Source organism: Anolis sagrei, chromosome 5 (genome assembly GCF_037176765.1).
Source record: "Anolis sagrei isolate rAnoSag1 chromosome 5, rAnoSag1.mat, whole genome shotgun sequence".
NCBI classification, from domain to species: domain Eukaryota; kingdom Metazoa; phylum Chordata; class Lepidosauria; order Squamata; family Dactyloidae; genus Anolis; species Anolis sagrei.
The window spans coordinates 139,402,500-139,690,857 of record NC_090025.1 but is presented as its reverse complement, the minus strand read 5'-3'; the positions used below and the strand labels follow the sequence as shown (position 1 = coordinate 139,690,857).

The following is a 288,358-nucleotide window of genomic DNA, read 5'->3' as shown; positions in this document are numbered from 1 at the left end:
TCTTATTTTGCAACAGAATGAGGACCCTGCCACACAGCTGAATAAAATCCCACAGTTTCTGCTTTGAACTGGAATATATGGCAGTGTGGACTCAGATAACCCAGTTCAAAGCAGAGATTGTGGGATTTTCTGCCTTGATATTCTGAGTTATATGACTGTCAAAGGGCCCTAAGAGAATAGCCTCTGGGCTGAGAAAGGCACCATAGAAATGCAGTAAATAAATAAATAATCCAAAGGGAGTTGGTGTAGAAGGTGTTGCTTGAATCAAAAGCAGAGCAAGGCATGTGAAAGGTACAACAGTAACATATATTTTACTAATGGTGCTTAATTTCCTATTTTCTTTATAAAATTAAAAATTATCCCATCAAATGATTCATTGCACTCAGGACCCTTCCACACAGCCCTAAATCCCAGGATATCAAGGCAGAAAATCCCACAATATCTGCTTTGAACACTCAGATAATGTGGGATTTTCTGCTTGATATCCTGGGATATAGGGTGTGTGGAAGGGACCTCAGATTTATTCATTCATTTATTGTACAGAGCTCTAGATATGTAAACAACATGACACATAGGAATTCCCAAGTCTGTGGTGACTGAATATATGTAAGAAAAGATACAGTCATATACACACCAGATTCACAGCAGACTTAGTAAATAAGAATCAGTTCTTGTTTCTCCATCACTGATTGTCAAAGGCTGGTAAATATACATACTCTTTGACAAGCAATCTCAATCCTATTGCTAAAATCTGAAGTTCTATTGACAGTAACTCTCAGAGATAGCAGGGTTTTTCTCCCAGGCTCCAAACTTTATTGAATTCAGTGCTGGAAGGACTAGAAATAGTCATTCATTTGAGAGCAATCAGATAAAAACATGTGGAGAAACAATTTTTCCCTTTAGCTATAAATATACTAACTAAAGATCAGTATCTAAAGAACTGATGATTAGTTTTAGTCAATACACCAAATACATCATTCCCCCGCTCTGCCCTTTTGGACCTTATCTCTGCCTTTGGATTGCCTGGTCACAAGACAGCAGAAGATGAGATCGCTAAAATCAGAACTTGATTTGCCAACTGCAAGTGGTAGTTGTGTAGCCTTAGGCTGAATTTAACCCTCCAACACTCCACCCGCCACCATGGTACCCTTGGCTAACTCTAGAATGCCAGCCTTATATCCCCCTTCTTCGATTTTGCCCCCATTGGAGAACTGATCATTCCAATAAGTGAGACTATACATTTTAGACGATCTGAGAAGAAATATTTTGGAGGCTTCAAAAGCCCCACAAAACACTCACTTTCTGTTTGGGGGGAACTAAATGAGTTGCAGCCTTTGGGTATTTGGGAAACTTGAAAAATTGAAACATGCAGATGCTCATCCTTGCTCTGTACCTATCTAACATGTATCCCAGATGTCACACACATAAGTAAGTGGTATAAGGCAACAATATATAATAAGAAAACCAAGATGTATCACTTCAAAACAGGCACCTTTTCTATTGTTGGTTTAATGATATTTTAACTTTTAAATGATGTAAACTTTTAACTGCCTTTGTTTTAAGTTTTGTTAGCTGTTTTCAATCCTAGGGAAAAGTTGTTGTCATCATCATTATCATCATCATAATCTCTGTTCTCATTCCTCAACTTCTTCCTTCTTGTTCAACTCTCAAAATGAAATTTGGCTCATTACACCAAAGAAGGCAGAAAAAAGACATGGCAGCCCTGTCCTTAATATCTACAAACTTGCTGGCCCTAGGACCCACAAAATCTGTGGCCTACTATTGTTGAGTAGGGAAGTATACTCACATATATTGGAAGGGTAGTCGAAGCTTTTGTATCATAAAGTGGATTTCTACTTGGTTTTCAAGAGAAAGACAGCAGAAATTTCCTGAAACCATTGCCTCTCACCTAAAGAGGTTGATAGTGTTAAGAATGAGACTGGTTTTCATGGCTCCATGCTCCTTGCACATGTATTCAGCATAATTCCTGCACAGAACTACCATTACATTTTAGGCTGTTAAATAACTGCACATTCCCTGCCACCACATTTGCTTGGCTCATCAGAAGTTTCACTGTCAAAGGCTGAGACAACTTAATTAAGCATTTCTTCCCATTTCATCAATGCTGATCTTGTATTTTGATCATGTCTATCATTTTCCATGTGAAGAGAATGAACGTGATATAGCTGGAGAAACTGAGAAGGCTGGGAAATTTTCTTTAAGGAATTTCCAGTGGTATATCTGTAGAGTTGTATCAAGTGATTACTATTAGAATAGAAACACAAAGAACAATACGTATACATTTTATATCTGTGCTTAACCATATTACTGCACTTCAAACCAATTCTTGTTCCAGAAGTGGCAGGACAACCTGGGTTTCAGGGGAAGTTACTTTTCTGTTGCTAATGGAGTTGAATGTTATTACTTTTATTTTGTCCCCAGTCTCTCCATGGCAACAAGGGGTTTGTTGATATCCCCCTAAATTATCTTAAATGACAACAGAAATAAGATCTGAGAGAAACAAGTAGGTTTTGATTCTAACATTGTCACTTTCCCCTTCTTAGATGATTTTGATCATATTTGCCTATGACAATGCAAAAGTTTCCATGATGTATTTTCTGCATTCTGTTGGATTATGGATTTTGCTCCACAGAGTATTTAGAATTTTTGCTTATATTTGCTGATAGACAAGAGAAAGTAATTATCATTATAATTTTAAAGTGTCACAAAATTCTGCATCCCTTTTATTAAAATGCTGTTTAAATTTTTGTCACTATAATCATAGGCTAGATTAAATATTTTAATGGTAATATCATATGCAGTTAATTTAGCTAGAAAATGTTTGTCAAATGAAATGTCCATGGATTTCATTCAGATTTCCAAAAAGCAGCAGAATGCATGGAAATTTAAATGTGCCAAATTTTTTTGGATTTTATTTGTCCTTCTTCCACAGAGCAGCATAAAATACATTAGTTTCATGCAGCTCATGTGGATTCTGTACATTAGAGACCTCATCACATGGAGGCCCTTAAGTTGGGGGACAGCGAGGGAATCCATCAGGCAGTGGGGCAAATCCATTGGGCAATGGGAGAAACCGTCATTAAGCATCCACATCACCTACATCGCCTCCTTCCCCATCATATGAGGGGGTCACTGCCCAGATCCCCCTCCACTGTCCCCAGCTTAGTAAATGTGAACATGGGTAGCCACCATCAGAAGTAGCCATGTGTCATGTAATGGGCTCCAGCAGGCTGCATCCTGACTCTGTTCTGGCACATCATAAGATGGGACAAAAGCTCCATGTGATGAGGTCCTAAATCTCTGTCCCATATATCCTATGTGCAGTTATGGGATTGGTGTTTGTCTTGCATGCAGCATAATTTTCTGGATGGAAACCAAGCAGCACTCCATAACTCATTTCCTTTACCTATATCTTGTTAAATGTCAAGTAGGGCTGTGCAGAACAAGAAAGGTGAACCTGGGCGAATAAATATATCTTAAGCTTGCTTGCAAAATCCTGAAAACTTGCTGTCTGCAGACCATTAGTGTCAGAATGGACAGTAAGCTTGAAAGCTGCCAATAGTTATACCTGGAGACAAGGAAGTAGAGTAGTCTTGTCTTAGAGATAGTCTGACAAGAAGAAAGAATCAAATAAAATGTGCTGGAATCCCTATGCCTCTGCTAATGAAGTTTAGAAGGTAGAGGAGTCTTTAAAAAGTGATTTGTTTATCAACTCTTTGTTAATGTCTGTTAGAGTGAAATATCTGATTAATGTTGTTAATGGAAATGAGAAATGTAGAAAAATATTGAGGAACTTAATCCAGTAAAAAAAGGGAAGTGTGCTTAAAAGTATATGGCTTCAATGGTTTCAAACTACAAGAAAGGAGATTCCATCTGAACATTAGGAAGAACTTCCTGAGTGTGAGAGCTGTTCAGCAGTGGAACTCTCTGCCCCGGAGTGTGGTGGAGGCTCCTTCTTTGGAGGCTTTTAAACAGAGGCTGGATGGCCATCTGACAAGGGTGCTTTGAATGCAATATTCCTGCTTCTTGGCAGAGGGTTGGACTGGATGGCTCATGAGGTCTCTTCCAACTCTATGATTCTATGATTCTATAGTAGATCCTGGGTACTTGTTGGGTTTTGGTTCTTAGACACCCCCTCTCCCCCATTTGATACCAGAATGTATGAATGTTTTCTTGTATTTTATATACAGTGGCATAATAAAATAGTATCCCCTTGATAAAATAGCAAAATTAAGTTTCACTTTTTAGCTTAAAATATTTTCAGTGGTTGAATCTGTAGATACAAAAGGTGTGATGAACTTAAAACTCCCTTTACAGGAAAACATACGGGGAAAAATAAGAGGTACCATATACATTAATCTATAAGTCAACCTTGTGTATAAGTTGACAGAGGGTTTTGAAGCCAGAATGATAGATTTTGATAGGATGAGGATCATTCCATTGGGGAGGTGGAAATATCAATCAAACATATCCATTGATAAGTTGACGATCATTCCAAAGAGAGCAGGAGAAGAGAGTAGAGAGGGTTGATGCTTCTTCTAATCTTTCCTAAAATGAACTAAGCTCTTTCCTTTCACCACTTGACTCAGAGAAGGGGATTGTTTCTTTTTTTTAAAGAGTTAACCGACAATATTCACACTGACCCATAGATAGGCTATTCTGTATTTTTTTGGGTTGGTGTTTTGACTAATTTTTTTTAGACTTACATATGATTATACAGGGTAGGTTCAATGTATTTATTTCTATTAATTTGTTAGTAATAAAAATAATAAACTGCAGAAGGGATCCAAGGTGGTTGTCCAGTTTATGCCAGAAACAGCCTTAGATACAAGTGAAAGTAAATAAAAAAGCTATACTTCAGCCAAAAACTCATAAAGATAATGCAATAAGTGAATCAGAAAGTTCAGTCCTGATGTTAATGCATGGTCTTCAATCAAACATAAAACAAAAGTCTTCACATCAGACAGAAACTAGAGTCTTTGATAATGAGTTTACACATTGCAGAAACAAATGTCAATAGTCAAGAGCCTTCAGCAAGGACCGACACTGGAACAGAGACATGGTGCTTGGAACAGGAACTCCCCCAAAGTAGATCAGTTGCCATCTGCATCGGGCCCCTGATTTTGCTGCTGATTTATAGCCCTAAGCTCCCAGCTGTCTGATTGCTCAGCATTTCCCCTGCTAACCTAGCTGTTCTCCTTCTGACATCTTTCTCCCTTCATCGTTTCTGAAATGTGGGGATTTGTGATATATCTTCCTCCTCCTCCTCCTCCTCCTCCTCCTCACCACCACCACCACTACCACCACTTAGCCCCAAATCCCCAAGTGCTACTTCTTCATCCACCTGTCCTCCTTCTCCCACAGAATCAGAGCAGTCTACAACAATGGTGTGGACAACACTGTGTTGTATATTTCTTGTTTGCCAGCCAGTTTTCTGTGCTTCTGTTCTTGTGCTTATGTAGAGAGGACACATTACTTAACAAAATGACAATGGCCTTTTGGGCAAAATGCATGAAAATGGACAAAAGTGCACTCTTATCCTACCTCAAACTGGAGGAATGAGATCTTGTGGAGGTCAGTTATTTCTTGATGAGTTGTTTCACCATTTTGAGACAGCATGTTTCTATGAGACTGGAACCAACTAATGAGATATTTTCTTATTCTTATTTTGAACTGTTTCAAATTTCAAAGAAATTCTAGGAGACAGACCTTTCTCTTGCAGACAGCTTTCTCTCTCTCTCTCTCTCTTCCCCTTCCCATATGCAGAGACTAGGTTGTAACATTTGATTGATTAATTATTTAGCTTAATAAAATTTTAAAGGTGTCCCTGATTATTCAGACAGAAATTTTGTGTTGTTGTTCTAATACATGTACTTAGGCAAGAAACATTGTTCCTAGATAATGCACATTTAGCAGCAGTGTCATCTTAAATACATTCCTTCCAATATGAAAAAATAATTTTAAAGCTTTCCATCTGCAGTTTTTAAAAGATATCTGTTATGAAATGAGTTTCACCTGAAATCATATCTATGCTTCTTGTCTCAATATGACTTTTATTAATTTTAAGATAAATATTTTAATATTTTACTTAAATAGTTCTTTTAACTAAGTATGACACATCTTTGAACTAATGCATATCTGGTAGCCACAGTGGAACATTATGTTTCCAGGTTTTGTATTTGATTCTGGTAATCTATTTTAGGAAAGCCCCCTCCCCCCATTTCCATGAAACCCCACCATCTGGGCATTCAAAATCAATTGGCTGCTGCATTGGATAGCTACTAACTGTCTATCCATCTGTACCTAAAATGCCGCTCTCTGAATGATACATATCTCTTTCAATGCTTCATGACATTCTAGGAAAATGACTCCAAAACATAGTCTAGAGTGGGAATAAGCAGGTGTAACAGAAGCAGCTTGAAGACTGTGGCCATGAAGCAAAAAAGCTTTTTTTAAAAGCTTTACTTCAGTATCCCTGAATGCCCTGGTTTATTTTCTCATGATTGACATACCTACAGGGAAAAGAAGAACATCAAATAACATCAAATTTGAGGATACTGCTGTGAAGGTAAAACAAACAAGCAAACCTGCCATCAGACCTCAGGACTAGAGTGGATGACATTTACTCAGAGGGTTCCTGAGGGAAGGAGAGGGTGGATGATGTTCAGACATCCCATCATCTTTCCTGTTTTACACACCTGATAATAACTAACATTTGTTTGAGCATGGCAAGAGACATTACTGGAACCACAGTATCACAACTGATTTGATGCAGCAATAAGTCAATGTGAGGTAACAGATTACGGTATGCTGTATATTGACAAAAGAGACCTCAGATCTATCTACATGCAGGTAAATACAGTCACCTGAAAGTACAAGTGAAATTAAAGGCATGGCATAATGTTATTATAAATTGCAGTTTTGAGGGTAACTTGTCAAAACAGATCAGTGTGTGTGTGTGTGTGTGTAGGGGGGTATTTTTCACACTTTCTGTCATTTTTCTGAGATAATAAATTTCCTCTCCCCATGAAATGGGGAGAGAAAAATGGTTTGTCTGCCTCCCACGAGGCAGGGGTGGTTCCAATGGAACCTTCCAGAGGACTAGGGGGCGTGGCCTGTTAGTACAGACCAGCCCCCACTGAGGCTCATTCAGAGCCTGGAAGCTGTAGAGTGAGGACGCAGCGACGACCAGGGAGAAGACAAGATTGAAGAAAAGGGAAGAAAGAAGAAAAGAGAAGACAGAGTGAAGGCAGACTAAAGAGGACTGAAGATTGGGAGAAGATCTGAGTGAAGAGGAGAGTGGAGTGAAGAACTCAAGAAAGAAGACCAGACGAAGCAGAAGGGAAAAAGAATACCTACAGGTCTGTGTCGGGGCCCTGTGGGGGTGGGCGGCACCCCCTCCTCCAGGAAGGCCTGTGGGTCGCTTCATCGAGCACCCACCCCCCTCCCGGTTCCTGCCCCTTCTTTCCTCGTCCTTTGGCCAGGCCCGCTTGTGGAGGCTTAGGCCGAGCTCGGCCTTGGGTCGCCATGCGGGCCTGGTGTGAGGTCATTACTGCAGCAGGTTTTTGTTTCATATGCCAGCTGGGCCCTCCAGATACTGGTTTCGGTTTCGGTTTGGTTGCACTTGATGGCGGCCATTTTAGGAGAAGAGGCGGCCGCCATTTTGGGCTAACCTCGAGCTGGGCCGGGTCGGGCATTTTGTCAGTGCAAGCAGCTGGCTGGTTGATGATTTAAACCAGCTTTGCAAATGAATTGGAGCTCCTGCTATTAGATCCAGCTTCTAATAAAAATAAAATAAAATAAAATAAATAAAAAATTTAAATTATGCCAGGAGGGGTGCTCCTGCTGTTAGATCCAGCTTCGGATAGCAACAAAAAAAATTCACGCCAGGAGGTGAGCTCCTGCTGTTAGATCCAGCTTCGGATAGCAACAAAAAAAATTCACGCCAGGAGGTGAGCTCCTGCTGTTAGATCCAGCTTCGGATAGCAACAAAAAAAATTCACGCCAGGAGGTGAGCTCCTGCTGTTAGATCCAGCTTCGGATAGCAACAAAAAAAATTCACGCCAGGAGGTGAGCTCCTGCTGTTAGATCGAGCTTCAGATAGCAACAAAAAAAATTCACGCCAGGAGGTGAGCTCCTGCTGTTAGATCCAGCTTCGGATAGCAACAAAAAATTACGCCAGGAGGTGAGCTCCTGCTGTTAGATCCAGCTTCTGATAGCAACAAAAAATTATGCCAGGAGGGGAGCTCCTGCTGTTAGATCCAGCTTCTGATAGCACAAATAAATAAATAAATAAATAATGCCAGGAGGGGAGCTCCTGCTGTTAGATCCAGCTTCTGATAGCAAAATAAATAAATAAATAATGCCAGGAGGGGAGCTCCTGCTGTTAGATCCAGCTTCTGATAGCAAAAATAAATAAATAATGCCAGGAGGGGAGCTCCTGCTGTTAGATCCAGCTTCTGATAGCAAAAATAAATAAATTACGCCAGGAGGGGAGCTCCTGCTGTTAGATCCAGCTTCTGATAGCAAAAATAAATAAATAAATAACGCCAGGAGGGGAGCTCCTGCTGTTAGATCCAGCTTCGGATAGCAACAAAAAAAATTACGCCAGGAGGTGAGCTCCTGCTGTTAGATCCAGCTTCGGATAGCAACAAAAAAAAATTACGCCAGAAGGGGAGCTCCTGCTGTTAGATCCAGCTTCTGATAGCAACAAAAAAAATTATGCCAGGAGGGGAGCTCCTGCTGTTAGATCCAGCTTCTGATAGCATAAATAAATAAATAAATAAATAACACCAGGAGGGGAGCTCCTGCTGTTAGATCCAGCTTCTGATAGCAAAATAAATAAATAAATAATGCCAGGAGGGGAGCTCCTGCTGTTAGATCCAGCTTCTGATAGCAAAATAAATAAATAACGCCAGGAGGGGAGCTCCTGCTGTTAGATCCAGCTTCAGATAGCAACAAAAAAATTTTATGCCAGGAGGTTAGCTCCTGCTGTTAGATCCAGCTTCGGATAGCAACAAAAAAAATTAACGCCAGGAGGTGAGCTCCTGCTGTTAGATCCAGCTTCGGATAGCAACAAAAAAAATTACGCCAGGAGGGGAGCTCCTGCTGTTAGATCCAGCTTCGGATAGCAACAAAAAAAATTTACGCCAGGAGGTGAGCTCCTGCTGTTAGATCCAGCTTCGGATAGCAACAAAAAATTACGCCAGGAGGTGAGCTCCTGCTGTTAGATCCAGCTTCTGATAGCAACAAAAAATTATGCCTGGAGGGGAGCTCCTGCTGTTAGATCCAGCTTCGGATAGCATAAATAAATAAATAAATAACACCAGGAGGTGAGCTCCTGCTGTTAGATCCAGCTTCGGATAGCAACAAAAAAAATTTACGCCAGGAGGTGAGCTCCTGCTGTTAGATCCAGCTTCTTTTTTTTTCCAAATAATTTTTATTAAACATTTTATAAATCAACACAGGGAAAGAGGGGGAACAGTAACAAAAGGATAGGAAAGAAGGAAGGGTAGCACAAAAACACAACAAAAAAAAACACCTAAACTAATCTAAAATGACTTCCACTCCAACCTCAGGATCTTCTCACTCTACTTCTCCGACTTACTTATCTATTCTTATCCTCTAATACTTTTATCTTTAAGTTTCTTTTCGTAGTCATAGAAAAGAGTCCAGTCTGTTCTCTTTAGCGATTTTCCAGTATTTCTTCTCATAAAAAAGTTAGTTCATCCATGTCTCTTATTTCTTTAACTTTCTCCAACCATTCTTCGATGGTCGGTGTTTGATCTTTCTTCCAGTATTTGGCAAAAACAATCCTTGCCGCTGTAGTATAGTATGTAAATAATTTGTCTTCATTCTCATCCAGTTTAAAATCTGAATCGGTAAATCCCAATAAATAATATTCAGGTTTCTTTTTTAACCTCTTCTTCAACATCTTTTGTGTTTCCTCATGGATAGAAGCCCAGAACTTAGTTGTATCCTTACAGGTCCACCACATATGGTAGAATGTACCTGTTTGTTCCCCACATTTCCAACATTTATCTGAGACATTTTGATACATATGACTAAGTTTATTCGGTGTCAAATACCATCTATAAAACATTTTATACCAGTTTTCTTTCAGGTCCATGGCATACGTAAATTTCAACTTTTTGTTCCATATTTGCTCCCATTCTCTAAACTGAATGGGTCGTCTTAAGTTTTCGGCCCACTTAATCATACATGTTTTCACCTGTTCAGTTTCCGTTTGCCATTGGACCAATTTATTATAGAGTATTGTCACTGTTTTTTTTTTTTGTAGTTTTAATACTTTATCCCATGTGTTTTCTTCCCAGTCAAAACCAATTTTTTGATCTTGTTTGAAATATTCTTTAATTTGTAAGTAATGTAACCAAGTTATATTGCCATAAGAGTTCTTGAGTTGTTCAAAAGATTTAATCTCCATTTTCCCTTTTACCAGGATGTCCTTATATCTTGGCCAAACCCTCCATCCTAACAATCTTCTTTGATGTGCCTCCATTGCTGAGACCCATAATGGTGTGTTTTTATAAAAGAGGGCTTTGTACCTCAGCCATGTCCTCAGTAGGGAGGCTCGCACAAAGTGATTACCGAATTTTTTTTCTTTTAGTTCTCTGTTATACCAAACATATGCGTGCCATCCTACTCTCAGGTCATGACCTTCTAAATTTAAGCACTTTTCTTTGTCTAACGTCATCCAGTCTCTTATCCATGACAGAGCACATGCCTCATGATAAGTCTTCAAATCAGGAAATCCCAACCCTCCTCTAGATTTTTTATCTATCAGGTTTATGTAGTTTATTCTTGGCCTTTTTCCTTTCCAGACAAATTTCAATAAGTCCTTCTTCCATTTTTTGAATAGGGTTTGATTTCTTATTATCGGAATATTTTGAAATAGAAATATAAGTTTTGGTAGAACATTCATCTTTATTAAAGATATCCGGCCAAGAAGTGATAGGTTTAAAGAATTCCATTTTTGTACATCTTTTTGAATTTTCTTCCAAACTATTTCGTAATTATTCTTCAGAAGTTGACCATTTCTCGCTGTAATCCAGACTCCAAGGTATCTGATTTTCTTAACACTCTCTATCCCCACTTGTTGTATCTTTACTTGTTTCTCCTTTTCCACATTCTTAAATAAGAGTTTTGTTTTCTTCATATTCATTTTAAAACCTGCCACTTTTCCAAATTGTTCTATTTTGGTTATCCAATTTTGTAAATTTTTCTCCGGATCTTCAATTGTTCCTAATAAATCGTCCGCAAACGCTCGTATCTTATATTCAAATTTTCCAATTTTCGCTCCTTTTATCTTTTCATCTTCTCTGATTTTCTTCATTAGGATCTCCACTGCCATTATGAAAATCAATGGGGATAGTGGGCACCCTTGCCTGGTACCCTTTGCTATTTCAAATTCTTGTGTCGTTTGGCCATTTATTTTCACTTTGGCTTTTTGAAATTCGTAGATCGCATTAATTGCATTATTACATTTTTCCCCCATGTCCAGTTCTTGTATTAGTATCTTGAAGAAATCCCAATTCAAATTATCAAAAGCTTTCTCTGCATCTATTGATAAAATGGCGAATTCTTTTTGATGGTTCATCTCATAATATTCCAAAAGATCTAGAACGTTGCGTATGTTTTCTTTCATGTGTCTATTTGGCAGAAAGCCTGTTTGCTCTTCTCCAATCCATTTGTTTAAAAATAATTTTAATCTTGTGGCCATAATGTTTGCAAATATTTTATAATCCGTGTTTAAGAGAGAAATTGGCCTATAATTTTTAATATCCGTTTCCGGGGAGCCTTCTTTGTGTATCACTGTGATCTCCGCTTCCTTCCAAGAATCTGGTACCTTCTGATATTTCATCGCTTCATTTACAATAACTTTAAGTGTTGGTAATAGCTGTTGTTTAAAGGATTTATAAAATCCCGCCGTAAACCCATCAGGTCCAGGGGCCTTATCTGCATCCATTTTATTGATTGCTTTTTCAATTTCTTCCTCAGATATCTCTTTATTCAGTGCTTCTCTATCTTCATCCGTTATTTTATCTAGCTTCATTTGGCCTATGTACTCCATAATGTCTTCTTTCATTATATTGTCCTTTGTGTATAATTGAGTATAAAATCTCCTGAACTCCTCTATGATTTCTTTATCCGTCCTCAAATCCTTATCTGCAGTTGTTATTTTAGATATATAATTTATTTGTCTTTTTTTCCGGATTTGATTTGCTAACCATTTACCGGGTTTATTCGCATTTTCAAAAGTCTGTTGTTTTAAAAATTTCATTTGTCTTGACTGGAGTTCTAACTCCACATGGTTTTTCTCTTGTTTTAGTGCCAACAGTTGTCTCTCTATTTTTTTCGATGGTTTTCGTTTTGATTCCGTTTCCTTGGCTGCTATTTCTGCTGCCAGTTCATTTATTCTTTTATTCCTTTCTCTGTTCTTCCTTGATCCTTGTTGTATAAAATGTCCTCTCAGAACTGCTTTAAATGCCTCCCACACCACTTGTGGCTCCATTTCATCCAATTTGTTTATTTGCAAAAAGTCTTAGATTATTTTATTGTAGTATTCTTTATCTTCTTCTGTTTTTATCAGGTTCTCATTTAATCTCCATTTTCTGAAACAGTTTTTGTGGTTAATAACAATTTCTAGAGGGCAGTGGTCTGACAGATCTCGTGGTAGTATATTGATCTCCTTAACTTTTGCGGAGAGATTCCTAGTTATCCAAGCCATGTCTATCCTCGACCAAGATTGATGTCTGTTCGAGAAGAAGGTATAGTCTTTTTTGTCTTTATTTCTGTTTCTCCATATATCTTCTAAATCAAATTCTTTCTGAAGGTCTGTGAATTTTTGTGGAAGTTTGCCTTCCTTAGACTTTCTAGTCTTCAAACTTTTGTCCATTTGGGAATCCATTACCCCATTAAAATCTCCTACCAGGATCAATTCACCAAATTCCACTTCTTTCAGTTTAACATTTAAGAATTCCACAAATTTTGTCTTTGGACCATTAGGCGCGTAGATGTTACAAATCAAAATTTTAGAATCTCCAATTATCATCTTTACTGCAACACATCTTCCTTCTAAATCTCTAAAAGCCAGTTCTGATTCTATTGTTTCCTTTACATATGTCACTACTCCTCTCTTCTTTTTCTCGTATGACGAATGATATTCTTTTCCTAGTTTTTTGTTCGGGAGGTGTGCTGTATGTTTATCACAGATGTGTGTCTCCTGGAAGGCTATTACGTCATAACTAGATTTCTTCAAACTATTCCAGACTTTCTTACGTTTTTGGGGGGAGTTCAATCCATTAATATTGTTAGAAAAACATTTTATTTGTCGCTCCATCTTGTTATTCATTCTGATCTAATCCCAGTCCTATGTCGCCTAAAGCCGTTTCCGCTGTTCCAGTTGTTGATTGTTCCGTACTCTGTCCTTCTTTTCCTTCTTTTTTTCGTGGTGTCATTCTCTGTGGTTTTGGATCTTTCGAGAAGTAACTATAATCCTTTGGTGATTTATATCTTGCTTTTTTAGCTTTAATTCCTTTTCTGGGGGTGGATAGTCTTCTTTCTTCAGCTCCTTCTGTTTCTTCTTCTTCTTCTTCTTCCCCCCCTTCTCCCATCTCTTCTTCTCCCTCCTTTTGACTCATGAGTTTATCGTAAAATACCTTTGCCTTATGTTCAGATGTCAACCAGAGTTTTTCTTGATTATAAGTCACCATTATTCCTTCTCTTCTTTCCCACCTGAATCTTATCTCCCTCTTTTTCAACTCCTCTGTTAGGAAAAAATATTTTCTTCTTCTTGCTAAAGTCATCTGCGGAAATTCCTTCAAGACCACAACTTTCTTTCCTTTATAAAGGATTGGGTTTCTATTACTATTATACAGAATGTCATCCCGTACCTTCTTTCTTGTAAACTTCACAATCACATCCCTATCCGTCTTATTTCTCCTGGAATAGAATGATGAAATCCTGTAAATTTGATCCACCTCTTGTTCCAGTTCATCTTCCTCACACTCCAAGCAACTTGCCAGCATTTTAATTACCATTTGTCTTATATCTTCTTTCTCCTCCTCCGCTATATTTCTGAATCTTAATTGGAAGTCCATTTGCATTTGCAGCAGTCTCTCTTGTTCTAGTTCCATTTTCTCTCTTTGTTTATCCAATCCTTTTATCTTTTGCGCCATTTCTGATTGAGTTCCCTCAATTTTCTCTTTAGAAACTTTTAATTCATTCACTTCCCCATGTAATTGTGATATATCTTTTTTGATCTGGCCAAATTCTTCTTTTATTTCGGTTTTCATTGCCTTAAATTCCTCTGTCATCTTCGTGATAATTCCCTCTTGTTTCTTATAATATTCTTCATGCTTAGTCTTGACCTCCTCCTTCAATTCCACCTTCAATGCATCTTGTTTTTCTGATATCTTTTTTATTTCTTTTAGAAGATTGTCCATTTTTGGGTTTATGTCCAAAGATCCCCTCCGGGATTCTGGTTTTCCTTGAGTTGTCATCTCGGATCCCTTCTCCCTAAAAAAAGGAGAGAATCTACTTTCTTCTTCTATTTCTCCCCTCTATTTTATCCTTTGTACTCGTCTACTTCTCGTCCTCGATTGATCAAAATTCGTCTGCTTCTCGTCCTCGTCTTTCACGCCCTTCGCCTTCGTCTGCTTCTCTTCCTCGTCACCGCCGTCGTCGTCTGCTTCTCGTCCTCGTATCGTCTGCTTCTCGTCCTTGTTCTGTCTCCTCCTGTCCTCTACTCCTCTTCTCTTCCAAATTTATCAAAATTTTGTTTCAGAATAGTCCTTTTATTACAGATTTATTCTCAATTTTATTTCTGGCCGCTCTATATCGGACTTTCTCTATGGTTTCCAAAATGGCGTCTTCCCTCCTTCCGCCCCGTCACTTCCGTCACTTCCGCCCTTCCTTCCTTTCTTTGTTTCTTCCGGTTTCTCGTTCGTCCCTGCAATCAACCTTCCGTTTCGTCACTTCCTTCTCCTCCACTCAGCCTGCTTGTTTATGAAGAAGGTTGGAGCTAGACACAACAATTATGGCGTCAAGGTCGGGCACACTATCGCTTTTTCCCTTTGCTTCCCCGGCGGGGGGGGGGGGGTGGTGGTGGTGGTGTGGTGGTGGGGAAATATCCCGTCTTCTTGTACTTTAAATTTAATTTAGATTTAATTTAGGTTGAATAGAGCGGCCACGCTCACTATTTGCTAATTTAAAAAATCATTCAAATTGTCCCAGTTGCCAAAATATCGTATTTAATCTTAAATAGGTCTTAATTCAGTCACTCTACTCCTTTAATTCCTTAATTTATCTATCGGAAAGCCAATTAATGCAATCGCTTCTTTGTTAATTTCTACGACTTCTTTTTGATTCTTTATCTTTCCATATTCTCCCCAGCTATTTCTAGCTTAAAATTAGGGAACAAGTTCCCGTTACCTGAAGATGGGGTCTTTCTTGTATCTCTACCCAAACTGGGGCTTCTTAATTCTTCTTTCTTCTTCAATTTGTGAATGGATTGGCAGCGGTTAAACAAGCCTTGCGGCTCGATCCTTGTGGGGTGACTCGCTTTCCCCTGTGCTGCTCGAACCCTCCCGACCTCTCCTCCTTGAGGGGGGAGAGATCTCTGGGGTCTCAAGCCCACTCTGGGATTCGCGACACCTTTGCAAACTCAATCCGGCAAAGGGGGGAGCATTCAGCTCAACCCAGCCACCACAACACAGGTCCTCGTCGGGAGCTCCCTCTCAACGAGGCTATCCCGTCGCCATGTCCACCGGAAGTCCTGTTAGATCCAGCTTCTGATAGCAACAAAAAAATTATGCCAGGAGGGGAGCTCCTGCTGTTAGATCCAGCTCCTGATAGCAAAAAAAATTAATTACGCCAGGAGGTGAGCTCCTGCTGTTAGATCCAGCTTCGGATAGCAAAAAAAATTACGCCAGGAGGGGAGCTCCTGCTGTTAGATCCAGCTTCTGATAGCAACAAAAAAATTAATTACGCCAGGAGGGGAGCTCCTGCTGTTAGATCCAGCTTCTGATAGGGATATCTTTGCGATATGCAAATGTGAGTAGATCAATAGGCCCCATCAGTCTGCGACAGTTCATCAGGCAGACCACATGAGCATGGGATGGACTATCAGGAGATGTGGGGCACGAGGTGGCAGGTTCTCCAGCCCCCCTGCTGGAACCCCACGGATTCGCCATGATGCATGGTGAATCCCAAAATCAATGTGATAGGGTCACAAATCTGCCAAAATCAGCTCAAAATTATTTTATTCATGTCTGAGATACTGTGTAGGAAGAAGGAGTGCAATATTGTAGTTAATCGGGACTCTGTCACATCTTCCTTTAGTCAGGAATCACTTTTCTTCTTTGCTCTTCCCTATAACCATGTAGTCAGTTTGGGAGAACAGCGGTGGCCAAGCAGCATCTAAAATATCTCTATTGTTGGACATACAATATCAAAAAGCTTCCTCTTAGAGATTCTTCAAAGATCCCAGAAGTTGCCTTTGTCACTATGTGTCTAGCTACTTATACAGACCTAAGAGGGCACCTGTGGGAGGTCGTGAATTTCTCCCTCTGCAGTGACCATAAAAATGCATACCCTGACATTATACTGGTTTATACCACCAGCAGGATGCTCATTTTATGAAGAAATTAGTCAAACATTTCAAAGATTTTATCCTAAAATGTACCTGTACTTTGGCACGCTTTCTTTCCATGAAAGAACCGAATTGTAAAATTCAGAAAAGGTGGTAGGTAACATCAACATACTATTTTGTTCTGATTCATAGATTAATTTGAAAGGGAGAGTTGCTAGAGTGAAAACTGGAGAGGGGTCCTGTACTTTTGTTTATGCAAAAGAGGGCATCACAGGAACTATTGCTTTTGATACAAACCCTGGTGGTGCAATGGGTTAAACCTTTGTGCTGGCAGGATTGCTGACCAAAAGGTCAGTGGTTTGAATATGGGAGATGGGGTGAGCTCTCATCTGTCAGCTCCAGCTACTCATGCAGGGATATGAGAGAAACCTCCCACGGGATGGTAAAACATCACAGTGTTCCCTGGACAACATTCTTGCAGAAGGTCAATTCTCTCACACCACAGGTGACTTGCAGTTTCCCAAATCACTCCTGACACATACACACACAGAGACAAGCACATAACAAACCACACCCTGCTGAAATGCTTTTATTCTACATAGCCATTAAAGATACAGGAGCCTTCTCCAGTTTTCAACCCTACTGGGAGGAGTGAATAGGTTGAACTGCTTTGAAATTCAAAAATAGCAAACTATATCCTGTTGTTGGGAAGGATGCTCTAATTCTGGCAAGTGTCAAGGCCATCTCTTCTCTAAGCATGATCACTTGCCTGAAAAAAGAAGTAAGTTTTCGAAGGGCAGACATTGCACAAAGCAGTTCTTCTGTGAAACTAATGGATGCTGTGTTGCGTGCATAGCTGGTCCCCAAGGAAGTAGCTTATTAACTGCCAGTGTTCCCTGAAGTAGCAGCTCACTACGTTTCTGAAATAACCCAAGGGAAAGAAAGTGATTTCATTTTCTCCAGAACACAGGAAAGATCTACTGAGAAAGGAATACTGAACATTACACACAATTAACAAACCTAAAATTCAGAGCAAAAAATACCTATTTAGGCCTGTGGAAGTTGGTGGTTGCCTTTCTCTCCCGGGAGGAGAACCACATTCCATGAATATGTGTATGTTGTTTGAGACAAATTATCTGTGTTCCAGTAGGCTTTTAAAATATCTTTTCTTAAAAAGATAAAAAATAATATTCCCAACTAGATGGCAAGAAACACCAGATACCTGAGATACACTCCTGCTTTGGAAGCAACCCAAGACATTTTTCTATCTCACATGAAGAAACTACTCTGCCCAGCCTCTATATATATGTGTATAATAGTCATCGCTTTATCAAGTGGCTGTAAAAATTAACTAATAATTAATTTTAAAAACCAGCTAGTAATAATACTCTCATAACACCTACAAACATTTTCACAAAATTACAGTTTCACTCTGCCTAATAGGTGGGCCAGTCTGGTATGGTTACTTATGCAACAGAACGAATCCATTCAAATGAATACGCCATTTATCTGTATTTCTTTCATTGGGTGAGATGTGTTGACACACTTTTGGGTACACATTTAAATTCTAAACAGGAATGCTCCCATACCTTCCCAACCGCTGATCAGAGAAACAGTGCTAGTGAATAGGCTTGTTTGATTTTAAAAAAAACGTTGGTGGGGTTCAGAATGTTCTTTGATTGTAGGTGAAATATAAATCCCAGCAACTACAACTTCCAAATGACAAAATCAATTGTTTTTGAGTGAAGGACATACATTGGGTTGTTAGGTGTCTTGTGTCCAAATTTGGTGTCAATTTGTCCAGTGGTTTTTGAGTTCTGTTAATCCCACAAATGAACATTACATTTATATATCTGAAATTACCTTGACTTAAGAATTTAATTTGTTCTGTGACTGAGCTCTTAACTCAAAGTGTTTTATCTCAAAGTGAATTTTCCAATTGAAATGCTATTAATCCATTCCTCCTCCCCTGTTATGTGTTTTTAAATAAGAATATGTACTTTATAATAACAAATAATGTATAAACGCACATTCATATGGGACAATAACAAAGAAAGATCAACTTTATAATGATAGAAGCACAAAGTTGTGGCAAGGAAGCACAAAGCACTAAGTGAGGAGGCAGAAGCATCATTTTCTTCAAACTGTACCCATTCCAGCCTTCTTTCCTCCCTCTTTTGCTCTCAGTCTCCCTCTCTCTTTATGAAGCCAAACATACCAGGAATAAAAAGCACCTAAATAAACTAACACAAAGTTCTTCAAAGCTGACAAGAAAAAGGCGGACAGCAATCTCCCAAAGCGGACAAGAGCAAAGTGGACAGCAGTCTCCCAAAACAGATAAGAGCGAAGCAGACAGCAGTCTCCCAAAGTGGACAAAAGCACAAGGCATGGAGGCACGGAGGCTGCTCCCATGAAGCCCTAAAGCCCTGTACTCTCATGCTAGTGCTCCCTCTGGTACTAGTTAACTCAAAAGACTGTTCTTATATTAAAGAAATGACGATAATGCTATGGAGAAAGGACTATGGACAGGCTTCGGATTAAGTTGTTGATCATAGAACCCGGACTTGACATGCCAACTAATTCAATTTTTACTATCTCTAATGGTTTTTAATCTAATTTTAATATTTTAACTTATTATGTATCTGGTGTTTATTGTATATGTGGGGCATTGAATTGTTGCTGGTCATAAGCCACCTTGAGTCCCCCTTCGGGGGTAGAGAAGGACGGGGTACAAGTATTTGAAATAAATAATAAAGCAAAACCCAAATTGTGTGACAGCTCTTAACTCAAAACATTCTTAAGTGGGGTTGCTCTTAAATAGAAGTGCCATTATGCATAATATAATGATGTCAATTTAATAAGATAAAATGCCACTATTTTGGTTAGTGTAACTTTATATTTCAGTTACTTTGATAGTTCTGAAGAATGAGTCTTCACTAAATTGTGGAACAAATAGTGGCCTGTTTTATGCCTTATACCTGGTTGTGGATGTTAATGCCATGACAATGAGATTGATATGAAAAAACCCAACAGCTTGAATTTTTCAGTATATATATATATATATATATATATATATATATTCCTTTCAACAAGTGGCATGTATGTTTAATAATAACATAATGGTAACTAATGGAGCCTTGGAATGGTATTTATTTATTTTTTTAAAAAAATCCAATTACTTCAGCAAATAACTTTCCATGTTCTGGCTGAAATTGTGTATCTTTAGACTTCTGGTTAATCTTTAAAAAGTAAACGTGCATAACCATGTGGCTGCGAAAATAGATTTGAAAATGTAGGTAAGGGTTGGGGCTTAGATGCCATCAGAAGATGAGCTGATTGCAAAGGCACTTTGGCATTCAGAAAATGAAGGTTCATTGCCCTTCACTTCTGACAAATAGGAAAACATGCAAAGTGGATATACTCAAACATATGGCCTCAATTTGCCTCACATATTTTGATCAGGCAATCTTTTTCTGACCTGGAATCACTTTAGCATCCAAATAAAGAGAAGGCAGAGCTACACAGACTGAATTTTTTTTCTGCCATGACAGAAGAACATGCTATTAGAAAGCCATCAGATTGAAAGACAGTGAAGGAGAAGTGGATGGACAGACAAAGAAACAGGAAGAGAAAAATGCTGCATGAATTTTCAAGCACTCAGGGATTTATTTTTATAAAGCCAACAATGGATACAGGGAAGGGAGCAAGATCTCCAAGTCTGGAGAACTGAGGGGCAAGATCTGAGGCTTTCTGAATGTGACATTATATCAGCTTGCCAGAAGCAAAATAGACCTCTTAACACTTAGGGGACTGTCCCAAAAGATTTATCATCTATGACAAGAGAGTTTAAAAGGGAAGAGGCTTTTGCCTGAAGTATGTGCAAAAACCAGTATTAACTGTGCAGAGGGGAAATTTAGAAACTCTTAGGCTGCTTGACAAGGAAGACATGATTCTAGCAGTGACATTTAGATGATGAGGCAAACATTTTTATGAGATTGCTCATACATGAAAAAGTACACACCTTTCCAGCTCCATCTGTACAACTCTATAATGACTCCCTTAGTAAAACAGCTTCAATTCAATCCTGTAATTGACTGCCGATTTGTGACAATTATGTGCAAATGTGCTGTATATCACAAAATATGTACTGAAACTTTGGTTAACAAATGGCAGTTGTTCCGCAATAAGATAAGCTAATTGTGTATAGCTTAGTTTCATGTTTAAATAGTTGAATAACTATGATTGCAATTCCTTCTTGTCCCCACCTCCCCTTCCTTTTCTTCCTCCTCTTTTTTCTTTTTCCATCCTTAAGATGATCATTTATGGTATGCCATCTCTTTTCCTCCTTCCATCCAAAGTTCTTGACTTTCTTCCACTGGGTTCCAAATAGGGTCCAATTGTTTGCAAAATCTACTCGAGGGATTCTGTCCTCGCTGATAAAAGCACAACAGTGCAACCTGATAAGCCAATATTAAATGTGGATAGATCGATGGATGGATGGATGGATGGATGGATAGATAGATAGATAGATAGACAGACAGACAGTCTCGGTGCTTGAAGTTTTAGTAAGAAAGGGGTGATTTTATCACTCACAATGATTTCTTAGCTCTAAAGCAAGCTTTAAAAACTCACCATTTTGAGAGACATCATTTCATCATGCCTTCCAGGCAAAACGTAGACTTTTGGAGTATCTTCTTTATACTCTAACTAGGATTCCCTTAGACATTATTTCCTTCAAAAGTGGCATGAAACTGGTCATTCTATCCTCACGGGGTTTCTACGTATCATATTAACCACAACACTGCATAACTGAGTTGTTCTTGTGAAACAGGAATATTTTTATTTGGAAGGTGCTCACATCACAGGGCTGCTGGGAAGGAGGAGAATAGAGCATTGCTCTGCAAAATTTTAGAATCCAAGAGTGCATTTAAATGGTCAAAATGCAACAGACATTCAACAAATGGTCCCAAGCGATTATGTGTAGCTTTGTTCAGATGTTTTGAAAGCAAATTAAATAGACACATGAGAAGAAACAGAAGAACCCATTCACTATATGCTACCCCACAGCCTCTGTCATTTATGTCTGTCTACACATGTATTCAGTGCAGATTTGTCACAGAATTTCAAATACCGGTTTCCGACTGAAAAGGTGCCTGAATAAGGTTAAATAATGAGATTCAAAATCACACATTTCATCCTGTGGTACTTTAATCTATTGATACATAAGACATTTCTTCATCTCCCTTAAATCTTAAGCATTCCTGTGTAGGTTAACATAAGAGGTTTGAGTCTTACATTGAACTTATATACCAGTGTGGTTTGATTTATTGCTATATTAACATTTCAGGTGATTCAGTGAAATGCCTTTGAACAGAAGTACAAATTCCATTGCTGTTTGGCATCAGGAGCAGGGATCTAAAACTTAAAGCTGGATTCCAAAGACCAGTTAAACTAGTTCTGTTTCAAAGGGATTTTGCTCCTCAGGTGATAAAATAGTTACTCTTTCCATAACAACATTTGTTCAGGGAGATAAGGATGAGGATTAGGTTTTGCATGAATCCTGGAAACACACAGAGCACATAGTGAGTGAGTGAAATGCACTTGTCTGTCACCCTTGTGCCAGTATAGGGATGGCATCAGCAAGAGTTTGAATAGGGCTTGAATAGTGTTGCTGATATCGATTAACACTACTGTTGGCAGTACTTTTGGACTTTTATTAGAGTGTGGCTTTGAAAACTGTCATAGTGAGCACATTTTGCCATTTTTTACTGGATCACTGGAAGTCACTCAGTACTTGCAAAGATCAAATGTGGTTGCTCAGGGGAAAAAACTGTGGAGATGCCCTCAGTACCTTAGTTAGCTTCCCACAGCTGCAAGGAGCTTGAGTTTGAATGGAGCTTCAAGGTTAGCAGATAAAGCCTTGCCTATTTTATAATTGCAGATCTGGTTCTAATTAATTAATGATAGCTCTTACTTTACTCATACTTATATGTCTTATCTTCCTTTTCCAGGGTGCCTCACATACACAAACTAAAAAGAACTCCAGTTGTTTACTATTCACAACAGATTTTGTCATTGTGAAAAAAAGAGGCAAGTTGAACACTTTAGATGGACCTAAAGTATTTTTACCATTACCTATATATAATCATTATTAGTGAAATTAATACTAGGACCACATCTGCCATCAGTAGATTAGTCCTGATGCAAGGCAGACTATTTAAAATGCTCCCGAAACTCAAACATATTTAAGGTATCAAGTGAAGTCAGAAAGGGCTGCTTTTGATTTAAGATACAATTGCCATCTTCAAGATCTATTTCGTTGCTATGTTTGATAAGTACAATTATTTGCAGATGTGTTTGTTAAGAAGGGACACATAACTCCGAATTGGTTAACTTCTTGGTATGTGTGTATATGTTTAAAATATGCCTTCTGGCCATTTTGACAAATATGTGCTGAAATCTCTCCTCCAATTTCCCAAATGTTTTCTTTCTCTGTGAAAAAGGCTTCTGTTTTTCTGCCTAATTCTCAAGGGACTTGTGAATGTCTTGTGAATTTCTTTTCGTTGTTTTTATGAACTCACCTTGCTATCCCAGAATGCCCAAGGAGGATATTCTTCTTTCTTTCTATTACACATCTCTCCATCACTCTGAACGCTCCCCAGATACCCATGCCCCTTGATCTGGAAAAGCTCTGTGGGAAGAATCATGAGGTCTATCCTGAGACTTTAACTCAAGTGGAGACATTGGGGAGGCTCCAGAATGCAGGAGAGATGACTATATTAGAACAGTCAACATACAGACATGCACTCCTCTCATCTCAAAACTATCATCACCTCATCAGACTAGAGAATGGATCCATTTTAAATCCAGTTTCTGCCTCCTGCAGAATTCTGGGGTTTGAAGCGTAGGGATGAGCCTTTAACAACCTCACTAAACTATAAACTCCAGAATTTGGCAGGAGACAGAAACTGGATTTAAATAGGATTCATTCTCTAGTGTGATGGGGGCCTAAGGGAAACTTAAGAAATTAGTACCTCATTCTTGAGAATTTAATTTGTAGTTTTATATGTTTTTATGGATTTAATCTGAAGTGTTTTTAATGCTAATGATGTTTAATGCTGTTTTAATATTTGTATATTTGTATATTTTAAATTGTATGCTGATGTTTTTATGTTAAGCCACTTTGAGTCTCCTGTGGGAGAGACAAAGTGGGGAATAATAATAATAATAACCAATATCAATATCAAGCATGGACAATATCAAGCATGGGCATGTGAAAAATGTGATCAGCAAAGAATATATCCAAAGAGTCAGAAAGGTTTTGAAGAGCAAATAAAATGGCAGAAATACCATCAAGGCTATCAATACCTGGGCCATACCCATCATTAGATACACTGCTGGAATTGTGAACTGGACACAAGCAGAGCTGGTTGATCTGGACAGAAAAACAAGAAAACTGATGTCAATCCACTACTCATTACACCCGCGTAGTGATGTCGACAGACTTTACCTGCCCAGAAAATCAGGAGGCAGAGAGAGGGCTTCTGTAAGTGAAACAAATGGTAGAGGAAGATAAACATGCCCTGGCAGATTATGTGAAATGCAGTCATGAACCAACATTGAGGGAAGTCAATAGTAGTAAACTGCTTCAAGTGCAAAAGACAAAGAGTGAATACTGTAAAAACACAATCCAGAGCAGAAGAAAAAACTGGCAAAAAAGGCTCTCCATGGACATTTCCTGGGGAAAATTGAGAGCCAAATTGACAAAGAAAAAAATGGCTGTGGCTCATAAATGGAACTTTGAAAAAGGAGATGGAGGGTCTGATTCTGGCAGCCCAAGAACAAGCCATTAAAACCAATGCCATCAAATCCAGAATTGAAAAGTCGATGACAGATCCCAATGTAGACTCTGCAAGGAAGTAGATGAAACAATAGGTCACATCCTCAGCTGCTGTAAGAAGATTGTGCAGACAGACTACAAGCAGAGGCATAACACCGTTGCTCAGATGATCCATTGGAACTTGTGCCACAAATACCATCTGCCTGTAACAAAGAACCAGTGGGCTCACAAGCCTGAAAAAGTTACAGAAAAAGAACACGTCAAGCTACTCTGGGACTTTCGAATTCAGACTGACAGAGTTTTGGAGCGCAATACTCCTGACCTCACAATTGTGTTTAAAAAAAAAAGTATGGATTGTCGATGTTGCAATCCCAGGTAACAGCAGGATTGAAGAGAAACAACTGGAAAAGCTGACACGATATGAGGATTTAAAGTTTGAACTGCAAAGACTCTGGCACAAGCCAGTCAAGGTGGTCCCAGTGGTGATCGGCACACTGGGTGCAGTGCCTAAAGACCTTGGCCTGCACTTAAACACAATTGGTGCTGACAAAATTACCATCTGCTAGCTGCAGAAGGCCACCTTACTGGGAAGTGTCTGACATGTGATCCAATACAACAGCCAGCAGAGTGTCTGCTGTGGACTCATCTTGTCGTGTTTTAAAGCAATTCCATGGTGCCAAACTAGAACTTGAAATGGTCTGTCTGCACATTAATTTCTTCATGCTATAGGTTAGATGTTGAGAGATTAATGTGTTGTCATTAATGCTAATAATTGGAATAGTTTAATTTCATTGAATCAACAAAATGAATTCTTTATCACCTTCAAGACTAATAGAGAAGAAGAAATTTCTAGCAAAAACTTTTGTGGATTCTAGTTCACTTCACCAGAGATACAAAGGTTTAAGTTAGAAATTTAGTTTTCTTAGTTAGTGTGATGTAGGCTTCCTTTAGCATGTTTATACTGAAGCATAGCTATGTCTTTGAATAAAATGCAATGAATTAATGACACCAGATCCAGTCTGATCTTGCAAGTTAAGTAGGATCTGTCGTGTTTAGGACTGATGGAAAACAGGTAATGATTACCAGGCTATGGAGGCTATATTTCAGAATAGGGAACTAACAAAACCACTTTTGAGTATTCCTTGCCAAAGAAAATCCTGTGAAATTAATTAGATCACCATAAATTGACAGGTGACTTGAAAGCACACACAAAACCATTAAATATAACTTTCCAAATCTGACCATCTGCTTCACAGCATACAGGATTGCCACTCTGGTCAGTTAGAGAGATAGCAAGATACCTTCCAAGCATCAGACCATCTTAACATGCTTTTGTGTATCCTGGTGTTGCTATGTATCTATATATGGTGTCTTATGGGTCTTGTTATGGTTTTATATTATATGTAAAGTTCTTAAATGATTTAAATGTTTTTATGGTGTTGTTGGGCATTGAATTGTTTCCTCTGTAAACCACCTTGAGTTGCCTGCAGGTCGAGAAGGGCAATATACACATATAGTAAATAAATAAATAAATCACAATGTTGGAACATGGGTCCCAGATCTGGGAGTCAGAGTAGAAGTGCCCATGTGGCATTGATAAAGGGAAAGAGAGTCTCCTTTGTGGACTTGGGTGGGTGCATTGGAGACAGGTCTTTACAGCAGCCCCTAGTGGCAAGGAAAGATGGTCAATGAGATAAGATGTCCATATGGTCTATTCTTTTGCCATCTTATGGGATGTGGCATTTGGCCAGAGTATGGGGCTCATGGTGGATGCCAGGATATGGGACCTATGTGTTCTACCCAACCCTTTTGTCAGCAATAACTGATAAAATTGTGGCAATTATTGTTCTGATTTATTGGTGTGCCTGTTTTGTTCCAAAAGGAGCGGTATTGCCCTGTGATCACATTCAAGAAATCTATGGACTTCAGCCATGCTGGAGGGAATCATATGAATAAATGATCCCCTTCCAGTTTTGTATCAGATTAGGAGTGGTTTAAAAATACAAGTAAAATACACAAAGTAATTGTTTATCATAGCAATACTTTAGCAATCTGTCTTGCACCCATGTTTGTATTGACTTCTTTGCGGTTTCCAATTAGTAGCAACAGACCAAATAAAATTGATTTTTTTTTACACACCATTAATTTTTATTTAAATTTTGAACTTATCTTTGCCTTCCACTGCTATCGCCGGTGAAGAGGAATCTTCAGAATCAATTACAAAATATGGTCCCAGGCAACATATTCTTCATATTCAATGTCAAAATAGATCCTTCAGATAGATAACGGAGACAGGACAGACAATGGGGCATTAATTAGAGTTCAGTAATATTTGCTGGTAAGTGATGTTCAATAACATCATGATGATGGAATGACTGGGAAGTGCAGATTAAATGAGAAAGAAAATAGAAATGTTGCCTTATACTCTGATATGGTAAAACTGTGAGTTTCTTTCACAAGCTACTAGCTCCCTGTACATGTACTGCCCTCTTTCAGATCATTTGAGGGAGATTTTTGATTGTCACACAACCATCCTTTAGTAGAAGTAAACCATCAGCTATTTAATGCATTTTACGGAATTATAGAATATTACCATCATCATTATGCAAAAATTGTAACAGTAACAGATTAATGGATTTAGATAACAGTTGGGCGACAACTCATGAAGCCATAGTTAGCATATTACACCATTATATTATAAAGTAACTTAAAAAGAAACAGAATGACTAATGCATGAATTAAAAGTCTGAATATAGAATACAGGTTGAAAAATGTACCTTTTAGACTATAGATCCCAGATTCCTCCAGTTCACATGACCAGACCACTAACTGACAAAGAAACAAAATGCCAGAAGGTTTTTTTTTTTTTTTTCTGGTCAGGGCTTGGAAGCCCAACCTTATGGACTACAATCTCCATAAGACACCAGCCAGCATGATCAGTGGCTATGCTGTCTGTGGAATTCTGGGAGCTGTAATAAACCAGGAAATTTTTGATGCTTCTTCTTATGTTCTGACTCTAGGTACTTACAGTTCCTGGGGCTGTAATTTGTTGTTGAATGAGCAATGATTAAAATGATACTGTCAGGTGTTTGCAGAGCTGCATATCCTTTAGATTAGAAGAAGAGGCAAACTCTAAAACAGATTTGCTTTTGAATCCCTTAAAAAAGAATTCTGCAGCAATCATGATATTTTCAATGGACTGAAGTGTTTCTGTTGCTTGCACTGCTTTTTCCTGATACAAAAATGTGTGATATCATGATCGTCAATATCGTGACATGCATTGTAGTTTGCAGCTTCATTCTACCAGATCCAAAGATGTATGCATTTTACTTTGTAAAATCTTAGGTTCATTAATGTAACAGCGCCCTCTATGTTCCAGAATTAGCATGGGTTGCAATATTAATCTTTCCACAGTGAAACAAACGTACTTATTATTTTAATATGAATTCATATATTTGCTTCCCCACCATTTTCCTCAACATTGACATCAATTACCTTCTTTATTCATTTAGTAATAATATCCCGCCATCATCTCCTGGAAGGGGCTTGGGGCGACTCACAGAAAGCACTCAGTACTGCAACACAATACAAATACAACCATATACAGAAAAGTAAAAATTATCAACAATAAATTTGACCCAATTATACTTAAAACGGCAATAAAACCCATATTAATTTAAGAGATACTATAAAATTGAGCAAGCTACAAAAATAGCGGCTATGTACTACCAGTTCCATTGTTTTAAATTTCAGCCTTTTAATCTCATTCCAAATATTCTGTCATGTGTCATACTTTGAGGAATAAACCTGTAGGAGAAATGAGATTTTTGTTGCAAAATGCTTGCAGAAATACCTTTTAAAACATCGTAATTAATGTTTAAAGGTCTAAGAAGTAAAACCTATTTTCTCGAGTCTAATGCCCACCTTTTTTGGCTAAATTACCTGGCCAAAATTTGGGTGTGCATTAGATTCACTTAGTACAGTAATCTTAATGCTGAGCCAAAGCAAAAGGGGAAGCTGCTTCAGGAGAACCTGGAGCTCCTATTTGAGGGACATTGTCTGTGATTTAATTGCTGTGGTGCAATGTGCCATGAAGTCCTGGGATTTTTAGCATTCTTTGGCAGAGAAGGCTCAAGACCTCGTAAAACTGCAGCCCCCAAGATCCCATAGCATTGAACCATTAAGTTGGGTTCATTCTACAGCATAGATGCACCCCAAGGTTTTCTTTTCCATTGATGGAAGCTTTGGTATTCTAACACTTTCGTTTATAGAGAAGGAATTTTAAGATATCAGACAAGCCCCCACCTTGGCAGTCTTTAGGAGGAGCTTGAAAACGTGGCTGTTCCAGTGTGCCTTCCCTGAATGAAGGAAATAATGCCCGATCTGACCAATTTCCTTCCATATGTCCTCTGAAGCACTTTATCTATCTGTTGGATTGATCCCCCCATATCACTCTTTAAAACCCCCATGCCTAGACATACCCTACTCTGTACACGCTGAGGGTTTTAAAATTTTAATCACCATACTCAATATATCCCATAAGCATGGGGGTATTGGGGTAATGATACAAAAGGTTGCTAGGGTAGACCCTCTTTCACTCAGACTCAGCCCCTCCCCCCCCCCCCCCCCCCAATCAAAATCCTGGCAACGGGCCTGTCTGGCCCTGCCGTAATGTTTTAAAATCTTTTGTGTGTTATTGCTTATATGTTTAACTGTATTATTTATATTGTTTTATTTGCTTGCTTGTTTGTTGATGTATTGCTGTATTTGTATTTGACAGGCTCAGCCTCATGTAAGCCGCCCTGAGTCCCTTTGGGGAGATGGTGGTGGGGTATAAATAAAGTTTTATTATTACTATTATTAATGCAGCAACTCCAAAGACTGCACTTTTTGCTGCTGTGCATTACATTTGGCAGCAAATACATTTTTGTATTTAGGGTTTCAAAAATTGTGATGCACATTAGATTCAATGGTGCATTAAACTTGAATAAATACGGTAATTTATTTGCTTGCAAGAGGAAATGATACCCAGGCCCCTTCTACACAGCTGTATAAAATCAACATTATCTGCTTTGAACTCGATTATATGGCAGTGGGGACTAAGATAATTCAGTTCAAATCGGATAATGTGGATTTTCTGCTTTGATAACCTGGATTATCTGGCAGTGTAGAAGGGGCCCCATTGAAGTGTGGACTGGTTTATTATTAAAGGCTAGAAACTGTACTTTGAAAATAAACTGTGAGTGAATTGAGAGACGTCAATCTACATATATGCATAGTTTTCTAGATTTGAAATCTTTGCAGTGAGTAGTGCAGTGGTAATACATGGTACATGAGGAATATGTATTAAAATATGGATTATGTTTAGAAACAGGAAATCATGATGGAAATGATGATTAAATGGCAGGGCTGACCTTAAACCAAGGCAGAATGAGACTTCTGCATCAAGTGGAGTGGAGGCCAAAGCAAGTTGCCTGTTGACTTATGGTAATCCAATGAATTTCATAGGGTTTTCTAAGGCAAGGAATACTCAAAGGTGGCTGTGCCAGTTCCTTTCTCTGAATGATACACTGGTGTTCATTGGTGGTCTCTGATCCAAATATTAACCAGGGCTTCCAAGATCAGATGAGATCTGATGTCCTTATGTATTCTAAAATAGCTTTATTTAAACACATGAGAGGAGAGACAATGCTAACCCATCTTTTTCATTGCAATTTTTGTTATCTCAGTACTTGAAGAGTGGCTTTTCTAGGTTCTGAATGTGAATGTGAACACTACAAAATCAGCATTTCAAACTGTATGGAAAGTCTTCATAGCAGAATCTAGCTTGACTTCATAAGCACCTGACAGTTGGCCTATTTCTTCATTTCTCCACCCACAACAGGTAAGGTGTGCTCTATTATGATATCATGCCGACTTCCAGGAGATTAGCATCATTTTCCATGTGTCACTTGTTTCTGCTTATTTTCCTGGCACTTCTCAGTTCATGGTGGGAGCTGAAGATGTTTATTTGAATGTTTAATGCAGTTTGGTGCATTTAAAGTTTTCAAGGTAACAAGCGCAGAGCTACTATCTGTATCTGTTCCTTTGCTTTCTTTCAAACAAGCTGAATTGAAATGCATTCACCGTGTACACAAAAGTGGGCTTATTATTCACTTGAGTTTCATTGTAAAGTAATAATTAATGTACCATACTTTAGCCACACAAGATACAGCAACAAAAATGCAAACATCTTTATGCATGAGACTGTTTAATGAATGCCTGGAATACATGGCAGGTGAAACACATTTTATTGACACCCTAGTTTTAAAGTAATTATTGCCACAAAAGGGAAAATTTACACCATGGATGGTTTCTAGCTATGAATGTACCTGCTAACTTGGATATATAATTTTACATCCCTATGTATTTTACTGAACGCTTTTTGTTTGAGAGGATCTTCTAATGTTTATCAAACAAATCTGAATTTGTAATTTGGATCCTATTCTCTTTGTTCTCCATGCTACATGGACAACCCTGCTTAGCATGGAAGGTATTCTTAACAACTGTTGGAAAACAATATAATTTATTTCTTTATTTAAAAATATTTTAATCTAATCCTTTAGTGAAAGGTTCCCTGAGTGACTTACATTTTTTAAAATGCCATTCCTTGTTTTCAGGCTTAGAGTTTAAAAGACACAAGATACAAGAAACTGAGTACAATGGGTAGAAAGAAAGCAGGTTGAGTCAGAGATTATTGAGAATACATCAGTTAAAGAATTATTGTAGCAAATTATCTCTATTCGGGAAATGCTGTTGCAGGTGGGCCAGTTGAACCTGGCTCCAGGAACTACATAAGTCACAGAGTTCATCTTAAGATGCTTCCAAACAGTGTCAAAATATGGGTTAGAAAAGTGGGTTTTAAAATCCTGACAGCAAGTTTAGTCCTGGGATATGATCCCCTGCCATCCTAACACTTTCCTTTGAAGCAGATTTTACAAATCTAAAAGATTTTATTTATTTATTTATTATTTTATCTTATTGAGATGTCCTGGACCTCATATGCACTTATGCAGAGATCTAAATGTACACACAAGCAGATTTCTTATTCTCTTTCTTCACCAAAGTATAAATTCAAGCTCTGTTTAATATTATAAGGATTAGAACAAATGAATGGTTGCAGAGAGTTCTAATTGGAATTGCTTTCCAACTCTGCTTCCTTTTAGCCACCTGTGTCTCCATGGCTCTATTTTTAACAGCCTGATCAGCTGTTTGGAACTTTAAAAATGCACATGTGTGCTAGAGCAGTCCACCTAGGAGGCTTGGAAGGAAATCACGGGTGCACTTTTAAACACATGCTTTTTAGCTCTTACCCATGTGGACTTTCCTGAAATATCATTTAGCCACCCTCCCTTTTATTCCAGTTTCTTCTGGGTTTTTAGGCCCTTGGAGTACAACTGTGAAACTGCTCTTTTAGGAGTACTGCTATCCCATCAAGGCTAGTTTGCTGAACCACTTTCCAGACTTAGGAATCATTGATCTCCCAAACTTCCATTTTATTGGGAGTCAGCTTCAAGGTATTTGCTCTCATCTAGTCCATTACAGCATGCAGACATTGTTTCAGCATCTGAATAGCCCCAGCTGATTCTGACAGTTAGAAGTAGTGCTGAATTTCAGTAGAACACAACAGATGCTCCTTTTTTATACTGGGATTAGATACCTGCAAAAGTTGGGAAAATGTGATTTATTTATTGTTTTAAATGTTTTTGACCAGAGGAATCACTAGGCCCTCCAGGGTGATTCCATGGTCAAGATCCAGCAGAACATGCCCTGCAGGACCTACAAATTCCTAGATAGATCATATTAAGCAAATCTGTAAGCATTAAACCCTCTAATATGTAGTCATGATAGCCTACCCAAAACATGTAACAACCGCATCTAGAAACTTGGTATAGATATTAAACAGTCTGAAGAGTAAGATGAAGCCCTGTGGCATCCTACAAATAATAGGAATGGGGCTCGAGTCCACCAAGTAATTTCGTGGAAACAGAGTTGTAGATAGGAGGGGAACTACCACTCATGACACTTGCTACTCTCATTTCACAGAGCCATTCCATGGTTTTTAAAGTTGTTGTGAAACCCAGGAGTATCAATAGGCTTGTACCCACCCAGTCTTTCACCGATATGTATGTCATCAGTCAAGACAACAAAGTCTGTTTCTGTGCCATAGCCTGGCATAAAACTAGAATGAAACAGCCTCAAATGATCTGTTTCCTTTAACAACATCTGAGATTGTCTACCCATTGCATGATTAGTTTTGCTCAAATATTAATTTGTGTTGAGCTTTGAGTCTAGCCACTTTTAGTGTCCTTTGTGGAGAGAAAAAGCAGGGCATAAATTAACATTAATATAAACATAAACATAAACATAATAATACTCATATTAATCATGAAGCAACTTGTTCAGACCAGTTCTGACCATCTGCCAAATATGTGATATTGTTATTTTCTGATTTCTAGCTTCTTTTGCCACATAGATATAAACATTTAATACTGAACAAGGAAAGGTCATTTGTATAGCCCTCATTTTTCCAAGAGAAAGTTTAACCACAAATTCCCTTCTTGCCTGCACATAGCCTAGAAAAGCAAGTTTATCACAATATTTTGCCTAATTATATAATAAAGTGAGAAGGCAGCTTTAACTAGAAGGAAAAATCACGAAGGCTTGAAACTAGGAAGACAGAATGTCACACTTTCTGCTAAAGAAATATAGGCAATTAGACAAATACATGATGTGTGGGATGGTATCTCTAAAAATAAGAGAAGAGGGGTATAAAAATAAATTGGTAAACTAGCCCACAAAATACAGTTCTGTGCACTGAAAATGGAGCCAATGACCCAAAAGGTTTTGTGAAACTCAGTGAACCATATCTCAAAGTATCTCTCTCTCTCTCCTGCCTCCCTCCCTCCCTTTCTCTCTGTGTGTATGCATACAGTATGAATTGTTTATGCAAAACTCCCTGCTCATAACTCATTAGCATATTTGCTGTGCCTGTTTGAACAGACAAATCTAAATTGCATTTTCAAAAATAGTCCACATACATTTGAAAGGAAATTGGCAAGGAAACATAACAGAACACAACTTGTCAACATCAAGTAAGAGAAACCTGTCTGAAACAAAAGCAAATATAACTACTAAAGGAGGAAGGTGGGTGGGAAAAGACTCTTCTTCCTAATGTTTGTTGGAATATAGGTATTTTTTCTAAAGCAACAACATGAAAAATAGAGATTAAGCAGCTGGCAGAATTTTAGCATCCAACTGAAATTGAAGGCATGGAAATAATTGTGGGGGAGGTGGTGGACATATGGCTCACAATTTAGCAGTAAATGTTCTGTTTATTTTGTGTATGTGTGTGTGTGTGATAACATGGTAAGTGTTCTACATTACTTTATCCTAGAATCCCCATTGTTTTTCTAGATTCTACTCTATCATTACTACATAAGTGTGAGGATCACAGCTAAGATTGTAGGAAATCAGGAAGCCTGGAAAAAGTAGTTGGAAGATGATATCTTGGTCAGTGATAAGTCCCTATACTTTCATATTGTTGTATCTAGACTTCTGAAGGATAAAACACCAACTTTTTTTTATTGCAAGCAAATTTTATTACCTGTTACTTTTAGATAGTAAATTGCCTTCCATTAGTGTGGATCCCTAATAATTTGAGGTAGTCATGTGCACGATGTTTGTTTCTTTTGTTTCATTTGTTGTTTCATTCCTATTGTTTCATTCATTGTTTCATTCCTTCACAAAATGGTAACGCCCCCTATGATATGAAAATAGGCCCAAAAACAAAAGAAAGTGTGAACAGTTACTGTCTATTCACCTTTTTTTTTTCGGGCTCAGTGGGCCACATGATACTCCTCATGTGGCCCACTGAGCATTGCTGTGTCCTATTTACCTCTGAGCCTTGCCTGTTGAGCCAATAGGATGATAAGAACTTCACCAGCCTTGCCTGCTGCCTGCCTCGCCTCGCCTCGCCCACCACCACTCTGCAGACGGAGTGGAAAGCATCACAGAAATACTGGAATCTGAAGCCCTATCTTTAACCTCAGTTCTTTTCTGAAGATGGAGGGGAAGACATCACAGAAATAGTGATGGTTCATAGCACGAGATACATTCGGACAGGTATGACATGATATGACATGATGTTATCTATGGTTCTGTTAGTCACCCCATAAAAGTGTTTTCAGGCCTCTGCCCACTTCTGCAGTTGCCCTGGTGTATAAACAAATAGTTTTAGAAGAACATTTTTCTGTTTATATGTCATTTCAAATAGTTTTAGAAGAACATTTTTCTGTTTATATGTCATTTCTGTTTAGAAGTTTGAACATATGCAAATAGCTGCAATGCACGATAGTAATCTGATCTGGGAGGGGGAACACAGCCTTGCGAACACTACTTTACCCACAATATCTGGGAATCGCCAGAAGGCTAAACGGAGGGCTGCACAAACACAACAAGGACCAAGTACCCAAAGCACAATAATCCCAATTAAACAGCTCAGGGGAAGATCTCAGGGGCTCACATGTCTTTACACTAATGCACAGAGCATGGGAAATAAACAAGACGAACTCCAACTTTTAGCACAACACCACAAATATGATATCATAGGGATCACTGAAACCTGGTGGGATGACTCCTATCGCTGGAATGTAGATATCGAGGGGTATAACCTCTTTCACAGAAACCGAACAAAGGGGAGAGGAGGCGGAGTAGCCTTATATGTCAAAAACTCTTATGCTGCAGAAGAAATTCAAGACAGCAATCTGGGAAACCAGCTTGAAATCATCTGGATAAGAATCAAGGGAACTGGGACTCAAAAAGATGTCGTTGTAGGCGTCTACTACAGACCCCCAAGCGAGGAGGAAGAACTTGATGAAGTCTTCTGCCAACAGTTGACCAAACAGGCACAGAGAAGAGATGTAGTAGTCATGGGTGATTTCAACTATCCCGATATTTGCTGGAAAACAAACTCGGCCAAGAGTACAAGGTCCAACAAATTTCTCGCTTGCCTTGCAGACAATTTCATGGTCCAGAAGGTAGAAGAAGCAACAAGGGGATTGACTACTCTTGATCTCATCTTAACAAATGCGGAGGACCTGATCGATGCGGTCGAAGTGGTAGGATCCTTAGGGGCAAGTGACCATGTGCTCCTGCAATTTGAGGTACAAAGGAAGGCCGAAACTAAGACAAGTCAAACCCGCATTTTGGACTTTAGGAGAGCTGATTTCCAAAAAATGAAGGAAACGCTGAGCAGCATTCCGTGGACACAGATACTAAAAGACAAGGGAGTTACGGATGGATGGGAATTTCTCAAGAGTGAAATACTCAAGGCGCAATTGCAAACTGTGCCAACAAAGAGAAAAAATAGGACAAGTGCAAAGAAGCCAGAATGGATGTCCAAAGAACTTCTAACTGTGCTAAGACACAAAAGAGACATGCACAAGAAGTGGAAAAAGGGAGAAATCACCAAAGAAGAATTCAAACAAATAGCCAACACCTGTAGGGAAAAGGTCCGCAAGGCTAAAGCAAAAAACGAGCTCAGACTTGCCAGGGACATTAAAAACAATAAAAAGGGCTTCTATTCTTATGTCAGTAGAAAAAGGAAAAACAAGGAGGCGATAGGACCTCTTCGAGGAGAAGATGGGGCAATGATGACAGGGGATAGGGAAAAGGCAGAACTACTTAATGCCTTCTTTGCCTCGGTCTTCTCACAAAAAGAGAGTTTTCAACCTCAGCAAGATGGAGTGGATGAGGGTTTGGAGGACATCCAACCCCAAATTGGGAAAGAAGTCGTTCAGGAATACCTGGCCGCTCTTAATGAGTTCAAGTCCCCAGGGCCAGATCAACTACACCCCAGAGTATTGAAGGAACTAGCGGAAGTCATTTCGGAACCATTGGCAACCATCTTCGAGAGTTCTTGGAGAACGGGAGAAGTTCCAGCAGATTGGAGGAGGGCCAATGTGGTCCCAATCTTCAAGAAGGGAAAAAAGGATGACCCAAACAACTACCGTCCGGTCAGCCTCACGTCGATACCGGGCAAGATTCTGGAAAAGATTGTTAAGGAAGTGGTCTGCAAACACTTAGAAACAAATGCAGTCATCACTAATAGTCAACATGGATTTATCAAAAACAAGTCATGTCAGACTAATCTGATCTCTTTCTTCGATAGAGCTACAAGCTGGGTAGATGCAGGGAATGCCATGGATGTAGCGTACCTGGATTTCAGTAAGGCCTTCGACAAGGTCCCCCATGACCTTCTGGCAAGGAAACTAGTCCAATGTGGGATAGGCAAAACTACGGTGAGGTGGATCTGGAATTGGTTAAGTGGACGAACACAGAGAGTGCTCACTAATGCTTCCTCTTCATCTTGGAAAGAAGTGACAAGTGGAGTGCCGCAGGGTTCCATCCTGGGCCCGGTCCTGTTCAACATCTTTATTAATGACTTAGATGAAGGGCTAGAAGGCATGATCATCAAGTTTGCAGACGACACCAAATTGGGAGGGCTAGCCAATAGTCCAGAGGACAGGAGCAGAATTCAAAACGATCTTGACAGATTAGAGAGATGGGCCAAAACTAACAAAATGAAGTTCAACAGTGACAAATGCAAGATACTCCACTTTGGCAGAAAAAACGAAATGCAAAGATACAGAATGGGTGAAGCCTGGCTCGAGAGCAGTACGTGTGAAAAAGATCTTGGAGTCCTCGTGGACAACAAGTTAAACATGAGCCAACAATGTGACGTGGCGGCAAAAAAAGCCAATGGGATTTTGGCCTGCATCAAGAGGGGCATAGTGTCTAGATCTAAGGAAGTAATGCTACCCCTCTATTCTGCTCTGGTTAGACCACACCTGGAATATTGTGTCCAATTCTGGGCGCCACAATTCAAGAGAGATATTGACAAGCTGGAATGTGTCCAGAGGAGGGCGACTAAAATGATCAAGGGTCTGGAGAACAAGCCCTATGAGGAGCGGCTTAGGGAACTGGGCATGTTTAGCCTGAAGAAGAGAAGGCTGAGAGGAGATATGATAGCCATGTATAGATATGTGAGAGGAAGCCACAGGGAGGAGGGAGCAAGCTTGTTTTCTGCTTCCTTGGAGACTAGGACGCGGAACAATGGCTTCAAACTACAAGAGAGGAGATTCCATCTGAACATGAGGAAGAACTTCCTGACTGTGAGAGCCGTTCAGCAGTGGAACTCTCTGCCCAGGAATGTGGTGGAGGCTCCTTCTTTGGAAGCTTTTAAACAGAGGCTGGATGGCCATTTGTCAGGGGTGATTTGAATGCAATATTCCTGCTTCTTGGCAGGGGGTTGGACTGGATGGCCCATGAGGTCTCTTCCAACTCTTTGATTCTATGATTCTATGATTCTATGATTCTATGATTCTATGATCTACACAAAAAGAAGTAAAATTGAAAGTTACAAGTGCAACATTTCAAAACTGTGTGGAGATGGAAAAATAAATTCATTTACCATCATATGAAAATTCAAACAGTTCCCTTGTTTCTATATACTCATGGGAAATACAGAATGGCTTCTAAAACCACACATCCTTAACTTGCAAATAAAGAAGAAACCTACAAAGTGCTTTTTTTCTCTGTTGTTCCTTGCTTCATAGTCACAGTTTAGTTAATAGTAGATAAAAAAGGCAATAGAATACTATAAGTGCCTAACAATGTCTTACAAGATGCACTGTGAAAAATATTTCTTAGCAATAGTACACAAGAGTGAGATAATGTGTTTTATCTATCATATACATTTTACTGTCAATTTTCAAATGTACAATAGAATTTCACTTGCCACATAACACAAAAACCTTTGGCTTGCAAGAAACTAGATTTTTTAAAACCATGATATTTGAAAGCTACTTCAAATATTTTCTTAAATGCATATTTATCTCACCTGGAAAAATGGAAGGGGAAGAAAGATATCTATCAATAGCCATTGGAAAATATTTTCTTACATGGAACAAATATAAGACATAACATGTCTTGAATGAATCAAGTGAGTTTGTTACTCAGATGTGATTTCAAGCATTATGAACCTCATATAACACAACAATCATATGGATCACAAAATAAATGCTAATGAATGATCTGCTGAACAAATAGATGAAAAATTTCATGGGTGCCAAAGTATCCCACTCTTCACTGAAGAGAAAAATGAATTGTTCAGTTTTCTGAGAACCAATGCCTAGTATAACAGTAATACTTTTTTTTTTTGTCGTGTCAGGAGAGACTTCAGAAATTGCAAGTTGCTTCTGGTGTGAGAAAATTGGCTGTCTGCAAGGACATTGCCCAGGGGACGCCCGGATGAATTGATGTTTTATCATCCTTGTGGGAGGCTTCTCTCATGTCCCCACATAAGGAGCTGGAGCTGGTAGAGGGAGCTCATCCGCCTCTCCCTGGATTTCAACTTGCGACCTGTCGGTCTTTAGTCCTGCCAGCACAGGGGTTTAACTCACTGCGCCACCGGGGGCTCCACAACAGTAATACTGACAGGTCTATATTCCATCCTGGTCACATTTGGATTTGAGCCTAAATTGACTTTTTTTGAAATGTGACATTGACATTTCTTTTACAGCATATACCAGATCTAACTCAGATCTAACTTATAAACTTCAAGAATGGGAACTGAATGTGTGGCTTTAGTCCAGTGAAAAGAATTGGAGTGCTCCCAAAATCCACTGTCATGCTGGTGTCTGATGAATGATACAGCGGGATAAAAGGCATTCTTTTATTTCCTTTTGCAATCTAGAGCGTTATCCTGCTCCCAGGACAAATCTGTCTCAAAAGGTTTCCTAGTTTACTGGAGCATGTTTTGTGGTCACACAGGGTGGCTTCAAAGTTATGTGGCCCAAAGTAGTTCTATCAATGAAACAACCACATTTACTTGATAGAAGATGACAATTGCCTTTATGTTTTAAGGACTGAATTGAATTTTCTTTCTGTGGTCATTTAGTACATCAGTGCCTCACTATCAAATGATTGGATTCAAAATGTTCCCTTCTGCACAGAAATGGGCTCCTAATTCTGAGAACTCTTCAACTGGATGGACTTTTTCTGGTTGAGAAACAGAATCTTTGATAATTGGCCTTGGCTGGACACTCTAAATTTATGCTGATAGACAATGGTCTATTTGAAGTGTTTGATAAGTTTTCAGCTGTTCTTGTCTTTATGAAGACAAAAGATTTTTTTTCATGTCAGGAGCAACTTGAGAAACTGCAAGTCACTTCTTGAGTGAGAGAATTGGCCATCTGCAAGGACATTGCTCAGAGGGTGCCCAAATGTTTTACCATCCTGTGGGAGGCTTCTCTCATGTCCTGCATGGGAAGCTGGAGCTGACAGACAGGAGCTCATCATGATTCCCAGAATCAAACCGCCAATTTTTGGTCAGCAGTCCTGCTGGCACAAGGGTTTAACCCATTGAGCCACCGGTGATTCCTGCAAGGGAATGGCATTTGGAGAATCAAAGTAAGGTGCCAGGTGTAAAATCAGTGTCAGTGCTTGTTGTTTTCATCTTACCCAAACATTGTGGTATCTTATCATGTAACCTCTAGTGACAGGGACTACATGCAGGCAGACCAAATGTATTTGATTCCAAAGATCAGTGAAATAATAATAGTGACAGCAGGTTCTGTCAATGGAGAATAATAACTCATACCGTTTAGCCATTAATGCAGTTATTATGGTGTTTCTGAATTGTTCACTGCCATTTGAAATGTATGATGTGGCTATGGTCAAAAGTATTCTACTGGCCATTTTCTCCGATGTGGAGTCTGCACCTAATTCAGTATAAACCCAGCAACCATAATTCATGATTTGTCACTTGAAGGCCAGATTACCATAATATAGTACAATAATACTACTGCCCTTGAAATTTGTCCATGAAGACTAGAGCATAACACTATTGCTTCTCCTTTGTATCAGTGCATCACTATATTACATTGTTGTTCCAAAGAAGCAAGCCTTCATAATATTGCAAGACATAGACACTGGCAATGCAATTAAGCATCGACAACCATTATAATACACCATTCAGATAAACAACACCAAGTCTAAATAATAAGGGAAGGCACACACACACACACACACACACACACAGAGCCTGAGATCACTTCCATTCATCCTGAGGCCTGGAAGTTCAAGGTCAGACCCTGAGATTTCAGATCTGAGAACCATAATTCCAAACTATACAAGTTAATCAGGAAACACTTAATAAACAGTGAAGGGAAAACAAAGGTTGAGATCTTACATCAAGGAGGCAGAATGCAACACTCTGCTCATGCAATTTAGTTTTGTGCCATCCCACTGTCCAGAAGAGAAAGCAAGGGGATGCAATTCAGCTGATGAAGTAGCCTAGCTAAGTGTGAGGAAGAAATAAGGAATGGGGAGTAGTTTCCCTTTTCTTCCCCAGGACCCCAAAGTAGCCCCATTCTCACCAATTGAATTGCATATTTCCTTTACCACCACTGAAGCCCCATCTACAATGCCACATAAAATCCAGATTATCTGCTCTGAACTTGATTATTTGAGTCTACACTGCCATATTATCCAGTTCAAAGCAGATAATCTGGATTTTATATAGCAGTGCAAAAGAGGTCTGAGTAGTAGTAGCAGCAGTGGTCCCTTTGGGAGTTGACAACTACTAGGCGGGGAAGGAGGTTTCTGAAGAAGAAGCACATATGTCATTAACAGGATGCTACTCATTATTTCTTTCACATTCATGATGATCCCTTGTGTGCTTTTTTATTATATGGAATTATCTGGAGGACAAAGGCAGATAGTAAAGGTCTATTTTGTTCTTTGAAATCAGAGATGGAGCAGAGCACAGTGAATGGATGGGGTCATGATTCATTCTCTCCTGTCTGCAAAAATACATCTTATTTGAGCATTTCTGTAGTCCTCATAAAGATTCTGTGCTCTTCATGTACAGTGGGCCTTTGGTATCTGCTGGGGTTTGATTCCAGGATTTGACATGCTCAAATCAAGTCATGCCATTATATACAACAACATAATATGGTGGCCCTTTTCCGTTTGGAATTTTGGGTGTTAGAATGGGAGGCTTTTCAAGATGTGGATGGTTAAATCCATGGATAAAGAATCTGTGGATGCATAGGTATGACTGTACAGAAAATCAAATGGGTAAAGGGATGAGATGAAAGAACAGATGTATGATAATCATCCTTCTGTGTTCATAGGTCAGTCTCCATTTTGAACATTTGTTTTAATATATAGACAACAAAACCTTGCTTTCTTTGTCAAATCTTTCACAAAGGCATGAAAAGAAACAAAACATGTGACTCAATATTTATTTGATATGAAGTTTACATTTTCAAATAAAAATATTACTCTGAGAATTTTAGAGAGAATTAGTAAGGGAATGGCAGGTGAAAATCACAATAAGAACTACACCTTGTGTCCCTGTTCAGTGAAACATTCTGGTTTCATTGTAGAAATGTTCTTTCACTCTCCCCCAAAGATTGGTTACACAAAGATGCATACTCAATTATTAACCAGACATCTGCTTGAAATATTAACTATAGAACTCACTGTTGCCCTTGAGATGCATTTCATATTTTCTTAAGCTCTTATAATGTAGCTGCAGATTGTCTATTAGCAATGAATATTTGACATGACACACAAGTTTTTCTCTTTCTTGTAGCAGGATGATTGGAATGAATAATTAAAGTAGATCAGATGTCGTTAAACCAGGTGGTCCTATTCTCCACTTCTGGTTTTCTGAGCAATATTTCAGCTGAAGGCAGTTTCTTAAATTGTGCTATTTACTCACTGAGTCCACAGAGCTTGATAATAAAATACACTGTCATAAGTCATAAAAAGAGGTTCAAGATTGGTGTGACATGCAGAATCCCGGAGCTAATTTTATCATGGATCTGATATCATTTATCTAATGGTGGATTGTCTTCTGAATTTGGGTTTTTTTCCAGCCAAAACAGTATTATCAGTACACAAAAGGCAGATACCATCATACTTGGCTATCATCTATAGATTTTTGGAAGGACAATATCTAGGAAGAGCGAAAAGAATAATCAGCTTGACAACAAAAGAGGATGTTCAGTAAACATGAGATTCTTGCTCAAGCTTGTAAAGATTATTTACTCCCAGATTCTCCCAGCAAGACATGATTTCCACATTCTCATGTGTCAGAACTGGGAGGGGAAGAGAGAGAGAGAGAGAGAGAGAGAGCAAATGGAGTGGAGATGATATGGGATAGAATAACCTGGAAGAGATCAGAAATTACTAGTAAACAGTACTGCAAGGGGGCGGGGCGTTTGTTCCGTTCTAATTGTTTTGAGTCCCCATAAAGTGAGGAAGGAGAGAGAGAGAAAGAGAGAGAGAGAGAGAGAAACTGCATAGGGTTGTTGGCATTTGTTTGTTCATGTGTTTGTTATAGTACATTACAAGTAAAAAAGAAAAAATGTTTCTTGACTTTGATCTTATAATCTGATAAAACATGATACAAAAATGAAAGAGGGTGGCAGTGTGGGAGGAGATTGTTCAGCAGATACTGCCTCTTCTCCCCCTCCTAAGCCAGGTCAGTGGCAGTTGGATTGGAGGCAGACCCTTTCATCTGATTGCTAGCCTAGGCCCAATGGTATTCAAGGGCAAACCTATGAAATTACATTTACATATGTTTTGGCCCTTCGGCTTTTCGATGTTTCTGAGCCTGCCATTGAAGGGGATATACAAAGTTAGGCAAAAGTATGATAGCTGGGACCCAATGCCGAGACAGCACAGCGAGTGAGAGACACAGGTGCAATAGCAGCAAGATAGTTCACCAGAAAAAGGGGGGGGGGGCAGAAGGAAGGAACAACAAACAGCCAAGCATAGTTCTTAAGGCTCCAGATGTCATATACAAACACATTCAAATATGTAATGTCTTCGCTTTTCTAATTCTGACCTGTGTCACACAACCAGCATTGGGTCCCAGCTATCATACTTTTGCCCAAAATTAAAGCAAGGCTTCTTGTTTGGTCATTAAGTTTTTTTTCTTGTACATATGTAAGAAAACTGCTGTTCTACTGTCTCTGTACCTTGTTTTGAATTATTTGCAGTAGTTACAAAGCCATATGCCAATTCTTAATGCAAGGTTTAATGGATTATGCCATGAAGCAACATCTATTTTAGTATGTAGTTTGTAAATCTGCTGATTATCAATCAGATTATCTATTCTGACCTTAGATCCAACCATACCACAATCAGCAGAAACTTTGCTCTGCAGAAAAATGCTGCATCTAAATAAGTCAGTTTTAAAATCCATTTACTCAGCACAGCAGCAATTTATGTTGTTTGCTTTGCTTTGCCAGCACTGATGTTATGAACTTTACCTTTTGAATGTGGTTGGTGAATGAAACATTAATGTAATTTAGGATGTGCAGGGTATACATAACAGAACTGGTCAGGTCTGGATATATCTTTCTCCTTTCCTGAATGTCAAGCTGTTTCGATTATCAGTGTCTGCCTGGGTGTGAATGCCCAGTTGAAATGAAATTCAGCAGGGACCTATGCAAGGGCTTTTGAAGCTAGAGTTTTCAGGTCAATAGTGCATATTTCCTGAAGTTTTGGGTTGAACCTGAAACTGGAGTATCCCTTTTTGTGGTATCATGGCATAGCTGTGATGGCGCGTGTGGTGCCACATATATGTAGTACTGTTAGTTGCAGGATTTAAACTGCCATTTTATTCCTGTCTACCTTGTATATGTATAGTTAAATTTCATTGGTTATTATAGCTGTCAATTTATTGTTGTTGTGCACCAATTGGCTTGTTTCCCCAGTTCATTTATTTAGGCTCCGCCCCTTCCAAGGGAGAAATGAAAGGTATCTTTCTCACCTTTTTTACCTCAGAAAAATACTCATTGGATGGACGTGTTCAAAGCTTGGCCCAAAGCCCCTGGTCAAGGCATTTTTTACTACCAACTCTTAGGATTTTACCCCTGAGTCTTATGCTTTATGTTCAAACCTCCTGAACGAAATTGTGAAGACCTCAGGTGCCTTCATTCTGGTTCTTTGGCACTATAGGAAGGTCTTGTCCTTCAACTTAGGCCACTGAACTGGGGTTGTGGTTTGCTCCGGCATTCACAACCATTGAGAGAGAGGGAACAGGAAAAGCTTCTTAGCTTATTACTCCTAGGACCCTGGACTTTAGAGTTTGTAAAGTATCTTTCCCTGTTGAAACATCAAGTTTGTGCCTAAGAAAGAGAACTAATTGTCAACAATAAACACCATTTCGAGTTACCTGTTGTGTTCTGGTCCTTGGGAGTTCCAGTTTCCCTAAAGGAGGGCAAGAAGCAATCCCCTGGGGAAAGATTTCACGTCCATGCCTCTTTCTCTATAGCCCCAGGCGCGACGGCACAATAGCTATGGTCATTGTGAGGTAACAGAGACAGGTAAGACAGGAGTTGGCAGATGAGCGGGACATCTCCTGGGTGAATTCTGGATCAAGCATGAGACTAATCTAGGTAAATGGACCCAGAACCTGGATAAAACACAGTTAAGTAGGTAATAGTGCAACTAGTTTTTTCCTAGTACTGGGATAGACAGCAAAAATATGCAAAGCATAACAAAACCAGACAATAAAATACATAAAATGCAAAACCAATATAATAGGCGACACAGCAAAATAAAATCAAACATTAAAACACAAAGGATTAGTCTGGGCAGGGCCAAATTCAATGATAAAATTTTAAAACACTGGGAGATAGGACAATATTAATTATCGGGAGGAGGATCCGGGGATGAGGAAGGATTTAATTGCATGGACCATAAAATAAAGTGCTTCTGAGGTCATTTTATGCAAAGTTTGGTCAGGGAGTATCTTACATTCAGCCATTGAAGGCAAATTGGAATAACCAGGTTTTCAGGTTCCTCCTGAAGATTACCGGTGTGGGGGCTTGCCTAATATCTCTGGGGAGTGAATTCCAGAGCCGGGGGGCTACCACAGAGAAGGCGGTCCCCACAAGTTGCATTTGCGATGCGGGCAGGAGTGAGAGAAGAGCCTTTCCAGAAGATCGAAGAGGTCGTGTGGGTTCATAGACAGAAATGCAGTCACGCAGATAGGTGTGTCCCAAACCGTTCAGGGCTTTGTAGGTCAAAACCTGCACCTTGAATTGAGCCTGGAAAATAAACGGCAGCCAGTGAAGCTCCTTAAACAGGAGGGTTGACCGCTCTCTGTAATTCGCACCAGTTAATAATCTGGCTGCCGCCCATTGGACCAATTGGAATTTCCGCCCATCTTCAAGGGCAGCCCCATGTAGAGCACATTGCAATAGTCAAATCTCGAGGTAAGTAAGGCATGGACCACCATGGCCAAATCCGACTTCACGAGGTACGGTCGCAGCTGGCGCATGAGCTTCAATTGTGTGAAGGCCCTCCCAGCCACTGCCGACGCCTGAGCTTCAAGCGTCAGTGCTGAATCTAGGAGGACACCCAAGCTGCGTACCTGTGATTTCAGGGGGAGTGCAACCCCGTCAAGCACAGGTTGCCACCCTATACCTCGATCCGGCCTACGATTAACCTGGAGGACCTCTGTCTTGTTGGGGTTGATCCTCAGCTTATTCGTTCTCATCCAGACTGTCACAGTGGTCAGGCACCTGAGGGGCTTCCTTGGAATTAGGTGGAAAGGAGTAGTAGAGTTGGGCGTCATCTGCATAGATATGGCACCAAACTCCAAAACTCCAGATGACCTCACCCAGTGGTTTCATGTAGATGTTAAAAAGCATGAGGGACAGAATGGAACCTTGTGGGACCCCACAGGTCAAAGGCCAGGGGCATGCACCATCTCTTTTGCTGTTCCCTCAACCCCTTGGATTTTTGATGCATTGATATTATATTTTGATGCCTCAGGTAAAATCAAGACAAGTCTCAGTTTAAAGACCTGTCTGGAAGGGCCCCAAATTACAAGGTTAGCCAGGTGAGGTGATACTGCTGACACCGGCAGTGAAAAATTTGATTTTTGTATGTGAAATGGCTTGAATCAATTGAAAGAAAAATATTTTGTTTCTGTTATGATTTATTTTTGTCTGTTTGTAATTATTATTATTATTAATAATAATAATAATAATATTAATGTATTACCCACCTTTCTTGCCTCCCCCATCCCCAGTATTTCTAATGAAAACTCTAACAGGAATTAGGTCTAAGCATCAATAAAACTCTGGTATGCATAAATAACTTTATGTAAGAGGAGGTTATTTGATTGTCCAGTGAAAGAGAAATGATCCACACATAGCTTGCCTTTGTTTCATGGCTTCTACTAAAGTTACAGACTCATGGATGGCTTGCAGAGCATGTCAACAGCATACAGATGCATTTTATCATTGAATGTTCTGGATCACAAGAATCTTTCTCAGAGTGGCATCACTCCTTCACATGGGCTGCGAATTGGTCTTTAAAAGGGATTCTTAGCTGATGCTAGCTTCTTTAATATTGCAGGTGGTCTTGGATTATGCCTTAACATAAATGGTTTGTTTGTGCACCACAGGATAGATAAGAGGGGTTTCTGTTAATCTGGTTCATATCAACCAAGTAAATGATATCTTACACTGTTATGAGAGACCCACCAAAGAGTGTTAAACAATGCAATCCCTGCCTTGCATGGTGCTAGTTTCATAGAGGCTCTCACGTATCTGTTATTAAAATTAAGATGAGAACATTGCCTCCAAAAATCCTGACACCTAGCATCAGGAAGCATTTAAGAACTTCCCATTTTACTACTAGATATGGCAACTTTGATTGGAATTTCTTTCAAAAATATGCAGTGACCTAGATTCTGATTACCCAATTCATGTTAGGTAATTGGGGAAAAAACTCATTTTCTCCAGGTAATAGCATCTGCTAATCAACCATACAGATTCAAATTAAGTACAGGATCTGGAGTGGGTCATGCATAGTGACTTATAATAGAGATGTATAAACTCCATTTCTTCTGCAGAAATTAGGGGTACAGTATTGCCTTCAGTTTCACTCTATTTAAAAAGAAAAATATCAGATAGTGTAGTACAGATACTCAGTTTTTTATTATTTCTATTTATTGTTCTTCCCAGATAGCTTTGTTGTGCTTATATCCCATTCTTCTTCCATGAAGCTGAAACTGTTTATGTTCTCTCAGGACCACAGCTAAGAACAGGAAATATAGAGTGTGATGCAAATATTAGAGTTTTACATTTTTCCTGCAATCTCCTGCCACCTCCCCAGTAACCCCTTCTTCAGGATGCCAGTATGGTATAGTGATTTGAATGTTTGATTATGACTCTGGAGATCAAATTCTAAATACTTGCATAACTATGGAAACCTGTGAGGTGACATTGAACAGATCACATTCTCTCACCTAAGTGGAAGGCAATTGCAAACCTCCTCTGGAAACATCTTGCCAAGAACTGCAAGACACGCAACAATATCCTAACATTGCACCACCTGATTTTTTTACTTTTAAAAAAAAAACAATCAAATACAAACATTTCTATGCATTTGTGGATGCCATCCATTTCCTGCATCTACATCTAGTGTATGCTCTGTTCTGACACACTTTATTCATTTTTAATAAGCTGAAATGTATCTATATTTATGTTCTCTCCTCCCACCATGCGTACATGTTCTAAATTGCATGAATTGCTTGAACATGTTCAATGAACCCAAAGGTGAGAAAGTATTTGCTTTTGAGCTGATAATGGAAAGGGAGGCAACAATCTTGATTGAGAATAATAGGAGAGAAGGAATGTGGACAATCTTCATAAATTGTCTCATCCTCAATGAGAAAGGTTATTTTCTAAGCTTAGGTGGTTAGTCCATAGGGATTGCACATATGCATACTGAGACCTGATGCCACTATTGGATATAACATGTCTAATCTATGCATCTTTTTACAGTTTGGTTATCTACTGCCTTTTCAATGCCTTACATGAAAAGCAAAACAAAACAAAAAATTGGAAAACATAAAAGAACATTCATGTTCAAATGTGTACTTCTGTGCTAATGTCCACGCACACGTCATAGGATGGAATTAATTAATTTTTGAACATTGGTGAAGTGACATAAACCAGTCAAACAACAATTCACCCTATCCATGTTTCAGTCTAATCTCTCCAGCGAAGGACTGGATATACTATAAAAATAATTAGAGCCTGTTATGGAAATCCTGACTTTTATTAGGACAATGAAGGACTATGATTTTATGATCACTCTATGTCAGAAAGGAGAAAATTTGTAAAAGTTTATGGATGTGGGTGGATGGAGGAAAGATTAGTGGAATTGCAGCTCTTTAAATCTCCCAGTCAACATAGCGAGTGGCCTGGGCACCTAGGAGATTCTGGGAATTGTAGTCCTAAAGTCAAGTTGTCCAAGCTCTGAGACCCTGGACAGCTTCCATCAGTCAGATGGGACAGTATGGGCTAGATGGAGAAACCATATCTCCTACTGTAAAGTAGCTTTGCTTTGACACTCAGCCAGTTGTTTTGAAAACAAAATATTGCTCACAATTGTTTATGTTTTATTTTGCTGTTGAATATGATTTCATCTCTGAATAAAACATTTTTGGACGCTATGTTTTGTTAATAAATTGCTCCTGTCAGATGAACAGCACATCATGGGACTCTTATCTTATCAGATGTGTTTTCCCCCTTTCCATTTCACAATATTTTTAGTACACCGACAAAAAGGGATGGAAACTGGAAGGGTAAAAAAATATCAAAGCTGAGTTCATCTCAGAAAGGCCCTTCAAGCAGTGTCTTGTCAGATATCTGAGAATAGCATGCATTTCACCCTTCAGGGAAGACATTTTTAAATTCATTTCAGTCATTGCTTGTAATTGAGTTTAACAGCAGAAAATCCTTCAGTTGACCTCCTGTCTGTCTTTGTTTCTGCTCCTAATACAATTGCTCAGAGAGAAAAATGGCCCATCTAAACAAGTCAGAATGACAGGAGGGAGGAGGGGGAACAAAAAAAACCCAATAAACAAAACAAAATAGTGCTGAAGCCATCTGTTTGGGGAACATGAAAACCAATGCAGGTAAATAATTGAAACAGCTTAAAGTGTTTGCTCCTAACCCCCCCCCCCCCCCCACCTCACCATACAAATATCTGAACCACATGGTACAAATAGACCACATATGGAAACTAATTAAAACTCTGTCACAATGAGCTTGCCATCTTTAACTGGAGTCACCAAGAAAGATTTCTGGTTCAAAATGCACAATAAAATGTATTTATTTGAATTGTGAAGAATACAGTGGAGAAAGAAATAAGATTTCAAAATACATTTTTTTGCCTTTCAAATGATTCTTCCTTATCTAGAATGCTCGTCATACAGTTCTATGGGAATTAGTAATAAGTGATGCCAATGGAATCTAAAAGCCAGTGTGGTGTATTAGTTTGAGTGTTAGACTACGACTCCAGGAAACTAGGGTTCACATTTCCACTTAGTCATGCAAACCCATTGGGTGATGCTGGATAAGTAAGAGAAATACCATCCTGTGCTTTACATATCATAGCCAAGCCTTTGATGGGGTAAATCATAAAAAAAAAAAAATCTATGCATCTCTTTTAAAGAAATGGATGTGCCACATGTTATTGTCCTGATGGGAAACCTGTACTCAGGACAAAAGGAGACCATCAGGACAGAATATGGAGAAACAGAATGATGTCCAACTGACAAAGTGGAGTCAAGACTACATTCATCATCCTATCTGTCTAAATTTCATGCTGAACATATATACTTAAATCAGAATTAGATGTAGAGGAATGAGACAGAAAAAATGGAAGAAGGACTATCAACAATTTGAGATATGAGATGATTACTGGAAAAAGTCAAGGAACAAAGTGTGAAAACAGATTTACATTAGGAAAACAAAAAAATAATGAATTTTCCCATACTATTAATCAGATGTTCCATACTATAAATCAGAAAGGAATCTGGAGTCAAGCAATCAGAAGACTAGGAGGCATGTCTCTTCAAGCCAAAATCCCCAGGCTCATCATGGATGGAAGGCTGGCTGCCTTCACGATGCATAGCTATGTACAGTGAATATTGTCCTAGATTTTTTGGCTTTAAACCACTTTGGACAAAGTTTGCTGGAAGCTCCAGAGTATCACGTGATTTCAGGCAGCCTAGAGAGCTGGATTTGATGTGATACAGCCCAATTCACTGTTCAGATAGGACACCAGTGTCATCACCTTTTCACTGCACTGTTTCATGTTAGACATTGTGTCTGATTTTACTGACCTCATTGTTAGGGATGGAAATATCCCTAATGAAAACCTTGGTTTCATATCTCCTGAGACTGACAATAGCATGACATACATCTTGCCTTGGCAATCCACATGAATTCAATGCATTTCACTGAATAAAAATGTGAATAAAATCTTGCTTGCATTTCCAATGAGTGTATGATCAAAACATTTCTATTGGGGGGAAAGGTGTATTCATGCTTTTACTCAAAGGAAGAAATATGTGTAAAACATATATATTTTAGGAGACAAGTATACTAACAAAGATATCTTTTGAATCAAAGTATGCATGGATCCCAGAGTGGAAATGTTTTCACAGAGGAAATCTAATATGAAAATGGGGTATGAAAAGAATACTAACAGACACAAAGAAAATTGGCTTGACAGATCTTCACATTCCTACTTGAAAGTGTAGTTTTATGCCCTTTTTCAGGTCATTCTGGACAAATGTGAGGGTACATCATTCTGTAGATCTTCCGTAACATGACCTTAAAACTTCCTGGTTCAGCCTCTCTACTGAGAAAATACTACACAAAGGATGTTTCCACCTATGGAGCTTTTTGCAGGCATACTTGATGGGGATTCCCTATCATTTGGCCCCACCCTCTTCTGGTGAAGCAGCACATAAACCTATGACATGTGGTGGCTTCCTTGCCAGTGAAGACCTGATTCTGTTAAAGATTAGTCAAACTTTTAAGAAAAGATACATTCAGTGCTGAATTTCTTTGGGGATCAGGATTCAGAATAATGAATAGTTCATTTAAATTTATGAATAAAACCATCCATTGTTATGGAAGCCACTACTCAGAACTGATTTACACCACCTCCTACTGAATATCAGTTGTTGAATTTTACCCAAACCTTACTATTTCCAGAGTTTTGAAACAATTTGAAAAAATGTCTCTTATCCTGTTATATCCCTGGTAATACTAAGTTCATATCAGAGACTGTCAGCATCCAGGCTTACATACTGATTCTCTTGATCACATATGCCAAAGCTGCAGAAAAGATGTTAGAAATGATCAATACTTTTGAAAGTCTGAAAAATGCATTCTTCATAATCACTCTAAGGTTGATTTTTCCCCCTTTCCTTTGAAACAATGGGAGTAAGAGTTTGCTGGAAGACAATCTCTCAAATAACCCCCAACTGGTTGCCTGGATTCCTGTTCCTTCTGTTCTTAGTAGGAGTGGAAATATTGCAAGAAGAGCATCTTTGTGATGGCTAATTTAGGTTTCTTTTTGTTTCCCTGTGGGCATATTTCAAGAAGGAAACATCTGACAGCTGCAGGAAGCTACCCACAGTCTTGAATAAGATAATGAAGAGGAGTCACGTTGTAACTCAGCATGGAAGGGTAGTGCTCTTGTAAAATGCACATTTGAAACTCCATTCAATATGATTTTCATTCTGTTTGTACTGTGTGTGAGAGAGGGTGGGGTGATCAGCACTTTCCTTCAAGTAGCAAAGCTTCAAATTAGGGGAAAGGAATGATATATTAGAAGATAAAGTGAGACACTCTATATATAGGATGAAAACAAATATAACTTGTGGCCACTGACCATGTTGGCTAGGGATTCTGGTACCTGTAGACCAAAATGGTAATTTTTTGAGTTCTTTGTTTTTCTTGTCATCTGACCTAAAGAAGAGTCATTGATCCACTGTAGTGTCTCCAGAAGTGATCCACTAGCATGGAAAGTAGCATAATATGGAACTCACCAAAGCTGTAAACAATAAAATTACTCCCATAGTAAGCTAAGTTGACTGTGTTCTTCTCTCTTTCACTTTTCAGGGATATAGACAAGACAAATATACCCATTTACCAAATTTGTTGATTTCTTCAGTCCAGTCAAACATAGTACAGCATTTTTTTAAAAAAACAAACAAACAAAAAAACAAACACCAAATCTCAGAAAGCAGATATCTCTTACAAGTCATTTATGATAATTTGTTTAAAATATACAACATGCTACAACCTCAGATATTATTAAAGTTGTTTGGCTGTTATTTCTCCAAGTGCAAACCATAGGCAAGCTGGGATGAGTGATAACATTCTTGATGATGCTTGCTTCACTTCTGTACATCTTCTGGTCATAATGAAACCAATTGGATGTGAGCAGTTTTTACATTTAATGATTTTTATTTACTGTGTTGTTGTAGGTTATTTCGGGCTATATGGCCATGTTCTAGAGGCATTCTCTCCTGATGTTTCACCTGCATCTATGGCAAGCATCCTCAGAGGGTTTTTTTCATACTTAAATATGCCACATCTCAGAGTAGCCTTCTTAATAATAGAGCCGGATGATGCATTTTCTCCAGCCCTAAACCTTCCTCTCTTTAGACCTTACTGTTTTACAGAATCTGACAAAGGGAAACCATCTTCTCTAATGTTTTGAAATTTTATTTCTCAGAATAGTCTATTGTGGTTCAACTGAAAATTATGTGTGTGCTTGTCTTCAACTGCCAGCCATAGATTTAAGCAACACTTGTTTTGAATTCCATATACATTGATATTACAATTGTTTACTCCCAGGAAAAAAAACCACACACACACATTTTTAGACAAAAAATCACAGGCTGTTTGAAAAATCTCTTTGAACATCCAAATAATATCTCTGTACCCTTTTTTATACTGAACTTTTTATACTTTTTTATACTTTTTTCTCTACCCTTTTTTATACTGAACCAGCCCTTTGAAGCATTTCCAAAAGTTTGACTCTCCATTGCCTTTTCTCCAAACACATATTGTTCTTGGCACTGAGTAGGCAAACTCACAAAGCCAAATAACCCAGAATATAAATGCAGATAATTCACAATATCTGCTTTGAACTGGGTTATCTGAGTCCATACTGTCATATAATCCAATTCAATGTGGATTTTATACAGCTGTGTGGAAGGACCTAGATGATAGGTATATAGAGACTAGCAAAATGTAAATCCTCATATATCTCATTCCTGCATGCAACACTAAAAAAATCCTCTGCATTTTTCTCCTCAACAAATGAGATTGAGAGGATTTTTGCACATTTTCAAAGAAATTGTTCACGTATTTAAGGGCATTTTTGTGTACAAATGGCATGAATGATTTGTAAGTGATAGTTGATTGCTGGTGCCTTGTTGGATGAGTTGTTAGCATCTTTTTGACCAATCATCCACTTGTCTTTTTGTTAAGTGTGTCTGTGAGTATGTATCTGTGTGTATTTTGCTTAACAAAGGAGGAAAGACACAAATTCTGTGCAGAGGCATCTTATGCAAATTGCAAATATCTTGATTGGGAGAAAATGCATGACTTTTGTTTCTCACATAAAAAGAGAAGAACTCACGAGGGCTGATGATTTTTAACAGGTTGTGTCAATGCCTTGATGCATTCTCTTATTGAGGACGAGAAATTTGGTGAGTATATTTTGCATCCTTAGAGCTAACTTCAGTGGTTCCTGATTGCTTCACTGTCTCTATCGGCATCAGTTTTGATACTTGAGAAAGTAGAGCAGAGAAGAAAGGCACTTGTTCAAAAGGTAGGTCATTCCATTTCAGGATTGTAGTCCTCTCCAATCCATATACGTCTGATGTACAGAAACTATCTCAGCAGAAGTAAGCTACAATTTAGTAAGGAGTTGTGACTTTTTGTCCCTGAAGACCCCCAATCACTGTTCAAACCATTTAAACTCATTTTAAAGGGATCATTTTTCTAATCAAAAACTGGCCGAAATGGTCATAGACTATCAAGAAACTACCATGTAGTTTCAGTGACACATTTAAATCCACAAACTCCCAGCATGAAAATGAAATGAACCAGCCAACCACTGGCTGAGATGGTTCTCAGAAGGTATCCCGCCTCAATCCCACTGTGATGTCCATGGGAGAGCTGAAGGAGTGAATATTGACTTCTGCCCTCTGTCCTGTTTTGCCCCAGAAACAGACTTGCAATTTATTTATTTATGACATTTATATCCTACTCTTCTCACCCTGAAGGGGACTCAGAGTGGCTTACATAATTGGCATTATTCCATGCCCAAACAACCACAAAATTACAACAAGGTTTAAAGCAACTAAAAAAGCTTTACTTCAGCAAAATGGTAACAGTGTAATAAACAGAAGCAAAAAAAACAGAAGGAAAATCTCAAAAGCAAAGCAGAAGTCTTACATCAGACATGAAACAAGACTTTTGGCAAAAAAATCTTTGTAAGGCACTTCGCAGGAGCACTAAGTAGAATGATTGCTGCCAGCATTGACCACTTGCTTTAGTGCTGATTTATAGCCCTCAGCTCCCAGCACGGGTGTTCCTAGGGTGAAGTCTGATTACTCAGCATCCTTGCAGCAATTCTAGCTGACCTTTTTTCTTGTTTTGCCCTGAAACATAGGAACCGGCAGTATGTTTTCCTTGCCCTCTTCTTCCTCTTCAACGCTTGCCCCCAAATCCCCAATTCCTGCATCTTCAGCCTCCTTTCCTACCTCCTCCTCCTCAGAAGAGGAGCACACAGCATCTTCCATGACATTGTCCATTAATGGTTTAGAGATCCTCAGACTATAAAGAGGGTCTAAATATACTTTTTAAATAGCCCATTCAATCACACACACAACTCAACACAAATTTATGAGTAATGGTGAGATAACGCTTAGACTTTACATGTCTTATTGATAGGTTATTTAATTACATTTTAGCTTTGTATGATGTGCAATTTTAACTGTATTTTTTAAAATTGTAAACTTTGTAGCTTGATCAAAAATATTGTAAGGGCAAGGTAAAGATCGTGAGGTCAGGGAATTATCAAATTAACAATTTATAAACTGCTCTGATGGCCTTCATTGTTGAAGAGTGTAATATAAATACTCTTAATTAATGAATCCCAAACTGGGCAAAAGATAGGATTTAAATAAAAAGGAGAATGGAGGAAGAAGGGGAAAAAGAAGAGGAGGAAGAAAAAGAGGGGGAGGATGAGGTCATCTGACTAGCTGTGAGTTATCTTATCTAGATTTCAGCATTGTAGCTGTAAGCTATGTAGAACAGGTGAAACTGATTCTAGCATTGGCAGGTATATAAGAATGTTCATCCACCTGAAAACAGAGTTTTAAGGCAGAAAAATCAACCTTAGAGGACATAATTTACAAGTTATGTCCTCTAAGCAAGGGAGTGGATAGAGACAATGTCTGACATTGTTGCCTTCCAGAACTTACTTCTAACCTAACAGTAGATGTGTAGCTAAGTTTGCTAAAAATTACCCACAGCATGCATCCTGGCTTTTAATCAGACAGGATGTACTATATTTCTTTGCAGCTTCCTCCCGACTTCCTTCCCTTGAAGTGTTAAAGCTATTTTACCTCTTTTCCCCCAGAGACAGATAATCTGGCAAAAGTACAAATTGTTCACATTATTCATATTCTTGTGACTGAGCAGGAACTTCCTTTCCAAGTCATCCCTGCAATGAATTGAGGTGGAATAAATATCTCAGCTTGAATCAGCAGAGACATGTTTAAGAGATGGGAATGTGAAGATGCAAAATAGACAGTGGGATTAAACAGTGCAATGAGCCTCTAATGGCCACCCATGTCTACCAGCTTGAAATCCTTGGAGAAAACATGACAAATGAACAAATAAGCATTACATATTTTATGTAGCACTTTGAAAGTAAAAAAAGGAAACATATACATTGCAGGTGTGCTTCTGCTTCTAGAGGATGGGTACAGAATGCAAACTTTCTAAGATTTATAGCAAAGAGAATGTAGTGCATTAAATAAATTTCAAATAACAGCAATGATGACCAGAGTTACATATCTAAGAATTACACAATCTCTGTATTCACGAGGGATGTACTTTAAGACCCCTCCTCAACCCTACAGATATCAGAAATGGTGGACTATACTTGGACTGGAAGCATACCATAGAAATACACTGGAGCATGTAGATAGGTCATAAAAACTACCAGGATTGAGGAATCTTGGAGAATGCATAATTAAAACCATGGGTAAGGGGGCCAAACTGTATTTGTTATAGAGAGCATTAGTGCTAGCAGTTTTATATACCAACCTGGTTAACACAATCATATAGCTTCAAGGTAGGATTGGGGTTATTTTACATATTGCATAGTTAGGTATTACTGTTTATCTAGAAAGAACAATCCAGGACATGAAAAGAAACTTGACTGGGAAAATCTCATAGTCTACAAGTGTCCATATTTTGGCCTAGTTCTGAATGACGTAAGAGTGATAACTGCTTGAAGCTTTTGTTTTCAAAGCTTCTTGAAGGCATGGAGGTGCTTCCTTTTGCAAAAGAAAAATCCTCTGTCTAAATTTCTGAAGATTTCAACAGGGATGCCCACATGACCAGGAAGAAGGTAGGGAGATCAGTTTACTATGTGGGTACCTCTCCTGATGTCCTCAGGAAGACTGAGGGGGAATTGCCCCCTTCTTCTTCCACAGTGCATGTTCTGTTGGGTAAGATGCCTGTGATGGCCAGCAGCTCTCACAGAGCTCTGTGGCCAACTAGGAATCACAGCAATGGTGCAACAGACATGATCCATCCCCTTTCCTTATACTCATCAGCTCAGTTCAGTATGAAATGACATGTCTCACAGTTCTTAAACATTCAGTGCATTCCACAGTTTCTTTTCTTCAGAGACATGAGTCAAAAGCACAATCCAGCACACTCAGTAAATCAATAAACATTCAATAAATACATAGGTGGAAGATGGTGAGTAGCATCACAGGACAGGGATCCACAAAGTTCTGGATTAATATATTTATGGGCTACAAGTTTTTTCATTAATATATTTCTGAGACTCTTTCCCCAGGTTTTAATTTGGAAAATTGTATAGGTACCTACCTACTCTAAAAAGGCAAATCTACAGTCTTTGTAGATCCCAATCCTGTAATGCTACTCACTGTGTTCCACCCATGTCATTTCATATTTAAATTTACAATATGCTAAACAACTGCATAACACTTTTATTTTTTTCTACATCACAAGTCCTGAAATTTCTTGGATCCAGAAATAAAGAGGAGAAGATATGTGAAGGACTGCAATACAAAATAAAAAATATGACTGAATGATACCTACCACCAGTATCATATTTTATTGAGCTTAATCCGCAGACACACAAAGTATTATGTTATTGTTATTGAAACTTCAAATATGATGTCATATGACAGGTTTATTACTTATATACACAAAAAAGAGGAACAACTTCTCTTTGCCATGGATAAATGTCCATATTTATGTAGATAAAGTAAACATAATAATCCAATCTTTCTGATGATTTAAAGAATCACTTATTGATATTTCTACAAGTAGTTCCCTAATGGGATACCTTGTTGTAACCTGGTCACCATGTAGAACTCTTCTCTGGCACAACCTAGGATGCCACAAATAGTCCTTCAAAATATCTCATCACTAAGAGTCAATATGGATTTATCAAAAACAAGTCATGCCAGACTAATCTGATCTCTTTTTAATAGAGTTACAAGCTGGGTAGATGCAGGGAATTCTGTGGATGTAGCATATCTGGATTTCACTAAGGCCTTCAACAAGTTCCTCTGTGACCTTCTGGCGAACAAACTAGTCAAAATGTGGGCTAAGCAAAACTACAGTTAGGTGGATCTGTAATTGGTTAAGTAAATGAACCCAAAGGATGCTCACCAATGCTTCCTCTTCATCCTGGAAAGAAATGACAAGTGATGTGCTGGAGGGTTCCGTCCTGCACCTGGTTCTGTTCAGCATCTTTATTAATGGCTTAGATGACAGGAAGACATGATCATCAAATTGGGAGGGATAGCTAATAATCCAGAAAGCAAGAGCAGAATTCAAAATTATCTTAATAGATTAGAGAGATGGGCCAAAACTAACAAAATGAAGTTCAACAGTGACAAACGCAAGACACTCCACTTAGGCAGAAAAAATGAAATGCAATGATACCAAATGGGGGGTGCCGGGCTCGACAGCAGTATGTGTGAAAAAGATCTTCATGGACAACAAGTTAAACATGAGCCAACAATGTCATGCAGCAGCTTAAAAAGCCAATGGAATTTCAACCTTCATAAATAGGAATATAGTGTCTAGATCCAGGGAAGTCATGCTACCTCTGTATTCTGCCTCAGTCAGACCACACCTGGAATACTGTGTCCAATTCTGTGCACCACAATTTAAGGGAGTTGTCAACAAGGTGGAAGGTGTCCAGAGGAGGGCTACTAAAATGATCAAGGGTCTGGAGAACAAGACCTAAGAGCTGTGCATTCTTAGCCTGCAGAAGAGAAGGCTGAGAGGAGACATGATGGCTATGTATAAATATGTGAGAGGAAGTCATAGGGAGTAGGGAACAGGCTGGTTTTCTGCTGCCCTCGGAAACTAGGACACAGAACAGTGGCTTCAAACTACAGGAAAGAAGGTTCCACCTGAACATTAAGAATAACTTCCTAACTGTGAGAGCTGTTCAGCAGTGGAACTCTCTGCGCTGGAGTGTGATGAAGGCTCCTTCTTTGGAGTCTTTTAAACAGAGGCTGGATGGCAATTTGTCAGGAGTGAATATGATTTTGGGTTGTTGTAGGTTTTTTCGGGCTATATGGCCATGTTCTAGAGGCACTCTCTCATGACGTTTCGCCTGCATCTATGGCAAGCATCCTCAGAAAGCCTTCGACAATACATTGAATATGATTTTCCTGCTTCTTGCCAGGGGTTGGACTGGATGGCCCACAAGATCTCTTCCAATTCTATGATTCTATTATGAATCTTATAGATATGTGAACTTAGATTATACAAAACTGAGCCAAGCCCTGGTCAATGGTGTATATTTGTAGAATCTAAACCTAAACTTAAGTCAACAAATGCTATAAAAAGCTGCTCACTTTTTATTGTAGACAAGGGCGGCTCAACCCATTACGCAAAGTAAGCATTTGCAGTATAGTTGATTTTGCCCAGGGGCGCTCTTGAGGTGCTCTTGGGGGAAAATAGACCTTGACATATGTGAGTTGTAGTTACTGGGATGTATAGTTCACCTAAAATCAAAGAGCATTCTGAACTTCACCAATGATGGAATTGAATCAAATATGGCACACATGATGAACATATATCAATGATTGGTTGGGGGGGGGGGGGCGCCAAAATACTGTTTGCTTACCGTTGAAAATTACCTAGAGCTGTCTCTGATTATAGATTTAGTAACCAAAGTAGTATGAAACAGCTATCAGTAGTAACATTCTGCTTTTTCCTCTCATAAATTTCAGTAATTTTTAAAGAAAAAAAGGAAGTTTGGATAGATTTTATTGCAAGTTTACTTTTTGGTATAAATGGTTCCACTGAATCATTTTAGAGATGAACAAGAAACAGATGTCAGTTAATTGCAGAGTTGAATTTAATGACATGGTTGCATAGGTATACCAACTAAAACAGCTGTGTTCTCCTGCCTAATATTACATTAATTTCTTTGAAAGCATCCTTTACATTTTTCTTCATTTTCTACCCATTATCTTGCACAAGTCTTTATGATAATTACTAAATTCTGAATGATCTGACAAATTGAATTCATTCCTTGCCCGGAATCTGTTCCTTGAAGGCCACTCTGAGAAAATATATGAATGATGCAATTATGGTAACTTCCTAATTTCCCATATAGATAAATCAACCTCAAAAAAGGAAAAATCTTCCCGGGGAAAGGGTCTGTAGCATTGTATCATTTCTTTATCCCACAGCTTTGTAAGCATATTCAATTCTTTCTTTCCCAACATTATAATCCCAACATTTTGTTTCTGGGATTTTTGGGAGGACAGAGATGTTTTCAAGATGTGAATGCTTGAATTCATGGATGCAGAATCTGTGGATATGGAGGACAAATCATAATAATTATAATCAACATCATCATTACTGGAATTGGCAGAGAATCACACATACTACTTAGCTAATTTCCAGTTGTAGGTATCTGTACAAGTTGGGAAAGAATGAATGTGGTCAATAATATTGTTTTAATTTTGTTCATTTTATTTTTTGTGGATTTGTAATACCAAATATTCCATTGAACAGAATAAAATGTTATTCATATTTTTAAAATTTCTATTATTTTCGTTTCCTGAATTCTTACCAGCTCCTCTCCTTCTCCCCCAGTATGCTAAGGAAAATGAGGGAGATCTCATAACTGAATTGTGATAAATTTCTCTTACAGTCCATGCTATTTGAATTTTAACTGGTGTATGTGGGGGGGAGGGGGGAGGGGAGGGATTAAACTGAAGAATTCTAACTAAGTATTTATCATCTCACCCAATGATACCAAATCTTTCTCCTTATGTTTCATGCATCTTGAAAGGAGGTCAATTAATCCGTTGTTTCAGATTACATTACCAGCTCTATTTATAAAAGTCATAACTTTGAAGAAGATCAGACTGCAGAACACAAGAAATTACACAGTCATGCTGAGAAGAAGCCTTTCAAAAATAATATAGTTTGTATAGTTTTGGAGAGGGAAAATAACAAGAATTTTAAAAGACATGCATCTGTAAAAGGAGACTAATTTAAGAAATGGAACATATAAGAAATGGAAGAAAATGTTACAAGGCATAAGAGTTAGTGGCCAGACGTTTGAAGACAAAGCCGATATTATGAATGCCAACACTGAAAGAAAAATACACCCAGACAAATTAATGAAAACAATGTAATATAGAGGAAAAAAAATCAAAAGGCAAAAGGTAACATATTATTAAGAGATTATATTCTCTCTGGGCCCATATTTAACCTCAGTCATCATTACTGGGGTTGTTTTCTCACTATATAAAGATATTTCCCCAAAAGCCTGACTGATGCCATTTTTCTGCAGTTGAAAAGTGAAGAAGATTTACCCTGGAAGATGATATTTGAAATCCAAAATTTCAGCTCAGGTTGTGGAGTCTCAGGTGACAGATCTGATTAAGACTTGGGATTTTTATTGATCAAAGGTGAACAATGACCATGCATGGTCAGATAGATTAAACCCTGTAGTAAATTACTAGTGAAGTATAAACAGCCTAGCATAAAAATATTTATTCGCTTACTCTTAACTGTTGGCTTTTCCATTTACCATAATTGGATAATTTAGGGAAAAGGAAACAACAAAACCCTCAAATTACAAATATCTAAAATCATACATTTGAAATAACATTTTGATCATATATCTAAAATGACAATTTATTTATTTACAGTATTTATATTCCACCCTTCTCATCCCACAGAGGACTCAGGGCGGATTGCAATGCACATATACACAGCAAACATTCAATGCCACTTAGACATACAACATTTATAGACAGACACAGAGGCAATTTAATATTCCAGCTTTTCTGGCTTCATGAGGGTATGCTCAATTCCGGCCACAGGGGGAGCTGCTGCTTCACTGTCCATTTGTGACACTGAGTCCTTTGATAGAGAACTTCCTCATTCTTCTGCACAGTGCTGGACAATGCCTACTTTTTGTTACAAATTAAAAAATCTGCTAAACCTACCATTGTGGTCTAAGTATTTTGGTCTTTCTATTGTTCTAATGAACATACCCTACCACAAAGCTGCAATATTTTAGCAGAGACTGGCAAAATTTAAATCAATGCAGATATTAACCAGATCCTATAATGCATTTATAACTACACAAACATTATTATGAATTACCTAAGGTGTCATAAGTTAGACGATTCAGATAGAGAGGAGGAAGCAGATTGCTAAGAATCTGCATATCCTGGTAACAATGGTCCTTTTGAGCCTCAGGAGCTGTTGGTGGAAGCAGAGAGGGGTCTTACTCCACAGAAGGAGGCTGCAGATACTGAAAATCCATTACCATCATTTATTGATAGAGGAAGAGACAAGGAGAAATTGCACCAATCCTAGCAGTTATGAAGTAGAAGATACTGACCTATATAGACACATAGTGTCTGGAGAGACCTGTTATATATCTTCAAGCCACTACCTGGCAACTTTGTTGATTTCAACCCTCCTTTTAACAGTACTCTTTGGCATTTATGTTTTCCTGAACATGGGTTTGCTATTATTTATAACCCCAATTTACTTTTTGCTGGCTCTGTTTATGTGGACTACTGGTATACTGAACTATTATTGGATCACCTGGCTACCACCACCTTGTTTCTCTTTTTATCTGCTCGGTACCCTGTGACTGTCCAGAACTGAATCAACTACTCAGCAGCTCTGATTTCTTGCTGATATATGGGATCAACTCCCGGAATCCACCTTAAACTAAAGGGAAGTGCTTTATGTGAAGAAGATCTGTAGTGCAAGTGAGTGGGCACTTCAAAGTAATACACTTGCCTCTCACTGAAGCCCAAGGAGGTGGTTTACAAATTCATCCACACACACACACCCAATCATTTTCAGGTTAAAAAAACATAGTTTACTCATTATTGTTAACTGATGAATCCCTCAGAGCTGCATGCATTACCTCAACCAAATGTTGATAATTTATTAACACTATAATTATCTACCTTTCTGGCAATTTACATTACAATAGCAGCAATAGCCAACATAGTGGAAGTGACTAAGTTTTGGTGTTGCTGATGTTTTTCAATGAGAAGACAACACAATCCCTCACAACAGACATCTGAATCATACTCCCCAGGTTAAATGCAATTTGCAATGTTTCTAGGTATACAACAACAATGATAATTTGTGCTTGCTTTAAAATTTTATATTTTAATTTCTCCTAAACTATTGAGTATTTTTGAATAACTAGGTACCATATTAAAGGTACTTTTATGTAGTTTCTAAAAATAAAATACCATATTTGGATCATAAATCTTGATCTTAGACATTCCAATTTAAAGTGAAAATATATGTTTAGAGATATTTTAAAATGCTGTGTCTGTGATTCTAATCAACATTTTAATGAAATATGTATTTTCAGTGGAATAGTAAATGATGGCCTGTATAGGGAAGAATGAATATAATCATCTAACACTCTTAGGTCAGATTATTTCATTTTACTCTTTTTAGGCCATTCCAAATCACAACCATTCTAGAACTGATCTGCTTTATTTATTTCTTCAGCCCTAGCAATGAAATTCTTAGACACAGATACCAATATTGGCTTTCAGTCTCCTTCATATTACCGCTCCATTTCATTTCAATAGTTGTAGGAAACCAAAGTAAATTATGCCAATGTATTGGAATCTCAGTACTTTCTAATTAAGATGCAATCTTGTTATTGGAAAGTTTATGTCAAAATTATTTTTAAAAACTATCAAAGGCTTTCATGGCCAAAATCACTGGGGTTGCTGTCAGTTTTTCGGGCTGTATGGCCAAGTTCCAGAAGCATTTTCTCCTGATAGCAACCCAATAAAAAACCTATTTTACAATTGATTACACAGATTGCACAGAAAAATTGCAAAGGAAAATGAGATAAAATATAAGAGGAAATATTATCTTTGTTGATAATCATGTTCATATTTTAATGTGTTTCTTTCTAAGTTTAACCATGTCCATAAAGTGAGATCTAAGAACAATACATATCTTATTAATAAGATTAGAAATCTTGGTGTCAGGTTTTAGACCGCTTCTTGGGTTATTTGAGGCACCAATTCAGAAAATTGTATCAGATAAACCTCAACAACTCTAGTTTCTTAGATACAGTTATGATTTTCCATGGGCAAGCAGATGGCGACTGGAAGATGGCATATGTTCTGTATCTCAAAAACTAGAGTTGATAGGTCAAAACTGGTGACATTTGTGGAATTAGCACGTCAAATATACCCAGAAATAGACACCAAATTTGTGTTGGCCAGTGTAATTAATTTTTCAAGTTCTGCCAAGGAATCATTTATTATGTGACATAACAGCACATTTCACATGCTAATTATGTCTCATGTAAAGCAACTGCTTGCCTTAAATGAATTTGAATGGTTGACTCTAAATCTGTTGATGTATTTTGCATACACAGTATTTATCAGGGGCACAGGGACATGCATAAAGATTCAAATGACAGTGCTGCTTACTAGAGGTGTGCATTTATTTTGTTAGTCCTTGCAAGTTCTATCAATTTGTTACATTCATACTTACAAGGTGAAATCTGAATGTGGGTGTGGCCCATGCCAAAAACTTAATTGAAAATTACCCAATACGTTTTCATTTGCATTTTGTAAATCTCAGAAGCCTCCCAAAGTCAGTTTGATTTTCAGCACAAGAAAGCAAAGCAAAGCCAGAAAGGCTGCCTTTCCTCTTTAAATTAAAGACCTCTTGCCATGAGGAGAGGAAAAGCAGGGTGAAAGCAGAGTTCACTGGGAAAGAAAGCACAGAACTCTGGGAAATGTTGGTTGGAAAGGCAAGGATCCCCATGGCAGAGAATGCAAAAGGCCCTACCCTAAACTACATTTCCCAGAATTCTGCTTGCTTCAGAAAGCCCCAATCAGAAGATGGGAGAGACTTGTACCTTCATAGCAGCAGCCTGCCAGAGTTCCAATGAATGACTGAATCTGCAAAGAGGAGGACTGCCTGATACTTCTGGTAAGTAAGCAATTGTTATTGTTATTGTTGTTGTTGTTATTATTATTATTATTATTATTATTATTATTATTATTTTATTCAAAATCAGTGCTGGACTGGGAAGAAATCTTTAAATGGATGACCCTTGGGGGTCCCCTCCAACTCAATAAGGGAAGCATATTAATTAGTTTAGAGGCTGGGTGGCCATCTGTCAGGAGAGTTTTGATGGTGCCCTTCTGGCTGAAAGAAGGGGGTTGGACTACATAGATGACCCTTGGGGGTCCTTTCCAACTCTAGGATCCTATGAAAATGTAGAATTAGTTAATATTGGTTTCCATTGGTTAATATATGAGAAACATTCAATGAGATAACTGTTGTGGCTTTTAAAAAATCAAAACAAAACATTTTCATCAAAAACATTTTTTTCCTAAAATCAGTAGATGTATGAATATTTCTGAAAGTTGTGGGTTATGATCCATTGTTATCTTGAGCCATTGTATAGAAAATGCAAGGAGATAGCTCTTGTAGCTTTTTCAAAAATATATATTGTTTATAAAAAGTCTTCAAAAATCCATGAATGAGTGAAATGTTTTGACACTTGATGGGCTAACAGTGGTAAATGTGTTCTGCCATTGTAGGTAGTTTCAACCCAATAACTTTAAAAATTAGGTAGAAAGGAACACCTGAATTTCCCCAATTATAGTAAGTATGTACAATTACTATAACAAAAAAGTAACAAAATTTTGTTACTCTTGTTATAGTAACAAATTTTTCAATAACTATACTTTAAAAACACTATAGAAATGAAATGGCCCTTAATTTTGTAATTACTTTTGAACCTTTTTTTATCCATCGCACATGTCTACTGCTTACTCAGTGTCCAAAGTCTTGGCAATGTAGGAATGCGATATCATAAACCTTCTTGTGACATCACTTGCTAAGTGATATAAAAAACGTGTTTTCTCACTGTTTTAGGAGTTTTTAATGAAAATTTCATTTGAGAAACAAGTGTATTTGAATAAACTTTTCTTGCCTCCCACCCTACATTTTTTTTCTTTTTGCAGATATTTTTTCAAGGCTGGTAAGATTTAGTACTTTTTTCATCTCTGTTCCACACTGAGCAATGATATCTGAGGGAGACTTGTACTGAATGTTGTTTTGAATTAAAGAAGAAGCCTCTGAACAATTAGGAAACCCTAGTTGTATATCCCCCCACAAACAATGGCATGCTAGGAACTGAGACAGTGGGGATGGAGAAAATGGGGATGGGGATGGTGGGCACACAGGCAACATGTATGACCTACATCCCTTATATGCCCTGCAAGTATGATACTTTAATAAAATATCTGCTCTTTAATATTGTGCAAAACAAGGAACGGAAAAGTTTTTCAAAAATGTTCTGGAAATATTTTATTTTTGCCAAAAAATGTTCTGGTACCAAAGCTCTTTCAATTCATTAGCCCTCCAAAACATAGTGTAAATGCTGTGAACAGCCATCTAGCTGTGTCTATCAATGTATCAATGAAAAATGTCTAGTTAACAAAACGATTTGTGCTTTTAGCTTGGAATCCTCCATAGTTGACATGCCTATGAATTGTTGTTATTGTAATGAAGTTTTGTATGGTAATTCTCCAGACTATATTGTTTTTTGCCATGCCACTGGAGTCCCTGGTGGCGCAGTGGGTTATTGTACTGGCAGGACTGAAGACCGACAGGTCGCAGGTTCGAATCCGGGGAGAGCTCCCTTTGTCAGCTCCAACTCCCCATGCGGGGACATGAGAGAAGCCTCCCACAAGGATGGTAAAACATCAAAACATCTGGGCATCCCTTGGGCAACATCCTTGCAGACGGCCAATTCTCTCACAGTAGAAACAACTTGCAGTTTCTTAAGTCACTCCTGACACATACACACAAAAACCATGCTACTGAATTCAATCCTGTTGAGACTCTTCATAATACACAAGGAAGTGCCAGACTATTATAATCATGCATTATTGATAGTGATCTTGAAAAGATAAGCATCTACATGTGATGCTTATCTTAGTTGAACATAGACATTTTGGAAAGGATAATTTGTTGAGCTTTAACGGCTTCTTTTTTCTTAATTTCTTTACAAAATTCCTGCTAACTAATGGCTTCAGACAGCTGAGGAGAAGTACTTTTATTCTATTAAATGAGAAAATTCCTTCCTAAACCATCTGGGCTGGCAGGTGTTCTTTATCAGACATGGGTTGCTATGAGACAAGTGCTTGCTAAAGTTAATTAGTCATATAGCAAAAAGAGTGGGAAACTTCACTGTTGCTTACTGATATAACATACACTTCCATATAATGAGAAGCAATGTGGTATAGTGGTTTGATTTCATCACACTAGAGGAAAAAATCCATTTTAAATCTGGTTGCTGCCTCTTGCAGAATTCTGAGGTTTGTAGTTTAGGCAGGAGGCAGAAGCCAGATTTTAAGTGGATTTTTTCTCTAGTGTGATGAAGTGAGAGGCCATGGGAATCCACTGGGTGACCTTGGGGGAGTATCTACACTGCCAAATAATGCAGTGTAAAGTTGTATCAAATATCTCTAGCTGAAAATTGCTTTTAGGACTATGTTTGGAATGAAATAGAGACCCTGTTTCTGGACCGTGAATGTGTGTGTTTGTACAGATATTTTGTTTTGTTTGAAACAGTTCCGAATTCACTGGAAAATGCATAAAAATGTCATAATCTGATTATGAAGATAAACTTTTGATGTTCTTTATACCTGCATACAAGAGTGAATGAAGTGAAGATTTACATCTCAAGCAACGAGAAATCTCTCATGAAAATACAAATTCAATAAATGTTTTAATCTTGCTCTAACATTACCCTGGAATCCATCCAAACAAGATAATATCAATCACAGTATTTGAACTAACTTTTGTAGTTAATCCGATGAATTTACCAGTAATAAACAACCATTAAATAATTTCTATCATAACCTCTTTTCATGTGGCCCTTTTATTCATATTCCCCTAACTGAACTTTCCAGCTATCTGTCCACCTGTCACACACTTCCACTCCCTCCTGTCTTCCAGGACAAAAACTTAAAACATGGTTTTGGGACCAAAAACTTGAGCAGTAGATGCAGCAACAAGAATGAGAATGATTTTACGTGACTGATAATGGTCTGACCTTGGATTGTGATTTTGAACTTATGTAACTTTTAAATTGATGTTTTAATAATTGCTGTTTTAACTGTTTGATTTCAACTGTAATTGTTCGTTATAATTTATATCTTGGCATCTAATGGTTGCTTGTTATCAAGCTGGCCTGAATCCCCCTCCGGGGGTGAGAAGGACGGGCTACAAATGTGTTTGAAACTGTAGGAAAGGGAAGATCTTTAGTTGGGAGCAGGAGCATGAACAAAAAGAAAATACTCCAATATGCACCCTCTTCTTAAAATTTGCCCCCTCCTAAAAATAATATAATCTAATAAAATAAAGATTGAGAAAATGTGATTAAGCAAACCACACTGGATGAAAGCAAAAACCAATTATATCTAGTATTTTGTTCAGACAATGGCCAAAAAGATGCCAATTGAAAACCCACAAATAGAACTTCAGCACAACAGCACCTGGTAATAAGACATCATGGTCAGTATCTATTTTGATAACCTTATATGTCATTAATTTATCTAACTCCCCTTTTAAAGCTATGTAAGTTGGTTACCATCCATGCGTTTTATGTTAGCAAATGCCACAATTCAGTTATGAACTCTGTGAGGAAACTCTGCCCTGAATCTCCTGCTGTTCACTTTCACCCGGTGACTTTTCTCTAAATTTGAAAAAGTTCCTTTGGACTTTGAGATGATCCCACTTTGCTATTCCCTGGCAGCTTGTTCCACTACTGTGATCAATGTCATAAGAGCATAGCTCTGAAACGGGCTATGCAAATGACATTTATTCTGGCAGAATTCCAGCATAAAAACCAACTCCTGTGGGTTTTTTTAAATGGACAAAAAGAAAAATAGATTTATACATTTTTGTTTGCTTCTCTCATCCCTTAATATATGTGCACTGTTCGGCACATTACATATGGCTGAGATCCAAAAAAAGAGGATTTAAACCAGCTGCACTTTCCAACGTACTTGCTGTTTGATCATGCTGGCTTTCAAATGGACAGCATCCATCTGGCTTAATTAGCATATGGGCTCTCTATTTTCATTTTCTGTTCTTTCTAATGGCAACCAGCATCCATGATAAGCTAGCAAAACATCCTTGTGACAGGCTAGTTTGCACTGAATGCAAGAGTGGATTTGTTTTAGAACTTGAAGGGGAGGGAAGGGAGGGTTGAGATAATTTCAGTAGGCTAAACTAATCCACAACAAAAGATTTCTTTTAGATGCAACATTGTTGTAATTGAAAGTACCATGTTTTATTTTTATTTATGTATTTTGTTCTTATTCCTTGGCTGCTGTGATTAAGGGAAAAATTGATGGGTGGCACTTTAAAGCAAAGAACAGTCTGTATAACTTGAAACATGAATCTGTTTCATTGGAAGAAAAGATATAAATTTTCACTTATGTTAATACTCCCATGTCAGGATGAGTAGTTAGCTCTGTTTTTTGGAGAAAATTAATATGTCTGTATAGGATTTCTTGGTATCTGTAAGTGTTTTGGTGAGTACAGAAATACATGTGATTGGCCACATATAGTTCAGTCCAAAGCACAAGTACCAAAAGAAAGCTGTGCAGAAATCTCCCCTATAAACTCTTACTCTCAATAGGATTTCTCCCTCCTTTGAGTCAGAAGACTGAGAACCTATCTGCATTGGTAAATAATTCAGTGTAGGGAGCGTACTAGCTTGGGGCATCCAAATGACACTCCTGGCCAATGCATTTTAACCTGTTCATCCTTTAAAAATACCTGCAAACATCTGGATCATTCTTCCTCACTAAGTTGTTATTTTGGCATGGACTGGTGGAAACTGAAGTCCAAAAACACCTGGAGAAGCATGCTTGCCATAGAGGGGATTTGAAAGCAACACTCATAACTATTAAAAGAAATATAGGAATATTTGGATAACATTTAATTAGTATGACATGTTTTACATTACTACATGACAGTGACTCACAAGTTTGAAGAATGAGTCACGCAAAAGATTATCCCAGAAAACAACAATTCTTAGAGAATAGAATCTTCTCTGGACACAATAGGGAGGTAGTCAATAATGAATCCTGCTCAGCACAAGTTGAAATTGGCTTTATAGTACGCTTATTTAAACCCAGTTTAGAGCAAAGTTTGTCTGTTTTCTAAGAATTATTTCTAAGCCCACAATTTTGAGTTGATACATGAAAGCCAATGATGTTGCACACCTGCACGTTATCGTACCCACCACAAGCAGTCAATTAGTTTTGCCTGCCCATATTCACAATTCTGTAATGAGACAATTTAATGAATATGCAATTATGCTTTTGCTCATTGATACAGTGTCCTGGTCATCATTTCTGGTGACAAGGGGGAAGCATAACAAAACACATTTACATTAATAATAGACTAAAATTATATTTCAATTGGTTCCTAGTCTGGAATAATATCATGGCCACATTTTATAATTTATGGCAATATAAACATATCACAAACCTGTGAAATTTGTAGAGATAAACAAATTTAGCAATCCCTGCCTACTTTTTTCTACTTCTTGACATTTTTGATTTGATTGTCATTGTATCAGCTTGATTTGCACCACAAGATGATGTATATTTCTCATATTTAGCACACTTAAATTATTGTAAACTGTGTGTCCTAAGGTGTGACTTTGGTTTTTACAAAGGCTGTATCTACACAATAGAAATAATGCAGCTTAACAACACTTTCCCTGAAGCAGGATTACACAACACCACTTCCTGTTGTGCATGATCTAGGAGAGAATAGGTCCATCTGTCTATAGTTGCCTATCCATTGTCTATACTGATTGGTAGTATATGTCAAGGATAATAGATTTTTCAGGATCAAATGACTACTAGGTAGTACCCAAAAGTAGAGCTGAATCATTGTATTCATTTAGTCACATTGGATTGACTACAGGTGACAATGTGATTGTCAATAGATTGTCAAATATAAATGGTGTGGAAGAAAGCTGCAACTGATTCAACAGCAAAAACTTCCTTACTACCTCATGACAGGATTCAGGAGGATGCTGGAGGCAGGCAACATAATTTAATAATAATAAATAATAATAAAACTTTATTTGTACCCCGCTACCATCTCCCCAAGGGACTCAGTGTGGCTTACACAAGGCCGAGCCCACACTACATCAATACAAGCAATAACAACAACAATACAAAGCAATGTTGAGCAGAATAGAGCCATTTTCTCTCTTTTATATGGTGTAACCTGATTTTTTTTATTAAAAATGAATGGAAGGATATTACACAGAGAAAATGATCATAAAACTTCCCTCTATTTGGTAATGCATTTATTAATTTTAGACCTTATTTTGCAATGTCAACCCTGCAGGATGATAAAAATTAAAATAAGAGATGATAAGTAAAACAAAAATAAAAGCAAAGCAACTTATATAGCATGCATAATGTATTGGTACGAAGGAATGAAACACAACATTCTCAATCCTGTTGGCAGTCCAAATTAGTAGCTCCATTGATTTAGTTGCTGAATGGTGAATCAACACTTATGTAGCTCCTGTAAAGACAATGGGTCTACTCTAAGACTAGGCACTAACAATAGGATTTGGACCATTATTCATGTGGATTTTTGAGATCTTTAAGGCATATATAGATGAAGCCAGGCTTATTTTGTTATAAAGAGGTAAATTAAATCAGAAAATTTATGTTCACCTAACAGATTATTTTGCAATGTTGCTGGCAAAGAAAAGCAACAGCACTTTTATATGATGATGGAAGAAATACACTAGAAGCACATCTGTACTGACCACTTGTGGTAGAATGGGACTGAATCCGCTCTGTGGAGGCCTTGCCAAAGCTGGTTAATTCCTGACTTGGGGGTCTGTGTAAATAGTTGGACTGTTTCAGGCAACATGGGGACATGGGATTGCCTGCTCATCTCATCCCCTGTGTCACAGTGGTCTCCAGGCACAACATGGGTTCTCTTGCCTTACTTGTGAATTTTCATGTAGCCATCTTACTAAAAGAAAAAATACAAAGTCATAGAGAAATGTACTGATGCAGAAATAAAATATTTATTTTTCACAAAGGTGAAAAGTTGTAGGAATCAAAATAGAAAGATCCACCCGCCCCTAGTGCTCCTAGCCATCAATACATTTCCATTGGTACTTAACTAATTAAAAATCAAAGAAAAAACTTTAAAAACCAAATTTCAGTCAAAACTGCAACATCTGTAATGCCAAAATAACTTATATGGGGGTTTCAAATGATCAACCAAATAACAGAATAAGAATTCCCTCGTCCTAAAGATAATGGAGACATTGTTCATGATAATATCAGCCATAAAACCGACATGCACTTTATAGCCATCTCGCTTTCTCAGCACTTGACAGTCTTCACACTCTTTCTCATGCCTTTTTTATGCTATAAAAAATGAAAAGCATTTGTTAATGAGAATATCTGTCTGAGAGCTTGATTCAGTGTCTATGGTGCCACTTTTCAGCTCGAAGAGACATTGAGAAGCTGCTAGCTAAAGAAAAATTTTAAAGCCACAATTCTTTGAGAATTTTCCATTTGAACAAGCCTTGTAGTGAAAGCATCATTGTAAAAAAAAATGTTCAGCTTTTGAAATATGACCTGCTCATTTAAGAACCACTTTTCAGAAGGCATGGTAAGATGTTGCATCATAGAATCACACGCAGGACACTTGTCCCAAGCAACAGGATTAGGGTAACAGAATTCACACCAGTAGAAACCATTATATTTGGAAAGAGATGATCTTCCCATGCATCATGAAGCAGAAATGTAGTTTCCCTGCATACCCTTGCAACGTTCAGAAATACTATAAGGAAATAAATTATTTAGGAAAAACTTTAAGGCTGCAATTCTATGCTCCCTGTGTGAGAATAAGTATCATTAAAGTGAGTGAGGTGGACTTTCACACCCGTATTATTCGAGAAGCGGGATAATGAGGTGGATTACGAAAAAGAAATTGAAACTGAATCCAGACATGATGGAAGTGATTGTCATCAAGGGTACTAATTTGGGGATGGAGGTGTGCCAATATATTCTGGATAGGGTTACCACCCCCCCCCCCCCGATTTCCAAAAAGGTCATTAGGGGTTTTTTTTTGTATTTACCCATTTGCATGAATGTGGGCATTAACAGGGCTTCTCCCTCCCTCAGTTTTAGGGCGATCACAATGAAACTTGTTGCAATTGTAGAACACATTTGTCACTCTAAGCCTCCCACCCAAGTTTCAGAATATTTCACACATCCACTGATGTTTGGGAATTTTAAAAAGTTTTTCTGAACATTATTCTTTAAAAACCTACAAGAGCTATCCACTTGAATTTACTATACAATAATAGAGCATAACCAGGGCATCATTTCTTCCAAGTTTCAGAAAAAAAAATGCATATCCACTGATTTTTAGGGAATTTTAGCCAACATAAACTTAACAGTGCTATTTCACTGGAATACCTCAGGGGCCATCCAGTTCAACCCCCTTCTGTCAGGTAGGAAAAGCACAGTCAAAGCATCCCCAACATATGCCCATCCAGTCTTTGAAATCATCATCATCATAGTAATAATAATAGGAAACATACTCGGTAAACTTTGGAGTTACTGCCTCTCAACTTTGCCTACCTCACAGGGTGATTCAACTCCCACCAATCTCTGTTTATCTTGAAATCCATTTAGAGAATGACCATGGATTTTCCCCACCAAAACTTTCACGGAGGAGGAGGAGACAGCACAAGGCAGTAAGCAGAATCCTGAGAAATAAATTCTGAGAATATAAATATAACTTAAGAAGGCAAGGACCCCTGTGCCAGAGAATTCAAAAGACACCACCCTGAATTACATTTCTGAGAAATCTGCTTGCTTCAGAATACTGGGTCTGGTCATGTTAAAGCATCAGTGTGATAGTCTCTGCCTGTCTCTCTCTCTGGGCCAGCCATGTGCCAGAAGGGGCTTCTTCCTTGCCTGGCCATCCAGCCTGACGTCCCGCCCGCCCACCTGGGCCCTCCTTGCTACCCTCTTTGGGAAAGAGCCTCCTTGGGGCCCTTTGGGGAAAACAAACACAGCCCTTTTGGAGAGATGTGGCTTCTGCATCAGAGACCTGGAGTCATGTACGAGACTTGCATAACTGGGTTGTTGTAGGTTTTTTCGGGCTATATGGCCATGTTCTGGAGGCAATTTTTCTCCTGATGTTTTGCCTACGTCTATGGCAAGCATCCTCAGAGGTAGTGAGGTCTGTTGGAAGTAGGAAAAATGGGTTTATATATCTGTGGAATGACCAGGGTGAGACAAAGGACTTTTGTCTGCTGGAGCTAGCTGTGAATGTTTCAGCTGATCACCTTGATTTGCATTCAATGGCTTGGAAGTGCCTGGGGGAAATCTTTTGTTGAGAGTGATTTTATGTGCCTGTTTGTTTCCCCTCTGTTGTTTTGCTGTTGTAATTTTTGAGTTTTTTAATACTGGTAGCCAGATTTTGTTCATTTTCAATTTCTGTTGAAATTGTCCACATGCTTGTGGGTTTCAATGGCTTCTCTGTGTAGTCTGACATGGTGGTTGTGAGAGTGGTCCAGCACTTCTGTGTTCTCAAATTATATGCTGTGTCCAGGTTGGTTCATCAAAAGCCTTCAACAATACTTGCATAACTCTTCTGAAAAGTCATAGGTCAGTGTTTTGAATCTTAAATTTTTTGCGTGGATACCACTCAAATTTCAAATATCATGTTGTATGGATGGATCTTGTGAAATAGACCCAACATACAGTACACAAATGACTAATATCTACATCAGGGGTCCTCAAACTAAGGCCCGGGGGCCGGATGCGGCCCTCCAAGCTCATTTACCCGGCCCTCGCTCAGGGTCAACCTACGTCTGAAATTATTTGAAAGCACACAACAACAACAATCCTATCTCATCAGCCAAAAGCAGGCCCACACTTCCCATTGAAATACTAATAAGTTTATAATTGTCAAAATTGTTATTCATTTTAATTATTGTATTGTTTTAAAGTGTTTTTTGAATTACAAATAAAATATGTGCAGTGTGCATAGGAATTCATTCATGTTTTTTTTTTCAAATTGTAATCCAGCCCTCCAACAGTTTGAGGGACTGTGACCTGGCCCTCTGTTTAAAAAGTTTGTGGACCCCTGATCTACATGTTATATAAATAAATATGCATATCTAGTCACAAGATAAAATGACAAATGTGCTTTTATGAATAGCATCAATTCAAATATATTCAACAAGAGCAGCATTATTTCCAATATACTATAAATTTTGCAATGCAGTGATAGCAAAGTGAATAAGTTTATTTGTTATCTCTTTCAGATCCTGACTAAAGATCAGTTCTACATTTGACATGATAGACCACTTAAGAAATGCCAGTGAAATCTAAATGTTACTGACTACTGTATTTGGAACTGGTTACTTCTAAGTACTGCTTTGTCCTAAATTACAGACATTACTGTTCTAGGATATTTGAACAGTACCATGCCAAGGGTATTCCTCTTTGGATCTATTTCGCATGCATCTTACAATATGTGTGCAGCAAGAAAATTCTTCAATTGTTCAACATATTTTAGGGAAAAGGTAATTTCCTTAAATGTTCTGCAATATGCCCGCCTTCCAATTGGTAGGCATTTTATTGCAGATTCCTCAATATTTTGAATTTAAATTCTCTTTAAACACCGCATTGTGATATTTTATAAGAATGGAACTGAACTTTCAAAAAGGAGATGACAGAATTATGATTTCATGTAGCCGTTGCCGTGTGAGAAAATACTTGTACAGCAACAGTTCTCACAACATGTCAAGTATTCACTCATTTCTCACTTTTCAACAAATTAGTAGCTTTAGCACAGAGCCTGCAGCTATCACACTCTGAGCCGTGATCTCATTAGCTCACAAGCTAAGTGGCATCGAGCCTGCTTGGTATTTAAATGCTTGAATTACAAGGGAAATGCAGGGCTTGGCAAATGCTGTCACTGATCATGTCGCTGTCATTGCTTTTTCCTCCAAGTTAAAAGGCCTAGCCTATACCGTGGAACAACTTTTATGTAGTTAAAAATACACAAGTAGTGAGTAATACTATCATATCTAAGATAGGTTTCATATCCCATAGAAATTGTTAATAAAACTATCAGAATAGGTCACCCCAAGGCAGTATGTCTTTCAAACTGACAAAAGGCAGTTGATAGTCTACAATATTCAGTTGATGTGTCACAGTGAGAGCTAAAATAGATTTCTAGAGAATGAATCCATTTTAAATCTGGTTGCTGCCTCCTGCAGAATTCTGGGATTTGTAGTTTAGGGAGGAGCCTTTAACAGTCTTTCTAAACAACAAACCCCAGAATTCTGCAGGAGGCAGAAACCAGATTTTAAGTGGATTTATTCTCTAGTGTGATGAAGTAGTAAGAAGCCATAGAAAGATAACTCATCATCCCCCCCCCCCCCTTCCTACTGTCTGGAGGTAACAGGAGAAAGTAGGACAGGTATCTGTAAACAAAGCAACAACAAGTGCTGTTTCATAGATTGGAAAGCAAGAATGAGGAGATGTTGATGTAAGGATCAGCAGTCGAACTGGAGCCCAGCAGTCCCTAGCATGGGTGTTATTTCAAATCCACCAAGATTTGAAAAAGCACCCATGGAAGAAACTACTATTTCTCAGCCTTCTGAACAAGTGCAAGCGAGTTCCTCTGAGGATGCTGAGGAAGAGCTGTATTGCACCTGTGAAGAGAGATGTCTCTGCTGTGCAGGTTCTCAAGATTAGTTGAGAAGTGATCCAGCAAGAGGTAACACCTTTGAATTTCGGATTTAAGGAGCTCAAGAGTGCCACTTTGTCGCTGGCTGCAATGTCAGTTTTAGGAGCTACAATTTTGGACTCTTGCTATCTTGTATTCCTGAACTCTGGACTTACCTTGGCTTATGTATTCTGATTCAACCTGGTACTCTGGACTCTCTGGTATTTGGCTTATGACCCTGGAACGGACATTTGGCCTCTCTGTTGTTTTCTCCTGCTAATGTTTGCCTTTCTGTTGGACTATCAGCTTGACCCGGGCCTGTTGATTAATACTCTTTTGGCATTTGCGAGTTGAGGCTTCTGACAAAAAGGACAACATATGGAGTCAGACAAAGGTGATGACCCTTTCAGGCTCATCTCTGGATCAATTTAAAATGCAACAGCTTTCTTGGAAAATCCAACAGGGATACAAGAATTGCGGAGCATTTGTTGGGCTGCTATGCAGATATGCCACTTGGGAGCTAAAACGTATTTATATTTTTTTCTTACTCTCAGTGATAAAGGGTGTCTTGATATGTGGAGACATCTCAACAACATAAGGAAACAAAAAAAAAAAAAAAGAACCATCCCACCAACCTCTGTGAGATATTTTTAGTCTTTGAATAAGGGTTTAACAAAACCAAAGCAAAACCTACTAGGCTTGCAAGAGATGATAAGCTATACAAAATGAGAAATACATAATGCTGCTCAGGAAAAACAAACTATTCACAGAAATAGTTGGTTTGAAGAGAGAGTTTGGTTGAAGGAAGCAAGAGGAGTACTAATTGAACACCCTGGTTCAATTCATATGAATTTCAGAGCTTAATTAATGTCTATGTGACCTAAGACAAATAGCAATAAGATACTTTCTATGCTTCTTCCATGGTATTAGTTCATATCATACAATCATTACCAGGGGTTGACTGCTATTGCTGCCACCACCATCACCCAGTCACTTATAATGTTGTATTACAGATAGGTTGAGTTCATATATTCAGATGCTTAAATTTACGTATTGATTACAGTGACCACTGTCTTATCCTGCAACTATGGCATGATGAGTACCGTGTCCTTACACTTTATATATATGGCATCTCAATCATTTCATGGTCAAGCAAAACAACATATTTCTTTTTTTATGTATGCAGAACTAAAAGTCTTTCAAGTTCTAAGGCCCACTAAAAGACATCAAACCACATTTAATCATCTGTGGAATAGTAATATAATGTGTCTGATTCTTTGCCAAATATTAACTGTCCTAAGTAAGGCCATTGGGAAAAGCAAGATACTTTTATCTTGTTATTGCAGCATATGGTTTTATTTTTATTATGTATTAGTTTCACTGTGAATTTAGCATTTATGGAAATGAAGAATTAACAGCTCCAGCTTAAGCAGTGCTGAAAAGACGGGGGAGCATTTTGCTGAGCTTTCCAAATAGTTTGGATAACTCTTCTGAAGAACTTCATTATTATATATTTCAGACCTGCCTCTTTTTAGAGACTATAACTTATGATGAAGGACTTGCTTCTATAATGTAATGTCTCACATATAAATATAATGCTATTACTACTGGTTTCAAAATCAATCTCAGAATACAACTTCTTCCTCTACCCTGCAACAGAAAATGGTTGACAATTCTTCATTGGAAAAAAACCTGTGAAAACCAATAGGCCTTCAAGACGTTTATTGGGGCGAAGCAAATGTACATTTCCTAAGGCCCTCTAGCCTATTGAGGACAGAATCAGTGGTGTGTCTTAGGGAGGCATGTAGGAGTGGACAGGAAAACTAAAATTTCCATGGATCCTTGGCCATTTATAGCCCCAAGATGCCCATGTTTGGGCTACTGCCACACAAGAAATACAACTGCAGAGCATTAAAATGTTCTCAAAGCATTCAGTGGAAAGTCCAGTGGGGTTCCTTTCAGCACACCCCATGATTTGTCATTGCATCTGTATTTAACACTGCTTTCTCCAGTCTCCTTCCTCTATAACTCTAGCTGTCTGACTGGAGATTTGTTTCATTTCCACATAATGCTGTATTCTAAATGCAGATGTTCATGTTGATACATCATGGCAGTTGATCTTATTTCTGAATTCCAATGGGGTAGGAATACATTTCTTACCAATCTGGCTATTGCATCTGCCATACAATTGCTTTTTTATATGAGGAAGGAAAGAAGAAAAATGCTCCTTATCTCTGTACTCCCAAACCAGCTTTTAGGTTGGGAGAGGTTAGTCTGAGAGATTGAGATGGAAGAGATGAAGGAGGAGGGCTTGCTCCTCATGGTGTATCATCTGTCAAAAGGATATGTCAATACTGTCTGATTGTTGTATTGATTTGCTAATAATGTGGGTGTAGATTGAAATTAATGACACAGAGAATTTTTCAATATGCAATTACAATAATTTCCCCAGAGCTGTTTTCATTTCCCTATATCTATAGTTTTCTTTTAATAAATCCTCCCTAGTGTCTCTCCACCAATATCTCTATTTGTACAGCTAAACACATCACATGGAGCTGTTCTTATGGCGATTGAAAAATTATCTTAGATAAAGAAGGAGAATGTTAAAATGCTGACCACTATTGTTGCCTCTGTCTTCTACAGCAGTGGTTCTCAACCTTCCTAATGCAATGACCCCTTAATACAGTTCCTCATGTTGCGGTGACCCCCAACCATAACATTATTTTCATTGTTACTTCATAACTGGAATTTTGCTCCTGGTATGAATCGTAATGTCAATATATGATATGCAGGTTGTATTTCCATTCATTGAACCAAATTTGGCACAAACGCCCGATAGGCCCAAATTTGAATACTGGTGGGGTTGGGGGGGGGGGGGGAGACGTTGTCATTTGGGAGTTGTAGTTGATGGGATTTATAGTTCACCTACAATCAAAGAGCATTCTGAACACCACTAATGATGAAATTGATCTAAACTTGGCATACAGAACTCCCATTACTAATAGAAAATACTGGAAGAATTTGATGGGCATTGAGTTTTGGAGCTGTAGTTCACCTACATCCAGAGAGCACTGTGGACTCAAACAATGATAGATATGGACCAAACATGGCACTAATACTCAATATGCCCAAATACGAACACTGGTGGAGTTTGGGGAAAAATAGACCTTAACATTTGGGAGCTATAGTTGCTGGGATTTACAGTTCACCTGCAATCAAAGAGCATTCTGAACCCCACAAATGATAGAACTGAGCCAAACTTACCAAAGAGTAGCCCCATGTTCAACAGATGGTCTTTGGTGACCCGTCTGACACCCCCCTTGCGACCCGCTCAGGGATCCTGACAATAGCAAAAGTGTGAGGTGGGTGAGGGGCCTTTGTACAAAGTCAAGCCTTGCACTGAGGACCCCTTGCCTCCCTCATGACCTCGCCAAATGGTGAAAGCGCGAGGTGGGTGAGGGGCCTTTGACTGAAGTCAGGCCTCATGCAAAGGACCCCTCGCCCACCCCACGACCTTGCCAAATGGCAAAAGTGCGAGGCAGGCGAGGGGCCTTTGGACGAAGTCAGGCCTTGCGCTGAGGACCCCTTGCCCACCTTGTGCTTTCGCCAAATGGGGGCTTTGGGCGCAGTCAGGCCTCGCACAAAGGACCCCTCGCCCGCCTCATGACCTCTCCAAATGGCGAAAGCACCGGTGGGTGAGGGGCCTTTGGGCAAAGTCAGGCCTCACGCCAAGGACCCCTCGCCCACCTCACAACCTCGCCAAATGGCGAAAGCACGAGGTGGGTGAGGGGCCTTTGCGCGAGGCCAGGCCTCAGGTGAAGGAGCTCTCGCCTGGCCTGCGCCCTTGGGGCAGGGCCTCGCAACCCCTCCAAAATGGCTAGGCGACCCCCAGGTTGAGAACCGCTGTTCTACAGGATGGCTCTATTTATGGACGAGGAACCCATATTTATGCAAATATGTCTACATATGAAGGTAGCCCTTTTAGAAGTCTTGCTTTTCCCCTTCCTTTTTATTTAGAAAATAAATGTAACTTTTTAACAGTGCAATTTTTATGATTTTTCTGAATTGGGACTTATGCTATGTATGATTAATGTGCTTATTAGGGCTGGGCGGTTTCGTTTCGTTAATTCGTAATTCGTTAATAATTCGTTAATTTTTTCAATTACAAAACGATAACGAACCATTCTGGAGCAATTTTTTTTAAAAACGAATTTTTAAATAGTTTTGTAAATGCTTCGTATTTCGTTATTGTATTCGTTTCGTTATTGTTTTGAGGTCGTTTCGTTATTATTTCCGCATGTCTGGGGCAAGTTTTATGGTTGTTTTTTGTTTAATTAGTGGAAAAAAATTATAATATCACACCAACAGTCAACAACAGAGGGAGAGGGAAGCTTCAGAAGTTTTTGGAGTTTTTTTAGCGTATTTCACGGTCGCGTCCGCCATTAACAAATCGATTCGTTATTGTTTCGGAAATCGATTTGTTAATGTTTTGTCATTTTTTTCACATTTACGAAATTTCGTAAATATCGAACTTTTTAAAAGGAAAATTTTGTAATTATTTTAAATAACGAAATGCAAAAAACCCCCAAAAAACGAATCGATTTTAGAAACAAATTTTTCCGTTGTTACCCAGGCCTAGTGCTTACATTTACAACCTGACTTCATGACCAAGAACTCATTCATGAACATGAGGAAGGCAAACACGGACAAATCCAACTTTCTTTTATGACTGTTTGTATGACATTGGCCACTGTAAGATGTCAATTTTTTTTTTTAAAAAAAAAAACAGCAATTGGTGTAACAAGTCCTATTTGGGTAAAGTCAGAGCACAATTTTGAAATTCAACAATTTTGCAAACATACCTGAATATCTTATATTGCCTGCTCAGTTATGAATGTGTAGCTCAGAAATGTCCCTTGCATGACCTCCCATAACCAAACATTACCATAATAGCCAACAGCTTTTTTGAGCAATGGATTTTTAGCTAGTGATTGGGATACAAGAGGATACTTTTTCCAGCACCCTTCCACTCATGAGGAAGCATGTGACAAGGAATTGTTACATGGGTCCTGATTCTGATTGTCACAACTTTGCTTGTTGGTGGGAAAGAGTCCTGCATCCCAACTGCCAACTGAACAGACCATCTCTCAATGTGGCTGCTGGCTATTAAGATTTGGGTTTACAATAATTTAGATTTAGATTTAAAATAATGACAATAGTGCCATATTTGTGAAAATATCGTGAATACATAATCTTACTGAATGCAGAACAGTGATTGATCTGAAATTCTAGGTTAGAGAGCCAATGTTGTGTAGTGATTTGATTACTGGACTCTGGAGACCAGGGTTTGAATCCCTGCCCCAACACAGAAACCTACTGTATGACCTGAAGCAAATCACATTTCTAAGTCTCAGAATAAGGCAAAGGCAAATCCACTCTGAGCAAATCTTGCGAGGAAAACTCCTGGAATTATAGAGTTGGAAGGAGACCACAAGGGCCATCCAGTCCAGCCCGCTTCCATGCAGGAATACAAAATCAAAGCCATGTTTAAAATCCTCAAGAGAAGACTCCTCCATGCACACAGGCAGTATATTCCACTGTTGAACAGCTCTTACCACAAAGAAATTCTTTCTAATAGGTGGAATATCTTTTCCTGCTGTTTGAATCCATTACTCTGTGTCCTAATCTCTAGAAAAGCAGAAAACAAGCCCGTTCCATCTTCAAAATGATAGCCATTGAAATATTTAAACATGGCTATCATGACATCTCTTATTATCTAACTAAGTGCAGTATGCTCACATTGGATTTCTAAGTCAGAAGCCATGCAACAATAACAAAAGCTGCCTTTAGTTTCAGATTGGGAGAGAGGAAGCAGAAGGAAGAGGATTAGAAGTTCTGTTTAATGTCATATCTCATTTTGTATTGGTTGTTATTTGTTTGCATGATGCTGTGATGTTGATTTTCTTATTATATTATCTACTTCTTCTGAGATCCTTGTGTAAAACTCAAGTGCAAGGAATACATTCAACTCCAAATGGAAGCATATCATTTGAAATTGACAATCCTTCACACACACACAAACTTATTCAGGAATACTCAGTGGAGTGTTCTTAGGAGTCCAAATCCCTACATGCACCTCCCTTCAAGAGAGAGAGTTTGTAAGAGTAGCAGTAGATTGCCGTCTTTATTAGCAGTTTTTTAAAAAGGGTGTTAAAATTGTTCGCTATGTCTTCTTGGCTTCTCCTATAGAGAAAAGCTTTTCATATCAGAGTCAGGCAAGAGTCCCAGTGAAGGCTGACAGTTCACAAATAAAGGGCATGTTGATTACAATGCCTTCAAAAACAGCCTGTGAGTGGTAAAGCTGAAAGGCCACACAGTATGCCTTTAAAACACATGCACAAGACCACAGGCAAGGAAGCAAATGAGTACAAGGTAATAAAAATAATTCTCACAAAAATATGCCTCCTTTATCTAGCTCACCTCATAACTGTCATTATCAATGTTGCATTTGTGTGTTTTGAATACCCCTTTTCACACAGGTCTTGTTTCAATTGAAGTTATTTAAATGGGTAGTGATATTTCAACTCTCATTCTTAGTAGAACTGCTCAGAGAACTAGTTGTATTCATTTAACTCAGCAAGCTTAAATGTAGCACATTTTCCACTTACAACAAAAGTGAACGATAAGGTCCAGAAAAACAATTGTTATCATTCTCTTCATAAAAAAAAAGGGGGGGGGGGCACTTCTTATCTCCTAGCTTACCTTATTTTGAGCATCTTTAAACTCTTTTAAAAATAAATACATGTCTATGTTTGTGTATTAAAACTTATCAAATGTAGCTCTGAAATCTTACTGATGAAACTGAAACTGTTCATATCACCCTCCACCCCAATGTTTATCCTCAATACAAGCTCAGTTACAGTGGTAATCCACCTTATAATATTGAGAAATTTCCCAGCTGTAGGACATTTCAGCCTCTACTCAAACTTGGAGAGGCACTGAGCTCATCACATGAGTTAAACTATTTTTGGCAGATATGCATAGCCCTCCATGGTTGGCAAGCAGCATAAGTGTCCTGAAAGGAGTGAACTCTGGCAATCAATCTCATCACATTGAGAAATTTCCCCCTTGTAGGACACTTAAGCCTCTTTTCTAGCATGGAGAGGCATGGAGCTCATCACATGTTCCAGGGTTGAAAAGAGACTGAAATATCCTGAAAAGTGGGAACTCTGACAATGGGCTAGCAGTCATGTTCAGACCTCCTACCTCTTATGTTGTTTTACTCACATCTTTACAACTGAAAAACAAGTATGATGGGAACCATCAAAGTTTCCCACCCTGTTTCATTGCCCAGCAATCAGCAGTCTCTTGTATCCTCAAGGGTTTATATGTAGAATAATAGGATCCCATGGAAAGCAATTGTTTTAACCTGGATTACTCTCTCTTGTATACTCTGATGTTCCATGCAGGTCAATAGGATCCCATGGAAAGAAAAAGTTTTAACTTAGATCACTGCCTCTTGTATCCTCTGGGGTTCCGTGCAGGTCATTTGGATCCCATGGAAAGCTATGGTGTTAACCTGGATCACTGTCTCTAGTATCCTTTAGGATTTGAGGCAGAACTATTTTTCTCATGGGAAGATGAGGATTTAAACAGGTGTCAGTCAGTCTCCTTTAATGTAAGGGGATTTGGGCAGGGCAAGGGATTTCTTGGGTTTTGGATATTGTTGTTTCTCCTGATTAAAAAACAAAAAAAGTAATACTGGCCTTGTGATGAATGTAAGATGAATGTATTACCAGCTCTCAAGTTTTCATGTGTGAGTGTGATGGGGAGGCAGAATGAGAAACAGGACTGCTGATGATATAAGAGGGGCAATTCTCCATGCTTAAAGGACCCATGTTTTTCCCTCTAAATGTGATGAGGTCACTAGTGTGATGAAGTGAACTCACAAGCAAGCAATTTTAATTACATTAACAAATCCCAAGTGCATTAGGTGTATATTGGCTCACTGCTATTCTTACTATCAGTTTCATCTATTTGTTACCATTATATATCACCTTTCTTTTACTAGTGTACATGATTCTGCTGTTCTCCTCTTTATCTCCATAAAAAATATAATGGAGTTGTTCTAGTTCAGTAGTTCTCAACCTGTGGGTCCCCAGGTGTTTTGGCCTACAACTCCCAGAAATCCCAGCCAGTTTACCAGCTGTTAGGATTTCTGGGAGTTGAAGGCCAAAACATCTGGGGACCCACAGGTTGAGAACCACTCTTCTAGTTGATCAAGACTAGAAGACCTAAGTGAATTTTATTGCTTGGTGGGAATATATTAAACCTGTATCTTCTAAGTTACAGCCCAACATTAACCACTGCTTCACTACTGATAGATTACAGTTCTTTGAGAGATCATGTAAGAACAAAAACAATGTCCCTGTAAAGGATTCCCTTGTTTTTCAGCCTGTACTAGGGTGATACTAGAAAACACTTTGTTATCGGCATAGTTCTATGTTCTATGCATCTGTTGAGTTTCTTCCTTATTCATTCTCCCCATGCTCCCTTAAAATCTACTGCACATAGCATGTACAAGTTGACCTCATGAATAAGTCAAGGGTAAGTCTAGGGACCAAATTTAGGAATTTTGATATGACATATAGATAAAAGAAGGGTCTGGAGCATATACAAAACAAACATTTTCCCCTTCTTTTAAAAATGTTTATAGATATCATATTTAGGAAGAGCTAAAGAAAGAAGAGGATATGTTTATTTTAGGGGTTATAATGAGGATGGGAGAAGGGTGTAAATTACATTGCTCTTTTTGTTCACCACAACCCCTCAAATCCACCTGCCTGCTGATATCCAGAAATATGTGTACTCCTTGACAGATAGGAGTATATTTTAAAATTAAAGTCGATGCATAAAATATAATATACATGTCCAAAAAAGAATGAATATTGCCTTCTGAGTTCTTAAATTAAAAATTGTTATAACAAAGCAAGAAGTATAACTAGATCCTGTGGACTAATACAAGATGTGTCAGGTATACACACAGGAGGAAGTAAATATCATTGGTATTCATATCTCTGCTGGTAGGCTGCTGAGTCCAAGCATGTCAGGCCTGTGTTATTTATATTGTTCAAATGCCTACCACAGAAAATGTGCTCAGAAGTCTCTGAATACATTTCAAATACAAGTATTCAAAGAGCAGAAGCTTTTGTTAAAGAAATGTTGTTTGTGATCACCAATTTATTACCCTTTCAAATGTACAGGCCTTCTGACAGAATGTTTTACGCCTGCTTCTACATGTATGAATAATGATATCCAAGACATGGGATGCAACCCTCTGAGGTAGCAGGATGTTAGAAAATAATATCACATGGCAAATTGAATCCTGAATTGGGTAAGATTCACCATGATTCTGGAATTAAAAGATTATCTTGAGGGAGAGAAAAAGTAAACAACAGTCTCCAGAATCAATCCGCAGAGGCATCCATAAACAAGATAACATAAATCCAAGACAGGCAACCTATGCCACACATGAACTAGAAGCAAGAACAAACTTAGAAACTTGACCACATGAATTCCAAGAACATAGTACCAAAAACCAAGAACTGTTCACCTGAATACAATGTTGCTCTCACAAAGGTTTGTATCAGCAGGAACCACTTTAAAAGGCCTCCATCCCTCCCATGATATTATTTCTCACCTTATATCTATGCTTTTCCTCTCCTTATATCTAAATCTCTGAGAAAAGTCAGTCTGTTTTTGTTGAATGCTCTATCTTTGCAGTTCCAGGCACCTTGACCTAGACAAATATTTGTCTCCCACATTTCTCTCAGCCTGCACTTCTGCAGGTTCCCATGAGAACTGATATCTCTTTCTTCAGTCTCATAAGAAGTGCCATCCTCCTCAAGGGCCCTCCAAATCTATCTCAGCATCCCCTTCCTCATCTTCTGAGCACTCAGAATCTGACCAGGCTATATCATGGTATCTGAATGATTTTTTTTATCGTGTCAGGGGCGACTTGAGAAACCACAAGTCACTTCTGGTGTGAGGGAATTGGCCATCTGAAAGGATGTTGCCCAGGGGACACCCAGATGTTTTTGATGTTTTATTATTCTTGTGGGAGGCTTCTCCCGTGTCCCTGGCATGAGGTGCTGGAGCTGATAGAGGGTTGAATGATGAGGTGAAGCCTTTCAAGATTACTCAAGGACATGTGATCCTCCAATTATTGTGAACTGCATTTTCTACATTTCCTAGCCAGTAAATGGTAAGAGATATGACAGTTGTAGTGCACACCATTTAGACTGAAATTCAACATGGGACTTAAATCTTCATGAGAAGACTTACATGTTCCAGAAATAGAATTAGAATTGGGAAATAGAATGAATAGTTTTGCAATGTCGATATTCACCTAAGGGCTACAGTGATATTACAACACATAAACAGTTGCTGTCAAATGCTGCAGCTGTTGGGGTGATTGATATACCATGACCCTGACATGGAATGGGCAGTGATATGCATTGAAGCACTTCCAATGCACACATGACCACTGGAAGTATGGGAGTGCAACAGAAGGACAAAATTTGCATCAGAAGGGTGCAATGCACATCAGAAATATCCATTGCATATTACTTGTGCCAAGTGAGCTTCACACGTATCCAATGTGGATCAGAGGTACTTAATGCATCTAATCCTCTTTGGACGCAATTAGTGCATATCAGGAAACTCTTGCAGGTACCTGTATGTGTATCTGCAAAATAGCTATGAATTCAAAAAGTTACAAAATATAGACTACAATGTAGAATTTTGGCCAGTAACTTCCATATTCCTGATATAAAGAATTTTCTTCATTGTGTTCTGTTGTTGAGTACTTTATGAAATTCTACAGTACCTTGATAATTCACAGCAATTTGTAGTACCATCTGTAACATTATTCATAGGAGTCTTTCTTAGGTAACTGTTCTTGTGAGTCATCATGTAGATAAATATTTAATTTGATCAGTCCAAAGGACAGAGCAGCCACTCCTACATAGCATGAAAATAAATCTCCAACTCACATGCTGTCCCCTTTGAATTATCTTCTTTTCTCTAAATGGAAGATGGAAGTATGTTCTACATTAAGTTCGATGGAAGATAGTAGTACATTCTACACTGCATTTGAAAAATACAGTGCAGAACACACTATTTGATATTTGATAGAGCAAAGTTACTATTATATTTCTACTAGAGAAAGGGGGAAATGATTCCATCCTAGTAGGAGTAACTTTTTGGTGCCTTGCTCCATTTTACCTTTTTAAATACCCACCTCCTTTGACCCCAGGCAAAAATAGATTAAAGAGATACATCAGCTACCAGGCTTTCCTATTCTTACATTTAGAGTTGCCCAGTTTCTGATTTATATCTGCCCAAATGTCCATATCCTCCATATCCTCCTGGAGAGGCAGAAGTCCACAATATCCCAGCTAAGGATGTATACTTTTGCTTTGGTTCTTACATGATTGAAAAATTACAAGTGAAATCATATTCACCACTCATCAATATTACTAAAGTCTTTGTGCATTTCACAATGGTTTGTTATGTTGGGTGTTTTTGCAAAAAAAGAAGAGTCATTACTGTTTCGTATTTTTAAAAATGCACAGTTTTTTGTTTAAAAGTGTTACGTTTTTGAACAAAATGCAATGAGATTGCATAAAGAAACAAAATACAAAATAAATCAAAATGTGCAAAATGTTTTACAATATTGAGATAAGTCAAGAAACACTTTCTCAATCATTGAAAAAGGTGATATTCTTCAAAACCCTAAGCCTAAGGGCCTATAGGACAGTTTTCTAAAATGAATGCTAAATTGTTTTGTTTTTTGTTTTATGTTAAGTAAACTAAACCAGAAACAAGTGCAATTAAAATACAGCTATACATAAAAAACAGTCTAGTTAAAAATGCTGCTTAAAGCAACAGCCTTTTTGTAAGAATACAGTTCATTAAAATAAAATAAGCAACCTTATACACTCGGAGTTTAAGAGTCACAAGCGATGGCTAATCCCTTATTCATTAGTGACTAATAACAAAAAAACATTTCAAAGCCCTGGAGGGGAAAAATCTTGCACTAGGGAAGAGATTCAAGGGATTTGTTAACAGCAAAACTGAAAACAAGGGTAAATTATTCATCTTAAATTAAACCTCAAACCATGTAGAACTGTTGGGGGCTGGGGGTTCAGGTGTTTCAATATCTTCATGAATGAACAATTTTGATTACAGTTTGGGCCAGGGGATTATACCCTCTTTTATATTATGGAGGAAAACATGTTATTGTTCCCCCCTCCCCTGATTTTAAGGGTCTTTATACAGTGCCGTAAAACTCATGATACATAACGGGTATACCATGATACATAACGTGTGTCCAAAGAATGCCTCAGGTAAACCTGGATTAATCTGGAGAAAACTGGTATATCCCTGTTTTCTCTGGATTAATTTGACACCTGCAAACATCTGGACCTTTAGGTTTTGGCAGTCCTGGAAGTCAATTCCCAAGCCATCCCAGTTCTTTGTGTCTCTGGAGGGAATCCCTCTTCTGCCCCACCTCCTGATGTGTCATTTTCACATGTCAGGAGTACTCTCCAGAGAGACCTGTGTTACAGGAATTCCAACAACAGTATGTTTCCATTTGTTTAAAGGGCACAGTTGTGATGAGACAACGGGCTGCTGTGATAATGTCTGAAATTTTGTCCTTGCACTCAGTTATTGGATAAATAATGTCAGTTAGGGATCCCTGACTATTTTTATATGCTAATTTTTCTCAGGATTGTGTTGCATATAAAGGTTCACTGTGTATTTTATTTTTGAAAGTGAAGAGAGTTTGTCATAGAATCCTAGAATGATCCTGAAATGGAAGGCTAATATGGCTTTGTGGACTTCCATTGCCTGATGAGTCCACTACATAGTATCATTTTTCAGGTTTGGTGCTAGTTTTGGTCTTTTGATGGTGGTGATGGGGTCTGGTTTGATTATGGCTGGACTTCTTTGGATTTCTTGGATAGTCAAAGGACCAAGACGCATCCTTCTGGTAATTAAAAGCCAATTGGTCTTCCAGTCAACTGAAATAATAAGTCACTCAAGGGAAATTATTCCTGTGTGTGTTTGAAAAGACATTGTGCCTTTCTTGGACTATGTACCAAATTATATTGCCATGAAAGTTGGATATTTGCATTGTGGAAGTATGATATAGTTATTTTACTTAGCTAGACTCTATGTAACTATTCCAATAAAGTTTTTGCCACTAAAAGCTAACTAGCTCCAAGGTAGTGGTGAACTAATGATAGTTCAAGTTACATGAGGTATCCATATTGCTTAAATAATACATCTGTTAGAGGCATAGTCCCTAATAGCTATAAAAATTTTACCACATTTTGGAGCTTGAGAGAATGTGGAAACCATTAGCACAACATATTAAGCTGAAAGTGTTTTGTGTTAATTGAATATATGCTTCATTTAGTCTTTTTAGAATTGCAGGAGATCCAACTATCATATGCATGTTTTATTATTTTTTAAAGATACAATTGCTTAAATCCAACTGGTAATTCAAACTAGAGCTACTGACTTATCAGCAATGGAGTGAGTGGGCCTTCTCACTTTTATATCTCATCATGATTTTACAGTGTTGGCACTTTGTTGATGTGAATTCCCACAATGCAGTTTTGGCATTCTTGTAAGATCTTCCTCTGCTTCAAGAAGAAGGACATTATTGTATAAGGAAAAGTGATGGAAGAACAGCAATATTGGATTCAATGATGAATTTTTCCAATCAATAAAAATAGAAGATCCACTTGCAGTTCACAGGTTCTTTTATCCTGCTGTAATTGTGCTTTATCATCTTCATGTGATAAAGTTCATCATCAGATTTCAATGGGCAGATTTAATTCCCCCCTACCAATAAAAACCACCTGTCAAGGATGTGTTTTTTTAAAGAAACCACACTGAACATTATCTTATTCATAATTAATCAAAACCAATGGAACCAGAATATGTAAGGGTGTCAAAATGATAGACTATTGTTTTGACAGGTTGGCCAAGATCTTGCCTATGGAGATGTTGCATAAAGTTCTTGCCAAATGGAACTATGCCATATATCCTTCTAGCCACACACAATGACAAAGGTTCTAGATCAGTGCTGGGAGGTCCCAGTGGATAACTTTGTTATTCTGTGTCTAGCCAGATGCTTTTCTGATGCCCTCTGCTGTTCACAAGCCATGAAATGACTAAGGACAGAGACTGCACAGGAGGAAAGTGAATTTTCAGTAGGTGTAAGATAATGAATTATTCCCAATGCAATGGTAATGAAAAGAAATAGGATGCAAATTGGATTAATGGCCACATATTTTGCTAACAGGATACCAGCTAAATGTGGTTCTGCAGCAACAAGCACTGCTGATATGATGTTCTTATCTATTCTTATCTGTTGTCAGGATGACTTGGAGTTATGGCAACTCTATGGATGAGAATATTTTAAGTCATCCTGTTTCAGATCCCGCAGACTCAGAGTCGTGGCTTCCATCCATAATCAGGGCCGTAGCCAGAGAAAAATTTCGGGGAGGGTTGACAATTTGGGGGGGGGGTTGAACATTTCGGGGAGGGTTGAAAATTTCGGTGGGGGGGGGGTTTGAAACCTGCCTCCTAGCTCACGCTGAAGCAAAGAGCACAGCAGGGGGCAGAGCAACCTTCAATAGCCTGCAGCTCCGCCCTTGTCAACCACCTCCATCAAGTCTGGCCTCCTTAATGAGAGCATTCAACACACATACACACAACTTGGTTGCTTCACTAAATCGGCTATTGCTGCAAGTAATGACAGTGTGAATAAATTGTCAATATTTGCTTGAGATAGTGCTTACAGTTCTGGAGGGACTCTTAATTTTTTGCACCTCATAGACTTAGCAGCATGGGGATTTGGTTAACCAGTTAAAATTCATGAGTAAACCAGTTTTTTTTAAAAAAAATCTGAAGCATTTTTTTGGGGGGGGGGGAGTTGAACCCCTAAAACCATTCCCTCGCTACAGGCCTGTCCATAATGTAGTCTTCTGCCTTTCCTACTGCTTTCAAGCTTACCAAGCATTACCATCTGTTCTAGTGAGCCATGCCATGATAAGGGTAAAGTACAATAGTTTCAGTTTGAATCATCTTGGCTTCTGGGGAAATTCATGTTTAATTTGCTCTAGAACCCTTATATTTGTCTTTTAGCAGTTCATAGTATTTGTAGAACTCTTCTCTGGCAGCTATCACTGACATTTAGGAGTAAAAAAAAAAGACATCTTAATGTTTTTGGATATTGTTCACAAGGTATATATGTATGGAAGATAATAAAATTATTTGAAGAACTGACCTTATAGCATAACAATAAGTATAACAGAGATGTGTGTTTCTTAAAAGAAGCAAGGCAAAAGGGAAAGAAGGAGAAAGGGGGAGGGAAGGGAGGGGGGAGGGGAATTATTGGAAATTAACAGGAAACTGAAAGTGAAAAATATTATGAACTTAGAAAAGAACTTAAAAATAATGAAGGAACATTAGGAATCAGGACTTATACCATTCAGTAAGCCTATGCTTAGTTTTATGCCTCCTAATTATATAGCCTTTATACCAAACAAACTTTTTTGAACTATGGCTCAGTGAGCCAATTAGAAAAACTGGTTTCAAAACACATATGATGCAGAATCCCTCATTTTTTTGACCTTTTGGACAGCTAAGCTAATAGGCTTGTCTCTGGACTATCAATGGATTAACTCTATCACAATAACTTTTAGAATCTTTTTAGAACACTAATTTAAATTCAGTGTTGAAGCTGAACATGTTGGCATGTATGCCAGCATTAACTCAGAATGCTAGGTATAAATAAGACAGCCCAAAAGAGAAATACCAAATGAGGCAAGGTGTGTAAGTCACATTCAGGAACAGATTTATATTCTAAAATCTGTCAAAAATTTGGAAGAATATATTTACAGAATGGTTTCAAACAATTATAATATGTATTATGAAGTCATGAGTACAATGAGACCCATTATAACATGAGAGTATGCTTTCTACTGCAGTTCTCTGACTAATTCAACTTTGCCTAAAGTAAAGTAGTTCGCTACTAGAAAGCAGAAATGTAGAAGTAGTCAAGAAGAGAGAGAGAGATAGAGAGAGAGCACATGCACATTCATGAGCCTTCAAGCAGCTTGTCAATTTATGGAGATCCTCTGAAATACAGTACATGTGGCTTTCATAAGGGAGGAATACTCAGTTTGTTTTGCCAGTTCTTTCCTCTGGAATATAGTCTCCATAACCTGAATGTATTGGTAGCTATCAGGTACTAACCACGGCTGATTCTGCTTTGCTTCCAAGATCAAATGGCATGGGGTGCATTTAGAATATTTAGGTGTAGGTATCTAAAAATAATGTTGGTGAAGACATGTTCTCAAGATGGAAATGATTTCTGTTTACATGACCCATCACCATTGACTCTAGTGGATAAGGGAAATTTGACTTGTAATTTAATAACATCTAGAGGATCACCCCTTCCTCAAAATGTTATTTCCTATAGTTAAGCAAGTATGTATTCATGAATGCATTGGGTAACACTACAACTTGAAAGGACACGTTCTTAAAAATGCACTCCAATAGATCTGAGCAAAATCCTTCATCTTATTTGTAGGTTAACAGGAGAGGGAGTGCCATACTTATAAATGTTAAATGGAGTGTGCTTAGAAAATATTATTGGTATTGGGATATCTTTGAGCGATGTCATGAGTGACAACAGCATAGTATCTTTTTGGTGCAAGCAGTATTGTGTTTTTTTTGTTTTTGTTTTTGTTTTTTGTTTTTGTTTTGCATTTGATGCTATCAACCATTGTAGCAAAAAACGGGTCAGTGTTTATTCCTAGCATTGAATTTAGCTGAATTTAACATCTACTCCTTGGCCGGATCTACACTGCCATATAATGCAGTTTGAACCTGCATTATATGGCCATTGTAGATGTATATAATTAAACTGCATTATATGGGTCTACACTGGCCATATAATGCAGATTTAGATCCAGTCCTACTTTCTATCTTTTTGCAACTAACAACTTCAGAGATAGTAGACTAGTGAATTTATTCTCGGTTTCAGTCTGAACCTTAAAGGAACCATCAAAGATATTAAACCCTACCTCCAAAATAGATTCAAAATATTGGGTTACATCTTTGGACTAAAACCCAGAACAGATTCACTACCTTGTTGACATCTGAGCCCTCAGTTGCCGCTATCTATATCCTAGTAATTTGGATGAGTTTGTTTAATAGTCTGATGAATGGTGCTTTAGGTTTTAATGTCCCTATTATTGTTGCACGAAATTGTAGCTCACCAAAGTGTTTAAATGGAAAGACAATGATCCATAAGAATTAAGGATCATGAAAAAATCAAGAGCATATTGTTACCTAATGAAAAGTATGCTACTTGAATCTTGCATATAGAAAGCAAGGTTTAAAGTGAATTAAGGAGACAATGCTAATTTAGTAGCACTATGTAGAATACTGAGAGCAAATGATGTAATGGTTGTCATATTGACTATCACTCCCAGTGGCACAATGGGTTAAACCGTTGTGCCAGCAGGACTGTTGATTGAAAGGGTTCAGTTCAAATCCAGGGAGCGGGATGAGTTCCCATCTGTCAGCTCCACCTTCTTATGTGGGGACATGAGAGAAGCCTCCCACAGGATAGTAAAACAAGAGAGACAGGGCCTTCTCTGTGGTAGCTTCTCAGCTATGGAACTCCCTCCCTACTGACATTATGAAAAAAAACCTGGCTTTTTGAACAAGCCTTTGGAAACACAGTGTAATGGATGACTATGGAACTCAGGAAAGAATGACTATGGAACGGCTTGACAATGTCTTCAGAAAATGAGCTAATAGGAAGTTATCAGTGTTTATATGTTTTTAATGCTTTTTACATGGTTTTCATAATATGTGTTAAATGTTTTAATTTTGGTTTTAAGATTGTTGTGGCATCAAATTGTGCCAATGTAAGCCACCTCAAGTCGCCTTCAGGCTGAGAAGGGTGGCATAGAAATGCCGTAAATAAATAATAAATAAACACCTGGGCGTCCCTTGGGCAACGTCCTTGGAGACAGCTAATGCTCTCACAACATAAGAGATTTGCAGTTTCTCAAGTTGCTCTTGACACACGCACACACACCCTCTGGAGACAAAGGTTTAAATCTCCACTCAGCCGTAGAAATATTCTGTGTGATCCTGGGCAAGCCACACTCTTCTCTTAGCCTCAGAGGATGGCAAAGACAACTGCTTTGTGAGCAAATATTTCCAAGAAAACCTCGTGATAGTCTTCTCCAGCCTGCCAGATCCCAACTAGCAACAGTCACCCAGAAGACTTTTTCATCAGCTGCCCCAAGACTGTAGAATGACCTGTGGGAAGAACTTCAATAGCTAGATCAGCTATCAGAATTTTAAAATGCAATTGAAGATCCATCTCTTCCATCAGGTCTTCCCAGTCATTTTTAAGTTGTCAATTTTAATCTGCATTTTATCAGTGGATTTTAACTTGTATTTAAAGTCTGTGTATCTTGTTGTATATCTTTTAATAGTTTTGTATCCTGCCTCAAGCTGAAGGGAGAGGTAGGGAAGAAAAAGAAAAAGAAGAAGAAGGAGACAAACATAATAATAGGGTCACCTTAGAGTTGCCACAAGCCAGAAATGATTGTAAGGCACACAACAACAACAACGTGTAGAGTACTCAACAGTATTATCAAAAAATGGAAGATTCCAGGCAAGTGAGGCCCCTTCCAAACAGGCCGTTATCCCAGGACCATCTGTGTTTAAAAAATGTGGATGTTCCCGGGGGCCCATCTACACACCCCTCAGAAAGTGTGTGCTATCTGGGGTGGATGTCCAGATGTTTTTCTGGGACTTTCCATAACACCCAGACACTCTAACCTGCTTCCCCAAAAACCCCAAAAGCAGTATAAAAAAATAAAAGAACTTATCTGGCCTCAATTAGAAGGCTATAAGAGCTCTCCTGGCATTTACAAATGACATGGCAGGAGAAAAGGGGGGAGGAGTGATTTTCCTCCCCCCCCCCACCCTTTCCCCTGGTGTGTCATTTGTACATGCCAGGAGAACTCTGACAGCCCTCTAATGGAGGCCGGGTAAGTTCTTTTGTTTTATTACCCAGTTTTGGTTTTCTTTTGGGTAAGGGTTGACATTCTCACAGCTTTCTGAGCGAATTTAGCCCAGAAAACCATGGGAATACTGTCTGGACTGTAGTCCAGACACTGGAAGTAGTGGGTTTATCCTGTACCTTCCAAGAAACCAGGGTTTTCCTGGTTTGTGGTGAATTAATTCAGGTTTTTCCAGGACATCATTTGGATATCCCCCTTTTTATTGTGGTAACTCTAATAATAAAGGGGCTGTCTAGATGCACCCTGGGAATAGAAATTGAATAACTTCTCATTCTTCGCTTAGCATTCAAAACCTAATAGAACAATTTCACATTCTGAATTGCAGCTAGAATCCAGGTATGTTGTTAAATGTAGATCCAGTCCAAGAGGTCTTGTTTCAACCTTATTTACAAAGCAAAAAGAGAAAAGTCACCTCTAAAGGGTTAAATAAGCTGTAGAAAAAATGTTTTATTTGAGTACTCAGCAATAGAGTGCTGTATTCAGGGAGGGTTAGGGCAGCTTTGATTCTTTTTGTAAAAATGGAGGTTTCTGGAAGAGAGTTGTAAGTATGCTTCTAGTATGCAATGCATTGACTTTGAGTAAGGGAAATTCCAGGGCAATTCTTCTCATCTCTGGAAATGAGGCTACTGATGACTAAGGAGATAAAGGAAGTTTTCATTTCCACATCTTTGCAGGCGGATTGCGCTTCTGACACATTCATTTGTGCTCTTCCTCCCTTCATCCCCCCCCCCCCCCCGGCACACCCAGCCCCCTCTTCATTTTTCTTTTCTCTCTCTCTCTCTCTTCCTATAAGAAAAGCTTCGAGAGATGAAATATAAAATAGTTAATTATGTATATCAAGAAATGGTTCAAATTAAATGAAAATTGTTCCCAATGTGCAGAGGATGAAAATAAAATGGAAATATAAAAGCATTTTAATAAAGATTTTTTAAAAAAAATGGAAATAAGTGAGATGAGAATTCAACTGACAGTTACCTGCCCCATAGGAAATGAACACTCCAGTCAGTGGTGCTCCCACAACCCTTTATATTATCAAGCTTTGGGACATGAAAGTGCAGATAAAAAATCTCTTTAGTAAAAGCTAAATGAATAGGTTTTCAAAATTGTTTGATCTTACTGCAAGCCATTTGTTGGGTGCAGCTATCAAACCTGCTTGACTTTTACATTTTAAAACAGCCTTGTTCTTACTAAATGTCAGAGGCGCTGAGTAAATAGCCATTAGAAGCAACCACTTTCTAGTACAAATTACTTTTTCCTGAGGATACCTTAGAAGAGGTGGAGGATGAAATAAAAGGAACATATAGATAAGATAGGATGGCCTGCACAAATGCATTGCTATAAAAGGTATTTCTTCTTTTAGATTTAAAGGATTGACTAAGAGTCCTGTTCTTAATGGATGTAATCCAGATCTCATGTTATTTCATTACACACATCACACTGTATTATTACATTGCCAAATTCACATGCCCTAACAGATTTGACTTGCCAGACCAAGGTGGATTGGAATAACCACTATCTGGCATTGGTGATTTGCAGATCTTTTATTTAGTTGTGTCCCTTCCACATCACATGAGGCCTCATAGATTATATCTGATCTTTGCTGCAAATACCTTTGGGTTACTACGGAGATGGGAACAGCTCAGAAGGTGGTGGTCATTTTAACACACCTGAAGTGACATGATGTCTTTTTTTGGTGTCTTGGTGAAATTTGTGGGCTTTGTAGGGTTAGGAGAAGCCAAAACACACACACACACACACACACCCATGCCCAGTCATTCTCAAGTTTTTGAAAACATTATTGTGAAGCTAGCTGCTGGAGAAACCTTCTTGAGGTCCCAAGGGCCTAATGAATTGCATGCTCACACATAACACATAGACTGAAATACTCTCAATGTGATTCCCATATAGTTGTCACTTGAGATTGGCAGGAACATTCGCCCATTAGTCCTGTGATCTGACTTACATGGCACTAACTGTAGCACATGAGGGGAAAACAACCACAGACGTGTGCATACATTTCAGGAATCATCTATCTGCAATTCTGATAGAGAAATGTAAGCAACCAATGGCCAACATTTTAACTTGTTCAACCCAACGTTCTTAACATAGAGACTTATGCTTAACACCATCAACTTGAAAATACTGACAAGAGAGGGATCTAAACTACCATCTTGTGTACAATTCACTTTTAATATGGGCAACTAAAGAAGGCAGAAAGCCAAAGTCCCTTGCTCATCAATTTATTCATTTCAGGATGCCTCATTTTAAGAAAGATCCAGATAAATTTGAGTGGATTCAGAAAAGGCAACAAGAATGATACAAGGTTGAGAGAGTTGGGCATGTTCAGCCTGGTGAAAAGACATCATTGTACTCTAAATATCTACAAGGCTGTCACAGACAGGAGGGTGGAGAGGTAGCACCAGGTATCATGGTTTTAAGTTACAGCCAGATAGGTTTTTATATGTTAGAAGGAACTTCTTGATAATATGAACAAATTTGGCAATAGAACCAATTATTTGAAACTGCAGGATCTTTTTGTCTGGACACTTTCAAAAAGATGAAGGACACCTATCTAATGGGAAGGCTCTAGTTGTGAATTGATGGCAGCTAGTTTTATCTACAGATGGTCTGAGTCAGGCATCCTCAAACTGTGGCCCTCCAGCTGTTTGGGTCTCCAACTCCCAGAAGCCCTAATGAGCTTGTTCAATTGTCAGGAATTCTGAGAGTTGAAGGCCCAAACAGCTGGAGGGTCATAGCTGAGGATACCTGGTCTGAGTTTTTAAGATTGTGCTATTTTATATTTTATTATATGTGTTGATAGTGGCCATTTTTATAATTTCTATGTGATATTGTTTTATACTCATGCACATTTATGTTATATGCTGCACCTTGGAGTGCCTTTGCAAGCTGCCTGAGTCTTCTGGGGGAGATGGTGGTGGGATATAAATAAAGGTGGTGGTGATGATGATGATGATGACTATTATTATTATTATTATTATTAGTGAAGCACTTGCATTGAGCAGGAGGTTGACACTGTTGGCTGTTGGGTCCTTTTTAACTCTATGATTCTATGAAGTTCTATTTGCTAATCATTGTAATCACTGTCCTTGACAGTAATTTCTGAGGTATAAATGAGCTACAAGTCTCAAAATTCCCCAGCTAGCATGTGTAATGCAGAGACATCATGATTATTGTAGTCCAACAACTCTTGGATACAAAAGGTTAGGAACCACTGACACACAAAATAAAAAGTTAAATTTAAAATCCACACAAAAAGTGAAGTCTGTTCTTCCCTGATACCTTTCCAGCACACTAAACAAAACAAAGTGACAGTGAGCCATATTAATGGCTTGAATAAGCTTAGTTCCTGTCATAGGATGCTGATGTATGCTAACCTACCTATCAACAATTATTATTTACATTGCATTTCTGCCTCATAAAATTCCTAGCACATACTCGATTAACACCACTGGAAGAGGGTACATTTATTATCACTGGCTGCTTATACATCTCCATTGGAAATCAGCAACTGTAATAGACCTCTTGCTTTTAATTTAGCATCTGATGCCCTTGCATTGGTATATTGACTGAAGCCTGCAACTTGAAAGTGTGAGAAGTGGTGTACAGCTGTTTTGCAGCATTCACATTCAGGAAACCTAGCACCTTCTTTTCAAAATCATTTTCACAGATTTACTGTGCAAGACATGGGCTAGATCTACATGGCTCTATATCCCAGGATCTGATCCCAGAGTCTCTTCTTATCCCAGATTATTTGGCAGTGTTGACTCATCTAATCTAGAACAAAGCATATGGGATCAGATCCAGGGATATTGGCAATGTAGATCCAGCCATGGATATTCAAAAGTGCTGTGTGTGTGTGTGTGTGTGTGTGTGTGGAAGGGGGGCTGATAGAGAAAACAGAGATTAATCATTATCAAGAGAGAGTATGCCAAACATCAATTATATCAGGATTTAACAATATTTCTGCACATCCTTGATATTCAAGGAGAGATTTGTCAGGGAAAAATCAAGGGCATTCTGGATGCAAATACTCTGTGTTAAATTGCCCAATTAGCCAATAAAATATCCAGTGTTCAGTCTACTTTTTGAAATATTATTGTCAGCAGTGGCCTGCCCATTAAAAAAGTAGGGGGGAGGATTATTCAAAATAAGCTATATTATTTGTCAAGCACAGAAGGTATCTGCTGAACCAAGGAAAGATGTCAATGTTAATTCATGGACATAGAAACAGACTTCAGCTAATTGCTCATACATGTTAACATCTTGGAAAAGAGAACCTTTGCTATTCTATATAGTGTTTTTTTTTGTTTTTGTTTTTTTGTTGTGTCAGGAGCGACTTGAGAAACTGCAAGTTGCATCTCCTTATGGGAGACTTCACTCATGTCCCCGCATGGGGAGCTGGAGCTGATAGAGGAAACTCATCCATGCTCTCCCTGGATTCAAACTTGCGACCAGTCGGTCTTCAGTCCTGCCAGCACAGGGGTTTAACCCACTGTGTCACCGGGGGCTCCTTCTATATAGTTAGAAGCCCACAATATATTGTATCCTCCATTGGGAATAATAATACACAGGGCAAGCCCTGCTATAACAAGTTTTAAAATAATTATTCTAAGGAATGCTGGGAAGTACACCAACTTCAGGGAATGCACAAGTGTTGCAAGCAATTTTGTAATTTCTGCAAAGGTATTTTTAATTTTTTTAATCTATCAATAATTGTGAGGGATATGGTAGCACAGAAGCAAATCAGGTTCAATGCATTATGTAATGGGTTATTGATAAGTTTTCTCATCTATAGCAGAGGATGGGCTTGTTATGAGGAGGTGGCAGACTGGCAGCAAAATGCACACACATCATGGGATAAGGACCATCTCCAAAGTTGATGGTTCTGCTTCAGTGCTGGTTTGTTACCTTTATGCAGTAGTGAATTGTCTTCTTCAACAGAATAGATAGCAGCTATCACTATCACCATCTTCATCCATATCACTGAAATTACAGCTCTCCTTTCCTATCCTGACAACCTTGAAATGGAGATGCTCTGCTCTGCAGTCTGCCAGAACTATGTGATGTGCAGTGGTTTTCCAACAGTTTTCTAAATGATAGAGAGCTGCCACAGTTGCTACCAAATTGTAATAGCAACCACTCCAGATTTAGCCTCCATTACCAAATTTCAGGACTGGGAGCAATGCAAATACTTATGGCCAAAATGGTACACATTATTAACAACTGATGGTCTTCTCTCCCCATGAAGAAGCAATGGCAGGTGCTGGAAAGCACAAAGGAAAGAAGGATGATAATGGCATTGGTACCACCATTGATTTTGTGTTGCCCAATGCCTGACTTGTGCTGAATGTTGGCGATACTGCCATGCTGGGGATCACCACCTTGGCTGTCAATCAGGTAAGAGTGAACACAATGAATGAAAGGATTCCAAAATGCATGGGTACTGGAAAAGATGCGGTGTTTGAACTGATTTAGCATTCAGCTTCCTGCTTCTTCAACTTGAAATGTATGACCGGGCAATCAGTGCTCCTGCCAGTCCCATCCATTTGAGCCAATCAGGAAAGAGAAGCTGGGAGGAACCAAGTTGGCCTGGAACATCATTGTGGTTACTAAACAAGATATGAAGACTAATATTAGTCATTTTCTTCAGATGCTTTCCACTGATCCTTCAGCTTTTGAAACTGGTAGTTTGTATATACAAGTCATCTACATAATCCAGCAACTTGTTGGTTTTGATGACTAAAAGCAGTTTGTTGATGATAGGATTTTAATTAGGGAGTAGATTTTAATGATTACATAGTTCAGTAAAGTAGCCTGAGGGAAAAAATAGTATTTGTCCAGTCATTCCTGGCATTGTACTGAAAACGTTGTACTGAACAGGACAAGTTACAATATTTGGTCACCATTTACACTAATTACAGTTGCTTGGTCACTCTATATGTTTATCTTCTCTTCCTATTTTGTTATTCCATGTTGCAAACAGCTGGGCTGCATGCATTGCTCTTGAGGCTTCAAAATATGGGTCAATAATTTGTTCAACCAAACTAAAGCCCAAGCAGAATAATAATGTTTACATAGAACCTATTGTTAGCTTATAAGAAAATTTATTTTGCCAGGTGGAAAAGTGATCTCCATCGGACAATTATTTCATCATCCATATAACCTTGTGCATTCCTTTGGTCTCTATTGTCCCTCTCCACATGAGTCAATACTATATCTGTCTCTCTGGAAGTGAAACTTTGAGAAAAATCTATTGCCACCATAAGCAATAACTCTGAACAGGTCCACAGGGCATTGCTAATCCAACAAATGCTATGTATGTGTAAATGAGCAAGATCAAACAGCCTGGGGCTTTTATTAATATCTAGTGAAGGATGCAAAATCTGTTTTGTTTTCTATAAACACAAGATTCTTCAAAAGAAACTGAAAGTTTGGGTTTGTTCATATCAATCACATTGCTCTTTTTAGCATTTCTAAACAATGAAAAACAGTGCAGATTGTCAACAAAATACCTAAGAAACAAAACACTCAGGGCAAGATGAGGAAAAGAAGAAAACATTGACCCTCAACTTCCCTGCACAACATTTGGGTGAGGGGGGAAAGGTAATATAGAGTAAAAAAAAGTTGGCTTTGCCCCTTCACCCATCCCATATGACATCTCATGGACACTGAAATCCAGGGCCAGTCTGGAACATTGGTGCTTTAGACCAACCCTGGATTCCATGGAGTTGTTTAGATGCCCTGTGAAGCTGTTCAGAAATTCTGAACAATTCAACAGTGGGAGTAGATTCCAGGCCATCTAGTTGGGTTGAACCTAGTTTAGACCCACTACTTGACTGGAGAAAAGGAGTGGGGGACACACACAAACATGATTCAAATAAAAAGACTCCAAAAGTTCAATGAAATGCATTTTCTGAGTAGTGTAAGTCTAAGATAGGGAGAGGGTACATGTGGAACACCAGTACCCATACATTCACATTTTATTATTTTATTCCTGATATGTTTCACATCAAGAGGGTTTTTTTAGGATATACTTTTTAGATATCTTGAATGAGCAATGGTGAAGTCATAAGTAAATCAGATCTATTTGTCATAACTTTCTAATATATTTTCAGAACTATATATATTACACACATAATATCCAGTTAATTTTTCTGGAGATGTCCAAGCCTCTTCCTTCATGTTTGATGTGAGTTCAGCAAAACCACCTCCCCCTGTTTGGTTCAAAGAGAGATTTAGAGATTGAAATCACGTGCTGATCTGATTCCAATCAACTTGATCAAATATGGATTATAAATCAAAATTAAAATTCAGAAATGTTGCTAAATTACATGTCCATTAGTCTTCATTGCTTACAATTTACAGCAGGCATGGGCAAACTTTGGCCCTCTAGGTGTTTTGGACGTCAGCTCCCACAATTCCTAACAGCCTACCAGGTGTTAGGAATTGTGGGAGTTGAAGTCCAAAACACCTGGCAGGCCAAAGTTTGCTCATGCCTGAGTTACAGTCTAGTAAAAGTGGCTTTGGGAGTCTTTTGAAGCCGATACCTATACTTCAGTCCTTTTGTAAAAACTGCTACCTTTTCGAATCTGCAAAATAACTTTACATTTACTCTTAGTGTCACTTTTAAAATATACCCTTCTTAGAACTTCATTACCTTCCAAAACCAACTTACTATTGTTAATGTAGATAATCATTTTTGGAGAGTAATGAAGGATTACTTCCAACTCAGTGCTGAATGAGAGTAGATCAACTGAATTAGTGGAATTTGCAGAAATGTTCATTTACAAAATTTCAGCTGTTCAATGAGGCTAGTTTTGTTGGTAGTTAAAAAATGAATATAGGCAATCCTTCTCATGCAGGATCTAATACAGAGTTCTCTGTGTGGATTTCAATACACAGAAAGAGAATCTCTAGGTTGAGCTTTTCAGTTTATCTTATAAGTGATGGAAATGCTATGACTACACATTTATTTTACCTGGGACAATATCATGTGCAGACTGAAAATCTTACAGATGCAGAGGTTGGAATTATTTGAGCTTCTCATGCTTTTATTGGTTTGTCTACTGAAGTCACTGGGTGTTTTTCAACAACTGTATTGTGTTATTTGTGGGGGCAAAGTTGTACATGTGGTGCTATTTTATGTGTAGTTGTACATTTGTGGGTGTTGTGTTGTGCTCCAGTTGAAATTTCTGGTATTACTGTAATTGTAAAGTCAATCTTGCATTTGGTTATGATATGAATGTAGTTGCATATTAGCAGAATATTGCCATTTAAAACAAGGGCTATGTATCACAGTTAGCATTTAAATGTAGTTGCAGAGTTGAACCACACTACTTTGATGTAGCATTTCAAGTACATTTTATTGGAACAAATTTGTTTTCCATCATGGCACACCATTAGTTGAGTAGATGACTTTGTCTAATTACATTCAAGGCTTAATCTTCTTTGCTTATTTTGATTTTTCTATAATATTCTGATTAAACATTTTACAGGGATTTCCTCAGCTTCATTTAAAAGCAACACTCTATAGTCTACATGAGATAAAAGAAATACCAACTGCAATGTAACTTTTAACAGGTGGCTGGAAAAATCTCAGCTCTCTGGAAACGCACAGTAAACACTTCAGGGTGTAAATGCATGTGAACTCAAACTGAGAATTGGGGGTTGTATCAACTGGTAACAGGCAAAACAAAATGCTGTGTTGTGTAACAGCTTTCATTGGGATCACGAAAAGGCACAATAGTGGCACAAAAGTGGAGCATGCTTTCAGTTACGGAGCCATGGTACAAAAATCAGGCATAACGGTAACAAGGACATTTCCACAATCAAAGAAAGGTCTAGCAATATACTTCCTAGCTTTCTCTCATTGTTTTTTTTTTTTTAATATCAGGAGATACAGATCAGTCTGAAGCACTTCAGACTACGCTGTTCTGTTCTGAATTTTTTTGGGGTATGTCCAATATATTTCAGAGCTAATATAAATTGATATGGAACAACTCAATTTCATTTCAGTGTTCAATATTTAGGCCCCCTGAGCTGCTGAATTTGCTGACCGAAAAACAGCTGAGCTGCTGAATTTGCTGACCGAAAGGTTGGCACTTTGAATTCGGGGAGTGGGGTGAGCTCCTGCTATTAGGCCCGGCTTCTGCCAATCTAGCAGTTCAAAAACATACAAATGTTAAGTAGACCATTAAGTAGCACTTTAGCAGAAATGTAACAGTGTTCCTTGCAGTCATACTGGCCACATGACTAAGGAGGTGTCTACAGACAATGCTGGCTCTTCAGCTAAGAAATAGAGATAAGCTCCATCCCGAGATGGACATGACTAGACTTAATGTCCGGGGATACCTTTACCTTTACCAATTCAATATTTGAAGCAGTTGCCAGAACTGTGCATAGGTAGCAAGTCAGCTGCAGAGAGCTCAATAAGCATCTATACTGTGAATATAATGTAGTTTGATAGTGATACCTCTTTTATAGCCATGGCTCAGTGCAATGGAATTGTGGTGCTTATAGTTTGATGAAGCACCAGTACTCTTTGGCAAAGAAAGTTAAAGACCTTGAAAGAAGACAACTTCCATGACTCCATAGCATTGAGCCATGGCAGTTAAAATTGCACCCAACTGCATTAAGTGTAGATGCACAATCAGTTTATAAGTAAAATTATATGAATGTGTGACCATTTAGGAGAGTGAAAAAATATGGAATGTTTTCAGATTCCTCTTTGTTCAAATTTCCTCCAAATTCAACAGATTTGTATTACTCATTATACTTTCTTTAAAAAGAATACTTACTGTTGTTGTAGCTGCTGTTATTTGTGATTAAAATTGTACACAGAGTTCTTTAGGTGAATGTTTTCTACATGGTTTGCCACATCTGCATCAAACATGTATTTCGATAATGGTACATATTGATAAAACATATGGTCAGGGAAGAACTCTGATCTAACTGTACAAGTGACTGATTCGAGATTATTTTTTGCATGCTGCTTTCCCAAAGTAAAGATGTTCCTTCATGAATGTTGCACAGAAATAATTATGATGCAGCATTATGTCTGATCACAAGATTGCTTTTATAATCATTTATCTATGCAAATGCATTACGAGCCATGTGAAAGTGAGAAATATATGTAAATTATTGGAAGAAACTGAATGATGCATGTGCTCAATTTTCAGTGTTAATTTAGCAATTCACAACTATGTTAAAGAATGAAACATTCAGCCATTTTGTGCTACAAAATGGATGACTTTGTTTTCTTCTAAAGGCTATTTCAACTGGGGAAGGTCAAATGTTTAGCTTACAGAATAAAGTATAAAAAGAAATGGGAAGGAAGCCAAAGATATTTAAAGGAATGGAAACTTAACTAGAATTATACTTCTGTTCTGCTTAAAAGGTATCCAGTAGGCCTGGGTAACAACGGAAAAATTTGTTTCTAAAATCGATTCGTTTTTTGGGAGGTTTTGCGTTTCGATATTTAAAAGATTTCTGAAATTTTCCTTTTAAAAAGTTTGATATTTACGAAATTTCGTTAATATTAACGAATTGGTTCGTTAATGGCGGACGTGATTGTGGAATATGCTAAAAAAACCTCCAAACGGGACAGGGGGAACTTCTGAAGCTTCCCTCTCCCTCTGTTGTTCACTGTTGGTGTGATAAAACAAACAACAACTATATTATATTATATTATATTATATTATATTATATTATATTATATTATTATATTACATTATTGTATATTATATTAAATTATAATATATTATATATTATAATAATATTATTATATTATATTATACATATTATATTATAGTATATTATTTTATATATTATATTATATTATATATTATTATATTATTATTATAACAAGAAAAATAGCTAGAAGCACTTAATTTAGTGATCTACTTCTAGTATCAAGAACTAAAGTCTGTAGCAAATTGCTGTGCCAAAAACATAATTTAGCAAATAATCCAGATTATCCTGGTATATAATCTGGGATAAGAGCAGTTCAAGCAAACTGCTTCAGAATCACAGGGTTAGAAAACATTGAGTGGAAGCAAGGAAAAGTGTTCTCAAAAAACTGTCCCAAGCCCACACAGCATGCCCAAAAGCAGAAGATTAAGTCAGAATGAAATGTCCATCCAAAAACAATCCGATGTAAGAATCCAGTCTTTAAACCGCTTTGAAATGGTTTGTCTCAACCCAGCTAAAACTCTTCCTTGGCCAGCAGCTTAAAACTATTCTAATATAATATAATATAATATAATTATTATTAAGAATGGATGGACACCTGTCAGGGGTGCTTTAATATACAATTATATTAATATAATACAATATACAATAATAATATAATATAATATAATATAATATAATATAATATAATATAATATAATATAATATAATATAATATACAATAATAATATATTGTAATAATATAATATAATATTATTATAGTATATTATTATTGTATATTATATTATATTATTATTATTATATTACATTATATTACATTAAACCATTTCAAACCGGTTTAAAGACTGGATTCTTACTTCGGATTGTTTTTGGATGTTTCCTTCTGACTTAATCTTCTGCTTTTGGACATGCTGTGGTCTTGGGACATATTATATAGATATAATATGATATATTATAATATAATATATACAATTATAATATAATATAATAATATAATATAATACACAATTATAACATATAATATAATATAATATAATATAATGATATAATATACAATAATAATATAATATAATATAGTAATATAATATATAATAACATAATATAATATACAATTATATTATATTATTATTGTATATTATATTATATATAATATATTATAATATATATTATATTATATATTATTATACTATATTATAATTAAGCTGTTCCTCCTAATCCTCCTCCTCCTGATTCTTCTCCTCCAGCTGGCTGCAGGATTCTGAGTTATATGGCTGTGTGGAAAGCTGGGTTATGTGAGGCCACACTGCCATATAATCCAGTTTAAAGCACGTTTTGGGGGATTTTCTGCTTTGAGATTCTGAGTTATATGGCTGTGTGGAAAGCTGGGTTATGTGAGACCACATTCCTGATAGTTCGGCTGATCGGCTGATCAGTAAACATATTCATGAATTTCCTGCTGTTATATTAAGACTCTTACCCATGCTGTGACAGTAATCTCCCCCCCCCCCCGTTTAAAAAGTTTGAAGACCCCTGATATATAGTAATAAATAATAGTTTGAAGCTGCTGCCCAGGAAGACAGCATGAGGAAAGAGGAGGGAAGCAGCAGAGCAGAGGTGGATGGCAGGAGGGGAGAGACTGGAAGTGGGGCAAATGCGCGGCTTGCTAGCTTGCTACCGGGGAGGGAATGAGACACGGTGCTTGGGAGCGCCGGATTGGCTCCCGGCGCACCCATCATCCTCCATCCTTAAACGTCATTTCCGAAATGGGCAGAAGCTCGTAAAAAAGATGGAGGATGCCGTTTCGCTATTTAAAAACACTTCCGGGTTTGAAAATAAGTTTTTAAATCATTTTGTAAATGTTAAAAATAACGAATAATTAACGAATTACAAAATTAACGAACGAAACCGCCCAGCCCTAGTATCCAGGATTCTAATGCTGTTATGCTTCAGATGGCATTCCATACTTCAGAGAGTACGGACTATATAAGTAATGTATAGAAAGTATACAGATATGAAAGAAAAACAAGAAATAGAAGATAAAATTGGAAAGAGATAGGATTGAAATAAGAACATTCTGAAGCCAAGATGGAGCCTTGCTGTGATCCAGACACTGAAAAAAGATGAGAAAACACTTTTCTTATAAATACTCTCTAGGTTGGGACAAATGTATTATTTACTTATATGGATTCAATGGACCAGTGCCGGTGTATTCAGCAAGCAGGAAGACAATTTCTGGTTTTCATGAAATACAACTTTTTTGCTTAAGTTGCCACAGTCTATTCTTATGACCCACCACTCTTTGACCCACTGCCCTTTGAATCCCTTGGTGAGGGACAGACACCATCAGTGACTGAGAACACAAGAATACTTTAAGGATTACACAGCCCAAAACAACAACAAAATTTCTTGGCATCTTGGTTTTAAAGCTTGAGGTTATTTGGGTTGCTGACTCAGAAAACTGCATTAAGTAGACCACATCAGCTCTAGTTTTTTAGATATGGGTATCAAGATTTTCTATGGCTGAGCAGACAAAGACTGGTATATGGCACATGTTCTATATCTCAAAAACTTGAGCTCATGGGAGGAAATCAGTGTTATTTTTTGGAATCGGCAGGTCAAATATACCCAGAAACATGTCTAAAATTTGAGGCACTAAAATTTGTGTTGTCCTGTGTTACTGGGTGCCATGCTTGGGAAAAGGTAGGATATTAGATAGATGGATGGATTGATGGATGGATGGATCGATAGATAGATAGATATTCTTGCTCCTAAAACTTAAATCTCATGCAAAGCAGAATGCAGGCATGAAAAAATACTTGAGCACTCAGGTGTAGCTTCCGGGGCGGGGGGGGGGGGGGGGGGAGGGGAGGAGGAAATGCTTCAATGGGGCATAAAACCCAGTAGGAAATTTTGGAATTATTCATTTTTTTTATTCTGTGTTGTTTCTTCTCATGGTTCAAACCACAATTCCTTAGCTTGCATCTGTGCTATTTCCTGTAGTACTGATATTCTCTATAAATGGCAAGTTTCCTCATATCAAATAATTTAGCTAAAATTGATGTCTATGCCAAGAACTTAAAACCCTTGGACTGGAAGGCTAAATACAATACATGCCTGTGAGAGATAAATTCCTGTAGATACAGGCAGTCCCTGAGTTACAAACATCTGATTTACATATAACTTCTAGTTATAAACAGGGGTGTGACAACAGGCAGTACAAGGAAATAATTAGGAAGGAAAATCCATTCCTGGAAGAGTTATCTGGGGAAAAAGTGTCTCCTGTACTGAAGCTTGATTACCAATTCCTATTTCCACGACAGCCAATAATTTTCAAAATCCAATTCTCACAGGGACAGTAAGTGAGGTGAAATCTTCTGAACAGGGGTACAGACAGAAAAATAAATGTTACAAGGATGTTAATCCTTCTCTATGCAACCCAAAACTTTAAAAAAATGGGTGCAGAGTGGAGTTACATTTCAAAATGCACCTGATTTGACTTACATACAAATTCAACTTAAGAACAAACCTATAGAACATATCTTGCTTGTAACCCGGGAACTGCCTGTATGTGAAATGTGCTTAATAGTGAATCATTCTTTTCAATGGGATAAGCATAAAAGGCACTGAGAAGTCAGTGTAGCATGTGCAAGAGACCTTACATGAATAATGCATTAAACCATGTATAACTGGAACTGCGTATATCAATCTCATTGATATTAGAATTGTACTGGATATCAGTTTCACTTAACTGTACATTTTTAAAAAAGAAATTTCAAATTATTTCTGTCATATTTATGGGGAAAAATGAAAATTCCAGAACTCTATTATCAGGGGGAAGAAGCAAGTTCTTCTCTATCATTATCTTACTTGTAGAATGAATGTTTAGAAATGCAGATGTTGGCAAAGTTTCTATTTTGGATGAGAACTCTGTGCTGGCTAATGGATTTTGAGGATTCCAGACCAAACAAAAGGTAAAAAGATTCTAGCATTGTGTAAAACATAAGCTCTATCAATGACTTGAGGTCCCTATACTTTGCAGTGTATAACAAAAATTACCAAAAATAAGTACAGTGAATCACAGTCCAAACAGAAACCTTCCAAATGAATTATTAGAACTTACAATAATTTCAGAAATGTTGGGAATTTTATTTTGTGTTTTGACTTCCTTAAACCTATCATGGATATTGTTCTGAAACTTCCATAAATTTACATGGAAATTAGATGCTAATAGAGGCCTAAATACTGATTAATGGGTATGAAAAATAAATAAATAATATATGTATTTAAATACAACATCATACAGTCACTATGTATGCCTTTATACAATATTAATAATACATAGTATAAACAGCAAAAGTTTGTCATGTCTAAACAGTTTACTGAGGCGATAAAGAGAGAAGTTTGCTGTCAACTTGATACTCTTTGGAATGTGAGTAGCACCTCGAGCTAAGAAATGATTGTCAAACATTATCTATCCAATATGTTCAAGTCCAAAACAAAAGTAAAAACAAGCATATACTGGTATTGCAATTTAAAAAGAGAGAAAGAAATGTATTATAACTTTTATTAACAAATATGATTACCAGTGAGGTTAATATTGCTTAGAAAGTCAGTGCCGATAAGTGGTAAGAGCATGTTTACAAAGTAGAACATGGAAGAAATGATGCATCACTAATAATGTCTTTTAATTTAGATTAACTCCATGGGTTACAATGCAGAGTTGTGGAACTCAGGGTGCATTCTGACAGCTCACAACATGTCCGAGCTCCCACATTTTTAACTGGAGCGTCCAAACGATGCCTCAGATAAAAAGAATTAATTTGGCACAATGCAGGAAAGCCTTGCTTCTGTTACCCATACTTTTGAATCTTGAGGTCTATTTTTTTAATGGTGCAAATACTGGTGCATAATTGAAACTTTGTGAAAGACTGAAAGCATGTCTTTGGATTGTGACCATACTCTAGTGAGAGACAACAATTCATCCACATCAAATATACGTATGTAAGTTTTAAAAAGATGACAACATAAAATAGATGGAGGCACAAAATGCAGATAAATTTCATTTGAAACTCATGGAACACCAGTTGTCACATAATCAATTCAACTCATAGCCCGCCAAGCCTTCACAAATGAATGAAAATGAATAAAACTCCACCAGAATCTACAAAATTACATTAAAGCTAAAAGAAAGACTTTTCATTTTGTTTATTTTTAAATACTGAGACAAAAAAATATGAATCTAATGAGCCCTACATGGAATAATTTATAACTATGAAAACGTGTAAGACCTTGTATTGTTGAAGCCCTTCATCACCGGAATTACTGGGTTGTTGTAGGTTTTTTGGGCTATATGGCCATGTTCTAGAAGCATTCTCTCCTGACATTTCACTTGCATCTATGGCAGGCATCCTCAGAGGTTATGAGGTCTGTTGGAAACTAGGAAAATTGGATTTATGTATCTGTGGAAAGTGCAGGGTGGGAGAAAGAACTATTGTCTCTTGGAGCTAGGTGTGAATGGTTCTATTGGCCATCTTGATTAGCATTTGATGGCTTGACAGTTTTTAGGTGTGGTTTGTTAGTGCTTGTTAGTAACTCCAGACAAGAAACAATCACCCCTCAACAAAGGATTCCCCCTCAACAAAGCCATACCTAAAAACTATCATTCCACAGATATAAATCCAATTTTCCTAGTTTCCAACAGACTTCACAACCTCCGAGGTTGCCTGCCATAGATGCAGACAAAATGTCAGGAGATAATGCTTCTAGAACACGGTCATATAGCCATAAAAATCTACAATAATCTTGTGTAGACTTTGTCCTGCTCTGCCATGCTCTCTTCCCCATTAAATAAATTTAGTTCAGAGTGAGTTGATCTTCACAATAGTGTTTAAACCCCGCCTCCTGTCCTTGTCTTCTAACCTTCTGAAGATGCTTAATCAAATTTGTTCTACCTACACCCATGTACAAATATTGCAAAATACTTTGCAGTTAGGGTATTCTTGCTGATTTACTCTGTTATAACACTTCTTTGTGCTGCCATAAAGGATATTTGTAGCAATATGCAGCGGCAATGAGGACTCATGTCTGTTATGAGAAAACATTGGTTTTTCAAAAGGTCTCTCTTGATAGAGGTGACTGTAGATTACAGCCCACAAAAATTAAACCAAGCAGTGGTGGTGGTGGTGGTGTTGGTGTTGGTGGGATTCCATTTTATTTTTTCCCAAGAGGGAAGGGTGAGTCTTAGCATTGGCAGTGGGAGTAGGACAGTTGACTTCTTGTGGAAAATGCTGTCTCATTCACAATCTGCAGGCCAAACTATAGCCCAGGATATTGAATGGGGTGAATGAGGGATGTCACAATATATGACGGAGAATATTCAGAAAACAAAAAAACAAGGGCTTTTGTTTCAGAGAGAGCAAGGAAAAGAAAAATATCTGGAAATATTTTCCAGAAAAAAACAACTTGTGACAAGGTCAGTGGTTTTCAATATTTGGTATTCCTGATGTTTTAGATTTCAACTGCTGGAAGTCCCAACCAGTATGCACAATTCTCAGGAATTATGAGAAATGAAGTCCAAAACATCTGCAGGACCAAACGTTAAGATCCACTGAACTAGATTAACTCATCACCATAAAAGATCTTTGTGCTATGCTTGCAGAAACCTGTGACAATATAAGTCAACCCCAAAAGAGGTACAGTGGATTGATTTCCTAGTTTCCAACAGACTGTGCTAAGACACAAAAGAGACATGCACAAGAAGTGGAAAAAGGGAGAAATCACCAAAGAAGAATTCAAACAAATAGCCAACTCCTGTAGGGAAAAGATCCGTAAGGTTAAAGTACAAAATGAGTTCCGGCTTGCCAGGGACACAAAGAACAATAAAAAGGGCTTTTTTTCTTATGTCAGTAGAAAAAGGAAGAACAAGGAGGCGATAGGGCCTCTTCGAGGAGAAGATGGGGTAATGCTGACAGGGGATAGGGAAAAGGCAGAACTACTTAATGCCTTCTTTGCCTCAGTCTTCTCACAAAAAGAAAGTCATCTTCAACCTCAACAAGATGGAGTGGATGAGGGATTAGAGGATATCCAACCCCAAATTGGAATACCTGGCCATTCTAAATGAGTTCAAGTCCCCAGGGCCAGATCAACTACACCCAAGAGTATTGAAGGAACTAGCAGAAGTCATTTCAGAACCATTGGCAATCATCTTTAAGAGTTCTTGGAGAACGGGAGAAGTTCCAGTAGATTGGAAGAGGACCAATGTGGTCCCAATCTTCAAGAAGGGAAAAAAAGGATGACCCAAACAATTATCGCCCAGTCAGCTTCACGTCGATACCAGGCAAGATTCTGGAAAAGATTGTTAAGGAAGTGGTCTGCAAACACTTAGAAACAAATGCGGTCATCGCTAATAGTCAACATGGATTTATCAAAAACAAGTCATGCCAGACTAATCTGATCTCTTTTTTTGATAGAGTTACAAGCTGGGTAGATGCGGGGAATGCCATGGATGTAGTGTACCTGGATTTCAGTAAGACCTTCGACAAGGTCCCTCATGACCTTCTGGCAAACAAACTAGTCCAATGTGGGATAGGCAAAACTACGGTTAGGTGGATCTGTAATTGGTTAAATGGACGAACCCAGAGGGTACTCACCAATGCTTCCTCTTCATCCTGGAAAGAAGTGAGGAGCAGAGTGCCACAAGCAGGGTTCTGTCCTGGGCCCGGTCCTGTTCAACATCTTTATTAATGACTTAGATGAAGGGTTAGAAGGCAGGATCATCAAGTTTGCAGACGACACCAAATTGGGAGGGATAGCCAATACTCCAGAGGACAGGAGCAGAATTTAAAACGATCTTGACAGTTTAGAGAGATGGGCCAAAACTAACAAAATGAAGTTCAACAGGGACAAATGCAAGATACTCCACTTAGGCAGAAAAAATGAAATGCAAAGATACAGAATGGGGGACAACGCCTGGCTCGAGAGCAGTATGTGTGAAAAGATCTTGGAGTCCTCATGGACAATAAGTTAAACATGAGCCAACAATGTGATGTGGCGGTAAAAAAAAGCCAATGGGATTTTGGCCTGTATCAATAGGAGCATAGTGTCTAGATCTACGGAAGTAATACTACCTCTCTATTCCACCTTGGTTAGACCACACCTGGAATATTGTATCCAATTCTGGGCACCACAATTGAAGAGAGATATTGACAAGCTCGAATGTGTCCAGAGGAAGGCGACTAAAATGATCAAGGGTCTGGAGAACAAGCCCTATGAGGAGCAGCTTAAGGAGCTGGGCATGTGTGGCCTGAAGAAGAAAAGGCTGAGAGGAGATATGATAGCAATGTATAAATATGTGAGAGGTAGTTACGGGGAGGAGGGAGCAAGCTTGTTTTCTGCTTCCCTGGAGACTAGGACATGGAACAGTGGCTTCAAACTACAAAAAAGGAGATTCCATCTGAACATGAGGAAGAACTTCCTGACTGTGAGAGCCGTTCAGCCACGGAGTGTGGTGGAAGCTCCTTCTTTGGAGGTTTTTAAACAGAGGCTAGATGGCCATCTGTGGGGGGTGCTTTGAATGCAATATTCCTGCATCTTGGCAGGGGGTTGGACTGTATGCCCCATGAGGTCTCTTCCAACTATGATTCTATGATGCTATGATTTGTAGCATTGAATACCCACCCCCTCAAAAAAGAGGAAAGGAATAATATCGTAGACACATAAATCAGTTGAGATGAACTCAAAAATCATTCCCTGAATATTATCGTGTTGAAGCCAACAAGTGATCCAGTGGGCTTACTTTAGTTGGAACTATTCAACAGCATTCTGCCTGGAGATGTAATGAAAAGATTCCTACAATAATAGATTCCCCTTGCAAGCAAATTTAACTGTGAGCATCACAGTTTCATTTATTCTTTTTTTAATTATGCAGCACAAATAGAACATTTTTTTTGAAACTTTAACATCATTTGTCTTTCCTGTGTAGTGCTTCTAGCAGTGAAGCTTCTGACATCATTTGGTTGAGTTGAGTTGGTGTGATGGCACGGAATGTTCACATGAATCCTAAGTGCTCAAGGAGCAAAGCTGACAGGATGTCTGAAGACATGTTTTTGAGAAGAAAATTATTGGTTTGACTTGGACTAAAAGCTCACAATGGCCTTAGGGACAAATCTCTCTTCATGTGGCAAACTGTGGACTGGAAAAAAGATCAGAAGATTAGAGAAAACTAAGGACATGGTGGCTAAATGAAACATTTCAGACAATATGCTGAGAAACAATTAAGAAGGGGGGTGGGCTGGTTTGAGAGAAAGAGGCAGAACAGATAGGAAGTAAGGTAAGAGTAAGGAGAATAAAATGCAAATACTGTCTTCAAACTAACTAACCAATTCCAGGAATTGGTTTCATGGGTATCTGTTCAGGGCTATGGGCTCAGAAATATGTATCCTCTATTCCTATGTTGCTTCTTGGTCTTGTCTCCCTCACTAAGCAAGCAGAATGTACAGATGAGGAGGAAGAGTAGTAACTTCCTTCAGATACCTGCTTTTTAGAAGTAATATAGATTCTCTCTCTTTGAGATATCATATAGACAATGAGGGGTAAGAAAATAAATATGCATATCCAATAGCGATTAGAATTTCGGCTACTCTGAGAACATCTTACCTAATGGTCTTCTCTAAAAGATAGACTTATTTTGGATTATAACCGTTTCCTCAAAACACCCGCTAAATGTGTGACAATACAATATTCATTATCTCACTACTCATCATTAGACCTGACTGGGGAAACCAGTTTGGTTACGTGAGGAACTTTTCAATATAATTTTTAAAACTATATTATGCCTTTCCCCCTCTTTGTCTTATATCTACTTACAGAAAATCTACAAAGGATGATGAAATTTGGCCTGTTCTCTGTGCTTGATGAGAATTGAATTTGTCATTATTATACAACTACATTGGAAGACACTATAAAATAATAGATAGATTTTTTTTAAAAAAAACATAACAAAGAAAGAATGTGGGCAACTTCAATATACCTCATTATTGTGAATAAACAGCCCGGTGAATAGTTTAAATCCCATCCATTTCAGCAAAAGCATTGCAAAGCATTGAATTAATGTGACTAAAAAAGGTTCTGGTTTGATGGAATCCATCTTCTACATTCTTGCTGACAACATGGGTATGATATCATGGCTTTTATAGCCTTACAGTTCTCATACAAATATAGTCAAAGTTGGAAGTCATGAAAAATGTTTCATGAGCACAGCAGGCTCCCCAGTTCAGATCTTTTCCCTCCAACACATAAAAATATAACAGAGCCCTTATTCTAATCTCATTATTTCAGGACTTGAGAGTATATGAATACAGTGAGGAAGAACCGTGATATCTCTCTTGCAGTACAATGTGATTTATATTTATTCAGTGGGCCTGAATTCTAAGCCACTCTAGATATAGGATTGGAACCATCGATGATTTGTAGATCTGGTTTGCATGCTTAAAAATCTTTGTTATAGTCCACCAAGCTATGTCCCCTCACACTCTCACATCTCAAACATTATACATGACCATAAACTTGCAAGCCACACAAGAGCTTTTTTTTTTTACTATAGGAAGCTTAAGTTTGGTGTCTGTTTAATATTCTAGATGCAAACGCAGTTAAAAATAAAACAACTATAATTCAAAGTACAGTTTGTTCGGAAATAATCATTACAACAAATACATTCTTTTTTGTTTTTGTTTTTTTAAAAAGGTGATTCCTTATATTCTGACAGTAGTTAAAATATGCAGCAATATTTCAGACAAGACTGTGGCAGAATAATACAGCAGAGTAGTACAGCAATTGCAAAATATTGCAATTTTCTCTTTTAATGAATTCTTTATTAATGTATGAGTGGAAGAAAGTAAAAAAGTCAAGTATTCTGCTGCAGAAAACAAATCATTTGTTGAAGTATTTTTTCATCTATTAAAAATCAATTTTATTTATCAAACACAATAAAAAAACATTCCCAGAAGATATGAATAATGAAGATTACATTCTGGTAAAGGAAGGCTTGCAAAGAACTGCGGAAATTTATTCTTTTGCGCTGAAGATTTGTTCCGTTTTGTTCATGTACATTCATGTTCGCATCTTCATTATTTACATATTCCAGCAAAATAATACATATGAGCTGGGATCCACAAGCAGAAGATATGAAAAAGGAAGAATTTTGTTTGCTAGTGTGGGATGCTGTAAAACAAAAGATCAGTTTGGTGGTTTCACCACAGCTGTGTCCATTGCAAAAGTGACAAACCACTTTTTCAATGGACCAGTAGCTTACCTCTACAACACTGAAGAAATACTGTGGCAAAAAGGAAAAATCTGAGGGGGTTGCATATGGAGTGATTTTAGGATCCTAGCTATTGTGCACAAATAAAGACTGACTCTTGAGGAAAACCATGAAGGCAACTATGCTAATTCTCTAAGGTGCTCCTAGTCGATCTGTTTCCTTAAGTTCATCGAAGCAATGAAGTCTATAGCAGATTAAACGAGATGACTAACTGAAAGTTCACCGTTGTTCTCACACTGAAGAATGTTTAGTGTGATTTCTGCAGAAGAAAGACAGCCTCTCAGTGGTGCACTGTCCCCATCAATAAGCAGGATAAGGTGGATACATCAAGGCAGCTATCCTGAAGAGATAGCAAAATGCTATCTATTTCTTTGTTTTTACTGTCAGAGATGAGAAAGATGAAGGTAGGATTGCCTGCCTTGGTTATGAACTTGGACGGCTTTGTATATGATTCACCTGGAATTGTAGTGATGATAGGAGTCCATTTGGTTGTTTACCTTAGGCACCAGAAGAGCTTAAACAAACCCTGGTAGTAAATAGAGGATCAAAGATCAAGGTAAGGAAATCAGAGAAATATCCTTTGCTCTATCCAATCACTTATCTAGGGGAACCTATGCCTGTACATGTCATCAATAGGATGCCAGCCATTATCCTCAGTATAATTAAAAGTGAGAGATGTATATGACATTAAAGAAGAGACATGAAAATCTAGTTCAAATGATGTACTTAAGATCCCCTTCATGGTTGCTCTGTAATCTTACCCTCACATTGCCAGGCTGACAGTGATATCCAAGTTAAATGATTGAAGTGATCTATTTATTTATCCTGTTAATAGAAGGGTCTGTCAATGAACAAAAGCCTGGAAAATTGACTTCAGAAATATTTTTCTTTTCAAAAAATCAACCAACAGCAACATTTCCCTATGACCCTGTGCTGCTGACCTGCTTTCTTCAAGGTTTTGGAAAGATCTGCTTTACATGACCAATAGGAGCACCTTTGGTTTGCTTTATACTTCCAGATTGACAGGCCCTGAACCTCTGCATTAGACTTCTTTCTGGATCGCACCACTGTTCCAGATTAAATTGGTCCACAACTGGATGACACCAATGAGAATATTTCTTTGGCCTTCACATAATTGGTTCTACCTGCAGAGGAAGAAAGAGCTTGCACTGTATTTGCAGTTTCGGACTCTGATCATAAAGATCATATGATGTATAGCCAGTTTGTGATCCATGTGCTGGATGTAGCCATCAAATTTATTTTATCTGGTCCCTGACAGCCTATGAATTCTTGAACACATATGGTCTACAAAAGTAATGGACTGATGTTGCGTTCACTGCAGTTTCATTAGGGGAAGTCAATGTGCATAGCAAGCCCTCACAACAGCTACTTGAGAATAGATAGCAATGTGGCAGTGGTGTTTTTTTAAGAACCATGAATGCTACAAATTTCAAACATGTGTGAAGTAAAGTGATGATGACAAGGCAACATGTTGTTCAAAAGTTATACCCTGATCCTAAACATCTGTGTCAGAATTTCTATTTGGGATATTGCAATGATGCAGCAGTTCATACAACCCATCCTAAGTCAAAATGCAAGTCTTAGGATCAGGTCATTAAATACAATTCCTAATCTATTACAGTAGAAGGAAATAACCTTTTTATTCACTGTAATGATAATATGCATTGCATTTAGTAAAAACATTGACAATTTCCCACATCTGGTTGTGTGTGTGTCTATAATTCACATAGTTTTTATCAGAAATAATAGACCGTTTTGATCTACTGAAAATGCACTATACAACAGTGATTCATTTTTGTGCGTTTTCTTTACTCAGGTAGAGGTGAACATTTACTCCATTCTTAAAAGTTTCATCTTCATGATCTGAAATTCTTTCCTTCTAAGTGTCCAAATAGGCATTCGCTAAAATCTCTCTTGAGGATTAAGACTGTTGTCTTCCTTTTTCTAGATAAGCACATGAATGTTGCACTGGAAATTCATTTGGAGCAAAAAAATCCTTGTTCCTGGAAGACCATAATCAAAGCTCTACCTAATTAGGGTCTGTATTTGAACAGACCCACTTGCACCATTTTTAGCAGGAGTTCTAATGCTCTTGACACCAAAATAAAACATAATATAATGCCACAATCCTGCTCCATCCATGCATGAAGAGCAGTTAGAGAAACAGCTCGTTTCTCTTACAAACCATGCTTCCTCTGAACCCTTGATGCAAATAGGTCTAGAAAAGACATTTGCATGATTTGTGTTTTCTTTTTAATGAATACAGTATATTCAATCCATGATTTCCCATTATCAGGAGAAAACTACAATCCTCCATTTCCTCTGCCTTGCCTTACTTGTTCAAATTATGTGAGAGCAAATATTCAAAAAAATATATACATTTGAGAATATTCATAAACAGGAATCATTTTAGCAAATGGAGAAATACATGAAAAGATTAAGAAAAAAATATGTTAAAATGTATATATTAGGAATAGTGGATACCAATACAGATACAAATCTGCATATGGGGAGAAAAAGAAATCATATGACCTTACATGGATCTTGAACAAGATAGGACAAGAAGGATGAAGAAAATTTGGAACACCTAGTGAAAAGGAAGCTGAGGCTATTTTCACATCCCTGCTTGTATGCATGGGAGGCAGAGGTGACTGGTTGCTTTAAATTTGTTGTTCAACAGTTATACCCTGATCCTAAACATCTATGGCAGCATTTCTATTTGGGATATTGCAATGACGCAGCAGTTCATATAACCCATCCTAAGTTGGATCATAATACACAAATTCATTTGGAGCAAGGGCAAGGTGGAGAATAATTCCACCTGACCATATTGTAATACCTACTTGGCAGAACAACATTGCTACTAGTGCAGGGGAAGCATGGTATGGAGGGACAGGAGAGTATGGAGAATTGATCAGCACCTTTCTCTTTCTGTACAGAATAAGCAGGATTGTGGTCTAGATTTTACTTTTTGGAAACTTCTATTCCCATTCAGTATTGTGACTGACTATAATTACTATAAAACCTGGCCTGTACTTGAAGAAATACTTCTAATGGAAGTTATAAATATGAGTATTTGTACAACAGGTTTTGTGCTACATATTGGTTTCTCTTTCTGAAGGATTGTCTTGCATTTTGCTTGATCTGCTGACTGATTCTTCACTCTCTTTGTAGGTCAAAGGTTCTACTTCCTTCGCATCGGCATTCTTTAGTGCTCTCTGCCTTTCTTCTACTACTTTTTTCTCCTTTGCCAAAAGTCTGTAATTGATCGCGTTCCCAATAAACAGCCAAATGCTCGCAACAATGACAATTACACCACAGACAAAATACATGTATTTGTAATCTCCAGTTATATCCACAAGTAAACCTGAAAGAAAAAAGATGGAGATTTTAAAAATATACCATTCTCTTACACAAAAAATGATTATTTGATTTTTGTACCTCACTTTCTCTCCCAGTGTTAATTGGAATTTGAAAACTTTGGCTTGTTGTGGAATCAAGAACTAGTGATAATACTTTACTGGAGACAACTTTTCCCCATGATAACTCTTTCAGGAGTTAATGTATGTAGTTTGGGGACCAACTTGTATTCCAATATCTGGAAAAACTGAAACCACAAACATTTCTGGTTCCAAATATTTCAGATAATGGATAAGCAACCTGAAATTGTGGCATTTATTCCTGGCTTCAAAATGATACAGTTATATTCATATAATAGGCATCTGTAATGAGGGAGGGCAGAAAGAGATCACTGAAGGAAAGAGGCACCAGCCTACACTGACAATCATGTGTATAATTTCTTTTGACTAAATAAAACAAATATTGAAGAATGGGATCCAAGCACCAATGAATGGGCAGAAGAGACATCAAAATAAAATGAAAGATCTCACAATCTTGTAATAAAAATAGATGGCATAATAGTATGGTGAAAAGACACTTTTTGAAAAGGTACTTGTTGAATCAAGTTGGGCAACTTCAGCAAAAGACTTTAAGTCTTGTAATAGAATCTTAGCATATTTACTCAGAATCAAGTCACCCATATCTTCTGCTTGTGGATCCTGTTAGAAATTAGGTTCACTCCACTAGGTGGCATACTGAGAATTTCAGTAGTCAATTCAACTTCAAGAAAAAAAATTCCCTGTCATCCTAATTAAAGACAGCTATTTAATTCAGCCGTGCTTATTCAATGTTTTGTTCATAGATTTATTTGTCAACACCAAAAAGTAAACTGGTTCAAATTAAAATCCTTGTTTTGAAAATGTGCGCTGAGCTGTAATTTCAGCAGCAATAACATTAATACATATACACATGATTTCAACTGAAGTTCAAAGACATAAGAACCTTTCAGTTTTCTTCCTTTTTTATATCCATTGATATAACTTCAATCTATAAAGCCCTTTATGCAGTTCTATTGAAATGCAGCAGCCTTTAAACTCAAAGCAATTTCATGAGTTGTTTTAGTTCTAAGCAGGAAACAGGAAGAATCTGGGTCAGTGGGTGCATCTACACTGTAGAATTGCAACTTTATAAGGTCTTTAACCTTCTATTCTAAAGAGTGCTGGTGCCTCACCCATCTACAGTTCCCAACATTGCATAACATTGAGCCATGGTAGGTATAGTAGTGCCAAACTGCATTAATTTTACACCCAATGTCTCCTCTGAGATGCATCTCTGTCTAGGCATAGTTTTATATACCTCACATATTCTTCATGTACTAACAGCAGAAAAAATGAAGATAATTGAATATCATATCAATGAAAGATGATGTCACTTGAAATAATACATTAAAGGGGAGACTTGAACATTCTACTTAAGACAAAAAATAAGTCTTCTGACTGTCTGGAAGGTTTCACTGGAAGAAACTATATTTGCTTTGGGGAAGGAATATAACAAGCCTTTTCTTGTGTATTGTGTCTACTTTCTAACAAACTGATAAGTGGAAATATGCTGTTCCTGTAATATCTATTTTAATGAAAATTTAAATTAAATTCAGAAACCAAGGTCATACATAGACTCAACTAGTCCTATACTTGATACCAGACTTCAGTAGTTTCTTCTATCACAAAAGGGAAACTGTGCTGTGAATTGATACCAATTGAACAGTTGCATAGGAGATGGTATGAAAAGCAGTAATATTGAGGAATGATAGAAGAAATAAAGAATTGAAAGGAGAGGCCAGAAAAAGTCAAACCTGCATAATACCTCTCAGTGTCTAGGTGAGACAGTAGTACACCTTCAGTAGTACACAATCTGTGGCCCTGTAGGTATTTTGGATGTCTGCTCCCAGAATTCGTAATCATTGGACAAGCTGGCCAGAACTTCTGGAATTTGGAGTCCCAAACATCTGGAGGGCCACAGGATGTGCACCACTGGTGTAATGTATATTGTGCCATGCTTTCAGAAAGACAGCTGCAAATGATAGAGTAGAAGGGAATGATAGGTTAGCTGAAGGATTGGGATGAATTTAATCAGCAAGCCAAATAATGTCTTTTTCGAAATGTGGGTGGAAGTGAGAGGACACCTTTCTGAAAGCCAGGAAGAATCATAGAATCATAGAATCATAGAATCATAGAATCATAGAATCAAAGAGTTGGAAGAGACCTCATGGGCCATCCAGTCCAACCCCCTGCCAAGAAGCAGGAATATTGCATTCAAATCACCCCTGACAAATGGCCAGAAGGTTGAGATACATTTTTTTAAAAAATTTCATACATGATTTAACTGCTTTATTGTACAGGCTATAAAGAAATGTGGGGGAAAGAAAATAGTACCTGATTTTAAAAAAATGTGTGTAGGGAATTATATTTTACATACTGATTTAATCTGCAAAACTGTTAGTTGCATATATCTATCATCGTCATCATCATCATCATCATCATCATCATCATCATCATCATCATCTACTTACCTCCTAATGGAGGCCCTACAAGAACAGGGCAGCACTCTACAATTGTGACGAGTCCAACAGCACTGGAAAATCTTGCAGCACCAACCAGATCCATCAATGTTTCGAAAAGGACACTGCTAACCATTCCAAAGGCAAGACCAAAAAGTACTGCATACACAACAAGTCCTGTGTAGTCATTGGCCAATGGGCACATGATGTGGCACACCCCATTGTAAAAAACAGCAAAACTAAAGAAGTATTGGATTTTGGGTCGGATGTATTTTGAGTTTGCAAGGAGGCCCATAGAAGGTCTAGCAAACATATCTACAAAAGCCAAGATGGAGAGTAAAAAAGCCGCTGAATATTCATCGATTCCCTTGTGCTTGGCATAAGGTGCTAAGAATACAATTGGGGCAAAGAAGCCTAGAAACATAATTACATTTCCAGACAGATAAATGAGAAAGCCTCTGTGTTTGAAGAGGGATAAATCTAAGTATTTATTGATGGTTTGCCAAATGGATTTCTTGTCATTCTTGCGCAAGGCAGACTCTCCTTTCCCCTTCTCCACATCCTTTTTTGCAGCAGGGCTTGGTTCAACAGGTCTCATCAGTGATCCAGCTACACAGCAGTTCAAAAGAAGACCTCCCAAAATGAGAAAGCTTCCTTTCCAGCCAAAAGCATTAAAAAGAAACTGATTGAGAGGTGCTAAAGTACTTAGAAAGACTGGACTCCCAGCCATGGACAGTCCGTTAGCAATGGGACGTTTTTTGAAAAAATACTTGCCAATCATTGTCAGAGCAGGCTGCAAGTTGAAAGCCAAGCCTAAACCTAAAAAGGAGAAATGAGAGAACATACCATTACTGTTCTTAATATCATATAGTACATCTCCATAGTCAGTCAAAATTATCTCCCCTGCAGCCCAAGGGAAAGCAAAGAAGTCAATAAGCAAAAAAGCTAAAATGTCATCTTGTAATTCCCCAGGAAGATTAAAAAGTCATTGATACGGGAAATAAATGTGCACATTCACTACTTTCCATGTGTTTTAATGTCATTGATATGCCACACTAAATTTCTCTCATCTCCCTCTCCTGCGGTGCAGTAAGAGCAAAACTCTCACACAATCTATGTTGCAGACAACAGAGTGACAGAGGAACAATGATATCAAGACCTTGAGCACACTGTTTCTGTATTTTACTAAGATATAATCCAATTTGCTCTTGGTTCATTTCACTGAAGTTATTAAATGTCACCTTCTTTATGAAAATATCAGATTTTAGAAGTACAAATCAGCTGCCTTTTTGTTTCCCTCATACCTAGGTTTGAATGGGTACATATAAATAAATGCTCAATGTGCATGGATCATTTAACAGAAAAATGCTGTTTTCACACATTTTATGATGTCCTGAGATTTTCTGCAGGGAAGCAGCTTGGAAATCTCTGTGCACAAACTTTTATGTATATGTGTCTATATGAATGGAAGGGATTGGCCCAGGAATGCAGCCAGCCAAATTGTCTTTGGTAATGTTAGAAGCTCAGTTGCATAAGGAACAGAAAGAAATGTAGCTCTGACCTTCATCTAATTATGAATGTGTTTCTTTGTAACCCTCTCTCATCATAAGTCTTAGAGTAGGCTCTGTACATCAAATATCTTTGGTCACACTTCTAAACTCTTTTGCTATAAAGCAGGGCTTAAACCTTGCAGTCGAATGCACAAATTGACTGCATAAAACTGTGCATGGGATGTGAAATAGGATGTGGAGGGATTCCATATCTTGATACTAAAGAATAGCTTTCCACAGACATTTAGATCTCTGACATGACCACACCAATGTCGGGTCATCTGCTTGAGTGTGAGTGAGTGAGTGTTGGTCTGTGTGTGCATGAGAGAGAGATCTATGCCAACATCATGGTTTGCCATTGCTCAAATCAGTCTCTATTTAGGATCTAATTGTAATGCCTTGTCATAAGATTACTGCTTCAGATTTTTAAGTCATGTCAAATTATGATTTGGAGCTTTCATTGGGCTTCACACACCATGGTTTGAGGTGGCATGATATGATTCTTTGTTGCAGTGATCGCATAGCAAGCAAGGATGTGATGGAAGGCTGAAAGAATTGCTATGAAGCAGGGCTTAAACCTTGCAGTCGAATGCACACATTGACTGCATAAAACTGTGCATGGGATGTGAAATAGGATGTGGAGGGATTCCATATCTTGACACTAAAGAATAGCTTTCTATAGACATTTACAGACCTACCACCAAGACTCTACATTTGGAAAACAATCATACTCGGATTATGATGATTAAAACCAAAGATCATCTATTAAAACCAAATGTGAAAAAATGTAGTATAGGTAAAATGCGATACTTTACATGGAACTTAATCAAAATAATATCTTGCTTCAAGATATCATAGGCCCCTTCTACAGTGCCATATAATCCAGATTATCAAAGTGGATAATCCACATTATCTGATTTAAATTTAATTATATGAGTCTACACTTTCATATAATTCAGTTCAAAGCAGATAATCTGGAGTTTATATGACAATGTAGATGGGGCCATAGTAGCCAGAAGCGTTATAGCAGAAGCATAGATTTAAGGTGATACTAGATACGACTACTAATTTCAATATATGTCCTTCAATATGCAGCAATATGGTGCTGAGTATTAGTTTCTGATTGCCATAAATGAGAGGGTGCTAAAATGTCCTAGTTATTAGCTTCTCATATGTGGCAACAGGCTAACTGCATGTGAATAAAACACTAGATTAGAAAGACCTTTGGTTTGATGCAGCTGTGGTTTCTTCTGATATATCCATTATGTTTAATACATCATGCCTCATTCAGTATGCAGTATGAAAACTACATACTGAGAATATAGTACTCATGTGTGAACCACCCTTTATAGGACAATTGCATTAATATACCAGGAGAACAAGTTGCTTAAAAAGTCCCAAGGGTGGATATTAACAGAGGGCTACCTTTTGGCTGTATGAATATGTGCCCAATAAGTGATTTGGATTTGCATTTGGTGAGATGTGAACTCCATGACTTTTACTGTCTTATGGTCTTTTACAACTCTGATCCTCAGACTTCAGTATATTATTAAGGCTGCAATTCTATATCCACTTATCTTGGACTAAGTATCACCAAATTCAAATAGGCTTTTTTAAAAAGACATCTAAAAGATTATTCCTGGTATAATGTTCTCTCATGAACACTTTCTTACAAGTTACTCTGTCAATAAACATATAGCACAATTTGGAGTTTGGTATGTAATCAAAATGTTCATTCCTTGTATATTAGTTGCCTGTAAATACATCTGCTGGTTAAAAAAAACTGATACAAAAATGAAGTACCGATGGTTATAATAAATGCTGTCACAAATCAATCAATTCTTAAGCTGTAATTACTGTGGGATGTAGAAAAAGGACTGTAGGGAGGGGAAAAACAGACACAGAAAGTTGAATGATCATGATAAAAATCAGATACAGACTATTTAGGGGTGTAGTTAAATATCCAAAGATGCACATGGAAATAAAACATCAGGGGAGAAATTAAATGTGTGGAATAAATAAAGGGGGGGGGGATCCCTTACCTCCAATAACACCGATACATATATAAAGCTCTATCACACTGTTGCAGAAAGAAGACAGAATCATTCCAAAGGAAGCCAGTACCCCTCCAGCCATCATGACTGGCCTGCTGCCATATTTGTTCACCAGGACACTGCTTATGGGGCCTGAAAACAGAAAGAAGAATGAGAGATATTTTCTAAAAGCAAGGAATATTTTCAGTGAATAAGAGATGGTTTAATCACACATACAGAGAAAGGAATCTATATCTATATTGATATTTGAATAGCAATATACTAGGGCTGGGCGGTTTCGGTTGCGATATTGAACCATTCAGGAGCAACTAAAAATCGAAACGAATTTTAAAAATTTATTTCGTAATTGTTTCGTAATTGTTTCGAAATTGTTTCGTTATTATTTCGTTATTATTTCCATATGTCTGGTGCAAGTTTTATAGTTGTTGTTTGTTTTATCAGTGATAAAAAAATAAATTATCACACCAACAGTCAACAACAGAGGGAGAGGGAAGCTTCAGAAGTTCCCCCTGTCCTATTTGGAGGGTTTTTTAGCATATTGCGCAATCGCGTCTGCCATTAACGAATCGATTCGTTATTGTTTCGAAATTGTTTTGTAATTTCCGAAATTTCCTAAATATCGAACTTTTTTAAAGAAAAAATTCAGAATTCTTTTAAAAAACGAAACTCAAAAACCCCCTAAAAACGAATCGAGTTTAGAAACAAATTTTTCCATGGTTGCCCAACCCTACAATATACATATAGCTCCAAAGAGATCAACTGAATGAGTTAAATGTGGATGAACAATGAGAATATGGTCTGTCCCAGACTCATCCTACTATGTCCCACAATGATGTGCCCTTTTTCAGTTGATCCCTTAGGGACCAGGAGAGTGGTTGGATAGATGAAAATAAACACAGATGTCTGAAGGATGAAGGAAGACTTTTTAGTCCTGGTCCTAGGGAAATTTGGGCAATGCAGCGTCATGGGCCATGACTGAATACATTATGTATATTTTGAATTAAACTGTAATCTACTTCTTTTGTCTGTTGCTTGCAGTCAAAGAGGTTATAGAATTAACACCACTATATATTTAGCAGGTCACGGAGTTTATGAATAATCAGAACAATTTGACTTCAACAAGGAACGATTAAATCTCACTGTTCCATGTGGGAGATGTGTCTCCCAATTATGAACCCCAATTCTATATAAAAATAATATTAAAATCCACACCTGCTAACTATGTTGAATTTAACAAAGTCTCTCAGTCTCAGAGGAAGGCAATAGCAAACTTGCAAAGCAAACACTATGATAGGATTGCCATAAATCAGCTATGACTTGAAAGCACACAACAAAATAATTTGAACCGAAGATGCCCTGTTTATCTGCTGTTACTACTGCAGGCTGGACGTACAACTTTCTGAGGTGAAGTGCATTACACTAGCATTAGTGATTGTATTCAAGAGAAGAGGAAGATATGCACATGTCTCATACTTCTACAAGATAGCCTTCCTGCCAGCATGGTTATCATGGGCTTGCTGGATGATATAGTTTATTTAATGTTTCCTGAAAACATCAAGTTGGGAAAGGATGGGGCCAGAATTGTAAATAATAGTCTGTCATACATCAGGTTCTATTTCAAAGACAGTTTAACAAAAATAAATAAATAATAAAAACTCGACAGATTTCAGTTTGATTTTTACCTGCATTTACGACATTTCAGGTTTTTTTTCCCCAAAACATTAATGTGTGAGATAGTTGAAGTGATTAATTAACTCATTCTAAGCAAACAACAAATATTATTAGAACTGGTTCATTTGAGGGAACAGATGAAATAGGGGACTCACTTTGTAGAAACCCTAGTAAATCTGTAAACTTGCCACATAGCCACTGTTAGAAATCACACAATTATGAATGATTTCTGAACTTATTTTGGATATGGGGAGAGTTCTATTTTAAAGGTGACTTCATTGCGGATCTGATTTCTGTGTGTTATAAATTTTCTTTCCTTTGTAAAATCAATGCTGTTGGCAAGAGTGTTAACCTATATAGGCTTGAAGGGTGCACAGATGGAATGCATGTGTTAAATATCAAGACTGAAATGTTGCCAGGCACATTTGGGTAGGCTTGCCCGTCGTGGTAATGCTATTTTAGGATCTAGTCAGTATTATCAGTCCTGGTTTTGTAAGCACTAAATTACCATTCTTAAAAAAAAAAAAAGAAATAAAAAGAAACCAAATCCGTCTAACATTTAAAGCCAGCACTAAAAACGACTCAGCAGTAAAATGAAATGTCAAGCACTGCATTCGGTTTTACTGAAAATCCATCTGTATGTTGTCCGAGGTATAAACTTTCCATTAAAAATCCCCATAAAAGAACAAACTTTACATTTAAAATATGAGAAGTCAAGTAAAATCTACTGTAACTTGTAAGTTTGTATAATGCCTCTAGCTCAGCTTCCAGTCGGACTATCTCCAAATCTCATCCCTTTAGTAGGGGTTGTCCTGTCATTAGGTCATGTGGCAATTGCCTCTGGCGAAAGAGTCTAGAAAATAGCAGTGGCAGCTGTGTAGGAACATCTTCTGTTGGAGAAGAGTTGTGTGTGCCATGTGGCCTATACAATGTCCCCTAAAAAATATCCTGATGCTCTCACATATGGAGAAGGATCTATTGCCAGCAATGAAATTAATTTTCAGCAGCCATTCCAGTTCATTTATATATACACATATTGGCTGGCATCCTATTAGTGACATATGCATGATTAAATGATTGTAGGTGTGTAGGACAATCGATCACAATGTCATAATATACATTCTGCTGGCAGAGGAGACAGTGAAGTTTCATATCACACCTGCATATTGTGGTTGCACATTGTGCCATGGCATTGAGCCCTCCACATGTGTTGCAAAAAAGTTCCTAATCTGCAGGAGGGCTGTGCAGTACTGGTGTAGAGTATCAGCACTATTCGTTCATTCATTCATCTATTTTATATTACAAAACATGGATTCTAAGGCTGCAATCCTATGTTGAGGAGCTGTTGGATTGCAGACAATATATGTATCTGTCTGTCTGTCTCTGTCTACACATATCTATATATAATATACCTCAGGTAGCAAAATGCTTTGTCTTCCCCTTCTCTTTTATTCTTTTGAGAATAATTTTGAATTTAGCATTCCATCCTTAACTGGGATGTTGTAGTAATAAGTATGGTGGCCTGTGATTTATATTCCCCTTTCCCAAGAATGTGGCCATATTTGAAAGATACATCAAGAGAGAAATTTGTGTCATGGATGAGCATTGTTGAGGTGTTTGTATACATTTTCTCCTTCTTTTGAGGGAAGAGGGAACTCCCCAGAGGACTTAATTGTTCAGGGTGGATTGTACAGGAGAATGTGGGTGATCCTGTAGATAACCTGTACCCAAACCATGTATGCCAGGTAAGCATTTTGAGTTTAAAAGAAACAGGGGACATCAAGCTCAAAGCCAGACTAAGGAAGACAACATCTGAAATGCACGATTACATCTGATGTGACTTGGAAGCTTTCTATGTGAATTGTTCACAAGGAGCAAGGTTGAAGGACTAATTCCTCTTCTTTGCACTAGGATCCCGAGAAACCTCTCATTAAAACTGGGGAGGATGGAAGTTGTTGTCCAATGACACCTGGTCAGCAAAATATGAGGAAAGTTGATTATGAACTCTAAAGTATTCAGTATTTGAGTATTCAGTCAATATACTCCTTGAAAACACACAGCTCTGCCCTGTCCTGGTAAGTAGATATTCTTTTCAGCAGATATCTCTGCGTAATTTTTCTCCTTTATGCATCTAATATAATGCTGTACTGTCATGCCTCAATGCTATGTCCATGAATCCATGTATAATTTATCTGCAAACATGTAATGAGCCTTTTAATGTCTGCGGAAATGCAATTGCACATTTTAACAATGCCTGTTGTTTCTTAAGTGGTATCTACAATGTACTAGTCTGCATCTTTGCCCAACCATGATTTCTTTTTTTTCTCTCATTTACTATCATACTCTTGCTATACGGCAATGTATGTCTCTGACAGGACAAAGACAAAGGGCAATTCTTCAGTATGCTCTAGGTATAGATGTAGATGGATGTGTGTATGTATGTTCTTATAAGGAAGAACAGAGGGAAAGAACTCACCACAAAGCCTCATTGGTATGTAGTACAGTGTTCGAATTATAGAGACTGGAAAGTAAAGAGACCTCCATAGTTAAATTCACAGGGTGCACCACATGCTTCTTTTCAATTGTGGGCAAATAATATCCCCCATTTAATCTTCTGACATAGGTAACTGATATAGCCATGAACAAAGGCTGTATGGACCATATTGTACAGCAGGGTTAAGAAAATGACATCCATAAGCTTCATGTGGTTCCCCAAGGCTGTTTTGAGGTACCCAAAGTACTCCCTGAAGCCCAAGTCACAATTAATTTTTTATTAAAATATCTGCATGCCCCTTAGGTCATGTTCATCTTCTTCCTTACATGGGTTAAATTAGACCTGGGACAGATATTTTCTAAAGTAGAAAGTAAACAGGATGTTGACTACAATTTAATTCCTCTCCTTGCCCTAATACAGCCAAGGAGGCACCAAAAACATAGCAAAATTGCTCTTTGCTAATAAGCACAAGGACTCCTTTAAAAAAACCCAAACATTCATTTAATAAGAAAAGAAATAGGAGATAGATGTGTGGTAGTGAAGATTTCAGACCTCCAAGAGGTCTTACAGCCTCCCAAGTTTTGGAACTTAGGATAGCCCTGTTCTATGTCAACATTATGGAAGGGAATAGGTGCACAATCAGGCAAATTTGCAGGTAGACCTAAGGGAGTTGGGTTCATTGCTATCTATTGTAGAGCAGGAATTTCTTTATGAAAGCTGAAGACAATAAGACCTAGACAATAAGACCTTGTTGGCACTGACAACAGCCAGGAAGGCCATGTTGATGGCAAAGCATTGGCAGCAGTAGTGTTGTTTATTTTTGTGTCTAGAATTAACAGTACACCTTTCTCCTAATAATGGGATTCAAGGAAGCCCAAACTTAAGCCAAAAGTTAGCTTCTTGGATTCATGCATATGTACTGTACCTGCAGAAAAAAATAGACTATTTTGCCAATGCACAATCTGCATATTTAGACACAGAAGCATAGTTGTGCAGCTGGTGCCGGTTTGTGTGTACACTGATATTCATTTTTGAACTCTACTTGAATATTCCAACTCAACACAAAATTTGTGAAAGAGAATCAATGTGTAATTCCACATGCAAAGCTTGACATGAGTAGAGATATAAATCTTTGGTTATTTTGGAGTAATCATGCAAGCAAGAGTATAATTACCACACTTTTGTTCCTGCTGGTGTAGAAAATTAATATTTTTGCACAGTACTCCTCCTGGATTCAAATGTTTTGATGTGTTCCAAAAGACTTTTCTGCATAGAAAAGTGGATTTTTTTAAAAAAAAAACCACACATTCACTGAACAGTAAGTGCAAAAAACCACTTATTTCCTGCATAGAAAATATGTTTCATCTTTTTATAAAACTGTGTGCAAAAGAGTTTCTAAGAAACACTTTGAGATGTTCAAATACTGTACTGCAACAAAACAAAAAAACTGTGCAAATTGCTTGCTACTCTATTATTGTTCCCAACAGGTTTTTCTGACTTTTAGGAAACCTATTTGTCAATCACCAAATGAATAATACAGAAAATTCTTTCCATCTCTAAACACTACAACATCCTGCTGTAGAAGCTTGGCCCTTAGAATCTCACAAAAGAAATACAAGCAAAATGCAATAATTCAAAAAGACAAATGAATCACAGAAAGTGAAAGGCTAGTATCTGACTAGTTTAAAGCTTCTCCCTGAACAATCCCCTTTAACTGACAAAGACTTGCTTGAGTAAAAACTTCATTTCCTACCGATAAAAGGAAAGCAGGGAGGCAGCCAGCTTGAGCCAAGTTTCCCATGCAGCATTATAACACTCTCACTTGGAGAAAGAGAAAGCACGTTGTCCATAATAAAACAGAATTTGTGCTTCCTCTAGTTGGTGAGGTCTGTGAAGGGCAACTTTTCTGACTAAAGGTGTTATAACATTCATTATCTGACCATCCACATGTGATAGTTAGGGTTTTTTTTCCTCCTTGTAGCAGCAGCTCAGGTTAATGATGAAGAATGTGTGGGTGGCTTCCACTAAACTCCAAAGAAAGCACTGTAGTGCCAGCAAAAAAAAAAATCTCAGCAGTGATGGCTGAGAAAATATTGGTTCTGTCATGCAAGGCAGAAGAAAAGGGTGCGCTCTGGCAAATATAACAGTGGATTAGCAGAAATAAGCACACTGCAGCACAAGACATGTTCCGGCAATTAACTCAAGCTTTTCCCAAGCAACATTTAGAATTCAGAGATAACCACAAATCCCTATTCAGAAGTTTTGCTTACCATATTTAGGGCAGATTTTTTAAAGGACATGCACACATAAATTGTCCTTTTTTAGGTGCTGCAAGAGTTTGTATTCCATTCCTCCCTCCATAGGGCATACCTTTCCCATCTCCTTACTAAAAAGTCCTGAGGCCACCCCCAAAGAGTCATCCCATGCTTCATAGTAAGCAGGACTTGGAGAAGTGTCTGGCCAGGTGCAAAATGATGACATTACCATTGAGTTCCACCAGGAAAATCCAAGGATCTCAGGGTCCTTCTACACAGGCCCTAAAGCCTGTGATAGCTAATGAGTTTACCTGAAGTGTCCAAACAGGCATGTAGCCAGGGGTGGGGGCTTGAGGGGCTTCAGCCCCCCCCCCCCCGAAATTCTCATGGTGGTTCACGAAAAGGCCTTACTGGTGCATTATTTAAACTGTTATTTTTATTCATATCATGATCTGATCACCATACTCAATATATCCCATATGCATGGGGGTATTGGGGTAATGATACAAAAGGTTTGCTAGGCTAGGCCCTCTTTCACTCAGACTCAGCCCCCCCAAAAAACTCAGCCCCCCCCCGAAACCCCCCCTGAAAAAATTTTAGCCCCCCCCCCCCCCCCGAAACGAAATCCTGGCTACGGGCCTGTGTCCAAACAACACCTGGGTTAACCCGGATTACTGCAGAGAAAACTGGGATTTTCCAGTTTATTCCACATTAATTTGACACCAGCAAGGTAAGGTCCAGATCTTTGCAGATGAGGGCCCTGTAGGGAATTATTCTCCACAGCTACCCTGCTTCTTTGGGCTTCTGGAGCCCATAGGAATGGAAGGGCACTTACTTTTTCTCCACCAGCTCCCCATTTTCCCCAAAAAACTTATCTGAGGGGTTGAGAATTTACCATATCCTACTGGTGAATCACTGGGTTGATCAATACATAGCAATTTCCTTACATAAAAGTTAGGGAAGTCACAATTTTTCTCATCCAGGGCATGAAAGGGTAGCTGATCTATGGATCAGTGCCGGAAGAAAATTATATATATATATATATATATATATATATATATATATATATGCTCTGTGCGTAATGAGTACCTTAAAAACAAAAGAACCAATGAAAGAAATAACACCAAATTTGGCAACAAAACATCTCACAACACAAGGAGTGACCATCACTCAAAAAAATATGATTTTGTCATTTGGGAGTTGTAGTTTGCTGGGATTTATAATTAACATATAATCAAAGAGCATTCTGAATTCCACCAATGATAGAATTGAATCAAACTTGGCACACAGGATTCCCCTGACCAACAGAAAACATTAGACAGGTTTGGTGGTCATTGATCTTGAGTTTTAGAGTTGTAGTTCACCTACATCTAGAGAGCACTGTGGACTCAAACAATGATAGATCTGGACCAAACATGGCACAAATACTTAATATGCTCAAATATAAACACAGATGGAGTTTGGGGGAATAGACCTTGACATTTGGGAGTTGTAGTTGCTGAGATTTATAGTTCACCTACAATCAAGGAGCATTGTGAATCCCACCAATGACAGAATTAGGGCAAACCTCCCACACAGAACCCTCATGACCAACAGAAAATACTGTGTTTTCTTGTGATCTTTTGGCAAGCCTTCTGACACCCCCTCGCAACACCCCCCCAGAGGTCCCAAACCCCAGATTGAGAAATGCTGCCTTAAGGCCATCCAGTCCAATTCCTTTCACCAGGGCAAGAAAACATAAAGCCCTCCTGACAAAGGGCCAGCCAGCCATTCACACACACACACACACACACACATGTATATGACAGATGCAATATCAAAGATTTGAAAGGTACCCCTAAAGAAGAACAACAATATGTTGCATGTTCCAGAGTAGACAAACCAGACAATCACCACATCAACACTGGCAAAGAAACAGTAAGAAATACTGTTCACCCACAAGCATAAAGACTTTACATATATTTGAAACCAACACTTTCTCATTAGATCATCAGACTGGGCCACAGCAATATGTGGCAGGGGACCTCTAGTAGTTCATAAAGATAAAGAAGTCAATCAACTCTAGCTGTAACCAAACATTTTTCTGTATTAACTCTACACAATAGGGAATGTCATGAAGAATAAATAGAATCATCTTCATGAAGATAGAAAACAACTTCATATATTCCTTCATCAGACAGAAGTTGCTAAAGGAAATATCTTGGCAACAGAGTATATGAACCAAAATTACTTTTTAGGCTCAGTTTTTTGTTGCTGCTATACTATGAATAAAACAAATACAAAATACACAACTGAGTCACATAGCCTATGCTTTTTGTTTCATGGGTAGACTCATGTTCCCTGTAATTTCTAAGCTGCATTCCTTGACTCATAAAATCTCTCATAGGCAAATAAACAAATAACCACCACCTATTTTTTTGCATTTTTGTTCAGAATAGAAAAATTAGTCCTATAAGAGGCATAATTATTTTCAAAAACAACCCTTCAGAATTTTAAAGCAAATCATCATATAGTGGTTTCCCATTTCATTGGTTTCACATCTTCCTTTGAAGTGGATCAAGATGGAAGCAGAAGTTTGTTTTTTAATTCTCTCCAAGATGTGCTGACCCTCATATGCACACATGTGAATATTTTAATGTACACACATTTCTTAATCTCTTTCCTCATCCAATTCTAAATTGAAGTCCTGTTTAATATTATAAAAATCAAAAGAAAGGAATGAGGAATTGGGTTTTAAGAGCACCTTTTAACATGTGCTTTTCAGCTATTAACCTGTTTCCACCAGCAAACCTGCCCCCCCCCCCAATTTTATCCTGGTTACTTTTGGATTTTTAGCTATGTGTAGAGGGCCCTGAGTGATAATCTTAGATGAAGGCAATAACAAACTTCTTCTGAATAATTCCTGCCTAGAAACTGCTTTGATGTGGTCAGTATAAATAAAGCTTAACTTAAAGGCATGTGATAGCAATAAAAATACAAATTTCATAAACTAGGCTTTCCCAATATCTGGCAATATCCAGATATTGTGGACTACAGATCCCATCATCCACAACTATCACAGCCATTCCTCATGCTGAGTGGAAGTTCATTAGCTTTGGAAAAGGCTGCTTCAAATTACGAAATTATAAAGACAGGGGAAAAGTGGCAGTCTTTTATATTGTCTTAAACTTTGAGGATGCACAGCATTCTCCTATCTCCACCCTTCCTAGCACTTCATAAGATTGTGGAAGCTCAGTTTGAACAACCCAGAAAAGAATAAAGGAAGATTTATTTGGTATAAAATCCATATCCCGCTGTGCTCTCAGGTAGAATAACATTTATCAGTCCAAATATATTAGCTATACTCCATTTATGAGGGAAAGAGTCCAAAGCACCAGAACAATTACATTCCTGCATTTGTCCTATTCATTTAAAAGGCTGAGATCAAATACTTTTTACTTATACAGATGCCTCCCATGTAAGCCGCATCTCCTAGGGCTGACAAAAATTAATGAAACCTTAAACGATGTACAGCCATAAAAGTGCAATATAAATGGGCAGTGCATAACAACAACTGCACGGTGGCATATTATTCCAAATGTGAGAGGCATTAAAGCTGAAATCCAACCAGTTCTCTTACCAAACAACAATTTTCCAAATTTCAGTTTTGATGGTGGGTAGAGGAACTTTCTATTTGCTTCTGAAAATACACCTTACTCATCAAGCTTGAACACATGCACACTACACAATTACAGAACTTTGATACCACTTTAACAGTCATTCCATAGGATGGAATGATGGGATTTGTAGTTATTACTCTTGTTGACAGTTCAAAATGCTGCTTCCTAAATTGCCGCTCTCAGGATTCTATGAGATAGAACCATAATAGTTAAAGTGGAATCATGGAACTATAATTCTGTAGTGTGAATGAGCCCATGTTCTGCTTTTCTTATGTCTTATATATCCACATCTGAGCAGCTCTCCATATTTTATCTGCGGTCTTCCAACATCATGCTTTTCCTATCAGATGTTAATCAAACAGCTTTCCTGTTATCCTATCAGTTCATCATTTCCCCATTGACCAAAAGTTGCCATCATCTCTACAAATGCTCTTGGGAGCATTTGTGCTACTAAGTCAAATAAAAACCAAGATACAGATGGTCCAAAAAGATTTTAAAATACTTTTATTTAATCATTCTCTAAAATCTCATGCTTTGTAGCAATGTTCACCTCAGCTTTCAGTTCAGTTCAACATATTTAGGTTCATTTCAATGACCAGTGCACATTTCTTAAAACAGCCTTTCCCACTAGCCTTTCCTTCAAATATGTTGGATCACAAAAACCATTATTCCCAAACGGCATAAGCAATCAATTACAGTGGTAATTGCTATCCACTGAGGGATAGTTCCAGGACCCCCCATGGATACTAAAAGCCATGGATGTTCAAGCCCCATTATATGCATAGTAAATAATAGAGGGACTGCATCTAATCCAACCTCCTGCCATATAGAAATTGATAGCTATGTACTGTCTGTGTTGGCAGAGGAGAGCTTGCTTCTGGTGGTCTCCCCCCTCCCAAGAATGACACAAATGTTGGGTAAAATATATCCCAGTGGTCACCAGGGTGTTCCAGAAATATGCTTAGATAGGTCACTACACCTATCTAAGAAAGGTAAGCCCACAGAACAGAAAGGAATGGCAGTCCTATTTCATTCTCTGTTTAGTTTTCCACTCTTTCCAGAAGCAACATGTACCACTAACTGATGGCAATCTGATACTGAGGCATGCCAAAGCAGTCAGCTGTTTTCTTCCACAGTTTGCTTTGCCACATTGATGGCAGAGTTCTGTGGAGTGCTTACAGGAGGGTGCTATAAAACACACTGATAATTCCAAAGAGATTGATAAAACCTTCTGACTGATACTTGGCAACTCTGCCATATGCTATCTGGGCTTAATTCAGGCAGCTAGTTTATCTCTCCAACCCACAATATCACCAGCTATAAATGCTCTGATTATCAAGTGCTGTTGTGTATTCTGGAGCACTGCCAGTATTGCGTGACTGCTCAGCTAGGCAGCGATCACCTTGGCTCCCTTGCACTTTCAATTGTTTATACATTCATACTGCAACCTGGAATGGCTTTGGATATTCAAAAGTACACTCATGCAGCTCTTTCCATCGCAGGGTCTGACCAAATTTGCTAACACCCGAGGGTGGACTGAAATCCAAATATTTACTAGAATTTAGGTGCAAATACCAGTTGGGCAACTTTTCAATCCAAGTTCTGTTTTGGTCATTAAAACAAGGACTATTAGCTAATGGCACATGAGGCAATAAAGATGGCTATTTGTTCATACCTATGACAACAACATTATTAATGACTACATAAACTTGGGCATGCATTGTTCTTCCATTTCTCTGTTTGAAGAATGTGAAGGAAAGAGTGAGAGCTTAGGCTTCCACTATCTACTTACTTACCATTCACATTGGCCTAATCTATAAGATGATTTGTCCTCTAGTACTGTTGTGATTCTATGGGAAAATCAAGACTTTGGAATACATTCTCCACATTCATTTTAAATTTAAAAACAACCAAAGCAAGTAGGAGTCAAGGAAGGGAGAGAGCTGGGGAAGTAAGTGAATTACTTAACCCTCTCCATGATGACCATCATTCTGTGCCATTCCTTCAGCTTCTTTTTCATCCTTGGATGAAATGTCTGCCTCCTGTTTTTTGATTAAGCTAGATTACTGAACCATGGGAAGGAACTTCAGATTATCACAAACTCATCAAAGGGGAAATCAATCTATCCCAAGACACATGATATTACAAGTTTTAGGAGAGATCTACACTGACCTGAAAATCTGAGAGCAATCTGGCATGGCATACAGCAACTCAGCCCTGGTATGAGTCACACAGGGACTAACCTAGCCGCTGTAAAAGTGGTAGGGAGTCCCAATTGTTAAGCAGCAATGGCAATGGTTCAGTGCCAATGTTCATCAACACATCAATAACAAATGTGGGGAAGAGTCCAATTCTTTCAACTGCTGTGGCTCAATGGCAGTTGTAGTTTTACATGGTCTTCGATTTTTTAGGGTAATGCATGCTGGTGTCTCATCAAACTAAAAATCCCAAAATTCCATTGCATTGAGCCATGGCAATTAAAGTGGTGTCAAACTGCGTTAACTCTACAGTGCATGTGCATCCTAAGTCTCCCAGTTACCTTCTTTGATGATTAGGGCTATGAAATTAGGTTTCTACTATCCATGCTCAACTTTATCCACTTACCAAAACAGAGCAGCTTCATTGGGCTGACTAAAATGATCTTTTTGAGAGCCAAAAAAGATTCTGGATATGATTTAGGCATTTCAAATGGTCTTCTCATCAAACAGTAACACTTTGGGAAGGCAGAGCTTGCAATTTAAGTGCTACAATGTTTCAAGGTGAGCATTAAGAAACTCAATTGTAGATGTAAGATACCTGATAGAATTAATAAATGTTTCATGTTCAGAAACAAACAGAATGATTTTCTCTCCTTGCATAGCACTTTGCAGCTATTATAATCCTCAAGGGCTTATGTGAATTAAATCACTGTGCAGCCTTCCTGTCACAAAACATGTTTTAGAGTTTTCGCCTAAATATTATTGCAGCTAGCCTGCACAGTTAAATGCTGCCATAAAAATTACACCTTATGAAAATGAGATGCCAATGCAGGAATGGCTAAGGCCACCAGCTCATCCCACTGAAATGAAAAAGCAATGTTCGTTAACAAAACCAAGAAAATACATGTATATTTATATCTAGTATATTTATATTAGTCATAAAGGAGCAGGAGGAGTAGGATTCCCCATTAAAACAATGTAACAAGCAAAAAATTTCTGGTCAGATTTACCACCCATAAATCTTACTTGGAAAATAATACATTCTGATTCATTCCTAAAACAAAACACAAACTCCACAGCTGGGGAACATTATGCAGCAACCAAACGAATCAGCACCAAACAATTAGATCGAAATGAAATGGCACAAAAATGTACAAGGTTTTGAGTCCCTGTGAATTCATAATGAGAGGAGATACTTTGGGGGGGGGGGGGGGGGGGGTTGAGGAAGAAATAGAAATATCCAAAGCAGTAAGATAGAATCACAATCAAATTATTATACAGTTGATCTTTTCTAAGCCTGCTCCAAATTGTTTATATCTTTTAAACAAACAAACAAATGAGATGCCCAGAACTGAATATAGTGCTCCAGATGAGACCTGACAAGTGTAGAATATAGTGGGCCTAATACTTTTCTTGATTTGGTAACTAAGCTTCTATTAATGCAGGCTAAAATAGCATCCACCTCCTTCACTGGAGTATGGTATTATACAGCTACTTCATGTTCAACTTACATTGAACAATAATCCCAAGGTCTTTTTCACATGTAGTATTACTGTGCTATGTACACGTACACACACACACACACACACACACAGAGAGAGAGAATCTGATATCTGTGCTTTTGGTTGTTGTTTTTTTTTTTGTGTTCCAACATTTTATAATTTTGTCCATATCCTCCAATGTGTTATCCTCCTTTTCAATTCTGTGCCATCTGTAAACCTCATCAAGATTCTCTCCACCTTATAAACTTGTTGAAAAGTAATGACCCTAGGATAGGACCCTCAAGCACACCACTCAAGACTCAGTTTAATGTGCAGTAGCTGATGATGATCCTTTGCACATGGTTTCCCAATCAATTATGGATCCCAAAGTTATGAGATTTGCAGTTAGACTCAGGCTGGATTTACATTGCCATATAATGCAATTGGACTCTGCATTATATGGTCAGCATAGAACAATATAATGCATTTTAACTATATTAAACTGCATTATAGAGGTTCACACTGGTTTCACTTTAATTGCTTTGGTTTGTCAAGGAACTTGTGGATGAGGGTTGGTTGAGTGATGGCTTGGCTGTAGAACTGGAGCCTACCTCTATCCAGAAGGAACAATTACTCAGCCTTCTGGCTAAACACAGAAGATTCCTGTTGAGCAGGCTGAGGAAGAGTTAACTGTTCCTGTCTTTGTGGAATTAAGGAGAGAAAAGTTCTCCACTGAGGAAATCTTTGAGTCTTGCTGAGAAGATGGCCGGCACCAGGGATAACCTATAAAAGTAGCATTTAAAGGACTGGAGTGTGTTACCTGATTGCTGGCTTCAACTTCAGTATCCATGCCAAGACCTTGGAACCTTGAACTCCTGTGCACATTTGAAATCTGAACTGCTCTCACACATCAACTCTGGACTTGTAGGCTCAACCTTGTTACTTAGATGTCTGGTAATTGACTCTTGACCCGTGACTGGACATTTGGCTTTGCCTCCTGCTAGTTCCCCTGAGATTTGGTAACACTCTGGATTAATTGGCTAGACCTTAGAGTGTTGTACATTCCTACCTGTGTTTAAAGGTTCAGCCTCTTGAAATGATTTCAGCACCTGGGATTTGCTGTATAGGGAGGTCTTTTTAGAGACCTCAGCCAGTGTGCAGCAAACTAGAAATTCCAGAATTGCATTGACTGCAGCCATAGTAAAGTAGTATCCAAGTGCTATAACTCAGAAATGTGAATGAGCTCCCCAATAATAAACTTATCCTATCCTGTCCTATCGGATTTGTCATCGATCCACTTCTTTGGGTTTCACGCAAATCTATCATTTGCTAAAACATACGCTCCTGTGCTTTTCTTTTCCATTTCTGGCCAAATAGCTTAACCATTGGTTTGTTCTATTGAATATGAGGTCTGCCCAGGGGCCACTTGTGGTCTCTTGATATCCAGTTAGTTAGTCAACTTTTCCATTGGTTGTCTTTTCTTCATGCTAATAAACATAGAAAAGTTCAAACTGGTTGGGAATGTCTTTTATGGTTTATCTGAAGAAAGAAATGTGAATACATAACACATCTTAGCCACACATCTGATAGCAGTAAGAAAACATACCTGGATTCAAGGCCAATAATCATAATATAAAAATATGGGAAGACAGCCTGCTATCTTGGCGGAAGCATATCAGTATGCCGATTGGTAATCATTATACTTTCTTCTCCAAAGCCCATATTTTACAAGTGAGCAAATATGACATAGCAAGGCAGATTATCCAAGGAGGAGAAAAGCCATATAGATAAATGTTGCTTTCATGTTGTTCCAATAATCTTGGTTTCAAATTAGGTTAGGAAGGAGCCAATGGGGACTGACTCATCTTTTCATAACTCGATAGCATCTAAAGGTTACCCTTTATTTTTTATTTTTTAGTTATTGATAAAATGACTTGAGGCAAAGCAATAGATAAATACTGTACTACACTAGAGGGCTATAAAATAAGGTGGGGGAATCCTCTTCAGCTCAGGCTCCAGAGTTAATATGTGAAAACTATCATGAAAGAATGGCAGTTTTTCAGCAGGCCTCACCAGTGAGTCAGGAGATTGATGAATCCATATTTCTATCCATATCAATTTTATATAAAGTATTGTTCCTTCCTCAGATTTAAAATCTGAGTTTCAAAAACAGTATCAGACCCAACAGAAAAAATCAAATTTACTTTACTTTACTTTACTTAAAATATTCATTTCTAAAGATATTTGCTCTCAAAGATCAAAATAGTTTGTCCCAATATACACAATTTAAAATGCATTTAAAACTTGGAACTTCAATGCATCACAAAATTTAGAGAAACATGAAACAAAAAAGAGGGCAATGGAAAGGTCAATTCAGTGTTCAAACCAACGTTCCCCACTCATAAGCTCATTTAAGAAAACCTGCATGGAGCTAGGTATCTTCTTGATGTATTGAGATGGAATGAGAAAGGATAGGCCCATACACTTCTGAATTTATTTATTTATTTATTTAACTTGTATACCGCTACTCCCAATTTGGCTCGGAGCTGTTTACAGAAGCAGATTAAAACAATACAATTAGCTTTAAAAATAACAATAACAAAACAATAGGCAGCACGCAACCATCCAGTAACGGCCTCAAGGCACTGATGGAAATTGTCAGGTACGGAGTCCGGCCGGCCCTCCATCCTCAGAATGAGCTGAGTGTCATAAGCATACTAGTGGCACTCAAGCCCAAAGCTTCGCACCAGTCGGGCAAGTGGTCGCATATAGATGTTAAATAATAGAAGAGAGAGAATGGCTCCCTATGGGACCCCGCATACTAGCAGAGACCTCTCGGAAACCATCCCTCCCCTCACCACACGCTGTCCCCTATTCTGGAGGAAGGAGGACACCCACTTAAGGGGTATCTCCCTAATCCCAGTCATGGCTAGGCGGTGGGTTAGTAGATTGTGATCAATGTATCAAATGCTGCTGTGAGGTCCAATAACACGAGCAGCGCTGATCCGCCTTTATCCATCTAGGGGCGATCTCATCGAGTGCCTTTGACAATTTGGTGTTCCATATATCCACTTGCACCTCCAGTGAGTCGCTGACAGGTTCCATGGCCTTCAGAGCATTCAGGAATGTGGCCGGTTCCATAAGTCTCTTCGGGCGAACCCAAATAGGTCCGGCGCCCAGACCGGGTGAGGTATGCTCTATACGGATTGTTAGGGCACAGTGGTCTGACCATGGAACCTCCAGAATTGAGGTTAGGGTCACTTGGATTCCAACTCCGAAGATCAGATCTAGTGTGTGTCCTGCCCAGTATTATAAAGTGAGAGTCCTAGTGTCGCCATGGTCGACACTAGGTCTTCAGCTGCTGAAGAAAACGAGCCTGCATCAGCGTGAACATTGAAATCCCCCAAGACAATAAGCCTGGGGAACCTCAAGGCCCACTCCAACATAACCTCCAGCAACTGTGATAGGCTGTCCACTGGCGCAGTAGGCACACGGTACACCAGTAGAAAGGCTATACTCTCCTGTGAATCCCATACAAGGCCAACACTTTCAATACCAGAGATGTTTGGAGTGGGAGCCGCCCTAAGAGATAAATTATCTCGCACGAGCATTGCCACTCCACCCCCCCCCCCATCTCCCAGTCCACATCTGATGGGTGATAACAAAATCTGGAGATGATAATTCCTGAAGGAGGACCTCATTGCCCCCCTGCAACCAGGTTTCCATAATGCATGCTAAGTCGGCTCCACATTCAAAGATGAAATCCCTGATAGTATTGATCTTATTCTGCACCGACCTAGCATTCACCAACACCAGAGTAGGAGGGGAGATATTTGGAGACCTGTCACTGGTGTGACTAGGGATGGCATGCAGGTCAGAGGAGGGTCGAGTCTTCAGATGACTCGGCCTCCCTCTCACATACGACCTGTGGCCACCACTAAACTTCCCCCTCCCAGAGGTTACAGAGTGGGTTATTTCATCAGGGGCACTCTCAGCTTCTAAATGTCCTGAAGTATCAGGGCCAGTCTCAATGAATCCTTGGTTATACCACTTTTCCAGTTGCTTTTAAAACATCCTTCTTTTTCTCTCTTCTACCCACTTTCCCCCTTTATCCTGCAAACATAACTCAAAGTGCAAAAATAATTCACTCTCGGTGCAGGGAGGAGGGAGGCAATCTTGCCCTTCCTTGTAGACTTGGGCAAAAGCAAAATTTGAAACATGTCCTAGTTTGTCTTTCTTTCGTTCATAATTTTTGCCATCTTGTCCAAACTCCGATGTTGTTTGACCACATGTATCTCAGTTTCAATCTGTAAAAAGGTTGTCAAATATGCCATTAGTAATCTCACCAGACTACAGTGTTGATTTGTAGACTGTGTTTAGCAATTCAAGCTAACCATAGAAATGTAGAATTGTTTAAAACTGTATATATATTTTTTCCTTGAGACATTCTCTTGATGGCAGAAAAATTATTTACTAGTGACATCTGGAAACCTGAGTGGCCTTTCATACTTCACTTCTGACCTCCCAATGTCCTCAACTTGCTGTTCTAAATCTCCAGCATACTTTATATGATCCCATGACTGCAAGATTAAGAATAAAAGAGATTCCATACAACCTTTAATCAGGTGAACATTTCTTTCTTTAACTACCACTGTAAGGAAGAAGCTTACAGTTCATTGTATAAATATAGAGAAAATTTCAATTTAATCAAAGGTTCTTGCAAGTGGGGCTCTTTTCTACCAAGAATCCAGGATTGTATTAGACTATTTTCTTTTCCTTTCTAAGGGATAATCTGAATTGCTATATAATCATGTGAAGGTGGAAGGAAAAGCAATGTGGAAAACTCTCAGGAGATAATGAGAAGATTTTTATTTTCTAAAAGCACATTTTACATGCAAAAGATAAGTTCCATTGCTAGCTTAAGTCTCTAATAAGTGAGTGGGAACTAAGAAGCAGAGATAAGTTTAGCAGCAAGTAAGCATTAAAGTGAACAGCTTTAAGCAAGCAGTTATCTAAAGAAAGCATTCAGCTTCATCATTGTTTCTTATTTCTGATTACTCATCCTTTCCATTTGATTTATTTATATTTTCTGGAAAGGGTAAGATAAAACAATGCCCTCTCTTGCCTGCACATTTCTATTCTATTTTGCTTTGTTTTAATAAATCCAGATTGAGGAAGTGACTGTCAAAATGGTTGCTGGAAGGGATTTCAAATGTATAACTGAAGGCAGTGTCAGAAACTCAACAGCTTAGCCAAGGACTGCCCGAGGCCATTTTTGTGTGTGAAATAATCACTAATGATATTGGGCCTAAGAGTATCTTTTTACAGTTCTTCTGAAAACATTGCAGTCCATATTCTGGTTCTCCAAACCTTGGATTAAAACAAGGAGAAACAGCAAGAGACCATACTGCTTGCATGTTTCTGGGAGTTACAGTTTTTTTTAAAAGGTATCTTCTCCTACTCTGGTTGCAATATTACATCCTGCTTTTGTACATTATCGCCTGACTTTTGAGCTATAAAACTCCTACACTCTCATATTAATCATGTAAAATATTGTTTTCTTCTTTTTATGCACAATGGGGTGTCCCAAAATTTATATATACTCAACATTTTATAACTCCTGATTATTTCTGTCATTTTGTTTCAAAAATGTATATTATACACTCCCCTTAACAAGATTAAAGATGTCATTAGTAGACAAATTCCACAAAATTACAATTAAACTTGGATCAAGGTTTACAACCCTGTGCTTCAACAATGCAGGCACAGGGAAGATAATTCATAAAATTACAATTTATTATGGATTTTTAACTGATTAAATCCTTGTTAGAAAATATTCTTTAACATGAATGTATTTACCTGGTTTTCAAATAATTGTGTATTATGAAAGAATTCCAGCTACTATTAGTTGTTAGAGGCTATATTAATGGAGTGCAACCTATATATTCAAGGAGGATTTTGGATTACAAATTGTCTCTAGTCTTTCTATGTTGGTCAGCTATCTATGAATTTCTTTCATGTGATTAAGAATCATAAAGATAGTGAAAACAGAACTGTGCCTATTAGCTCCACTCCCATTATTGAACCACATCATTACAACCATCTTTTTCATTTTTAATACTAACTTTTATTACATTAGAAATTATTTCGTTACAAAAAAAATCTCTACAATTCATATAGTTATTTCTTCTCCTTTCCTCTGTTGTGCTACCTGTTCTCCAGAGTCTTTCTTTTCTTTATGATCCCACCAGGACCTTGTTTCTTTTTGTGGGAGTCTGTTCCTATCTTCTTTCTTTAATGTTTCTTCAATATTTTTTTCCATATGCTTTCAAAATCATTATCCTTTCTTAGGTCTTTCTAAATCTTTAATTACATGTTAATTTATCATTTATTGCTAATTTCCAAATGTCCTTATACCATTCTTCTATCTTAATTTCCACCTCTCCTTTCCATTTTTTTGCTATTAGTAGCCTTGCAGCCATTAACAGCATTGTTATCAAATTATTTTCATTTTCATTCCATTCATCTGTATTATAAATACAGATGTCACCAGATTTATATTAATTTTTTCTTCATAATACTTTCTATTTCTACTATAAACTTTCCCCAAAACCTCTGTACAAATTTACAATGCCACCACATGTGAATATACATTCCCCTTTCTTGGCAACCCCTCCAACATTTTTCTGAACAACTCTTGTCTATGTTGTGTATCCTTGTCTGGGGTCAGGTACCATTTCCATACCATCTTGTAGTAGTTTTCTTTTATTCTAATTGATAAATTCTTGAGCAGTCCTGTTCTCCTTAATTTTTCTCAATTTCTTACTCCTATTTTTATTCCCAATTCTTTCTCCCATAGTTCCCTTGTTTAGATTCCCTTTCTCCTACTTTAATTTCTATTAATATTTTGTATATCATACTTGTTATCCCTTTCTGATACCAATTTTGTTCTTTACTCTGCTATTATCTTTTCAAATTTTGTTGGTTTCTTTTCCCCCGAGCTCCCGCCTTCCCAAGTTTGAATCATTGGTCCATTTGAGCCCAATGGAGTCATAATATACTTAATTCACCTAGGATTCCCTTAATGTTGTTGTTCTCCTTTTTTTGTCTAATTTCTTTCTCTTCAACTCCTTATCCATCACATTTTTTAGGTCTTTGGGAAATTTTCCCTCCATTACAACTGGCATTATTTTAGAATTCCCTTTGATTGGGTATTTCTTATATTTGTTCCATATTATTAGTATATCTTTTAATGGTACATTTCCCATTTGATTAATTTCCTTTTTTGAGTATTCCTTAAAAATATTTTTTTCTAATCTCATTTCTATGCATTTAGTATTTTTTACCACCATCTTTCCCCCCTGCAATCCACACAGAGAAGGGGATGCTACCTTCTTTCTTCTTCTTCAGTTTATTTATATTGGTGCAAATTAAGTTCATATTGCAAAAGTAGTATATGCAAAGTGGAATCACAGCATTGTAATTCTGTAGTATGAAAGGGTCCCAGAACCACTAGGTCATTGTGGTAGATCCCGTTTCACAGAACTATTTGATCCTAGTTCGCATTTGTTCAACTCATGCGTTTGATGGTATTCTTAGTAAAATTTAGTTAGAAGGAAGATTTATAGAGTGGAATCATCTGTTTTGTGTAGCTTTAGCTATCAATAAGAATTCACATAAATGGCCACACATCATCATGCATCTTGCCCCAGGTCCCATGTCAATTCTTACATGCCCCGCCCTTTGATCCAGCTACATCTTTCAGTTCATCACAATGCTTTTAAGTGGTAAGTAGTCTAATTTAAGTTGCTGGTGTTCAAGGTGGCTAGTATTATTAAATTCAACAAGCCTCATTATCATTAATCCATTATATTAGAAATGTAAATTTCCATTTGTTTTTCATCACTGTATTCCTAAAAAAGGATTTTATATATTGCATGTCTTTAAAAACCTAGGAAAAAAATCCATAAATATTTCTCCTTGTTTAGTAAACTTGTTAAGCATGATAAGCTAAATATTAAATGTCACTTAGCTAACAGAGTAAATAGCCACCCATATTATGGTGCTGTAATTTTATTTTATTTTATTTATAATGTCATTAATTAATGCGCTATTTTATACAAGGCAATTACCTAACCTGAGTACAAACCTTACAATCTGGTAAAGTGATTCTGTGGACCAGGGGAGGGAGAATATATCACGAAAGAGATACTATGTGAAATAAGTTTGTGAATCAAGTTTAAAATTTGGATGTCTTATTTGAAGGGCTGCAAGTAAAATGAAACAACCAGTTGGCATGAGATTTGACTATGAGTACTTTGTAATGATGGTCTATCAGCCTGGAAATTCATCATTGGTTCCAACCAGAGTGAATCCACTGAATCAGTTGTTGAATGATGAATCAGCATGTAGGCAGATCCAATTGATTCAATTATTCTATTCTTTGTTGTGTGCCTTCAAGACACTTCTGACTTATGATGTCCCTATGGCAACTCTGTCATGGGGTTTTCTTGGCAATATTTGTTCAGAGCAGGTTTACCTTTGCCTTCCTCTAAAACTGAGAAAATGTGACTGGTCCAAGTGCATCACATGGGTTTCCATAGCTTAGTGTAGACTGGAATCTTGGTCTCCATAGTCATAGTCTAATATTCAGACACTTATGCCATGATTTCCCTATTCTATTTTAGTTAGGATCAAAATAGGATTTATCAATTCCTCTTTTGATTTCATCAAACAGGCTTTTTTACCCATCATAGGATGCTTCCAGCACAGTTCAGAGACGGAGCTCGCCAGATCCCATCAAAAAACACACAGCTACTTCTGGCGGGCCCCATCCCCAAACCGTGCTGGAAGTATCCTATGACAGAGCATCCCATGTTCTTGTTGCCAGCAACAGGGACAGTGCGAAGGAAAGCCAGGCAGCAATGCTTTCCCTTGAGTGATGGGGAAGGTGGCATTGCAGACGATGCAGGGCATGGGACAATGTATCCCCCTGCTGCCCTACCATCATGATGCCTGGCAAATCCCCCCTCTGTTGCCCATATTAGGATCCTTTGTCTCCATTGCCATGAATACTTCTAAATACATTCTAGATTGTGCATATATTTAACGAATTTTATTTTAGCACATTCTAATCACAAATTCCTAACAGAATAACAAACCTTTAATATCCATTGTATGTACCATTTTGTGTCCATTTTTTGCACTTCCAGCTTAGAGTTTAGAGTTCTAAAAATTATCAAGTCACAATTCTAACTTTTTTTATAATTTAAGAAAATGTTAATGTTATTTCAAAAATCTCAAAAGTGTTTACAACAAAGGGATTTAAATATATTCATGTATATTTAAAGTAGCCTTAGAACTGAACACTTACCTACATCAAAGAACAAATTGTCCCTTGTAGCTTAAACAAATTAAACGTATTAATGCTTTAGACTGTATTTTAAAGTGGTCTCTCCTTATTTATTTATTACTGCCTTTCAAAACTTAACTACTCAGTAGTGCTGGAAGAAATAATAAAGACTCTTAAACACATGTGCTTTGATGTGCCATTGATTTGAGGAAACCTTAATTCCAAGCAAATATGCTTACAATTGCTGCCTGACAGTGTGAGTTAACAAACATTTTCTTGGAACAATTATACATTTGCATTGTACTTATGGCATATAAAGTCTTTAGTGTAATTGGCTAAACTAGAATGAGATTCTGGAGTGTTCAGAGACCTTTCAATTAAACAGAGATAAGGAAGGGAGAAAATCCAAACGAATCTTTACATGGCTCGGATAACTGAGTTTTCTTTGGAAAAGCAAATTTCCTAAAATTTTCTGGGATGGATGAAATACCCCCCTCCCCACTGCCCGGCAACACACATACTGAGGCACCTATCACAGGGGGAAATGCATCACAACAATGTGCAGAAAACCTGCTAATTTTATTTTCCTCAACTAGAAAATGCTTCTTGATAGATAAAACATCTCATTGAAAAAATGGTTAACACTTCCAAAATTCCCCCATCTGATAAACATTTTAGGACTGTCTTAAAAATGTTTTTGCACAAAACCCAACATTTTGCACAAAACATAACATTAAGAAAAAAACATTATTGAACAATATTGGTTTTTTCCACAAAATATTTTTATGTAATCTTTTTTTAAAAAATAATCCCTCATTGGAAAAAGATGTGCAAAAGTTTGCTCACCCATTGGGAAGTTTTGACATTGTTGTTGCTTTTTCATGTAAGAATGAAATAAGCAAGGATTTACATCCTTACTATAGCAAGTGTTTTAACAAGGAGTCAAAACACTTGACCCAATATCCACTAATCTAGACCATGGGTCTCAGATAATGAGTGAGGCAACTGAACTACCACCAGTGTCAGAGTAAGGTTCCACACCCCATCTCACTGTCTGTACATGAAATATTGTCCGTTGTAAACCTCCCAATATTTCACATATGAAAGCCAGGACATGTGTAACAACCAAGTATAAATAGCAAACTCTATTAGCGAGAAGGAACACACAAGCTGTGAGAGGTTGCAATAACTTGCTTTTGCCTGAAACTACTTAAAGAGGCAAGATTCATCATTCCTACTGAGCTAATGGAGTGCAAACTACTGTTGCATTTGGAATTCGGTTTGAAGCAACTGAAGTTGGCTGAAAGTGGGAAGGGAACAGAGGAACTGGAAATTTTAGAAATATCTTTAAAAAGTGGGACAAAAGGACAGGTGATTAATTGAAATTGTCACTGCTAAATCAGGACAGGACTGTTGTCTTTAAAAAAACAAGATAGGGCTTCCTATCCTTTCTAACATATTTCTTCTTACATGTGGATTTTTTTTTGTTTTTTTGCAAGTTCAGAGAAGCTTAAATGAAGTTGCTTGTAATATAATATTTCTTTTAGGTACTGTGTTAATTCTCTAGTTCTGGAGTGTGTGTGGTAAATTTCCTACCTCTGAGGATAAGAGGAAGGGAAATGCAGCTATTGCTGGTAGTGCTGCTGCTATATAAGAAGAATGAGCTGCTCTCTTATCTCCAGCACTTTCTGAGGGTGTATCTTGACATATCAGAAATGGAGTGGCGTACACCAAAGCACCATCACTGGAAGCTATGCTCCACATCTCCGAGCTGGCTCAGGAGATGGAAAGCAGCTCCTGAGCTGGCCCATTGGCAGTCACATGGCTGAACAGCACCAGAACCAGTTTGGCACCCCACAGCCATGACCCAAATCTTGCCCCCCTCAATCTTCCATTTATGGTGCCCAGCAGGCATGAAAATGGATGTACTCAATGCCTGGAATGATGATATATAGAGTGATGAAGTGACACAAGAGAGGGGAGGGGATAAAGAAGGAATTGATCTCTCCTTTCCCTCTCCCTTCTCTTATTGGCTCATTGCTCTGGATATCATCACTCTGGGTACTAAGAAGTATCCAGCTCCATTTTAATGCCTAGTGATCTTGAGGGGGTGCCATCATACCTGTCTTTGGGATGCCCAAGTCTGGGGAAAGTGGGATGGCAGTGTAACTGACCATGGTCACTTTGCAAATAGGAAGGAGCACAGCTGATAGCATATGGCTAAATTTGAGGTTTACTCTTGAATTTTGGGGAAGCTCCTGAGTATCGTTAAACTTTTTTTAGCACAGTTCAAAGCCAGTGAAGATGCACTCTCAGAGTGTTCTGGATGAGGCAAAGGCTTCTCTGTCAATCATTCCCAATTTTAGCTATGCTCTAGGGGCCCTTCTACACATGCTGTAAAACCTGGAAGTAAAAGTGTTAAAAGGCAGTGTGTGTGTGTGGGGGGGGGGGGGTAAATGATGACTAGCAGGAGGGATGGGATTAAGAGATTAAAAATGCATTTAAAAGGTGCACTTATAATCCGATTCTGGCTAAAACACAAACGGAAAGAAATTATAACTCTCCAAAACTCTTTTACACTTTATGATCTTAAACAGAGGTTGCATTAAAAACCAGAGGAAGAGAAAGATCAAACAGAAGGTTTGTTTTTTTTTATTAAAAAAATGCTTAATTACACACTGGACTTCATATGTGCACATGTGAATCTGCTTATATTTATATTAAGATATTTTCATGTGCACATATATGATCCAGCTCATGATTGAGGTATTTTTTTTTTAAAAAAAACTTTCACCAGATGTCTCCCATCAACCCTCCATCTTGATCCACTTCAAAAGAAGACAGTGAGGATGGTGGGGGACCACATTCTGGGACTGTCAGGTCTGTGTTTGGATCTGCTGCCCGGTCCTGGGACATTTAAACCCAGTTTAAAAACAGAGATTTTGGTGTTGTCTTGAAGTGCCCTGAGCCACTTGTTGCATTTGTAAATTAAAAAAGGTGAAAGTGTGATGGACACACACACACACAAAGGAAAATCTGCCCCATGCAATATTTTCAACAGTAGTTAGTTACATCTGAGGGACTACATGGGGTGTTCATTAAAGGATGCTTTTAGACTATAAGAAATTGCCCCTTCACTCCCCATCACACATATTGCATAAATACAGAGTTCAAAAAAGAATTCTGTTCATTAGGAAAGGTTTTGACACAGCATTTATCACAAAGCAGTTTGGCATTTCTCTTGGAAATTCAGGAGTTTTGAAAATTGGGAGGTATCACCTTAGGAAGCATGAAGAATGCTTTTGGCTAGGTTTGCTAGTAGAACTCGCCATTCTTTCTTGATTTGTCTTCTCATTATGACTCTCTTACCTTACCTCACCTTCAAATCTCAAGCTACCTCATTTTTAAAGTGTGTGTGCTTGTGTATATGTGTCTGAAATCATCAAAACGTGAAGTATTCCTCAATGCCCCTGAGGCATTTGGAAATTGGGAAGTTGTGTTTTCAAGGACACACTAAATGAGGTTTTTAAAATTCAGTGTGCATTCTAATAGAGAATAAAATTTTCCCCCACAGCAAAGGACACAAAGGTCATTCCAAGCAATTTCCTAGTCATTGTCCATTCAATTTGGTCAAAAATAAAGACTCAAAACCTGAAGTTACTATTCACATTTTAGGAAAATAATATATGGGATCCAGTTAATCATGTGCAAAAGTTTTTAAAGGGCAGCCATCTGGTGTTTGCGTTGCATGAGTTTTGCAACTGTCTTTTTTCTTTTCTTGCAAGTCATTTTTTTGTTTTCTTTCAATGTCTCTGGAAAAAAGTCTGAATTGTCTTGTTGGAAAAAAAAAACTGTTCTGCCTCCAGCAGTGATGAACCATTAGTCTCTTAAAGCTTATAAATAGAGCACAATGGACTCCCATTTTCACAACTGACTGTATAGCATTATTTATTATATACTTTTGTTATCTATAAGATAACAATCTATAAGATATGGGTGTGGGTTAAAATGCACCAGTTTGAACCACTAGCCTTTGTGAGACCTATTCCTTATGCATTGTCTACTACTTCTAAAGAGTCAGCTATGGTAACAACTACTAAACTGTGCTAAACCCAATGTTATTATACTTTTCATGTAGTAGGAATTTCTCTTTCTTTCCTTCCCCTGCAGATATGCACATGAAAACTGTCTCAATTTAATTATATTTCTTCAAATCCCACCTATATTTTGTATCGGGTTACAAAACTGACCCCCTACATTAAAATGTATGTAAATTGAGTAATGGGTTGGCTGAACACAATATTGGTTTCAACTTAAATAAATCTTCAGATATCAACGGAGCTTCTAGAAGTGGTGGCCAATGAGTTCCATTAATTGCAGTGAGTCGGTTTTAGTTAGGACCAAATCCTAACTTGCATCCCATCCCAGCTAATTTTCCTGGTTTGCTAACCAATATTAAATGAAAGATCCCTGTTTGGATATAATGGACATTCTGGTTTATGGATAGTTGTGTTCATCACTCTGAAGCAAGTGTGTGCTAAGGGGACAGGAGAGTGAACTATCCAGAATTCAACCATGGTTACATAAACCGTAGATTATGAAATACTTGTCAACTTCTTAGTAGATAAGTTATCCCTTTTCTGTTGTTGTTGATGCTGGTTTTTTTAAAGGCTACGATAGCGAAAATCCAGTGTGGCATACTGATCTGAGGGACTACAAGGGGCATTCATTACAGAGTTCTCCTGACCCACTTCCTGTGGACTGAGAGCAATGGGACTTGGCACAGTTATTAGTCCTTCTCTACATAGGTACCACCTAGGGATACACCCTTCTCCCATCTTTTTAAGCAACTGTAAGCACCTCACTTGTAGAAGTCAATAGGTTGCTCCAAAAGCCATGTTGTGACTTCTGAAATCAGTTTCATCATTTGAAAAATGATTACTCTTCAAAATAACTTCATTGTTGGAAAGAGGTGGAAGTATGATGGTGTGAGGTCAGGTGAATAAGGGGGATGCAGTAAAATTTCAAAGCCACAGGAACACGCTTCTATTTGGGCAATATGTGAGTTGTGAATTGGTACACGGTCTTGCAGAAGGCAGACACCTTTGGTGAGCATGCTACATCTCTTGGTTTGGAGAGCTGAGTCCATTTATATTTAAAAGAATTATTGCTAGGTCTTTGAAGTAGTAGATGATCATCCAGTTCTTCATGTGGAGCGATCTGTTGCTGTTGTTGAACATTCTCCTCATTCAGGATCTACTGAAGTTGCCATCTCTGCTTGGATGTTCTCCCTTTCCCCGATCTCTTCCCTCTCTGAATCTAGGTCTTTTTCAAATTTCTCATAGAAATCCTAGGCCTTTATGACTAAGGTTAACTAGTATTTTTTGTCCTTTATAACATAGCATCAGTCCTACTGGGTTTTCCCATCTGAATCTATAGCCCTTATTCTTTAGTTTATCTGTTAGAAAAAAAGGACTCTCTTCTTTTCTTTATTGTCTTCTCTTAATACTGCAATTCTGGTATTTTCTATTTCAATCAGATCTTTGGCGTGGGTTTACAAAACTTGGTCTTGTACTTTCATTCTTGTAAATAATGCAATCATATCTCTTGGAAGTTTATTCCTTATTGCATGTTAAGATTGGACCCTAAAGGTTTTGTCATATTGAGTCTTGGCCACTTGCTCTGGTCTACCAAGGATTCCAGCCAACACTTCTGTTATAGTCATATCAAGTTCCTGTATAGATTCCAGTATTCCTCTCAATCTCAAAGAATTTTCTCTTTATGTGCACTCTAATCCTTGAAGTTGGATTGAATCTCTTTGGAAATCTATTTGTGTCTTCTTTTGTGCCTCTTCAATTATCTTTATTTTCTGTTTTTGCTGTTCCTGCTGATTCAAAATACCCCTCATTGTGTCTGCCATCTGTTGCATCTTTTTTTCATATGTTGTTGCCCTTTATCTAAATAATCTTCAGCCCTATGTAATTCTCTTGTCAATAGAATGTAATATCCTCAGGCAAATGGATCCCATATGTTGATGATGCACTGTTCAATCTTAGTCTCCTTCCAAACACTGAATTGAGAACATAATGTCCAGTTCTGTTGTTCTGAAGTGCAAACAATGGCTGGCATCCTATTGGTAACATGCATAGGAATAAATGAGATTTTTTTTTCCCAGATGATGTAGAAAGAGGTATACTGTACCACCTTACATAAGACCTTCCCCCAATGCAAGGAAACAGCCATGGGATTTCAGGGAGGATCATGATCAGCTGTAGGTGATACCCAGACTTGTATCAGCAGATCTTGCTCAGTAAGTAAAGATGAAGTGAAATGGGGAAGAAATTGTGTAAAAAGGGAGCAGCTTCCATAGCCCTAAACAGTTTGGGACCACCCTACCTGCGTGACCGCATCTCCATCTACGAACCCACACGCTCGCTCCGGTCATCTGGGGAGGCCCTGCTCGTGATCCCACCCACATCGCAAGCGCGCTTGGTGGGGACACGGGACAGGGCCTTCTCTGTGGCGGCCCCCCGACTTTGGAACGCCCTTCCAAAAGATCTCCGACAGGCCCCTACGCTAGCTGTTTTCAGAAGGAATTTAAAAACTTGGCTGTTCCGTTGTGCCTTCTCTGACTAGGAATCCCCACCCCAAGTCCTAGTAGCACCTTAGCATAACTAATCGTCGCTGCACACCGCACTTTTAATCCTACGTGCCTCCTGCCATTCAGCACTTTTAACCTTGTACCCCATTGCGCCGGCCGAACCAGTTTTTAACAATGTCTTGATGTACTGCCATTGTCGTTATTTTGCTTATTGTTTTGATTTGCTTTGCTATTGTTGTGTTATGTTTTCTATTGTATTATGTTTTGAGGCTTCGGCCTGTGTAAACCGCATCGAGTCCTCCGGGAGATGCTAGCGGGGTACAAATAAAGTTAATAATAATAATAATAATAATAATAATAATAGCCACAATATGTATTGCCCATACCCTTCAAATAATCAACTATGGTAGTGACTACATTAGTGAAAACATTTACTTCACCAGCATGATATAGAACCTCAGCATAAATCTTTTCTTTATTCCTATTAATAGGAGGTTTTTTAAATTAAGAAATCAAAACTTCTTCATCTCTTCCTCTTTCCTAATTCACTTCTGTTAAATACTAGGCCTGGGTAACAACGGAAATATTTGTTTCTAAAATCGATTTGTAATTGGGGTTTTTTTTTGTTTCGATATTTAAAATAATTACAAAATTTTCCCTTAAAAAAGTTCGGTATTTACGAAATTTCGTAAATATTTACGAATCAATTCGTTAAGATGGCGCCCGCGTTGGCGCATGCGCAAAGAATTTACGAAATTCGTTATTTGCTTGCATCGTTAATAACGAAACGATTCGTTAAGATGGCGCACCGCGTTAGCGCATGCGCAAAAAGGCATTTATGAAATTTCGTTATTCGTGCTAATTGCACTGTATTATATATAGCACTTTGTGTTGGCAAAAGGAGCGCACTGGTTGGAACTACACAAATAATGAGCAAGCACTGTATTATATAGCACTTTGTGTTGGCAAAAGGAGCGCACTGGTTGGAACTACACAAATAATGAGCGAGCACTGTATTATATAGCACTTTGTGTTGGCAAAAGGAGCGCACTGGTTGGAACTACACAAATGACAAACGCACACACAGGCACACAAGATTCTTTCCTTTTTTTAGAATATTTTTTGATTTTTTTTAAGAATAAAAGAAAGGTATTTTTCAAAAATATTTAAAAATGGAAAATTAACAAAATGCTCTCCCCGCTGTGGAGCCAACAGCCACAAGACAGGGGGAAACACACACACACAGGCTCACAAGATTCTTTCCTTTTTAAAGAATATTTTTGATTTTTTTTTTAAGAATAAAAGAAAGGTATTTTTCAAAAATATTTAAAAATGGAAAATTAACAAAATGCTCTCCCCGCTGTGGAGCCAACAGCCACAAGACAGGGGGAAACACACACACACAGGCTCACAAGATTCTTTCCTTTTTTAAGAATATTTTTGATTTTTTTTTAAGAATAAAAGAAAGGTATTTTTCAAAAATATTTAAAAATGGAAAATTAACAAAATGCTCTCCCCGCTGTGGAGCCAACAGCCACAAGACAGGGGGAAACACACACACACAGGCTCACAAGATTCTTTCCTTTTTTAAGAATATTTTTGATTTTTTTTAAGAATAAAAGAAAGGTATTTTTCAAAAATATTTAAAAATGGAAAATTAACAAATTAACAAAAACCGCCCTCGCTCTCCCAACAACAGAATTAAGGAATTAAGGAATCAATGCAAGGAAATCCAGCTTAGCCAGCCAACCAAGCCAATGCAAGCCAATGCAAGCCAATGCAAGCCGCCCTCCCGGACCTCCCTTCTCCCTCGCCTCCGCAACAATGAGCAAAGCGGCCACGTGGAGCCACTTTTAAAGGGCTTCCCGGCCAATCAAAATCAGCCACGGTGCACTGCTTGGGTGCTTGGGAGCGCCGGATTGGCTCCCAGGCACCAGCATCCTCCATCCCATTTCCGAAACGGGCGGAAGCTCGTAGAAAGGATGGAGGATGCCGTTTCGTTATTGAAAAACCCTTCCGGGTTTGAAAAAATGTTTTGTATTCATTTCGTAATTGCTAAAAATAACGAATATTTAACGAATTACGAAATTAACGAACGAAACCGCCCAGGCCTATTAAATACGCCTCTAACATATTCCTGCTTTCCTAAGTATCCTGAATTTATCATATGAAAAGCCTTGGAAATAAACTGCAAGAATTTAGTTGTCATATGAACAAACCTTCAAGAACTAACCGCAGTCCATAACCTAACAAGAGGGGTTCTTTGTGACACAGCAAAGAGGGAGCTATAATTATTTCCACTGTGATATGCAATTTAGTATCACAAGGTTTGTGTTTGTATCATACAATGGGCTCTGTGTACTCAAGAAAAAAAATCAAATTATACATGCACCGTGCATGAAAAAATCAAATAAATCTGGACACATGTCCTCTTCTCATGCATAAGTAAAATGGACAAAACTAAGCATTTTGAATTCAAGAGATCTGTAACAGCCTCAGATAGGGTGGAAAGGACAACCCTGACTTCGGGTTTTTTTTTTTTTGGAGGGGGGCAGGGGAGAGATCATTGAACTACCCACACATTATCTAGATGTTTTAGGGCACATATATACTGCAGAATCAATGCAGTTTGACATATCAGTTTAACTGCAATGGTTCAGTGCTATAGAATCCTAGGAGTTATCTTTTAGTGATTCATCAGCATTATTTGGCAGAGAAGGCTAAAAACATTGGAAAAGGACAACTCCCAGTATTTCAGAGCATAGACCCATGGCAGTTAAAGTGGTATCAAACTGCATTAATTTTCCAGTATATATGCACTATCAATTGGGGGTTGGGGAAGACTGAAGGAGCTTGGCATGTTCACCTTGGTGAGGGGTGACATAATTTCACTTTTTGAATACTTCAAACTGTCACAGAGAATAGGGAAAGTCTTGTTCTCTGCTGCCCAAGGGGGCAGGAGCACGTCATAGGAGAGAAGTTTCAATTGAGCATTAGAACAAACTTCTTCAAACTAAGGTAAATGTGGAATGGAACCAAGTGCTTAGAGAAGTCATGGCATCTCTTTATGTTTTAGCTGGAGATTCTGAACTAAGCAGGAGGGGTAGACTTGATAATCTGCAAGACTCATTCCAACTCTGTGATTCTGTATTCCAATTACAGTACATTTGTAAAATTGGTTGCATTGGACAGCAAAAGCTTAGCAGAGATAACAGAATTGTTTGGATGAACTTTCTTATGCTCAAATTGCATATGTCCATTATCAGGGCTTTGTAATTGGTCTGTTTGTATCACAAATTGAACTGGCCTGATTTAACCCAGTCCAGATTGGCTCTGTAGTGGATTGATTTGGTTTGAATTAGTTCTGAATTGGATCACATTGCTCCAGAGTGATTCCAACCAGTTCAACTTGCAGGACTAAAACAAAGACAGACTGTTTCTCCAAAATGCTGCAGAGCTCCATGATATAAGGAAAATGACATGTGAGAGGGAGGTGGACTTTGTTAATTGGTAATTCCAGTTTCTAATCCAGGGCAAGAATGTTACCATTCTTCAACCACAGTGATTGGTGGAAAAGAGATTGAAGCATAAATAATTGGTTATCTTTCTTCTCTAGTTTATAATATTTTCCAAAGAAATCTGTTGGAAATTGATGGCAGATATCTGTTGTGCTTCTCCTTAAGATTTCCTCACCATCACTTACCCTTTCCTCAGTCTTTTCCTCTCCAGGTCTATTTTTTGCTTCCTTCCTTTTCCTCCTATTTGCCCTTTATCTTAAGTTTATTTGAGTGAATCTGTATTTTGGCCTCAATGTTGCTTTGTTAAATCATAGTACTGCCGTTATCGCTTATTGTGTTATAATTTTGATCCAGCTCTTTCCAGATTAGGCAGTGATATTTAGTCTCCTTCTTTATTTTCCTATTTTCCCGATGCCTTTCTGTCTTTATTGTCTCATTCATGTGCTGACAGAGTAAGTAAACATGTACCAAGGAGATCATCAATAGTACTTGATTGTAAAGTCTTTCCTTTATATAGGCAATTGCTGGTAAATACAATGATTAGGAAACCTAAGAGGGAATCTTCTGTAAAGTGAAAGCAATTCTTGTCTTTCTCCCACCACTAAAGTTTTACATTTTTTAATCAAGGTGTGGGAAAAACAAACTGACATTTTAAGAGATAAGCTGAGAGAGTTACAGAAAACTGAGTTAGGTTTTTCCAGACATCTTAGAGTGCTGGCTATCTCTACAGGAGATCTGACATGGGAGACTCGGTGTTTAAGTTGTGTCTCAGACTATGCTTAACTATATATAGTTGTGAATAAATATAAAGGTGATATAATATCTATGTGTCAAATGCTCTAGTAAGTGTCTTCCATGGGGGACAATGCTTTAGAAAGTCCCACAGAACTTCCCACTGCTCAGCATAGTGTGGTGAAAGTAACAATATGTAAAAGCTGCGAGTCTCATGGTGGCCATGTGTTCCAACATAGCAGATGCTTCACATATGAGTTAACGTCTCAATTACATATGGCCCTGTGCTGGGAGCTTGCATCAGAAAGGATTTCAAAATAGATTTTTTAGCTTCACTTTTAATCAAGTATGGGAGACTTCCAAGAGTGGTGAGCCTGGTCGAATCCTCACCAGCCCTTGCTCAGCTACTATTTTAACAAATTGGCACATGCTGCTGCAAACCTCATTGAAGTTACATGATTTCGCCTTACTGCAGGGAAAATAAGAATGTTTATCTCCAAACATAATTTTGTAGGTATATGCCACTTACCTCATTCTCATAAGGAAAAATAAATTGAGAGTTGGAAGAGAAATCTACATTTTACTGTTTGCTGCATAAGACACATTTTTTTTTGCATTTCTAAATCAATATTTTGCACAAACTGCACATTTCACTTTTTAAATAGGAGCTACAAGAATCTCTTTGTGTTTGGTGATATTTTTGGATGGGCCATCTTGAGATGCTGGAACACACTTTCTCATAGAAGGTAAAAACTTAAATCAACATTGTTTCCATATATAATGTATATATTGCTGGCTGTTGGTAAGGATCCTGACTACATGCAACTGATATATTAATTTTTTATCCCATTTACAATTTTACAGAACTCTTGTTTTTCTTAAATGTAATAATTGAATGGAACTCAATTACCACTAAATAATAGATCTAGATAAAAGGCAAAAAAACCCCTCTAAATGTAAAGTCATATTTTTTGTGTGTGCTACTGAACTGAAAACTCACACTCTGATGAGACGTTGCTATCTTGGCAAAACTATTATCTAGCCTGCCATAGTAATGGATGTTTGGGAAACAACTGCATGTAATGATGCAGAAAATGGTGGCAAAAAGATCTATTCTGACTTGTCATTAGACTAATACAGTGATCAGACATGCCTGAGATGACCAAGCTGTCATTTGGTTTCTACACTATAGTTTTCATTAAGGCCAACATCCAACTGTGCAGTAAAAAAGAATCTTTGTATTGACTTCACCAGGGAAGATATGTCCCTATGCAGGCATCCTTTTGGAATACATGCTTGTGTGTTCTATCTTTTTGTCAGTTGATGCCATGCAGTTTTCAAATGAAATAAAACAAACATATTAATGAGACAAGTCTTTAGAAAATCCTTAGGAGATTATACCATATTCGGTGACATCTAAGTTTCTAGTAGAACAGAGAGTTTGGCATTCATCTCTGTAGCCCAAATGAATAGGGACCCATTCACAAAACCATAATTTAAAATACTTGTCAGCCAGTGTGAAACTGACAATAAAGAATGAGGAGTTGCCGTAGAAATTCAACTACTGCTCCTTCCCAAAATGGGGGATTTGCTGAGATCAAAAAACCTCGTGAACCTTAGGCACTGTTGATTGTCCTGAATCCATGGGCTTTGATTCTCTTTTGTTTAATGAGCAGCCAAGTCAATAAACTCCAAATGTACACCAAACAAAATCGCAACATGCACATTGCTGAAAAATATACAAACAACCAAGCCTCCAATTGTCAAACGCATCCCGCATGAATGGAAGATGGAAGCAACAGCATGCTTAAGACAGAAAGCAAAGTTTATTGCAGAACTTGATCTATGAATTGAAGCACATCTTGTTTATGCTTTCCTGAAGGGGTGAATGCTGTGCTTGACCTATTTGCTGGAATTAACCATGAATCCAGGAGACCATATGGATTTGCCAGATGGCCTGCCATAATTTAATAGCATTTATTCTAAGTATGAAGTAAGTGATAAACATAATTAACATTCCTTTACCTCTTTACTGCATGTCTTTTATTAGTTTATTTTTTTCAGATACTGAAAGGTAAGTTAATACCTTGTTCCTGAAACACAGATGCCTGCTAATTACCTGAGGAGGTTGAATGCCTCTGAAGCAAAGATCCTCTGCCTAGACTCTCACTTACTCAACGACCCTGCTGTGAAGATTAATAGGCAGAGCGCTAAATCATAATGAGTGTGTCAGATCTCAAATGTTTTGCAGGTTTCTCCTAATTAGCATTAAGATATACAGAGTGGGCCTGAAACAATTTCAATATATCTACTCCGCTTTGCTGTAAACAAGCTACCGTGTACATCATGTTCTTCCTGCTTTATTCTATGCAACACTACATCAAATGGTAGAAATCAAAGAATCACATGTGGATAGAAGAAGGCAAAAAAACCCCCCACAAATATAGAACTTTCATCCAAACATTATTTTAATTGTTGGCCTATTTCATCTTCTGCCAGTGATTGTTTAAGGCTTTATTTCATGGGAAGTTAGTATGAGATAACTGTAACATCAAAGAATGTTTACTTTTGGCAAGGTTACCTGCTGTTAGCAAGTTAAGGCCATATGACTGCAGCAAGATAACAAAATAACTGCACATAGTTGAATTGTCCTGCCCTTATTACTTCATCTATAGAATGTAAAAGAGGTGACTTTAGCTTCTTTTATGATACTTAGGCTGAAATTCAATTACTTGCCTCAAATAGAGGAAATTCATTGAGTGAATGGGAATTTGGTAAGTCAACACTTAGGTAAGCCTGGTTGATTTAATTTGTCTTGTGTAGGTGGGTCTGGTAAGTAAATTTAGGTCTTATAATATATATGTAGATTTCTGGGTTGATAATACTAGCCATAAGATGAAGGGCTAGAAACAAAGAACATATTCAAGGGATTTACAGATACTGAAAGAGGTGAATCAACACCAATACCAAACTGAATGGTGGCATTAGTTTTCCAGCGGAGGCTCTACCATTTTCAACCCAGAGAAGTTACAATAGGAGCAGAGTTAAACTAGGTCTACCGGTTGCTACTCTGTGTGAAGTCAGCAAAAAATAAACTGGAAACCAAGTCGGTGAGTAATTAGGATTCCAATATACTCACGCATTTAGGAACAAGTAAATATTACAAACACAGAAATACAATAAACATGGTTGAATATATTCCACCGGTTTCTTTAGCTGTATAATAAAGATAGGACATATTTTCACACTTAACGCCTGTGTCTTTCTGATAATAGGGACAGTAACTTATGGACAGAGTCCAGTGCATATTTATGACCTCATCAGACAGGGCTGAATTTGGTGGCAACATTGGTTCCCCCTCCTTTTTCCACAGAGCCCGTCGGCTCCTATTCACGATGTAGAGCAACTTCTGGCAGAGCTCTGTTGCAAAAGTAAAGATGAACCAGCACATGCTACTGCTGCAGCAACATGGGAGGCTTCCCATATTATATACAGACCAACAGAGAGAAGCTGGGCAGTAGATGCTTCTCCCTGTGGGATGAGGTAAGGGGGAAGCTGGGCAATGCGGGGAGTGAGTGATGGGTTCCCCCCACTGGGCATCGCAGGATTCACCACAATGCATGGTGATTCTGGCTGCAAATGGTATGGGTCCTTGTACTAATAAAACAGCTTTTCTCAGTGGAATTGGGAGAGTAGTCCCAAAGCCTACTCTAGCAGGCTAGAAAAATGCTTTAGAACTGGATTTTTGTTTTTAAGGAAGCACGGAGGACTGAAGTGGATGAAAAGAATAAGTGCCTTCAAGGAAGTGATTGGCTGCTAGAGTGATCTTGAACCTACACAGATATAAGTCATAGTTTTTGAATTATTTTATTATGCTTCTATTTCAATAATCAGACCCACTATACCCAATTCCTTCTGAGGAAAAGCTGACCTATATATTAGTTGGACATATTTAATGGTAACTTTTACTAACATTTATACACCTGAGACAATTTATAGGCGTTTAAAACTTCTATTGCTGTTTCTTGCTTTTTGCTTCTGCCTAGTAACTGGTTTTTTTTTGTCAGTTTGAAAGCTTTCTTTCTAAACAAAACAATGTGTTTGGGTTCGCACATTATCCAGAATTCTTTAAGCCTCATTCATGATCCCATGATGTTTTGATTGGTCATAACAATGGTGTAGCTAAGGACTTCATCATACTAGAGCAGCTATCCACTTTAAATCTGGTTGCTGCCTCCTGCTGATTTCTGGGATTGGTAGTTTAGTGAGGCCCAGGACCTCTCTGGCTGAGCAGTTTAAAGACCCTTCCCTAAACTACAAACCACAAAATTATGCAGGAGGCGGCAACCGGATTTAAAATAAATATATGCGCTAGTGTGATGATGTCCTTAATCATGAATTCTGATTCCATATAAGATGAACCAGCTTTGTTTCTTTTGCATTCTATGAATCATATATTGAATGTGATAGCTGGTGGGTTTACAGGGAGTCAGAACAATCAGCACAATGTTTTTTAGGCCCTTTCTACACTGCCATATAAAATCCATGTTATCTTCTTTGAATGGGATTATATGGCAGTGCAGACTCATAATCTAGTTCAAAGCAGATAATACACATTATCTGATTTAATAATCTGGATTATATGGCAGTGTGGAAGGGCCAGAGAAACAGATCAAACAGAACTCTCCACCAGCACCAAAATGTATATTCAATAGTAAATTGAACTTCAACAGGCCTTACTCCCATACACACGAATAAAGGATTATAGCCTTTACACAGCAAAGCTACCAACATTATGGATTCAAACATTTCTTAACATTATAAGAGCAAAGAAACTTAAAAGTTTTTAGGTACCTCCTGCATACATGACTGCTAGCATGATGGATGATATCCACGCTATCTGACTATACGATGTACCGAAGATCTCCTGTATTTCCTTGAAGAACACTGTGATGGCCTTGGGGAATGCATAGGAAAATCCAATAGAGATGAATGCTCCAAAGACCACGACCCAGCCCCATCCTCCATCAGGGGGAGCGTACTGCGGTGGTGATGTTGAGGGTGGCATTTTCTTGAAAAAATGTTCTGTAGCTGGAAATAAAAAGTTGAAACCATGTTTTAAATACCTGTCTCTCTTTTAGCACACTGCTCATATATTAGCCAATTAAATGTAATAAAAAGGCTATTAACAAAGGGATATTTTAGCAGGCAGCAGATTTTTGAGCAACTGTCACTGGATGATGAAACACATTTATTCGTACAGAGAAGCCAAAAGTTGCCTTCAGGGAGGGAAACATGTCTTGGCAATGGCTACTAGAAAAACCTTATTAGGTATACTGTCGCTTTTGCAGGTCAGTGATCCAAGCAACTCAGGTTGCATTTAGCAATTAATCACAGATGGCAAAGTGACATTTTGGGTCAGCTAATATCAATCTACCTAACTTCATAATTGCCTGTGAAGTGTGAGCTGACTTGCACCATATGAGGAACTAGCTTACAGTTAGTTCTATTTTATATAGACAGTAGAGTATCGCTTATCCAACATAAATGGGCTGGCAGAACGTTGGATAAGATAAAATGTTGGATAATAAGGAAAAGCCTACTAAACGTCAAATTATGCTATGATTTTACAAATTAAGCACCAAACATGTTTGACAACAAATTGATAGAAAAAGAAGTTCAATACACAGTAACATCATGTAGTAATTACTGTATTTATGAATTTAGCACCAAAACATTGCAATATATTGAAAGAGCTGTGGATCTGGTCAGGAAGATAACTGTGTTGGATAATACAAAGCATTGGATGAGTGAAGGTTGGACAAGCAAGAATCTATTGTATACCAATATATGAAATATCTAAAATGTACCAAATTTAACAGGAACACATGGTAGCAGCACTGCCAGTTTAAACAACCCAAAAGTTTAGATGTTTCATGCTGGATAAAATAGCTTGATTTAAGTTATACTTATAAAACTACAGCTCCCATGATTCAATTGCATTGAACCATTGCAGTTATTTGTGGCACTAAACCATATTAATCCTACAGTCTACCCTAATTGCACCCCCAGTGTAAGAGCTGGCCCCTTTATTTTACTCCAGAGAAAATTGAAGGCTCCAACATGGATTAGGATCATAGCTATGGAAAAGAGGCCCTGATGTCTTTCTGCTACAGTCCTGATCTGGGCTATACCCACCTGCAATTTATATTATATATTAACAACCCATTAAAACAATAATTCCCTAATTTTCAACATAAACTGCAAATGCAGTGGGCCTGGTAAGGACCAAGACTATATTGTGTCAGAAAAAGAACTTAGATTTCCTTGCCAATCATGCTAGAATCCTATCCTGGATTGAACCTCTGGATTACTTTTGTCTTTAAATATTTACTTTGGCATTAAGAATGCAATTACTACTTCACTTAGAAATAATAGAATTGCAGTGTAAGAGTACTCTGACACCTATATTTACAGTGGCTTTCCTTTACATTCTGAGTATAATGCACATAGGTTGTATTTAATTATAAATCCCTTAAGAGAAAACACATCTAAACCGCAACCTTCCTCTATTGGGGTGTTTAAGCTTGACTGATCATTCTTTGATGTGTGCCATCTTTGAATAAATATAATTTGATAACTGTATAACAATTGTGGAATCTGCTACTTTGAAAAATTACTAAAATCAAATAATGTAAAGATTTGCCATTTGGAAACTGGAATTGTAAGGGGGAACAAGCTTGTTAAATTGCATTGCAGTTCCTTTATGCACGCCCGTTATTTGATACACATCCTGTTTTTCAAGATAGATTATGTTCCAAAAATTAAAATAAAGTACCAATACATCAGGCTCACAATCAGCCGGAACTCAGGCAACCAAAGAACTCTCAGGCAACTGGCAAAAAATTAAAGAATATACATATATATTTTTTTAAAAAATCCATTTTTATGATACAGTTATAACAACTGATATAATACAGTTATAATAACTGTTACATTAAAATATGTTTATCTTTATTTTACTCCTGACATAAAAAAAATTAATATCAAGTCAATACAGAGTTTACAGTATGGTATGGTATAGTATTAGGCCTATTTTAATAGTAACTCTCAGGCAACTAGAAACTTAATTTATCTGGCATGTACCAATCCACATAGGTGCTGGTTAACTGAGGGCACTTCCAGACAACATGAAAATGCATGTTTAATGGGGGGGGGGGGTCTGACAAAATAAACCCAGGATCTGAGAGCAGGTCCCCACACAGACCTGTGGGTCCCAGGATTTCTTTTCCCGCCGTCCTCACAGGTCTCCTCTCTCTCGGAACAAGATAGAGGGTAGACAGGGGACATCCCGTGAAAGTTTTTTTTTTTTAAAGAAATTAACTCTGTTATGCACTAAATCATATATGAAGCTCTGTTATGAAGCTACATGTACACTCCATAAAGCTACCTTTGAAGCCTGTTTGGAAATGTTAGCAGGTCTAGAATACAGTGGGCAGAAAACTGAATGGCCAGCTACATGGAACATATAAATTTGCTTTAAATAGCTTTAAATCTACTGATTCATTTCTGGGCATAATTCAAAGTGCTATTTATGACTCATAAAATCCAAACTCTTTGATATATCTGTCACACCTTATGAATCTGCCAAAGTCTTGAGATCCCCAAAGGAGTGCTTTCTTTTAGTTCTACCACCATCAAAGGCCCATCTGATGATAAAATTTGTGAGAGAGCCATTGTTGCAGCTGCTCTTACAGTGTGAAACTCCACTCAGTGGAAGGCTAGATTCTTGTCCCATCAAGAAAGCTTTTCTATACAAAAAAGGTATTTACTGATTAAGTAAGGAGCCATTTTTTATGTTCTGTTTTCAAGTTAAAGTATGATCCTGTTTTGTTTTTTGTTTTTGTCGTGTCAGAAGTCACTTCTGTTGTGAGAGAATTGCCCGTCTGCAAGGACGTTGCCCAGGGGACGCCCGGATGATTTTGATGTTTTTATCATCCTTGTGGGAGGCTTCTCTGATGTCCCCACATAAGGAGCTGGAGCTGATAGAGGATCACCCGCTGCTCCCCGGATTCGAACCTGCAACCTGTCAGTCTTCAGTGCTGCTGGCACATAGGTTTAACCCACTGCGCCACCGGGGGCTCCTGCAGCAGTGAATGAAGATTTATCAGCCCTTTTCTACCACATAGCAACTTTGCGACAGGTTGACTCAAGGAGTCTCAGCTACCTGTCACAAAGCACCTTGTTGCTAAAAAAGAGCTGCATATGTTTTTGTTCAGCATTGCCCTCCCAAACGCCTCATTGGAGAGGGGGGTACCATCAAAGGGAGCTACAACAACTTAGCTTCTTGCTTACAGCTATGTTTCCTGATGATGCATAATCTCAGCCATTGTTTTCAAAATTTCTTTTTTAATGCAGATTTTTGTATCTATGTGGCTGTTGTAAATTGCATTAAATGGCAATATAAATTCAGTGAGTGTGTGTACAATGGGGAGGAGGGTTACAGTATTTTTCTGGGTGCAAAACTGCAGTTCTTTGTAAACAACCTTTTCATGTTTTTCATGCGTAAAATCCTTTCTTCCATCACACAAGGGCTTTTGTGCAAAAATCATCACCAGTTTTTCATGCATATAAAATCTCTTCTTGAAAGTCATGAACACAAAGGTGTTGTGCACACCAAAAAGGTATGTGCATTGTGTTATGTAGAATAATGCGATCTATATGCTTTTAGAGTGTATCGAATTTGGAGTTGTTTGTGTTAATGTTTTAAATGGAATTATATTTCTATTCTTTCAATGACGCTACTGAAGAAGGCCAACTCTGTTAATGGCTGAAGTATGTTGGGCTTTTTTAAACAAATAGAGCAAGTATTTATCTTTCAACATGTAGAGCTTTATCTGAAAATTCACCTTTTCGTACATACTCATCAGTCCTCTTCTTTCCATAAAAAAAAATGCTATTTCTAAAAATACATCTTTTTGTGCAAAATTTATGGTTTTTATCTAAAAACATTAACCGAACCCAAACTTGGTGCGTTTCTCGAAACAATGAAAAAGTGAGAGATGGTGTTCAAATTATGTTTGTTTTTAAAAAACTATTAGCATGAATTTTTTTGCAAAAACCTTATGTATATTTCTGTATTTCTGTATTTTGTGAACAATAAGTAAATAGTGTGACATTCTAATCTCTGTGTTCTTCTTCAGCATGCCAAAATGAAGTCAGAAGAACAACCATAACGAATAATTCATCTTGATATCATGTACTATAGTTTCTAGTAAGTTGTGCCAAATCTGCTTAGGGGGCTTGTCTGCAAATACTTTGTTAAAATTCCCTGCTTGCCAATAGACAAAATCTACTCCCAATACAGTAAATACTTTGTAAAGAGAAACTCTGAAAATGTCCAAGTTTTTCATGCATAAAACAAATAAATAAACAAACCCTCCACATTTTATCACATATTATGCAGATAACTTCACGAGTTTTGTTGCTGTTATTATTGATCTGTTTGTTGTTAATTTATTTGATTAGCATACTTCCATGCTTCCTCACAGGGGTTCAGGGCAATTAACAGACTTAAAAATCATGAATTGCAAATATCTAATTATGTACATCAAAGCATTGCAAAGAATCAGCATGAACAAAAATGGAAGAGCAGGAGAAATGAAACACTTGCAGACCCAAAGTTTGTTCAAACAAATAATTTACACTACAACCAAATTTTGATCAAACAGAGTTCCAAATCTGAGGTTTCAAAAAGGTTCTACCTGTAGTATGTCTACAGACCATGAGACATTCATTAGTCCCCAAGCAAAGTCTCCTCTGTCAATCTAAAATCCTGAAGAGGTTGATACTTGAGTTATGAGCCATTTAGGACTTTGTACACAGATGTGCAGGGGATCTGGAACCCGTGGTCCAGCATTCCCACTGCAGAGATTTCAAAATTGGTGTAACAGACCTGATATGCATGTGTGAAATGTCTTCTATTGCTCCCTGTTAACATTTGTTCTGAACTTTCTCAAATGAAGTAAAATATATAGTGCATTGCAATTATCCAATCAACAAATTATCGGAGCATGAGTTATGGTTGTCAGATTATCCTAGTTCAGCAATAGTAATAGATTATAGATCAGATTTAGCTACCCATAAGCACTTTTTGATACCAAGATAGCTGGTCCACCAATGATAGCTCTGAATTTAAGATTTCTCCCAGATGAGATCCTGTTTTGTCAGGAGCAGTACTATACTATCCAAATTAGGACACCAAACTAATTTTCAGACCTGGAAAACACATGTTAAAAAAGCTTAAATTTCCAGGCTTCATCTTTTTAATTTCTATTCAGACCAATTACTTATTCCAAGTAGCTGTCATATCTAAGGCTTCTAAGAAGTCAAAGAATCAATGGGATGGCACCCCCTCTTTATTTCCTGAAGAAAGCAACCCGAGTTGCATGGTTGTTTTGGTGTTATGATTTGTTCCAGTCACAATACAATTGATCAGAAGTTTTGGGTCGCAAATTCAAGCAATGAATTCAGATATTATGAAGGGAGTTCCACTATTAGATGCTATTGTTACAATGTTGGCTTGTTTAAAATTATCTATCACATCTTTCAGGAATTCAGAATGTAGTAGAAGATCACATTCAAGGAGGAATGGTTTGGGGCATCTAGCTCAATTTGGAGGGAGGTCCTAAAGAACTGGAACTGTGCAGTAGATCTTTAAAGTTTTATATCTAAGAGAGCTTTTTTGCTGATAATCATTCTGGACATTTTTTTTTATCAGAAAGTATAATAACTAACTATCAACTAGCTAATTTCATGGGAAAAGGACTACAACCTAAATCAGCAGAACTGCCAGTTTAGTAATGAAACTGTTGTAACACAATGTTTTTATCCAACTTCAATTCTTCAACAAAAGAAGAAAATCCCAAAACTGATCATAGATCTCCTCCATGGCACTTGCTTTAATAGGGTCAAATGACCTTGATCTTTACAGTTCAACTGTTAGCTGTTATTACAGTAGAAAACCTGATCCACTTATCAGTCTATTTTAAACATTCTGATGATTTCCTTAAGTCCCCCTCCTTCTTCACCAGTAAGCGCGCTTACCACAACCAACAGCATTTCAAAAGGCTGCTATTAACATTTAAAGAAAGTAGATACATCCCAATGTGATTTAAAAAAATATATTAGCATGACTTTGGCATAAAAGTGAATAAAAACTCAGAGGTACAATCCACTCTTGAAATCTATTCATAAAAATGGCAGGATTTCTTCAATAGCTAATCTTATTACTATCCTGAAAATTGTGCTGCACGGCTTCAGTGGCAGGATCTTGTAACCTGACACAATAAACTAAATAAAAATGGCATTAGCCTACTGGGAAAATTGTTTATCTAGCCTAAGTTCTTAAAATATAAAGAATTCATTTGAAGTGTGCATAAAATTCCTCAAATATTATTGGGTGAAAGGCATACATGGAAGAAAAAAAATCTGCCTGTATTCATATTTGCAAGGTGGTGGGAAGGATGTTTAATTACTAAAGAATTGACCTACTACTAAAGTACTAAAGAATTGACCTACTAATATATATACACGAATTACTTACAAAGAAAAAAATGGTTTACTCTCTCATTGTGCAGCCATTGTAAAAAATTGTACCCAAGGAGAATTAAACCTACCATAGCTGGGAAATAGTGTGCTGGTATTTGAGCACATGAAAAGATAGGAAAAGCCCTGCTGGATCTAACCAAAATCTTGTCTAATCCAGCATCCTGCTTCCCATTGTGAACCAACAGATGCCTGTGGAGATTTGATGACAATAACTTCTTTCCCCACCATACTTCCAGAGTAAAAGGATACTGCTTTTCTGAGGGTGAGAAATAGCAATGTTAGCTTTTGCTCAACATCATTTTTAATGTGGCCAACTGTCCCCACAATGGCTGACTAGATACTTATAGGAAGCTCACAGATAGGACACGATTGCACCATCTATACATTCCCTCACATTTAGAGGCATCAGATCACAGAACTGCATCAGTTCTCTTAGGCAATCTGGTCTAATCTGTCAGCACATGAAACCACTGTTAAAGTATCCCTATAAGGTAAACATCCAACTTCTGTTTATAAGCCTCCAACAAAGGAGACCTCACTGCCTTCCAAGAGAGTCAATATGAACAGATTTCATCATGTGGAAGTTTTTCCTAATGTTTACATGGAACCTCCTTTATTGCCATTGGAATATGTGTGTTGGATTGAATTCTACTCTGTAACTGCAGAAGACAAGCTCACTCCATCTTCCAGATGAAATCCTTACAGATATTTGAAGGTGGCTCTCATGACATCTTTCAGTCTTACCTTTTCCAGGTCAACATATGAGTCCCTCAGTCATTTCTCATACGGTTTGGCTTTCAGTATGTCACTGAATTAGCTTTGGCATTAGGCAGAACTGAGGTACATCTTATGAACTCCCTGGCTATATGTTTCTGTTGGAGGACTAAGGGATTTACATCATGTTGCTTGTCCATCATGCTATTTGCCATGTATGCTACTTTGTTGCCTGCAAATGTTCTGGGGATCTAGAGCCCAGTTCTGAAGTCAGATTCAACTGCTAGCTAACCAGCTTTTGTATATGGAATTGAAGATTGCATTGGGCAACAACACTTATTGGGTCAACACAGAGTGATCTATGGGAAGATATTATGGTACAATATAATAAAATGATTGATGGGGATGGTAATGATGATGATGATGACAACCACAATCATATCTTTTTACACCTCAAATTTCTCCAGTAATCTTGAAGCAGTGTATATGTCTCCCAGCCCACCCCCCCACACTTTGATTCCAGAAAGATGGGCCAGGCTTTCAGTTTCAATACTCAGTGGTGATTTGATCTTGATCTTCCACAGTCCAACTCTCTAACTTCTACACTACATTGAGTCCTTAGAGAGAACCTGGGTTCACATCTCCAATCAATAAGAACTCCATATAAGACAGTTGTATAAAGCTAGAGTGAATGACCTTAGGTCATTCACTCTAGTCTTATGCAAACTGGCTTATTTGGGGTTAAAAGTGGGAACACTTGTGTGTATACACACACCCAATCAGCCCACTTCCTTTTTAAAAATCCCTTTTCTTGCATGTAGTGTTTTGCTTGTATTCATTTTGACTTACAGAACCTGAGTAAAAATGTTGAAAGTTTTAGAAGATGCCAGATTGGGAAAGGCTTCCTTCCTTTTGCCTAACATACACATAGTCTTTATTTGAGCAGACTAAACAGCTGCACAAGGTTTATCTCTTAGCCTAAGCTACTCCAGGGACGTTCAGACAGACAGTTGCTGTCTTAAAGTAAATTCATAAGTGGTAGTCACTAAATAAATAAATAAATGGATAGATAGATAAATACTATGCATATATGCTATAAAACCATACATATACATTTGACTTACATTTTTTAAATCAAAATTGTTGGCTACAGATTTTTTAAAAAATATTTCACTGCCCTCTTATTTCTGCAATGCTTTATATTTCTTCACAGAAAATGGCTACACAATATTATATTTTGTATATTTTACATCATTTTTAAAGAAGTGGCAGCACCTCAAAGAGTTCATAAAAGAGAAATCTAACCTAGTGAAAGTTGCATGGGAGTTGTTACTTAAGCTAGTTCCCTTCTAGGAGCACACAAAGGAAAAAGAAAAAGCAATGATGTGATAGATGCTGCTAACATTCTGTTGGGAGTAAAGTATAATTCTAGACTGAATTGTTGAACTTTGAATTGATAGTGTGGGTGGCTAGTAACTGTGTCAATCCCATTCAGCTCTGCAGCATTTCTATTTTAGAAAGTGTTAGTTGCTTTTGGCACAGGGCAAGAAAGTAAACAAGAAAGAAGGCTTTTAGATGACATCATTTTAAGCAAAACATTCTGCACATTGCTTGTCTAACTCACATTCTTTCCTCTGAAGCCCATGAAATGTAGCTTTTATTGATCACCATTAGCTCAACCCAAAGTCAGCTTGTGCTAGGATTTAATGCAACTGAGTCTCATCAGATGGGAATATGCTCCTTTTGGGTTCTCTGAAAACAACAATCCATTTGCAGTTTTTACATCTCTCCACTGTCACATGCAAAGAGCTTTATAATCCAATATTTGTTGGGTAGGAGGGTGGGAGTTGTGAAATAAGTTATGCCAGGTAAAACCCAAAGGCTGAAATATTTCAGCAAGAAGTTGTATGCAACTCACCGATCAATAAAGTTACTCATTCATTAAAACTATACTCCACCAAGCAAAGGTTAAGTACCACTTCCTTCAGTTGCAGTTTGGCAAATCTTTTTAAAAGCTGAAAAGTATTTCATTTTAGTCATGTTAGCCTGAAATATCAGCATGCAAATTAATGTTCTAATACCTTAGAGATTAACTGAGAGAACAATTTTGGTAGCATAAGTTTTCACAGACTAACGGCTCATCTACACTAGGCAATTTAGCTCAGAGCAGCCCTGGATCCAACACATTCATGCAGAATCTGGGGTCAATGTTCAAATGATCCAGAACTGTATCAGATCTACTGGGGCAGTCTCTATATAACCTACTCCTGAGTGAAGGCAAAGAGCAATGCCACCAATGTCTATTTTGGATAGCTAATTGTGCTGAATTGGACCTGAACCCTCTGGCCAGACTTCCCCAAAGCCATAGGATACTTTGGACTTAAAAGTATCCTCCATGTTTCCTAAAACAAGGCAAAGTTGGTATAAGCCTTTAAAAAACTCTCACAATATTTGCCAAAATAATTGTGAGTCACCTATGCACTTTAGCGTATGGAGTATACTGGCAAACTTATCCCATTGCTGCTATGGTACATTTTAAAGAACAACCATGATAGCCATGTTAATGTATTTTAATAGTTTTATCAGGATATATGTCTTAAAGTTAATTACATTATTAGTTGTATATTTGATTATTCATATTCTGTTTTTCATTCTGATCTTAATTCTCTTTTGTTATAAGTTTGTGGTTATTATTTTGCATTATTTTGAGGTGTTTGCATTTGTTTAGGGCATTGAATGTTTGCCTTTTTGTCTGAATCCCCTCGGGGAGAGAAGGCAGTCTATAAATATATTTATTATTATTATTATTATTATTATTATTATTTGAAACACAACAAGATGAGTCCACAGCAGACACTCTGCTGGCTATTGTATTGGATCACACGTCGAACACTTCTCAAGTGTCTAGGATTGTGTGATATATCAGCGAATAATGCGTGCAGATCCCAGTAAGGTGGCCTTCTGCAGCTGGCAGATGGTAATTTTGTCAGCGCCGATTATGTTTAAGTGCAGGCCAAGGTCTTTAGGCACTGCACCCAGTGTGCCGATCACCACTGGGACCACCTTGACTGGCTTGTGCCAGAGTTTTTGCAGTTTGACCTTTAAATCCTCATATCGTGTCAGCTTTTCCAGTTGTTTCTCTTCAATACTGCTGTCACCTGGGATTGCAACATCGAGAGTCCATATTTTGTTTTTTAACACGATCATGAGGTCAGGAGCATTGTACTGTCTGTCTGGATTCGGAAGTCCCAGAGTAGCTTGACGTGTTCACTCTCTGTAACCTTTCCCGGTTATTATTATTATTATTATTATTATTATTATTATTATTATTATTATATAGGAACAGCCAGTTCAGGGTGTGTTTGTGAATGTAGACAAGTCTTTGGTGTACTTCCTCAGATATATCTGTAAAAAGGAGACTATGCTACCAACTTCTTTCTTACAGTAATGTGCTACAAGATTCATTTGCATACTAATTTTAGATAGAATGCGCCCTACATTTTTAGATTTAAAATTAGCAGAAGAATAGCTAGTGAAAACAATTGCACAACAAAACAGGTGAGTCATATGTCCCAGGAAGTATAATAAATCAAAGATTAAATTCTATTGGAACATGGGACAGAAAGAACATCAATCTGGGCAATGACTTTGTTGTCAGTTTGAGGAGAAAAACTTAATCAAATTCATAAAGAAAAGGCATGAGTCATGTTTCTCCCTAGTGGCATTCAGTTCCCTGTTCATTTAGACAGGCTACAGCTACAACTAGGTTTCTTTTAAAATTTATAGCAGATAAGCATGGCGGGGGGTGGGGCACTTGTCCTTATATTCTCTCCCATTGATTCAGGTCATGTATTGGCTTCACAGGAACTCTGTCAAGACTGGGCAGAGAGATTGTTTTTTTATGCACAGCCATCCAAATAAATATCTGATTTGGCTGCTTACCAAAATCTAATAATCTATAATGTATTGGCATGATTGGCAATAATTTTTATAACTTGGAATGTGTGAGAATGTGCATGCATGTGCATGGGCAAATCACGTGTGATTTTCCTGCTTCTTGGCAGGGGGTTGGACTGGATGGTTCATGAGGTCTCTTCTAACTCTGTTATTCCATGATTCTAGAAGTATTTCTAGTTGGAAAGAGTCACTCTGCTATAATCAAGTGAGAAGTTTCCCACATGCTCTGACCGTAAGTCAAACTGAGCCAAAACAATGTAAATACAACATGCACTTTGGTTCACATAGTGCAGTAATCATGCATTCAAACCATTTTCTTTGCATATTAGTATGGAATGAAAGTAGGTCTAGCATTCATTGGCTAGCTTTCTGTTAGAGGCACACACATTAGCTGGAATATATCTTTGGGGAGGCACTGTGGGGGTTATTATTCCCTCCCTCCCTTTGCAGTATCCATCCAAAGCCTCTATTCCAAATTGCTGAACAGACACTGAAGCCCCCCCCCCCCCCAAACATGGTCTCATGCTTCATGGATAACCAGCAGAAATTATCCATCCATGTACCTAGACACAGATGATGATATCAGCACTGAGATCTATCAGAATCGTTCAGGGACATAGCCACCTTAATTTTGAAGAAACCTTAATTTTGTCGAATGCCGCTTTTAAAATATGTTACTATAACCAATGGTGTGGACTTTTTGGAGGGTTTTGAAGTCCATTTTTTGTACAATGCCATTCCAGGTACTATTTGCATGCACATTTTTTCATGAAACAAATAGTCTTTTAGAGAGTTGAGCATTTTAAGGGCTCAATGAGGACATGAAGGAATCTACAAAAATACTATGTAGCCACATACATAGCTCACAGGCCACATTTTCCTCATATTACAGGACATTTTTCTAACTCTATAGTCACTGGTTCCCAAACTTTAGTCCTCCAGTTGTTTTGGACTTCAGCTCCCAGAAATCGCAGCCAGCTTACCAGCTGTTAGGAATTATGGAGGCTAAAGTACAAAACACCTGGAGGACCAAAGGTTGGGAACCACTGCTATAGATCATCTATTGTTTCATTATTAATAAATCTTGTAGCAATGTATTCTTAATAAAAATGCAAATTTTATGTGGAAAACTTAAGAACAATTCCACTGACTGCTTTTTCCACAGAAAATGTGGAATTCCACATTGTTTCATATCATTGCATTTAAGTAGTGCATAGTTATCTAGTTAATAATATCTTCCCCAAATGCTCCTTATCTAACATGAACCATTTCTGAACAGGTATAATAACATACATATAATTTATCACTGTGTATTTCCTTCCAAGAAGGAAATATTTGAGGCCACCAACTTCAGAAAAGCTTTTGATAAGTGTTCTATTTCCCATCAGATTCAGTGTAGTAAGCAATATGAAACTTCTGACCCATAAACATTGACCAGTAATCTTTAGATGCTTTTGACAGACTGTTGATTGGGACTGCTTTCCTGGTTAAAACTGCTCCACAAGAGATCATTCTGTTTCAGGGCACAATTCAAAATGTTGGTTATAACCTATAAAGCTCTAGACCAGTGGTTCTCAGTTTTTGGTCCTTCAGTTGTTTTGGACTTAACTCCTGGAAATCCCAGTCACCTTACCATCTGTTAGGAATTGTGGGAGCTGAAGTCCAAAACAGCCAGAGGACCAAAGGTTGGAAATCACTGCTCTAGACAGTAGGGCCCAAGTTTCAGGCTATCTTAAGGAAAGTGCTCTCCCATATGAATTTGTCTAGTATCTCAGATCAGTGAAGAGGCACTTCTCTTTATTCTCCCTTCATCAAAGTCTTATCTGGTGAGATGTCGGTGGCTCAGAAAACCCTTCCTGGGTGGGACAGAGTGGACCACCCCTTGTTGTCCACCCATTTAGAGGAAAAGAGTCTTAGGAAGTGAATTTTTAGAAAGGAAGTGTTGTTAACACTGGGTTGTTGTGAGTTTTCTGGGCTGTATGGCCCTGTTCCAGAAGCATTCTCTCCTGACGTTTTGTCCACATCTGTGGCAGGCATCCTCAGAGGTTGTTGTTAATACTGCTTTGTTCTGCTTTTTAACATTTTAGTGAATATTCTAAATGTCTTAGTTTAATGACTTTTCAATGATATTTGTATATTTTAACCTGTGTAGTATTTGTTTTAATGTTGTGGCTTGCTGTGAATCTCAGCTCAGGTAGGTAATGGGGTGGGGAGGAGGTAAGAATGAATGAATGATCTTCTTGACTTGAAGACTTGGCAACAAACTGAACCTCCTCCTCATATGAAAGCACAGTCAAAAATAGTAAGTTACATTACATGTATTTGATTTCCAGATAGGGGAGTTGATCTGCATCTCTTTATCTGGTCCTCTATCATTCTATGCCCCTCCCTGCTAGGACTGGTCACTGATTTGTGCACACTAACCATGTTTCTCAGGAACTATAGCTGAAACATTAATGTGAAGTGGCACAGCATGAATATAAATGCCAGTGCACTGGAGCTATATGTGTATGGACCCTGATTAGCCCTAATTAAGTACAAGAGGCCCTATGATCACACATAGTACATCACTCCTAACTGCAAATGCACTATCATTAAGGGTTTCCTCACATAAGCATAAGGAAGAGATGCTAGGTTGCCTGACAATTGTGTATATCAAAATACAGGAGGTATGGCTGACAGATAATAAGGAAGTAAACATTTCTCATATTTCCACCAGCATTTAAATTCCAAATTGGGCTGCAAGATATTCTTCCTCATCCTGTCCAGAAATCCCTATATGTTTTCATACTTTCCCCAATTCATGTGTACACATTTTTACACTTCTTTGCAATTTTCCCATTGATGAAAGTGTATTTATAAGAATTTCAATTGCAGAAAAAATTAGATGTATGTTTGATATATGTTTACTCATGTGTAATTCATATAATGATGGCCCAGCCATAGCAAATACTATTTGTTAAATCATTTCATCAACCATGAATTGGATAGATTTTCAGTATTTATTCTCAAACTCTTATGGGGTCATTACTTTTTGCCTCACACATTCAGTGAATCCATGAGTGTACCTGTGTGAATGTCATCCCAAAAATGTGTGCACAATGTAACAGAATGCACCAATAAACTTGAGTGGGAGCCACTGCAAGGAAAGGTTAACCTGATTTCAGGATGCATCCAAAGAAAAATACAGGAAATATAGTTATGGCAAATATAGTTATTCTATTTTAAAATTTATACCACTTCAGGCACTTTACATTTGTAACAGCTGTTTAATGACATCACAAGATCCAAAACAGCAGAAGAACAACTAACCCAATAAAGATAGTTCATGTTACATAAACTGCTCACACTTGAGTGCACACCTGTCTAATCCTGGATGTGAAAAAGTTGGTCTGGAAAAGACATGTTCACAGCTGCATTTTTAAATCTTTAGTATGTTGCAATAGATGTAGGTGTGGTTAGATGGTATAACTAAAACACATTTCTTATAATTTCAGGTGACGCATCTTAAACTTATGTGCCTTCTGGCAAAGGCGTGCTCCAAGATTGTTACTTGAACATTAGAATTCTTATAGCTAGAATGCCTCATTTATTGGAACAGTTATAAAAGGTCTGGAATCCTCATTAATCCTTACTTTTAAATTGATTTATAATTGTGGGATTATTTCTAATTGCATTTTTGCAATAAAACCTTTAGCCATGTTTTCAGGTTTACCTTTTCACCATCATTTATTCTCATGCTATCATGCTATCAGTAAAAAATGGAAACATAAGTCCTTATATATCTATAATATCTCTATTATAATTTAACTCAGACATGGGCAAGTTTTGGAAGACCACATTAGCTCTTCAGTTGACTGGGGGAGATGGGCTATTCCTCAAACCCATTTATTTTTTACCTGAAATTGTTTCTAGGATATGGAGGCACTTTTAGCATGTATGTGTCTGTCTGTAAGTCTGCTATGCTTTAAAACAGTGGTTCTCAATCTATGGGTCCTCAAACATTTTGGCCTTCAATTCCCAGAAATCCTAACAGCTGGTAAATTGGCTGGGTTTTCTGGGAGTTGTAGGTCAAAACACCTGGGGACCCATAGGTTGAGAACCACAGCTTTAAAAAATCATATCCTTTAGAATTACATTAGGTTTTTAAAGTCACTTTGGGTCCTACTGTGGCACAAATATAAATGAACAAATAACTTTTTTCACAGTACCCAAACTTCAAGTTTTATTCAACGGAACCAAAACCAAATTGCACCTTAATTCAGATTTCTATTCTTTCTCCTCTAGAATGTACACTTATTACATTTTCATGCAGGTTTAACACTGGTTGGCAAATCCGAGTTTTGTTTTGTCAAAAAAATTGAATCTAGTCTCTTTTGCATGGAACTTGATGTGAAATGAACTGCTAAGATTGTAGGTGTTACCAGTAACATTCTTTATTCATTCAAAAGAAAAATAATCAACATCAACCTGGGCCATACCAGGTAAGCTTCCTAATTTTTTCATACAGTGGCATGATCAAAAGTTCTAAAATCCATGCCAATCTTGAGTATTACTGTCAAAGTGTGTGGGTGCGTTTTGAACTGTTCTCTTTGCAATAAACATTTCTGTAACTTTTTCGTGTTTTTCTTCAGAGACAACTACCTTCAGATCTATCAGGATATTGTTCTCCCTCCCGTTAAATGGCATTTACACATGCAGACAGAGGCAGGGTGGTGCCTGTGGATAACAGTCAGAGAAGCAAAGACAAAAACTTCTGGAAGCGTCTAGTTGACTACTGTGGGAAAACAGGATGCTGGACTACTTGGACCTTTGGTCTGAACCAGCAGGGCTCTTCTGTTTGTAAGAAACATCTTAAATCTGAAACAGTTTATTAACTGTCTCCAGGCCAAGAAAAACACTGGCATGTGGTACAAACATATCAATGAGCAGCCATTTCCTCAGTACTAAGCCAAAGTTATATGTGAAAATAAAACTATCCAATCATTTCAATTTTTTTCCGATACTTTCCTTGTATATAATACAGGAATCTGCCCCACCTGCTAACATGTATATTTTGTTGAGCATTAGTTCAATTTCAATATTTCTATGTAGTTTTTATTCAAATAAGTTAATTGCACTGCAAAATTCTAGGAGGAATATCAGACGACAAACAACATTCTCATTCCCATATTATTTAGAAGGTACAAATTTAAAAAACATATAGCAAAATGTGAAATGACCAAAATTCATTTCATCCCTATGTGAGGAAGGAGGAATAACATTAAATACTAATGTCTATTTCTTGGTAAAATTCTAAAAAAAACCTTTGGTATATATACAACAGAACAGACAGATTCATGCATGCATACATATGTATTCCATCACAGCAAAGGATTTTGCAGTGATAGAATGAAACAATTTCCTCAGTTACAGAGATACAGTTATGAGATGCATGTGCCATCTCATTTCCTGGAAACCATTTGTGAGCCAATGCTTGGCCATATTCCACAATTCGGCTTGACACACAGCTGTTGAGACACAACTGAAGCCTGAAGCTACCATGGAATTACATGAAGCAAGAGAGAAAAAGGCAGAGGACTTGGCTTTCCCATGCTCTGTTAATTTAAACAGTGGAGTGTGTTTTCCCCATAGCATGAAATATTTAGATATATTAGTGTTAAATGAAGGGGAAATAATTCAATTTTGAATGACAGAAGAAGAAAGAAGAAGATAATCTAGAAGGAAAAGTGATTATTTGGAAGAACACTTGCAAAGATATTTTCTGAACCTTTAATTGCATCTCTCATCCATAGAATTCAGTGGTATTTCATGTTCTCCTTACTTAGAATATATATTTAATGTGTGTGCTGGCTACTCAGAGATACAGCTGAGGAAACCAATAGAAAGTGCAGATAAATATTTGGTGCCAAGGCTGAGCAATGTCACCTTCATTTCCTTGTGACCAAGTACGATTTGCCCTTATCAATCCTGTATCCACTAGAGTTCTCTTGGTTAAGTCATGCAAGGTTCAGAATTATGTTTAAACAAGACTGACTAAGCTGTTTGATGATAAGGTACAGTAATTTTGACTACAAAATAAATAAGGTCTTTAAAAAAATCTTTTGTTTTGATCTGAATTTGTTCTGCTCTGTTTCTGCTCATGGAAAGTATGGTTAAAGGTTGACACAAATAATACAACTTCTTTTGTCAGTGCATAAACACACATTTATTTTGAAATGTTCATGCCATCATCTAGGACATGTGAAAGAAGAAATCTATGGTATACAATCTTAAAGTTTCAGTGTGCAAAAGGAAAACTGATCCTAAGAGACAACAAGTTTTTTATAACTTTAAAAGAAAAATAAAGATCAAATAAATGAGCCAAAAAGTGGTGAGGTCAGAAAAATGATGTTTCATATTTATTTTAAGGGAGGAGAATGAATTTGTCCATGCTAGATGGAATATAGACAATGCTCAATTAAATCACTGGAATTGTTCACATAAAACCAATGTTTATTGTACAGTAAGCAATTGTCTTATATGCATAGCAGTTAATTCTGCAGATCTTCATGGATGGTATATCAATTAGGCCTGGGTAACAACGGAAAAATTTGTTTCTAAAATCGATTTGTATTTGGGGGGTTTTTTTGTTTCGATATTTAAAATAATTACAAAATTTTCCTTTTAAAAAGTTCGATATTTACGAAATTTCGTAAATGTGAAAAAAATTACAAAACATTAACAAATCGATTTCCGAAACAATAATGAATCGATTTGTTAATGGCGGACGCGACCGCGAAATACGCTAAAAAACCTCCAAAAACTTCTGAAGCTTCCCTCTCCCTCTGTTGTTGACTGTTGGTGTGATATTATAATTTTTTTTCACTAATTAAACAAAAAACTTGCCCCAGACATGCGGAAATAATAACGAAAAGACCTCAGAACAATAACGAAACGAATACAATAACGAAATACGAAGCATTTACAAAACGTGTTTAAAAATTCGTTTTTTAAAAAAATTGCTCCAGAATGGTTCGTTATCGTTTTGTAATTGAAAAAATTAACGAATTATTAACAAATTACAAATTAAAGAAACGAAACCGCCCAGCCCTAATATCAATGTCTGAAAATAAAGTGTCATATGAAAATATTTCACTTGAAGTGGTAGAACATTTCCATTAAATCAATTCTACTTCATTCAAGCTAATCAAAGACTGAATTTCTTGCAAAGTTGGAGTGATTCTAAATGAACTAAAATATATATGATTAGATATTGTGGCCTAGGGGCATCTGATTTAACAAGATGGAGTCCATAAAAATATACTATTACTACTCTTGAATTGTTCTAAAGCTATAGAGTGCAATCCTAAATCATGAAATATTTGGTACCAAAAATATGATCACAAAATCTGCCTCTGACATCCCAATTGGCTGAAAATCCTAGAAATGTAAATTAGAGGCAGATGTAGAACTTCAAGTTTTTGTCATCAGGTGATTTCAGCTGAAAATAAACTGGTGCAGGATCTACCATAGTTGTCCATCTCAGGTTTACTTCATTATACACCCACAATCCACTGCAGTGTACTTATAACATCATGTTCTCATTCCACTTCACAAATTGATTGACAAATCTCAAAGGCATTGTTATCACCATTATCTTTAAATTCCTCTTCAAAGTTCCTACTGCAGTCATCATCACGCCAAAGCAAACTACCTGCAGATTACCTGCTGTGGGGATGACAGGGCAGGCTTATCCCCCAACACAGATTATTTTTCAATGCTGTCCAGCTCTCACACTCTACTGCTGTTACACTTTGGTCAAAAAAAATGACAAATGCTAACACAGATGACCTTTGTGTCATGATAACATATCAACAGGATTCCACTCAGAAGGTCACAAAGTTTAAGGCAGAAATGACATCAACTGTGCAAGATTCCATTGTTCTGTCCTGGGGCAGTCCCTTGTTTTTATCTCTTCCCTTGTTGCTAAATACTCCTGTTGCAAAATCTAGTAAAGGACAGTACATTAAAGGTGGGCATTCTTCACTCCTCAGTACCCTAAAATTTGCTAGAATAGAAAGGTTCCCCAGAAGTAGGGATCCCTCAGTCCTCTGATGGCACCTCCAGACAACGCCAAAACATGGGATTTTTAAAAAATAGAGCGCTATAAGGGGGCCGATCCCCTTTATAGCTGTCTAGCGGGCCTTGGAAATGAGTAGCCCCAGGCCCTACCATGGCCATCAGTTAGGGCCCTGCTGTGCATTTTACCCACTCCCCCAGTCCTATGTTACTTCATTGCACTAGCCCTGGCCCAGCCCTTTCATAGTGTCTAGGCCCACTCTGAAATGTTGGCCATTGGTAGTCCAAATTTGCCCCATGAAATAGTATTTGAACTAGCTTTTAAATCTATATGACTTGTTTTAATAGTATTGCGTTTGTGTTTTATAATGGTTATTCTGTATGTTTTTGTTGGCAATTTAATGTTTTGCCTGTTGGAAACTGTCCTGAGCCCCCTTGGGGAGATAGAGCAGTATAAAAATTAAGTTTTATTTTATTATTATTCTTAAAAAGAGGGGCAATAAAACCCAGGACCTATGCAGACCTGCTCATCCCAGACTTTCTTATCCTGCTATTCTCACATCTCTTCTTTGTCTTAGGATAAAATGGAGGAAGGAACGGGGGACTCATCTGTACATGTGCACATACAAATATAATGAATATACAGATCAGTACACAATGGAGGGTGTATGTGTGTGTATATGTATGTGTATATATATGGAGTGTAAGTGTGGCTCATTAAAGCTGTTACTGTTCTAGAGGCAGTTTTCCAAGGCATTTTAAAGGGGGCTTCCCAAGGAAGGAAAAGGGATCAACCTGGAGGTATACTGCCCTGGCTTCCTTTTTAAAAACCCTCCCTTTTCTCTTGATTTAGAGGTAGAAAGGAGAACTGGCACCTCACTGCCACTCACATGTTAGTAGTTTAGAATGCCTCCCCCCCCCCCCCCACACACACACACACCTCTACTCCGATCTCTTTTCTGCATCTTTCAACCAGAAATGGGATAAAAGGGACCTTTTTATACCATGGTTTTCCTCAGTTGGTCCAAATCAATGCACAATTAGTGCTGATGTTTAAAAAAGGAAGCTCCCATGTTTAAAGGCTTGTCTGGATGGGCCCTGAGAAGCCCCAGTAAGCATTCCCAATGAATGGTGAAGGAGTAGGGAATTGGAATCTAGAGCATGAAATGAGGGGAGGAAAGCTTCCCAAAACATACTAGAGCTAAGGAAAGAGGAAGGGACCGTCACAAAACTCCAAACTTCTTACTCCAAGGAGCATATCATTGATTTTATACCATCAGGGGCAGCTCAACCCATTATGCAAAGTAAGCCTTTGCAGTATAGTTGATTTTGCCCAGGGGCACTCTTGAGGCGCTCTTGGGGGAAAATAGACCTTGACATATGCGAGTTGAAGTTACTGGGATGTATAGTTCACCTACAATCAAAGAGCATTCTGAACTCCACCAATGATGGAATTGAACCAAATATGGCACACAGAACTCCCACGACAAACAGAAAATATATATCAGCAATTGGTTTGGGGGGGGGGGGGGGGCAAAATACTGTTTGCTTACCGTTGAAAATTACCTAGGGCCGCCTCTGTATACCATCATATTATTTTTATATTAAAATTCTTGAATATTTTTCTAGAATCTCTACATGATAATGTTTGAGGCAAGATCACTAAGATCAAGTTTGAAGGCTACTATTATGAATACTTCTTCAAAACTCCTGACATCTAGCGTGGAATCCCTACTGGTGTTACTTGCTTAATGACTGCCAAGATACAACTGTCTGCTTGGCTATGTCAAGTAAAGCTATATTACACAAGACAACGATGCTTCATAACAGTTTGTTTCTTCTGGCACTGACCCTTCTTAAAGAAAAAGGACACAGGAATAGGTACAGGTAGATATTTGCAGCTTTTCAGCTTACGATGATGCTCCACAAAAAGATAACATTGATCACAAAGATATCTGTAAGGCATTTAACAAGCTAGATACTATGCATTCAGGGCATTTACAGTAAAAGAGGATTATATTTCATATTCTCAGCTCTCTATATTTTCCTTTACTAATCAGTGTGAAAGTCGAACAGATAACATGAGTCAATTTTGGAATGGGCTAGGACTTGAATATATGCCAAATGGTTGCCTTTTTATTTCAGCCAAATTCCAAGCAAGAATGTATAACCTATGGGTTAAAAACAAATTATTGTTATTCTTCAATGTTCAGAAGGAATGGCATGGTTTTCATACCTTGCCACACCACTTCATCTAGGCTTCAAAGAAAATCATGCAGTCTTTCCTATGCAAAATATGTATTTTTCTTTTCATGAAAAATATTAATAATGTGTGGTATTTCTGAATTTTGAGAGCAACATTCTAATAAACAGCACATAAAAGAAAGAGAATATTTATTTATTATATTTATTTATTTAAGATGAAGTAGGAAGGATAATATAGGAAGTTTGTGTTATCAACTTGGAAAGAAACATGTACATTAGACTTTCAGTTAACCAGCATCCATGGGGATTGGCAGATGTTGGATAAATATACTGTAGTTATTGATTATTTGAGAGTTACTATTAAAAAGAGGCCTAATACTATAACTTATACCTATGTTTCTCAAACTGTGCTCTTCCAGGTGTTTTGGACTTCAGCTCCCAGAAATCTCAGCAAGCTTACCAGCTGTTAAGAATTGTTTGGGAAATCTGATTTATACTATACCATACCACAAATTAATATTAAAATACAGTAATTAATTAAAGACAAATAAATAAAATTTAACTTAATGCAACACATATTTCCTATATTATAAGAACTGATTTACTACACTATAAAATGATTTAATTTTAACTTTAAATATTATTTCTTTGATTTTTTACCAGTTGCTTGAGAGTTCCGGTTAACTGAAAGTCTACTGTATTTGACAAACCTGAACAGAGAGGAAAATGTATTTTTGACATACTATAAAATCTGCACAGTCTTCTCTTATTATTTGATAGAAAATAGCCTACGTTCTCCAATGTGCATCAATTAAGGACCTCTTCACATTTACCTTATTTTCTGTGGCACAACTGGGTTTTCTCAATTCAGTCATGGAGCCTGATGGCTCCCATCATGGTCATACCCTGGAGAACTTCTTCTGGGGGCAACTCTGTGACTTAAGTGCCACCGCCACCACCGAAAAAGTGATGGCAGCAAACAACATCAGGCTCCTCATCTTCCATAGGGAAAGATGGGTCAAGTCACCAAAGAAAGGCTTCCCCCTCATGTGATGGGGCAGGGGAAAAGGTGCAAAACTCTGATGGAGTGGGGCGCAGGGCAATAGCCCCCCCCTCCTGCTGACAGAATAGCAAAAAGAGGAAGTTGCAATTCATGGCATGCAATCTGGAAGTAGATATTAACAAATCTATGTGTTGCCTAAATACCAAATGAAATTATCCATTTCAGTTAACTCAACAATTAATATAGTCCGCATTTTTATTTATTTACCACATTTATTCATAAACGACATGATACAAACATGTCTGATATGAAGGGCCTTCATCCACAAAACATGGACAGATTTTTTTTTTTTTTGCCTCTTGTTCCGCCTATAAAAAGGAAATGCTTTTTAGCCCTCAAATACTCACATCCCATATAATAAGGGACAAGCTTTTGGTCCTCAAATAAGAGATATCCTTTACAGTAAGGGACATCTGGTAACCCTAGCACTCACTTCCTGCTTCATTTTTTTTTTTTAGTAAGCAGTGAATATTAGTTTCAAAACAAAAATAAATGAGAAATTATTATTATTATTATTATTATTAATAATAATAATAATAATAAATCTGATAATTATAATCTGATAATAAATCATCTTTTAGCCACAAATTATGGCATACTACCTTTTCTGCCTGGCAGTTTCAAGAGGCTGCAGACTGGGATGCTGAGAAATAATATCTGCAGTACTTTCAAGGTTGTGTTTTGCATTGAGAGCAGGCAACTGGGGGGACCTCTCAGGATCCAGTTGCAACTGCTTTTTAAAAGATCGGCCGCATTCAAAAGAGCTGTGCAGAAAAATTCTCTGTGCACCGATCTGCAATGATTCAGAAGCTAAAACAGTACGTTTTGAGGGTCATTAATTCTAAATGTTATTCCCCAGCATAACTCGTCTATAGTTTATTATTTCATAACTGCTGAACAAGATGTTGCTTGCTAATTTGCACGATTTGCCCTTCCAGGTGTGAGCATATGTCCTTTTCCATGGTCTGAAGAAGGTGGATACACATAAGCTTTTCTCTCTCTCCTATTACTATAATGCAGGCCATTAACTAAACGGTGCAAGATTTGGGAAAGAAAAAGAAATCATGGGAAAATCATAGAATCATAGAGTTGGAAGAGATCACAAGGGTCATGCAGGAACACACAAACAAAACATCCCTGACAGATGGCCATCCAGCCTCTGCTTGAAAGACTCCTGAGAAAGAGACTACACCCCCTCTGAGGCAGCAAACTTCACTGTTTTACAGCTTTTACTATCAGGAATTTCTTCCTAATATTCAAGTGAATGTTCCCCTGCAATTTGAATCCATTTCTTGTGATCTAGTATTCAGAGTAGCAGAAAACACACACGCACCCCCTCAATGTGGCATCCTTTCAAATATTTAAACATGGCTATATATTTTTCTCCAAGCTAAACATGCCCAGCTCCTGAGTTGTTCCTTGAAGGGGTTAGTTTCCAAACCTTTGATCATTTTGATCGCCCTTCTGTGGACACATTCCAGCTTGTCAATATCCTTCTTGGATTGTGCTGCCCAGAAAGGAACACAATATTCCAGTTGAGTTCTGACCAGAATAAGAAGTACCATACATTGTTGACTATGCTAATCGAGTTGCAAGTCATAAAGTTATCAACAACTACTGGCTTCTAGTATCTGCATCTAGTATCAGACAGAAAACTTCTCAATACCACTTATGCTGAGGTTCATTTTCTGCTTCTGAACTGCCCACATATATCTGGTGACATACTATTGGAATGAAATGCTAAATTACATGGACCTATGGTCTCATCCAGCAGATCTCTTCTTATAATTGTATGCAACAAGAAAGCACAGCTGGTGTTAAGCAGGAAATCAATACTTCTTATCTCCTCCTTACAGACATGAGTAAGAGAACTCATAAGCCAAGTCTCTGACAGGAAGCAAAACATGTGAACCCAGGAGCAGACCCTTTCACAGAACATTAAAGTATTCAAAGATTTAACAAATTCAAACTTGACGGATACATTTTTTTCTAGCGCTATATGCATTCGCAATCCTTTTTTATTTAATTTATTATTTATTAAAACATTTCCATCTTGCCTCTGTTATGAGATCTGAGGGTAGCACACAATTCAAACAAAATAAATAGTTTTAAACAATCCAGGAGGGAAATACAAAGTCATTAGGGACCTCATCACATGGACTAAAAGCTATCATGTTATAGGATGATAGGATGCTACTAAGACACAGCCAGGACAGAGCGTGATGGAGCCCATCACATGTCACAGGGCTACTTCCAGTGAGACTCCATAGCAGCTCCATGCATGCTGTGTATCAGCAGCATGCTAAGAGGCATCCCTAAGAACATAGGTGACTGCCAGTGTTCTCATGGAGTAAGCCAGGAACAGTGCAGGATCAAGCCGGAGACAGATGGGTTTCCACATGTGATAGTAAGGGGGTGATGTGGGGTGCTGCTTGATGATTTACCACACTGCTCAATGGATTCGCCCCACTGCCCCATGAAGCCCCTGGTGTCCCCCAGCTTAAGGATCTCCATGTGATAAGCTCCTTAGACATGATAACAACACAGTAAATAGATTGCCAGGTAAAAACAGAGAACCAGCTTAAAAAGTTAAGCCCATATGTACACATTGTAAAAAGTAATAAGATTAGGCTTTAAAGATTTTAATAAAAATGACATTTTAACTTGACACTTAAAAGAAGTCAATATCGCCAGCAACTAAGCCACAAGGGTAAGAAGTGTCATAAATGTGGTGCCACAGCAGAAAACACCCTTTCTCATATTCCTGTGTGATTGATCATTCCCACTGTGGGATTTTCCTAAATATTTCCCCAATATTTTATATGGAGAAAAACATTGTCAAATGGTATATACAGTACTACAAAATTATATCAAAAGGTGGTTGTCATCCTATTTTTATATCCTACCAACCCTGTCATCTGAAAGGCTTGCAAAACATGGTTAACAATTGACACCAAAAATAGGAAGTGCAAACCAGACACTTCCAGATCACATTTTAACCAGTCTTTGGGTGAAAATGAGAGAATGAAGACTGATACCAAAACATAGGGGTGAAAATTTGCTTCTGCCCACATTTCAGTTAACCATATTAAAGAATAACATCAAGAAACAGATTGAAGGACAGTTTCACAATGTGTCTTAGGGCCTCTTCACAAAGGCCAATTGAAAGAGAGGGGCAGTGGGGTGAATCTGTCATCCCATGTGCAACTCTGTCTTGGTGATGCTTTCCCTATCACATGATGGAAGTGTCACCCACCCAGAGAGGACCCATGTTCTGCATAAAACCTCCAGCAACACTTTCACCCCAGCTGGGGGCAGGCCCTCTGTTGGATGTCACATGATTTTGTGTGATGGCCAGTGTGGAACTCTATTCAGAAGTCAGAGTGAAAGTGTCCTAGGGCACTAAATTCCCATCTGATGAGTCATTAGTGCATCTTTTGTTATATGAAGAATCTAAATGACATATATTCTGAATCTTTCTAAACACACATTAAAAACACACATAAGCTTGATTTGGGGATATTTAGTTTGCAATTCATATCATCAGACAATATGAAAAAAACTGCTGTCAATTTGTTTGGAAAATTCAAAACTATTGGTTATTGGTGCAGTTCAGCTATATTATTAAATTACATTTGAAGTATATTCTAATTCTATTTTCTCTTCTTTGGAAATGATCCCATGCCTCTGTGTTAGTTCTTGTTATCAAATCCAAAACACTTTAACTACTTATAATGAATAACTAATGGCCCATGGAGTGGCAGGGAGTGGAAGAAATGTATGCTACTAAAATACCTGGCAGAACTACTCTCAGCCAGTTATATCCAGATAAAGGAAGGGTATCATGGGATACTGTGTCATAGCTGAGGTGCAGTTTTTTTCCTACTTGAAAGCATGTGACAAACACAGTTTCAGGTTTCCAACACAGACGTATTATTATAACCCAACTGTAAAGGACGCTGAAAGACATGCCATGAAAGTCACAGATGACAAAAAGGCACACGCAGGAGCTTGGACTACAATACTTTTACAGGTCACTATCTTCCTTTTGGGGTCACATGCCTCAGAAAATGTGTCTGGTGACCAGAGGCTTGTGATGCATTGCAGAAGCAAAGTCAGCTACCTTTCAAATCCTTTCCAGCAGCTTAGAGCAAGTATTCACAAGCACTGTGGAAAAAAGGCTGCTCTCACAGCCATTAAGATCTCATTTCAGGATCATCTACATACCTCTGCTCTCATTCTTTTGTACCATTTGATTATGTTGTTTGAGAGATTATGGGAATTGTAATCCTAGAACATCAAGGGGAGGCAGTAGCATCAGGTTGGAAAATGTTGGCACAGAGCATATTGCAAAGGCCCGATTTATCAGGGAAATTAGTTCCAGGAATGGCTTTGAGAATTTTAGATTATAACCCATGTTCTGCTGTTGCTGTTAGTTATTATCAGTCTGGTGTGTTTCATAGGACTCACTTGTGTCATATGATTCTTCTCCTTTGGGAAAAAAGGAATGGGACATATACAAGGATCCAAAACATGCCTTTGTATCACATATTACTAATGGTGAAAACTTACTTTTTTGGCCCACAGTTTCCAAAGTGTCCAAGCCAGCATGGCTGTCCATCATAATGGCTAAGAGATTCTAATTTTAGTTTTTAAAGGCAACTTTTCTCGAACTGGACAGAATTTTTTCCATGTCAGGAGTGACTTGTGAAACTGCAAGTCTCTTCTGGTGTGAGAGAATTGGCTTTCTGCAAGGACGTTGCCCAGGGGACGCCCAGATGTTTTGATGTTTTACCATCCTTGTGGGAGGCTTCCCTCCACATGGAGAACTGGAGCTGACAGAGGGAGTTGATCCATGCTCTCCCTGGATTCAAATCTCTGACCGGTCAGTCTTCAGTCCTGCTGGCACAAGAGTTTAACCCATTGCACCACCGGTACAATGAGAAATCATGAGTTAAATGTATGAATGAACACTCCCTCTGTATTATCCATGACACAACCTATGCCTTGGAAAGCAAATATACAAAAGATAAATGAGATCTTTTGGCAAAATAATTCTGAAAGGAAGAGAAGGATGAGGTGAATGATGAGAAGTTTGTAGTGAGATGTTGCATCTAAAGAAAATTAAACTAGTTGAACTTTCAGTATTGCTCTTTTAGTACTATAGAGGGCACAACAATTATTTCAAAAGTTGAAAACAAGGAAGCATATCTGCCTTACTCCAAGGATATCCTATGATGTCCTTCTAAGATTGCTCGCTCTTATTTTTAAGCCTGATTTTTCCATACATGAAGTTTCTCTTACTCTGAAGAATTATCTTTACCCTACAAGAGCTGCCTTTTAAAACAACTTTCCAAATGTTTGATAGCTGAGCCGCATACCTCTCTTACCTCCTGTCATGTACTGGCTGCACTCCTGAGTTTCCGTTCCAGTTTAGGTCTACTGATAGAAAAAAAAACCTGTCCTCATGAGTAAAGCACCATTCTTGTCTGTATATGGGAACAATACTGCAGCCTTCCAGCAGTGCTTGCTCATTGTTTGAATTAGTCAAACTTTCATTTTGAAGCTAATTACGTTTGCTTACATTAACATGTCTCAAGCTGGCTCTATTTCTGTCAGTTTGCCGAGCCAGTTTTGTTCAGGAAAACTGGGCCCCTGAGCCTCCAAATTACATACACTAGCTTGCCATTTTCATTTCATGCCTCTGCTGCACAAAGTTATTCAGCTCCCCTTCACAACCAGATGTTGTGCGTACAATCCTCATTTAAATCATCCCTGCCAAGATAGAAATGGCTAATATGGAATCATTTGGGCCAAATACATGGTTTTAATGGGAATGGTTTTTAATGCTTCAGATGTGAGAAGCATAAACCAGTAGGTTTGGGGGGGGGGGGGGGTTGAATCAACTATTAATCCCAATAACTTTCATTTAAAAACAGAAGTAATGGAAAGTCAAATTGAATTTACAATTTGCATTGGCCTGGGAGAAAGCATCATTTACTTCTGAATAAACATGTATTAGACTCCACTGTACAGCTGAAGTTCTACAAAGATCCTTAACTGGGAGTAAATCCATGGAATACAATAAGATTTATCTCTGGTGACATAAGGGTCTACTGTGCTAGAAAGCTTCTCTTGATTTTATCTGATGAAATTAAATGTCAATCCATATTATTTCTTAATTGAGAAAAAGAGCATACAGTCAGTTTGGCATGACAGATCATGACTCACTGCACGAGGTGTGCTTCTTTGATTTACCTTGTGGCAGGTATCCATGAACAACTCAGTCTTGCAATACATTTACAAAGCATTTCAAGTAGTGAGCAATTAGGGCTGACAAATGTTCCAATTTTCTAAGGTTTGTACTAATTCTGGGCATATTACTTGGTGCCTATTAGGGCCATTAGCTGGCCTTGAGTCCCAGTTTTTATTTTAAAATGAAAGTACATTCCATCCCTTATACAACTGGCAGCACAAGGCAAATTATGTAGGTAGTTTTCTATCCAAAGCTTTAGTGAGCAACAAGCTCAATCATGCCTTCCATTGTTATAAGCAGTGAAGTATGTCACTAATGCTTTGAGATTACAGCAAAGTTTTCCTGAACAGAGTAGCAGGCAATTATTAAAAACTTCTTAAAACAATTCAAGGTCAATGTGACTTACCCACCCACCCCCAAATTTATTGCACTATAGATATTGGACTCCTCCGACCCCCAATTTATATATGTTGTCATAGTGCAATCCTCAATTCTTGCAAATTTTATGGTTGATGTACAGCAATGGTAATACATGGGAAACCCAAAAACATTTTGTCTATAATTACCAAAATATGTGTATAATATGTGGGCTAGTCCACCCAGTTTCCACCACTAGCTGAAATTACAGATATGTCTAGATCAGGCATCCTCAAACTACAGCCCTCCAGCTGTTTGGGCTTCCAACTCCCAGAAGCCCTAATGAGCTTGTTCAATTGTCAGGAATTCTGGGAGTTGAAGGCCCAAACAGCTGAAGGGCAACAGTTTGAGGATGTCTAGTCTACACTACAGATTATATAATACATCATTCCAGGTTTTGCTAACTAGTACTGATGGAAGTTGCAGCTTACAACATATGGCACTCTGCAGGCCCATAGCCAGGATTTTGATGGGGGGGGGGGGGCTGAGTCTGAGCGAAAGAGGGTCTACCCTAGCAAACTTTCTGTATTGTTACCCCAATACCCCCATGCTTATGGGATATATTGAGTATGGTGATCAGATCATGATATGAATAAATGTAACAGTTTAAATAATGCACCAATTAAGGCCTTCTCACGGACCACCATGAGAATTTGGGGGGGGGGCTGAAGCCCCCAAGCCCCCCCCCACCCCCCCGGCTACATGCCTGGCACTCTGCATTGGCCAATCTCTGTCACAAAGACATTCAAGTCAAGTGCAGCAAGGTACAGTACAGTACAGTACAAATCAAACAACCAAGGGCCAGAACCATGGAGAGCTCCTTGACCTAGAATTAGTTGGGATTGAATACTCAAAGCAACATCTTCACTCACTAAATTGTTTTGAGTGTGTTCATGTTTTGTAAGATTCTACAGAAATATTCCCGACAAGAATACGCCTCAAGGAATGAAGAATTTGCATAATAATAAATTGTGGTGCACTCCAGTGTGCCCAAAATATTTTTTTGAGGTGGAATAATTATTCAACTAATTTCTTCAGGTTTTTGAGAATCTTCTCTAACCAAATGGTATGTGTGTCCTGGGACATGATAGGAAATACACCATGGCACCATGGTGTCATAAAATATAGGGTACTTTCTGTTGGACACCACAGATGAGGACATAAATTTAGACTCAAACCAAGATATTCTCTTCACATATTTCATGACAGCCGCTAGAATCGTCTACGCCAGAAAATGGAAAATGAAAGACTCGAGTACGGTAGAAGACTGTCTAAACAAATTATGGGACATAAAGGATATGGACAAACTAACATTTTACTTGAAAGACTATACTGGAACACCAATAAGAAGAACAGATTGGAAACAGTTTGAAGACTTTATGAAGACCTTTGGAGAACACAGATGACTTTGGTCTTATAGAAAATTTTGACAACGATATAACAATATATATATATATATATATACACACACACACATGTATATATATGGATGGATATATAATTTCATAATTGAGGAAAATATAATCTAAAGGATGAGCCGTAGAACATGAAGAAGAAGCAAATAAAAAGAAGAAGAAGAAGAAGAAGACACCGAGAAGAAGATTGGGAAGCCAACCTTCCCTCCCCCTCCCCGTTTTTCCTAGCTCCTACCCACCCTGGGATCCCGACCTATATTTTTCCCAATAATCTTCTTCTTCCTCTTTTTTTTCTTTTTTCCTTTCCTCTACCTTTCCCTCCCCCCCCCCCCATTCTCATATCCAAAATAAACCCTGAACTTTCCTACAGCCCCCCTTTTTTTCTTTTCCCCTTTCTTTTTATATATAATTTGAAAAATCATAATAAAAACTATTAAAAAATAGGGTGCAGGGTAGAGAAAAATATTGTTGTGGAACAACTGATTGATTTGGTCATATGGCAATTCTGTAAATAGAATACAACTGAAATAATACCTTATATTATATTTGCTTGCATGGTATTTTTAAATACTCTGATCTTCTGTGGCAAGAAATTTTTATTTCCAGATGACCAGAAATGGTGATGGATATAATATAAAGACATTGTTGTTAGGTCTTTTTTGTTTGCTATCTATCATCTTTATATCTCTATCTATCTGTCTGTCTATAATTTTACTTGCATGTAAGTCATAGAATCATAGAGTTGGAACAGAGCATATGGGCTTTCCAGTCCAACCCCCTGCCATGCAAGAAAAGCACAATCAGAGTACCCCTGGCAGATGGCTATCTAGCCTCTGTTTAAAAGCTTCAAAGGAATGACTTTCCACCACACTCTGAGGCAGAGAGTTCCACTGCTGAACACTTTTTACAGTCAGGAAGTTCTTCCTAATGCTCAGGTGGAATCTTCTTTCCTGTAATTTGAACCCATTGCTCTGAGTCTTAGTTTCCAGTGCAGCAGAAAACAAGTCCCTCTTCCTTATGACATCCTTTCACATATTTATGCATAGCTATTATTTACCCTCTCAACCTTCTCTTCTGCAGGCTAAACATGCCTAGCTTTAGGCATGTACGATCCATAAAAATGGTTCTAAAGTACTTACAAAACTAGGGGGCACTGGCACTATGTTTCTAAAGTGTTTCTAATGTTTTGGAAATGAAAATTTCTGAACTCTAAGTAGACTGATGAAATTTCATAATGTCTTTGTTAATGACAGTTCCGCAGTTGCAAAAAGCTATCGACTTGAAAAAATTTAGACCAAAACAACTTATCCTCCAAAAATCAACCACAGCAATCCCCTTGAATGTCCATCACAACCACAGAACTTCAACTTAGCATAGATTTATATTATTACCTACTTGCTTTAGTCCTCTTTGCAAATTCAATAATTACATTTTATTAGTGACTCTAAATGGCTGGCTGGCTTGCCCCCCACAGTGCCTTCCTTATGGCGACAGTCCAAAGTAAAAGGAATTATTCTGAAAGCACTTTATGTTCTCTTGGCTTTCTTACCTCTTTGCCAATTCAATAATTTTATGTATTATTATTATTAGACTAATTCTAAATGGCAACTGCTGCAGCCAGCTATCATTTGGGTCCTTCAGCCCTCATATGAGTCCTGAGCAGAACTGCATTCTGGAAAATGTAGTTTATGGCAGGGTCTTTTGCATTACCTGCCATTGGGGCGCTTGCTTTCCAAAAATACCTTTAAGATGGCTGTGTTCTCAATCTCCATTAAGTTTAGTCATGCCCACAGCATTTTCCTTATGGTGACGATGGGGCAAAACTCCAAGGAAAAACAATTGGTTTTTATGCACTGTATGTTATCTTGGCCTTACCAAAGTTGTATGTATTTTAACTGCATCACAGCAACTTACGAAGGAATAGAAACTTAAGAATTGAAGGTTCAGTTTCTTAAGGTTTGGCCTGCACCACACTTTACTTTTGAGTAACAAACACTTCCAATTCATTTGCATACCTCCAGTAGCTCTTTAAGATGCTCCTCACAGCCCATGGTCTCCAGACCTTTTATCATTTTAGTTGCCCACCTCTGGACACCATCCAGCTTGTCAATATTTCTTTTAAACTGTGATGCCCAGAACTGGACACAGTATTCAAGATGAGGTCCAACTAAGACTTCCCTCAATCTAGACACTATACTCCTTCCCTCAATCTAGACACTATACTCCTTTTGATGCAGCCCAAAAACCCATTGGCTTTTTTAGCTGCTGCATCACACTGTTCATCATGTTGCCCACTAAGACTTCAAGATCTTTCTCACATGGAGCGTTGTCGAGCCAGGCAGCACCCATTCTATATCTTTGCTTTTCATTTTTTTTTCTGCCTAAGTATAGTATTTTACATTTGTCTTTGCTGAAATTCATTTTGTTATTTTTGGCCCAGCTCTCTAATCTGTTAAGGTCATGTTGAATTCTGATCATCTGGAGTATTAGCTATCCCTCCTAATTTAGTGTCATTTGCAAACTTGATAAGCATGCCCTCTAAACTTTCATCTAATAAAGATGTTGAACAGAACTGGGCCCAGGACTGACCCTTGCAGAACTCCACTGGTCACTTTTTCCAGGAAGAAGAGGAACCATTGGTGAGAATACTTTGGGTTCAGTTGCTTAACCAATTACAGATGCACCGAACAGTAGCTTTGTCTAGCCCACATTTGACTAGTTTGTTTGCAAGAAGGTAATGGCAGACCTTGTTGAAGGCCTTACTGAAATCAAGATATGCTACATCCACAACATTCCAAGCTTGTAACACTATCAAAACCGTATCTACTAAGGTTGTAACTCTATTGAAAAAAGAGATAAGATTAGTCTGGCATGACTTGTTTTTGAGAAATCCATGCTGACTTTTAGTAATCACAGCATTCCTTTCTAAGTGATTGCAGACTACCTCCTTAATGATCTGCTCTAGAATCTGTCCTGGTATTTATTTCAGGCTGATTGAACAGTAATTGTTTGGGTCCTCTTTTTTCCCTTCTTGAAGAACATTTGCCCTCCTCCAGTCTGTTGGGACCTCTCCTGTTCTCCAGGAATTCTCAAAGATTACTGTCAGTGGTTCTGAAATTACTTCTGTTAGTTCCCTCAGTACTCTTGGATGTAGTTCATCTGGCCCTGGAGACTTGAATTAATTTAGAATAGTCAGATAGTAATCTGAATTCAATGGTGTTTACCTCTGAATAAATCTATAAAACTGTAATCTACATATACATTCCCAATAGGCTGGTATTCCTTTGTAAAAGCTTTGAGTCACTCACAAACTTTCAGTACAATCTATACACACACACACACACACACATACATACATACATACATATCTGCTGACACAATTCCCACTGAGTTCAACAAAGCCTACTCCCATGAAACTGGTTTTGGGTTTGCTGCCTTTGTTGATTTATTCCCAAGGTTACTTTCAATATATATCTCTGGTAAACTCTGTCTATGAAATATTTGTTTGAAAAACCTGCTGGGTTTATATAATTTAAACTGTTATTGGATTTTTTTTTCTTGTGCATACAGTACAACAACATTCTGCCTATCCTCCCCAGTCCAGGACAAACAATCATGTTCCAACTATGGGAGGATTTGAACATATTTAAGAAAAGTCAGTCAGTTAGGAAAAATAGAAAAAATAATGAGGCGAAGAGAAAGTGAACAAAACAAGGTCTGTTCTTTGGTGGTCCTAACATCAGACTGCATCCTTGTAGATCTTTGAATAACTCTTTTTTGACCATCTTTTAAATTTACTGCCAGTTCTCCTTTTAAAATATAGTTTAAAATTGAATTTAATGTGTTTCTATTGTTATGGAAATATTTTTAGGGAATGTATGCCAAGTCCAAACTGACCTGAAGCTGAACTATAAATGAGCTTCTATCCTACCCACCCTTAAGGAAACAAAGCTAAATATCAGGTTGATTCTTCAGAAAGAAAATCAAGCTACACCATGCCAATATAGTCACAAATACATTTATTAAAAACATGTGCTGGAACTGGTCTTGAATTACGTCAATGCTTTACTCACTGGTGACTTTTTTTGCCAGTTAACATGGAATTATCAGCAGCAGTAAACAACCCTTCTAGAGGAACCCCCCACCCCATCCCTCTCCTGACATGTATCATTCCACCATGTTAGCAATCTGCTAATATCTGACCCTTAGCTTTGTCTAGGGCAGCTGTCCTATCAGCCAGACATTCCAACACTTCCTTCTCTTTCAAACATGTCCTAAAGTCACGTGTAAAGAAGGTTACAGAGGTAGTGTTTTTCTCATATTTCTCTAGGTTATTGGCTGGTCACAGCTTAACTTTATGGCATGAAGAAACTACATTGCAGCTTTACAGATTTGTGCTTCTTCTTAAAGAGGTTTTTATATATACTTTTGCTTAAATTGTGGTAATTTTGTTCCTTTCATTTACTTTATTCTATTAACCTCTCCTATTCACTGGCCTTTCTATAAGCTGTCATATATTTTTTACCTACATTTTACCACAAAGCAAGGGTACTTTCACATAATGAATGCCATTTGACATCACCTTGGTTTATGGTTCAATAGTATGGAATCTTAGGAGTTGTAGTTTTATCAGGTCTTTAGCTTTCCCTGCCAAATAGTGCTGGGGCCTGACCAAACTGCAACACCCAGGATACCACAGCATTGAGCCATGGCAGTTACAGTGGTGTCAAATACATTATTTCTAAAGTACAGATGTTCTTAAAGCTTCATTTGGAGCTATTCCCTTCTCTATTTTCTGTAACATCACAGGAACCATTTAATTTATTTACCCTCTTAATACCATCCTCCTGAAGAAGTTGGGAAAGCTGAACTGTATTGGTGAGTTTCTACCATTACCTCTTGGGTTTTATCTGAAATTGCAGCCCTTTTAGTGCGGCTATGGATTAAGTAACCTCATGGAAAATTAATATTTTATAGAGGAAGAATGTAGCATAAGATAAGGTACTAAGTACTTCTTCAAATGGTTGAAATATGTAAAATTGTCATGCACTGCTTTGATTTTTTTAAAAACGGTTACTTAAACAAGGATCTCACAAACAAATGAAAGTCACTGTGCCTGCCCAGAAGAAATTATGATATAATGAGCCTTCAGTTTCCAGTCAGATGACCAAAGGATAGCTAACACAAAAAATTGAGTGTAAGGCAAGCTTTACACTAGATAATACAATGTAGCATCTGTTATGTTTCTACTTTGCATATGTGCCATGTTAGATTTTCATAGAGGCTGCTTTATTTCTACTTGTCATGCATATTGCTTTAAATAATATCCAGTATAGCAGAATCTAGGAAGTTTATTTACACTTTACAAAATGTTTTACTCTTTCCTGTTTCTATAGTTTTTTGTATTTCCAACCCTCCTCACACCAGTAAATTGTACTTCAGAAATCTTCTCCATCAGAGGTTATTTTATTTATTTATCGTGTCATCAGCAACCATACCATTGTATTACAATTCTAACAGAGGTGAGACACTTCCATTCCCACGACTCAAGCTAGAATTTGACTGAGTAGCAATGATACAAGTGGATACAAGTTCACACAGTCTCTACAGAAGATTATGGGTGCTGTAGTCAAACAACATTCTTTCTTCCTAACCAAGATGGCTTCTCTCTTGATTTCGCATGGAAATGTGGTGCAGGCATACACTCCTAATCATAATTCAAAGGATATGTTTTCCTCCATATCATTATCATAAAAGTAAAAGAGAGTGTGGTGACAAGAGTTGTGGACAAGGCAGGAATACCAAACAATCCTCTTTCCAACCAGTCCTTGAACCTCATCACATAGAAGTCCTTTATACAGGGGACAAAGGGGGGGGGGATCCATAGGGCAGTGGGGCAAATCCATTGCCCAGCATCCCACATTGCCCACATCACCCACTTGCCAATCACATGTCAGAAAGCATACCTTTCTGGTATGATCCCACACTGTCCCCCTGATTTTCTATCTGAATACGGGTAGTCTCCCATGTTTAGAATTCCCCCTCATATAACACTTTGCCAATGCAGCCAGCATTGAGCCCCTCTGGAAGTAGCCGTATGTCATGTGATGAGATCTGGCAGGTTCCATGCAAAGTGTTCTATGACAGGGAATTTTCCCCATAATGAGACATGTTAATAACAAGAAAGGTAAATAGATTTAGAATGTCATGCCACTTGCTATTTTCCTCTTCAAATTACTTCACATTTATGAGTGTTTGTTATTGTTCAGTAATTATGGAGTATTCTACCTAAAGCAAGACTGGGCAGGGACTTTTAAAAATTTTTAACAAACATGAAGCAATATGTTCATAATAAATCCTGCTTCTTTTTGCATTGTGTACAGAAATCAAGTAGGTGAAATTCTGGGGGAGAATTGGCTTCCAATAATGTCAATGTTGATGAGACCTCATATCTGTACCTATATATACATATGAACTAGCAATTTGATGATCAAACATGGAATAAGGAGACCAGAGTTTATTTAAATAAGGGCAACGTTATTTGACATAGAACCTATTTAACTTGTGTTGAACATGAAAGGAGCAAAAGGGGGGAGAAACCTGATGGAGGATCAAGTGAGGTCATGTGTTTCCCTCTAATAGCCTCCTCAGTCTTCCCTTAGGCAAAATACCTGAGCTCTGAGAGATATCTAGATAGCTGAGTTTCTCCCTGGTTAGCCATCAATGGAAGGTAAACCCAAGGTGTCCCCCTCTCAAGTCCCAGGACTTAAAAGTGTGTGAGAAAAAACAGGTCCTACACAATTACAGCCTCCTTCCCTTCCCCTGCGCTTTGGTCTCAAGATCTACAGATGCAGTTTCAGAGCTCGCCATTTAATCCAAAAGGTGCCAAGATGTACACCAAATTCTTCCTTCCCCTTCCACCTGTCAAAGCCTATTAACCAACTCCACACATACCTAATTGTCCAATTCCACAGTAAAGGGTAGGCCAAAAACCTTCTGCTAAATGGGAGAAAAATCCAACATGCTCCTAAGGCAACCAGAAAAGGTCAAACTGTGCTGTAGGCAGGAGAGCAGGCTGTGAAGCGAAAGATTGACAAGGCATAGACCTTATATTACTTCTAGATATGTCTTCCCCTCATATACAGCACATGGGAAACCTCATACCAGACACAAAGACTTCTGGTTTCTCTGAAACTGAGATACCCCCCTCCCCCCGCTCCTCATAGCTGCGTTCACCATGCATGTCCAGGACCATATCCCCAGGGCCCTTCCTAAGCAAAGTACTGGGGACTGAGAGATACATGGGACTTTGATGTGGTTCAGTGGCTATTCTGATGGCTCTAGCAAGCAGAGTGTTTTCACATATCCCCTTATGTTTCTGAGAAAAAGTGCATACCAAGAGAATCCAATAAATTATCCCCATTTGGGGGCTAATGGGGGCAGATTGATATATACTGCAAACACCTGCAATGAATGCACAATGACAATAAAGTGTTTCCTTCCCTGATCATACTTCTTAAATTAGAAGTAACTATTAAATATTAGTGTAAGCAATTACATCTGGAATGATCAATTTCTTAGAAAATAAAAATTTCTCTCCATTTCTGACTTAGGGCAATTTATTAGCTGTCCTTCATTCTGTTAAACCAAGGAAGCAATGACGGCAGTGAACTATAATATTTCCCAAGGTTATAAATAGAAATTAATAAACCTACTGAAAGCTGCTGTTAAACTTGTTGGCAGTGAAAGAGGACTACTTACATGTTCAAGCAAAGGAAAGACTTCTGTCACAATCTTGTGGAGCACATTGCTCTTCGTCATCTGGCATTCTATCACCACAAGCTTTGACCATCAATTGACCTACAAAGGTCAGACTGATACAGTCTAAAATGATTATTTATGGGTAACCAAACACACATGCTACTCAAGTATCCCACAGGCACTTCTAGTTTTGAACAAAACTATTGGAAAAGGTGTGAACAGAAATAAATAAGTAAAGCAATTTTATCTGTACCATTTGGTCTAGACCTGCTGTGTTGTGGTGTGGTATGTATGTTTAAAATCCATGTCTTGTTTTTCACCTAAACATGTTAAAATAGAATTTCTTCTTTTATGGGTTAGCAAGAAGGTAAAGAGTGAATTTCCAGCCAGAGTAGGGTGGACAACTAGTTGAGGAAGGAGCCTATTTCTTCCTGCACTCTCCAAGAAGGAGAGTGCCATTCTTGTCATGACCAGAACTTAGATCATTACCCTTTTCAGTTTTCTTCCTGCTTTGGGGAAAATTCGGGAGGTTATGGAAGGCTACCCAAATTCCAAGTGGCATTTTTGTGCCAATTTTGTAAGAATATTTTTTTGGTTTAAAAATGAGGGGTAGGCAAGCTTGGGATCTCTGAAACGGGGGGTGGGGGGGGTGGGTTATATTACTTTAGTCTGTCACCTGGTTTACTCTCAGCCTGTAAAGTCAATCAGATATGATAGCTGAGCTTTCTTAACCTTGCTGAGCAATTGAAAAGGAAAGGGAAATCCCACCATGATATAATCATTATTTAGTCTTTGGAAAAATACAATGTCTCCTTGACTGAATTTCTCAAAACCTACAGTTCAAAACCCCTCTTGTGTGATAGGAAAGTGGACTTATTGTTAATACCACTATCTTCATAAAAGGATGTGACAGAATTTTCTATACATAGGATTGTGTATACATAATGTCCATGTTCTGTGTCGAACATTCTTAGGGAGAGTTTGAAAAAATGCTTTTTGGAAATTACAATTCCTCAATGAATTTTTGGAGTATACTATACTGATCAGGGAATTGCCATCCAAAAAAAAAAAACCAACAACAACTTTTCCTTGCTATGATCATAAATGTCAACATTCTTTTTACATTTTTTTAACATAGCAGCAATCTGGTTAACCCTATGGCAAGAGTTGTAGTCTTGGAGATTTTATCAAATATTCATTCATGGTATGTACATTTATCTCTTCACTTTTTGTTTGCATTACAACTGAAAGCTCTGGAGATGATAGAATGATACCATCTTCCTAGCAGATCTGTGGCTGGCATTACAACCTGATTAGCCACACTGTCAATTAACCATACTGTCAGTTTAAAATGTAAATAGTTTTTTTTCTTCTATGCCCGTGTCAGGTTGTTTCCTTTATTAAAAGACTATGGCCATATCATATGTCTTGAACGTTCTATCTTTTCTTCTGTATAATACAACCCCCTTCAGCCATTACCTCAACTGATGTATAGACATACATATGCACGTATGCGAGTACCTTTGCGGCAATGCATCACCTTCCTTCCATTTCTATAAACTGCTACTTGCAGTCAGAGGCAACTACCCTGTTTTCTGACACTCTATTTCTCCTTGATGCAGTCACATTCTCCCTCCCAGCTGACTTGGGATATATTTGTATTTCTTAAGCAAGCAATTCTATGTGCCATAAAACAATATTTTAAAAACCCCAAATAATTGCATGGAGACTTTATAACCAAGTCCTTATCTACTTTTACCATAATCTTACTGTGGAATGCAGAAAGACTAGATTTTGAAGGCCATTAACTGCTGTTTTTAATGCGGGGAGGGGTGGTTTTTAAATGCTTGCCCTAAGGCATCGTTTGAATCAATAGTTATTTGCAAAAAACAAATTATTTCTATCTGAGCAGTCCAACCCTGAAGCATTCAAAGCAAGTAAAAATAAATTATTGAAGTTAGGGAACAATAAACGTAGAAAACCAACTCCGTGACACAATAAAACAGGTAAAAGAAAACTGAATAGTTTCTACTTTAAGGTTAAAGGTAAAGGTTTTCCCCTGACATTAAGTCTAGTTGTGTCCAACTCTGGGGGTGGTGCTCATCTCCCCTTCTAAACCAAAAAACTGGCATTGTCCATAGACACTTCTAAGGTCATCTGGCATGACTGCACAGAGCACTGTTACTTTCCTGCCAGAACGGTGCCTATTGACCTACTCACACTGGCATATTCTCAAATTGCTAGAATGGCAGAAGCTCAGGTTAATAGTGGAAGCTCACTCTGTTCCCTGGATTTGAACCGCCGATCTTTTGATCAGCAAGTTCAGCAGCACAGCAGTTTAACCCACTGCACCACCGGATCTTGTTGACAAAACACACAATCTGAAGTCCAACTTATAACAACTTAATTTTTTTTATAAAGATAGAGATTCACTAACTCCCTTGAACAACCATTCTCTAACTGGACTAATGGTTCTCCTCCTGCCACCCTCCTAAAGTAGAAATTTCATGGCTGCATCAAGCTATGTTCCCATAGTCAGGCACATAATATGGACACAATTCTCTGGAACCTTAGAAGATCCCAGAAAGTCCTAGAGGATGCCTTCATCGTTATGTTTCTGGCCATTAGAATATAGCCTTACACTTCTCAGCTATCCCCATCCTCATCCAGCCACTAAATGACAATATTGAGAAAGCCTTCATAAAATCAGTGAATCTTGCAGGTAAGAAATGGGGAGAGGGAACAGATTTTCACCTGACAAAACATTGTCCTTTGTCTCCACATTGCCGGATCTCAGCTGATATTTTTCAGTGAGGTTGTCACTTAATTTTATAAACATTCCTAATATTATTCCAAACACAATTTGTTAAATGCTTTGTGTATAAGAAGACAGAATCATTGTCTGAAGAATGTAATGAAATAGACATCATGAGCATTCACCAGAGACTTCTAAGTTGGTGTGTTTAGCACTGCATACATAAATGAACAATTAACCTACAGAAGAAGATTGGAATCTCAAGAAGCAGGGTACCATAAAATGGAGTGATTCATTACATTCAGTGATCAGCAAAATGGCTCTAATTCTGTGTAAGCTAATTGCACCTAACTATTCCCATGTTATAAATGCTTTTGTACTGTTCATTGCAGTGCAATCCTATGTATGTCTAATCAAGAGTGAGCCACATTTGGATCAATTGAACTAGTTTCTATGTAAGTCTGTACAGAAATGAAACTGAAGGCACTAAAATCTATGTAGACTGTTCATTCTCTTGCAGATTTCCTGGGATATCCTTTCCTGTTACCATTTTCTCATTCTCTTTCTTTTGTCTCCACAGAAAAATATTATTAATTCCATAATGCAGAATCTGTCTTTTAATATTTGTGGATTCAAAAAAATATATTCTATTTCGTTTGTTGATTGTACACATTTTGGAGGATACTATGAACTTTCCCCAAGGAGTTCCAATGAGCATACAAACATCCTTCAACTGACTTGAAATAGGAATATTATCTATTATCTGCCTGTCTATCATGTAATTTTTCTTATAGAATTTTATTATTTGTCATCCCACTTTACTTTGCATTTGTCTTTCCTGCTGAAACAGCACTGCATACTCTATTTTCCTTTTTTCTGCATCTGCGTAGGAGTTTGAAGATGGCTTGTCAGACTCAGCATGGATAACATAAAACAGCCATATACTAATTACTTTATTACAATTTTACTGCATATTGTGTGCCTACTTGACTCATCCCAATGTACCTTAGATTATGTGGGTCAGTCCTAATGTTTCTTTCCTCTGAGGTTACCCAGAAGGAACTGAGGACAGTTGGAAAAGAAAATCCCTTGTTCTCAGTTTTTCCTTCTCTCTTTGGAGAAACTTGAAGGGATTCTGGCAACTCAGTGTATGTGCTTCCTCTAAAGCAATTTTTCAGGAACCACTAAAGAGTAAGTAGAATACTAAACAGGGACACATTTCAGAAGCTGTGTATAGGACACTACGAGAAACTGGTACATTGTGGGTACATCACAACATGGGAAACCAACACTATGAATATTAGATGCCATAATAAACTAAGTTCACTGTCACATAGTGAATTATATATTCAATACTTTTTCTAGCAGTTAAAGAACATATTCTAGGTCACTTAAGAACCTAAGACATGCCTTCCTGGGTCAAACAGATACAGTATATTAGCCAAGTATTCTGTGCTATATCAGAATGTTAGCAATTATTAGGACAGCCTTTAGAAAATTGTCTATGTCCATCCTTTCCTACAATGGTAGTTATGGTCTTACTGATCTGTAGAAATTCACATGAATCTAAGAATATATTTTCTATGTTTGTTTCATATGCCTACTCCATCCAAATATTTGTAACACTAATCAGTAAAATTAATACAATATTGTTTCCGCTTCACTTGGTTTCAGTCAATATCACATGAATATGTCAAAATTTTGATCCAGGTTGACATGGACTGTATTTTCTGGCTTACATATGGCATGGTTGCCATATACTAGAGTAGTACAGGTTTCTGGCAAATTTCTCAATTCTGCAGCACAGATAGGCCATGCCTACACTGGGCAGATTATCCTGCTTCAGAGCTGTCCTAGATCCAGCATATACTCACTGAATCTGAGTAATGTTCGGTATTCAGATGGTTCATCCCATCCCCAGGCTAGTCTGTACCATTTTTGTGTTACCCCTATAACTCCCCACTGGTCATGGAGTTCCCTGTGAGCATCTCATCATCACCTGGTCACATCTGCTGACATCAGAATGGGACACCCATGTGATTGGCAAAGATAGTGTAAAGTGCTTTCTTTTTCTTGTTGCTTGCACAGGCACCCTATTCTGATATCAGTAGAGGTGACAGGTGGTCGAAGGGTACTCCATGGACAGTTACAAGTGGCATTCACAACATGGGGATGGTCTGGTAATGGTGCCTGTCTGCACAATGAATTGGCTGAAAGCATTCCCATCCAACTATTCAGTTTCTTGTAAACTCTGGAGTATCATCTGCCTTTGCGCAAAGTAGAGCAAAGTCATGTTATGGGAAGAAAAACCAAGATACTCACTGGAAGTCCCCATACATTGTGAAGACAGCCAGCCCTGGATTTGAAGTGAATCCAGGTTTTGAGAATTTTTGTTCATGTAGAAAAGCCCACAGAAGCTATTATTCAACAGCCTGTAATTGTATTTTACAGTCTGGGCAAATCCAAATAAAAGCAGTCTGGGCAAATCCAAATAAAAGCAACTTCTACAACCTTTACAAATCTACATGTATTAATTAATCTCTCAAACTAAGTAACTTAGTTGGATCTCTGGTTTGGGAAAACAACAAAAATCTTGTCAAAAATTATGTCAGGTTTCTCATCTTGAGGTATATCTATTTAACAAGGCATTGCCTTTTCAATAAAAAGTTAGATTATTTTGCAAAAGGCACTTCCGATCTGGTGTCTTGCATTAAGTCTGTGTCTTGCATTTCCTTTCTCTGTAAAGTCATTAAACACATTTCTTGATTACTATTTCAAGAACATCCAACTTTTTTGTAGATGCTTCACCATTCTGTCTTTTTCATATTATATTTCTACTTTTTGTCTTCACCTTGAAGGCCCCACATAAATTTTGCCTTACGGTCTTTGCTTGTTGTTCATTACTTCCCTAGTAAACACCTCCTTTCTATCCCATCTGCATTAATTTAATACCTCATACATTAGATTTCAAAACGTCTATTAAAAAAAGTTGAATAAATCTCATCAGTTGCACTGTCCACAGCTAAGACAATAAATCATGTTTCATAAAAATATTTCCATTCACATATAGGTACAATACATTTGCAACAATGCATTATTCATAAAGAATTGGAAATATTGCTTTATTTGTGAAATACTTTTGCATCTTGAGTAATTAGAAATGGCACTGATTCCAGATCAATGTTAATTAGCAATAGCAGAATTAGTTAAACAAAACATGTGCTACAATATTGAACTCAGGAGATATCTGTATGATTTCTCAATTGTACCACTTTAATGAAGCCTCTGTCTACTTCACAATGCCTTAATAAAGCATGAAATAAGCAAAAAGGTCAGCTCAATTAAAGAAATAAACAACAAAAGACTTAAGCAAATCCTTGATGCATTTGGAAACTCATTTATCAAATCTACAAAATAACTCAAGTCATTTCAGAGTAACACAGACATTTCATCAGCACAGCAGGTAACATTTCATTAATTACCCAAAGGTCTTGCAAATTTTATGAAACTGATAGAGGTTGATTCATTTATGAAATGTTCTGCATAAATAATTAGCTTTCATGAAAATTGCTGGGCTTTATTATTTGGATTATTTTCTTAATTGATAATGCAGGGAAAAGCCCTCAATTTCAAAATGCAAAGCTTTTTTTTAACATTCTTCACAGAGATAACTTCAGGACTACTTTTAAACAAAAACCAAATTTAAGGATTAAAAAAACAATGAGATTTCAAAATTCTTCAACAGATCTTTCACATGTATTTACTATTGTTCATGTACAGCTTCTGCCAACATCTGTAATACAGAACAACCAACACATTTGATTTAAACTGTCTTCTGTTGAAGAGAGTGGAATTAAATAGAATTAATCCTGGTTTTAAACATTTGTGACTGGAAGTAAATATCACTGACAAGCTGTAGCAAACATACAAAATATAAAAGTAAAAAAATCACACCAATATTACAAAGTATCCGACACTCATGTATTATTTGCTATAATTTAAATATTCATGTTCATTTACATAATCCGACACTGTGAGTTATCTTTATGCATTATCTTTAAATAATACAGGAAGAGAAAATGGTGGATTACCTGGCAGAAGACTTCAGTCCAAATACAATAATTAACTCATGTGGCTATAGAGACTTCACAGATTGAGTATTTAAACCTCTTTTCTAATTCTGATTGGTCAGCAATAAAAAACATGCTGTTTGATTGTTTAGTTTGGACAACCAATTACAAACTGGAAAAACCTCACAGATTCCTCGAATGCCATGCCTTTTCAGGACTTAAAAGCTACTTCAAAGAGGTAAATATCATTCATGAAATGCACTGATTTAAAAGACAAGGAGGGAGAGCATGAACTGTTACCTTTGTTAGAAGTTTGGCATTTTCAATTCTATCAGATTTCTTTCTTAAAAACAATTTTCTTCACCATGCTTACAAGAAGAGTGATTCAGCCTTTTAGAATAATCTTCGATCCAGAAAGCAACGAAATTGCATGTGGAAATGACATGGAAAACAAATTTTATAACCTCAGTGGCACACGGAAATAAAATGAAATTTTATTTCCGGATATAACTGGCATTGCATCCTCCAGGGTTGCAAGGTCTCAGACAAGGCAGCATTTTTATCTGAGAATTTAACAGCTCTCTGGGTCAGACTTTATAAGAAAACCAGACTCTTTTCTTCTGCCTAGACCTTTGGAAGTTAATAGGATGAGAAATACAACTTCCTAAGAAAGAAATATCAATATGCTTTTTAGAGAAGTTTTCCAATGAAACGTATACTGTGTGTTATGCTTGGCTCATGCACTGAGGTTATGAAGACTGCTACAGCTTTCACTTATGAAAATCTATCTGCCTTGAACTTGGATGACAATGGAAACAAACTCAGTTCTATGCCCTTGGCCACATACAATACAATGGCCCAGCAATCCTAGTATCTGCAGACTGAACTCTCCTTTTTTCACAAGGCAAAAGTTGCTAAAAGATGTTTTGAGAGAGGGGGTCACAAGTAGTGTCAGTTTTCTGGGCTCAATCCTAAGGCCTCCTGAGAAACAGAACTTAAGTAAGCATCTTGTATATACTAAACCTACCAGAATACCCGCCAGCTGGAGGCATTCTGGGACCTGTAGTTTACAAGTATAATTTTGTTAAACGTGGCAAGGAGAAAGAATTGTGGAATTTTCAGCCCCCTGGACGAAAGCAACATGGAATGCTTTCATTAAGATTTGGGTAGACTGTGAAAGGTGCCAGGGAAAATGTCTTGAGTCACTTCTGCAGAGCAGCCTTGCAATAAACAGCTACCCACAATTTCCTGTTACATACAGAGTCAAAGCTTAATTGTCCAGGTCTAGCCTACCTCCCCACAGAGAATTTGGATTTCCCAAGGAATGGCTAAAGTGCTCAACCATGGGGAGAATCTCAGCTATGATGATGTAGCTACAACTTTGCTGCTACAACTTTGCTGCTACATCTTCTAGTGCTCCCAAATGTAAAATTTCCAAGGCACTGAAGGCTGGGGTAGTGAGTGATGATGTCTCTGGCCTTGTAGCTAGATATGCCATTGCAGTCGGTTACAACAGTAACCCAATAATGGCAGGGAATCGGACACACTATCACTCACAGCCCAGCTTTGCAACACCTTGGACATTCTTTTGTGGAGTGGAATTCATAGCATAAAATATACCGTTTGGAGGCGCACTTTCAGTCATTCAAGTAGTGTAATGTCTGCAAAAGTAAATGAGTGTTCAGGTAAATTACCTCTAGTTACCCTGCTTGGCTTGGAAGCAGGGAACACCCCATGTTGACTTCTTCTTTTCCCTGCCTCTACATAATAGGTGCAAGATACAGAATTTCCACTTCAGTCTCACCCCTGGTCTTGGAACTGTGATCTGACTATTGCTTGATCAAGGTGTCTTCCCCTTCCAAGTCCTCCTGATGTATTCATTAGCAAATATTGCTTCCTCTGAAACAATCACTTCCTATTTTCATGACATCCCACAGGCAGTAAGAGATACAGAAAGCAGACACATTCCTCCTATGAAGGGCATTATTAAGTTTTCTACTACACACTTTACCCCATGAAGATGGTGGATCATAATTTGTACCAATTTGTAAAGCCTATTATTTCAACAATGAATTAACTGTGGACCAATAAAACTATGGCTCATGATTTGTACCAATCAGTAATCACAACAAATAGTGCTTGACACACCAGGCAAACTCCAATATTTTGAACAACATTATGATATAATTAAATTGGGCTTATGGCTTTGTAATTACTTAATAGCCTGTGATCTGGATAGATGGGCTTTCTGTTCTACACCTTCAGAGTCAGCCTTATATTAGAGATGGAGTTCACTGAGGATCGAGATAGCAGTTAATGCCAAAAAGAAATGCAATACTGCAATAAATAAAACTTTCACATTTTTATAGGAGGACACTAAGTCAAAAGAGTATCTGGGAGGAAGCACAGACTGTCCACTCCAGCAATAACAATACATCAGTTCCTTTTGTGCCAATGGCAAGGAGCAGACAATTGTTTATACTGGTCCAGAGTACAAGACTTTCTGTCTTCTTTCCTATCTTCCATAATTCTGTGTGCTAGAAACCTCACAGTGAACTCTACTATGTTATTGCAATGACATGAACTTGAACAGGCTTTTCTTTTTGGGTCAGGGGCAGATAAACTTGGAAAAAGTTTTAATCAATATGCTTGAAAAGCAATCTATATGGCGAGCCAGAAGTCTATTGACACATGAAGTATATTTTCAGAAGTATATTCACATCATGTGAATATGCTTCTGAAAAAAAGCTTCAGTTTGCATAAAATGGAAGCAGTAGAATACATATTACCCTGAATCTTCCCAACATATATAGAAATACAGCATCAAAATCCACGTTCACAAATAACATCATTTAATTTCCCTTATAGGTGGTGCAATGAGTTAAACCCTTGTGCTGGCAGGATTTAAGACCGACAGGTTGGAGGTTTGAATCTGGGGAGGGTAGAGCATAGGTGAGCTCCCTCTGTCAGCTCCAGCTCCCCATGCAGGGACATGAGAGAAGCCTCCCACAGGGAGGGTAAAACATCATCCCCTGGGCAACTTTCTTGCAGACAGCCAATTCTCTCACCAGAAATGACTAGAAGGTTCTCAAGTTGTGCTCCTGACACACACACAAAATCCCTTATGTGGTTACAACTTGCAGCATAACTTTCTCTTGCAATTTTTGGACAGTTAGAGATTCAAAGTGAAAATGCTTCACTTAACAAGAGAAATGAGTAATCAGGTATTAAAACTTTTGGTTTTCCAGTCTGGGTGGATTCATAACAAGCTAGGTCTTGTAATAGTTATTGTAAAAAAGTCCAGGCATATGTGTGGGCTAAGGGGAACAATGCAGACTGGATCTTCTTTGCAAAGTCATTTGAGTAATCTGAGGACAATGAAAGAGGAAGGAAACCACAATCACACGATACTGGTTGCAGGAGCCAAAACACTCCTTTTTTCTGTATATGTGCAATATATTTGGGATTACGCAGTCTCATTTGAGGGCATAGTACATCCCAGGTTCTATGAGGCAATGAGAACTATGGTTTCCATGGGAATGTCTCCTTATGAACAATACATAATCTTAGTTATGTAATAACTTTGTGAAATGACTGCAGGCAACTTGACAAATATAGGCTACATACTCTGATAGGGCTGGTGCGGGAAAAAGAAAAGACCTGATTAATCAGTGCAGTGGATACATCAGTGCAGAGATCTAAGGTTGTATAAGGAATCTATGAGGTTCAACAGGCTTGTCAAGAACATACTGGACATGGAGGTGAGATATGCACATTCATATAAAGAGCTCTAGATGGTGAATGGCAAAAAGCTAATGCATCATTTTACAAAATGCTGCTTGCATAAAATAAATAATAAGTTGATATGCACTAGTTCCTAGAGGTGATTTCAGTTATTCAAAATGTCCAGTTCACCAGAATGAGAGTAAGTTACACAATTTTGACAGAATTCAGATTCTAGTATGGAAATTATATAGAAATCTTCTCACTGGATCTAGGTAGGACTTATGGAGTAGGACTTATGATTAGAGTGTGAGGGAGAAAAAGCTTGCACTAGAAGATTTTACAGGCTGAGCATTTCTTATAAAGATTCATGAAATCTAAGATACCCAAAATTTAAAATTAGTCCAAATAGGTTATTGAGATGAGGATTTCTTTGCTTTCTGGTGGTTCAAGATTCACACACTGTTTTGAGGAAAAACGTATTAAAAATATTATATAAAATTACCTTCAGGCTCTAAAGTGTATCTGAAAGATAAATGTGTTTTATGTTTAGACTAGGATCCCATTTCCAATACATCACATTATGTATGTATATACAAATGCGAGCATTCCAAAAGCTGAAAAATCCAAAACATTTCCAGTTCCAATAATTTTTTAAAAAAGGATATTCAACCTGTATTGAGACATTTACAACTGGAATAGAAGTTAGGCCCCATCTACATCTCCATGTAATGCAGATTGAACAGTGTTGTACTGGATTATATGACAGCTGAAATTCAGTAATGTCTATTGTTCCCATCTCTCTGCTTTACAGCTATCCATTTCACATTATTCCTCCCAGAAAGAAAAAAATGTTAATGAACAAAGAACTTTTTATTGGACTATTTACATAGTCTTACAAAAGGAGTTGAAGATTTATTAGCTTAGATAACAAATGTCATGCCAACATTAGTAATAAGACCTGACAGGGGCCTCTGCGTGTTTAATAACAGCATACTTGAGTGTGCTAACTAGGACAAAGGTTAAGCTCTAAAAGATAAAGAACATTTCATTTTCTAATGTTATATGATCATAAAAAAATCTCCTGGAATAATAATAATAATAATAATAATAATAATAATAATAATAATAATAGTAAGAAGAAGAAGAAGTCTGATCTGTGTGCATTATTTGTCAATAAATCACATAATCCTAGGCACCTAGGAAGTGCCCAATGTGTGATTGAGTACAAAATCCAGCATAGTTGTTTGCTGTGAACTAATCTTGTTGTGTATCAAATAATAATAATAATTGTTATAAAAGCACATAATTGTCAGGGTGGAGCTCTGTCAAAGGAAATCATGTCAGAAAGAATGCAGAATCACATATAGCACTCCCTGGTTTTTGGGGTTTTTTTTTACTTAAATGAGGAACATCTTCCTTAATACATTTCCTTCATAAAAAGCATTCTTAAGCCCCAGTTATACAAAGTTCTGCTTATTGCCTATTAGGTACTTAAGCTTTACTCCAGTTTAAGGAAATGCTATGTCAGAGACCTCATTCAAGCGTAATGTCCCTGAATGTAGAGAGCAGTTATTTCAGGAATGTCAATAGAAAAGATTGCAAGGCATGCCTTTCCATAAACAATGTGGCAGGCATCTTTAGCTTATTTCCCAAACTACGGCAAAGTAGGAGAATATGTGATAGAAGTTTGCACCTCAAGGCTGGATGTTTTGAAAGAATTAGCACAATCAGCAGCTGAGTCAAAGAAAAGTCATTGCCTGCCAACCCCCCAAAAGAAGACACCAGACACAAGTTATGGATTTAAAACTGGGCAACTTTATTGTTACCTAATTAACTCAGCAACAAATCTCTTAATCAGACTAGCATGAACGTGTGGTGACTAAAGCCGAGGTAGTGTCCCTTTCCAGCCTACCCCTCGGCTAACTAGGGCGAAGCACCCAGTTCCCGTGTGACCTAAACCAGAGTAACCTTTTAGCCAATGTTGAAGGAATCTTCCTCAAGGATATTGAGGTAAGACCCTCCCCATTTGAAAGCCATTTATCCAGTAGTCACCTCGGTTAGGGTAACAACCGGTGATGTTTATGTTAATGGCTTTTCCCAAAAGGGGATGCTTCGGGTGAACACCAAATGTATTTCTTCCTAGCTGTTTTCCGCTAAACCTATTTATTAACCACCAAAACCCAATCTGCCTCCTGGCAACAGTATAGGGTAGGTGAAAAAACCCTTCTAGAACATAGAAGGGGAAAAAATTCCTACCCGGCTCTCTAAAGCAACCAATAATTATACTGTTAATGGGCGGGTGAGGTGGGTCACCGTCAGGCAAAGACTGAGCTGGAGGGAGGCTACTGACCTCCAAGCTTCGCCCCCAAAGTAGTTCCAGTAGGAACTACTTTGGGCAGTTTACTTCTCTGGGGTGAGGAGGCAAAGGCCTTTATCTTCTCCAGCTGCTCTTGGATCAGGTAAAGGGCATTGTAACCTTACCTGCCATCACATCATTTGCATTGTGGCTGAAGTTTATATGGCAATCTAAAGCCAATGAGAAACAAATTAATAATATATCATGAATAAAACATATTTCCAAGCACTCTGTGGCATAGGTTGCTACTCAGGAGACTACCATAGATTTATGACCTCTTCACACATGCTGCCAGAATCACCATGAATCATGGTGATTCCAGCAGTGCATGTCTGGGATGTGGGGAACCCATCACTCCACATCCATTACCCGGCTCACCCATGTTTCTTTCCCATAGGGGGAAGTGTCTGCTGCCCGGTTTCCCTCCATTGATCCAAGGCAACACAGGAAGCCTCCCATGTTGACGCCATGGCAGCTTTCACCAGGTTGCCTTCTTTAAGACAGAGCCCTACCGGAAGTTGCAGTGTGTCATATAATGGGAGCCAGTGGGCTCCTTCTGAAAGGAGAAGGTGAACCAGTGTATACCACTGATTTCACCCCTATGTCATGAGGTCATTTAACAGGGGAGGAGTGAATGAAGGATTTCTCTCACGGTATCATGGAAAAATCTGCACTTATTTGATCCTCCTCCTTCTTGTTCTGCATATTTATTATTACTGACTTGATTTTTCACCCACCATGCTCCAGAATGCTGCCATTTCATTCATATGTAGCATGTAAGTTTCCATGCAGAGGCAAAAACAGCCATGTATGCAGATGGATCTGCATATTTGCACAATACTTATAACATTTCCAATTCCCGCCTCATGCTACTCCACATTTAAAGCAAATCATACTGGGAGGTGTTTCATCATGATGTAAGGCAGCTATACACCCAAAAGACATGTGGAAATATTATCCTCTATTTCAAAAGCTGTTATGTGACTTTCACAGAATGTTGTTTGCTTGGACTCTGAAGCTGAAATGCTGTCTGTGTTTAGAACAGCCATTTTCTTCTCAGTCTTGAGTATTTATTCTAGTATACCCATACCCCATTCCTCATCTACTGTGTGTGTGCTTTAAAAAGAATTGTCTTTTTTTTACAACCTTTCCTTCCTGAATCCTTCCTTACCCCCCCCCCTCTCTACATTATCACCTTTCTTCTCTTCATCTATTCCAGAAGATGCTTATCATGTTCTCAAATTAGAAGTATGGTGCAATATTCTGACAACGCAAGAAATATGTCATTGCATGAATCATCCAGTCAGTGAAAACAAGAACTGGGGCTGCCTGTAGTTTGGATCATGAACTTCTTCTTGCAAAATTTAGAATAAAACTAAAGAAATCAGAGAAAACACACAGACCAGTCAAATATGATCTCAATAACATTCCTAGAGAATTTACAGTGGAAGTGAAGAACAGATTTAAAGGACTAGATTTAGTAAATAGAGTCCCAGAAGAACTATGGACAGAAGTCCACGACATTGTTCAAGAGCCAGCAACAAATTATGTCCCAAAGAAAAAGAAAACAAAGAAGGCAAAATGGTTGTCTGCTGAGACACTGGAAGTAGCCCAAGAAAGGAAGAAAGCAAAAGGAAACAGTGATAAGGGGAGATATGCCCAATTAAATGCACAATTCCAGAGGTTAGCCAGAAGAGATAAGGAACTATTTTTAAACAATCAATGCATGGAAGTGGAAGAAGACAACAGAATAGGAAGGACAAGAGACCTCTTCCAGAAAATTGGAAACATTGGAGGCAAATTTCAGGCAAAAATTGGCATGATAAGAAACAAAGATGGCAGGAACCTAACAGAAGCCGAAGAGATCAAGAAAAGGTGGTGAGACTATACAGAAGATCTGTATAGGAAAGATAATAATATTGAGGATAGTTTTGACGGTGCGGTGAGTGAATTAGAACCAGACATCCTGAGGAGTGAGGTTGAATGGGCCTTAAGAAGCATTGCTAACAACAAGGCAGCAGGAGACAATGGGATCACAGCTGAACTGTTTAAAATTTTGAAAGATGATGCTGTCAAGGTGATACATGCCATATGCCAGCAAATATAGAAAACACAATAAAGATCATCAGACTGGAAAAAATCAACTTATATCTCCATACCAAAAAGGGAAATGCTAAAGACTGCTCAAACTTCCGTACAGTAGTCCTTATTTCTCATGCCAGTAAGGTAATGCTCAAGATCCTGCAAGAAAGACTTCAGCAATACATGGAGTGAGAGTTGCAAGATGTACAAGCTGGGATGAGAAAAGGCAGAGGAATGAGAGACCAAATTGCCAATATCCGCTGGATAACGGAGAAAGGCAGGGAGTTTCAGAAAAAAACATCTACTTCTGCTTCATTGACTATTCTAAAGCCTTTGACTGTGTGGATCATAATAAACTGTGGCAAGTTCTTGGTGGTATGGGGATACCAAGCCACCTTGTCTCTCTCCTGAGGAATCTGTATAAAGGCCAAGTAGCAACAGTAAGAACTGACCATGGAAAAACAGACTGGTTCAAGATTGGGAAAGGTGTACAGCAGGGTTGTATACTCTCACCTAACCTATTCAACTTGTATGCAGAACACATCATGTGATGTGCGGGGCTTGATGAATGCAAGGCTGGGGTAAAAATTGCTGAAAGAAAAATTAACAACCTTAGATATGCAGATGATACCACTTTGATGGCTGAAAGTGAGGAGGAGCTGAGGAGCCTTCTAATCATGGTGAAAGAAGAAAGTGCAAAAGTTGGGTTGCAGCTAAACATTAAAAAAAACCAAGATTATGACAACAAGAATGATTGACAACTGGGAAATAGAGGGAGAAAATGTGGAGGCAGTGACAGACTTTGTATTTCTAGGTGCAAAGATTACTGAAGATGCAGACCTCAGCCAGGAAATCAGAAGATGCTTACTTCTTAGGAGGAGAGCAATGACCAATCTCAATAAAATAATGAAGAGTAGAGACATCACACTGGCAACCAAGATCCACATAGTTAAAGCAATGCTATTCCCCATAGTCACCTACGGATGTGAGAGCTGGACCATAGGGAAAGCTGGGCGACGGAAGATAGATGCTTTTGAACTATGGTGTTGGAGGAAAGTTTTGAGAGTGCCTTGGACTGCGAGAAGATCCAGGAAATCAAGCCTGACTGCTCATTGGAGGGAAGGATATTAGAGGCCAAGATGAAGTATTTTGGCCACATAATGAGAAGAAAGGAAAGCTTAGGGAAGACAATTATGCTGGGGAAAATTGAAGGAAAAAGGAAGAGGGAGCGACCAAGGGCAAGATGGATGGATGGCATCCTTGAAGTGACTGACTTGACCTTGAAGGAGCCGGGGGTGGTGACGGCCAATAGGAAGCTCTGGCATGGGCTGGTCCATGAGCTCACGAAGAGTCGGAAGTGACTGAACAAATCAACAACAACAACAACATGAATCATCCTTGGCTACACACACACAAGCATTCACAAAATTCATTTTGTCAGTTATATCCATGAGCAATGGAAAATTGAACCAATATTGTAGAATTCAGCTCCAGGATACTTTGAAGCAAAATCTTTTCCCCTCAGTTTGAGGACTGGGTGAGGACAAACAAATTGGAACCTAATCTAGACAAGACAGATGTGCTTCTGATCAGTTGAAAGGTAGATGAGGGAATAGGGATTCAGCCTGTGCTCATGGGGCTGTGCTCTCCTTGATGATTTGAATTTGTAGCTTGTGTGTATTCTTGGGTTCAACGCTAAGCCTGGATGCTCAGTCCTCTGTGAAGGCCAAGCATGTCTTTGTGGTTAAGGCTTGTACACCATCTCCACACTTTTCTACAGATGCCGGATCTAGGCAGTATCTTCAAAGCCCTATATGGCTCAAATCCCAATTGAATAAAGGTGCATATTCTCCCCCACAAGCCTACTCCTGTTTCATAATCTTCTGTCAAGAGCATTTTATTTGGTAGTAACATAGGAGAGGACCTTGCCAGTGGCTACTACCAGCCTCTGGAACAAACCTCCTAGAAAGCTTAGATTGACATCTTCCTCACTACCTTTGCAGACAGGTTAAGACTTCAAACTTTCAGCAGGTCATTGAAGATACTTTCTTGCTAAAAGCCTTGAAGAATTATGTTGTACTATTTGTGTTTTTGTTGTAGTTTTTAATAGATATAGTTTTTCAGTGGCATAAAATTCATGAACAGTTTAATAATATTTATAACTTTTATATTTAGTACATTTTTGTAAGTATGTTTCTTTTAACTGTTGTAGGTCAATTTGAATTCCAGACTGGGAGAAAGCTGGGATAGTGATAAAAAATAACTATAGCAGCAGCAATGACAAACAGATACAACTTGTTTTGAAACTTTTGTGTATACTCTTGTTTACTCAAACTTTAAGTGTACATCTAAACATTTAAGTGTATATATAAACCTATATTTTTCCATAGAACCAGCTACTGAATATGTGGCCCACTGCATCTGACATCCCATGACTTCAGAATACTAGATTGTGATTAATTAAAAAGTAGGCCTATGTAATTTGGCTAGAAGGCAATATGGTTTTGGTATCCTAATTCCATTGGGCACCCATATCTGTTTTTTGGGAACCTCCAGAAAATCGGGTAATGGAAATACCTGTTTTTGGCTAGTCAGTCAAAAGATCTGGGAAAATCCGGACACTTGGCAGCAATGAAGAACTTATAAGGCTCCCCTTACTGTTCCTGAGATCCTTTCCTTTTTTTCCTTTCAAGGGAGTCTGTGTCTGAGCAACAGGATGAAGGAAGCACCCTCCCTGGGACCCTTTCCTTGCTTCCTTTTAAGGGAGACTGGGTTTGAGCAACAGGTTAAGGAAGTACCCTTCCTGTGACCCTTTTCTTTCTTGCCTACAAGGAAGTCTGGGTTTCAGCAATGGGGTTAAGGAAGCACCCTTCCTGGGACCCTTTCCATTCTTGCCTTCAAGGGAATCTGGGTTTCAGCAATGGGGTTAAGGAAGCATCCTTCCTGGGATCCTTTCCTTTCTTGCTTTCAGGAGAGTCTGGTTTTGAAGAACGGGGTCAAGGAAGCACCCTTCCTGAGACCCTTTCTTATCTTCCTTTCAAGGGAGTCTTGGTTTGAAGAATGGGGTTAAGGAAGCATCCTTTCTGGGATCCTTTTCTTTCATCCTTTCAAGGAACTCTGGGTTTGAGCAACAGGGTTAAAGAAACAATGTGCAAGATACATTTTGGCATTTTTCTATTCAGATCAGCCCAACAAGCAGGGCTCACCCCAGCAAGCAGCATTTGGCAGCCTCTTCCCGCACAGCGTGATGCCAAATGGGGAGGAGGAGCCATGATCAACTACCATGTGATCCCATAATGGACAAAAAAGTGGTGTCTGGGCCCTTATCATTATGGCTATCCGGCCAAGCCATATTGGCTGAAGGGAACCGACCACTCTGAATACGTGCACAAGCCTATTAAAACTTCTTGCTCAATTCAAGGTACCATCATTTAGAAGAGAGAAGAGTTTCGGTTCCGGTGATGGCGGCCAGCAGCGGCAACGCTGAGCTGCGCTAACCGAAGACACAGAATCGAAGGGAATCTTAGGAATCCCCCCCCCCCCCGACCATCAGATTTGGGAGGAGTGAGACCGGCACCAGAAGTGAGGCAAAAAGAGCCCGAAAGAACAAGGCGCCGAGAGGAAGAGGCCGTGAGGCGAAGGTAGGAAGCGGAGAAGGGAGCGCCGCCATTACAATCACGGCTGGCTCTCCCTAAGAAGAAACCTACCGCTGCTGCTGACCCTCTGGCTGGTGGTTTTGCCTTGCCGAACGTTTGGGGCCGCCCAGTGTTGGGTCCCGCCGCCGCCGCCATCGCCTGGGCCTGGCCGATGCCGCCGGCTGGCTGGTTCGGCGTGGATCCCGTCGCGGCCGCCATCTTGTCTGTAGCCTGTAGCCGAGGCTGTGGAGTGGCGAGCCGCGGGAAGGACGCCGCGAGTGGAGGACGCCGCGAGGGATACGCCGCGGCTGCCCTTCCCCCCCCTGGCGAAGGGAAGAACACGCCGCGGGAGAGACGCCTTCTAGCCTGCAGCCGCCATCGGGGCTGCGGCGGCTGTGGAGGAGCGAGCCGTGGGGCGTGAGAGGGACGCCGCGAGAGACACGCCGCGGCTGTCCTTCCCCCCTGCCATCGAGGCTGCGGCGGCTGTGGAGGAGCGGGCCGTGAGCCGCGGGAGGGACGCCGCTTGGACCGGCTGCCGGCCGGCTGATCGAGCTGGGCCGGGCCGGGTGGAGTCTGCCGCAGTCGCCAGGCTGCCTGCCTGGGCCCCGCTGCTGCAATTGAGGAGAGGGAGCGCGCCAAGAGGGAGACGCAGTGCGAAGGAGATCCAGCGCTGCAGACCCCCTGCTAGCGAGACCCGTCGGCTGCCGAAGTGAGCAGCGGTGCAACTTATGCTGCTTGTGTTACTCGACCTGGTCCCGCCGCCGCCTAGGTCAGCAGCTGGCCCGCAGCGCCGAGTAGAGCTGAGGGGAGGCTGCTGTGGCCACCATTCCTGCAGCGCTGCTTGGGGAGTAGGAGAAGGAGGAGACGCCATCTTGCCGCGCTGCTGATCCTCTGCCACGCCGCGTGTGCCTACGGCCCTTCCATCTAGGTTCGTTCGTCTCCCTCCCTCACCGCTGGGCCAACCAGGCTTTCCACTCTTGCCTATTCCATCTAGGCCCAGCAGCCCTCCATCTGGCCCTCGCCATCGGCGGTTACCTCTCTCTTCTCAACCTCACTGGGCAGTTGCTGTGTAGTCCATTGTGCAGACCATTATAGTTGTGCTGTTCAATTGTGTGCTGACCGATTTGTATAGACTTAGTGGTGTAATCCACTTTCTGTGTAGACCGACGGTGGGTTGCCTGCGCTATTTAGCCGGATAGAGACCAACTGGGCCGGCCGTCACCGTGTCGACCACCTTCGGAAGCCCATCCGCTAGCTTACATCAATCGTCTGTTTGTTAACATTTGAATCATAGCACGTGGGTCAACTGTCAATCATCTACTTACCGTATTTATATATTGCCAACATCAAACGTTATAGTTCCACCTTACTTGCTGCTAATGTGTTAATAAGAACATAACATAGCACTTTAAAGGCGCCTGCCTCTATTGCCTACTGTTTTGCACTTTGTCCCCCCCCACGATTCCTCCTGCCGCACTTTATTAGCATTGAGGGCTAAGTTTTTGGGCTTGTTGCACTTTAATATCCTGCTGCACTTTAAGCTCCCGCACTTTAAGAACCACCCTTGTAGCCGTGGACTTTGCTACTGGGATTATTGTTGCACTTAAGACTTTAGCACTCTAGGGACCATCCTATTGTGCGGCTGAACGTTTACTACTCGTATTTACCATCCACCAAAGTGTATTGTTTCCATCCATGTGGCCCCCCACCCTCCTGTGTATACTGTCCCTGATACTATTGGCCGGTGGAAGAGGCAGGGGAGGAAGTGGGCTGGAGCCTGTGAAGAACGATGAGGAGGGGAGGGGGGATAAAGAAGACCAAAGTAACTGGCAAGAAAAAACGCCAACAGTTAAAACTTCTGATGAAATAGAGATTAAGATCTTAGTCAGGAACGGCGGCATGGAGGAGAGGAGGTGTTCCACTAGCCGAGGGCCCCCCATAGAGGTCGTGGTGGGAAGGAGGAGATGCGGGAAAAGGAGACCTCAATTTCGGCCAAATTCGGACCATTTATCCAAAACATTAACAATTCCAACTCGGTCTCCTAAGGTAAATTGGTGTAACCAGGTGAGCGGACCCTCTGGACTGAAGGTGGTGCTGTTGAACGCCAGATCTGTCAATGGAAAAACGGCCTGGATCCAGGACCTAATCTTGGACGAGCGGGCAGATCTGGCGTGCATCACGGAGACCTGGTTGGATGAAGCTGGAGGAGTAAATCTGACCCAGCTTTGTCCCCCGGGCTTCTCCGTGCAGCACCAACCGAGATCTGGAGGGCGGGGAGGCGGGGTCGCAGTGGTCTATAGGGATTCCATCCATCTGACCAGGTGCCCCATCCCGCAGACCGCAAATTTTGAAAGCGTCTACCTGAGGGTGGGTGACCGGGACAGTATAGGGATTCTGGTAGTGTACCGTCCACCTCGCTGCACTACAGTCTCCCTACCTGAGCTAGCGGGGGTGGTCTCGAGCCTGGCGTTGAAGTCCCAACAGCTCCTTGTGCTGGGGGACTTCAACGTCCATGCCAAGACGACCCTCACAGGCGCGGCTCAGGACTTCATGTCTGCCATGGCAACCATGGGGCTGTCCCAACAAATATCTGGCCCCACCCACTGTGCTGGACACACATTGGATTTGGTTTTCTGCCAGGGATGGGAACAGGGTGGCGGTGTGGAGGAGTTGTCCATCTCTCCGTTGCCATGGACCGACCACTTCCTGATCAGATTTAGGCTCACTGCGCCCCCTAACCTCTGCATAGGTGGAGGACCCATTAAGATGGTCCGCCCCAGGAGACTGATGGATCCGAATGGATTCCTGACGGCTCTCGGAGATTTTCCCGCCACCTCGGTAGGTGACCATGTCGAAGCCTTGGTGGCTCTCTGGAATGGGGAGATGACCAGGGCTATTGACATGATTGCTCCGGAACGTCCCCTCTCAAGTAGCCGAGCTAAACCAGCCCCTTGGTTTACTGAGGAGCTGGCAGCTATGAAGCGAAGGAAGAGGGAACTAGAGAGTGTGTGGCGTTCGGAACCGAGCGAGTCAAACCGAGCACGGTTTGTGTCCTTTCTTAGGGCATATGCCGCGGCAATAAAGACCGCAAAGAAAACTTTCTTTGCGGCCACTATTGCGTCTGCAAAGAACCGTCCGGTGGAGTTGTTTCGGATTGTCAGAGGTCTTTTAACTCCCACCACTGCAGGTGGGAGCCCTGACAATTCGGTCGCGCGCTGTGAAGCATTTGCTCGGTTCTTCGCAGACAAAGTCGCCTTGATCCGTTCTGGGCTGGACGCCGCGTTAGATGCAGACTCCGAGAATGTAATAAGAGCACCTGCTTGTCCTATTTTGTTGGATTCTTTTCAGTTTGTGAAACCCGAGGATGTGGACAAGATACTTGGAGGAATGAGACCCACCACGTCCATCCTAGACCCCTGCCCATCCTGGCTTCTGAGAGAGGCCAGAGGGGGATTGGCTGAGTGGGTAACAGTGGTGGTGAATGCCTCCCTTCGGGAAGGCAAGATTCCAGCGAGCCTAAAACAGGCTATTATAAAGCCGCTGTTGAAGAAGCCATCACTGGACCCCACTAAATTGGACAACTTTCGGCCTGTTTCCAATCTCCCCTTCTTGGGCAAAGTCATGGAAAGCGTGGTGGCCTCACAACTCCAGGTATTCTTGAGAGACACGGATTATCTGGATCCGGCACAGTCTGGTTTCAGACCGGGGCATGGTACTGAGACGGTCTTGGTCGCCTTAGTGGATGATCTGCGCCGGGAGCTAGACAGGGGGAGTGTGTCCCTGTTGGTGCTCCTGGACCTCTCAGCGGCCTTCGATACCGTCGACCACGGTATCCTTCTGGGGCGCCTTGCGGAAATGGGCCTTGGGGGCATTGCTCTGCAGTGGCTCCGGTCATTTCTGGAGGGTCGCACCCAGAAGGTGTTACTGGGGGACTCCTGTTCCGCTCCACAACCTTTGACTTGTGGGGTGCCACAGGGTTCCATACTGTCCCCCATGCTGTTTAATATCTACATGAAGCCGCTGGGTGAGATCATCCGGAGTTTCGGGGTGCGGTGTCATCTGTACGCAGATGATGTCCAACTCTGTCACTCCTTTCCACCTGCTACTAAGGAGGCTGTCGAGGTCCTGAACCGGTGCCTGGCCGCTGTAACGGTCTGGATGAGGGCGAACAAACTGAAACTAAATCCAGACAAGACAGAGGTACTCCTGGTCAGTCGCAAGGCCGAACGGGATATAGGGTTACAGCCTGTGCTGGACGGGGTCGCACTCCCCTTGAAGGCGCAGGTTCGCAGCTTGGGTGTGACCCTGGACTCGTCGTTGAGCCTGGACCCCCAGGTTTCAGCGGTGACCAGGGGAGCATTTGCACAGCTTAGGCTCGTGCGCAAGCTGCGCCCGTATCTCGGGAAGTCTGACTTGGCCACGGTGGTACACGCTCTTGTCACATCCCGCCTGGATTACTGCAACGCTCTCTACGTGGGGCTGCCCTTGAAGACGGCCCGGAAGCTTCAGCTGGTTCAGCGCGCGGCAGCCATGTTACTAACTGGAGCGGGTGGCAGGGAGCACACAACGCCCTTGTTGTCCCAGCTCCACTGGCTGCCGATTTGCTACCGGACCCAATTCAAGGTGCTGGTTTTGGCCTACAAAGCCCTAAACGGTTCCGGCCCAAAATACCTTTCTGACCGCATCTTGGCCTACGAGCCCACGAGGACCTTGAGATCGTCTGGGGAGGCCCTTCTCTCGATCCCGCCTGCATCACAGGCTCGGCTGGCGGGGACGAGGGAGAGGGCCTTCTCGGTGGTGGCCCCCCGGCTGTGGAACACTCTCCCGGCACACATTAGACAGGCGCCCTCCCTCATGTCCTTTCGAAAAAGCCTTAAGACCTGGCTGTTCGAGAGGGCATTTAATTAAGTGCTAAGCAACAAACAATACGGTAATGAGAACTGGAACGGTACAAGGAATATGAGACTGGCTATGATTCCACTAAGAGACGAAGCGGATTTTGTGTAGTCTGTAAGTGTTGTATAGTTATATGTTGTTGACACTGGCCTTTTGTAATTGTCTTTTATATGTGTACTGTACACTGCCATGAGTCGCCCGTATGGGCTGAGAATGGCGGTTAATAAGTGCATCAAATAAATAATAAATAAATAAGATTAGTGGATTTTGCTTTGCACATTTACTTATATAAATGATAGCTGCAGTCAGTCTCTATCTTGGCACATATCGGATAATGCATTTGTGCATTCCTTCATGTCAATATAGCCTGGCCCACACAAATTGGATTAGTTTTAACTAATTAGATTTAACTATGGTTCTAAACTTGCATAAACCTCTGCTCATAGTTGAGATGCTAAATTAGATATTAATACCAGTTTCTGATCTTAGACCCTGATACAGAAGCTAACTGGAGTTGACAGAAGCTACAGTTGCACAAGTTCAGAATTAACAAGATTAGTGCTGTAGAAAAACAACAGGCTATGGGGCCAGTTCTAATAGTTGAATCATAGTTCAAATAGGCAGCATAACATATGAACTGGTCCTTTGTCACTGAACTATATTGTGTAGATGCTTCCCAGAAATAACTGAAAATAATAACAAAGATGAGTACAAATATGCAACCCCATTTCTTTGCTCTTCTCCCTTCTCTCCTTACTTCTATTACTTTTTAGTTCTAACAAAAAAAAGTTACTCCAGAGGATAAACTCCCTGACACAGGAGCTCACTAATCTATAAAAAGAAAGGGGGTAGATAACAAAGACATCTGAAGGAAGCCCATTTGTCTTCTGGAGAATGAACTGTTTCTCAGGGCTTCCTTCTAGCCAAGGAAGTAGACAGTCCATTTCTCTCCACAGCAAGATCCAAATAAACATTGATACAGGTGAAGAAATAAATAGATGGAATCTCTCCTGTCAGAGTCAAAAGAGCAAAACTGTTTCACCCTTGGTGGCGGAGTTCAACCAAACACAAGAAGTTCCATCCACAGCAGGACTCGGCTCTGCAATCTGGGTCCACCCTTTTAGCAAAACAAATGCAAACAATTCCTTTCTCTGTAGGTTTTTGGGTGGGTGGGCACAAAAGGTTAATGAACCTAGCAGGAATCAACTAACACAACTGAAGTTATGAAGTCAAGCAGTGGGAATACTGAGAAACTTGGAGTGATGGTTGTCTAGTTCTAGCAAAATATAATTGTCTTCACATCTGAAGAATAATGGGAATCCTTACTCAGACAAAACTCATCCATATCCATCACAACCTCTTGGCCAACTCTAGCTAAAAGCTTTTCTGGGGAAACAATGCCAGGAAATAAGTCAGGGTCTTTTCATCTAACTCAACATTAACTCTTTTCAGTCCTGGAAGTGCTACAGATACTATATGTGGTATATTTATGCTCTTGTTCTTTCTCCTATATGCCCGTCCCCCAGGTCTAAGTACTAGAACAGAGGTTCTCAGCCTTCCTTATGCCATGACCCCTTAATACAGTTCCTCATATTGTGGTGAACCCCAACCATAAAATTACTTTGTTACTACTTCATAATTATAATTTTGCTACAGTTATGAATCCTAATGTATTTATCTGATATGCAGGATGTATTTTCATTCACTGGACCAAATTTGGCACAAATGCCTGATACGCCCAAATTTGAATACTGGTGGGGTTGTGTGTGTGTGTGTGGGGGGGGGGTGATTTTGTCATTTGGGAGTTAAAGTTGCTGGGCTTTATAGTTAACCTACAATCAAAGAGCATTCTGAACACCACCAACAATGGAACTGAACCAAACTTGGCACACAGAACTCCATGAACAACAGAAAATATTGGAAGGATTTGATGGGCACTGACCTTGAATGTTGGAGTTGTAGTTCACCTAGATCCAGAGAGCACTGTGGTTCATACAATGATGGTTCTGGACCAAACTTGGCACAGATACTCAATATGTCTAAATGTGAACACTCATGGAGTTTGGGGGAAAATAGACCTTGACATTTGGGAGTTGTGGATGCGGGGATTTATAGTTCACCTACAATCAAAGAGCATTCTAAACCTCACCAATGATAGAATTGGGCCAAACTTCCCACACCGAACCCCCATGAACAACAGAAGCAACTATATTTTCTAATGGTCATTGGCGACCCCTCTGACACCTCCTCATGACCCCCCTAAGGGTCCCTACCCCCTGTTGATAAATGCTGTACTAGAGGGTCTGTGTAAAATATAAAATAAGAATATTTGGCTCAACTTCTCAAATAATTGAGCATGGTTAAACAGAATTCTGTAATGCTCCTTACAGGGAAATCTTTTTTTAATACCACTCTTCAGTCCACATTCACTGAGTTTAGCAACACAAGACCTCAGTGAAAGTGAAAAACTGCAAATAAAGAAAGTGGTGTTTTTTTAAAAAAATGGAGAGAACACCTCCCATTTTGCTAGAAAATGTTCACATAATTGCACTTGAGGAGGTAGGAATTTCTAGAGATGTGTTCTCACTAAAAATCTTTAAATTTGTCAGCATGATGAGAAGATGTTAATCATAATGACACACTGGAGGGTCAAGAGATTCTTAGAGAGAAAATTTTAATCAAATCCATGAATAATCAAACCCACAAAAGTCAAAACTGCAATTGAGGACAGACAACTATAGTTTTTCCATGTTTGAGTGCTCTGGCAGACAGCATGGTGTAGTGGTTTGAGTGTCCAAATTAGAACCTCTGAAGACCAGGTTTTGAGTTGAGAATTAGCCATTGAAACCCATTAGGGTTCCTTTGGCAAGTCACATTCTCAGAGTCAAATAACCTCTGAACTAATCTTGCAAAAAAAAACAAAACCCCATGACGGATTTGCCTTAGGGTTGGCATAAGTTGGAAACAATTCGAAGGCACACACAGAAGGTGGCTGTGAGTTCTAAGTCTTAAATTACAGTCAGTTTTAAAGGAACTGCTTTTACCTCTCCCCTGCCATATGCAAAATGTTATCTATGATCTCTGCACTCATGGATAAATTCGCTTCCATTTTATTACCAGGTAAGACTTTAAACAGGTTAAATGCCTCTATGTTCTCATACAATATTTGTTTGTTCCATTTCTTCCTGTAAAACACTCAGGGCGTACACTATTGCAGGGATACAAGGCTTAAAAAAGAAACCCTTTAATCTGTGATTGCTGATTGTCAGTCATACCATTGTTGAAATACTGGTTGTGTGTTAAGCTACAGATTGAAACTAATAGATCATAAGTTCACCTTCTGCAGATAACATGTCTCCTTGTAGATAAGATCTTCAGTCTGTATCTGATAAGGGTTCCCATCTCTTCTAGTAATCACAGTCATTGATCAATCTCCAAAGAGCTAACATTTCAAATAAGCCTATTTTTTACCAGAAATGCCACAAATCACTTAATAGAAAACTAGGAGTAATATACCTCAGTTGTTAAGATGGTGTAGTTTTCTCCCAGACACTTCCTTTAGAAATATTTCCAGAGAAAATTTGAATAGGATAGCTGCTCCAAGGTGTAAGTCTATTTGGAAGCAAGTCCCTTTGAAGCCAATGGTACCTTTCACAAGGACACCCATTCTTTCATAACCTGAAAATCTACTGATCAGGAAACAATTATGAGTGCACTCATGAAATCTGGAAAATATCAAAAAAAAAATTCTTAGCATACAAAAGACTTGAAAAATTGGCTCTATAATTTAGATATTTTCTCCCATATAACTTAGATGTTTGAATTCCACACAAATGGAATTAGTTTCCATAAATGAAAAAATTGCAGACTAACTTCTAAATCTGTTAAAGTAAATGACTGAATTAAAATGCTAGCCAAACTTACTGCATTCTGCAATGGTACAGGTTTTTTAATGTTACAATCTTCCATGCACTTCCTCTGTAAGATTTAAAATGACTGAAATGTATGCTATTTTGTCCTACTTTTCCTTCCTTCCTCTCCACTGTAGTTTCCTTCCCTATTTTCATTAAGTATCCATTCTTCCCACGTACATTGTATGTTCTTCTCTCTTTTGTACATTCCTCTTCCTCTTTTCAGACACTTCTCCTCTGTTCCTCCTTAAGGTACGCATTCATTTGTTCCTTAATTCAATCCAAATGACAATCAATTGAAATGATTGGTGCCACCATTTTGAAAGAGCCAAATGTCAGCTTTTTAACAACTCTCTAAGAGTCTGGCAGAAGGAACTGCATAGGGAAAATGAGGACAGGAAATCAACGAGGACACAAACTGTTCCGTTTTCATTTACATGGAACGGGAAGTCATCTGAACTGATTGATGACAATGACTAGAATTATAAAAGATGCCTCCTGTACAACATTTCTATGCACAAGGTTCAAAATTATTTGTAATAATAAATTAACATCATATCAACACTCTACTGCCAATGTACTGCAAGAACTTTTTCAATCAACAGAATAAAGCAATTAGCAACAAGCAAGTCCATCAATGTCACATTCTTTCACATCCAAATATTGTATATTCTGATCGAAAAGGAACTGAAGGCAATTTCTCACCTGTCCCTAGGAGTGGACAAATCTGTCCATGCCAACCACCCTGCCATTTGAATACTGCAAATCATAGCAAATTCTTTTTAGAGAAATATCATGAAAGGTAACAAATCCATTAGAAAGATGGAGAGAGGGAAAAAAAAAAACAGATTTCCTTGCTTTAACTGAAATTTCAAACATATCCAAATAAAATAGAAAATGTAGGTATTCAATATCACCTCTGTGTAACTGAATATATTTCTATTTTTAGTGACATTCCATTTTTAGAGACTGTCCTTTTAAAAGAAAAAATATCTGTACTTTACAGTACTACTTATAGATTTCATCATAGCTAAATGTAGCTTGATTGAGTAATTATGGAACATATTTATTCTATATAAGTATTTGATTAATCTTAACAATTTAGTGTTCTGGTTTATATGTATACTGATGTCACAAAAGATAAAAATACATGAACAGCCAAAATTTTGGGAGGGGGGGGAGGAGGAATTTGAGGGGAGTGTAACTCAGAGTCTCACTAATACAATAAGAATAAAAAGAATAAAAGGCAATTAAAAGGAACAAGTCAAATGTGTAACTCACAATTCATGTTTTTATTGCCAGAGGATATCCAAAACTACCTGCTGTTTTACCTGTACAAGTAGAATAATTGGTTGCAGTAAAGTTTAGTACTCTCACACTAATGTAATATTCCCATATATCCATAAAACAGACAAGCCATTTCCATCATTAAAAAATAATAATGCAGCAAAGCCAAAGTAAAAAAAAAGTTCTCAATTCCCCTATCATTACATGTAATTTGTAAATTTCCAATTTACAAAGAAGGGATCTAAAACCTGAATGCAGATCTATTCAATTGAATCGCATCGATGTGAATTGTACCATATCCGGTATTTGAATATTTATTATAAAAGGACTAGATAAGTCAGGTTCTAAAACTAGCACATGGAAGATTCATTAAAATAAATCGATCCTAGCTACAAATTTAGCAACAGCATCAAACACAATTGCACACTAAGCATTTGTATTGTGTTTTGTAATGGTTGTGTATAATACTCATTCAGTTAAAATGCTCCAGGGCAAATATATATGTGTTAAGGTGGCATTTTGTTTTTACTTTCAATGAAGCACTGCATTTTTTGAGATATATGATTCTGTTGAATGACTTACACTATTCATTATTGCTGGGTGTAATGTTTTCAAAATTGCATTCACTTCTTGACATCGTAAGTTTGGTAAGAAAATATATATCTAATATAGAATGATTTTCTAGGATATATAGATTTGATAATTAGTCCTTTAACCATTTTTGTTGTTTATTCATTCAGTCGTTTCCAATTCTTTGTGACCCTATGGACCAGTCCAGACCAGAGTCTCCAACCATATCAACAGCAAAAGACAAAAGAAAAATATACAAAGACACAATAAACACAAATCCCTATCCTAACACTCTTGTAATAGCTAAAGATTTTCTAGGAAACTGTCTTTTCTATTGTTAAAGGGTTGTCCATGCAATATGCCTCAAAATGTGATTGAACCTGGCGACTGGAACCAAGCATGTTTTGTATACTCTAGGCTCTACAGCAGACGAACAGCTACACAGCCCAGAAGTGTCACAACTAATTTGGCAGGGCTGGGCATGGGCAGTGCTTTTCTACCCTCCCTGCCCCCTCCCCCCCCCCCCCCACGCAAATTATGGAAAATCCTCTTTTTCATTGCTGCAGGGTCTGTCCTTCCTGAATCTGCATTAGTCAGGATGTGATAGAGCTTTAAAGCAGTAAGCCCCGTCTCCTCCTCCAAAGCTCTATTGCATCCCAACAGATATAGATTGAGAAAGTACAGACCTGCAGCAACAGTAAGGGGGTTTTCCTATAGTTTATGGTGGGAATCAAGATGCAGGGAAGAGCGGAAAGCACTGCCATCCCATTTCTCCAGGCATTCCACTTCTGAGCCCCCACTGCTGAAACACCAGCAAAGGTTCAGATCTTTTAAAAAATCTGGGGACAAGTTGGATTAAAGCATGTTAGCCTGTGAGTGTCATGTGGATGCACCAGACAAATGCAAGTGCTACATTAGATTAAATGGCAATGTAGATGCAGGATATGTTTTCAACTGCAGTAACATCAGTCTGCTCTAAAGAAAACCAGGATTTTGTGAAGATATTAACTGTTCTATGCTCTGTGACAGGATGCAATACACATGCAATAAACTAGTTGCCTCATCAGCATCAGTTAGCTGTTCTTTCAGATGTTTTGAACTGCAGCTCCCAGAAATTTCGACCACTAGCCATGCAGGGGAAGGTGTGATGTACCAAAAATAGATGTATATTCCACAACCACCCTGGGCTTTTAAAATGACAACATCCCACAAAGCGATGACATATGTATATTTAAAAATAAAAACAAAAAGCAGTTTTTCGGCAATTTGGAATCTGAGAGGTTCATGCAAACATAATATCTTTTCCTAGGTTGTACTGTATGTTTTCAATTTATGAGAATCTCTAACTCTGAACTAAAGTCTTGCAGGCTGCTAGGAGGGAATACTCACCCACACCATCCCTTGCTCACTTCAGTTCTGTAATTTCACCCTCTTTCTCCAGGTCACTTCATGTAGTTTTTCATGGGCACATCAAGTGTATCATCAAGTGACTGTCACTGTGATACAGCTTTCTTTGCACATTTTTTCATGTCAGGAGCAACTTGAGAAACTGCAAGTTGCTTCTGGTGAAAAAGAATTGGCCATCTGCAAGGACGTTGCCCAGGGAAAACACGCCCCCTTAAGGCAAACCTAACCTAAGATGGCATCTCCCTGTCTCCCTTCTCTAAAAAAATAACCATGGCTTCACCAGGCCCACCTCTTTTAGGCCTAAGCTAGCCTGCCAAGGTAAGTGATTCATTACAGAGCTCATCCGCACTCTCCCCAGATTCAAACCTGTGACCTGTCAGTCTTCAATGCTGCTGGCACAAGGGTTTAACCCATTGCACCACCGGGCATTTCTTTTTTGCATATGATTTAGTTTGAAACAAAATTTAAAATAAAGACAGAAAATAAAGAATCTATATTGACAGTGTAACAAGGTCAATGATCAATAGAGAAAGTAGTGAAGTCTTTGCTTGTTTTTTGCATATTAAATAGGCTAGACACTCCAAAACAGCAAAATATATATTGTAAAACCACATGAAAGTGTGTGACAATTCATTTTTTAGATTTGTGTGGCCCATCAAAACTTAGGAAGACCCAACTAATGACCTCTGAAGTATGCCCTGGGCTATGTTCATTTAGATACAGTCTTCATCCTCTGGAATACAAGTTGGTGAGTTTAGGCCAGCTGAGCTTTCAAATCGTTTCTTTCCCCTACAACTCTCCATGCCACCCCCCTCTCCCCACCACACACATACAAACATAAGAAGTAGCTCAGGAGCGTTTTCTAGACTTTTATCGGAATGTAATCATAATCTTAAAGGGCACTCATGAAAGCCATAGTATAATAGTCATTTCAAGAAAAAAAGGAAAGAGAATAGTTGTTTTCTCCAGTTCTCTGTATGTTTTTGGTCCTAACAAACCAGGTTCTCAAAAATAAGGAAATGAAACTAGAGTGCTTGCTCCGTAGAACACTCAAGCAGCAACATAATAGCACTCAAGTGCTCACAATGCTGGTCTTTCTGCAAAAGGTACAACAATTGTATCCATAAATGGAACTGTAGAAACTGAAAAAACGAGAAAGGGGTATTTCTGATGTTGACTGAACACTGCAAAGTAAGACTAAAGTGAGCTAGATGCTTTCCATCTGTTTTAAGTCAGAAGAAAATCATAGCCATACACATACATGGTGATGTCAGGACTCCCAACTCATTTCTCCTCCATAACTCTTTTTCTGAAGTGAAAGATTAGGCCAAGAATATAATTGACCCATCTACATGTAGAATATGTTGCCATTGAGAAGCCAGAAAACAAGGTTAGAAATTAGCAGAAAACAAATGTAAAAACATTCCAAGGGACAATGAATAATGTTACAGTAAAGAATTAAATCTTTGATACAAAACACATTGTCCTTTCTGCAAATAGGAAGGGACAGCTAGATAGGAATGGACAGCTTCTTACAAATGCCTGAATATACTCAGTCCCGCATCAAATGAGGATGATACATTCAAGACTCACAATTTTATTCCTAAAGAGTGCTACCCAACACAGTGACTCTTCATATGTAGTAGTAATAACAAAAGGTCAGAAATGTTTATTTGGCTGGTTAACTAGAACAGCATTTTTACCTGGATAAATAAGAAAGCATTTGCAGAAAAAGAGAGCCTTTTTGCAAAACCAATTGGCTGGTTGTAGTGACCTGAAAGGTTAACAGATACAATAAGTCAGGAATACCAACACAGAAGTTTCAATTCTCTCAGTTTTTTTCTTTTCTTTGGGGAGTGGGGCTGATGGGAACAGAAGTCCTAATACTTTAATCTTTTCCCAGCACTAACTTTTTAAAGGAAATATGATCTACATCGAAGATTAGAAAATCAAATCTTCTAACTTTAGGCAGTAGGTCTGCTTGTGTGGCAAAGACTTACATCCTGGTTATATGGATACCTTAGATCAAAGATGGATAACATGTGGCCACCCAAATGCTGCTAAATGGCAGATCCCATTCAACTTTATCATAGGCCATGTGAGGTACAACTGATGGCAATTGCAGTACTATGAGATCTGGAATACTTTGAATTGCTAATTTTAAAAGGAGACACAATTTCTTCTGCCATGTGGACACAAAACAGCACTCTTACATTGTGCCATAAAATTGTAGCATTGACCTATGGAGGAGAAGATGGTGGCAACCATACCTCTCCTCTCAACAAAGAATAAGGAGGAGGAACATTCACCTACCATGGAAGAGATAAAGAAGAAAGGATAAATGTAGTGGTGGCTGCTCCTGTGCTTTGCCACTATCAGATGTCAGTTGTACTGTTTAAAGCTGGCTGTTTCACAAATGGGGATTTCCCAGTCATTCTTCCAAGAAGACATCATTATGAGAATCCCTGGGAGGCAGGTATTAATGAAATTCTTGATTGCTAAATGGAGCAGTGGCAGTCTGGCAGAGCAAGAAAAGCCCTCCCACCAGATGGAAGGAAATAAGTTTGTTATTTCCAGCACCTTATCTCTTGAGACATCTGTCTCACAAGTTCATGACCGGCCTAAAACCTTTCATATAATTACATACAGAATTGCAAAAGTCTCAAATGTAATTATTAAAACATGTAAAGCTGATCACTATATTTCTTCAGCTTCCAAGTTTATTTGTTTGCTAAATAAGCATGGGTCAGCATGGTTTACAGACTTTATGAAGGAAAAAAACCCCAATATATTGGGCTAAATATATTGAAATGGTATGTTTTATTTTTTGGGGAAAAAACATACCTGAAGAGAAACTTTAGATTAAAGTGGACTCTGGTACTTGAATTAAGATGAGGCATTTGGGGCTTTCTCGATTGAAAGCACTGTATGCCCTCAAGTTGACATTAAAGGAATTTCTGAACAGCTAATCAGGTGTTATGCAATTCATGTTACTATAAACAGACACAAGAAATAAATTCAAACTGTACAGTTATGGAAAAACAGAGATTGTTCTGTTGCTTTGTTGAGCACCTTTCTATCCATCCATTTATCACGAGAAAACAAGAGACCTGTTTTCAGTAACAAAATGTTTAGAACCCAGTGTTGCAGAAAATCTTCCAAGGAAGAGATATTTTTCTGTTAAACAAAAGCAGAACATGCAATATAGACCCACCATCACTGATGGCAATACAAAAAAAAAAAAAAAAACTGCTCCCTAATGCTTTTATTCCAGGATTTGCTCATCTGGGAGTAAATCCTATGTATGTCAGTGGGACCTAATTCTGAGTTTGCATATATAGATTGAAGTTTTATATATCACACAATACTGTGATATTATTTGCACAGATGAGACTCAGGCCAACAGCCTCTTGCTTATGCACACATATAGTTCTATGGAATATTTACAAAAGCAGTGGGGGGGGGGATGTATGTATTGATAGATGGTCACTTGTTTATTTCTTACTTATTTAAAAAACTCAGAGCATTTTAGACTCAAAGTTGATTTTCTTCAGAAGCTACACTTTTAAAAAAAACTGAAATGTTTGTATGATATACTATCTATCAAATTGGCCCATTAAGCCAAAAAGGAATATTTGGCTTTCCCATTTGTAACACATAGGTTCACGCCTCTCCTCTGGTTTGCACAATAACCCAATCATAATGAGCTCTGTGCATGGATCTGTACAGCAGGTTCCACAGTCTTGATATTTCCTGTCCATTATTATGGTATTTTGTCATGAGAAGCATTGCTTTCATTTGTCCCAAACCAGAAATGGCAGTCAAATGTAGAGTTTTGATTGGATTCTTACAGAAACATCAGCTACTTACTTTCTGATATAGTAATACTGGTCTTTAGTGACTGGTAATATAAAGAAGCAGCAATGCAATTTGCCTGAGCAAGGAGCAACTTCTGCTGAGGAAACACTAAATAAGCTTGTTTGTGCACCCCTCACCATCGCTTTCATCCCTCCATCTCTATCTGTGATATCCACACTGGAAATATGCTAGGTTTGATGACAATACATTTATTGTCCATTGATCATTATTCTTTACTATTTTTACATTATATATAATGACAGATATCCTGCATGGAATTTCAAGTGACAAATATGGTAATCTTGATTCGGTCTTTGAGGTAGCCATTTCAGGTAAGTTAAGCTAAGAGTCAAGAACTGGGCCAAGGTCACCCAGAAACTGGCCAAGCTGGGAATTAAACCACAGTGTTATATAGACCCATCTGCATCTCAATGCATGCTGCTTTTGAAAGATGTTACATGTCCGTCTTAAGATTTTTACTAGTACTCTATATTTCCAGGTTAAGCCACAGACAGGCATGTAGCCGGGGGGGGGGGGGGGGGTTTGAGGGGTTTCACCCCCCCCCCCCCAAATTCTCAGGGTGGTCCACAAGAAGGCCTTACTGGTACATTATTTAAACTGTTATGTTTATTCATATCATGATCTGATCACCATGCTCAATGTATCCCATATGCATGGGGCTATTGGGATAACAATACAAAAGGTTTGCTAGGGTAGATCCTCAGCCCCCCCCCCTTTGAATCAAACTCACTCACACACACACAAACACCGAATCAAACTCAGCACCCCCCCCCTCCCCCAAATCAAAATCCTGGCTACGGGCCTGGCCACAGAAGTATCTACCCACAATCTGAGCACTTCTGAGTGCACCAAAACATTCAAAAATTGGTTAGATGCTATGTCTGTAGCATCAAGAAACACCATTTCTATAACTTCTCCCTTGTTAATAAAACAATTTCCCTCTTATTGCAATATAAGAAACAAGAAATGAGTAAAACAAAAGCTGCAGAAACTCAAGATATGGTTGTGTAGCAAAAGACAATAAAGGCCAACATTTTAATCCTTTGGAGTTTAGGTAGGGATATGGCTTCTAGTCATAGAAAGGTATTTTTGGAGGAGGACCAAGACCCACTGTCTTAATAAGTTCTAGATACTTTAACAGAAGTGCAAGGGAGGGTGGTGAGTGGAAACCCAGCAGACTTTCTACATGCTGTGAGTTAATAACATTGTTGCCCATATCATACACTAATGACTTTGTCATTGTTGAGGTAAAAGTTACAGGAACTCAGTGGCAATGTTTGTTTTCGTCTCAGTTATTACAAGACCCCTGGTATGCTGCAAAAGCCCAAGTAATATGTAAGTCCTATCTGTGTGTACCCAGTAAAACTGGCTAAATATGTTCCAAATGAAACAATTCACTTTGGAAGCTTACCAGAATAGAATGACTCATTCCCACACTTTGCCTGGAACAGAACTTACCACTTTATCTGTAAATATACATACAGTTCTTGTCCAGATCCCTTAAGTAAAGCTTTAACAGTTAACTGTTAGACTATCTCATTCCTTCACACCCAATAAATTCTGGTTTTTTGAAGCACTGTCTCTTTCTGTCCTAAATGCTCTGAGCATTATTAGGGAAGCGACATCTTAATGCAACCATCCTTGGTAATTAATGTTTAGTATCTGAAGTGACAGCAGACATGCCCATGTGACAGAGGACACCAGAGCTGACACATACTGCCTTTCCCTCTGGGTAATGGTTAAAAAAAGAGTCAAATTTTATGATGAGAGCAAGCAGGGGGAGAAAGATAAAGAGAACAGGAGGAGAGGGTAGAAAGAAGGACAAAAAACATTAAAAACAACTCCTATATCCAAGTCTACATGCAAAAATAGTTTGCATAAGTGCAGAGTCTCAAAGTCTGGGTAAACATGCTTTATGGAAAATTCTCTGATATAGAAAGCTTATCATCTTCTAGAGTCAAAGGCAATCAAATAAGGAGAAAGAAAAGGTGTAGACATAAGTTTAACTGAGCAAAAGGTACAAAAACAGCTAGAAGTTACATTCTTGAGAACCATATGATTCTAACTATTGACTTAGAATAATGTGCACAAAGCAAGAATGTGATACACTATAGTACTGACAAAGTTTTGTAGATGAAGTTATTAGCTCATACGCTGCACACACACATTATTGGTGTTTGGGTAAGCATTTTTGTATAGGTTGAGTACTCCTTACTCAAAAAGGTTGGAAACAGAGGTACTTTCATTTTCATGGGTGGTTTTTTCTGTCTGTTTGGTGTTAACATAATGAAATATTTTGGAGATGGGACCGAAGTCTAAACATGACATTTATTTAAGTTTCTTATTCATCTTAAATCCATACCATGAAGGGAATATTGCACAATATTTTAATTTCTGATGTATATGAAATAAAATTTGAGAACATTGACCCATCAAAAAGCAAAGGTGTCACTATGTCAGCCAGCCATGTGGACAATTCTGGAGCATTTTGGAGTTTCATGTAAAGGCTACTCAACCTGTACATTATATATGGTGATATGTATGAGTTTCATTTAGTACACTTTAGTACACTTACTATTTCATTTTATGTCTAATTTTTGTTTTATATTTTAATATGTATTTTATGGAAATAAGTTTTAATATGTATATTCTATGGAGTGTTTGTAAATAATTATGTGTTTTGATTATGTGTTTTAACAATGTTGCAAACCGCCTCTAGCCATGAGGAGAGGTGGGTAAGAAATAATAATTTTAAAAAATATTATTCTGGGCTGACACAGTATATTTTTTGCTTGAGGCAAAAGACAAGAAAAAACATGTATCAATAGCAATTATAAAACAATTAAAACAAACAAGTTATATATCACAATCAATAAAACCAATCTAATGTTCAACGTTCTCCAGCTCAGAATCCGTAAATTCATTCCACATTGTCAAATCCTATCAATTCTAGACAAGACTATAATTCTAGAATTCTAGACAAGACTAGAATTGATAGGATTTGACAATGTGGAATGAATTTACGGATTCTGAGCTGGCGAACATTGAACATTAGATTGGTTTTATTTATTGTGATATATAACTTGTTTGTTTTAATTGTTTTATAATTGCTATTGATACATGTTTTGTCTTATTGTTGTTGTTGGCATCGAATTGTGCCTTTTGTAAGCCGCCCTGAGTCCCCCCTCGGGGGTTGAGAAGGGTGGGGTAGAAATGCGCAAAATAAATAAATAAATAAAGATGGAACATCTCCCTGTTCCCATTATGAAGGGCAATAGGAGAGACTACTGAATCTTACTTCAGTACTAGCGATAGGACAGCACCTTCCACCTTATCTGAGACCAGCAGCCTAACTTGAAGACTTGCTGGAACTGATCAAACTTTCACAGAAACAAAATATTAAGTCTGGATATTAAGTTTGGTTCCAGGGTCTCCCAGAGATATCAAAATCCACAGATTTTGATATCTCTGGGAGACCCTGGAACCAAACCAGGGGCCCGCTGTATACATGAACAGTAGCATCAGAGTGGAGCACAAGCAAAAATTATTTGAAAAGGCTCGTGATAATTCAGATTTTTTTTTAAAAAAAAATGTTACTAGAAAAGATACTCATGATCATTTTTACAGACAAAATTAAATAACCAGTGCAAGTTTTCCCAGGAGTAGGAGGAATATGCAATCCATGTAGAAAGAATCTTGTCTTTGGGAACATCTCATAACCTATTTATTTTAAACATGTCTAAGTCACCCTAAATAAACAGATCTTAGGGAAATGTATAATTAAAATAGGTGGTGCAAGAAAAGATAACAGTATAAACAGCTAAAGTTAGACAAGTTAAAACAATTCTAATTTAAATAACATGAAAACCTCAATCAGATGAAGAACAAAACCACAGGCTCAACACACCCTAAATGCAAATAATTGGAGGGCCTTCTTTGCTGTGGAATGCATAGCCAGAAGGAGGCCTAACTAATCCCAACCTTATTCTTATCTCAACACTACTGCCATCAATCAAAGCACCCCTGACAGATGGCCATTCAGTCTCTGTTTGAAGACCTCCAGAAAAGGGGACTCTATTTTCCTCCAAGGCAGCATATTCCACTGCCAAACACCTCTCATCACCAGAAGTTCTTCCTAATGTTTAGATGTAACCTTTTTTTCCTGCAATTTCTGGTTTCCAGAGCAGCAGAAAACAATTGTCCTCGATACAGAGGTCATGCTGTATATGAAACATAAATTACTTTTATGTGCAGTAAAAACCTTATATCCATACTGGATATGTTTAGACCTGGGCCCATCTTAAATATATTTCATTGTGTACATGTATGCAAATGTATGTGTTCCAAAAATCTGGAAAAAAAGTCTAAAATCCCCCAAACACTTCTGGTCCCAAATATTTTGGATACATGATATCCAGCTTGCCTAAATGAAGATACATCTGCTCAGAAGCAAGGTCTTTCCCTCAGTTAAGTATGAAATGCTGACCCTCCATATCCACGGGTTCCACTATCCATAGCTTGAAAAGTTTATATAGGGAGGGACATAAGTTATCTTGAACCTGCAACAGTATTTGCTGTTTTTGCTTTATATTCTGTGGCTGAGTGCAATATTTATGTTTTATATTTTGGATTATTAAAACAGCCAGAAAGTAAGTGCTGTTTTAATTAAATTGTTTAACACAAACTGGGAGTTTGGTTCATCTCTACCTGAATAAGGCAGAGCCCTGGCAATGTGACACTGGCCCTGCGGATGCCTGCCATAGATGTGGGCAAAACTTCAGGAGGGAATGCTTCTGGAACATAGCCACACAGCCTGGAAAACTCACAGCAACCCAGTGATTCTGTCAAACAAACACAGATAGCTATAACCAATAACAAATCGAAAGTTGCAGGCTGTTTTCCACACCGTGCTGTGTTATCATTAGTTATGTTAATCTGTTTACAGTTTCAAATAAGTCACAAGAAGAATATACATAAGATATAAACTTAAATGCTACTTAATTATTTCTCTCCGGAGTTTGTTCATGGCTTGAAAGCTATCGAGTCACTTTTCCATATGATATATATTCTTCATCATAATGGAGGTAACTTTTTGTAGCCAGGGTTTGTATCTTCACTCTTTTGTTTGAACTTTCCAAACAAAGGATAAGTATTGAGAAATATTTACACAGTCTTAGAATTATCCTTGAGAACGTGAACTATAGTCCAAAATAATGTCCATTTAATCCAAAATAATATCTGACAAGAGTCCCCGGGTTGAGATGCCTTGTTTCAGGGGCCTTCTCCTTCTTCAGGATTTCTATGACTTCTTTATAAGAGTGTGTGGTTCACAATAAATCTGTTATCAATGGTATGAAGCTGGCCCTACAGTTCACGTTCTCAAGGACAATTCTAAGACTGTGTAAATATATTATCTAACTTTCAAGCCACGAACAAACTCCGGTGGGAAACAATTAAGTAGCATTTAGGTTTATATCTTATGTATTTTCTTCTTGTGACTTATTTGCAACTGTAAACCGATTAACATAACGAATGACAACACAGCACGGTGTGGATAACAGTCTGCAACTTTCATTTTGTTACCCAGTGATTCTGGCCATGAAAGCCTTTGACAACACATCCTGAAAACTGTATGTATGTTCACAAGGCTTTCTGCTTGTGCTTCAATAAAATACCATACTTCATGAAGTCAGATCTGGCCATGGTGGTCCACGCCTTAGTCACCTCCAGATTAGATTACTGTAATGCACTCTACATGGGGCTGCCCTTGAAGATGGCTCGGAAATTTCAATTGGTTCAATGGGCAGCAGCCAGGTTACTAACTGGAGTGACCTACAGGGAGTGGTCTACCACCCTGTTTAAGGAGCTCCATTGGCTGCTATTCATTTTCCGATCCCAATTGAAGCTGCAGATTCTTACCTACAAAGCCCTGAACGGTTTGGAACCCGCCTAGCTGCGTAACCGCATTTCTGTTTAGGAATCCACATGATCTCTTCGATCATCTGGAGAGGCCCTGCTCTCACTCCCACCCCCTTCGCAGGCGTGATTAGTAGGCCGAGGGAGAGCCTTCTCTATGGTGCCCCCCCAACTCTGGAACTCACTCCCTAAAGATATCAGACAAGCCCACACATTGGCAGTCGTTAGGAGGAGCCCGAAGACACAGCTGTTCCAGTGTGCCTTCCCTGAATAAAGGAAACAATGCCCTGCTCTGACCAATTCCCTGCAAAATGTCCTAAGAAGCACTTTGACTACCCATTGGGTTGCTCTCCCTACATTATCCTTTAAAACCCTCCCGCTTAGATACATCCTACCTCTGTTCATGCCCAGTGTTTATTTAAAATTTTTAATGTATTGTATCTGGCCCGGCCATAGGGTTTTAAAATTTTTGTGTTTTACAGCTTATATGTGTTATATTAATTGTATTTTATTTGCTTACTGTTTTGTTGTTTTACTGATGTGTTGTTGGGCTTGGCCTCATGTAAGCCGCCCCAAGTCCCCTTGGGGTGATAGTGGCAGGGCATAAATAAAGTATTATTATTATTATTATTATTATTATTATTATTATTATTTAAACACCAGGAATTCATAGTGTTCAGCCATGGGGAGGGGGTTAAAAGTGGTGCAGAGTTGCATTAGTTCAACAGTGTAGGTGCCACAAGGGCAACCGCGGCAGCGATGCCTGCCACGTGGCAGCTGAGATCCTTTCTGTATTGGTTTGGACAGCTCCCGAGGGCTTCTGCCCAGTGGCAATACATAGATCCAGCGGGGAGGGTGTTGGGCCGGGCGGCCGGCGGGCGTCCCAAAGGTGCCCTTCCCGACCCTCCACGTGACCTCGGCGCGCGCGAGAGAGCCAACCGGCTGCAGCAAGGCGGCCGAGCCCCCCTCCCTCCCTCGCTCGAGCCTTTCATCCCGCCGCCTCCGCCTGTTTCCATTGGCCGCCGCCGAGGTGGGGCCTTAGCAAAGCCGGCAAGGGCGATCTCCCGCCGGCAGAGAGCCGACGTCATCAGCCAGGAGCCTCCTCGCCCTCCAGCATCCTGACTTCGACCTGCCCGAAATAGACCACCTGAGCCCGTGACTCAGGGGTTGTCTCGCGACGCAAGCGCGCTCTGAGAAGGCGCCTGAGTCTGCCTCCTCTGCCTTCTTTCTCCCCGTCAAGCTTCCTTTTCTTCCTCCTCATTGGAAGCGCGAGCGAACCCAGGGCTCCGAAGCCTCCCATTGGCTGCCGGGCGCACGCGCCACGGACGCGCCACGCATTCCCCCCTCCTCTCCTTCCCCTCCCCTCCCCTCCTGCGCCCCGAACCCTATTTTCAAGAAGTCGCTATTTTTTTTTCTTTCCAAAATGGCTCCCTTTCGGGTCTTAAGAACACGCAGCAACAGACTCGCATATGTGGGGAGTGTGGGGGGCTCTTTCCTCAAAGGCCTCACGTTACAGGAGGAGACCTCTTAGCTGGGCTCCTTCCCTGGCGTGACGTCGTGGTGTGTGTGTGTTTTTTTTCCTGAGGCATTCGTGGGAGTGGCTCACTGGGGAGGCCTTGTGTGCTGGCTGTATGGTGTGGGGTTCATTCGCTGTGGAAGGAGATGGGGGTCATTTAAACTGAGGCGTGGGGCGGAGAGACGGGATTCGTCTCTCACTGAGGCGCCCCCCGTTCTGTGAGTGAGGCTAAGGAACTAAGAGGCCGAGGAGTGAGGGGAGAGCGGCGTTCTGCTTCCAATGGCGTGCCTTACAAAGACATTACAGCGCCTGTGGGTTGGGCAGCGGGTGGGTGGGTGGCGGGGAGGCTCAGGCTAGGCTCCTTTGCCTTCCACGCATCTTTCCATCCTCCTCATCCCCAAAGAAAGCGCGCCAACCGCAAGAGAGGCAGCAGAGGTGACCTTCTAGGAGAGACCAGACGCTCTTCTCCGCACTGGCGACCCTGGGCGCGTGGCATCCTTTCCCACACACTGAAGAAGAAGCAAAACACAATCCGAGAGGCAGAGGCGGCAGAAGCAGGAAGCGGGGTTTGCGGGGGACCCATTGCCCTCCTCGGGGGGCCCCCTTTGTGGCCGCCCCTTGCCCAGGCTCTCCTTTAAAAGAAACTCAGCAGACACAGCCCGGATCCGTGTTACGTTACCTTCCTGGCGCGCTCTCTCTCAATCCCTCTCTCTCTCTCTCTGCTGGTGATTTAGGCTCGAGTGGGCTGGCTCTAGTCCCGCCGGCTCCGGCTCCCTGTCAGTGGGTGAATGGGATTATATATTTATTTCCCATGACGTGGCCTCCAGCAGCAGCAGCATAGGGAGGAGGAGGAGGAGGAAGAAGGAGAAGAAGACGGAGGGCCTTGGCTGAGGCCGTCTGAGGAGAGAGTCAGTCAGAGGCCGAAGAGGAGGAGGAGGAGGAGGAGGAGGAGGAGGCTTGAGGTCTTCCGACCTGTTCTCGCCGGCTGCTGCTTGCTGCTTTTGTTGCCGCCGCCGCTTCTCCTCCTCGGAGGGGGCGCTGGATGTCAAGGGCAGCAGCCGGGCGCTGGAGTGGCATCACCAACCGCCTGGGATGCGTGGGGCGGAGGCGGCGTCGTCGTGGGGAGGCGCCTGCCGCCCAGCTCTTTCCTTCCTCGGCCATCCGGGCGGAGAGAGAGAAAGGGGGGAAAGGGAACTGCCCAGGAGGCCCAGGCGCCTCTGCTCGACCCTGGGCCCCAAACCAGTTATTGGAGAAGAGAGATATAGATATAGACATAGATTTAGACAGGTAGGTAGATGGTTAAATATGATTTTAAGGAAGGGGTAAGTGTTGAAGGCTGCTGTTCTTATTTTTTTATTGTTTTCATTTCAGTCTGGTGAGCAGCTGTGAAGAGGTCATCCAAGAGTAGGTTGCAGTTTCCGCCTCAGCTTCCCCTTTTCTCTCCAAATAGTGTGTGTCATTAAAGGCTATCCCTGGAAACAGCAAACAGTCGCAGAGGGCAAAGATCACGTTGGGGACTAAGCTCAAGCAGGATTTCCTGCATGGCAGGGGGTTGGACTGCATGGCCCCGGTGGTCTCTTCTAACTCTTTGATTCTATGGTCCCTTTCACACTGGCCATATAATGTAACTGGCTCAGTGCACAAGACCAGTGCACATCATAGTAAAGTAAAGTAAAGGTTTCCTCTTGACATCAAGTTTAGTCATGTCCAAATCTCAGGATGGGGGGTGCTCATCTCCATTTCTAAGCTGAAGAGTGGTCTTGTCCTTAGACGCCTCCTAAGTCATGTGGCTGGCATGACTTCATGGAGCACCATTACCTTCCCACCAGAGCACTACTTATTGATCAACTCATGTTTGCATGTTTTCAAACTGCTAGGTTGGCAGAAGCTGGGGCTAATAACAGGAGCTCACCCTGCTTCCCAGATTCAAACCACCAACCTTTTAGTCAGCAAGTTCACAGCTCAGCGGTTGAGCCTGCTGTGCCACCAGGGGATTCTGGTGCACTTCATAGAATCATAGAGTTGGAAGCGACCTTGTGTGCCATCCAACCCCCTGCCAAGAAGCAGGAAAATTGCATTCAAAACACCCCCAACAGATGGTCATCCAGCCTCTGCTTAAAAGCATCCAAAGAAGAAGCCTTCATGACACGCAGGGGCAGAGAGTTCCACTGCTTAACATTTCTCATAGGAAGTTCTTCCTAATGTTTAGGTGGAATCTCCTTTCCTGTAGTTCGAAGCCATTGTTCCACATCCTAGTCTCCAGGGCAGCAGAAAATAAGCTTGCTCCCTCCTCCCTATAACTTCCCCTCACATATTTACACATGGCTATCATGTCTCCTCTCTGCCTTCTCTTCTGCAGGCTCAACATGCCCAGCTCTTTAAGCTGCTCCTCATATGGCTTGTTCTCCAGACACTTGATCATTTTAGTCGCCCTCCTCTGGACACATTCCAGTGGTTCTCATCCTGTGGGTTCCCAGGCATTTTGGCCTACAACTCCCAGAAATCCCAGCCAGTTTACCAGCTGTTAGGATTTCTGGGAATTGAAGGCCAAATCATCTGGGGACCCACAGGTTGAGAATCACTAATTTATATACTATACTCTTATTTATGCAGGCCAAAATCCCATTCGCTTTTTTAGCTGCTACACCATGTGCTTTAAAAAAAAAGTCCCAGGAAAGGCCAACTTCAGCCCCAAAGAGCACTGCAGCTGATCCCTGTATATTCCAGATCCAGGGCAAAATCACTTCCACAAAATCAGCTCCACACAATTGTAGACACCTTCTTCATCTGAAGACCAGTAAGGAATCTTGAACCGAGGATGCTGAAAAAAGCCCCAAAGGTATGGCCAGGCAGCAGGGGGCTAATCAACCCATTGGGAGGGGTAAATGATTACTCCCACTTACAAACTGTCATATTCTGCCTCCCCCCCCCCTTTTTTTTTTTTGTTCATCTCACATGCCTCTGATGGACTGATGCACTTCTCTCCAGAAATGGAAAAAAAATACCTTCCTAACTTCAAACCAGTTCCAAACCAGATTCCAGTGTCAGTGTAGAAGTGCCCTGTGGTGAGTCAGAGCTGGTTTGAAACCAATGGAAGATAAAGTGGGCATCTTCTGACCATAACAATCTGGTCACAAGGGTATCCAGCACAACTACTATTATAGAGACTTGCCATCATCTCTCCTACTGCTGCTCTAGCTTGAATATCTGGCATTGGCAGACCTTAGGTTAGCTCAGAGTAGAGTAAGATCTAGAGAGACTTCATTGCCCCTTGCTGCAGCAAGCTTTCTAGAACTCAAAAAGGCATTCTCTGTCACATTGGAAGCAGAAAATTAGTTTAGCAAGTTAGAACAGGTTATGTGGCAGAAGGAAAGAGATGGAAAGTACATAAGGAAATGTCCTTCCACATCTGCTTTGAGATAATTCAATGATGCTGTCTGGTGGTAGGCCCATCTAGAGGCCTATACACACACCTACATTCACAAAAGGATGTGGATCTTATGAGTGTACTTCCAAGAATAGAAGTGACATGCACAAAAATACAGTGTACAGATAAGGCTTCCAGGGCATGGTAGGTTGATGCCACTGACAGCAGGATAAGATAATAGGGAGGATCACAAAATAACACAGTAAAGAGGATTGGACTTGTTCACTTCTCAGAGGTCACAGAGGACATGCTGACCTCTCAGAGGATACAATGATAGTGCTATGAATCTGCATTAACTGCCCTGGGAACAACCTATGGAATCCTAAAATTCATAGTTTGAGAAGACATTAGCTGGTGGCTTCTGTGTCCAAGCAATGGTGAATCCATTTCAGGTTGTGTTAGCTTTAAAGGAGTTATCCAAAGTGCTGAAGTCATGTGGTAGGAATAGTGTTTCCAAATAGCTCTCCAAGGTGCTAATTATGAAGAGCTCCTTAAAAGTCTGTATTAAAATCTGGTGTGGGTTTACTGATCCACTGATATGGGGAGTCACCAGCTACCATGATAGAAATCTTTGGGTGGGAATTTTAAGCACTTCCCTTGAAATTGAAATTTCATGAATTCTGTGGTATGTTGTCATGGCATCTAAAGTGGAACCTCCTTACATTGATTGTGTAAGGTGAAAGAGTACAGAGGCACTATCCTGGGGAAGAAAGTGAAGTATGGCTTCTCCTTTCCATGTCTAAAACTTTATGTTGCACCAGTGAGAAAGAGAGGACAAGGAAAGGCAGTTGCAAATACATTCTCTGGAGGCAGCACAAAAGGCTGGTACAGTTCTCCACATGGTGCATAATGTTTGGAGCAGGATATAAAATGGGATTCCGGAGTTTCTTAGCTTCTTTTTTGATGAGTTCATCTTCCAGTTATGTTGCAGTATATGTGGCAGGGTGAAGAAAAGCTAAGTTGCTATTGCTATTTGACATTTTTTTTATTTCCAGAAACAACTGCTAATAGGGATGCACATGAGTGCTTTTCCATCACAACTAAGTGGCAGCATGAATCCTCCTTTTTAAAATATGCTTAATACCATAAATCTTGTGTTAAGCCAAATGCCATTTCACCAAATGCAGGAGTTTTTGCTCTTAATTCTTCACCACCTCTTTCACTATTTTATTTTAATTCCAATTCACATTTAAAGCATAGTCCAGACCTCGGACTTGTTTCTCGTTTTTGTAGTTAATTTTATTTAAGCAGATTCAAGCAAAACCTATATACAAACATACAAAAAAAAATCTCCGAAAACCCCAAAACAGCATGAACAACAAAAGATTAAATGTACTTTTTTCTAGAATACTACTACTACATCCTAAACATCTGTCTGGTGGTTATATTGTCTCAGTTTTCTACGTCCATTTAGTGTAAAGGAACAATAGATAAATCCTTTCTCTTATTTATCATGTCAGAAGCAAATTGAGAATACAGTTATAATGTATAAAAAAGCACAAAGTTAAAAATTTGGCATTATGCTAAATTTCCTTTGACCAGAAGCCTGCCACTTGGAGTCCATTGTGCATGTGGCAAGACTCAGACTGCATTGTAGTGCTCTGAGGTTAGCTCTTCTCCACACTTTATAGCCCCATTTCTTAAGATTGGCTCTGCATCTCATAGTACCAGAACACAATCTGTTCAGCACCTTTCAAGTTGCCTAGTCTTCTGTGTGCCCAGGTGGGAGTTTCTCATCGAGTATCAGCCACTGATTGAGGTTCAACATACTTCTAGTCCAAGCCCCCCCATAAAAACCCCAGTAATGGAGACTAAACCCCATTATCATAGCTGTGCAAACATTCTTTTTGGGTCAGCCATGATGAATCCAATGGGACTTGCTCCTGATTAAACTTGTATAGAATTGGGCTTAGAGAGCAAGAGAACCTTAGAGACTAAGATAATGAAGTTGGTAGCATAAGTTTTCATAGTCTTCGCAAGCTTATGCTAGCATCTTCATTCTCTCAGTCTCTGTGGCGCTACAAGATCCCTTTGCATACTGATATGATGCTTTCACAGCTGGCTCCTGGCTTTGTTTCTGTAGCTCAGCAATCAGACTGTATTCCTACATAAATTTAGGAACCTAAATCACTGGGCTGCATGTCATGCTCTGGGTTGATTTTCTTATGCAATTCATCGAAATGTACCCATTCAAAGCTTTAAATAGGATTTAAATAACCCAACATTCAGTCATTCTCAGTTTATATTGCTGACCTCTTCTCATGATGTAGCAACTACTGAAAAAGCTCATCCATCCTGACTTTAGGAGAGCCAGTATGATGTAGTTGTTTGAATGTTTAAGAATGTCATGAATCTAAAATCCAACTGCCTACTCCTTCTGGAAAATCTACTGGCAAATCATACTCTCCTTGAAGGCTATGTCAAACCTCTTCTGAATAATTCTCACCAAGAAAGCCCTAGGATAAGGTCAGGTCACCATATGTCAGAGTAGATTTGAAGGCACTGAACAACAGGACTTCTGAATGGGAACTACTATTACATGATACATTATATTTAGTGTTATACTCAGAGTAGCTACTAGATCCCCAGACCAAACTGGACCATGAGGGCTCCCTGTGCCCTTTTAAAATCATGAAACCTTTTCTCGTTCCAGCTGCTAATTGCCCTGGGAGGCATGTTGGTAAATGTACCCGAAACAGGTGACTTCCCGAGACAAGCAGTTTCAATTTAATTCAGGAAGAATTCACAATTATGTTCCCTTTCCTTGATACTCTCAGTCTGCTACCTGAGGCAGATGCTTCACTTTGCCAACTCTGCTGGTCATGGTGTGGAGGTCTCAAGGTCTCAAGTTGTGCTTTTTTAAAAAAAAAAAGTAATTAAAATTCACATCTGTAACTGATGCACAATTATATTTCATCATCTAGTTTGACTGCATGCTAGGATAATGACTTCTACTCACAGGCTGCTCATCTGCAAGTCATTCTGAATATTATGAAATGAATTCAAAATAAAGCAAGTGTACATGAGCAGTTGAAAGTATATGCCAGAAAGTAGGTGAGAAAGTCACAAAATGGAATCAAATAGCAGATCATGCTGACATACTTGTTTGGAGAAAAAGGGCCTTATCGCGCAGCAGTATAAATAAATAAATAAATAAATAAATAAATAAATGTGGTGTCACCTTCGAGACTAACTGGCTTATCGAGCCATAGAAGTTGAAAGACTGGATCAATAGAGTAAATCATTTCCTCTTAAGCTAATTCTTCAAAGTGGCCAGTTTGTTTTCTAAACAGTGTAAAAAGCATGTCAGATTGCAGACAAGGAAGTTTAGAGCAAAAATGTTTAAAGAAAAGACTGGCAAATTAATAAGCAATTGAGGAGAGACAACAATAATTAAAGCTGTTCAACAGCTTTAAGTTATAGTTGCACTATGTGCAAAGGAACTAATACAGGTAATGCAAGTGGTGAAGTTTAGTGATTAGAAGAGCTAGATGCTGAATTTTGGTTGTTTGCCATTATTTTTGCTGTTGTTGTATGCCTTTGAGTTTTTCTGACTAATAGTAACTCTAAGTCAAATTTGTCACAAGATTTTCTTGGCAATATTATATTTAGAGAGAATTTGTCTTTGCCTACCTCTGAGTGTGATTTGCCAAAGGTCACCCAGTGGGTTTCCATATTTGAGCAGGGACCTGAACTCTTATATCTAGAGTCAAACTACTACACCACACTGGCTCTCTGCTTGATCCATTTTCAACAGAACTAGAGTGTGATTTTCTATAAAGATCTTTGATAGATAGACTTTTCCATCACCTCTTTTATTGTGGCTAAATTTGCTTTGATGAAATAGACTCCATGCTAAGGCTTTGATGTTTCAGGCTATATTCCTATTAGGCCTGGGTAACAACGGAAAAATTTGTTTCTAAAATCGATTTGTATTTGGGGGTTTTTTTTGTTTCGATATTTAAAATAATTGCAAAATTTTCCTTTTAAAAAGTTCGATATTTACGAAATTTCGTAAATGTGAAAAAAATTACAAAACATTAACGAATCGATTTCCGAAACAATAACGAATCGATTCGTTAATGGCGGACGCGACCGCGAAATATGCTAAAAAACCTCCAAAAACTTCTGAAGCTTCCCTCTCCCTCTGTTGTTGACTGTTGGTGTGATATTATAATTTTTTTTCACTAATTAAACAAAAAACTTGCCCCAGACATGCGGAAATAATAACGAAACGACCTCAGAACAATAACGAAACGAATACAATAACAAAATACGAAGCATTTACAAAATGTGTTTAAAAATTCATTTTTTTAAAAAAATTGCTCCAGAATGGTTCGTTATCGTTTTGTAATTGAAAATATTAACAAATTATTAATGAATTACGAATTAACGAAACGAAACCGCCCAGCCCTAATTCCTATACTTTGCTTCTTGGCACTGCCTACCATTCATAAATGTTAGGAACCAGGGATCTCTACTCCCAGTGCAGGCCATTAAGAAGCACATTTATCATAGTGCCTTCCAACTGACCAGAAAGGTAGAACATGAAAAGAGACTAGAAGTGATGCTTCAGAAGAACACTTCTTGCATTGTGCTTGCATAGGCACATATAGTCACCTGATGATGAGGTTGTCCTTGGTGTTTATTATTTCACTGCCAAAATTAATGGGTTAGATTCTTCATGCTTACTGTGTGCCATCCCACTGATGTCAATTGTAACTAAGAATGGAAGCTGGCACCAATTCTTCCACTGAGCTCCTGCTTTTTCCCAAAGTCACACCACACAGATGGCATGACAAGCATTGGCAGCTGTTTTCCATTGAATAACTAGCTGGGCACAGTGCATCTCTGCAGAAAATTAGAAGCAGAGCAAGAGCCACAAACAGTTCCTGGAAAACAGAAAACACGGATACTTGATCTGCAGAGTAGTAGTCAAGGTTAAGCACCATGTTACATCCTTCCATTCAAAGAGAGCGTAATAGTACATTGGGAAGCATAAAAATGTGCAAGTGTTTCAGATTTCTTGAAAATTTTCCTTTTTAAAAATGTTATAGCATTTCCAGAAAAAAAAAACCCCAAACATTTGATATTAAAGTGTTTAACTAGGACAAGTGCTTCACACAGATAACTTGCCCTTTCCAAGAAGGAAGTATTAAATTTGCAAAAACTACACAGCAACAAAGCTTACAGCATCAACACTCCAAAAATATTTTGCCCACTGATAATCATGCTGATAGAAGTAATCAGTCTTCAGTAGGAATATTGTGTCACTCCATTAGAGTGACATTCCATGAGTTTTCACAAATGGCCTTATAGAGGATATACTGCTGGGTTCAACCTTTAATAGTTGTAGCTGTCAGCAGGTTGCTAAGGGGAAAGGTTGGGCCAAGCAAAGCATTAACATGCAATTTAAAAAGAAAATGCTTTCACAGGCTTGGTTTCTTTCAATATGCAATAACTTTTCTTGGAACTTTTTCCAGAATATATGTGTAGCTGAATACTGCGCAGCGGGGGGGGGGGGGGGGGGTTGTCTTTTGCTATTGTAAGTAAACCAAACCAGTGTAGTAGTTACAGCAGTGGTTCCCAACCTGTGGTCCATGGACCACCAGTGGTCTGCAAGAACTCAAATATGGTCTGTGGCCTCACCATTACAGCACCATTGCAACGAGAGCGACTGGTCTCACAAAACCCTCTTATCGTGCTGAGGCTTATTAAATATGGTTTTCTGTGGGTGAGCAGATGGCAACTACTGGATGGCTTATGTTCTGTATCAGAAACTACAGCTGATGTGGGCTATCCATTGCAATTTTCTGAATCAGCATCCCAAATAACCAAACCGAATCTAAAGTTGACCAAAAACTTGTATCCTTTTTTTCTACTCATCTTTCAGGAAGAAATAAGAAAACAAATAGGGAAATTTATTATATTGTGAATGTAACTACTATGTATCATACAGTGTATATAACAGTTTGATTGTGATTTATAGCAGCCTGTCTGGAATCGACATTTATTTATTGTATATAAAATAATGCTTAATGATAATTAATATCTTGTTATTATCCCAATAGGTGGATACTTGTCAGTTAAGCCCTTGGAAATCCATTTTTGCTTTTTAGGGTTTTTTTCCACCTGGGGCAGCCTGGCCTACCTCGCAAGATTGTTCTGAAGAGAAAGTCAGGAAAAAAATCCCTATATTGAGGTCAGTGGAGGAATGGTAGTACATTAATATAGCTACTAACTAAAAGAAGTTGTAATCATGACCATCAACTGGATTGTGTATTGCATTTAAATATAGATTGAGGACAATATGATATGATATCAGAGAGATGTAGTATGCTGATTTATTGTATTTATTAAATATAAGTGTTATTGAATGTATCAAATATAAGCAATGTGTTTCTTCTTCAACACTTTTGTATCTCAGGTTCCAGAACAGAGAGGCTAACATTAAAAATAAGCTAACACGCATAGGGTGTAAACATTGAACAGACACATTAACATATATGCATGCACATACACACAATTTCATATAGATGTTGTTAACTTTTTGTTGATCAAACTGTGTTCTAGAACTAGAAGGGCTGTTTCTAGACAGACTGGGAGTGCATCTTCTCCACTGGGGTGGCTCACATCTCATTTCCTCTTTCCCATCCCCTCCATTTCATTACCACCAGAGTTTGTATCAGGCCATGGAGTTCCATCTGAGCTCCTGTCTGTTGGGCCCAACTGAGCTGCTGACTGATATCAGCAAGAGGCATCTGCATGATCAGCAAGGAGGTGAGGGGAGTGATTTCCTCCCTCCTTTTTGCTGGTCATGTGGGTCCCTTGTTCTGATATTGGACCTGATCCTGCTGTCCAGACCACCCCAAAATCCCTTCCCCCCACTTCCTGCAATAATAGCTAAAACTGATCTGTGTCATAAAGACAGTCATCCACTCAGAATGAATTTGAATTTTTTGAGCTCATGTAGACAAAATAATTGAGCATATTCTTAAATTTTTAATTGAACTCAACCTGTTTAGATGGTTTGCTGAAACCTTTGGCATCAAGAAATGATATAGAACAGCCATTTGGATATTTGATTCTTATTATGCATACTTAAAAATAATTACTTGCACAGGGAAAACCCTTAAAATAATTTGAGTCTCAATTCAGGGAGAAAAGCAGGGGAAGTGGTAGTAGTGGTAGTAATCAAATATACATTAAGGTGTAAAAAAAACTTTAAACTGGTTTAATTAAGAATTATCATATTTTCCAAGTCTATTTCCATGGTTTTTCCCCTTTCATCTGTCTATAAGGTCATTCTTTGTAAATTTTTAAATAAAAAAAATCATATGTATATAATGAAAATAGAAACATAAAATGACTCACTGACTAAAGTACATGCATGTGCATGTAAGAATTGTATGCAGTGCTTCTTGAGTGTTCAGTTTCTTTTGTGGAAGTCCTAAAGTGTCTGCAAATTTACAAACATCATGTCCAATTTTGTATTTAGCTTGAGAGACACACAATTGGAGAAAAATTTCTTTTTTAAATACAAAAATCTTGCAAATATGCAGTAAGAATATTTGGCTAGAGGTCTGCTTTAAGAGTGCCAATTCACTGAATCAAAAATTCAGAAGCAGAAAGCAATATGCTGTCAACTTCAGAGGTAGGCAATCTTCTTCCCTCCTGATGTTTCAGAGTACAATTGCTATAAAACATGACAACTGGCACCTTTGTTGAGCCTTTTGCAAATGATAGCCTATGATTGTGAGAGTACAAATTTTTTTTCCCTGAATTAAGGTGGTGATAATGTAAATGTTATGGTGAATCCACACAATGCACTGTCCAATTAGGTAAAGTAAAAAAGAAGAAAGTAGGAGCATCCTAAATCATATTTTATATGCTAAGAACTCAAAAGGCCTATTCAACATGCGATGAGAAAGTAGGATGCATATGAATGTGCCATCTCCATTCTCATCATGCCTTTCAAGACAGTCTACTCAGTGATATCTATGAGCTGGTTTGTTGATGCCATGTATGGCGTAGTTACCTGTTCTGAAGTAAGATTTAACTGACAGTAAGGTCAAATGTTGTATATGGAAGGATAAGATAAGTGTCATCTTGTTCTTCAATGCAACAGCAAAACACCTTGAACCCTCATGCTGTATTTAATCTGGAAACACAGTTCTCAATTAACAGGTCAAAAATGACAGATAATTAACAACAAATGTTCAGTGGTTCAATTCTTTTTAATGAATTGGGAATATTGATCCAAAATCTCTTTGCTTCAGTCATAAATAATAATGGTGCATATATTGATGCTCCCCTTTTAGGCATGAGTATTTGGCATTTGAAGAATCAAATTAGACTAACAAGACCATTCGCTACTTTTAGTGCATTCCTAGAACCTGATTATTGGGTGGGAGAGAATAGGAGATTATTCTTCCTTCCTGATATCTGTTAACATCCATTGCTGAGTTGTGATGCGTTCCACTCCAGGTCATTAATCACCAAAGCCTGCCAGCCTCTTCCATAATTTTCATTTCTGGCAGAATCCTACCTTCTGTACGTCCCAGCATCAGGCTATGCTTCCTCATGGAAGTGACTCCAGTTTCATATGAAGTCCAGTAAAATGGTGGATACATGCCATAGAATAGGCATCTGCTCTAAAGTGGCAGCTGCCCAATTGTCTTGTGGGCGAGATTGTTGCTGGCATGCTAGTTTGGTGCTGATTCACAGAAGCTCCTGATTCCTGCCTGCCCACATTGCAGCATTAGGATTGGATGAGAAATTTGCCCTCAAGGTTTGTTTTTTTCAGAGATTCATCCAATCTCTCTTCACTGTACCCAAATGAAGAAATCCATAGTGCATACATGTCTATGCTTGCAAAGTGTTCTGTGAAAATAATATTTTGACAAAATATACACACTTGAAAAGCACATTCTCCAAGACACAAAATAAACTTTAGTTAATGTGTATACAATTTTAAATCCAATTGTTAGTCCCAATTTCAGTATTAAATCAAAGAGAATATGTTCAGTCAATGTATGGTGTAAGGTCTACTGTTTCTTTGGGTCTATTAATGTTGGAAGTAGCAAGAGGATTTAGGCCAAAACATATACATTTGAAAAAATGCACACAAATATATGTATGGCTTTCTGTATAGGGTTTAGAAGCTTGTACACAATCAGAATGTATTGAGCTTCAAGGTACAATTCAGGAAACCTGAAAGAGCTCAAGCTTTATAGATCTGTACATCTCAATTTAGCAATGAATTAGAAGGCAGGGCATCATGATTCATGAGGCATAGCAGAGAGGAGTGTCAAGGAGTTGATATTTATAGCCTTCTAAACCCCAGCGCTGTCCAGTTCCCAAGCACATGTGTCTGTGCCAACACAGTGCTAACCAGTTTAAAAGCCTTGAAAGAGGGAAGGTGAACATTTGGGAAGAAAATTATTGTTGAAGAAGCTTAAATTAATGACTAGAGGGGTTCATGCAACACCAGCTGTATGGAATACAAATATTCTTAATACTTGTCACGTTGTTATTATGTCTTGGTTGTTGGAGGGCCAGCATTTTTGGAAAACTAAATCAATGGCATTTTGTACAACAGTGTCTATAAGCAGTACTTTTCCTATAAAGAAAGCCTTAGAGTCAATCCATGGTTATTTGTCTTCATTATGTTTTCCCTCACACAACTGGGCACCAGGAAAGTGGCTAGAGGCTCTCTGAGCTGTGAACTGTTAATGACAGAATTCTGTGGAGGTGAACGACAATACAAGAAAGCTTGAACAGTTCTGTCCAATTTGCCTGAAAGGCCATCTTTAAAATGAAAGGTCTCCCAACACATCAGAAACATTCTTATTCACAAGGGCATTTAATCTGAAAGATGGAAGTATAAAAACAGGGACAGTTGTCAAGAATTATCTATTTCAAATGATGGTGAGAAAGGTACAAAATATGGAATGCTTTGTGCCCATAGACAGCAAGTGGTAGCAGTTAAGCTACTCTAGGTCATACACATGTAGTCAAGGTAGCTTACCAATGTTGAAGAGAGATGCAGTACTGAAATAGTCCTTCTAGCACCCAGCAGTCACAATAACCAATGGCACAAGGAAAGGTACACTGTAAACCAAGTCAGATGTCAACAATCCAAATAGATTAATGAGCAGGAAGCACACAAAAGTCAGAGGCAATGATCAATTGTGAAAAATGAAGACTCTTAGTAGCCACCTTGATTTTTTGAGCTTGACCTACCAGGTGCTCAACAGTTCAATATTCCTTATTTAAGGGGCACTGGTTCCTCCTACTTTGTTCATTGTCCTGACCAAAATGTCCCACAAATATTTGGATTTCTCTTGAGCGTTCCTTAACTCCAGATGCAGGGGAGTCCTCCCTATTGAGGTTCTCCATAAGCTGCATCAGCAACTTGCTTAGGGATGGCAGGGGGACCATAGGTGCATCCAATTCTCAAGAGTGAATTATAAGAGTCAGTAGATCCAATCCTATGCACATTTTCCCTCCTCTTCATCCTTCAAGTTGTTTCTGACTTAGGCTAATCCTAAGGTGATCCAGTCACTTTTGACAGGGCAGGGGGTGACAAGAGAATGTGCAGTGTGCTCAAGGTCAATCCAATATCTTTTTCACACATACTGATGTCAAGCCATGTGTCCCCCGTTCTGTATCTTTGCATTTCATTTTTTTCTGCCTAAGTGGAATATTTTGCATTTGTCCCTGTTGAACTTCATTTTGTTAGTTTTGGCCCATCTCTCTAATCTGTTAAGATCATTTTGAATTCTGCTCCTATTTTGGGGTTTTTTAGCTATCCTTCTCAATTTAATCTCAGTATGTCTGAACATTCTGACTAAATTATTTTGTTTATTCTCAACTTTGCATCATGACTTTTTTCAGAGTAGCATGATTCTAGGGATGGTCATTTTGTTACCATAAAATAATCACTGTTCTGTCAGTAATAAAAAAGGAAAACAATACAAAAAACACAACAAAAACTAACAAATTAGCAAAACCTTTTGAATTAGGAAGTATGGATGCTTGGAGAGAGAACTTTCAAAGTAGATTGCAGCTTGCATAAAGCTAGTACATTACTGACAAGGCAAAAATAAAGAAAAATACTGTCCTAAATGCTCTTAGTTACAATTAGAGTAGAGACACTGAATAAACTGGATATACCATTGTGGATTTTGTAAAGCAATATGATCAGGAAGCTAAATAGAAAAGTCTTGGAAGATGCCCAGTGATGGCAATAATAGTCAAACTGCTAAAAAAGTTTTGTGTTTCATTATCACACACTTTACCACTGCTCCTCATGAGTTAATAATAATATTATAATAATAACTTTATTTTTGTATCCTGCCACCATTTCCCCAAAGGGACTCAGGGTGGACCAAGCCCAGTCAATAGAGTTAAAATATAACACAATAAAAATACATATGTGAACATCATAAAAGCATAATTCATCATACAACAACCAATAGCTGAGCATAGCAGGAATTCAAAACTCAGGGTTGGGGCAGTAACTTGTATAATGTACCTGTAAGGACAGGGCTGATAGAAAAGTGCAAGAGCCAGATGATAAGTTAGGGCTGGGAAGCCCAAGTCAAATTCGTGCACTAGAAGTACAGGGCAGGGACAATAGTAAAGTGCAAGAGCTGAAAATTAAGTTATGGTTAGAAGAGCCAATTCATCTAGTGAACCAATTTATCAAAGGCACATTGGAACATCCACATTTTTAGATCTTTATGGAAAGTAGACAGGATGGGTACCAATCTAATCTCCCTGAGGAGAGAGTTCCAGAGCCAGGGGACCACCACCGAGAAGGCCCTTTCCCTCATCCCCACCAACCATGCTTATGACAGAGGTGGGAGTGATGACTAACCAGGAGGACCTCTGTCTTGTCAGGATTAAGCTTCAGCGTGTTAGCTCTCATTCAGTCCATCACAGCGGCCAAGCACTGGTCCAGGATCCGAGGGGCATCCTTCCAATTTGGTGGAATAGAGTAATAGAGTTGAGTGTCATCTGTGTACAGATGGCAAAACTCTGGATGACCTCACCCAGTGCTTGTTTGGAATAGGTAAGAATATGTGGGCTCCTTTCACAGAGCACAACTATAATGCTGTGATAGCACTTTAACTGTGATAGCAACATCCTAAGGAACCTTGGGATTTACAATTTATGGGTTATTTCAAATTCCCAGCCTGAGAGCTGAATGACTCACCAGACTGCAAACCTTGGGCTTCCCAAATATGTTGTCATGGCACTTGATGTGGAATTGTGTAATAAATGTTTAATGTGAAAGCCATATAATGCACTGTGGTGTGAGGGAAGGGAGGGAACCTTTTCTTCAAACTAACTCTTTAATTTCTTGGTTATGATCTCCATCGAATCATGACTGAACCACAGGTGGTTCTTCTAACTGTTTTTGTTACAGCTGTTTATGAACTAGTGAAATCTACTTTCCTATAGTCACTTTTATTGGGCTTGAAAGGGAAAAAACTAAATTGAGGTTTACAATTATTTGAATGGTGTTTTAAATAACATTTTTCTCATGCTATTTCTTCTTAATATTTGTTTCCTTGATATGTCCTGAGTGATATTTTTAAATTCCTGTGCTCTTTCCATTCCCTTGGATACAATATCTCAATTGCCAGTTTATTAAGATATGGTGATTAGTGATAAGAGCAATTCTGGTTTATATCAGTTTCAAGTAAATTCTCACTAATTTTCAGAATTAAATTCTATGTGTCTTTCTTATAGAAGGGGCTTTCCCTCCTAGACGAAGTGGGAAGGGAGAGCAATTTGCCCCCTACCTTGAATGTAGAGGCGGATGGTTACATCGAACCATCCAGAAAGGGGGAGTGGTTAGCCACGAGGCAGCCAGCCTCATCATTATTTTATTTATTAACTTTATTTGTACCCAGCTAGCATCTCCCGAAGGACTTGATGCGGCTTACAAAGGCCGAGGCCTAAAAACACAACACAACACAACAATACAACACCTAAAACAAATTAAAAACAGTTAAAGCAGTATAATGACATGCAATAAACAATACATCAAAACACTATAAAAACTGGGCCAGGCCAGAGTAGTGGGTACAGGATTAAAAGTGCTGATGTGACCTTGGTATGTGAGGATTATGGGGCAAGTGCAGTATGCGGTGTGCAACAATCTTAGTTCTACGAAAGTGCTTCTGGGACTTGTTATTGGAGATTCCTATTCTGGAAAGGCGCATCGGAACAGCCAGGTCTTCAAGTTTTTTCTAAAGACTGCCAATGTAGGGGCCTGTCTAAGATCTTTTCGGAGGGTGTTCCAGAGTCGGGGGGCCACCACAGAAAAGGCCCTATCCCATGTCCCCACTTCATTCTGGTTTCAACCATCAACTCCCGCCCATTTACAGTATATCTTTGTGTTTCTGGTTGCCTAATGGGGTTGGGTAGGAATTTTTTCTTTCTATGTTCTATAAAGGTTTTTTCGCCTACTCTATGCTGTTTAAGGGCTAGCTCGGATGGTGGGTTTGGTTAAATAGCTAGGGAAACACAAAAGAGTTGGTGTACATCTAAAGCACCCCCCTTTGGGGTGCGGGCCTTTATCCAATACACTCACCTTGATGTATAGTTAAGGAGTGAGGTGAAATTAAATGGCCCTGAAATGGGAGGAGTCTGGTCTCAACAACCTTGAGGGAGGCTTCTCCATATGTTTCCCTTTGAGGTTGCCTGGGTTTAGGTCACCAGGGGACTCAGATGTTTTGCCCTTACAAGTCGAGGGGTAGGCTGGGCAGGGATGCTACCTTGGCTTTGCCATCAAGTCCAACACAGTTATAGTTTAGTTATAGGAAAAGTTAAATAGGTAACATTTAATAAACTTTGCCCAAATTTTAATCCAATTTACATGTGTCTTGCCTCTTCATTTCAGGGGTGGGCAGGCAAATGTACATTCTGTATATATTACCAAATAAACTATGAGCCTTAGAAAATTCCCGTTTAGTACGCTTTTCTTCATTGGTACATTTTGGTATGAATTCCTTGAGCTGAAAAGCGGACTGCAAAATTTGTAGATCTGCACAGTATGTGAGGTTACTGTGTTCTGAGTAGGGGTGATATTTCAGGACAGTTTTGTAGGGCAAGGAACAAAACCATTGCACCATTTCTTTGATTTTCCCTAGCCACAGGAAGAAACACCACAATTGAAGCCTGTTGAACTTTATTTATCTTTTGACTTTGTCCAGTGCTCAAAGCCAGAACAAAATCTCCCACATAGACAAATATATACTTCTAGTTCTCACGAGAAAAAGGTCCATGCTGTCAGGTTCTTTGGTAATGTGTTCTTTGCAAATTATATTGTAAATAAAATAGTTACCTAATTGTTCTGTTCAGTGTCATTCAGTGTCTTCATCTTAGGACAGGACAATAGAGTTGTGCATGAATCTGTTTGCCTTTGTTACATCTGTTCTTTCATTACTTTAGTTATTTTTGGGAGGACATAATGGGAAGCACCCTCCCACTATAAAAATCAGCTTAACATGAAAGCAAGCGTCAGGTGATCATGGCTCCTCTAGCTTTTTGTGAGTCGCCTCCTTCCTTGGAAAGAGCGCATGTGTGGCATGCAAGTCCAGAAAGCATGTGCACCTGCCTGCAGCCAAGCACCTCCTCTGGAGTAAGAGAACTTGTCTTGGAAAGTGTGTGTGGCATGCAGGACCAGAAAGCAAGCATGCCTGCCTACAGCCGAACATCTCCTCTTGCCACCTTGCCTTGGAAACTGTGCGTCATATGCAGGCCCTGCCTGCAGCTGAGCACCTCCTCTAGAGTAAGAAACAGGTAAGAAGCCTCCTTAAAGCGTGTACCTTTCTGCAACTGAGTGACTCTCCTCTAGAGTAGAGCTTAAATACCTAAAATGATGGGAAGGGGAGCCTGGGAATCCACCCACCCCATCATGGGCTGATAGTAAATGGATCATTCGGCACCCAGAGTGAAAACAGGTATCTGCCCTCCTGAGTTTGGGAGACTCCCAAAAAAAATGGAACGGGGGCCCCACCGAAAGCTGGGGTACAAAACTGATCAAGTTTTTCCAGATTGCACAAGTCTAATGGACACTCAGAAATGTTTGAGAATTAAGATCTTTCTTAAAGTCAAAATTTTCATGCCGGCCAATTGCAGCCATAACAAAATACCCCAAGAATAGGGAGTTTCATGTGGCATAAAAAGTCTGCAAGATAAAAAGTCTGCAAGATACCATTGGTTTTTATAATATTAATTTGTAAGAAACAAATTAAAGTATAGAATTCTCCAGCCAAATGTTGATGAATGCCAAATCTAGAAATTGCATGGTTATCCGAAGGAAGGAGGCCTTAAATGAAGTTTAGCTTTCTGTTTCCTTCAGAAGAAAAAAATGGAGATCCTGTATGATAACAAGCATTTGCCCCTCTTTTGCATAGAATCTGGTCTTCCAACTGAATAAACGTATATGAATTCATTCAACCAGATGTTTCCTGTTCTAGCAAACTAATACAAACTGCCTGCTCTGTTGGTTTTTTGCAGATGTGAACTTGAAAGCCTATCTCTTGATATAGATAGGTGGCTTGTCTTGTCTTTTCTTTTTTTTAAAAAAAGAAGAAGGTTAAATTGCCAAAACAAATATTATTTTAACTGTATTTAACTATATTACATGACACTTAAACAGCATAAACGTGTAAGATAAACAATAAATTATGGCATAGTCAGATTAGATTCTGTAACATATTTGTTCATAAATTTATAAAAATAATTTATGAGCAAAGTGAAGTATCACCAGTGGTGTATTGAATGCTTGAGAAACAATGCATCTCACTACCTCTGAGGATGCTTGCCGTAGATGCAGGCGAAACGTCAGGAGAAAAATTGCCTCCAGAACATGGCCATATAGCCCGGAAAAACCTACAACAACCCAGTGATTCCGGCCATGAAAGCCTTCGACAATACAATGCATCTTAACCTGAGAGACCCCCTCCAAAAAATTAAAATGGCTTACACGAATGCATAAATAATTGTTTTGCTTATAGTCGTACAACTCTCACATTTTGGAGCAGTATATCATACAACCATAAGCATAAGCATGCAGTGGTGCAATGGGTTGAACCCTTGTGCTGGCAGGATTGAGGACTGACAGATCGGAGGTTCGAATCCGAGGAGAGCATGGATGAGCTCCCTCTGTCAGCCCCAGCACCCATGCAGGAACATGAGAGAAGCCTCCCATAAAGATGGCAAAAATCAAAAACATCTGGGCATCCTCTGGGCAATGTTCCTGCAAATGACCAATTCTCTCACACCAGAAGCAACTTGCAGTTTCTCAAGTCACTCCTGACACAAAGAAAAAAACAAGCAAAAATTAAATGACATATTAGTTTTTCTTCTAATAGTGTGCTGCATCTTAATATATTTGATGAGATAAGAACTTCTTTTCAAAACCAAGTTATGGTTTCAAATAGTTTATGCACAGGAGTATGCAAATTAATATGTAATTTGGTAAGTAAAACCATAACATAGTCCTAAATCTCAAACCGTATTAAAAATGAAAATAAAAAAGAGAAGGATCTTGGGGAATATGTGAGTACTACAATCAGAAAAAAAAATGTTTTTGTCTTTTTCAAGCACGATTGTGAAAATAGGACACACACACCCCTTCAAGCAATGGTATTCAAGCAAATACCATTATCATAACAAGAAAACCTGAATGTGATGTTCTTATTTCACATTTCTTTTAATTATAATTAAAACCTTACCTGCACCATGTATGTACACTTAAACATATGCCCTGATCTGAAATGTAAATAAATAAAAAAAAAGAAAATGGAATGGGAATTCCATTTTTTTTAATGCTGGAATGAGTAATGCTCCCTTTTGGAGTGTAACTTTCAGAGAGCCTAATTGAGAATGACCAACTAATTGGGAGATTCTAGGAGGTGTAGTCCAAAAAGGAACTTTGCCTAGTTCTGGCTAAATGACCCTTCTCCTGAAATAAATTGCCTTTATTATAACATAGTAAAAGTGTGTCCAGGGGCAGGAAATTGTAGCTTTGACATGTGACTGGATTCAGTTTGTGGGAGACAGGTCTGCATTCCCATCATCTTCATTCTAAAAATCTTCTTAAGAGACCTTTGTTGCTAGAGATGGACTAGAACAGTGGTTCTCAACCTGTGGGTCCCCAGTTGTTTTGGCCTACAACTCCCAGAAATCCCAGCCAGTTTACCAGCAGTTAGGATTTTTGGGAGTTGAAGGCCAAAATATCTGGGGACCCACAGGTTGAAAACCACTGGACTAGAGGATCTTGAACCTCTCTCATTCTTTGATGAGAAAGAGATCCAAGCAGTAGCTTGCATCATATGGAAGTGCACTTTCTGTCATTAAATGGTTCCTTCCAGGTCCCTTCTACACAGCTGTTTAAAATCCAGATTATTTGTTTTAAACTGGATTATATGGCAATGTAGAAGGCTCCCCAGGAGCAGGGATGAGGCAGGCATTGTCATTAACCAGTGAGTTCTTGGCAAAAGTATGATAGCTGGGACCCAATGCTGGTTGCATGATGTGGATCAGAATTAGAGGTGAAGGCATGCGCAAGACAGTGTAGTGATTGAGAGATGTAGGTGCAACAGAGTGGTGGCAAGATAGTTCATCAGAAAGGGGGAGGGGACAGCAAACAGCCAAGCATAGTGCTTTAGGCTATCCGGATATCACTTTTCTAATTCTGCCCCACGTTGCACAACCAGCATTGGGTCCCAGCTATCATACTGAGTTCTCCTTCCTTCCTTCCTTCCTTCCTTCCTTCCTTCCTTCCTTCCTTCCTTCCTTCCTTCCTCTCTTCCTCTCTTCCTCTCTTCCTCTCTCTTTCTTTCACTGCAGTAATGTATCTGCATTGTCTTCTGCCATTCGTGCTCTGCTCACATATTACCACTAAATCTGCAGGTAACACTTTTTCAAAAGTATGTGAACATAAGGCATAACTCTTAAATAGGAAGTTATGTATTGGTTGGACATTTATTAAAATTATTGACATACTGGCAATGTCCTTGGGTGTTGAGGAAGGTTTACACCTTAGGTAATAATTATATGGATATATAATGACATGATACAATGCCTGCTATGGAAATAATGAATAGTTAACATTATTAATGAATGTTCAGAATGGAAGATAGAACATTTCTATGGTATTGACCCATTATAAACTGAAGTTATGCATTTTATTTTCTGACTTTGAATTATTGAAAAACTATATGAATAGAGCTATTCCATTCTGTGGAAAAAATGTTTAAGAATTTGATCTCATTAATGCCTGTTCAGAGGTAAATTCCACTGAGTTCAATCAGACTGATTCTCAAGTAAATGTGTGTGCTAGGAAAGCTAAGTATTGTATTAAAGTGTTTCTTGTCAAAATTGCATTTCATTTTTCCAGATGTTCTTTTCATCAAAGTATATATTCTCCTTGTACTAACCCTTTCCTGTGTGCAGACATTAAAATGTATTCAATATTTCTCCATTCAGTCCCCTCCCTCCCTCTCTCTCTACATACACACACACATTTTGTAGCATAGCACAATTAATCAGGTTTTGTTGGGGGTTGGGATGAAGAACACACTTAGTAAGAAGATACATAAACACACATTCGTGTCTAAAGTGTGATTCTACTGAATCACAGTGTTTACACCTCTGATGAAAGCTAAGTAAAGTGATGAAAGTGATACAGTTAGCAGGAAGAAGTAATTTCCAGCATCTTAAATGATTGATAAATCATTGTTTCAAAGCAGAGTTTTATAGAAAATGAAAGTGCAGTTCCCACTGAGCTGAGATGGCTTTTCGTGATCACTAGTAGTCAAGAAATCTTCAAAATTGGTTGTACAATCAGGAACAATAAGGCTGTAACAGCTTCTACAATAGACTGGAAGCACTGGATTATTATGTGGAAATTTGTAAATAACACAAAGCCAAGTGACTGATATACACCACAAGGAGCCTGTTACTACAGCAAGGAACCTAACGAATAGAGCTTCCCTTTCATGTTGGATAGCTGTCAAAGTCTTTCCTTTTTAGTTAAAAGAAGATGGCTCTGCTCAGTAATAACCAAAGCTCAGGTAAGAAGATGGCTGTGTTCAGATGTAATCAGAGTTCAGGTGATAAATGTGTTCTACCTGTACATTTCACAAGTCCCTTCTTTATTTCTCTAATAGCCAACCCATTCTGTTCTATCTGGGCAGTTTCCAACTTCCTTGTTAAATAAGCCTTTATTTTACAACCAGTGTTTTGCATCTGACTTTCCATAGATGCAACTAAATGTGTTACAGCAAAACAGGGAAAGGTCTTATACCACATGTGAGACTAACAATATTGGTTTTGCAAAAACTTTGTAGATTACAGTCTATTGGCTCAGAAGTTCCAGTTGTATTTATGCCGCATATATCATTGGGGGGATGGGTTCAATCCAAGTGAAGCTGAGTTTATAAGATGACAACTGTGTTATTAACACTCATCATAAATAATCCACACCAACCTTCTAGCTATAGGTAAGACAGTTAATGCATGATAAACATCTGTTATCTAATACTAATGTCTCTTTAGCAGTCTGTTATATATGAGTAGTACAGATGTAAATCTTTGTGTTCTTCATTCTTGCAAGCATGAATGAATAATTCTCACACTGTTCTCCCTGCTGGGTGAGAATACAAAGACTTTTGCAGTTTTCACATGCTGTTTGTGTTCTGAGAGATTTGTTGAAGTTTTAAATTAGTTTTCTTTTTTTATATTTTTATTGAGAATAGAGGTGAGCTCCCTGAAGAGAGGAGCAACTTATAATAGCAAAAGGTAGTAATAGAAAAGTGTGTGTGTGTGTGTGTGTGTGTATATATATATATATATATATATATATTCCCATTACATAAAAAGAGTGAGAACAATATGAAAATAGGAAAGATATGAAATTTAGAGAGTTTATAAGAAAATTAAGCCAGGTGTAAAAGAAAGATAAAACAGAAAGAAAGAAAGAAAGAAAGAAAGAAAGAAAGAGAAAAAACAAAGGAAGAAAAGAACTTTTAAATTTAAAAAGAAGTTTTAAATTAGTTTTCTGTGCATAAATATGTTTCCTGTTCAAGAGATAGTGTTTTTTTTCTTTTTTGCCCAAATTACACAGTACTCTCCTTAGAGCAGTGGTTCTCAACCTGGGGTCCCCAGATGTTTTTGGCCTTCAACTCCCAGAAATCCTAACAGCTGGTAAACTGGCTGTGATTCCTGGGAGTTGTAGGCCAAAATACCTAGGGATCCACAGGTTGAGAACCACTGCCTTAGAGGATATATTTTTGCACAGAAAGTATATTTTTGTACATTTTTCTTTAAAAAATAAAAATCTATAGCTGGAATTTTGCTGGTTAGTCCAAACTAGATTCAAAATAATGAATCAATTGTAAATTTACTCTAAAAAAATTAACAGAAGGATTTAGGTTCATGTTTATTTTGTGCAGACTGTGTAGAGAATTTTAGATGAATGAAGCATCTCATAGGTGGCATAGTATCACCTGGCAAGGTTTCTTAAATATTGAGAAAAAGTGAATAAAAGAATGAATATTCTGCTTATCCTTAGTGAGTAACAGAAGGCTTTAAAAAAAAAGAGTGAAAAGTTATATCTTGCCATTTGACAAGCATTTTGAAACTAGTTTCATGTGCCACATGTGATATTAGATTTGGAGGCTGTGGTTCTTTGATGAAAAATGATGACTATCTCAACAATTTTTTATGGATGTCAAAAAGTTTGATAAGTGGTGGATTGATAAATATCTCATATTGAAGACCTGTCTCTCAGACTCAGGCAAAAATAGTTACTATTAATCTAAGAACTTGTTAAATGTTTATATGCTTGTGCAGTCAATGTTGGTGAGTAACCACATCTTATTCATACATCACTCTTGTTGATGATTTGACAATTATTTATGATTCTATTATTTTACTTGTGATCAAAATGTATCTTGACAATCATTTGAGAAACTTCTGTGTTAAGCAAAACTTTAGATGCAGTACTCTAGATGGCACAAGTTATGTTTCCACACATCTGCCATCTTCTGTTCCACACCTAGGATCTTACCACATTGCCTAGCTTCCTTCAGCCAATGTATTGATGTTGAACAAATCACCTTTTTCTTTCTAATATCTTTTCTACTGCTACCTACCATCCAGGTTTACATTTTCATTTATTCAAACTTGTGTAACACTTAAAAAGAATTATAAGCCACACATCAAATAGTTAACCCACAATCTTAATCAAATAATGAGGGAGTTACTTACAGAATGGTCACCAAACGACATCACTCTTTCTTCAGATGAGATTGGTTACTGTATGAGAGCCCAAGAAGGTCCACCAAGCTTTACCTATAGCCCCAGATGGTTTCAATCATCATGAAAAGTATGGCTGTTGGACTGCTGTTACCATGATCATTGTGGAGGCAGAAAATGCTTTAATTCTGAAAAGCAATTTAGCAATTGTCCCCACTACCAGATCCTTCCCCTAATGCTAGTGGCAGACAGAATAGATTGAAAATTAGAAATGCTGTATACTGAAATGCATGTGAATAGGGATACTTGTGTGTGTGTTTACCCACAGGCATGTGCATAAACACTTTTGCATACATGTATTGTTTTAGATGTTTTTAATTCTTTGGTTTTTAACATACATGTTTATTATTTGTATGCTGTTTTTAAGGCATTGAATTGTTGGTGATATGTGAGGCTGTTCTGAGTCCCTCTGAGTTGAGAAGGGTGGGATACAAATGTAGTAAATAAATAATAAATAAATGTATCATATGGGGTCAAAATGTTTTCCAACTCCTGTTCTGTTGTTTCCAATTAGGGTTGCCTGGTGAAATAAATAACAGGTTTTCTGTGCCTTTCAATTGTTGTATGCAAGAGGGAATTTCAGGCAACATCTACTGAAATTCCATCCTCCACACAACCATTCAAAAGTTACAGGAACACCGTTCCGTATTTCACCTGGCAATTTCCTTCTCCTCGTGATTTGTAACATGCTTTCCTCCAAAATTGGGACTCAACTCAAATCACCATCTAAAAAACAACCCTATGTTACATCCAGATTTTGAACTGATTATATGTTTTTGTTTTGGTTTGTTTTTAGTAGTGGAAGTAAAGTATGAAAAGGATAAATGTCACAGCTTTCCATGCACATGTGGATAATAAATATGCAATTCAAAAATGCTCAAAATGGCTGAGTTTGGAAGCCTAGTCATGTAGACAATGTGTGTGCAGAACATTTGAATGAATTCATGATTTTACTTTGAATTGTGAAAATGATATTGTTCAATAGGCTGAGGTCTGACTTTTTCACTTCTTTGGGAATTATGACCCTAATAGTTTCAGGTGATGAAACAACCACTTCTGAATTTTGGCAGCATTCTTATTCTTGGAAATGAACATTCACATGTAAATGTCAGTATTCACCATATTTGAGAACTCACTGTAACGTACAGATAAGCTAGAATGCATTTTATGCTCTGTATGCCTGAAATTTGCCTTGTGTCTTCCTAAATAAATCTTATGTTAGTAAATCCTTGTTTTACCCTTGAGTTATTCAAAGCTCAGACACTTGGCAACTGCACTAATCTTTTGTTGTTTTATATATATATATATATAGAGAGAGAGAGAGAGAGAGAGAGAGAGAGCGTGCTCTTGAAAGGTGAAGTTGAACAGCTTTTCATATTAAAAGGAATCAGATCATAGGGCTTACATTGCAGCTGTACATGGGATCATTTTATTGAATATTTAGGCATTCCTATGTCTCTGTCAAAGCAGTTTCCTAGTTTTATTAAGATTTTACATAATATAAACCTATGCGTGCTTACTCTATGGAAAGGGGCTTACTGACAAGGGAGCACATGATGTAAGTTCTATTATTTTCACTGGGTTTACTCCTAGTACATGGGTTTAAAAATGCAGCCTTAATATATCTTGCTGCACATTTCCCCCAAAGAATGCTTTCTACATTATGTTATTTTTTTTATGTTTTCCCAATATTTCCTTGACTTTCTCCTGTTTTCTTCCTTTGAATGAAGAGACAGATGTCCAAACAATTGTTGAATATCAACCATTTCAAAAACCTTTAACAGTTTCTCTGCCCAAATACTCTGGGTAGTAGTAGGTGAGGAGGGATTTTATTTGATATATTCTTCTCTTTCATGCTTATTTTTTACATCCTGCTGCTTAGGTCAGAGCTTTTCAAAGTGTGTGTTGTAACATGTTAATGTGTCACCTTTCATATAAATGAAAGATTTGCATGAGATATGTTGTGTTCCCATACATTTTGTTATTACAGTTTATGTATTTGTCCATCTCTCTTATCTCTTATAAGGAGTTGGTTTAACCTTCCATTTGCCAGTAAAACTGAATTACTGTGTCACAAAATGCTACATATCTAAAAAGTGTGTCGCTAACATGAAATATTTGGAAACTTCTGCTCTAGGTAGTGAAGACTACAGATTAACTAATGAGCAGAACCATTGGGATTACGTCTCTAGAAATATATTGTTGTTGTGTGCTTTCAGGTTGTTTCTGACTTATGACAACTCTATCACAGGGTTTTCTTAGCAACATTTGCTCAGATTGCCTTTGCCTTCCTCTGAGAATGAAGGAAAATGACATGCCCAAGGACTTTGGCACTCAAATTTCAATAACCCATGTTCAGCAGGGACACCTTCCTACAACAAAAACTTAGAGAGATCAGTGTGACTTCTTAAAAAAAAATTAACGAATGCCCAATGCTGCTCAATTGTAAAACTTCAAAATCCCTTTCAAATTGGCAGTCTTATCAAGTCACCGAAAGTAAATTGTCAAAATGCTTCAGCTAGCATGAGATACCCACTCGGCTCAAAAGAGAGAGCTCTGTTCAACAGCTGTGCCTCTTTGTAGAGGCCTCTTATTTCTTTGCAAGCACAGAACATGCAGCTATAGACAGTAAATTTCAAGAAACATTATAAAGGCAAGTCAAAGGGCTATTGACCATGATCAGTGAAATTTCAGCTTCAAGGAAAGCTTACAGCATGGAATGATTGGTGCAGAGGGAGCAATAATTTCTTTCCAACAAAATGGCTTGGCAAGACACTGCTTCCAACAGCCTGGCAGGTAGTTTTTTGCTTGCATTCAGTTCAAAGAGACAAATTCCCTCCCAGGGTTTCCAGTGAATGCATGATTCATGATAGATTTGATGGGACAGTACGGTGCATTCTGTACTCATGGGGGAGAGGACTAACACACTTGGTGATAAAGCTTTACTACTTCAACAGTAAAGTCATCATCAGTTGCTATCTGGGAGGAACCCTGTAAATCATAAAATTTAACATTTCATGGTATAAACTAAGCAAGGCTCTAAATCAATAATGGGCAACCTTTCTTTGTTAGGCACCATACTCCCTCAGTGATAACCATATGTTCTCATTGTGACTTCCCATTTTGCCAGGTTGAACTGTTCAATTTAGCAACAATCCATTAAACCATGTTTTGTTGATGTTTTGGGTTCATAATGCTGGAGGACTGAGGACATATCTCTATTCTTGATGCGATGATGATAATGGTGATGATGATGTACACCCCACATTTTCTCTCCAGAAAGGAGACTCAAAGCAGCTTACATTAAAAACACTTCAATACAATTTAAAATCTACAAATATGCAAACATCAAAATCAAAATTAAATATCAATGGTATTAAAACATTCACAGTTAAAATCCATAAAAACTGATTGAAAATATTCAAATCTAAAACCACAGCACCCCCTGACTTGATCATTAAATCCTTCTTCTGTAAAAGCTGGCGTGAATGAAAAGGTTTCAGTCTGTTGGCAGAGAGGGCCATTCTGATTTCCATGGGAAGTTCAAGAGTCAAGGGGTAGCCCGAGAGAGAAGGCCAACTCTCTCGTTCCCACCAACCAAGCTCGTGATGGAAGTGGGACTGAGAAAAGGGCCTCTCCTGAAAATCTCAAGGTCTGGGCAGGCTTTTATGAGGAGATGCGGCCAGCCAAATAGCCTGGACCTGAGCTGTATAGGGCTTTAAAGGTCATAACCAGCACTTTGAATTGTACCCGGAAACAAACTGGAGCCAGTGGAGCTGCTGCAACAGGGAGGTTGTCAGCTCCCTGAAGCCATCCTCAGTTAGCAACTTACTAAATTGCTGAACAACCCAAATTCATCCAGCTGAATTAGATGAAATAATATAAAACCAGGAGCAAGTTACTTTTATTCATTGTCCTATGAAAATCACTCTGAGCTGACAAATGTAATATCAGAATGGTGTTCATTCAGGTATAAAATACTGTATTTTGTATTTTATATTCTTGGATTTGAGACCTGGCCTATTTTTGATAGCAAAGATCTGTCTTCTTTCAATATAAAGTGCAACTTTCTTGTGGCAGACCTTATCTTTTGGCCGAAGATCAAGATTTACACTCTCAAAAAGAGCAATAAAACACCTAACCTTTAGTGACCCTGTTCAACAGGGAACCAAACCTGTTTTAAGCACTCTACGTCTCATCATTTGAAGAATGAAGCAAGTATAATACTTCAGAAACCTTCTTTCTTCCTTTCCATGCCATAGACAGTCATGCATCAATGGAAAAAATATATATAATGTGACACAGAATAAAGTGAAGGTGTTCATATTTGAAAAACAACTTAATGCTGTCTTATAACACCAAAATTCCACAAAATCATGTTATGTCTTCTAGTTATGTCAGAGAATTTCATTTGTGCTACTCTAACATTCGCAAATCTTTATCTGCCACAATTCCCTGACAGTGGTTTAATTAAGGAAAGGAAACTGTTCCCAGACTCTGGAACTGCATTCCTAGAGAAGTGAGAAAGTCTTCTTTCATTGTGTCCTATTAGAAGCAAGTGAAGGGTTGGTTTTTTTTTTTGTTCTTTTTTCAGTAAGCTTTCAATACGTTCTATTTGTTGCCTTGTAAAGGATATGTTTTAAAGTTGATTTAAGCTCTATTAATAGTCTGATGATGTGTGAATTTTGTGGTGTGAACTTTAATCACTAGCTATTTTATTTTAAAACTGTCTTAAATCTTATATGTGTTTTTGCCTGTTGACTTATAGTGACTCCATGAACTTCATAGGATTTTCTTAGGCAAGGAATAGTCAGAAGTGGTTTTGCCAATTCCTTCCTCTCAAACATAACCTACAGCACCTGGTGTTCATTGGTGGTCTCTCATCCAAGTACTAACTAGGGCTGGCCCTACTTAACTTCCAAGATCAGACAGGATCTGATGCCTTTAGGGTATTTCTTATTTTTATTTATTTATTTAAAACATTTATATTCTGCCCTTCTCACCCTGAAGAGGACCTGTAATGAGAGTGTGGACCACTGTGACCAAGTCTGGCATTTTGCCTTCAGTCAATTTTAAGAAACAACCACAGCAGATGTTGTATTGGTCTGCTCAAACAAAATCAACAAAATTCTGCAGCATTTAAAGATCAATGCATTTGATTAGTGGCATCAGTTTTCATAAAGACTGGCCATGATTATAAGTTATCAGCACCCGTGAGGGCTGGTACTACTAGCAGAAAGAGAAGCAGACACCTCTGGTGGGGAATGCAAGATGCAAGGAGGCAGTAGTGGAAGTCCCTGAGCTTTACCTCTTTCAATCTATGTGTAGTTTTCTCTCTTAGAATTCAACACTGTCTTCAACCAGTTAATTCTAAGCTCCGCGAAACATTTGGAGACCTGCTTTTCCTCCCATGAGCATTCTGTCTCTGACAACAAATCTAGATATGACACTAAGCACATGATCAGAAATCCTCCAAATGTTGATTTTTGGTTGACTACATATCAGTAATGAATAGGGGTGGATAGAATGTAGGGACAACTCAGGGCAGGCATGTAGCTGGGGGGGGGGCTTGGGGGGCTTGGGGGGCTTCAGCCCCCCCTGAAATTCTTAGGGTGGTCCGCAAGAAGGCCTTACTGGTACATTATTTAAACTGTTATGTTTATTCATATCATGATCTGATCACTATGCTCAATATATCCCATATGCATGGAGGTATTGGGATAACGATACAAAAGGTTTGCTAGGGTAGATCCTCAGCCCCCCCCCCCCCCGAATCAAACTCAGCCCCCCCCCCTTGTTAAATCAAACTCACCCCCCTCCCCCAAATCAAAATCCTGGCTACGGGCCTGACTCAGGGTTTTCTCTTTTCTAAAGTTTTGATCAAGACTCCAAATAGGCAGCTGGCACATAAGCATCAGCTACCAAAAAGGAAAAACAGGAAGGCTGTAGGTCCCATTCATGCCAATAACCACGCGACAATCACTGAGAAAGCAGCTTCGCTAAATGTAACATTTAGATTTATCCAGAGTTAGCGTAGAATCCATTCATTCTCAATATTTTTGAATGCTTATTTCATCCCTTATACCTTTTAACTCATCCACAGTTCATATCATTCTATATACTTCTCCTGAACTTTGCAGTGGCTAATAACAAAGAAATAAAAGTTGCATGAAAAGAAGTGCCATTCTATATTTTCAGTTCTAAACTGTGATTATTATCATCCTGGCTACAAACTGAACAAAAGTAGTGTTTGCCTGCAATTTGATGCCAAAATGCTAAACTACTGTTGTTTTGATCAAGACAGAATGTAAACAAACCTTGGTAGGTTATATCTTTCACCCAAGGCTAAAATGCTCAGCAGGTGAGAAACAACCTTTACATTTCTGATATTACTGAAAAAACAGGATGTACACTACTTATTGCACGTCCAATTGCAATACTCTTTAACTAGCATGATTGTACCTAATATGACTTTTCAACCTGTCAGTTCTCCAGCTATTTCTTTTTACACTACCAGATACTTTTATTTCAATTTCTGTATAAAATTCCGCTTGCAACATTCTCTGAGGCTAAAACTAATATGCAAATAAAATGTTCATATGATGTCTTGAGACTACTGTGGAAGCTGCAACTGAAACTGAATTTACATGACGATCAGGTTGAACAAATAGAGCAAATACATGGACTGAAAATACAAGGCTGCCTGGAACATAGATTGTTGCCATAACAAGTCAGCAGACAAGTATATGTAAGCTTATTCTCATTCATATGTTATCAATTAATCTTTAAGTTGAGGTTAACAGAAGCAATGTTCTTTTTAAAAGTTCATTAAAAATTGAAACAGCAGCAACAGTCATCTCTTCTGGCAACATGTGACAGGAATTACTTGGGAGCCAAGAAGAGAAGATTGAAATATATTTCTGTTTTTCTATATACAGCGCCAGCTGTACATTGTGCAGTCTCGGGTGAAGGACAATATGGACCTCACCCCTATTCCAAGTTGTTTCCATAGCAGTTCCATAGCAGGAGATGATAAAGGTGAAGAGGGAAAACCCTTATATCCATTGAAGCTTTCCCTGTGATTTAGGATGGTAATCTTCCAGATCTCTCCATCATTTTCAGTTCCTCCAATTCTTCACATACAGAGTTTACATGACTGGAAAATGCCTGAAAATAACTTATAGGAAGAATACACCATGCCCCGAATTCTACTGTTAGTCCTAGCCTTATAGTACAGAGGCCCTAACATTTGGGTCATGAAATCATTGTATCATGATAGTACCCCAGAGTTCAAAGTATGAGCCTGATGCAGCATGTCATGAATAATGAGATGAAATAGCCATTGTGTCCATTAGGATTTATTTCTATCTCATTTCTTTGACTTATTAAATCAGGTACATACCATTGCATTTTATATACATTTGCATTCCAGTCTTTGAAACATTTTCTAGGAACTAATTGGTGATAGGAGGCAATGGGGCATGAGATACAGCCCTTTGTGTGTGTGAGAGAGAGGGTTAGCTGGAGGTTTTATGTGCCCCCCCCCCAGTTGTTTCTTCATAATAATTTTGTTTAGCAGCATGGGTTTCCCACTGAAAAGACCTCTAGCAGTTTGGAACAGCCACTGTCTCTTATTTCTGTCTGCCAAGCCTGTTCACTTAGCAGCAGGCGATCATTCGATGAGAGTTTATTAACAAGTCTCCTCTTCAGACTACATCATGTCGAATTCCTCATTAGAGTGAGAATCTGCCTTTCATCATTAGCATGGAAAACACCAGTTGAAATATCCTGTCCATATTCCTTTAACAAAGTCAGCCTTTCAAAAGAAGTCTTATTCATGTTTCCTAATTATGCATTTGTAGCATATATATGATAAAGAAGGGGGCTGTATTGTTAGTGTTTCCATGGTAGTTTTGTCATCCATTGTGTTGAAGCTATAGCCCTGGCTTGCAACTCATCGCTGAATAAATCAAACACAGATTACAAGGAATTATTAAAGTAGTCAGTAATTCAATAATAAAGCCGTCTTTGTCAGGGAACACAAAAAAGTAAAGTCTGGAGAACTTGGAAACCTATTTTTCAAAATACCTAGCTTCTAGAGATGTCTTGGTGTTGAAGCCTTCTCCTCCTGTCACCACCACTTCCCTGTACAAATGATAGGAAAGTCACACTGCCCAAGAAATACGCCAACACACCAACAGTAAGACCCTATGTTGTACACTGTTGACTATAGGCAACGGATTTCAGAGCCCTAAATACTAGGCCTGTTTGATCAAGAAAAAATTTGTTTCTAAATTCGATTCTTAATTGGGGTGTTTTTTTGTTTCGATATTTAAAATATTTACAAAACTTTCAAAAAAAATGTTTTGTTATTTACGAAATTTCGTAAATATTTACAAAACATTTTAGAAACAATTTTTTTCTTGATCAAACAGGCCTATGTAGGGCAAATAGACATAATGTTTGTGTGCTGGGGAGGGACTGGGCTGGCATGGCTGCAAATCCTGTTTCTTGCCATGGGAAAGGCAAATTGCTTCTGCTGCAGTGGCCCATCCAAGGCCCAGAGAAGAGGCCTGCCTTCCTGGCTCTCTCCCTGCGAGGCCCGGCCAGCCTTGCTTCCCCTCCCATTTGCGCCAAGCCCTTCCCTGCTGGGTAGAGGGGCCCCTCCTCACCTTCTCCTTCTTCAGCTTGTAGGGCATCCCGGACCGTGAAGGGCTGCCTGTGGCCCCGCGCTGGGCCTTTCTCTCGTCTCTCGCCCGCTTCTCCTCCTCCTCCTCGCCGCCGCCTCCCTCCTCCTCCTCCTCCTCCTCCCGGAAGTGCCCTCTTCCTCCTCCTCCTCCTCCTCCCACCTGTGTTGCAGGAAGTGCGGGGAGGAGGAGGAGGAGGAAGAGGGCACAGGAGCGCGCGCACGATCCGATCCGCTCCGGCTGCTGCGCCCTCCTCCTCCTCCTCCTCCCCCCCGCACTTCCTGCAACACAGGTGGGAGGAGGAGGAGGAGGAGGAGGAGGGCGCAGCAGCCGGAGCGGATCGGATCGCGCGCGCGCTCCTGTGCCCTCTTCCTCCTCCTCCTCCTCCTCCCACCTGTGTTGCAGGAAGTGCGGGGAGGAGGAGGAGGAGGAAGAGGGCACAGGAGCGCGCGCACGATCCGATCCGCTCCGGCTGCTGCGCGATCCGATCCGCTCCTCCTCCTCGCGCCGCCCCTTCGCCCCGCCCGCCCCATTTACTGCTGGGGTGCTTGGGAGCGCCGGATTGGCTCCCAGCACTGCAGCACAGCGACAGCAGCCTCCATCCCATTAACGAGCGGAGCTTCAGCTCGTAAAAAAAATGGGGCTGCTGCTTCGATATTTTCAAACCCTTCCGGGTTTGAAAATATGTTTTGATATCGCTTCGGATATGCAAAAAATAACGATTTAAATACGAAATAACGAATTAACGAAATGAAACCGACAGGCCTACTAAATACTGAAGAAGTGACTTTGTTTGTTACTTTCTCCAATATCCCTTAACTTCTCCCACACAAAAGAATGTAAGCATGTTTCAGTTAGCAAAGCCTCCATCAGCGAAGCTCCTTTTCATACAGTCGCTTTTACTTCCTAATTTTCTGTACAACTGGAAGCTTTTCAGTAACATCAGCATTGAGAGAGTGGTGGATGGGGACTAGAGAAATACACTTTTTAGAATTTGGATGCAACACTGTTTTAAACAATGCTATAAAGCAAGAGTTGGGAAAGAATGGGATTCTGCATTAGCCAATACAACTGTATCCATGTATGCCTGTCTACAATAGGCAAGATAAACAGTGAATGCATTCACATTCTCTTACTGAGATTGCAAACAACAGGAAAGCAAGAGAGGCAAATCTGGCTCAGCAATACATATAAAACACATATTATTTATAAGTTTGGTCATGGAAATGGAAATTGTTTGAAAAGCAGAAGCTGGTGAAATAAAAAGTCATCTCTGGATGCATTTTGGAAAAAAAACCCAAGTGCTCTTTAAAAGGTTAAAAATTGTGTTTGCTTAAGCAAGGCATATCTAACCTTTTTCATTACGTATGTGTTCACTGTTACCCTTGAATAAAAAGCTTGATGGAACATGTTGGAAGTGCTTTTTTGGGTGGTGTAGGCAACTTGTTATTTTTGCCTCTGGCACCACGTTTTCTGTTAAAGAAGTACTACTTTGTTAACTGAAGAACACCTGTACATTGAAAAAATATAACAAGAAAGACATGAAATCATCACAGCTTGGAAAACATAATTTTGTTGTGTTTTTATAATATAATTGCTACAATAATGCAATAGCCATTCTACTTGGGATTTATAATTAATACATTAATATTTTAATTATACATTCCATATGCCAGCAAATACGGAAAACACAAGAATGGCAATCAAACTGGAAAAAATCAACTTATATTCCCATACCAAAAAAACAAAATGCTGAAGACTGCTCAAACTTTCGTACAGTAGCCTTTATTTCTCATGCCAGTAAGGTAATGCTCAAGATCCTGCATGAGAGACTCCAGCAATACATGGAGAGAGAGGTGCCAGGTGTAGAAAAGGCACAGGAATGAGAGACCGAATTGCCAATATCCGCTGGATAATGGTGAAAGGCAGGGAGTTTCAGAAAAAAAACATCTATTTCTGTTTTATTGACTATTCTAAAGCTTTTGACTGTGTGGATCATAATAAATTGTGGCAAGTTCTTGATGGTATGGGCACACCAAATCACCTTGTCTCTCTCCTGAGGAATCTGTATAAGGACCAAGTAGCAACAGTAAGAACTGACCATGGAACAACAGACTGGTTCAAGATTGGGAAAGGCATACGGCAGGGTTGTATACTCTCACCCAACCTATTCAACTTGTATGCAGAACACACCATGCGATGTGCGGGGCTTGACGAATGCAAGGCTGGGGTAAACATTGCTGGAAGAAACATTAACAACTTTAGATATGCAGATGATAACACTTTAATGGCCAAAAGCGAGGAGGAGCTGAGGAGCTTTCTAATCAAGGTGAAAGAAGAAAGTGCAAAAGCTGGGTTGCAATTAAACATAAAAAAACAAGCTTATGGCAACTGGGTTGATTGATAACTGGCAAATAGAGGGAGAAAACGTGGAGGCAGTGACAGACTTTGTATTTCTAGGTACAAAGATTACTGCAGATACAGACTGTGGCCAGGAAATCAGAAGACGCTTAAATCTTGGGAGGAGAGTAATGACGAATCTTGATAAAATAGTGAAGAGTAGAGACATCACACTGGCAACCAAAATCCGCAAAGTAAAAGCAATGATATTCCCCATAGTAACCAACGGATGTGAAAGCTGGACCATAGGGAAGTCTGAGAGAAGGAAGATAGATCCTTTTGAACCTTTGTGTTGGAGGAAAGTTCTGAGAATGCCTTGGACTGCCAGAAGATCCAACCAGTCCATACTTCAGGAAATAAAGCCCGACTGCTTATTGGAGGGAAGGATATTAGAGGCCAAGATGAAGTACTTTGGCCACATAATGAGAAGACAGGAAAGCTTCGAGAAGACAATGATGCTGGGGAAAATGGAAGGAAAAAGACCAAGGGCAAGATGAATGGATGGTATCCTTGAAGTGACTGACTTGACCTTGAAGGAGCTGGGAGTAGTGACAGCCGACAGGGAGCTTTGGTGTGGGCTGGTCCATGAGGTCACGAAGAATCAGAAGTGACTGAACAAATGAAAAACAAATTTTAAGTAAATTTCCCAAGCTCTTATTATAGTCATTTTTTAAATGTGGCTTGAAAGGTCTCATGATTCAATTCCAGAGATACATTGAAAAAATGTTGTGAAGGTATTAATATGTATAAATGAGTGATATACCAGTGTAACTATTGATTTGATAGAAGGTTTGGTCAGAAGGAAACTTCATAGCTCAAAGCATGTGAGTGTCTAACAACAAGGTTATTGAGGTTAATGTGCTATTGTTAGAAATCAGGTCTTCAGTCTGTGAGGTGTGTTCGGTTCCTAAAGGTTAAAGGAAATTGTCAGAAATAAACCAAGAATTGCAACTAGAGAATGAGTACAAACCAGAAGGACGAGAAAATCTAAGGTATTAATTCAAGACAGGACTGGAGAGAAAAGGAGAGAGAAAAACAAAATAGTTTTCTGGTAATAAGTTCCAGAAAACAGGTTGTTAAAACAACAAGGAAGTAGATAATTTTTATCTGTTTAGAATCTGTTTTTGAGCAATAGTTTCTGCCATCAATTGGAATAGTGATTATATCTTCTGGCTGTTGGTCATGTTTCAGTTATGACCTTCACTATTGAATGTAATGTTTATATTGAATTTAATCCACTGACAATATTTGATTACTGATGTAAAATGAGTCAAAACCTATTGCCGTTGTACCTGTCAATGTCCTTTTGATCATACTTATAATCATACCTCAGTTAAAAAAGCCTCCAGCAAACAAGTTCCTTTTCACAATCTTTTTATGCTTGTCCAAGCCTCATTTTTTTCTCCTTATTCTCTGCTTACCTGGAGGTTTATTAAGCAGAATCAACATTGCGGGGGATTGTGAAGGAGAGCTGTAGAAACACAAATCCTTGTTATCAGATTATAGTAAAACATCTGCAATAAATAATGGAATAAAGCTTGAGCTGGGAAAGAACTGGATTCTACTCTATTGATCCTATGTGCCCCACTTCCAGGCAGTGTAAACAGCATCTCTCTCTAGAATCCCACATTTAGCAGGTGTCAACAGCAAAACAGAGAGAAAGAGGGAACGCTGATCTGCCAACCTCACCAGATATGCTTTTTAAAAGCATAGATCCATAAGTGGCCATGGAAATGGGAAAAATAAGTAAACTGAAAGGTCTTGAAAGAAATGAAAACTCATATCCAGGAGAAGTTTTCAAGTAGCCTAGAAGTAATGCCCAGGAATACATCAGCTTGGTTAACTGAGCTATGCTTGGATGTACTGTCTAGTGATATATGGCTAGTAGCCCATTGCCTCATTACTGCTGTTCAACGTATGAAAAAATTGTGAGAGATCTCCTACCCTGGACCTTCCACAGATATACCTTCCAATTTTCCTAGTTTCCAATAGACCGCACAACCTCGGAGGATGCTTGCCACAGATGCAGGCAAAACGTCAGGAGAAAATGCTTCTAGGACATGGCCATACAGCCTGTAAAACCTACAACAACCCTGTGAGAAATCTGCTTGCATGGTGCAATAAAGGGACAGGCCAGCGCTGTCACCAATTGCAACTAAGGGGTTGTTTCTCTTACCACTGCTATTATTAGTAGCAGATAGGTATGGCCAGTCAAGGCCATGAGGGGACCAGAGACACACACACCCTCACACTCAAGGCAGGACAATGGGATGCTGCCACTGTATATTATATTTCCTTTTGCTGTCACCAAATATTTAGTAAGTTTTCTTTTGCTGCCACCTTCTATTGTTTCATAGGCCACCTCCTTGCCAAAATGTTTAAGAAGCCACACCAACTCTTCAGGTGAAATAAAACAAGAATATGTTGTTGATTTTGTTGTTAAACAGGAAAGATGCATAAGGGTTTCAATAAAATGTCATGCTTAACTTTATATAACATTGCTTTTATCTTGAGTTCCTTAAAAGCAATGTTCCACACACAGGAATACAAACAGGTTAATCTGAACCTTTTAAATCCTTTTCCCACACCAGCTTCTGTCCCTATAGAGGCCTAACTATTTTCCTCAAAGAGGTATCTTTTAACAACAGTTCCCAAAACTCTTCCTTCCTTCTCTTTCAAAAACTCCTAACCAACCTTTCTAATTCCAAACTCCCAACTAACAATAATGGCTGCCTAAGCTCCTTCCTTTCCCTTTGTCTCTGCCCAACTCCAGTTGCTAAGCATTTCCCTCCAATTTCTTCAGCCAATCAGGCTGCACTTTCAGCTATGAAACTGCCTAATCACTTGACCCCCTCTGCTCTACTTAGCTTTTCCAAACCAGGCTTGTTTTCTGCCTTTTACACCAACCCTTTAAGGTAGGTCAATCCGTTACACATGGATCTTCCAAAACAGAGGTAGGGAACTGTCAAAGTCCAGGGTTCTCCCAGGAAACCTTGAAGGACCGATCTCTTTATGTATCCCACATAAAATCCCCCAATACTTCTAAACTCACCCACTCATCTTTCCCAATATTCTGCTATACAGTGAGACCTTGGTATGCACTGGAGTATGATTCCAGAATCACTCATGGATACCAGAATCTGTGAATGCTCATGTCCTATTATGCACCACTTTGTTTTTGCTAGGTAATGTCAGTTCCCTTAAAAACCTATTAGGTTCTTAAAACAATACTTAGAGAAACGTAACTGCAGGTATTACACTTCTTTAAGCTCTGCTCTGATTTGTTAGCAAACAATACAGCTGACTATCGCATTGCAAAATGGCTAATGTAGCCATAATGCATTTCTTTGCAAGAGAGGCATTAATTTTCCTGATGGCAGTGAACAGTGCAGCCAGAATTATATAAAGAGCTCCCTGTAATGACAACGAAGGTACAACTGCGCTGCTGAGTCAATGCAAATATTCTGTTAATGTCCTACTGATAATGAAGTATTGCTTGCTTATTTTAATGGTGCAGATGAAGCTCCAAAATATGATTCCTTTGATGAATGTGTTAATATCAGTTACGCAAAACATTCAGAACATTCTGTGGCTAGGTAACAGCTGGAGGCAGCTCTAATGAACTGCCCCCAAATTACTATTCTTCACCACATACTGCCTTATATTTGACACCTGTAAATTTGAAAACTGCTCACTTTGTGTGTTTCCACTAAAACATTTTCAAATCAACTAATTGCACAGAGGATTTTTATTTGTCAGTGATCCCAGGCTTACACCCAAGTATAAAACGGTCAGTGTTGTACATCTTGGAGGGTAATCAAGAGAACTGAAATTCTTTTTAAAATGCTCTACGTTGGGAAAAGCTAATGGATATTGTGTTGGCTCTAAAATGAATTATGCATATATATTGCACTCATGTTGCTGTATAAAATTGTTAGCAATAGCATTTTAGAAATGGCTGTGGACTGGAATTCCTTGCCATTTTTCAACATTGGGAAATGAGGGAGGCAAGATAGACACTGTATGGGATGGATGGGAAAGTGGTCAGAATCTTAAATGAAGTTTAATATTATTTTCTTGGTGTGTATTCTCTTCTTATTTTTTTTTAAAGGAAAGCCCATTTTGGATTGCCAAGGAGACTTACAGAAGAGATAACATCTACTTTCCAATACTAAGAAAAAATTAATAGATCAGAGTCAAGATTTGAGTGAGATAATTTTGGGAGGATTGTGTTTGATCAAGATTAGAAAAATCTCTAATCCAAATCCAGTGCTAATCCAACTAGTTGCTAAATACTTTGTTTTACTACTTTGCAAAAGTAGTTTGGACTAAATTCAGTAGGAAGGAGAGGCAAGATGATGGCAGAATCTTGGACTTCCCTGTAGACTCAGGTAAAAGCAAACCATAGTAAGACATACACAACATCATGTTGTGCAGTGTTGTCACATTGTCCATCTCCCCTCTTCCCATTAAGATGAGGAAACATAGGAAGGTTGCATTTCATGTGGAGTCATTGTTCAACCCACTACTGGAATCTCCAGTTGCCTTTGCTCTGTAGACAACTTCAACTTGGAAAGTACATATACAATGCAGTGCTCATTGTCACCAAGTGGTAGAAATCAGTGACTGTAGAATCAGGCAATGGTTCTTTGGGGAGCTCCTCTGAAGAAGAAGGGCCAAGTTAAGGACCGGAGTGGCTAGACTTCCAAAGACACTTGTCTGCTGCTGGGAAAACATTTCACATTCGCATGGGTGGGAATGATGTCAAAACATCCCCTTTCTGCCATGCTCTCTCCAGTGCCTTGATGGATGCTGATTTTCCTAAATGCTACTCAATCTTAGTGGGAATGGATCTGTATCTGTTTCTGCATTGAGTTTGGTCTTGAACATTACCAAATGAAAGTCTGCCCTTCCACTAGGTGTCCCTGATGCAGTTACTTTCATCTTGGAGCCTCCAGCTGGAAGTGACAGAAGGGAGTGAGGGGGAAGAGAACAAGGAATATTGTATAAAGGGAAAGGAAAAAGGAGAAAACGAAAACATCAACCTTTAAATTTGAAATATAGATAATAGTACACCAGTAAAAGAATCTATGTGTAAACTTGAAGTAACCAAGTATCCATTGTTGATATAGCAGCCAAAAGGGCACAGAGAATGTATAAATGTGTTTCATGTCAAAATTAACACAGCCTGTTGAAACACATGATTTCAGATGCCTGTAGCACTCTGTCTGCCTCCTCTTTGCATTTGATAGAGGTAGCAAACTGCAACCCCG

The 288,358-nt window shown here is 38.7% G+C and overlaps 1 protein-coding gene across 4 annotated transcripts; it reads right to left on the bottom strand.

Moving 5' to 3' along the window:
- Positions 1-111,084: 111,084 nt before the first annotated feature.
- SLC16A7 (solute carrier family 16 member 7) lies at positions 111,085-248,344 on the bottom strand. Of its 4 annotated transcripts, none has more exons than XM_060777546.2 (5): positions 247,903-248,344; positions 166,613-166,849; positions 127,786-127,929; positions 124,206-125,012; positions 111,085-121,664 (listed from the first exon to the last, which is right to left on the bottom strand). In XM_060777546.2, exons 2-5 carry the CDS (start codon positions 166,824-166,826, stop codon positions 121,393-121,395), a joined length of 1,437 nt encoding a protein of 478 aa, XP_060633529.2. In that variant the 5' UTR covers positions 166,827-166,849; positions 247,903-248,344; the 3' UTR covers positions 111,085-121,392. The 4 variants fall into 4 exon arrangements, with proteins under 4 accessions (XP_060633529.2, XP_060633531.2, XP_060633532.2 ...); XM_060777548.2 differs by having other exon boundaries at positions 248,196-248,344; XM_060777549.2 differs by lacking the exon at positions 247,903-248,344 and adding an exon at positions 245,472-245,569.
- Between the last annotated feature and the right edge of the window lie 40,014 nt (positions 248,345-288,358).

Excerpts from the sequence above, each read along its gene's own strand:
- SLC16A7 (XM_060777546.2), bottom strand. The coding sequence starts at position 166,826 with ATGCCACCCTCAACATCACCACCGCAGTACGCTCCCCCTGATGGAGGA. Across the intron at positions 127,930-166,612 it reads AGCAGTCATGTATGCAGGAG|GCCCCATAAGCAGTGTCCTG; the intron begins GTACCTAAAAAC and ends TTCTGTTTTCAG. Across the intron at positions 125,013-127,785 it reads ATGTATCGGTGTTATTGGAG|GTTTAGGCTTGGCTTTCAAC; the intron begins GTAAGGGATCCC and ends TCTCCTTTTTAG.